Below are 288,358 nucleotides of genomic sequence, written 5' to 3'. Positions count from 1 at the left end.
ATTCAAAGCACAGTCTGCAGACAACTTTCTGCCTGTGAACTGCTTGTTACTGGTGTGTGATGTACTAAAGAGCTTATGCCAGTCTGCAAACCAATTAAACCACTAAATACACTGTTTAGTTCAGCTGACATTTTTTCTGCAACAAGATTTTCTTGATGAAGGATGCAGTGAATTAGATTCTGATTCTCCTGAAAGCTTTTTAATTCACCATTTCTGTCCCACATTTACCCTTATGCCCTTTAACTGTGTAAGCACTATACTTTGCACCTGTCCAATTTAAACATACCTCAAGTGAGATTATATCAGGTATATGTAGGCCTGCCCCTGGATTTAATTTCTCTCTTTTTGTTCATAAGTGTATTCCCAAACCCAATCAGGTTTTTCAAGTAAGCCAGGAGCTTTCAAGTTGTTGTTATGCAATACAGCTTTATATATGAGCAACTGGAAAATGGCTGACTGGGGGCACAGGAATATTTTGACATACACATTTAAAGTGGTAAAAAACCTAACAGGGAAATAAAGGTGATCTTATCCTTGTCTTCCTTATTCACTGGGAAAGGTCAACCCTGATATTCAAAAATTATCCAGCAGGTTATCAAGTATTATCTTGAACTCACAGAATGATGGAGTAATTATCTTTAACTGATCAATCCAGGATACAGTTATTTGAATACACTCTATTTCTTGTCTGGCTTTGTACCAATCATTTTCTGAGTTATACAACAGAGCAACAGTGTTCAATGAAAATTCCATTAATTAGGAATTATTTCAAGTACTTATTCCTGTTCTCTAACTCAGAAGGAACAATTCCCATATTTATACCAGTAAAAGGTGGAGAATCATGAAGATGAACAGTGTGTTTAGCTCTTTGCTTGTCCTCTACGCACCCATGTAACCAAAACTTTCCAGACCTGGTGCTGGACTTCTTCCACAAGAACTACTTCCATCCTTTAGGCCCTGTGAGACAGGTTCACACTAAAGCCTGCCATCTTGTGGACTAGAAGGATGGGGGGTGAGAAGTCTCTTGGATGCTTTTGGCCTCCTCTTATTTCGCCATTTGCGCTTTATCGCAGGTGGCCTGGTGGTGAGCATATGCAGACACTAGGATTTTGCTCATTGCCTCCATCATCCAGCAAGCCCTCTGAAGAAAGTAAGCTCCACAAAGGCAAGGCTTTCTGTCTGTTTCGTCCACTTTTGTATTCATAGTTCCAAGAATGGTGCCTGTCAGACCTTGTGCTCAATGAATATTGTGAAATTAATGGATAAATGCATAATGTGACAGGTTAGATTCTACAGATTCTGAGATGGAGATTGCTGTGCAAGAAGTTTTTTGTCAGATGCACTTGGGATAAGCATCTGTAGGGGGGTGAAGAGGTAGAGTTGGACAGAGAGAAAAGTTGAACTGCCATGCAGTATTACAACAAAAGCTTCAGTCAACTCTGCAGCTGATAAAGCCCTTCAGACTTGTCCCAAACTAAGGTGATAAGGCTGGTGGTTATAGCTCTTTATCTATTAGTCAGTCATTAGACATGAGTAGCTCCTATGAGCTAAAGGCAATTCCCAGAGAGGAATCAGCTAAGAGCTGTTAATCATCAATGCTCCAAGCAACCAGGGAAAGAATGTTTCGCCCTACTGAAGGATCGGAATCTGGTCAGTGCACCACAGCTTCCACTACAGCTAATTTTAACATTTGGCCAAAATTAAAGGGAAGTCATAATTAACCAGCATATCTGTACAACTTTTTCAGCAGAATTTACAATCTGTCTTGGAAAGTTTGTTCCTGTCAGGCCCTCTAAGGTTGTAAATGTGAAAGCATCATATTATGATCATAAAATGTTTTAGATATAATGACTACATGTCACAACCTCCTTCACAGCAAGCTGCACCATCCCTTCCATCTCTAGTCAGTTCAGCCCTGGGCAACACCAGGACTGATTTTTGTCATTATAAAAGCTCAAAAACTACCTTGTGAATTCAGAAGCTCTTGTCTGGTTGTATCTAGAGTGGGTTTGGGATCAATTTAGCAGACGGTTTGGCTAGATTGTTGTTTTTTTTCACTTTATTGATTCTCTGTGCTGCCAACAACTCTGATTGATCACCACCACCCCCCAACCCCATCATTTTGTGAATTGCAGTTTTATCATTCATTCACCTATTTCAAAGGAGGAAAAGCATTTCTTTTTTCAGTTGACTGCAGGATTCTTCCCAGGAAACGGTCTGAATTTAGGAAAACACTTAATGGTTATGACTGGTTTTGAAGAGGTGAAACTCTGGGAAAAGCTTGGATGGTGACTGCAAGGCAAATAGAAAGATAAGCTGCTTTGGTAAGAAGTGACAGGAGTGTTGGTGGGTGTGGGAGACTGAGGTGAAAGTAAGGCAAAGAGAAAGGGTCTCAGAAACATAGTAGAGAATTTGAAGCCTGATCTGTACCAAGCAATGAAACCTTTCTCATGGTAGATATGGTAGAGAAAATTTATTTGAAGAACTTTTAAGGAGATGGACTTCACATATTTTTTTAGATTTTTGCAACTCTGCACTGTGATGAAGGTTTGTGTTGCCCCAAACTTTCAGCCAAGTCTGATTCACACACAGCTTTGAGGCTGTGTTAGCTCATGGAATGAAGGGGCATGAATGGTTCAAGCTGGATCAACCAGCATTAGGGCCCACTCAGGACCTGCAGCAGAGCCTGGAGGTCATGAATTGAATGGGAACATGACGTCAGAGCAGAAGGGACAGGGAGAAAAGTAAGTCTTGTCAATCATTGCTAGAGATATTGGTAATGTTATAGTCAATGTTAAGTGGAGATTTGAGCCAATCTTTACTTACTTTGCAATTTTTACTTTTATCTTAAATGACAGTAAAGCAAAAGGGCCACCCATACCCAAGTGATTGCCATCTGGAATTCACAGATATTTGAACTTTTCACAATAATAGTTGAATCTCTTGAGCAAGATCATTGTATTTCAGCATTCAACAGTCAATTGGGTATACTTTTATTTTTTTAACCAAAGGCTCTTTTGAGGTAAAAATTTTCCAAAAATCCCTGTGTATAAAACATATAAATGTAGAGCTCTCCTAATTGGAGTGAAATCAGTGAGACTATAACCCTGTCTACCCCAACCCATCACTCCAAGGAAGCACCCAATGTACCTTCTCAAAACCGTAGTATTCCTCGGAATGTATTTGAGAATCATTGTTACCGTAATCAATTTATGGAGTGTCACCTACAGACTATAGTTATTTAGAGGCATTTTCTTCTTCATTTTGAATTGTACTTAGGAATGCGATACAGAATTGCTCAGCTTTCTCCATACTTCCAACATTAGGTTCCAATAACCTGAAACTATTGTGTATGGTGGGTGATAAGAGGTTTATCAGTGCTTAAAACATGATACTCCACCAGGTGTATGCCACAAGGCTTCCCAGAAAGCATTTCCACTTCTCAGTTCTGTAATATGCTCCAGTGGGAGTTGAAGTGATTTTTCTCTTAGCAAGGTTAACAAACGGCCCCTGAAAATAAAATTTAGCTTGCAGTAATACATCAGGTCAAGCCACTTACTCATCTTAGAAAGACCCAAAAATATGTACAAAGCTTATAGCCTATGCATCCTAGCAATTTCACCATAGATTTCTCTTATTTCTATAGAAAGAAGTAATGTTTCCTAAAGGTTATAAGCCTGAGTGCTTTCTATGCACTCCCCCTACGATATCTGTCTCTCCCTGGGTCTCAAAAGGCATGGAAAAAACACAGGCCAGCATTTGCACTATTCTTCCTCCTAAACATCTTACTCACATAACAACTTCTGTATCAGTCTGCAGAAAGCTTTGAGATTTGTCAGCCATCCACACAATTTTTTAATAGCCTTGAGATTACAAAGTTTTTCCTCTCAAAGCACACAAAATTTACATTTAGTTTTTAGTTTTTTTGCTACTCATACCACTTACTCTCTCAAATTAAATTGCTGTACTAGTATTTGATGTTTGCTTCCATTTTATTTTCTGCAGAAAGCATTAGGGGATTGTGTGTGTATGCGTGCAGGCACACACATACACACACTTTGTGGTAGGCATGAGGAGAATAGACTTTATTTTGTTTTTAATTAAATTCAGTGTTATCAAGATATATTCACATACCATACAATCATCCATGGTGTACAATCAACTGTTCACAGTGCCATCATATAGTTATGCATTCATCACCCCAATCTATTTTTGAACATTTTCCTTACACCAGAAAGAATCAGAATATGAATAAAAAATAAAAGTAAAAAAGAACACCCAAATCATCCCCCTCATCCCACCCTATTTTTCATGTAATTTTTGGCCCCATCTTTCTACTCATCCATCCATACACTGGATAAAAGGAGTGCGATCCACGAGGTTTTCACAAACACACTGTCACCCCTTGTAAACTACATTGTTATACAATCGTCTTCAAGGGTCAAGGCTACTGGGTTGGAGTTTGATACTTTCAGGTATTTACTTCTAACTAATCCAATACATTAAAACCTAAAAGTGTTATCTATATAGTGCATAAGAATGTCTACCAGAGTGACCTCTTGACTCCGTTTGAAATCTATCAGCCGCTGAAACTTTATTTCATTTTATTTCGCATCCCCCTTTTAGTCAAGAAGATGTTCTCAATCCCACAACGCCAGGTCCAGATTCATCCCTGGGAGTCATATCCTGTGTTGCCAGGGAGATTTACACCCCTGGGAGTCAGATCCCATGTAGCAGGGAGAGCAGTGAGATCACCTGCCGAGTTGGCTTAGCTAGAGAGAGAGGGCCACATCTGAGCAACAAAGAGGCACTCAGGGGGAAACTCATAGGCACAATTATAAGGAAGTTTAGCCTCTCCTTTTCAGTAATGAGTTTCAAAAGGGTAAGCTCCAAGATAGAGGGCTGGGCATACCAAGCCCTCAGGCCTCAGTGTTTGTGAGAACATCCACAACAATCCAGGTGAGGAAGTCCAACACTTCAGCGTTTTCCCCCAGCTCCTCAGGGAGGCCCTGCATATATATTTTTATACTCTGCCCAAATTACTTTGGGAAGTCAGACTTTATTTTATTTGGCACTTTTTCTACAAGTTTTACAGTCTGGATCAATATGTTGTACAGAACTCTGACTTTTCAAAACTGTGGTAAGCTAGATGTCTTACATCTTCAAATTGACTGTAAACTCCTTGAGGACAGAAATCATGGCATTGCATTTGTTTGGAATTGCTGACATTGCCTACTTATAGTACTTTTGTAACTGAAACAAAACAAGTTAGAAGGTAAAGTTAAGCCATAGAGAAGTTCCTTCTTTGGTCTTATCTCCTAGGAGTCCTTCCATAATTCATTACCTCTAGTTTGATGTGTGACTTACTACGTGGTCTTAAAATTGAATGGCAAAAATAACACAGAAAGCCACTGCTGCCTACATACTTTTCTGCTTCTTTCATGGATACACTCCTGTCCCTGCTATAAGAACTAAAAAGAAAACCTGGCAGGAGAGTGAGATGGCCTTTAGGGATTAGGTTTAGAAAAAAACAAGAAAAGAAGCAGTGAAAATCCAAAGGTCTTACGTAAGCTTATGACAGATAAGAATGGCCTATCTTCCAGTGGTCTCCTTGTCCCCAAACAACTTCTCATCTTTTACAGGATTTAAAATTTTAACCAAATTTCATTGTGCTGTATATAACTCTGTCAAAGATTAAAACTTACTTCCTTTTTTTAAAAAGTGCAAATACCAGTTGGAGGATGCCAACAGCTAAAATCAAGTTTACTAATTAGAAATTGTAAAAAGAAGTAATGTTTCCTAAAAGTTATAAGCCTGAGTGCTTTCTATGCACTCCCCCTAAGATAACTGTCTCTATGGATTGTAGACATTCTTATGCACTATATAGATAACACTTTTAGGTTTTAATGTATTATAAATTTAATCTATGGTGAAATTGCTAGGATCGGTTTGTTTAATGAATTTCAAAAAGTTTACTAAGTGATAAAATAACAAAAGAAAATTTTCATTTATGCCAGACTTCATTCATTCATTCTTCTATTTAATAAATCCACCAGCATTTATTAAGATTCTTCTCTGTTCCAGACACACTACAAGGCATCCACCATCATTGCCACCATATTCTCTTCTTCAGCCTCCTTCTATTTTCTTCTTCTTTGATGCATAAAATATTTACTGCCTTGTGGAGCCCTGTGCCCTGGACCCAGAACTCAGGGTGGTAATATTTCAAGTTAATGGTGGATATATTTTTAATTAATTGGGAAACCTAACTTCATGATTTGCTACTTGATGAAGTAGCAAATCTTAAAACATTCTGAAGTAAACACAATTTAGAACTTGGAAACATGAGATTTTCTTTAAAATGTACAAAATACTAAGTTTTCTTAAAATGTATCTGCCATCACATGCCCTCTGATCTATAGTTGTATCCTGTGACTTTCCAGTTACAACTGAGGTATACAGTCATGATACCCTTCACACTTCCCTGTAATTTCTCATGTTCAAAGCATTTATTCTCGGTGTCTCACTATCTTTATTAGTAGTCTGAGTGTGATTTGGCCATTGCTAAATCCAATGTGTAGTAACAATGTTTTCTTATGCATTACTGATTTATGAACAAACAAAGTGATGAATGCTGAAACTGAATGAAGGAAATGTCAAGAAAAAGTGAGTAGATTAACATATTAACTGTGAAATATACGATTTCATCTTAAACCCCTGTTTGAAGGCTGGGTTCAAGTACATGATTTCATAATATTTTCATAATCCTGCACTCCTTGAACCAAAAAAATAGTGACTCATCTATAAGTAGATGGCAACTTTAACAGTTGGATCACAAGTTTTTTTCTGACGTTTCTTCCATTTAAATCAGGATTCCACCACTTGCTTATTGGAAGAAGGTAAGCAATTACTTAACGCTCCTGAACATCAATTTCCTCATCTGAAAAATGCAAACAATATTATCTGCCCACCCTAGCTCACAGTATTATTTGAAATAATGTATGCAATAGCTTTCTGTAAATTATTTCCTATAAATTTGTTATTAAAATGTAAAGCAAATTAGAAAAAGCATTTAAGGAAAATATGACTAAAATCTGAAAATACCCAAACATCTGAGGGGTTTAGACTAGAGTTAACACTGTTTATAAGAGCAAGAATTACAGAAAATAATTATGAAATTTTATACTACACCACTCGAATTGAGATGACTGGATGATATCTGTGGTATTAAATAAAGGCAGAATGTCATTTCTAAGCAATGCTTTTTACAGAAAGACTAATTTATAAAAAAAAAAAAGGTAAGATTCAATTTCTTTATTCATTTATAATGAGTTTAGCCTTACAGCATTCCATGGACAGACAATATGTATGTTTTACAAATCACATCACTTAGTTCCATAATGAATGAAAGTTCTCCAAATATTCATCTTAAAATTCAATCAAGGACTGTCTCTTTTCACAAAAGGGCTTATGATATGCTTATCAGTGACCTATAAAGATCATCTAAATATTGGTTTTGTATTTTGAATGCTAAACGTGGCTGCTTTAAATATGATTACTGAAATAATTTGCTCTGCATTTCTCCTTGACTTACTCATATTGTTGTTAGGAGCTGATATTTTAAGGAAAAGAAACTTTATCTTGCTTTCAAAAGCAAAAACACAGGCAAAATTAATGCCCACTAGGATTTTATGTATCTATTGCTACGTGGTCATTATTGTTTAACAATACAGGACACTTCCTATAGAAAGGTCACAAAATTTATATGTGTATATATATTCTAGTTTGCTAATGCTGCTGTAATGCAAAACAGCAGAAATGGACTGACTTTTACAAAGAGGGTCTACTTGGCCACAAAGTTACAGTCTTAAGGCCATAAAGTGTCCAAGGTAAGGCATCAACAGTTGGGTACCTTCCCTGGAGGGTGGCCAATGGCATCTGGAAAACCTCTGTTAACTGGGAAGGCACGTGGCTGGCGTCTGTTCCAGAGTTCTGGTTTCAAAATGGTTTTCTCCCAGGATGTCCCTCTCTCAGCTCCTGTGCATTCTTCAAAGTGTCCCTCTTGGCTGTAGCAAGCTCATTCCTTCTGTCTGAACTTAATATAGTGCTCTAGTAAACTAATCAAGGCCCAAGTTGAATGGGCAGGGCCATAGCTCCATGGAAATTATCCAATCAGCGTTATCACCTACAGTTGGGTGCATTGCATCTCCATGGAAACACTCAATCAAAGAATTACAATCTAATCAACACTAATACATCTGCCCCCACAAGATAGCATCAAAGATAATGGCATTTGGGGGGACACAATACATTCAAACTGGCACTATATATATATATATATATATATGTATTTGTAAAACCTTTTTAAAATGAACACATTTAGAGGAATACTGGGGAAGATGGTGAGGTAGGGAGCTCCAGGACTCAGTCTTTCCACCAAAATGTCTATTAAACAGGCAGGAACTGTCTGAAACAACTATTTTGAAACTACAGAGGCCAGAAGAACACTGCATAGCATCCAGAGAAGAGCAGGAGGAGGAGGCTGATAAATTATTGTAAAGAACTGCAAAATTGCTCCATGTGTGGCAGCTACTGATGTCCCTCTCCAACTCATGTGGCAGGCCAAGTGGGTCCAGTCCCTGGCTAGCTGCTGCTGACAGCAAGGGATATAAAAATCCTCTTCCCCAAGAACAGAGGTATTCATGACCAATCACTCATCATGACTTTTGATTAGTGTGTTCAGCTTCCTGGGTCCTGACTAGGGGGCAGCCACTATTTCAACTCCACCCCAGATGGGGGCAATGGTGATGGAGATTTAAAGATGCAGGACTTCCTTGGAGCTGTGTAGGACAGTGAGCTGAAGAAAAGCATTTGCTGGGCAGGGCAAGAAATCTCAGCTTTAGGGAGGCATTGGAGAAATTTTGGGCACCCTTCCTGACCCCTCCACATGGCACTTTGGGGCCCTTTATGTGTCTCTAGCCCTGTTTTGGCTGGGAAAGGCAGACTTAGGAAAGTCCTCACAAGGATGACCCTCCTCCCAGAATTTACACTCCAGGCAAAAGCAGCATGAGACAATGAAAGGAGTGTAAGTAACTACAGAGGCGGACAGTCCGGGACAAAGGCCTGCTGGTGTCAAATACCCGGGAGAGGAAGGTTTGTCCCCTGGGAAACAGAGGTGACAACCAAATTCCTGTAAACAAGGGAATTTCAAAAAACTAACAAGCAAAATTCAGGGAAAGACAGAGGCCCAGTAAGATAAGGAAAACCATGCATAGGACATTCACCTTGGGTGAAACTTTCTCATAGGAGGGCCGAATCTCAAGGAAATCACTGTCTTATCACCAGCTGGTTACAAAAGTAGGAAACAGACACCTCAGGAGGTAAATCCCAGAGGTAACATTTTAAAATGTTAAAATATACAGTGTGCAACAAAAGAATACACTAGAAAAGAAGAAAGACTTCAAATCAGAGACCTAACCTTAAAACTAGAGAACTAGAAAAAGAAGAGCAAAACTAAACCCAAAGTGACTGAAGGAAGGAAACAATGATTAGAGGGGAGATAAATGAAATAGAAAACAAACAAACAAAAAACAATAGAGGCAATCAACAAAACCAAGAGATGATTCTTTGAAAAGATCAACAAATCTTTAGCTAGACTGACAAAGAAAAAAAGAGAGAGGATACAAATAAATAAAATCAGATATGAAAAGGGGGACATTACTACTGACCCCACTGAAATAAAAGGGACTATAAGTGGATACTATGAACAACTGTGTGCCAATCAATTAATTAGTTAATCTAGAGGAAATGGACAAATTCTTAGAAACACACAAACTCCTTACAATGATTCAAGAAGAAACAGAAGATCTCAACAAACAGTAACAAGTAAAGAGACTGAATCAGTAATCAAAAACCTCCCAACAAAGAAAAGCCCAGGACTAGTTGGTTTCACAGAGGAGTTCTACCAAACATTCCAAGAAGACTTAACTCAAATTCTGCCCAAACTCTTCGAAAAAACTGAAGATGATGAAACACTCCCTAACTAATTCTGTGAGGCCAACATCACCATCATATAAAAGTTGGATAAAGATACCATAAGAAAAGGAAACTACAGACCAATATCTCTTATGAATATAGATGCAAAAATCCTCAACAAAATACTAACAAACTGAGCCCAACAGCATATCAAAAGAATTATATGCCATGATTAAGTGGGATATGTCCCTGTTATGCAAGGTTGGTTCAATGTAAGAAAATCAATTTAATGTAATACACCACATTAACACCATGAAGGAAAACAAAACACTTGATCATCTCAGTCAACACAGAAAATGCATTTGACAAAGTACAGCACTGTTTCTTGATAAAAACACAACGAACACTAGGAATAGAAGGAAACTTCCTAAACATAATAAAGGTAATATAGGAAAAGCCCACAACTAACATCTTACTTAATGGTGAAAGACTGAAAGCTTTCCCTCTAAAATCAGAAAGAAGACAAGAATACCCAGTGCCACCATGGTTATTCAACATTGTCCTGGAAGTTCTAGCCAGAGAAATTAGGCAAGAAAAAGAAATAAAAATATCCAAATTGGAGAGGAAGAAGTAAACTTTCCCTATTAGCAGATGTTATGATCCTAAATACAGAGAATCCTGAAAAATACACAAGAAAACTCCTAGAGCTCAGATACGAATTCAGCAGAGTGGTTGCATACAAGATCAACACCCCAAAATCAGTAGTGTTTCTATAAACAAGCAATGAACAATTGGAACAAGAAATCAAGAAAAACATTCCATTAATACCAGCAACTAAAAGGATCAAATATTCAGGAATAAATGTAACCAAGGATATAAAGAACATGTATTCAGAAAACTATAAAATATTGCTAAAAAAAATTAAAGAGACTTAAATAAATGAAAGAATATTCCGTGATCATGGATCAGAAGACTAAAAATCATTAAGATGTCAATCCTACCAAAATAAATTTATAGGTTCAATGCAATCCTAATCAAAATGCCAACAAACTTCTTTGCAGAAATGGAAAAGGCAATCATCAAATTTATAAAGAATGGTAAGGGCTCCCAAATAGCTAAAGTCATCTTGATAAAGAAGAATGAAGTTGTAAGACTCACACTTCCCAATCTTAGAATGTTTTACAAAGCCACAGTAATCAAAACAGCATGCTACTGGCACAAGGACAGATATATAGACCAATGGATTAGAATTAAAAGCTCAGAAATCAACACTCACGTTTATGGTCAACTGATTTTTGACCAGCAGGCAAAGACCACTCAATTGCAAAAGAAGATTCTTTTCAATAAATGGTACTGGGAAAACTGGATCTCAATTTATTAAAAAAAAAAAAAAAAAAAAAAAGAGGACTCCTACATCACACCTTATACAAAAATCAATGCAAAATGGATCAAAGACCTAAATATAAGAGCTAAAACTGTCAAACTCCTAAAAGAAAATGTAGCGAAGCATCTTCAGGACCTTGTGTTAGGCAATGTTTTCTTAGACTTTATACCCAAAGCACAAACAACAAAAGAAAAAATACATAAATGGGACCTCATCAGAATAAAACACTTTTATTTCTCAAAGGACTTTATCATGAAAGCAGAAAGACAACCTACACAATGGGAGAAAATATTTGGAACCACATATCTGAAAAAGGATTAATGTTCAGTATGTATTTAAACAAACCTTCAACTTAACAACAAAAAGACAGACAACCCAATTAAAAAATGGTCAAAAGACTTGAACATATCTCAAAGAAGATATACTGATGGCCAGAAAGCACATGAAAAGATGATCAACATCCTTCGCCATCAGGGAAATACAGATCAAAACCAAAATGAGAAAACTTTTCACATCCATTAGAGTGTCTGCTATTAACAAAATGGAAACTAACAGGTGCTGGAGAGGATGCAGAAAAATAGGAACACACATTAATTGCTGGTGGCAATTTAAAATGGTAAAGCTGCTGTGGAAGACAGTTTGGCGGTTTCTCAGAAAGCTAAATATAGAACTACCATATAATCTGACAATCCCACTACTAGGCTTATACCCATGTGCCAGTTTGAATGTATTATGTCCCCCAGAAAAAGCCATATTCTTTGATGCAGTCTTGTGGGGGCAGATGTATTAGTGTTGATTAGATTGGAATCCTTTGAGTGTTTCCATGGAGATGTGACCCACCCAACTGTAGGTGATAACTCTGAATAGATAATTTCCATGGAGGTGTGGTCCCACCCATTCATCCTGGGCCCTGATTAGTTTACTAGAGTACTATATAAGCTCAGACAGGAGCAAGCTTGCTACAGCCAAGAGGGAAACTTTGAAGAACACACAGGAGCTGAGAGAGGGACATCCTGGGAGAACGCCATTTTGAAACTAGAACTCTGGAACAGACACCAGCCACGTGTCTTCCCAGTTAACAGAGGTTTTCCAGACCCCAATGGCCATCCTTCAGTGAAGGTACCTGATTGTTGATGGAGACTTTATGGCCTTGAGACTGTAACTTTGTAATCAAATAAACCCCCTTTATAAAAGCCATTCCATTTCTGGTATTATGCATTCTAGCAGCATTAACAAACCGGAACAGCCCACAAGAAATGAAAGCAGGGGCTCTAACAGATATTTGCACACCAATGTTCATAGCAGCGTTGTTCACAACTGTCAAAAGATGGAAGCAACCCAAGGGTCCATCAACAAATGAATGGATAAATAAATGTGGCATATATATACAATGGTATATTTTTCAGCTGTAAAAAGGAATGAAGTCCTGATACATGACGACATGGATGAATCTGGAAGACATCATGTTGAGTGAAATAAGTCAGATCCAAAAGGGCAAATATTGTATGATCTCACTGATTTGAAACACTTAAAATAAGCAAACTCATAGAGTCAGCATCTAGAATATAGGTCACCAGGGGATGGGCTGGGGAGGGGGAATGGGAAATTAAGGCTTAAAATGTACATGGTTCCTGTATGGAATGATGGAAATGTTTTAGTAATGGATGGTGGTGATGGTACCACAACTCTGTGAACTCAATTAAGAGCACTGAAGTACATTTCTGAATGTTATTAAAAGGAGAAGTGCTGTCCTGTATCTATGGTAATGGCATGAAATTTTTAAAAACAATCCATGGAACTGCACTGCACAGATGGTGAACCTTAGGTTAAACCATGTACTTAAATTAATAGTACAATTATAAAAATGTTCTGTCATTAATTGTCGCAGATGTTCCACACCAACGCAAGATTTTGATGGTGGGGTAGTATATTGAGTCCTGTATTTTATGCACAATTGTTCTGTAAACCTACAACTTCTCTAATAAAGGAAAAAAAATGAACAATTTTTGATAAACAACATATGTCTACGCATACTGACATTAGCATTTATCCAGATGATTAATTAATATTTTATAAAAATTTAAAAGGAAATAGAATATTTAAAATAAATTATATCAAAAATATTTTTAAGAAAGAGATAGGGCAAGAAACTGAAAATCTGCTAAAAATCAATACTGTAATCTTTGCTTTAACTATCAATGCTAATAAAAACCACTCAGGAGAAACAGAGACTTGAGAGAAAATAACCTGTTAAAAAAGAGTGTAAAATGACTAAGACCTTTAGGACAGTAGGTCTGGCCTTTATCCTAAATAGCAGGGAAATGATGCAGGTGTTCTAGTCAAGAGAGAGCTACCATATGTATAATACAAGAGTTATATATTTGGATGCAATATAGTTTGGAACACTAAACTCTACCAAAAATAATCTAACATTTTTTAATATCTCAGAAAATGTATCAGCTTATTTTAAATATCTAAAGTTCTCATTATGACCAATGATTCTTATTGTGCCAAAAGTGAAAAATATCTTTTTCTATGTTCTCTTGTTTTTTAAAATATGAATGAAAGAGTTTATCATACAGCCATTATCTGACTTACAAACAGGTGGCATTTCAAAATTTTGTTTCATTGTCAATTGGTTGATAGTAGAAATATATTTTCCCTTTACAAAAAGTTATTTCTGCTTCTACCCCCAAGATGGAGTAACAGAGACAAGTATCCTTCCACCTAAAACAATCCAAACACCAACAAAATATAGGAAACAAATGGTTTGAAACACACTACATCAGGCAACAAAGGACAGTGATCCCTGACCGATGAGAAGCAGATGGGGTGAGCCCTATGACTACCTCGAGAGAGTTTCCAGACTAAGCGTGCAGGGAGTGGGAACCCAGGTAGATAAATACTGGTGGACTTCCTGAGCTGAGGAGATGGAGCTGAGATTCTGGGGAGATCAAAGCAACTAGAGCTCTCAGGACAGGGTAGCATAGAGGAGACAGTACAGACAAAGAGAATATCCCAACATCCAGAAATCTATAGGGCCTTTCCCTTGAGTATTTACCTTTGTACTGATCATTGTATGCATGTGATGAACCTATCTGAAGCCTGGGAAAGAACCAGCTAAGTGATTAAAGGTAACAGTGCCCAATGATCACACACAGCTGAGAATAGTACCTTTTCCCACCAACCAAACTGAAAAATCTTAAAAAATGAGAGACACTAGGTAGAGTACACATAAGTGTTTTGCCTCTGTAACGGAGAGTAATTAGCCCAAGGAGAACTGCTCTGGTCCCTAAACAAATCTTAAAAGCAACACTGTTTTAGTTTTCTATGCTGCCAAAAGCAGATATCATTAAATTGGTTGGCTTTTAACAATGGGAATTTATTGGCTTTCAAGCTCACAGTTTTGAGGCCACGAAAATGTCCAAATCAAGGCATCATAAAAATGATGCTTTCTTCCTGAAGACTGGCTGCCAGCGATCCTGCATTCCTCGGTCACTTGGCGAGGCACACGATGCTGGTCTCTCCTTTCTCTTTCCAGTTACATTGCTTTCTGCTTCTTGCTTCTGTGACTTTCTCTCTATCTCTGTATTCATCCTGTTTATAAAGGACTCCAGTAGAGGATTAAGATCCAAACTAAATGAGGTGGGTCACACCCTAACTGAAGTAACCTCATCGAAAGTCCCTATTTACAATGGGTCCACACCCACAGGAATGGATTAACCTAAAGAACATACTTTTCTGGGTACATACAGCTTCAGACCACCTCAAAACCCACACAGATCAAACAATTTCCCAAGAAACGAAACTGTATCCCAGCACAAATCTCAAGAACATTTATGGAAACAAACATCTAACACCCAATAAGGTAAAATTCACAATGTCTGGCATCCAATAAAAAGTTTCCAGGCATGCAAAGAAGCAGGAAAATATGAATCATAAAAGGGAAATAAATCAATATTGAAAAACCAACATTGTACTAACATGTTAATTATCAGACAGGTATACTAAAATCATTATCAGAACTTCATTCCCTGTGTTCAAAAAGTTAAATCGAGAAATAGAACCTATAAAAAAGATCCAAATCAAATTCTAGAGATGAGAAATAAAATTTGTGAGATAAAAAAATACACTGGATGGAATTAATGGCAGAAGAAAAAATTAGTATACTTGAAGACCTAGCAACAGAAACTATCCAAAATGAAATAAACAGAGAAAAGAAAATCAAACAAAAAGAAAACAAGGCATCAGTGAGCTGTGGGACAATTTTAAGTGACCTAATATGCAATTGAAGTCACTGAAGTAAGAGAGAGAGAGGGCAGGACAAAAATTTTGTAATAAATGATGCCAAAATTATTCCAAATTTAATGAAAATTATAAACTTACAGACTGAAAAAGCTCAATGATCCATCCCCCAGCCCAAGCACAATATGTGTAAAGAAAACTACACCAAGGCAAATTGAAATTAAATATCTGAAAATCAATGAGAGACAGAAAAACTTAAAAGCAGCCAGAGGGAAAAAGACACATTAAGGCAGATTTCTCATCCAAAATAATGCAAATGAGAAGATAGTAGAGTAACACCTTTATTGTTTTGAAAGAAAAAAAAAATCTCAACTTAGAAAATATCTTTCATAAACAAAGGAAAAATAAAGACTTCTCAGATATACAAAGAATGAAAGAATTTATCACAAACATACCTGCAATACAGGAAATGTTGAAGAAAGAACTTCAGACAGAAGGGAAATGATACCAGAGGGAAATTTGGATATACAAAAAGGAATGAAGAGCACAGCAATTGTAATTACATGGATAAATAAATAAGACTTCTTCTTATTACTTAAATCTCTTTAAAATATAAGTGAATGTTTAAATAAAAGTAAAAACAATGTATTATGAGGTTTGTAACATATGTAAAATTAAAGTATATAATAATATTATCTCAAAGCCCAGGGCAAAAGAAATGAAAGTATATTATTCTAGGGTTCTTATATTATGCATGAAAAGGTGTATCACTTGAAGGTAGACTGTGATAAGCTAAAAATCTACTCTATTAACCCAAAGCAACCACTAAAATAACAAAGCAAAGATTTATAACTAATAAGCCACAGATTTAAAAAATGGAACCATGCAAAGGGATCAATTAACCCCAAAGAAGGCAGAAAAAATGGGAAAAGAGAAGAAAGAACTATGGGTAAATAGAAAACAAGTAGCAAGAGGATAGGTTTAAACCTAACCATGTTAATAATCAAAAACATAAATCGTCTACATACCCCAATTAATAGGCAGAGGTTTTCACATTGGATTAAAAAGCATATCAACTATATGCTGCCTGTAACAAATGCACTTCAAATATAAAGACACACAAACAGGTTACAAGTATAATGATGGTAAAATATATACCATGCTAACACTAATCAAAAGGAAGCTGGAACACCTATATCAATATCAGACAAAGTAGATTTCAGAACAAAGAATACTACCAGGTACAAAGAAGTTCATTTCATAATGAGAAAGGGGTCAATTCATCAAGAGGACATAACAATCTCAAACATTTATACACACAATAAGAGAGCTTCCAACTACATGAAACAAAAACTGATAAAACTACTGGGAGAAATTGACAAAGCCACACTAGTGCTCAGAGATTTCAATAGCTTTCTTTCAATAATTGATAGTGCAAGTAAAGAGAAAGTCAGTAAGGATACAGAAGATTTGGGAAACACTGTCAAGCAAGTTGGCATAATTGACATTTATAGGACATTCCACACAATAGCAGCAGAATACATATTATTAACACATGCACATAGTACATGTATCAAGATAGACCATATTCTAGGCCATAAAACAGGTCTCAATAAATTTAAAAGATTTCAAGTCCTTCAAATATGTTTTCTGACCACAATGACAATTAAATTAGAAATCAGTAACAAAAAGATCTCTAAAACTTCCCCAAATATTTGGAAACTAAATGATCCATGGGAGTCAAAAAAGAAAGTAAAAGAGAAATTTTAAATTTTGAATTGAATTAAAATGAAAAGATACATCAAAATGTGTGTATTGTCTCTAAAGCAGTACTTAGGAGAAAATGTATAGTACTAAATGCCTATATTAGAAAAGAAGAAAGTTCTGAAACTGATGACCTCAGCTTCCACTTCAAAAAAACTAGAAAAAGAAGAGTAAGTTGAAACTAGAGAAAGCAGAAGGGAAGGAAATAACAAAGACCAGTGAGGAAATCAATAAAATTGAGAACAGGAAAAACAATAGAGAAAATCAATGAAATCAAAAGCAGGTTCTTTCAGTAGATGAATAAAACTGGCAAACCTCTAGCCAATGTGATGAGGAGAAAGAGATAGTACAAATTACTATCATTAGTAATGAAAGAGCTGATAACACAACAGATTCTACATATATTAAAAGAATAATAAGAGACTATTAGGGAAGAGTTTATGCCAATAAATTCAACAACTTAGAAGAAATTAACAAATAATTTGAAACATAAATCATGCTCACTCAAGAAGTGAACTTAAATATCCTGAATAGCACTTTGTCTATTAAAGAAATTCAAATTGAACTTGAAGTTTAAAACCATCCCCCCAGGAAAGCTCTAGGCCCAGATAGTTTCACTGGTGATTTTTACCAAACATTGAACAAAGAAATATCACCATAGTACAGAAACTCTTCTGGTAAACTGAAAAGTAGTGAATATTTCCCAAATCATCTATGGTGCCAGGATTGTCATGATATCAAAACTAGATAAAAACATTACAAGAAAAGAAAATTACAAATGAGTATCTCCCATGAACATAGATGCAAAAATCCTCAGCAAAATTCTAGAAAATCAAATATAACAATTTATAAGAAGGATAACACATCATGACTCCATGGGATTTATCCCAGGAATGGTTAAATTATACTTTTAAAGATATTTTTTTGGTATATATATGTTATATTTCACAATAAGGAAATAACTGAAATTTTGGAACTCTAATCCATAATATTCTTTGAAATTTGCTCTCTAACTACTTGTTAAAGAGAATTTGGAGAGTTATCGCTTCTATGTATATATGCTATATGCTGCAATAAAAGATATGACAGTGTTATTCCTCATATCAACAACTAAAATGTAAAAAAATGGTCATTTCAATAGACTCAGAAAAAGTAGTTGAAAAAGTCTAATGCCCATTCCTCATTAAAAAAAAAAAAAAAAAAAAAAAAAAAAAAAAAAACCTCTTAGCAAAGTAGAAATAGAAGGGAACTCCTACAAGTTATACATGGTGGTTAAGTTGCCAGGATAATTCACAAGTCTATTGAATCCTTGTATAAATTATTAATTCCATGTAATTTTAAGGAATTAGAGGCAGCACTTTTGAAAATCGATAGCCTGACATTTCAGCTATGCATATTCCTTCAACACCAGAGTCCCTTGGGAGTAAGCTGGCAGCTGTCCCAGCCAGCCTGGGCTTTTCTATGAAACTCAGTCAGTCACACCAAAGTGTAAATAATTAGTACCAGCTCAGGGTTGACTCTGATAAACAAGAGACCATGGAACATCTTTAGTGGAAATGGGAGAGGCAATTTGACTTTGTTACCTCTTTAAATCCTGTTAAGAGTTCTTTGTCCCCTGTCCAAGAATAAAACCAAACTTACAGTGTGTTAAAACCCATGGGAGAAGAGAACATAGAGGAAGGGGACTTTTCCAGGCTACACCAAACTTGAATGTGCAAGGATTTATAGAAATCATAATTCTGAAGGTGGGAAAAGGAGTTCCACTGCCTGACTTTCATTCCATTACCCAAATCATTGCTTTGCACTCATTGTCTCCTGAATCCAAAGCTGATTTCTCCTCAAGGCCTGTGCTGTCCTGCAGAATCTACCCAGCTGTCTTGCAGTTTGGAAACCTAACTGGAGGGAGACACAGTATTTAACTCTGAATAAGGGTCCCCACAGTCCTTCATACTCCACACTCAACCCAGAGTGAAAGAGAGAGGAAATAGGACCATACATTTCCTGTTTGCTTCTCTTGGTTAAGTGCTTAAATGTGAGTGTATGATCCATACTGTTATGCCAACCTGCTTGCACAAATACAAGACTCTTTCTGCTTCAGGTCTAGAACTCAGCACTACTCAACCTCATTACTCCTCCCCAGGCTTTCTCTCTCCTCTCTCCTCTGCTGACATGGGCAGTGAGAAATCAGTGATGTGTGTATCATTTATATACTGTATCATACAGGGATAGATTACTGGATCCTACAGACAGAGGGGATGAGAAAAGAGGAGAATGAAGAACAATAGATGCCATGTAAAGGAGTAACAAATTTATCTGCTTCATTTTCTAACAGGGGTCCGTTGTATTCACAGCCCTTAAATATGAACAGACAAGTAAACACTGTGCACAGAAGGCAATTAAGGTGTTTCATTGCCAAAGAAGCAAATGGCTCTCAGAGGCTGAGTTTTCTTGCTATCCCACATCTCCATCTTGTCCTTTCTTGCACACATACTGATTGAGCACCTGCCGTATGACAGCAGTCTGGTAGGTTCTGGGGATACAATGACAAGTGTAGCATCCTCAAGGACCTTGAAGTTTAAAAGAAGCAAAAACATTATGACATGTGCAAGAAACAAAGATGCAAGCAACAAAGATGTGCAAGCAACTAATGCAATAATTGAAAATATTATAGGGAATCATTTTGCTGAGGAAAAGAAACCAAACAAAAGAGGACATATTGTATGATTCTATTGATATACATACATACACATAATATTTTTTCCTAGAAATGCACATTAGTCTACAATGATCAAAAGTAGACCAGTGATTGCTGCTCAGGGATGGGGTGGTGAGGACTAAGGAGGGCAGGAGGGAAAACTTACAAAGGGGCACAAGGAAACTTTTAAGGGTGATGAATGTGTTCATTATTCTGATTGCGGTAATGGCTTTGTGGGTATGTACATATGTAAAACTTACTAAAACATACACTTTAAGTATGTGCAATTTATTTTATGTCAATTACATCTCAATAAAGCTGTTAAAATTTATTATAGGTGCAATGTGGATAAAGGAAGGGAATGGTTATTTTTTTCCTGCAGAGGATGAGATGCTCTGGAAAGGGCTCTATTTCAGTCTCCTAGGCTGCTCAAGCAAATACCATGAAATGAGTCAGGTTAGACAATGGGAATTTGTTTGCTCATAGTTTTGATGCTAAAAGAAAATCCAAATCAAGTTGTCATCAAGGTGATGCTTTCTCCCTGAGGACGGGTGTTCTGGGGCTGGCTGCTGCAATCCTTGGTTCTTCAGTTTATAACATGACAAGGGACATGGCAGCATCTTTAGTCTCTCCCTTCTTTTCTGGGTTCCCTTGATTTTAGCTTCTGGCTGCTTCCTCTGTAGCTTTCTCTCTGTGTGTCTGAATTTCTTTCCTTTCACAAAGTACTCAAGTAATAGGATTAAGACACATCCTGATTGAGGTGGGCCACACATTAAATGAAGTAACCTCATCAAAAGGTCCTACTTACAATGAGTTCACACCCACAGGAATGGCTTAAATTTAAGAACACATTTTTCTGGGGTACATACACTTCAAACCACCACAACCTCCTAAACAGATATTGCTACCACAATCCCAATCATGGCAGGGTCCTCACAGGACATAGAGGGCATATTCAAATTGTATAATTTGAGAAGCTATTAGTAAAAGAATAATTTACAAAAGTGTGAGAAAAATGTGGAAAAACATGAGGGATAGTGCAGTACCCACTTATTACCACTAGACCGTAAGTGGAGAGGAGAAGTGGTCCATGGAACCTGGGGAGAAAAGTGCCCTGCAAAGAGGGATACCTGAAAAGTAGCTGAGACCTTAGAGTGAACATCCAACCCATAAGACCTTGCAAGGAGGAAGCAGAGAGAAAAAAAAGACAACTATCTGTGCTTTCCTCCCTGTCCACAACCCCCTTTTGTTTCTCCTCATTGGCCAAGCCCAACCAGAGAATAAAAAGACATTCATTCAGATAAGCCTTCTTGATCTCAGAGCAGAGATTAAGAAGTTGGACTTCCTTCCCTGCCTGAGTTCTGAACAAATTAAGAGCTAGAGAACTCAAAGAGAAAGAAAGCAAAATATTACCGATAAGTTTGAGTGTGGAGAATGTGGCTTATGTTTGCAAGCCAAGTAGGCCCTGTAATACAGTTATCCTACATTGTGACTTTCCCTGTCATGGTTTCATTACATCATGGGTCAGCATAAGAACATAAATGTAAATTTGGGGGGAGTTTTGAGGAAGCAACAAAACAGCTGCTGCAGTAGACCACCATTATGGCATTAATGACTCAACCATAAAGCATATCAAGAAGAAAAGGGAAGGAGGAGAGGCATGGTGAGTGGCGGCATAGGAAGGTGTGGAATTTAATTAGTCCTCTGGAACAACTAGTGTATAGCCAGGAACAACTAGTAAATAGTCTAGAACAACTGTTGGGAGACATCTGTGACCAGACAAACATTGTACACCAGTCTGGGATGGGTGGAATGGCTGAGATGTGGAGCTGGCACTCCACCCTCACTGGCAAGGCAGGCTGAGTTGGAAGACTCTCCTGTGGGAAAAAGAAGCAGTCTACTAGGAGGAAGGGAAGGTAGCTCAACCAAGCTCCAATTGCAGTTTTAATTAACAAATTTGGACTGCTGAATACAAGCTACAAACAAAGATAAGCCCACAGCAAACAGGAAAGGAAGCTGGCGGAAAGGAGGTGGGGCTGATGGGAAAAAAAAGTACATAAATAAATAAAAACAGAGGCTTTTGGAATTGGCTGAGTTCAAAATACTGGAAAACAGCTGTGTCCCAAGAAAGGGGGCACATAGAACTGGGCACCAACTCTGGTTCTTAACTGGTAACTGGTAGGGCTAGGGACTGGCTCTGAAAAGAGGACTGCTTTCTTTATTCCTTTTTTTTCTCTCAGTCTAAGTAGCTCATTAGAGAAAACCTTGGGCATTTTCAATTGTCAGTGCTGCAGTTAAGATAGAGAGTCAAATGAAGAAGTCAAGTGTAGGAGATAAACTCCTAAAGGGCATATCTTCCCTAAGATAAAGGGGAGGCAGGGCCCAGCACAAGGTGCTGCTCTCCATCAGAGAACTCAGTCTGGGGGGAGGGGGACTGAAGCTGGGCTTCTGATACTCTCAGCCCCTGGCAGGGACAAGGTCTACTGAGAATTAAAGGCAATGCACCTCTTTACACTGGTGAGGAGCCACAGGCTGAGAAGTTCCACATTCTGGGCAGGATAGGCAAAGCACAGAGTCTAGAGGCCTCACAGAAAAGTCTGGCAATCTTCTAGGACTCATCCCCAGGGAAACCTGATACTGAATACAGTCTCCTGGGCTCATCTGGTCTGGGAAAATCTGATTGGGGTAGTGAAGGAAACCAGAAGCCTAGACAACAAAAAAATTACAAATCACACTAGAAAAAACAAAGATATGGGCCTGTCAAAGGAACAAACACTTCAAATGATATACAGGAGTTGAAACAACTAATTAAAGATCCTCAAACAAATAAATCAATTCAAAAATCAAATCAATGAGTCGAGGGAAGATATGGCAAAAGAGATGAAGGATATAAAGAATATATTGGACAAACATAAGGAAGAACTTGAAAGTCTGAAAATAATTGGGAGAACTTATGGGGATGAAAGACTCAATACAAGAAATGAAAAACACAATGGAGATACACAACAGCAGATTTGAAAAGGCAAAAGAAAGGATTCAGGACTTAGAGGACAGAACATCTGAAATCCTACATGAAAAAGAATAGATAGGCAAAAAAAGGGAAAAATATGAGCAGCGTCTCAGGGAATTGAATGACAACATGAAGCACATGAATATATGTGTCATGGGTGTCCCAGAAGGGAAAAGGGGCAGAAAGAATAATGGAGGAAATAATCACCAAAAATTTCCCATCTCTTATGAAACACATAAAATTGCAGATCCAAGAATCACAGCATACCCCAAGCAGGAGGGAATCAAATAGACCTACCCTAAGACACATAATAATCAGATTATCAAATGTCAAAGACAAAAGAGAATTCTCAAAGCAGAAAGAGAAAAGCGATCCATCACATACAAGGGAAGCTTGATAAGACTATGTGTGGATGACTCAGTAGAAACCATAGAAGAGAGAAGCCAGTGGCATGACATAGTTCAGAAATTGAAAGAGAAAAACTGCCAACCAAGAATTCTATATCTGGCAAAACTGTTCTTCAAAAATGAGGGAGAGTTTAACATATTTTCAGACAAACACTCAGGGAAAGAATTTGTGAACAAGAGATCTGCTCTATAAGAAATACTAAAGGAAGCACTACAGACAGATAAGAAAAGACAGGAGAGAGAGGTTTGGAGAAGAGAGTAGAAATGAAGACTATCAGTAAGGGTAAAAAGAGAGAAAGAGAAAAAAAATAAAAATAAGATACAACCTATAAAATCCAAAAAACAAAATGGTAGACAGTAGACATTACATTGAGTGAAATTAACCACAAATAAAAGGATGGTTACCCTATGGACTCAATAATATGAACCAACATTGATGAGTGAAATTTGAGAATTAAAGTTGGAACACAGGTTGTCAGGAGATGGAACGAAGTTAGAAAATGGGCAGTTGATGCTGAAGGAGTGCATAAGGTTCAACAGGATTGATTGTATAGATCCAGAAATGGATAGCATAATACTGTGTGATGGTGTTCTAGTTTGCTAATGCTGCAGAATGCAAAAACACCAGAGATGGATTGGCTTTTATAAAAAGGGGCTTTATTTGGCTACACAGTTAGAATCTTAAGGCCATAAAGTGTCCAAGGTAACACATCAGCAATCGGGTACCTTCACTGGAGGATGGCCAATGGCGTCCAGAAAACCTCTGTTAGCTGGGAAGGCACGTGGCTGGCATCTGCTCCAAAGTTCTGGTTTCAAAATGGCTTTCTCCCAGGACGTTCCTCTCTAGCAAGCTTGCTCCTCTTCAAAACGTCACTCACAGCTGCACTGAGTTCCTTCTCTTTGAGTCAGCTCGTTTATATGGGTCCACTGATCAAGGCCCACCCTCAATGGGTGGATCCATGCCTCCATGGGAATATCTCATCAGTCATCACCCACAGCTGGGTGGGGCAATTCCAAGCAAATCTAATCAGCACCAAAACATCTGCCCCACAAGACTACATCAAAGATAATGGCATTTGGGGGACACAATACATTCAAACTGGCACAGATGGTAACACAATATTGTAAGTACTCTAATGAGTGTGAGTATAGTTGAAAGTGGAAGGCTAGGGGCATGCATGACACCAGAAGGAAAGATAGAAGATAAAGACTGGGATTGTATAACAGAGAAACCTAGAGTGGTCAATGATGGTGATTAAATGTACAAATAAAAGAATGTTTTTAAAAGGGGGACAACAAATGAATGTCAACATTGCAAGGTGTTGAAAATTGGATGACATGGGGAAAAATGCAATCAATGCCAACTATCATCTATAGTTAACAGTAGCATTGTAAGATGCTTCCATTCATTGTAACAAAGGCAATATACCAAGGCTAAATTTCTATAAGAGGGGATATAAGGGAGTGATACAGGATTCTTGGTGGTATTGTTGTTGTCTGACCTTTAAATTGTATTTTACTTTATTTTTATTTTTCTTCTTTTATATTTTTATTCATTTTTTCTCCTTTTCTTCTTTCTTTGCATTAGAAATGGAAATGTTTTCATATGGATTGCTGTGATGAATGCATAATTTTGTGATTATACCAGGAATCATTGATTGTTTACTTAGAATGGGTTGTATGGTATGTGAATAAAATTGCTTAAAAAATAAACAGAGGGATACAAGTGCTGGAGAAAATGTGGAGAGAGGGATGTACCTATTCACTGTTGGTAGGGAAGTAAAATGGGGCAGCCCACCTGGAGAACAGCGTGGTGGTTCCACGGGAAGCTAACTATGGGGTTGCCATATGGTCCTGCAACCCTATTATTGGGTATATACTTGGAAGAACTGAGAGCAGGGACATGAATGGACATTTGACCCTGGTGTTTATGTAGCAGTATTCATGATTTGCAATGGATGGAGGTGACCTAAGGGTATATTAACCAAGAAACAGAATAGTGAACTGTGGTGTATACATACAGTGGAATATTAAGTAGCAGCAAGAAGAAATGAAATTGTGAGGTTATGGAACTAGGTGCATGGAACTTGAGGACAGTATATTGAGTGAAATAAGCCAGAATTGAAAACACTAATATGGACTAACTATAATGTGCAAACTCTGAGAATTGAATCTGAGAGCATGGATTATCAGGGGAAGGCTTGTGGTAAAGGTTCCTAGACTGTAAGCTCTTACAGCAAACATCTATTCACGAGTTGTAACAGTTATTTCTAAATTGTGAAATGATGAGCTGTTTGTGTATAATCTGGTTGGTCCCTGGAACTTTGGGTATCTGTGTGACACCTGAGACTCAGAGCCAGAGTTCAACAGCTATGAGTATCAGCATTACCCATACAGCAAATGTTAAAGAAGCTGAAAAAGAGATCAGACTTCAATTAGAGATATGAACAAAATGGACTTGGTTAGGACTAAGGTAAAACAGACTAAAGGGAAAGGGATGGTATTGACTGTGTTTTAAAACTTCGACTTCTGTGTGAGACCAAAGAAAGAGGTGTTTGGTGGAAAATCTATGTTTTCTGTAGCATGCTACATAATGTAACTTGTATAGTGAGTTTATTCAAACACCATAATTACATGGAACTTTGAATAGGGAGTGACATCAGGTTGGTCTGTACAGGTTGGTATGAAGCCCTCATACATCCCAGAGTAATTTGGGCAGAGAATAAAAATAATTTGCAAAATCCCCTTGAGGAACTGGGGAAAAATATGGAAACATTAAACTTCCCTACCAGGGGAGTTACTGATATTCCACAAGCATTGGGGACTACCAATTTAGAAAGCTAATCCCTCAATCTTGGGGCTTGCCCTTATGAAACTCATTACTGCAAAGGAGAGACTAAGCCTACTTATAATTTTGCCTAAGAGTCAACCCCAGAGAATCTCTTTTGTTGCTCAAATGTGGCCTCTCTCTCTAAGCCAAAACTGCAGGTAAACTCAATGTCCTCCCCGCTATGTGGGACATGACTGCTTAGGGTGAGCCTGGTCTGGCATCGTTGGATTGAGATAGCCTTCTTGTACCAAAAGGGAGAAGAGAAATGAAACAAAATTAAGCTTCAGTGGTTGGGGGATTTCAAATGTAGTTGAGAGGTCACTCTGGAGGGCATTCTTATGCACTATGTAGATATCCCTTTTTGGTTTTAGTGTATTGGATAGCTAGAAGGAAATATCTGAAACCGTCTAGCTGCAACCCAGTAGCCTTGATTCCTAAAGACAACTGTATAGCTATATAGCTTATACGGAATGATTGTGATTGTGAAAATCTTGTGCCCACACTCCCTTTATCCAATGTATAGACAGATGAGTAGAAAAAAGGGGAACAAAAAGTAAATGAATAATAGGGGGAACAGAGGGGTATGAGGTGTTTTGGGTGTTCTTTTTTCCTTTTATTTTTATTTTTACTTATTTATTTATTTATTTGTTTGTTTGTTTGTTTGTTTATTTAGTGTAATGAAAATGTTCAAGAATTGATTGTGGTGATGAATACACAACCATATGATGACACTGTGAACAATTGCTTGTACACTTTGGGGAATTGTATGGTATGTAAATATATCACAATAAAATTGCATTTAAAAATAAGTAACTGGAGAGGCAGCATCTACCAATCAACAGGCAGCTGGGGAAACTCATTGAAGACTTCTCTGTTATGAAGGGAGGGCCAAAAAATTTTACATGGATTTTCCAGATTGCGGGGTTGCCACGCCTCTAACTCCCTCGATGTGGAATGAATAACTGAACCAAATCCGTGAGTTAGACAGATTCACACTGCCAGTTACAGGCATTGCTGGAACACATCAGAAATTGGGGGAAAAGAATTCCTCCTGACAACTAAGAGTCCGCTCAAGAAGAAAGGACAGTATACCTAATTTTTACTCATCACAGGAAAATAAATTGACAATGTGGAAGTGCAACAACACCGGGAAAAGGCTGTCGTGTTATACTGGACTTGTTATCAGTGAAGCATGGAAATGGAAACATCTGCCTGAGGAAAAAATACTTTTATAAAGAGACTTGCCATGTGATATTTGGGATAATATGGAGTAAGTAGGGGAAGGAATCTTAAATAAGTAATCATGAAAAATGCTGTAAAATTTTAAGGAAGGAGGCGGCTAAATAAACCTTCTAAAGCACTAGGAAAAATGATGAAAGTGGGGCACACTTCCCAGGCTTAACGAAAAAATTAGTGTGGAACTGAATAAATAGTGTTAGGAAGACTAAAAGTCCTCACTGAGCAAGATGAGGCTTAAAGTGCCAAAGAGAACAAAAAGAACTTTAAAGATGTGTTCAAAATAAAAAATATAGAAGTAATAGTCCTGGGGAAGATGATGTAATGTTCACAGATTACAAGAAAAGGCATATGACTTAACATTATCCTTAGGAAAGTTATTTCACTTTCCAGTACAACAGTTTTCTGCCTCCTCAATAAATTAAAAGTGTTAGACATCAGGTCCCATCCAACTTATCTTTATTTCTGATAAAGAAATAAAGAAGAATGAACTTCACGCTAGGAAGGAGAATGTATATACCAACTTTCAGTGTTATATACCCAAGCTTTCAATAACATTGCACAGTGAGAAAAAGTAGGCTGAATTTAAAAATTTAACAGCTACTCTAACTACACTAAAAATAAATCATGTCACACTAACTGCATTTCTGCTCAGGTATTGATAGGGAAATGTTGATATAAAATTTCTGATTTCAAAAAATATGTGATAACTCCTCCAATGATTGATTTTGGGTAAAACAACAGTGGAGAATGGGGAAAAAATTAGAGTGGAAACTAAAACTGAACAATAATATCAATATCCAGCTTTATTATTCTAGCTGTGTGATCTTATTAACATTTCTAAATCTCTCTGGGTCTGTTTCCTCATTGGTTAAAAAAAAAACACAACTAGCTATTGGGCTATATAGTTCTGAGCTGATTTTCTACTTTAAAATTCAAAGGTTCTAAGGTTCTAGTAATTTTGTGTCAATATTTAAGGAGACTTCATTAGACTTCAACAGGAATTCCAGGTTTTTTTCTATGGGATATATTTCCAGGTATAGACTGACCATAACCCCCTCATTTTTGTCTTTACCAGTACCCCATGGAACAATGGTGGTTTGTGGTTGTAGTAGATATTTGTTGGTTTTGAGCAATCTAGCATCCATTTCCCATTCTTTTGATAACAGTGATCAAATTCATTCTGGGATGCACACACTCTCACTTCCAACACCTGTGTTTTAGGTGAGGCCAGTTCTATCCATCCCCAGCTTTTCCTGTTGTCATGCAATCCCAGCCTAAGCCAGTCGCATCTTTCATTCACCTAGCCCTATTGCTTGGTTCAGGAGTTTTCACAAGACTCATTTTATTCTCTTAAACTCCTGAGTGGGGCTGAGAGAGGGACCCACTTTTTTTACTGAATTTGAAACTGGGAGGATGCTGTTTAGACTTATGGCAGTTGTCCTTCTACCTGTGCTGGTTGGAATCTATTATGTCCCCCACAATAAACCATGTTCTTTGATGCATCTTGTGGAGCAGACTTATTAGTTTTTTGATTAGGGTGGAACTTTTTGATTAGGTTGTTTCCATGGAGATGTGACCCACCCAACTGTAGGTGAGACTTTTTATTAGATCATTTCCATGGAGATGCAACCCCACCCATTCTGGGTGGGTCTTAATTAGAACAGTGGAGTCCTTTAAGAGAAGCTGAGAGAGACATTTTGAAAGAAGCCTAAGATTTGTAATCCAGAGTTTGCCCCAGGAGAGGCCAGAAGCTGGACACAGACCCAAGCTTGGGAGACACTGGAAAATGCAGACAGAAGGACATCTGGAGATGCTAAGCCTAAGAGATGAAGCCCAGAGGTTTGCCCCAGAGGAGCTAAGAGAGGATTCTCAGATGCTTGGGGAGAAATGCCCCAGGAGAACTAAACAGAGAGCTGAGAGAAGCTAAGAGAAACAGAAGCCCAGAGACATTTTGGAGAAAGCCATTTTGAAATGCAACCTGGGAGCAAAGGACCAGCAGATGCCAGCCACTTGCCTTTCCAGCTGACAGAGGTGTTCCAGACGCCATTGGCCTTTCTTCAGTGAAGGTATCCTCTTGTTGATGTCTTAGTTTGGACACCTTTATGGCCCTAGAACTGTAAATTTGTAAACTAATAAATCCCCTTTATAAAAGCCAATCCATTTCTGAGTATTAGCAAACCGGCGACACTACCCCTACAAAAGAGTCTGTCCAAAAGTGAAACAAACAGAAAATAAATAGAACTCAGATACGGAGAGAGAGAATCCAGATCCTGAAGCTGTCATTTGAGCCTCTGTAAACCTGGAATCAGTTTATTTCACACCCTGGAATTGTCAGCTTTTTAAATTCCACTTTGACTTTACCCATTTGAATGGGACTTCCAGGTTTCCTATAAACCCTAAATGTTCTAACAACACAGTGGGATGAACTTACAATAAATCTCAAGTTCACTATACATCTGAGTTCACCATCAAAGATGCCAATGTCCCTTCTGACCCAGGTCCACCCACTATATTATTTCTCCCAAGGAGGAAGTCCGGTCATCTGAGAATCCAAAGTAAGGCAGATCTTCTTCTTTAGGGGGTGAGGCAAAAATATGAAGGTGACCTCTAGAGCTATCCTGGAAGCGGAGACCTGGAGGAAGTGCAATGGGTAGTCCTGAGGCAATAAAATAAAGACCATCCTTGGTCTGATAACTAACACTGAAATATCGAATATCATCACTCTCCCAAATCCAAATACCCAGTTGCCAAGAGTCTCACTTTTCCCAAATGCATCATCCTTCCTATTTGAACTGTCCTCTCCCTTCACACCTCCACCATACTTCATAATCTTACCTTCTTTGGGGCTATAGCAATTGCATATAAATTGGACTCTACTTCCCTCTTCACATTCCAACAAATCTTTCACATTCTTCCAGATTAGTCTTCTCAGTGCATCACTCTGAATGTGGTACTTACTGGCTGAAAAGCCTTACTGGCTCCCTTTTCTACAGAATAAGATCTAAATCCTCCAGTTTGTTACACAAAGCCTTTAACAAGTTAATTCTGATCTGTTTTTTCCACAATGATTACCACAATTTCCACAAATCATCCCTCTGCTTCAAACATCTTGTTCCACCCAAAAGTTTTCTATGTTTTTCAGTACCTCAACTATTTCATTGCCCTTTTATCTTTAAGGCCCTACTTCAAAACCCCACCTCTGTCTTGTAGCTTGTTCTGATCACCATACCCCTCATTCAAAGAGTAAATATCTTCCTCCTCCAATTTCCTATATCACATTCTCTCCTGTTACATTAAAATTCCTTCACATTTTTTATAGGAATGTATGGATTTGCTGAGTTTTCCTAAAAAACTATACATAATGTAATGAGACCTTACAAAATACTGAAAATACTTATTGAGCACCTAAGAAGTGTTAGGTGATGGGGATCGCACAGATGAACTTGCACCTGTGCTCACAGGGCTCAATTTAGCATGGAAGACTGACAAACAAATGGCTGACAAGTATTTGATCAAAGAAAGTTATGATAAGTGCTAAAAAGAAAAAAGTATACAGTGCCTGTACAAATATACAGAAAGAGGACATAAAAGATAATATTGTTTCATTATCCAAAACACTTTTCCAAAATGGAGCTGTATTCAGTCCGGCTTAAAAGTGTCTGCTTATTTAGCAGGATCTGTTTTCCTTAATTTATAGCATGCTCCAGATATTGTGAGTAGAGACAATGATCTCTAAGATACAAAATAGGAAATTAAATTTTCACTCCTAAGCAAGCCTAATTGACTAGTTTAGCCACAAACCTAGGGCAGAAGTGTATATTGTCTTTTTTCTTCCCTGTTGTTTTACTCTAGAGCAGCTATTTTTTGCTTTCATCAGTTGCATGGAGTCATCGCTCATGGCCAATAATCTACAACAAAATAGAGCAAAACGCATAAAGAGGAAAGTGATTCTCACTAAGCCTGATGCCAGCTGTAAGGGAAAAAAGCCCTTTCTGACTTGGAGCTAGCAGGCATAATAGCACATTATTCTAAAAGGGGCTGTGACTTGAAATTTCTGAATGGGCTTACCAACAGTCTCAGCTGGCAGCCTACTATGCATGCACAGGCATGTAAACTCTTCAAATATACTGTTTTTCAGAATTGAGACTGTTGTTGATCTTTCCTCATTCATCAAAAACAAGCTTTGATTGTCACTTCTGTTTTCTCCCACTGAATTAATAATAGGCACTTCCAGATTATAAACTCTGTTCTACTCTTAAATCAAGGACTTTCATTCTCAATCACAAGGTACCATATATATTTTGGCACCTTTGATTGTCAGTACATGAGTACTGAGAATGACAAATTACAGGCAGTTTATGGCCATATGAATGGAAGCAAGAAGGCCACTGTCACAGCCACTTTCAGAACGTGGCATATGTGTGAAGACAGGCCACTAGAACACAAGGCATCAGTATAGGTAGGGACTGTCCCATTGAAATGAGGCCTCCTGACAGAATTAGCAGGACAAAAGGTTACTAAGGAGAACCAGTTATTCCATGGCCCTGGTTGAAAAGGAAAATTCAGTGAACTAATAAAAGCTATTGTTGTTTATTAAATGGTGCTTACATGTCCTCAAGGACTATGAAGAGCACATTGAGCATGCAGGAAATGTTCCACCATGAGCCATGAAAGGAGGGAAAGGAAAAAATAAAATATGCTCCTCATGTATTTTTCCCCCCTTTTCACTGGAAAACAAGAGAAATTTTTGTGGCAAGCATATTGGTACATTGTTGAAGAACTGTTCCTCTTCACATAAAGGTTAACCTCTGTAAAGCTGCAAGGTCAGTGCCCTGTTGTGTTATCTGCCAAGTAAGTGCCAGTCGTGGAATCTATACTGGGGCAGGCAGGGAAGCAGGCTTTCCTCTCCCACCCTCCTTATGAATCACTATTCTTTGCTCCTTTGTACCAGACTTGCCGCTCTTTTCCACTCGGTGCCCTCCCTTCTCATCAGTGGGATCTCTTTCCCCACATGTGGAGCTGAATGTTGCGCTGTTTCGCTGGGAAGCCTGGCCTGCTGAATGCAGATTTCATGGAAGTCACAACAAGAAAGGCAAACAGCAATTTTTTTCCAAATAATCCACATAAAAATTGACCTTACAAGGCAATAAAATGCTCAACTTGGTCCATGATACATTGTGCATTTTTTTAAAGGGAAGGGGGGGAAGGAATAGATAACAAATAGACTAAGAGAAAAATATAATTATTTTGTTTCCATTTGCAGCTGGATGCTGTAACAAGCTCAGGACTTTTTTTATCCCCACATTTAATTTTTCTCTTTTCTTCAAGAAGCACCAAGAAAAGTACAACTACAAACTAGCAGTTCCATTTCTTTAATCTCTTCTTTAATCTATTCTGATCTTTAACATCCAATCTCTAGGCATGATTATTGTTAGAAAGATATATTTCATTTCTTTTGTTTTGATAGATAAAATGAAAGGGGCTATTCAATAAAAGCACATAAGTGTCTATGGAAAATATTCTCCTAGGATATGAGGTATCCCCATGGTCATTGGATATTGTATATTTTCTTGCTGCAGTCTTCAAGGTGATAATTTTAGTATATGTCCTCCTTAATTATGACCCCTTTGGCATTATTCAAGTGATTTTATGTTGAGATTTCACAGGAATTAAAGGGAGATTACGGTAATACCTTGTCATAAGCTGATATTTTTTTTACTTTAAACAGGTTCATAGGGAGAATTGTCCTCTCTTTAGGGCATCTCTCTCATTAAAGTATATGATGTGGCTTCATAACCACTACAGGGCAAGGACCACCTTGATGGTAATAATTTGCTTTTTTGAAGGGAAAGAGGCGAGGATTTCAGTGTTATTTATTGAATACACAATGCTCATACATACAATTCTTTCAAAACCCTGAGAAACACAGACACTATCATAATGAAAACCTTCCCATTTAGATCTTAAAATCAATTATGCTAGCATAGAAACTGTCAATTTTTCCCTCCCTGATGCATCTCTTCTCCTTAAAGATGAAGAAATAAAACAAAACTACCAAAAATATTCTACAAACTATCATCGCCTTATTACTTCTGAAAGTTACAAAAAAAATAATCACAGAACTGGATAACTTCATGAGAGAGAAAATCTATTTGTCACAAATTTTTCAGTACCCAGCTTACAAGATGCTTCAAATTGTGACCAAGGACAGCTACTGGAAAATGAAATATTCATATAAGTAAATATGTTTATCACTATAGACATTGTTGATATGGAATCACTCATTTTTTCCACATTGTCTACATTGATGAAACCAGTAGAAGTCATCAAAATTGAATCAGATAGGAAATCAGATAATTCAGAAAAGCTGTCAAGGGAAATAAAGACCCTGTGTTAAGTCCTTCAGTTCAGCAGAAGCCCAGATATACAAACAACCAAGAACTGTTTCGCACTCTATTAACAATCTTGGCAGAGATACGAAAGATTGAATGGAGATGAATTCTTAATGACTTCCTAACATTTGAGAGGGGAGCTCTTTCCAGAAGAAGATGGAGACACAAAGATTTACAATTACAGTAGAAGGGAATTGGGCTCTTTGCAGCTTCTCCACTGTCTGCATGGGATATATAGGAAGTCAGTTTCTCAGCAGACATGAGATTCAGTGACTAGACTTAACTGGAAACAAAGACCTGCCAAAGGAATTCTACATATAAATTTTAAAATATTATTAGTTTTCTTGTTTAACAAAGAGCATTCACGTAGAGTCGTCTTCTGAGATGCCTTCAAATATCTGAAGATAGTGAGCCTACTTTCCTGAGTCTTCTCATACCTGGGATGTGAATTTTCCTTTCTGATCAATTTCAACTAGAAATTACATTGACATTTGATAGCATTTAGTCCCTGAGTGGTCACATTTTGATTTTAAAAAGATTTAATATAATATGCTAGATTAAGCACCCCTGTGTGCAGTATATGTTTCAGAAAGTTGTTTTATAATGAGTCATCACCAATCATGAATTCTAGAATGGAAATTACTTTCTGTGTATAACCACACATTTATCTTAATCACATTAATCATAGGTTCTCCAAGTCTCTAATCCATATATATTCTCTGGTTGGCTCCTTCTAGAGTCAACAGCAGCTAACAGTCTGTTCTGGTTTGCTAAAGCTGTCTTTAAGCAAATACCAGAAATGGATTGGCTTTTATAAAGGGGATTTATTAGGGTTACAAAATTTATAGTTCTAAGGCCAAAAGTGTCCAAACTAAGGCATCAACAAGAGGATACCTTCAGTGAAGGAAGGCCAATGACGTCCAGCTGGGAAGGCATGTGGCTGGCGTCTGCTGGTCCTTTGCTCCTGGGTTCTGCTTTCAAAATGGCTGTCTCCAAAATGTCTCTGGCTTCTGTTCTCTCTTAGCTTCTCTCTCTCAGCATCTGTGCATTCTTGCTTGTTCTCCCAGGGCATTTCTCTCTAAATGTCTGGGGGTCTTCTCTTAGCTTCTCTGAGGCAAACTCGGGGCGTCTCCTCTCAGCTTAGCATCTCCAAATGTCTTCTGTCTTTATCTCCACGGGTCTGGTGTCTGTGTTGGCCTTTGAGCTCTCTTAAGGACTCCAGTAAACTAATTAAGACCCATCTTGAATGGGTGGGGTCACACCTCCATGGAAATAATCTAATCAAAACAATCACCCACAGTTGGGTGGGTCATATCTCCATGGAAAAACAACCTAATCAAAGACCCCACCCATAATAAATCTGCCCCCACAAGATTGCCTTAAAGAACACAGTCTTTCCTGGGGTACATAACAGTTTCAAACTGGCACACAGTATATATCTGCACTCTGCAGTATGGAAACTACCAGCCACAAGAGGCTATTGAGCACATGAAATATGGCTAATCTGAGCAAAGATGCAGTGTAAATATAAATGCATGCCAGATTTTGAAGATGTAAGATAAAAAAGAATGAAAATATCTCATTTCTTAATATTGACTATATGTTGACATGATAACATTTTAGATGTATTGTGTTAAATAAAATACAGTATGGAAATTAATTTTACCTGTTTACTTTCACTTTTAAAAAATTATAGCTGCAAGAATATTAGAAATTACATATGCTCCCATTATGTATTTCTTAGACAGCACTGGTCATATATTTACCCATTATGTATTTCTTAGCACTGGTTATATACTTACAGTCTAAATAGCTGCAATTCCCAAGCCAATCACTGTAACTTATTTTGCCCAGCCTAGTTTTATGTATGTTTTGTGCAGCCCACAGAGGGTGTTTCACCTAGCAGAATATATGAAGATCGGGTTGGGCAGAGTTGCTTGACATTCAAAAGATGTCCCTCAGCATCTAAAACTGCTGTTACTGCCAGGGAAGAAGCTTTTTTAATGTCAGAAGTTATTGACTTTACTCAGAACCTCAAATGGGAGTGGGGCAGGGGGACCACAGGCACACCACAATACGGGAGCAGACGTCATTATATGGGGACATTCCCTTTAAAATAAAATATACAAACATCACTAAATGATCTGTGCATTTAACCCCAAATGTTTTACTCTCACTAGAGAGCTCTGACTGTTTCTGGCTACCATATTAACATGGAGGAATACAAGTCCTTTCTACTGGTTTGGCACCTACACCACAAATATTTGGTAAGTAAAGTAAAATTTCCAAATGATTTTTTTTTCCTTTTAGTTCATAGGCCACTATCGTTCCTCATCTCCAAAATCAAATCAGCGTTTCTTTTCTCTGTGTCCCACAGTACTTGCTTTCTCTAATAGTCATGATACGATGCTAGCACCAATTTATAACAGACACAAGACTAGGAAAAATTTTCTTCTATTTTAATTATGACATTTTGATTAATGATTACAATTTATATGTAAGCCTTGGCCAAATACTAGTTTATGTTCAATTCTAAAATATGTATGTGGCGTTTAAGTTAACAGTTTTCTATACTTACATATTTTGATTCATATCACAACTCTGTGGATAAGTATTATCCTCATTTTATAGATGGGAAAACTGAAGTCCAGAGATGGAAAATAATTTTCCACATCTTGTGACAAAGGAAGGCCAATCTGACTCCGAAGTGGCTTCTTTTAATTACATAACTACACTGTCTTTCAGTTCATGAATTAAGTACACCAAAGCAAGATGGTACATATGTCTTAAATTTGCAAAACATTTCATCTGCCTAGTAAAAAGTGAGCAAGGGAAGGACATGATTAGTCATCTTTAATATAAAAGTGCTGGATTGCACTAGGGGTTGTCTTTTCCCCAAACATAGAATAAGAACCTTGATGAAAACACATAGTTCAAATAAACTTGGGTTTTTAACAGAATAAACAAATCTGTGACTCAAAAAACTACTAATAATTTGCAGTTAAAAAGCATGGAATCACTGATGTATTAATCATTTAAAATTTTCCTTTTTCTACTATTATCAAGCTTTTTAGAAAGTATTTTTTTCTGGTCTATGTACTTCTAAAATACTTGTGCCTGACCTATGAAGAGTAATGAATAAATTTCATATAACTGTTAACACGATTTTGTCATAAAATTCTCCTTTTGTGCCCACTATTTTCTTTGATAATTGCTACTAAAATTAATTTCAGAATGTATGAATTTTTCCTCTTAGCCATGAAGTGCATGTGTTGTCACATACTAAAGCCAGGGGTTTAGATATATAATGTATTTTCATTGGAATAAGTGGGAAATATTCATGAACATTCTTTGGATAATATGCTCTTTTGAACAAATATGCCTGGCTTAATATAAATTAACAGGTGGTCAATGTATGACACAATTGAAAAATCAACAAGTTCCACCCACAAACTAATAGATTGCATTTTAGATACTGGAAAAAAGGCAGTCAGCCTTACTAATTAATTTCTTGATGTCAGAAGAAATATTAGCATCTTTTGGAATGATTGTATTAAATGTGCTTTTAAAGAAATAAAATTAAATTAATTTATTTGGGTGTATAAACATTATTTTGAATTGAAGAGTAAGTTCTTCTGTTTTCTAAATGGTCATCAGTGGTTTCCTGATGTTGAGTCTATTCTCTATCTAGCCCACCCTCTGCCATTAGATTATATATGTTCTTTAAAATAAAAGTAAATGCTTTCTTTATTTTTTGTTCACTCTCCTTTTTCTATAGGAATTAATACAGGAGTAATCATAAAATGTAGTCCATACAAATGTTTGAATAAATGTTGTGTATGACTAAATGACCGAAACAAATGATATAAACAATAAGGAGGCATCATTAACATGTAAACCCAACATATGGAAGAAAAATTTTAAATTATATTAAACATTTTTGGACTATAGAAGATCAGTTCAAAGAAAACAATATATTAAATTAAACATTATAATCATGCTCTTTTTTCCTCCAGTCCTCTGACAGAGTACTCTGTTGGTCCTCAGGTCCTCACACAAATATAATTCTTACAGTCTAGCGCATAAAATGATGGTGTTAAACTGTGAAAGTATTAAAATATTTATGACTTTTAATATTCTGAATTATTTTAGTATTTTTACTTGTTTTAGAATAACCTCTCCAGAAACCCAGCCCAACTCAGTAAAAGAGTGGAATAAAATGCCCTAGCCCTTGAAAAATTTTTCCCCTAGGAAAATAAGGAAAGAAGCAAACTTGTTCAATATTTCTCATTATTTAGTCTTTTATGCTTTATTCTTTTGCAGATGATAGTGGCTTTATTAAATACATTTTTAAATACTGGATCTTCTTTGGCTACTGTTTATGCTTGTGGTTTGGGGACTGGGAGTAACAAAGTGTTTGTCTAACCAGTGGCTATGATGGGCAAATGGCGGCTCCTTTCACCGTAAGTGAGTACAAAAAAGGGCAGAAATAGAATGGGAAGGGTCTTCACCAGGGAGACACAAGCTTTTAATTACTCTCATTCCCAAGGATAATTTTTAAAGCTCAAAACAAGCTAGGAGCCCTAGTAACTTCCCTCATGAGCAAATTAGAAACCTGAGAGCACTCTGGATAAACTCAGTTTTCCAGCCTCCTTTAGGCCACAGAACAGAGAAAAGCTTTCTTCCCTTTGTGAATTGCCTCTTGATAACTTTTGCCCATTTCTTTTAGAATTTATTATTTTCATTATGGTAAAATTTATATACAGCAAAATTCAGCCATTTTAACGTACAGTTCTGTGTTTTAACAAGTGATTACAGTCTTGTGACAATAATCACAACCAAGATATAGAACAGTTCCATCACCCCTAAAAAATTCCCTCATGCCAATTTGTAGTCATTCCCTTCTTGTATTCTAGCTCCCCACAACCTCTGATCCATTGCCTCTCCTGTTTTGCCTTTATATATAAATGGAATCATACAGCATGTAGCCATTTGAATCTGGCTTCTTTCACTTTAGCACAATGCATTTGAGATTCATCCATGTTCTTGTGTTGTTCCTTTTATTATTAATTCATATTTCAAAGTATGAATCTACTACAGTTTATCAATTCCCTACTTGAAAAAAGACAGCTTTGATTACTTCCATATTTTGGTGCTTACAAATAACGTCAGTATAAACACTTGCATACAGTTTTCCTGTGTGAATGTAGGTTTTAATTTCACTTGGATAAATACTTATAAGTGGGATGGTTGAGTCATATAGTAAGTGTATATTTAACTTTATAAGGAAATGCCAACCATTTTTCAAAGTAGCTGTACCATTTTGGATTCTTATAAGCAATGTATAACAATCCCAGTTGCTCTGCATTCTTGTCAGCATTTGAAGTTGTCAGGATTTTGTTGCTGTTATTGTTGTTGTCATTTTTTTGCAATTCAAAGAGCTGTGGAGTAGTATAACACTGTGGTTTAAATTTGCTTTTCCCTAATGACTAATGATGTAAAACATTTTGTGTGTGTGTGTTTACTTGCCATCTATATATTTTTTTAGCAAAGCAACTGTTCAACTTTTTTTTTAATTGAGTTATTTATTTTCTTATTATTGAGTTTGGAAATTTTATATATTGTTCATGCAACAGCTTTTAAAGATATATGACTTGTAAATTTTTCCCAGTTATTGGTTTGTCTTTTCCTTCTCTCAACTACAAGTCAATAACATATCTGGAAAATCCACAAATATTTGGAAATTAAACAATGTACTTCTAAATAACCCAGGAGACAAAGAAGAACTTACAATGGAAATTCAGAAATATTTTTAACTGAATGAAAATGAAAATATAACATCCCAAAATTTTTAGGATGCACCTAACAAAGTGTTTAGAGGAAAAATTATAGTATTAAATTCATACATTAGAAAGAAGAAAGATCTCTAATCATTGAACCAAGATTCCACTCTAAGAATCTAGGAAAAAAAAGAGCAAATTAACCCAGAAGAGGAGGACTCAATGAAATTGACAACAGGAAAGCAATAGAGAACATCAATGAACACAAAATCTGTTTTTCTTGAGTTCATCAATAAAATTGATAAATCTTTAGTGAGAATGATAAGGAAAAATAAAGAGAAGTCACATATTACTGATGATAGAGGTGCTACGGATTCTACAGATATTAAAATAATAATGAGATTATTGAGAACAACTTTATGACAATAAAATTCAGCAACTTACATGAAATGGGAAAATTCCTTGAAAGACACAAACCAACAAAAGCTCACTCAAGAAGAAATAGATAATTTGAGTAGCCTTGTACCTTTTAAATAAATTAAATTTGTAGTTATAACCTTCTCACAAACAAAACTCCAAATCCATGTGGCTTCAGTGATGAATTTTACCAAACACTTAAGGAAGAAAAAAAATATTAATTCTACACAAAGTCTTCCAGGAAATTGATGAAGAGGTAATATTTCCCAACTCATTCTGTGGCACCAGCATTACCCTCCTACCAAAACAAGACAAAGATATTGCAAGAAATGAAAACTGCATACCAATATCCATCATAATCATAGATGCAAAAACCCTCAACAAAGTTTTAGCAAATCAAATTCAACAATATCTAACAAGGGTAATACATCATGACCAAGAGGTGTTTATTCCAGGAATGCAAATTGATTTAACATTTGAAAATTTAATGATTTAAGTCACCATATTAATAAACTAAAAAGAAAAACCATATGACAATCTGAATAGATGGAGAAGGAACATTTGACAAAGTCCAATCCTGGTTTTAAAAAACTGTCAGCAAAGTAAGAATAGAAGGGAACTTACTGATTCTGAAAAAGGACATCTGGAAAGCTAACATCATACTTAATGGTAAAACTAACATCATACTTAATGGTAAAAGACTACCTTCATACTTAATGGTAAAAAACTGGTAAAGACTGAAGATTTTCCCTAAAGATAAGGAACAAGAGAAGGATGTCCATTCTCACTACCTCTATCCCTCACTGTACTAGTGGTTCTAGCCAGTGCAGTAGGCAAGATTAGGAATCAACATTGGAAATAAGAATAAAACTGTCATTATTTACAGACAACATGATCACTTAAGTGAAAAATCCAATGTATTCTACAAAAAAAATCTATTACAACTCATAAGCGAGTTTAGAAAGGTTGCAAGATACGTGATCAATATGTAAAAATCAATTGTGTGTCTATATATTAGCAACGAACAATCAGAAATTGAAATTAAAACAATAGCACTCACCATAACACCCCAAAATATGAAATACTTAGGGATAAATTTGGCAAAGTTGGGCAAGATCTGTAAACTGAAAACTATAAAACATTGCTAGGAGATACTAAGGCATAAAGAAATGAAGAATGTTATGGTATTCATGGCTTAGAAGGCTTAGTATTGTTATGAAATCAATTATCCCAAAATTGATCTATAGACTCAATACAAACTCATTCCAAATCTTTTTATAGAAGTTCACAAGCTGATTCTAAAGTGTATGGAAATGAGAAAAAGTGAAAAAGAATTCAATTGGAGAACTAACACTTTTATTTCAAGACTTATAAAGCTACAATAAGGAGATAACAAGATAAAGGAATACAGTTATAAAGATAGATAAATTGATCAATGGAATTGAATAGAAGACCCAGAAATAGACCCACAACTGCTCTGATTTTCAGTGTGTAAACAACTGATTTTCAACAGCAGTGCAAAGAAATTCATTGGAGAAAGAATAGTTTTTTCAACAAACGGTGCTGGAAATATTGGATATCCATATGCAAAAAAAATGCAAATTTTTTTTCCATGCCTCATGCCTCATTTACAATAATCAACTCAAAATAGATCATAGATCTAAATATAAAACCCAAGTCTGTAAAACTTCTAGAGAAAAACGAAGAAGAAAATCTGCTAAAACCTAGGTTAAGCAAAATTTTCTTAGATACAATACCAAAGAACAATCCATAAAAGAAAAAAATTGACCAATTGAACTATTGTACATCAAAATTAGTAACTTCTTTACTGTTTACGCTTGCTTCTCGTCTTGTTGGGGGCTTCAGGGTCGCCGGTTAAAAAGATGCTTCCTGGCTGGAGGGAGGGCTCAGGCAGAAGTCTGGGTGCTAGGAGAATGCACAGGGGTCCCCCCAAAGACCTCTGGGCTCCAGAGGCTCCGAGTCGTGCTTGAGGGCTAGCCTTTCCAGGAGACACTCACCCACCCCGGCCTGCCTATGGAGGTTGGTCGGGTGGTCGCCCATCTTTCTTGATGTGTTTCCCTCCTCCTTGAGGAAATGGCTCTCCACGAAGTCACAGACACCAGGGTCTGTGTTGGGAGAACCGAGGGCACACAGACCAAAAAGGGCCTGGCTCAAGCTCTTCTCTAGGACTAAAACGGTTTCCATGGTATCCAGGGTTTTACCCCACTCAACTTGAGACGGCTTCTGCTCGTCCTGGATGAGGTCTCAGCATTTTTGCATCTTCAAGACACACTCGGCCCCTTTACACCTCAGGGCTACATTGTCCCAGTAAAAACGGAAGCCCAGAGAGAGGTAGGTGTGGGAGGCTTACAGATGCAGTTTGATCAGGTGATTACAGAAGCCTCTGCCTTGTAGAAATAATTCTGATGGATCTGGGAATTCACAGTTGGTTGACAATGAAGAGCTAATCACATGCACAAAAAATGGTGTTAGCTGGTCCCAGAAGCAGGCTATGGCGGACAAGAGAGTCCCACTGGTTGCAACTGGAGGGGTAGTTGGGAGGTGGCCCAAATCTTAAGATAAGATTCAATGTTTCCTTTGAGACTTAGAATATTGTTTCAGGGAAGATGAAGTTATATTGAACAAATGAACTGTGTCACATGCTAATAAATAGGAGTTACTGTTATTTGTGCTTAACTAGAATGTTTGCACAAATATGTGCCTGAAAGCCAGGCTTTCTAGGAGGGCAATTAAATATTTATTTTAATGTTATGTAAAACAACAGACAACTACTGTTTCTGTTCTAATCAACTGTAGTAATACCATTTTTCCCTACCTTACCATAAATACTTTGTATTAAAAAAGGAACACTTCGAATTTCAGTGCCTGCACCTTGAAAAACTTCCTCTTATCTTTGCAAATGTAAGAGTAAATTGCAAGGATCAAGTGACAAATATTGACAGTGACAGATATGTTTATCTTGATTTTTGTTATGGTTTCACCATGTAAACATATGTTCAAAGATAAAATTGTACACTTCAATATGCATAATTTATTGAGTGTCAATTATACATCAATAAATATCTTTTTAATGTCAGTCTTTTTTCTTTTCAGTCCTTATAATTTTCACTTTTCCTGTCTACTTGCAATGAAAAGTCCATTTGGGATAAAAACCATTCTTTTTTTGTTTCTGATTTTTTTTTTTTGATGCTTCTAGTATATTCCATTTAGCTATGATATTTTCTGTAGAGATTTGGTGCACATTCTCTATCAAGGTAATAAAATTCCTCCAGCCCCAATTTGCTAAGAGCATTTTTAAAATTGTGAATATTGAGCATTACAAAATTATTAAAAGCTTTTTCTGGATTTAATGTAATTATCATACAGTTTTTTTCATTTTCTCTATTAATGAAGTGAATGGATTTAGGAGGTTTTCTACAGCTAAATTTTTATTGAATTGTAAATCCTCCCTAATATATACATATACTTTTTTCTGGGTTCAGTTTGCTAATATTTTGTTTAAGTTTGTTGACTCTGTTTAAATGTGAGACTTCCTTGACTTTTCTTCCTCATATTCTCTTGTTTGATTTTAGTTTCAGAGTTACACAAGACTCATAAAATAAAATCCCTCTGAAATAATGTGTAAATTGGAATAAACTTCTCATAAGTATTAGACAGAAATCATAGAAATCATCTGTAAAATTGTGTTTGCTTTGTGAGGTTTTTGCAGGCAGATTTTAACTACCAATTCAATTTCTTTCATAAGAACAGGTGTTTTTTGTTTGTTTGTTTGTTTTTAAAGATTTGCCACTTCTTTTTGAGTTGGTTTTGGTAAGTTATACTTTTTAGAAATAAAGCTTTTCCTTTAAGTTTTCAAAAATTGTTAGCAAAAAATTGCTCTGTTTAATCTTAAAATCCTAAGATCATTTGTTTGTGTCTTTTCTGTATTTTCTTTAATATCAGTCTTGCCAAAATTTTATTAGTTGGTTCAGTTGAGCTATTTTATCTTTGTTTTTTATTTCTATATACTTAAAAAATTTTAATATTATACTTTAGTTTATATTGATGTGCTATTTCTAATCTCTTAATTTATGTTTTTAACTCACCAATTTTAGCTTTCTGCTTTTTAAATAAATGTATTAAATCCTGTAATTCAAGAGCCACTTGAATTGCATCACGGAAAGTTCGATATTTAGCATTTTCATTTTGATTTCATTATATTTTATAATTTTCCTCATGATTTCTTTTTTGATCCTTGTCTCTTTGTAATAGTGTGTTTTTAAATTTTCAAAATACCTGTGATTTTTTAGTTGTCATTTTGTTATTGGTTTCTAATTTTAATTTTATTTATTCATGGTTTGAAGAGATCATACATTCACTGGGTTCAGAATTCAAAATATACAATATAATACACAATAAAAATCTTTCACCCCTGTCTCTATCCAGTCAATTCCCTTCCCAACAGGCTACAAAGTTAAAAGTTTCTATATATCCTTCCAGAGATATTTTAGGCATGTAAACAACTATGTATATTTATTCTCTCCTTTCTTTACAAAATGGTAGTTTACTGTGCACCCTATTTTGCACCTTCCTTGGAGATTTTTCTGTGTTAGTTCACAAAAATCAGTGCAATACTCCATTATATGAATCCAAACACAATTCATGTAATCAATCCTTTATTGATGGACATTTGGGTTGTTTTTAAACTTGGGCATTACAAACCATTCTGCAATGTATAATTTGTGCATATAACTTCTCAAGTATGGCAAGTATATACATAAAGTTAATAATAGAAGTGAAATTGCTTGACTAACAAGTAGATGTATTTATAAGTTTGCTAGCTATCAATTTTTTCTCCTATCAGCAAAGTATGAGAGGGGCTGTCTTTTCCATCTCCTTTTAACAGGATGCACTATCAAACTCCCTGATCTGTCAATTATTAGGTATACAACGATGTCTCTCTTCTTATGAGTAAAGCTGATCAGCTTTTTGCATTTAAAAGCCATTTGTATTTCCTGTTTTGTAATATAATGTTAATTATCCCATCAAGATTTTCATTTTATTGCTTAGGGGAGCTCTGTATATGAAGGGATGTGGAAAAGCCTTTTTTCTGTGAAGTAAATTGTAAATACTGTTTTCTAGTTTGTCATTGTCCCTTCAATTAGCAAATAGTCTTTTTCTTATATGCAAAAATACTGTTATGTTTTTCTTTTATAGCTTTTTTGTTTTATATTGTATTTAGAAAGACCATCCTCAGTTTGAGATGTTTGAAAAATTCTCCCATGGCTTTTAGGTACTCAAATGGTTTTATTTTTTATATATTTAATCCATTTGGAATTTATTCTGGTGTTTAATCGTTTGGAATTTATTCTGGATTCAGCTTCTTTCTCTCTCTTTCTCTCTCTCTTTCTCTCTCTCTCTCTCTCTCTCTCTCTCTCTCTCTCTCTCTCTCGAGCTTTATGCAGGTATCACAACAGCATTTATGCAATAATGCATTTTTTTTATCCACTATTTGGGACACTACAATTATCATATATTAAGTTCCTATCTGAAATTGTTATTTTTCCTATGCTTTTCTATTTTGTTCTCTTGATCTGTATGTCAGTTCTTGCAGTAGTACCAAGGGTTTTTAATTATTGTAACTTCTCAATGTTTTAATAGCTAATAGTGTTAGTCTGCCCTCATTGATTGTTTTTTAATATTTCCTAGCTATTCTTTCTTACTTTTGTTTCTATATAAAATTTAGGATCAGCTTGTCTCGTTTCTGAAAATATCCTGTTGGCATTTTTAATTTTCATTTTATTTTTTAAGTTACTGATTAACCCAGGGAGAATTGACATCTTTATGCATTGACTCCTTGTAATCTAGAACATAGTAGGGCCTTTCCATTTGTTCAAATGCTCTAGTCTGTCTTGGTATGTGTGTCTCTGAAAAGTGTTTTCTAATTCTTTTCATATAAATTATGCATATTTAATGCTAAATAAATTCCTACTTTCATTATTTTTTTAGTTGTCATTGAAAATCTCTATTTTTATTTTGTTTATTAGTTGTTTGGATTTTCCTTACCCATCTGTTTATTTTTAATGTTAAAATCACTCTGTTTTAGGTTTGTCTTTTTTATATAACATAGTGATGGAGCTTGAACTATGAACCAAACTTAAATTATCTTCTTTTAATAGATGAGTTGAAACAATTCACACTTATTGATATGCCAAATATGAATGATCTTGGTTCCGTTATGTTAATTGATTCATTTTCTGATTGTATAGCTTAAAAAATCATTCACTCACTTGTCTGTTTTCTCAGTTTCATGTGAGTGTGTGTCTCCTGAAAATTGAGAAGTGTTATACTACAGATTACCTTTACAATTATAGCTTTGTATATTAAACTCATCTTTTTCTTTGGGGGCAACATATTTCTAAATTTCCTTCTGAAAAAGATTATGCTTCATCTCCCCCTATCTCTTTCTCCACCTGATTTTAATGATTTCTAATATCTTCCTATCTTTCTTCATCTGTACTGAGAATAATGGTTATACCTGCATTACTCAATTTTGCAGGCTTACAGATTTTTATTTATCTTCAGCAAATACAAATAATAAAATGATGCATTTACAGCACCTCCCACTTAGTTTCTCTTTTTCCTTCTAGGTTTTTTATTATGTTATTTCCTTCCCTGCCTTCTAGTTTCTCCTTTGATTATGTCTTGGTTACTTGTGGCTAAAGAGCCAGTATGCTTCCTAAAATTGGCTTCTTCCTTGTCTGGTTCCTTGTTTAGCATTGCTCCCTCTAATTCTTAGAAGAAAATCCATAAGGTTTTAAAAGCAGTTTGTGCAGGACATTTCCAATTGCTGCAGACAAGGGACTGAGGACAGGGTATGCCCCTCCACCTTCTGAGACCTGCTTCTCACCCCTGCTCTGGCTGTACTGCTTTCTCAGCCCTCTCAACGCTTTTGGGGTTTAGAGGTTTTGTTGCTGCTTAGTTTTTAAAAATCTTGTATTTGTAGTTTTAGATTTTATTTTCCTTGTTGCTTTGGATGATTTATAAGAAAAGAAAAAGTAATACCTGAATTTACATAGTCACCTTTAAACCATATTCAGCTTTCTGTGTCTTCTATATGTATCTTCTGTGGGCAAAGTATAACCCAACAATCTCTATCTTTCACTGTGTGTTGGGGGAGAGGAGATGGTAAACCTATGTACATTTATTGTTAATACTGATATGTTTAACCTAAATTTCTTTCCTGTCTTTTGCCTTATAGTGGAGTTTTCTTGCATTTTTTCCTCCTCTATTTGCTTGGATGTTATGCACTCTTTTTATTACTTAATGGGCATTCTAAAACAATAACATGTATATTTAATTTAACAAGGTAAAGTTGATCATTATCTCTCCCCTCTCCTTGGCATATGCTAGCATAACTCGTATCGCACAATTCCTGTCTAACACATCACTTTGTGCTGTAATAAGTTTTACCTAGTTGTTTACCAGCCCCACAAATTAGACATTATTATGTTTGATAATTTAATCCTAATCCATAGTTTTCAATTTCTTAGTTCTTTATTCCTGTTGGCATCTCAGACTTTCTGGTTTTTCCCCTTCTTTCTGTAATATTTCCTGTTAAGAATAAGCACTTGTAATAAACTCTCTGTTTTCGTTTGCTTGACAATGTCTTTCTTTCTTAATCTTGCAAGAGTTTGCTGAGTATAGAGTTCTAGGTTGATAGTTATTTTCTATAAGCTCTATTATCATCAACTGGCTTTTATTGTTATTTTTGAGAGACCTGCAGTGAAGCTAACTGACATTGCTTTATAATTAATCTGTCTTTTCCTTTCTGGTTGCTTATAAGAGCTTCTCTTTATCTCTGGTATTTTGCACTTACCCTAAATATGTCTAGGATTGAATTTATTTTTATTTATCCTCTTGAGATTTGAGATGCTTTCTGAATCTGAGGATTCATGTTTCTCATCAATTCTTGGAAATTCTCATCCACTATCTTTTCAAATATTACCTCTTTCCACCCTTACATTTCTATTCTTCTGGAACTCTGATTAGATTATGCTACTGTTTCTCATTCCAGCTTCCATGTACTCTAGCTTGTCTTTTCTATTTCCCTTCTCTTTGTGTCTCTTTGCTGCATTCTAAGTAATTGTTCTGCATTTATCTTACTTCTTCAGTGATTATACTTTTTATTTCTGAATGTTCTGGTTTGTTCATCAGATTTGCTTAGTTATTTTAAATCCTCATTAAAATTTCATTATCTTTGTGGTTTCATATTTTTTATTTTTTTAAACAATACTTCCATAATTTATTTTATAATCCATCCATGATCAGTCCAATATCTAGGTCCTTGAGGGTCTAATTTTGCTATATGTTTTCTCTGCTAATTTATTCATAGTAGCTTGTTGAAGTGTTAGGTCATTTTTTCTTCTGGGCTGTATCTAAGAAAATCATGTTAGACTTTGGAGAAGAATTCATCATTTCGAGGAAAATTTGTTGTTTACCTATCTTTCTCTTACACTATCTTTCTTATTTTCCATCGCTTTTTGCCTATTTGCTATGCCTTCAGTAATTTCCTTAGATCTATCTTCTAATTTACTAACTCTTTCCAGGTGTTAAAACTGCTCTTTAAACCATCCACTTAGTTTCTTTAAAATTAAATGACTTTTTTTCATTTATAGAAATTCATTTGTTATTTTTCAAAAACTCCTATTCTATTTTCACACTATCCAGCTCCTTCATTTTGTTTCTATTCTTTTTGTAATCCCCATACTTCATTTTAATAAAAATATTAGTATATATTTGCCTTATATATAAATCTAACCATAGAAGTTACTCCTGAGATGTTGTTGTCTTTGTCACTGTGATGAATTCCACATTGTGGTTCTTTAAAAATTTATGGGGAAGAAGAATTAAACAATAATTGAGGAATAGTTCTTCTAATACTATATTGCTTTTATAATTTAGAGTTTTGATAAGTTATAGTTGAAAATGAGTTGCTTTATAGTGATGCCTCATTCGTTCAACAGCTAGATACCCCCCAAAATCTTTCACTTTGATTTGTTGGCCAACTTTTATTCATAGGGCAGTGACCAAGCTGGGTGTGGTGAAGTAGTACCGTAAGCATATTTGCATACAGCTTAGCCATTGTTTCAGTGTCTCTGATATCAGTTATTGTGTCAGATCTGTATAAACTGCTTCAGATCTAATTGCAGCCTCTAACATCTTTGTAAATATTAGGGATGAAGTCTCTTGCTTCCTGCATGGCACTATGTGTTGATGCAAATATAGACAATGTTTCCAACTAACTCATGGTTACTCCCATTTCTACCTGAGTTTTTTAAAAATTACATCCACCTGGTCCAAGAACCTTGGCACATTTTTGATAATGGAACCCAAACTTTCTCTAAGAGGTCTCTTTTATTACCTCTTTTATTACCTCTTTTATTACCTCAATGTTTGATGCTTTTGAATTGTTTGCTCAATAAGCCACTGAGGCTTATTGAGTAGCCTCCATTGAATTTTTATTGTTATTTCTGGTATTTTAAATTGGGCTATATTGCAGTTATTCATTTCTTGAGAATATCAGCTATTTTAAAAATTCATGACACCCTAATATTTTTTAATTACCTTGATTTCTCTCAATGAATTATAATCTCCTATTTTATCCTCAGAACTGTTTTTGGTAATCAATCATGTTGTCACATCTACAAGAGCAGATGAAGTTGAAACCTCTGCATCCATTAATTCTAAACTTCCACCATAGGTCAATGCTGCAGCCCTGTACTGTCCAATATTGTAATCATGAGCCCACTTAATACGGCTATTTAAATTCAAATTTAAACATAAATAAATTAAATGAAAAATTCAGTCTTCAGATATACTAGCCATATTTCAAGGGCTCAAAAGCTGCATATGTCTGGTGGCTACTCTATTGAACAGTGCAGATACAGAGCATTTATCATCATCATGGAAAGTTCTATAGTACAGCACTATGGAAGAAGATGCCCCATCTGATGCAAGGACCTCAGATGAGACTAGCACTTTGAAAGCAAATCTTTGTGTATAACATATATAAAGCTTTATCTGCCAGAGTACCATGCCCAAGTTCTCTTCAGCTTAGAAGAATAACTTTGTCAATTTCATTAGACAAACCCCCTAAAGAGACCTAACCTCCAAGGTAACCAGGTGTGGCATAACCACAACCACGAGAGAGGAGACACTTACTGAGAAAAGTGCTTGGTAACAAGTGCATAAATATCTCTTCTCTCATGGTCATGGTGAGAGGGGACTCATTGTGCAACATGAAATTTTTGTCTTTTATCCCGTTTATAGCTATTGTAATACAATTAGACTTTACACTGAATTCCAATAAATCAAATGTGACTATGCAAATGCCAATGATTGCCCTCTTTAAGACATTGTTGATCCACGAAGAGTTTCCAACATATCTACCTTACAATTTATATTCCTAAGTGAAGTAAATTCATACATAACACCTTTTATAGTCATTCAAAATAATACTTCTAAAAACTCCTTTGAAATGACATTGAAGCATTCTATTATTTTGCATAAAATGACCTCTGGAAATTTCTCCTTTAGCTGCTCCTTAGTATCTAATCTTTCGAATAGCTTCATTTTTGGAAATTTTAATATGTTCAAATGTTTAAAATGTTCAAAATTAAGACTACATAACCTTCCAAGGCAAATATATGGCTGCATTTCACAGTCTTGGTTGAAACAGTAAATTTTATCTTAGTTATCTGTTTGGTAACACAATTTTTTTTTACTAATTACTGTATAGCCTGGACTATTTGTGAGTTAGACTTAATTCCTTTGATGTTGTGGCAGGAATCCTGCTGTAACACATTTTCTGCACACTTCCAACAGGACAGTATGACTTTTAGGTGCTCCAGCATCCACCAAGTTTAAAGTACAAGAAGACATTTGTTGCATGAATATTGTGTTAAAAACATATTCTCCATCAATCATTCCTAATTGTACTGCGTCAACAAAGCCCATTCCAAGAAGTCTCTCATAACGAGAGCTACAGAAGCTCAGTTATTTGCTAGTACATTGATTTCATTAAACCATCCTCTGCCAAAAAAAAAAAAAATTATGAAAGAATTGTGTATCATAAAAACAGTCAGCTGGAAAGAGAGGTTTAATCAAACCATCTATTATTCACCTGTAAACATTTATCTGAGAAGCTAATCTCATTTTAAGATAGTATGTGGCAGTTTTCCTTCTGTTGTCAACTGTGAGAGCATGAACAGAGTGTGAAGATTGTTTCACTGTAACTATCACTGCAATGCTATCTGAAAACAATAGAGCCATTGGCACATCTGGCCAGTTTTTCAGAGACTATTCCTGGTTTTCTGTGATTAAGTTTATGGCCATTTCTGTGGACCTTGCTGATCTATTTTCTGTCTCTTGATTTGCCTATTTTCTGGATATTCCATATAAATGAAGTCATATATTTCATGGCCTTGTATGTCTGGCTTCTTTCACCTAGCATGGTGTTTTCAAGGTTCACCCATGTTGTAGTATGTATCAGAAGTTTATTTCTTTTTATTGCTATATAATATTCCTTATATGAATATGTCACATTTTCTTTATCCATTTATCAGTTGTTGAATACTCATGTACAAGTTTTTATGTGTACATATATTTTTAACTCAACTTTAATTCACTTTTAAGAGAACCTAACAGAGTCAGTGTTGTGCCTTTAATAATTCTGTATTTTAACATTGACACATATCAGAAATGCAGAAAGGGGGATATAGTGGAAGAATGTGGTAGGAAGAGGCAATCAAACACCACACGATTGTTTCGATCTGCACCCTCAATATACACATGCCCATATGCACACACATCTGCACCCATTTACAAAAGGCAGAACATAAAGAAATGAATTCTTTCCCAGCTCAACTCTGGGTATCTTACGGATCTTCTCTCTTGCAGTTAATAAGAGAGTTTTCCATTAGCTGGAAGATAGAAAAAGACACAATGGGGAAGATGCACAGTTTTTTAAGTAATTCAGCCCAGAAATCATAAATACTGGTCAAACTGTAATCTTTAATATAAAAGGAAAATTTTTGAAGAAAGAAAACTTGTAAGCTCTTTTTCAGTTCTCAGCTGATGATGACACTACAAACATGCCATTTCAACTTAATGACTCTATTGTCTTTTTCTTAAGTTTGTAGTTCATGTAGACAATTTAACAAGAGATCTTTCTTTTGTGAAAATGTATTACCCTTCATTTATTTGATGTCTTGGCCATAATGAATTTTTTCTAAATAACTGTTATTATTTGAAAAGTATGGCACAAAGTGAGAACTTCTTTTCCTTATAACTCCTGACATGTCTAAGCAGTTCCAGTAGCCTTTGTGCTTTCTTCCCTCTTTCTGCCATATCCTTTTTGTCCTGTCATTCTCTTTCCCTTTGTCTCATTCATAAGCCCTGGGAGAAGTTGTCTGGAGTCACTAGTACCCAAAAGATGAAGAGAAATATCCAGATATTATGTGAAATAATCCCTACTCCATAATTGTTTGAGAACTTAAATTCTATGGCTATTACCAGCCTCTCTAGTGTCATCATATAACCCCTTCCCTTCATATCCCATGCTCTAGGAACACGGTTCTTTTCATTCTTAAATTGGTCAGAGTTTTCTCTGCCTCAGAGCCTTTGCACATGCTGGAATACCCAATTCTACTCCCTACTCTTGCTCAGCATTTAGGTTTCAGCTTAAATCATGTTCCCAGGGAAAACTTTCTAGACCCCTCAGATGAGATTAGGTAGCTCTTTTATATACTCAATTGTATATTGTACTTTTCAATCATGAGACTTGTGTTTATGATTTGCTAGGGTGGGTCCAGAGTAGCCTTTATTCTAGGGATAGGCTAGTCTTGTTACTAGAGAGTGATCCTTTTGGGGTTTCTCAGAATACACTGAGTGTTCAGCAAGCTATCTCAGTTCATGCTCATTGAAACTTGAATGTCTCTCAGTCTTGGGACTTTTTCAGTTTATAGCACCCTGGCACTTCATTGCCTGGGTCATTAACTTTTGCCAACAGATTCAAACAAATTTTCCTGCAGATTTCTGAAGTTCTTTCTCTGCAGAACTCCTGTCTCTCCTATACTTTGCCCCCCAAATTCTGGCCACCTCACCCTCCCAAAATTTTGATCTTTATTTTTTCAACTCAGGGAGACCACCATGCACTACTTGGGTACTCCTCCCCTATACTGTGGTCCAGAAAACACCTCCAGACAGAAAGCCCAGTGATTGTAGTGCTTGCTTTGTTTGTTGCCTTTATCTCCAGGTCAGTCTTGTGCTCTTGTTGTTTAATATCTTAAAATGCTTGTTTCATATGTTTTAACCAATATTTATGGCTTCTGGGCTGAAATAATTAAGAAACTGTGTCTTCCCCTTGGTCTCTTTTTCCATTTGCCAACTGAATGGAAAAATCTCTTCTTATCTGTAGGAGAGAAGATCCATAAGAGAGAAGCCTAGATCACATACTGAAAATGTAGAATGCCTCCTGGCTAGGAATGCCCAAACTGGACTGTAATTGGAGGGGTCAACTTTTATTGAATTAAGCCATTGAAAGTAGAATTTTATGTACTATAGTAACTATCAGTACCTACATGCTTCTGGAGGAAATGAGATCACCCAGAGTTAGAGAGAGAGACGAGAATTAAACTCCAATATACTATAGTCAGGTAGTGAGGAGGAAAAGCCTCAAAATATATGGACTAATAGCTGCCAAATAGATATTAGTAAAACCAGGAAAATGTGATATTACTGAATTCAAGGGAAAACAGCATTTCAAAAAAGAGAGAATGGTCAATGTGTGAAAAGCCAGTAGAGGTCCAAAAAGACTAAAATGGTATCCATTGGGGTTAGCAACATGGAAGTCACTGTTAATTTTAGTAAGAGCCATTAATGGGGAAAATGGGATGAGGTGTGAATGGGTGAGAAAATATAGTGGAGGAAAAATAGGAGAAAAGATATGTGTTCAAGAAGGGTGTGCTTAATTTATTTTAAACTTGGGAAGAATATTGTTCCAGATGAAAAAAAATAATAATAATAATGCCAAGACACGATTTGGTAATGAGGAAGAAGTTGATGAAACAGCAGAGCAGATGATAATTGATGATGAAAGGTTCTAAAGAGAGGGAAGAGGTACAGGGTGTATTTGTGAGTGTTAGCCCTTTGAAAGTTATCTGCTAAGAGTAAAAGATGTGAGGGTGGAGGCTGAGTCAGATATTTAAGGATAGTGGAGAAGGAATGGAATCATTGTTGTATGTAGTGGAAGAACAAGCTGACTTGAAAAATGAGATAAGGTTTCTGGCAGCATTGGGATACAGTTGGGTTTGATGATCATAAATTCATAGTGAAGCCAATTTACCTTGTTTTGAATTTCTTCCACAGTGCTCTAACTGTCACCTAAAGGCATAAAGAGATAATTGGGTTTGTCCCGGTTTGGAGTTTTGCCAAAGAAGAGGAAGTGAATTTCAGTTTTTGGCAAGGGGAAAATTAAAATGATGGATTATAGAGACTTCGAGGCTTAGGAGGGAACCAAAGACAGGAAAGGTATGATTGATGGGAAGAAAGTGTAAGGATAAGTGGGCAAGAAATCATTGAATTGAAGCACAATTCTAATACAATTAATTAAATATGGAAGCTGGAAATACCAGTTGTGATTAGACAGGGTGTTTAAATTAGTGCCTGTGGAGGTGAATGGGTTTTGGATAGTGATAAGTTCCATGGTCTTCATGGAGTGTATAGTAAGGTGGAGTGGAAGTGAAGTGAAAGTGTATTAGTCAACATGGAAATAGTCCCTACAAACACGTACCAGGGTTATATTGAAAGAATATTATGGGAGCCCACGAGGTGGTATGTGGGCTTCCTCAAGATTGCTTTAGTCACAGTAAATGTCTGGTACTTTTTTTTCTCCATGCCTGTATGGTTCTGTCTCTAGCATCTAGCATAGTTCCTAGCACTAAGAAAGGGTTTAATGAATATTTACAAATGAATGAATGAGTAAATAAATGAAGGATGGTGTGGTAGCTATCTCAAGATGACTCCCAATACCCCTCAGCTCCTGGTACTCACACTCATGCACAGTCACCAGGGTTTGTCTCTGTAACCAATAGAATATGGTAGTAGTGGTGGTATGCCACTATTGAGATTAGTTTATAAAAGACTTGGGCTTCTATCTTGGATCATTTGCACTGGAGGAAGCTATGTCACAAGAAGCACATGGTGAGGAACTGAAGCTTCCTGCCGACAGACATGTGAATGAACTCAGAAGTGGTCCTCCAGCCCCCTTCAAGTCTGCAGAGACTACAGCCCTGGCCAAAAGCTTACCTGCAGTCTCCGAGAGACCCTGAGACAGAACCATCCAACAAAAGTGCTCCTGGATTCCTAATCCTCAGACTCTATATGCTAATAGTTTGTGACTGTAAGCTGCTAAATTTTGGGGTAATTTGTTATGCAGCAATAGATAACTAATAGGATGGTAAGCTATTTTTAATGAACGTTTTGTAACTTTTTCCTATGTGCTCTCTACCCCCATTTGTGCATCAAATCATAAACATCTCCTCTCTTTACTCCATTTAGTGATTATTTTAGTGATATTTCTTCTTAATAATAAAAGCATCATATGAGAACAAATTTTGCATCTGACTTTCTTATTTTGTGCAGTATTGTGTAGGCTGATACAGAAGATGTAAAGACTTTTAAAATTGCAATGATTTCTCAGTCCACACTGAATTTTTGTCACATTTAACATGTTTTTCAGTTTTTCTCATAAGTAAAGCAAATCAGTGTAAGTCATAATTGACAAAAGCCACAAAATGCACTTTCAGCATAGTTTGACTCCACTAAAGCTTAGCTTTGTTAATTACATTTCTAATTATAAGTAATTAAGCCCTCAATAATAACAAATATAAAACTAAATTGGGAGCTTAACTTTAGGGATAATTAATATTGGGTGCAAAAAAAGTTCTGCTCAAGTATTGCATTTAATTTATCTTTCTTAAAAAACAGAGCATTACATGATAAAACCTATTATACTAAAAGATACCTTAAAAGTTCATTATATTTTTCTGAAAAAGCAGGTTAATTAAATTGAAAGGAATACCGGCTGTTATTTTGCAGATGGGCATGTTCATTTTCAATTAATATTTTAGACAAGAATTTTAGAACAAAACTTTTAAATGAATATCAAATTAATACACAGTTAATTGCATTGGGAATTTCCCAATCAAATTTTGTTTAACAAGATACTGGCTATTTTATAAAAATAAAATCCTACCTTGTGGGCTTCCTCACCATTATTTGTATAAAATACAATGGATTTGAGTCTATACTGGGACTGACAAAACTTGGGGGCTTAGGAAAGTCTGTGTACAGGGATTTCTTTTTTCTTTTTTAAACTATTCTAAGTAGCTCATTACAGAAAGCCTTGGATATTTGCAATTGGCAGCTAGACACAGGCAAGAGAAGAGCTAAGATAGGTCTGAGAGACAAAGCAGTGAGTCAGTCTAGTGGGGGAGATAACTCCCTAAAGAGCATAACTTCCCCAAGACAAGGGAGGACAGGGCCCAGCTCAAGTGATGGCCTTATTCAGAGAACTCAGACCCCAGGGGTTAGATAACAGAAACAGCTTGAGTCAGCCATGTCCCTGGCAGGGACAGGGGCTGTTGAGAATTAAAGGCACCACAACTCTTTACACTGGTGGGGAGCTGTGGGCTGACAAGCATCACCTGCTGGACAGGTTAGGAAAAAGAAAAGCACAGAGTATAGAGACTTCGCAGGAAGGTCTGGCAACCTTCAAGGTCTCATTTCAGGGAAACTTCATACAGATTACACTCTCCTCCTGAGAACTGGGTCTGTCTGGACTGGGAAAATCTGGGGCTGATCTTATCTGGGGAGATCCTCTCACATAAAGGTTACATAGAGGCAGGGCAATAGCCAGAAAAACAAGAGCTGAAAAATTCTGATCACTAAACAGAGCTGTATTAGAGGTCTAGAATGAGTTGAATTGAATGCCAAAGAAGTGATAGAGAACAAAGCCAACCAACAAGAAAACCTTAGGTAAAAGAGTGAAAACAAGCTCCAGAATAAACTAATCAAGAAAATCAGATGCCTAGACAGCTAAAAATAATGAGTTGTACTAGGAAACATGAAAATATGGACAGCCAAAGAAACAAACTAACACTTCAACTGACATACAGGAATTGAAACAACTAATTAAAGATGTTCAAACATGTCTTCTAAATCAAATCAATGAGCTGAAAGAAAATATGGCAAAAGAGATGAAGGATATAAAGAAGACAATGGGTGACCATAAAGAAGAATTCATAAGCTTGAGAAAACACAAAGCAGAAGTTATGGAAATGAAAGGCACAATAGAAGAGAAGAAAACATAATGGACACAAACAACAGTATATTTGAAGAGGCAAAAGAAAGGATCAGTGAACTAGAGACAGGACATCTGAAATCCTACACACAAAAGAACAGATAGGGTAAAGAATGGAAAAATACAAGCAGGGCCTTAGGGAACTAAATGCCAAAATGAAGTGCACAAATACACATGTTATGGGTACCCCAGAAGGAGAAAAGAAGGGAAAAGGGACAGAAAGAATAATAGAAGAAATAATCACTGAAAATTTTCCATCTTTTATGAAAGACATAAAATTACAGATTCAAGAAGTGCAGCATACCCAAACAGAATAGATCCCAAAAGACCTACTCCAAGACACTTACTGATCAGATTGTCCACTATCAAAGACAAAGAGAGAATTCTGAAAGCAGCAAGAGAAAAGCAATCCATTACATACAAGGGAAGCTCAATAAGACTATGTATGGATTTCTCCACAGAAACCATGGAGGCAAGAAGGCAGTGGTATGATATATTTAAGATACTGAAAGAGAAAAACAGCCAACCAAGAATTCTATATCTGGCAAAGATGTTATTTAAAAATGAGGGAGGGATTAAAATATTCTCAGAAAACAGATACTAAGAGAATTTGTGAATAAGAGACCTGTGCTACAAGAAATACTAAAGGGAGTGTTACAGGCTAATAAGAAAAGACAGGAGAGAGAGTTTGGAGAAGAGTGTAGGAAAAAAGACTATCAGGAAGGGTAAAAGAAAAGAGAGAACAAAACAAGATATGACATATAAAATCCAAAAGACAAAATGGTAGAAGGACTCCCCTTGTAGTAATAACACTTAATGGATTAAACTCCCCAATAAAAGGACAGATTGTCAGAATGGATTAAAAAACAGGACCCATATCTATGCTATCTACAAGAAACTCACTTTAGACACAAAGACAAAAGGTTGAAAGTGAAAGCTTGGAAAAAGATATTTCATGTAAACAACAACCAGAAAAGAGCAAGGGTAGCTATATTAATATCAGATAAATTATACTTCAAATGTAAAATAATTTAAAAACACAAAGAAAGACACTATATATTAGTAAAAGGGACAATTAATCAAGAAGATACAGCAATCATAAATATTTATGCACTGAGCCAGAGTGCTCCAAAATACATGAGGCAAACACTGACAACATTGAAGGGAGAAATAGAACTCTACAATAATAGTTGGAGACTTCAATACACCTTTCTCATCAATGGATAGAACATCTAGACAGAGGGTCAATAAGGAAACAGAGATGTTAAATTGTACAATAAATGAACTAGACTTGAAAAATATTTATAGAACACTACACCCCACAACAGCAGGATACACATTTTTCTCAAGTGCTCATGGATCATTTTCAAGGATAGACTACATGTTGGGTCACAAAGCAAGTCTCAACAAATTTAAAAATATTGATATTATTCAATTTGATATTATATATTTCTTGGATCAAAATGTAATGAAGTTGGAAATCAGTAACAGGCAGAAGGTCAGAAAATTCACAAATATATGGGAGGCTAAACAACACAGTCTTAAGCAACCAGTGGGTAAAGGAAGAAATTACAAGAGAAATTAGTAAGTATCTTGAGGCAAATGAAAAGGAAAAAAAAAAAATACAATGAATTTAACAATCAAATTTGTGGATAATAACACTGTTTCCTCTACATATATAAATAGAGGCCATAATGTTTTCCATGTATCTTACTTAAGGCTAACATATATTAAAAATATGAACCGATCTTCCATTATGGGTCTGAGTGAATACTGCAGGAGCTATTTCATATTTTTGCCAAATTTCTTATACTTATGAAAGATATATCTGATAAAGATAATCATATACATTACCTCATAGTCAAACTTATATATCAAATTATCAAAAATGTACTTTTATGTAGTATTATCCCATATTATGGTAACATAATTTGATCTAGTTTACATTTATTTTATATAATAACTGGATGACATTCAATTTTTTGGCTAGATTTGACTCATAAGAAGGATTATTTCGAAGCACAATTAGCATAATGAAATTTGCTCTAAAATCATTTCAACACACATTTAAACTTGTTCTTTTTCTCCCACAATGCAGGCCTGCCTCATTGCACTTTGTAAGTCACCTATCCTGAATGACAGCTTAAAAAATCAACACATCAGAAAAGATAATAGAGGTCCAATTCCTAATCAAAAATCCATTTCCATAATAAGATAGCACGATCTTTAGTATCTCCAACAACCACTTCTGAAAAAAGTTAAACAAAAGCATATAAACATTACAGCTGAAGAATGATCTCAGTTGCTTATATGTGAGCATGTTTGTAACAAAGACTCCAACACCCCCACACCACATAAATAGCAAACAAAAGTGAAAACAATGCATGCATAGACAATATATGTTACAGTTAATGGCTAACTAAATTAAGCAATATTCAATTAAAGCTTGATAGTTCCTTGAGGCTAAGGACAGATATTTCAAATACTTCTTGTTAATACATTTTTCCCCCACCCACATGGTGATTAATAAATATTTTGATTTGAGTTGACAATGCCTACGCAAGTGTTCCTTTTCTTAATCTGATAGCTATTTATCCCAGGCTAGACCTTCTTTTGTGTTATCTGGGTTGGTGATATACTGAATTTGTATTTATTTTATGCTCCCAATTCTAAATATTACTTTACATATTTCTATTCAGCCAAGAAATCTCATGAAGACAGACATAAAAGAAGTAATCCGAGGAGGCGGGGCAAGATGGCAGACTGGTGAGCTGTATGTTTTAGTTACTCCTCCAGGAAAGTAGGTAGAAAGCCAGGAATTGCGTGGACCGGACAACACAGAGCAATCTGACTTCGGGCATACTTCATACAATACTCATGAAAACGTGGAACTGCTGAGATCAGCAAAATCTGTAAGTTTTTGTGGCCAGGGGACCCACACCCCTCCCTGCCAGGCTCAGTCCCGTGGGAGGAGGGGCTGTCAGCTCCAGGAAGGAGAAAGGAGAATTGTAGTGGCAGCCCTTATCAGAAACTCATTCTACTGATCCAAACTCCAACCATAGATAGACTGAGACCAGACACCAGAGAATCTGAGAGCAGCCAGCCCAGCAGAGAGGAGACAGGCATAGAAAAAAAAAACACGAAAAACTCCAAAATAAAAGCGGAGGGTTTTTGGAGTTCTGGTGAACATAGAAAGGGGAAGGGCACAGCTCAGGCCCTGAGGCTCATATGCAAATCCCGAAGAAAAGCTGATCTCTCTGCCCTGTGGACCTTTCCTTAATGGCCCTAATTGCTTTGTCTCTTAGCATTTCAATACCCCATTAGATCTCTGAGGAAGGCCCTTTGTTTTTTCTTTTTTTAATCCTTTTTTCTTTTTCTAAAACAATTACTCTAAGAAGCCCAATACAGAAAGGTTCAAAGACTTGCAATTTGGGCAGGTCAAGACAAGAGCAGAACTAAGAGAGCTCTGAGACAAAAGGCAATAATCCAGTGGCTGAGAAAATTCACTAAACATCACAACTTCCCAAGAAAAGGGGGGTGTCCGCTCACAGCCATCATCCTGGTGGACAGGAAACACTCCTGCCCATCGCCAGCCCCATAGCCCAGAGCTGCCCCAGACAACCAAGTGTGAGGGAAGTGCTTCAAATAACAGGCACACACCACAAAACTCAGCGTGGACATTAGCCTTCCCTGCAACCTGAGCTGATTGTCCCAGAGTTGGGAAGGTGGAGCAGTGTGAATTAACAAAGCCCTATTCAGTCATCATTTCAGCAGACTGAGAGGCTCCCTACACAGCCCAGCAGCCCAGAACTGCCCTGGCGGGACGGCACTCACTGTGACATAGCACAGTCATCCCTCAACAGAGGACCCGGGGTGCACAGCCGGGAAGAGGGGCCCACTTACAAGTCTCAGGAACCATATGCCAATACCAAGGACTTGTGGGTCAGTGGCAGAGACAAACTGTGGCAGGACTGAACTGAAGGATTAGACTATTGCAGCAGCTTTAAAACTCTACGATCACCAGGGAGATTTGATCGTTAGAGCCACCCCCCCTCCCTGACTGCCCAGAAACACGCCCCATATACAGGGCGGGCAACACCAACTACACATGCAAGCTTGGTACACCAATTGAACCCCACAAGACTCACTCCCCACTCACCAAAAAGGCTAAGCAGGGAGAACTGGCTTGTGGAGAACAGGTGGCTCGTGGACGCCACCTGCTGGTTAGTTAGAGAAAGTGTACTCCACGAAGCTGTAGATCTGATAAATTAGAGATAAGGACTTCAATTGGTCTACAAATCCTAAAAGAACCCTATCAAGTTCAACAAAAGCCAAGAGGCCAAAAACAACAGAAAATTATAAAGCATATGAAAAAAACAGATGATATGGATAACCCAAGCCCAAACACCCAAATCAAAAGATCAGAACACACACAGCACCTAGAGCAGCTACTCAAAGAACTAAAGATGAACAATGAGACCATAGTACGGGATACAAAGGATATCAAGAAGACCCTAGAGAGCATAAACAAGACATTGCAAGACTAAATAAAAAAATGGATGATCTTATGGAAATTAAAGAAACTGTTGACCAAATTAAAAAGATTCTGGACACTCATAGTACAAGACTAGAGGAAGTTGAACAACGAATCAGTGACCTGGAAGATGACAGAATGGAAAATGAAAGCATAAAAGAAAGAATGGGAAAAAAATTGAAAAAATCGAAATGGACCTCAGGGATATGATAGATAATATGAAACGTCCGAATATAAGACTCATTGGTGTTCCAGAAGGGGAAGAAAAGGGTAAAGGTCTAGGAAGAGTATTCAAAGAAATTGTTGGGGAAAACATCCCAAATCTTCTAAACAACATAAATACACAAATCATAAATGCTCAGCAAACTCCAAATAGAATAAATCCAAATAAACCCACTCCGAGACATATTCGGATCAGAATGTCAAACACAGAAGAGAAGGAGCAAGTTCTGAAAGCAGCAAGAGAAAAGCAATTCATCACATACAAAGGAAACAGCATAAGACTAAGTAGTGACTACTCAGCAGCCACCATGGAGGCGAGAAGGCAGTGGCATGATATATTTAGAATTCTGAGTGAGAAAAATTTCCAGCCAAGAATACTTTATCCAGCAAAGCTCTCCTTCAAATTTCAGGGAGAGCTTAAATTTTTCACAGACAAACAAATGCTGAGAGAGCTTGCTAACAAGAGACCTGCCCTACTGGAGATACTCAAGGGAGCCCTACAGACAGAGAAACAAAGAAAGGACAGAGAGACTTGGAGAAAGGTTCAGTACTAAAGAGATTCGGTATGGGTACATTAAAGGATATTAATGGAGAGAGGGGAAAATATGACAAACATAAACCAAAGGATAAGATGGCTGATTCAAGAAATGCCTTCACGGTTATAATGTTGAATGTAAATGTATTAAACTCCCCAATTAAAAGATATAGATTCGCAGAATGGATAAAAAAAAATGAACGATCAATATGTTGCATACAAGAGACTCATCTTAGACACAGGGACACAAAGAAACTGAAAGTGAAAGGGTGGAAAAAAATATTTCATGCAAGCTACAGCCAAAAGAAAGCAGGTGTAGCAATATGAATCTCAGATAAAATAGACTTTAAATGCAGGGATGTTTTGAGAGACAAAGAAGGCCACTACATACTAATAAAAGGGGCAATTCAACAAGAAGAAATAACAATCATAAATGTCTATGCAGCCAATCAAGGTGCCACAAAATACATGAGAGAAACACTGGCACAACTAAAGGAAGTAATTGATGTTTCCACAATAATTGTGGGAGACTTCAACACATCACTCTCTCCTATAGATAGATCAACCAGACAGAAGACCAATAAGGAAATTGAAAACCTAAACAATTTGATAAATGAATTAGATTTAACAGACATATACAGGACATTACATCCCAAATCACCAGGATACACATACTTTTCTAGTGCTCACGGAACTTTCTCCAGAATACATCATATGCTGGGACATAAAACAAGCCTTAATAAATTTAAAAAGATTGAAATTATTCAAAGCACATTCTCTTACCACAATGGAATACAATTAGTAGTCAATAACCATCAGAGATTTAGAAAATTCACAAATACCTGGAGGTTAAACAACACACTCCTAAACAATCAGTGGGTTAACGAAGAAATAGCAAGAGAAATTGCTAAATATATAGAGACGAATGAAAATGAGAACACAACATACCAAAACCTATGGGATGCAGCAAAAGCAGTGCTAAGGGGGAAATTTATAGCACTAAACGCATATATTAAAAAGGAAGAAAGAGCCAAAATCAAAGAACTAATGGATCAACTGAAGAAGCTAGAAAATGAACAGCAAACCAATCCTAAACCAAGTAGAAGAAAAGAAATAACAAGGATTAAAGCCGAAATAAATGACATAGAGAACAAAAAAAACAATAGAGAGGATAAATATCACCAAAAGTTGGTTCTTTGAGAAGATCAACAAGATTGACAAGCCCCTAGCTAGAATGACAAAATCAAAAAGAGAGAAGACCCATATAAACAAAATAATGAATGAAAAAGGTGACATAACTGCAGATCCTGAAGGAATTAAAAAAATTATAAGAGGATATTATGAACAACTGTATGGCAACAAACTGGATAATGTAGAAGAACTGGACAATTTCCTGGAAACATATGAACAACCTAGACTGACCAGAGAAGAAATAGAAGACCTCAACCAACCCATCACAAGCAAAGAGATCCAATCAGTCATCAAAAATCTTCCCACAAATACATGTCCAGGGCCAGATGGCTTCACGGGGGAATTCTACCAAACTTTCCAGAAACAACTGACACCAATCTTACTCAAACTCTTTCAAAACATTGAAGAAAATGGAACACTACCTAACTCATTTTATGAAGCTAACATCAATCTAATACCAAAACCAGGCAAAGATGTTACAAAAAAGGAAAACTACCGGCCAATCTCCCTAATGAATATAGATGCAAAAATCCTCAACAAAATACTTGCAAATCGAATCCAAAGACACATTAAAAAAATCATACACCATGACCAAGTGGGGTTCATTCCAGGCATGCAAGGATGGTTCAACATAAGAAAATCAATCAATGTATTACAACACATTAACAAGTCAAAAGGGAAAATCAATTGATCATCTCAATAGATGCTGAAAAAGCATTTGACAAAATCCAACATCTGTTTTTGATAAAAACACTTCAGAAGGTAGGAATTGAAGGAAACTTCCTCAATATGATAAAGAGCATATATGAAAAACCCACAGCCAGCATAGTACTCAATGGTGAGAGACTGAAAGCCTTCCCTCTAAGATCAGGAACAAGACAAGGATGCCCGCTATCACCGCTGTTATTCAACATTGTGCTGGAAGTGCTAGCCAGGGCAATCCGGCAAGACAAAGAAATAAAAGGCATCCAAATTGGAAAAGAAGAAGTAAAACTGTCATTGTTTGCAGATGATATGATCTTGTATCTAGAAAACCCTGAGAAATCGATGACACAGCTACTAGAGCTAATAAACAAATTTAGCAAAGTAGCGGGATACAAGATTAATGCACATAAGTCAGTAATGTTTCTATATGCTAGAAATGAACAAACTGAAGGGACACTCAAGAAAAAGATACCATTTTCAATAGCAACTAAAAAAATCAAGTACCTAGGAATCAACTTAACCAAAGATGTAAAAGACCTATACAAAGAAAACTACATAACTCTACTAAAAGAAATAGAAGGGGACCTTAAAAGATGGAAAAATATTCCATGTTCATGGATAGGAAGGCTAAATGTCATTAAGATGTCAATTCTACCCAAACTCATCTACAGATTCAATGCAATCCCAATCAAAATTCCAACAACCTACTTTGCAGACTTGGAAAAGCTAGTTATCAAATTTATTTGGAAAGGGAAGATGCCTTGAATTGCTAAAGACACTCTGAAAAAGAAAAACGAAGTGGGAGGACTTATACTCCCTGACTTTGAAGCTTATTATAAAGCCACAGTTGCCAAAACAGCATGGTACTGGCACAAAGATAGACATATAGATCAATGGAATCGAACTGAGAATTCAGAGATAGACCCTCAGATCTTTGGCCGACTGATCTTTGATAAGGCCCCCAAAGTCACTGAACTGAGTCATAATGGTCTTTTCAACAAATGGGGCTGGGAGAGTTGGATATCCATATCCAAAAGAATGAAAGAGGACCCTTACCTCACCCCCACAAAAATTAACTCAAAATGGACGAAAGATCTCAATATAAAAGAAAGTACCATAAAACTCCTAGAAGATAATGTAGGAAAACATCTTCAAGACCTTGTATTAGGTGGCCACTTCCTAGACTTTATACCCAAAGCACAAGCAACAAAAGAAAAAATAGATAAATGGGAACTCCTCAAGCTTAGAAGTTTCTGAACCTCAAAGGAATTTCTCAAAAAGGTAAAGAGACAGCCAACTCAATGGGAAAAAATTTTTGGAAACCATGTATCTGACAAAAGACTAATATCTTGCATATATAATGAAATCCTACAACTCAATGACAATAGTACAGACAGCCCAATTATAAAATGGGCAAAAGATATGAAAAGACAGTTCTCTGAAGAAGAAATACAAATGGCCAAGAAACACATGAAAAAATGTTCAGCTTCACTAGCTATTAGAGAGATGCAAATTAAGACCACAATGAGATACCATCTAACACCGATTAGAATGGCTGCCATTAAACAAACAGGGAACTACAAATGCTGGAGGGGATGTGGAGAAATTGGAACTCTTATTCATTGTTGGTGGGACTGTGTAATGGTTCAGCCACTCTGGAAGTCAGTCTGGCAGTTCCTTAGAAAACTAGATACAGAGTTACCATTCGATCCAGCGATTGCACTTCTCGGTATATACCCGGAAGATCGGAAAGCAGTGACACGAACAGATATCTGCATGCCAATGTTCATAGCAGCATTATTCACAATTGCCAAGAGATGGAAACAACCCAAATGTCCTTCAACAGATGAGTGGATAAATAAAATGTGGTATATACACACGATGGAATACTACGCGGCAGTAAGAAGGAACGATCTGGTGAAACATATGACAACATGGATGAACCTTAAAGACATAATGCTGAGCGAAATAAGCCAGGCACAAAAAGAGAAATATTATATGTTACCACTAATGTGAACTTTGAAAAATGTAAAACGAATGGTTTATAATGTAGAATGTAGGGGAACTAGCAATAGAGAGCAATTAAGGAAGGGGGAACAATAATCCAAGAAGAACAGATAAGCTATTTAATGTTCTGGGGATGCCCAGGAATGACTATGGTCTGTTAATTTCTGATGGGTATAGTAGGAACAAGTTCACAGAAATGTTGCTATATTAGGTAACTTTCTTGGGGTAAAGTAGGAACATGTTGGAAGTTAAGCAGTTATCTTAGGTTAGTTGTCTTTTTCTTACTCCCTTGTTATGGTCTCTTTGAAATGTTCTTTTATTGTATGTTTGTTTTCTTTTTAACTTTTTTTTCATACAGTTGATTTAAAAAAGAAGGGAAAGTTAAAAAAAAAAAAAAAAAGATAAACAAGGAAAAAAAATGTAGTGTCCCCTTGAGGAGCCTGTGGAGAATGCAGGGGTATTCGCCTACCCCACCTCGATGGTTTCTAACATGACCACAGACATAGGGGACTGGTGGTTTGATGGGTTGAGCCCTCTACCATAGGTTTTACCCTTGGGAAGACGGTTGCTGTAAAGGAGAGGCTAGGCCTCCCTATATTTGTGCCTAAGAGCCTCCTCCCGAATGCCTCTTTGTTGCTCAGATGTGGCCCTCTCTCTCTGGCTAAGCCAACTTGGAAGGTGAAATCACTGCCCTCCCCCCTACGTGGGATCAGACACCCAGGGGAGTGAATCTCCCTGGCAACGTGGAATATGACTCCCGGGGAGGAATGTAGACCTGGCATCGTGGGACGGAGAACATCTTCTTGACCAAAAGGGGGATGTGAAAGGAAATGAAATAAGCTTCAGTAGGAGAGAGATTCCAAAAGGAGCCGAGAGGTCACTCTGGTGGGCACTCTTATGCACACTTTAGACAACCCTTTTTAGGTTCTAAAGAATTGGGGTAGCTGTTGGTGGATGCCTGAAACTATCAAACTACAACCCAGAACCCATGAATCTCGAAGACAGTTGTATAAAAATGTAGCTTATGAGGGGTGACGATGGGATTGGGAAAACCATAAGGACCACACTCCACTTTGTCTAATTTATGGATGGATGAGTAGAAAAATAGGGGAAGGAAACAAACAGACAAAGGTACCCAGTGTTCTTTTTTACTTCAATTGCTCTTTTTCACTCTAATTATTATTCTTGTTATTTTTGTGTGTGTGCTAATGAAGGTGTCAGGGATTGATTTAGGTGATGAATGTACAACTATGTAATGGTACTGTGAACAATCGAAAGTACGATTTGTTTTGTATGACTGCGTGGTATTCGAATATATCTCAATAAAATGAAGATAAAAAAAAAAGAACAAAAAAAAAAGAAGTAATCCATTAAACTATGAACACTACTATGAACACACACAAAAAATAGTTATTGGATTTTAGCCCCATGGCATATAAAAATACCATTTAGATAGATTGTGCTATTTGGTTCTTAACAAGAGAGAGTTTTCAATCTCCAAACACACCTGACTGAGGCACTAGATCCCAGGGTCATTTCACCAAGAAGCTAGCTTTTGAGCTGTGCTCCACCAATGGTGCTATGAAGAGGATGACTATCCCTTGGTTCCTTCCTTTCTTTGTGCTCCTGTGCTGGTTTGGCTATATTATGTTCCTCCAAGACATGTTTTGATCCCATCTTGTGGGATATTTAGATTAGGCTGTTTCCATGGAGATGTGACTCACCCAATTGTAGGCGATAATTTTGATTAGATTATTTCCAAGGAGGTGTGGCCCCACCCATTCAGGGTGGGTTTTGTTTAGTTTACTGGAGTTCTTTAAAAAGAGCTACACAGAACCAGATACTCACTGATGCTTTCAAGATGCTAGCCCAGAATTTGCTGCAGAGAAGCTAAGAGAGACAAGCCTTGGGACATTTTGGAGAAAGCCATTTTGAAACTAGAACCCCAGGGAAGACACCAGCCGTGTGCCTTCCTAGCTAACAGAAGTTATCCAGACGCCAATGGCCTTTCTTCAGTGAAGGTACCCTATTGTTGATACCTTAGTTTGGGCACTTTTATGATCTTAGGGCTGTAACTTTGTAACCAAAAAACCCCCTTTATAAAAGCCAATCCATTTCTGGTATTTTGCATAATGGCAGCATTAGCAAGCTGGAACAGCTCCCAAAGATGAACATATTCCTATTAATTTTAAGTATTTTGATGAATATTGCTATCAAAAATTGATAAAGTTTAATGATTTAAAGCAAAGGGGAAATTTTAAATTTTTCATAACTCTAGAAAGGTTATATATATTTTAGTAATCATGTCTGTAGATCCTGCTTCCCTTCTCAGGGGCTACATAGAAGCCAGGTTTCCACTTTTACTCCATCCAGTGGGGAGGATTCTGCAAACCTCCATCTTTCCCACCTCTACTTTGGATTGGTATCATTCATTGAAGAGCAGTCTCCTTAGCTTGTGGGCATATGGAGGAAATCAGGACAAAAAGAATCACTCCCTAATCTCAGAGGATAATTTGCATTTCTCTCAGCTTCGGACACAGAACCTATTTCTCTGTGCCCCACACAAAAAAAAGGCCATTTATAGGCATCTTTTCATAGAAGAATCTAAAAAAAGAGCATGTCCTTCAGTTCATAATCCTGTTTCTATGAATTCATCCTCAGGAAAAAAAAATACTTTTAAGGAAATAACTATGCACACAGACTTCCACTGAAACATTGTGATAGTAAAATTTGGAAACAATGAAAAGTCTTCCATTAGGGGAATGTTTAATAAAACTATGACTTAGTTACTCAGTGGAATATCATGCAAGCATTACATTATAGTGCTGAATACTGGATTGTAAAGTGTAATGATATAATACAAGGTAAATTTAAGAAGAAAAGAACACAGAATTCAAAATTGTACTTACATCATTATGGCAACTCTATAAAAACATGTATATACTTGAGAATGGATAGCAAGGGGGTAAAAGCAAAATAATAACACTAGGGTGAATTTTTTGTTTGTTGGTATTTTGTTTATTGCTGTTGTTATGTTGATCTTCATGAAAGGGTAGCAGTATAAAGAATTTTCTCTTTTATAAAATACTGTTTTTATAATGAAACAGAGGGGAAGAGGGAAAAGCATGTACCTTTCTTGGTTCCCTATTGGGTAAAATGGAAATTGACCTTAACTGGTTGCAGTGAGGATTAAAGCAGATCATGCACTAAATCAGGACAATTAAGCCATACTGAGAAGTGGAAGTAGGCTGGCCTGTCAACTTCCTGACTTTCAGTGTGATCTCCTGTGCTGAATTGGATCTGCTATGTACCCCATAAAAGGCCATGTTCTTGTAATCCATTCTTGTGAGTGCAGCCTATTGTGGATGGGACATTTTGATTAGATTGCTTCCATGGATATGTGACCCCACCCATTCAAGGTGGTCTTAATCACCTTTACTGGCATTCTCTATGAGAAGATAAAAGGTAGAGACATTTTGAAGTGAGCTCAGAGACACTTAGACAACCCCAGGAGAAACAAGCAGAGAAGCTAAGAGGGACATTTTGGAGAGAAGCTAAGATATGTAATCCAGAATTTGCCCCTGGGAGAAGCTAAGAGAGAAGCTAGGAAAGACACATCCCTGGAGAGGCAAGAAAGACTCACAGGAGAAGCTAAGACAGGATCCTAGAGACATTTTAGAGAAAGCCACAGAAACCAGAAGTTGGGGTCAGCAGAGAAGTATCGGCAGAGCCAGCTATGTACCATCCCAAGTGACAGAGGAACCCCGGATGCCATTGGAGGGAAAGTATCTACCTCTTGATGCCTTAATTGGGGCATTTTTATGGCCTTAGAACTGCAAATTTGTGAACCAATAAACCTCCATTGTAAAAGTCAGTCCATTTCTGGTATATTGCATTCAGGCAGCTTTAGAAAACTGAACACTTCCTTTACACATCAAATTTATATTAAAACTAGAAACTACCAAATATGACTATCCATGTACCATAAACTTCAAGGGACTTCTGACTCAAGGAAGACACCAAAAGTTTTCTAGTAAATTCCAGTTCTGGCAAGAAGTAAGTGAAAGAACTTCTGGAAGCCCCAGGAGGGAGATCAGACATAACCCTAATCATATCTTGAATGAACAAAGCTGGGACCAAAGCAAAACTCATGACATCCAGAGAAGAGAATGCCAAGAAGACCAACACAGAGTTAGAACTCTCCTCACTAAGGATGAATGACAAGAAATAAACCAGTATTATGCATACTAAAAATTCATTTAACATGAAAGAAGGAAGAGATAATGAAGAAAAGCAACCTTCAAGAGATTTATTTTATGAAAAGAATAAATTGCTTTAACTTTCTCAGCTTCTAGAATGTATTATGTTCCCTCCAACCTTGAAGTCTTTTCAGATACTGTGCTCTTTGCTAGGAACAGTGACTACGTGCTCTTTCAGTCCCATGTCCTCCCATTTTGCCCAGTTAATAAGAACTACTCATTTTTCAGATCTCAATTCAGAGCTCACTTCCTCAGAGAACATTTCCATGACCCCAGCCAGAAAAACTACACTAGCTCTTCCTGGTACTTTCCTTCTCACCATTTACTGCATTTTGTGTGATATAATTATGTATGAGATTAATGTCTTTGGAATTTCACTAATACATATTTCTTTTCCTAAACTCTAAATTCCAAGAAAGCAGGGTTCATATTACTTTTCTTCATCACTGAGTTGTCTCAGCACCTAGTAGTATCTCCACCATGTGGAAGGAGTTCAGTAAAGGTAACCCTCGCCAGCTCTCAAGAGGTATTAAACTTTACCATTGTTATGATGATCACATGAACTATTGACTTCTACAAATTTTAGCTTGTTAATTCTTACTTTAGGAAAGGGAGAAACCATGTGTGGCATGTGTCTCCCTTGAGCATGGTTGCTACTCTTTTTACAACAATGATAATCCTCAGCAGATTAGATTATAGGGACTTTAGAATAGTCCATATATTTATCTTTTTCCCAAAAAGTATTTATGTTACTGGAATCTATAAGGTGTCTTATAATTGATTATTACTGATGAAAATTTGTTTCCTTTGATAAGGAAAGGAGCTACCATTTATTGAGCATATATCATGCCAGGTACTATGCTAGATAATTCCGCAATGCCACCTAATATATTCTTCAGCTGCAGAGAGCACTAAACCACTTAAATTTCCATGGCGTTTTAAAATTTATAAATGATATTCCCAAACGTTATCTCATTTAATCCCCATAAGAATCCTGTAAATAAATAATGTCATCCTCATTTTACCAGTGAAGCCCAAACTTTAAAAGAAAATAAAAAGACACAGCCAACATCAAAATGGGTATCTTTGCTTCAAAGCCCACATAGTGCTTTAAGTATAACACCAACAATTGCAGCTGAAAACGGCCTCCATTTATTGGCACCACTCTGCTACAATTCATCCTTACCTTTTTCTCTGAGAAAAATGGCTTAATGCCAAGTCATGCCAGACCTTGCTCTCCTTATGTTGCTTTCCTGATTTGCCACCTACCAAATGTAGTGATCCTTATCCCAAATGAATAAAGTCTGAAGCTTTGCCTTGCTACAAAAGCACCTGAATAAAATGATCAATTTATGGCAGTACAGCACAATATTACTTTATTTTCTTTTACTGTGATTTAATTAGTTACCAGAAATTACAGCTCTAACCTGTTTAAATATCTTTAGAAAATAATATTGTCACATATTGATGACAGGTATGTGAAAGACATATAAGATGAGGAAAACTCTCTCTCTCTCTCCCCTTCTTTCTCTCTCTCTCTTTTTTTTTTTTTTTTACCAAACCTGAGGACTGTTTTTGTCAAGGTTATATGTGTAGTAGCACTTCCCTACTAAAACCTCTAAACAAGTTCTCAAGAAGCCCAATGACCCAACAGGATAAACTCATAGAAAACCATGCCCAGGCACATAGTGTTCTGGTTTGAATATATTAAGTCCCCCAAGAAAAAGCCATGTTCTTTAATGCAATCTTGTGGGGGCAGACATATTAGTGTTGATTAGGTTGGAACATTTTGAGTAGATTATTTCCATGGAGGTGTGGCCCTACCCATTCTGCTTGGGTCTTGATTAGTTTACTGGAGCCCTATAAGAGCTCAGACAGAAGGAGCCCAGTGCTGCAGCTGAGAGAGACATTTTGGAGACAGCCATTGAAAGCAGACTTTTGCTGATGCTTTGGAGATGCTAGCCCAGAGTTTGCTCTGGAGAAGCTAAGAGAGGACAAAATGCCCCAGGAGCAACATTTTAGAGAACACCATTTTGAAATACAATCTGGAAGCAAAGGAAGAAGATACCAGCCACATGCCTTCCCAGCTGATAGAGGTGTTCCAGACACCATTGGCCATTCTTCAGTGAAGGTACCCTATTGTTGATGCCTTAGTTTGGACACTTTTATGGCCTTAGGACTGTAACTTTGTAACCAAATAAAATTCCCTTTATAAAAGCCAATCCATTTCTGGTATTTTGCATAATGGTAGCATTAGCAAACCAGAACACATAGTAATCAAACTGCCCAATGCTAAGGACAAGGAGAGACTTCAGAAAGCTGCAAGAGGAAAGCAATGAGTTATGTACAAGGAAATCTCAATAAAGTTAAGTGCCAATTTCTCATCAGAAACCATGGAGGCAAGAAGGCAGTGGGACAAAATATTTAAAGTGGTGAAAGAAAACAATTGCCAACCAAAGATTTTATATCCAGCAAGACTACTTTCAGAAATAAAGGGAGATTAAAACACCCCCTGATAAACAAAAACAGAGGGAGCTCATCAGCAGTGGAACTGCCTTATAAGCAACATTAAATGGAGTTCTTCATACTGAAAGGAAAGGACACTAGACAGTGGATCAAGGGGCATAAAGAAATAAAGACCTCCAGTAAAGGTAACCATATGGGTAATTTTAAATGCCAGTACTACTTGTAGTTTTTGATATGTATCTCTACTTCTTACTTGTAGTTTTTGGTATGTATCTCTATTTCTTGTAGTTTTGGTATATATCCCTACTTTTCACTTCTTATAGGTTTTAAAATGCAAATTCATAAAAAGTAATGTCAAATCTATGGTTTTGGATATACGATGTATAAAGAGTTAATTTGTAAGAAGTACAACAAAAGGGGAAGGGACAGAGGGATATAGTAACAGTGTATGGGTAGGCTATTGAAGTTAAGTTTGTATCCAATTAAATATGATTGCTATAGGTTTAGGATGTTAAATTTTAACCCCTTGCCAACCACAAACAAAATAAATGAAAAATACACTCAGAAAGAAATGAGAAGGGACTCAAAATGGTACAAAACAAAAATCAAATAAATCTGGAAGTAGGCATTAGCAGAAGAATTGAGGGTAAAAAAGATACAATACTTAAAAAGACAAAGTAGCAAAATGGCAGAAAAAAGTCTTGTAGTATAGGTAGTTGCTGATAAAAAAAATAAAAGTATAGATTGGCAGAATGGATAAAAAAACATGACCCAGCTATATGCTGTTTAAAAGAGAATCACTTAAATTCAAAGACACAAGTAGGTTGAAAGTGAAAGGACAGAAAAAAATATATCCTCTGTGAATAGTAGCCAATAGAGAGCTGGGGTAGCCACATTAACAACAGAAAAAATAGATTTTAGGTAAAAAACTGTTACAAGGGACAAAGAAGGTCATTATATACTGATAAAGGGGTCAATACAGGAAAAAGACACAGTGATTATAAATATATGTATGCACTTAATGGCAGAGGTCCAAAATATATGAGGCAAATAATGACAGATTCAAAGGAGAAATAGATGGTTCTACATTAATAATGAGAGATTGTAACACAACTTTCAATAATGGCTAGAACATCTAGGCAGAAGGTCTATCAAGGAAATAGATGACTTGAATGATACTGTGAAGCAACTAGATCTAACAGACATATATATATAACACTTCACCCAACAGCAGCAGAATATAAAGTCTTCTCTTGTGCAAATGGATTATTCTCCAGGATAGACCAAGCTTAGGTCACAAAATAAATATGAATAAATTAAAAAATATTGAAGTGTCTTCTCTGACCACAATGGAAGGAAGCTAGAAATAAATAACAGAGGGAAGAGTGGAAAAATCATAAATATGTGGAAATTAAATAATGTACTCTTAAGCAAACAATGGGTCAAAGAAGAAATCACAAGGGAAATTAGGAAATATCTTCAGGCAAATGAAAATGAAACACAATACAGCAAAACTTATGGGATGCAGCAACAGCAGTGCTGAGAGGAAAATTCATAGTCTAAATGCCAACATTATAAATGAGGAAAGGTCTCAAATAGAAGACTTAACCTCAAAACTGGAGGATCTAGAAAAACAAGAGCAAACTAAACCCAAAGAGTGAGAAGAAAAAGAACAGCAAAGATTAGAGTGGGGGTCAATAAAATAGAGAATTAAAAACAATAGAGCCTGATTACCAGAGTCTCAAGGAATGTGGAAGGAATGCTGCTTTTCTGGATTCAGATACCCCTCAGTTGGGGGAAGAGTATAGCAATTCTCTGAAGAATTCTCCAGTATTTGGAATGAAGAAAAGATTGCATTGGAGATCTTTGATGGTGTTCCACTTTCTGTTGTAAATATAAAAGATACACTACATGAAGACTTGGCTCCATTCCAAGGATTCAGAAACTTCAGATACGAAATATTCCACCTCACTTACAGTGGGAGTGAATACTGACTCAGAAACTGCTGTTGTAAATGTAACCTATTCCAGTAAGGACCAAGCTAGACAAGCTTTAGAAAAACTGAATGGATTCCAGTTAGAGAACTTCCCGTTGAAAGTGGCCTACATCCCTGATGAGATGGCTGCCCAGCAGAACCCCTCGCAGCAACCCCGAGGTCGCCGAGGGTTTGGGCAGAGGGTTTCATCGAGGCAGGGGTCCCCCGGATCAGCGTCCAAGCAGAAACCGTGTGACTTGCCTCTGCGTCTGCTGTTTCCCACCCAGTACGTTGGAGCCATTATAGGAAAAGAAGGTGCCACCATTCGGAATATCACCAAACAGACCCACTCTAAGATCAATGTTCATCGTAAAGAGAATGCAGGTGCTGCTGAGAAGTCAATTACTATCCTCTCTACTCCTGAAGGCACCTCTGCAGCTTATAAATCTGTTCTAGAGATTATGCATAAGGAAGCTCAAGATATAAAATTCACAGAAGAGATTCCCTTGAAGATTTTAGCCCATAAAAACCTTGTAGGCCGACTTATTGGTAAGGAAGGAAGAAACCTGAAAAAGATTGAGCAAGATACAGACACTAAAATCACGATATCGCCATTGCAGGAATTGACGCTCTATAATCCGGAACGCACTATTACAGTTAAAGGCAATGTTGAAGCATGTGCCAAAGCCGAGGAGGAGATAATGAAGAAAATCAGGGAGTCTTATGAAAATGATATTGCTTCTATGAACCTTCAAGCACATTTAATTCCTGGATTAAATCTGAATGCCTTGGGACTGTTTCCACCCACTTCAGGATACCACATCCCACCTCAGGCCCCCCTTCAGCTATGACTCCTCCCTACCCACAGTTTGAGCAATCGGAAACAGAGACTGTTCATCTGTTTATCCCAGCCCTGTAAGTCGGCGCCATTATCGGCAAGCAGGGGCAGCACATCAAACAGCTTTCTCGCTTTGCAGGAGCTTCTATTAAGATCGCTCCGGCTGAAGCACCAGATGCTAAAGTGAGGATGGTGATTATCACTGGACCTCCAGAGGCTCAGTTCAAGGCTCGGGGAAGAATTTATGGAAAAATTAAAGAAAACTTTGTTAGTCCTAAAGAAGAGGTGAAACTTGAAGCGCATATCAGAGTGCCATCCTTTGCTGCCGGCAGAGTTATTGGAAAAGGAGGCAAAACGGTGAATGAGCTCCAGAATTTGTCAAGTGCAGAAGTTGTTGTCCCTCGTGACCAGACGCCTGATGAGAATGACCAAGTGGTTGTCAAAATAACTGGTCACTTTTATGCTTGCCAGGTTGCCCAGAGAAAAATTCAGGAAATTCTGACTCAGGTAAAGCAGCATCAATAGCAGAAGGCTCTGCAAAGTGGACCACCTCAGTCAAGACAGAAATAAGGCTCAGGAAACAGCCCACCACAGAGGCAGATGCCAAACCAAAGACAGAATGCTTAACCAACAGACGGGTGCTGAACCCCTATATCCAGAAACACATGCACAAGTTTTTACCTAGCCAGTTGTTTCTTTGAGGACCAGGCAACTTTTGAACTCCTGCCTCTGTGAGAATGTATACTTTACGCTCTCTGAAATGTGTGACACCCAGCTTTAAAAAAATAATAATAATAAGGCAGGAGGGAGAGAGAACAGCTCTGCACTTCTCTTTTGTATTCTCGTGGTGTAACAAATAGTCTAATTTTTTCATAATATTCTGCCAATAATGCCAGAGATTGGTTTAACAATGCTTTCACTAAGTTCATCAGATAAGTAAATTAAAATGCATTGCTCCTAAGTCCAATTGTGAAAATTGGATCAGAATAGAATTATCACAGGAACTTAAATGTCAAGCCACTAGCATAGAAAAATTATTCTTGGTTTTATTTTTATCTAACACTAAAATGAATAACCTAAGGAAAGTGCTGAATAGTGTTGGCAGGGGTATTAAATGTGCATTTTTATTCAACTACCTCGGGTATTCAGTAATGCAATGAAAAACAATTTTCTTTTTGAAAATTTTATATACTTTATAAAGAAAAAGTCCAACCTTTGTTTAAATAAAAATTAAAATTTAATCAGCTACCAGCTAATAGGCAAATAACCAAGGAAAGAATTTTATTCTGGCTGGTGACAATAAACTTAGAAAAATAATTTCAGGCTTCTTGAGGCTTCTGACACAGTTATTAGTTGGAAAATCCAATAAATGTTCAAAGATATGGAGCAGTGCCTATATTTGGAGAGCAGCAATACCATTCATTTTTCGTTTATGGTAGGGAAAGTTTTTGATGGTACTAACAGAGCAAAGTCACGCAGAAGGTTTTAGAATGGCTAGTTCAAATGGCTTCAGAAGACTTGAGTATTTTTGTTTGGCTATGTGACTGAGTGCATAAATGCTTTGTGCTTTTTGACTATAGTGCATCAATGAAGAGATGAAGCCCCTGTGAATTTTAAAACTGGCAAAAAGTAAGCTTCAGCTGGTCTTATGGGATGCTTAGCTTACCAATACATGTCTACACTTCATGAGTAAGCCCCCAAATAAATGCTTTATGAAGCCCACACAGGGACAGTCAAGGAGGGTGTGACTGTTTTCAGAGGCAACTACAGGTTATATCTATGTTTGACAGGCACTGTCATGGGCCTCACTAAGCTATTTTGAATATTTTTAAATGATGATAAAAAATCAAGAAAAATGAAAGGCCACCTAAGATATTTTATATTCAATGAAGCAACATTTCTGTATACTCTGCACCCAGTTGTTTGAAATAAGTCAAAAGGTTCACAATACAGAAAAACAAATAAACAAACAAAAACTTTTGGAATATTTGAAAGAAAGCATGTGATAAAACATTTGACCTCTGATACTGAACCTTGTTTGTCCAGGCCCTCATTGATGGCAAAGCCTGGTATGGACATTTGTGTGGGTGGTTTCTGTGGCCGTGTGCTCTCCAAATTGTTTCTGTGTCACTTTGGTTCATAAGATGATCACAGTCATGTTACACTGACCTGAAGGGCAGTTGTAATAACCGTTTTATAAAACTAATTTTGCTTCATTTGTATTTCAAGGTAAATTTCTACAGACTAGGTAAGTTTTTCTGAAGATCAGGGTACCAATTAGATATTTTGAAAATGGTTTGAAATGTTTTCCTACGTATTTTCAGAAAACCAGTTTATTTTATAGTTTTAGCCAAAAAGTACCCTTTTTTGTCACTGAATTCATCTGTCATTCGTAATTTGTTTTCATACAATTAATTAAAATTGCTAAAAATCCAAAAAAAAAAAAACAATAGAGAATCAACAAAACCAAAAGTTGGTTCTATGAAAAGATCAGTAGAATCAACAAATCTTTAGCTAGACTGACAAAGAAAAAAAGAGAGAAGACACAAATAACTAAAATCAGAAATGAAACAGGGAGCATTACAACCAATTCCTCAAAAATAAAAGGGATTTTAAGAGGATACTTTGAACAACTGTATGTCAACTCATTAGGCAACCAAATGAAAAGGACAAACTCCTTGAAACACATAAACTATGACTCAAGAAGTAATAGAAGAACTCAATAGGCCATTAACTAGTAAAAAGATTGAATCAGTAATCAAAAACCTCCCATCAAAGAAAAGCCCAGGACCAGATGGCTTTACGGGTGAATTTTACTAAACATTCCAAGAATTAACACCAATCCTGCTCAAACTCTTCCAAAAAACTGAAGAGGGAGCACTCCCTAATTCATTCCATGAGGTCAACATCACCCTCATACCAAAGTCAGACAGAGGTACTACAAGAAAAGAAACTTACAAACTAAGATATTCCTTATGTATACGAATGAAAAAATCCTCATCAAAATACTAGCTAACCAAATTGGCAATAGTGCATTAAAAGATTTACACATCATGGTCAAGTGGGATTTATCCCATGTATGTGAGGGTGGTTCAACATAAAAAAAAAATCAATTAGCATAATATTAACATAATATACCATATTAACAGAGGGAAAGGAATAAAACACATAATCATCTCAATCGATACTGAAAGGCACTTGACAAAATCCAGTGCCACTTCTTGATAAAAATACTTAGAAAACTAGGAATAGAAGGAAACTTCCTCAACATGATTAAGGGTATACACCAAAAACACACTGCTAACATCATACTCAATGGCAAAATACTGGAAGCTTTCCTTCTAAGATCAGGAACAAGACAAGGATGCCCACTATCACCACTGCTATTCAACATTGTACTCAAAGTTCTAGCCAGGCAATCAAGGTAAAAGAGAGAGAGGGAGGAAGGGGGGAGGGAGGGGGAGGGTGGGAGGGAGGGGGAGAGAGAGGGAGGGAGGGAGAGAGAGAGGGAGAGAGAGAGAAAGAGAGAAGAAAGAAAGGGCATTGTTTTGGTTTGCTAAAGCTGATGGAATGCAATATATCACAAATGGGTTGGCTTTTACAATGGGAATTTATTAACTTACAATTTACGATTCTTAGGCTATGAAAATGTCCCAATTAAGGCATCATCAGGATGATACCTGGACTCTGAAGACAGGCTGCTGGCATCTAGGACAACTCTGTCACATGGAAAGGTACATGGCGATGTCTGCTGGTCCTTCTCTCCTGGCTTTTGTTGCTTCAGCTTCTGGCTTCACTGTCTGTGGATTTTTCTTTAAACTTCTCTGGGGTGTTTTATATATTTCATCTTTTACTTTTATAAAGGACTCCAATAAGGGGAATATGACCCACCTTGAATGAGGTGGTGGGTCATGTATCAATTGAAATAACCTAATCAAAAGTCCTGCCTACAATAGATCTACACACCCACAAGAATGGATTAAAAGAGCATGGACTTTTCTGGGGTACATAACAGCTTCAAACTGCCACAGGCACCCACACTGGAAAGAAAGAAGTGAAATTTTCCCTATTTGCAAATGTGATCTTATATGTGAAAAATCCTGAAATATCCATAGCAAAGCTACTTGAGCTAAAAAACAGTTCAGCAAAGTGGTGGGATATAAGAGCAACATGCAAAAATCAGCAGCGTTTCTGTACACTAGTAGTGAACAATCTGAATATAAATTCAAGAACAAAATTCCACTTATAATAGCAACACAAAGAATCAAATATCTAGGAATAAATCTAACCAAGGATATAAAGGCTTTGTACATAGAAAAACTACAAGATATTGCTGAAGGAAATCAAGGAAGACCTAAATAAATGGATGAGTATTCTGTGTTCATGAATTTGAAGACTAAATATTTTTAAGATGTCAATTCTACCCAAAGTGATTTACAGATAAAACAAAATCCCAATCAAAATTCCAACATCTTTCTTTGCAGAAAGAGCAATCATCAAATTTGCATGGCAGGGTAACAGGCCTCAAATAGACAAAAACATCTTGAAAAGGAAGAACAAAATTGGAGGACGCACACTTCCCCATTTTAGAACTTATTTCAGAGCCACGGTATGAAAACAAAACAGCATGCTACTGGGAAAAGGCCAGATATATAAACCAAAGTAATCAAGCTGAGAATTCAGAAGTAAACCTTCACATCTATGGCCAACTTATTTTTGACAAGGGTGCCAAGTGCACTCAATTGGGAAAGAATTGTCTCTTCAACAAATGGTGCTGGGAAAACTGGATGTCCTTATGCAAAAGAATGAAGATTTACACCTACCTCACACCACATATAAAAATCACCTCAAAATGGAGGAAAGATTTAAATGTAAGAACCCAAAATATAAAACTCCTAAAGAAAACATAGGGCATAATTTTGGACTTTATTTTAGGCAATAAGTTGTTAGACTTTACACCAAAAACATGAGCAACAAAAGAAAAAAATAGATAAATGGGACTTTATAAAAATTTAAAACTACTGTGAGTCAAAGGATTTTATCATGAAAGTAAAAAACCAACTTACAGAATGGGAGAAAATATTTAGAAACCACATCTCCAATAAGTGGTTAATATCCAGAATATAAAAAGAAACCTGCAACTCAACAACAAAAGGACAAACTCAATTTTAAACAAAAATAGGCAAAAACTTGAATAAATATTTCTCCAAAGAAGATACACAAATAGCCAAAAAGCACATGAAAAGATGCTCAACATCATGAGCCATTAGGGAAATGCAAATCATAACCCCAATGAGATACCATTTCATATGTACTACAATGGCTGCTATTTAAAAAACTGGAAATTTTTAAGTGTTGGAGAGGATTTGGACAAATAGGAACACTCATGCATTGTTAGTGAGAATGTAAATGGTGTAGCTGCTGAAGAAGACAGTTTGGCAGTTCCTCAGGAAGCTAAGTATAGAATTACCACATCACCTGGCAATCCCACTTCTATGTATATTCCCAAAAGAATTGAAAGTGGGCCTCAAACAGATATATGCACACTGATGTCCATAGCAGCATTATTCACAATTGCCAAAAAGTGGATAGGTTTGCAGTGAACTAAAAGCAAACAGTCCAGATGGAAGCAGATCAGAAGTTATGGGGAATTTTTCCCCCAAATACTGAACATAGAACACCTGTTATGTTTGGAAGCTCATGGCCCCCTTCCTACATCTTCAACCCAGCAATGGGTAATTGAGTCCTTCTTGCATCATAACACATCACTCTCACCTACCCTTCTGTCTCCCTCTTCCAGTATATTCTACCTATTTTTAAAGTCAGCTGATTAACAACTGTAATCCCCCTTGCCATCTAACAATTTATTCATAGGTTCTGGGGATTAGGATGTGGCCTTCTTTGTGGAGTAATTATTCTACATTCTCAAAGGATGGAATGGATGCCTCAGAAGGTAACTGGGCTTCAGCCATCTTGCTAATATATTGCCTGCGAGGGATGCCCACTGCTAAACTATAGGATAAATGGCCACAATATTATATGGGCTGGAACAATGGTTATAGGATAAAGGAGGTGGGAGAGTGGTGGAGACAACTTGAGATCAGGCATATCAGAAAATTTGCAGAGGAGAAGCTCCAAAGAATCCATTTATTTGCCCAATGATCAAGAATTACACTTTGAATATCCACCCAAAGGTACTGCCATTCATCACTGTTAGCCAGAGAAGTGTCAAGAACCAATGAGGATAGGATTGTGTATTACATAGATAAGTAAGGAGATATTTTCCACTTCTCTCTGACCTCTCTATCCCCAATCCCAGCATCAGAGCTCTTAGAAAATTAAGAAGTGGAATTTAAGAAGAGTAAGAAGAATACTCCACCATGAAATTTCTTGAGTCCATTCTCTGGGGGAGTAGAGGGAATTTTGAATTAATATGATGTTGAAGTTATAGACTTGATTGGGTAAGTTTTTATAAATGAAAGTGCCTGGAAAATTTACAAGCTCTAACCAAGCTGCAATCAAGGGATGGGAAAAGGAATTTCCAACATAGTAAATTAAAAAGTTAGTGAAAAAAAAAATTGAACTGTCATGTTTATATCTCTCTGAGTCAAGATTCCTCAATAACCTATTAGAAGTATATGAAAATCTGGAAAGCCAATTAAATTTATAATGCAACCTAGATAGCATTGGCTCCAGAATACAACAGAGAGGGACAAGATATCCCTCAGCTGAGCTGAAGGAAATTGTTCTTTCCTGGGCTCTTTACCTGTTTCCAACAATGCTTTTTGAAACTATATTTACTGTAGAATAAAGGTAATGTAGTTCAAATTAAAAATGATAAATCATTTTTTCATTTCTAATTAATGATAGAATGGCTGGTGTTATTATACATATACAAGCAGACAGATTCCCTACCTTCATGATCTTAAGTCATAAACTTAATCAACATTTTTCTTTTTAAAGATGAAAAAGTAGGAGTCAGAGAAATGATTTGCTCTTGTAATACAAACTATTTACTTTGCTTTCATATTCAGTTCCTTCACCCTTATTTACCCACCCTCTTCAACCTCCTACAGAAGCTTTCAAGGATGAAGCAATATCTCAGAGATTGATAGAGGATGTGGGTTAACATTTTGTGATCTGTTTCAACTCTGACAAAGGAGTTTTTACATATTTTTCTCTGAAAGACTTTAGAACAATTTTTAACATTCAGGGCCTAAGAAAAGATAGCAAAAATTATCAAGCCATTATGTAATCATAAAACAGTACCCTCTATTGCCTTTTGGTTTCTTTGCATCTCTTTATTTTGTACTCTTCTAGAATAAAAAAAATTGAGGAAAACCCTTGGAAAAAATATCAGAAAAAAAGTCATGCGACAGATTTTCATTTGAGGAGCCTTTGGTTGACAATAAGCAATAGAGCAAGCAGTGCTGGGTACAGAGAGAAGCAGAAACATTTGGAAGAAATGAACAAGTTTCCGTGGGTGAAATAAAAACTGTGTAGTACAGAAATGCTAGAAATTTGAATGAGATGTGTGTATAGATAATAGTATTATATCAATGTTAAGGCCCTGAATTTGATAATTAAATGTGGCCATACAAGAAAAAGTCCTTGCTTTAGAAAGTATACACTGAAGTATTTAGGGATAAAGGAGCATCATACATGTAACTTATTCACAAACATTTCCAAAGGCATGTGTATATGTATATGTATATGTATATGTATATGTATATGTATATGATATATATAGAAAGAGAGGGAGGGAGACAGAGAAGAGAATGATAATGGTAAAGTGTTAATATTTGGATAATGTAAATGAACAGTATACAGGAATTCTTATCCTATTTAGCTTTTCATTATATCTCACATTTCAAAATGAAGAGTTAAAAACTAAAAATGGATTTAAAATAGGTTAATTAATCAAATAAAAGTTTAACTTGGGATAAAGAGGGGCTAAAGAAGATCCTTGATACCTTTAATTTATATATATACTAGGGAAGTCAGAGGAACACTTAGAGGACATCTCCCAGCCAGCCCTCACCTACCCTACGTGCATTTTCTATTGTGTGCAGATGTTTCAGCACATTTCCATTCTGCAGTCCTGGGGGAGATGTTAGGTCTAATGAAAACGCCTGACCATATTTTAAAACAGAAACCAGGGGTTCTGCTTATGAGGTTGGGAAGTCTCAGTGGCAGGGCCCCCTCCCCCTGGGATTGTATAAATACCCCACCCTTGGGCAGCACTGATTTGTCTCTCCTTTCTGGGAAGTGGGGCCTGTGGAGCTGCCATCCACCAACCTGGCCTGGGCAGTTGGCCTCCCCGGGAGACCTTCCTCAGTGGAATCCCTTATCCTGCTCTTTTGGACCCTTGTGCTGTGTAAGTAATAAAGTAGTCGTTTGCTGACAGTTTCTGTTGTGCCTCAGCTTGTGTTCCCGCAATGGACCACATAGCAACTTGCTATGTATTTATTAAACATAAATGGACTTATTCACAGGATAAATGAAAACTTACAAACAAAGAATAGAGTATCACAAAGACCTAAGGTCTTTGATAGGATGACATAGTGTTTAAGAGAAAAAACAGAAATTTAAGCTCTATTTATCCAAGAATATTTTTTAAAGTTTATAGTTATATTTTTCTAACCATTGTTTTAAATTGAAAACACACAAAACATGAGACATTACTAATACACAGAGGAAAAATTATCCTGAATCTCATACAATATTACTCGTGACATGGAAAAAGCGATTCTTAACTTTTGGTGTTCTTTAATACAGTTTTCTCACTGAATTATATACTTTGATGATATTAACTTTAAATTATTCTACAGTCAATCATGATAAGATACTAAAAGGCTAAATATGGAACATGATGTGATTTTCTTCTTGAAAAATGATGCCTCCTCCAGTTGGACTCAGGGTGCCACACCACTCTTAGCTGCAGACCTATCACTGAGGAGTCTCTCATCTGTTTTCCACCTGACATTGGGAAAAGGCAGTATCAGGCCATATAAGCTAAATTCCAAAGGCTTATTGGGAACAAAGATGCATAGCTCATGCAGTTATAAAGGAATTATTTTTTAGATGGAAAGTAAGTGGGGCAAATCTAAATAAAAGGTTTGACTATGCTGCAGAAAATAAAATTACTCTTCAGCCTTTTCAAAGATTTCACTACATTACAAGAATATTGAGTAGATACCATGGTGTTAATCAGATGAGCACAAAATTTGTAATGTGCAAAACGCAAGAAAATCTATTCTCATAATCTAAAAGACATAGTTTCAAGTAAAAATGAGATCGCTTCTGACAAATAAATGCAAAAACTGTACTTTGCTTGTAAAGAGGTAACTTATTTTCTCAGACTATAAATGTTTAATTGATTCATCCCAGTGACATCTGCTCAAATATATTGTTCAATGACAACTGATAAAAGTGAGCAGTAATCTATGTGAATCAAAGAGGAACAGCTCATTATTGTCATGGTATAAGAGATATAGAGATTTTTCTTCCCCTTTAATTCTGTACTTTATTTGGCAACCATACAATATTCTGTAATCTCATAGCACTTGCATTGAATTTAAGGGCCAAACAGAATCTGCAGAGAAAATGCATCCTCGCCCCCATGGCCCCATACCCCCATCTACCTCTAACTGAATTCACGTTAGGGATGCTTTGGAAATAACCAGTGGAGTAAAAAGACTTAAGGGAAACCATGGGCATTTCACAACCACAAATGACTAGCCCTGATAGCAGACACACCACATTCCCAGACAGACCAAAGTAGGATTGCCATATTTAGCAAATAGAAGTACAGGGTACCCAGTGAAATTTTAATTTCAGATAAACAATGAGAGTTTTTTAAGTAGAAATAGTTCCCAAATATTGCATGGGACATACTTATACTAAAAATTATTCATTGTTTATCTGAAATTCAAATTCACTGGGTGTCCTGTATTTTATCTGGCATACTGTATCTCATATTTATACAAAATATTCTCCTATTTACCCAAAAACATTTTATAATAAAATGTCTTTCTCTCTTATTAGACCGTGAGCCCCATTTTGGCAGGGACAGTGTAATTCATATTTGAATTGTCAGCCCTTAAAGCAGTTTATGATGCACATTGGATACACAATAGAAATGTGTTGAATGAATGTAAAGGATGGATTTTAAAGAATCCCAAATTTGTTTTCTTTATGAAAACTCCGTTTTGAAATTTTTGTCAAATCCTCAATCAAATAACCATTATCTACCTCCCTAAATATTCCTTACCCTTGTAGGTTCACCCCTGATATAATCAATTTCTCAATCATTCTTTAAACTTTTCATATTAAATGGTACATTATATTTATAGAGAGTGATAATACTCCTATATCTTTGGTTTATACATCAGTTTGAATTTGCAAAATGTCCCAGGATGGTAGATGAGAAACAAATGGATCTAGTTCACAAAGCTAAGGCTAATGCTTTAGATAGATTTTCTTTCTGTCTACTCTTGATGAATAGTTGATACAGATAGATAGATGGATGGATGGATAGGTAGGAAGATAAGTAGGTAGAGAGGATAGATAGATAGATAGATAGATAGATAGATAGATAGATGATAGAAGAGATATATTCATCCTCTGAATGAAGGCATGTGACTTTTTTTTTCAAAGAATGTTAGGGGTTACAGTTCCACAGATTCAGTTATTTCCTTATTGTGAAATATTTATACAAAATGGTGATAACTTTCAAATTACAGTTTAACAAGTAGCTATAGAACAAGTAGCTATGTGATTTTGCAAGTTTATAACTTTAACTTACAATAGTTGATACACATTGAACAGGTAAAACCTCTCAGAAATGACCCAAATAAAACTGTTAAATACGAGATACAATAGGTTTTTGGTGCTCCTGCTCTTCTGATGCCTTCAGATTTTCAGGGCCTGACTCTCCTGAGCCTCCCATTCCATCACTGTTCTTAAGAGTATAAGAACAGTGAGATTTGTATAAACATAACCAAGTCAGTTTTCCATTGCTATCACTCAGTCACATAGAATTGTTGCCATCCTGCTCCCTGCAAAACCTCAAAAGAAACAACTGCTCGCTCACGGTGGCTCCTATGGCTTCCCAGGTGAATGACATAATCGTAACTGCAAGAATTGAATGCTCAGAGAACCCGGATTCATCTGCCCTTTTTACTAGGGTAACTTTGATTTCAACAGTGCCTTTGTTTTATGGTCTAATTCAAAAGTAACTAGTGACATGACTTTCTGCCCAAGTAGGAGGAGTTGGGTGATTGTTTTTGATATTGTAGGATTATTCTGGCAGCTAGTGGGGTAGCATTGATAATTGGGACATCATGGACCACTATTCATTCTCCTGAACAAATCTGACTTCTTTTAAATAAAGTTCTTTGACATTCCTTTTATGGTTCCATATTGCTTAGTATTACAGGTGCAAACTCCTCTGCTAGGAATTCACTGTTCCCCATAATCTGACCTCACTCAATCTACTCAACTTTAATTCACACTGTTTTATAATATATAACATCTGCCTTTTCATTCTTTTCCCCATCGCCCTTGACATCAATTTTATCCTGCTAGTACATCTCTCTCAACTATACATCTCTGGGAAACCATTTCTGCCTGCTCCAGTCCATATTAAATAAATGCTTTCTCCGAACTCCCAGTGCATTTCTACTTTATATGCACACCTCTTGCTATGCTAGCAGAAATGATTCAAAATGTTTTCTTTTTATGTGGAAACTCATATCAACCATCAATCCGCATTGTAATTCTTGTAAAAGTTGCCACATTTCTGTTTCTGTTCATTGGAAGAATAAGTCAAGGGTCAAGTTCTTAAAATTTATATGTGTTCCTGAATAAACCCTCTAGATAGATCCAAAATAAATTACATGGCTATTAATTCCTGAAGCAATATCGAAGTGCATTATTAGCTCTGCACATTTACCCGAGTGTTTAGAGGCTGGGAAAAGTAGTGAGAACCGGTAGTAACACTTGAAACACTTGAAATGCACTCAGAACCCAATTTTGTCTTCAATAAGTTTTCTTTATAGCTTTTTCAAGCTAAAATACTATTTTTGAGGGAAGAACAGGACATAGGAGGACCCACCATACAGATATCTACATTAAATTGTTGCTAAGAATGCAAGGGATAATTCAAGAGCTTGACTTTGTGTGCCTTACTGCAGACACATAAAAGGTTCCAAATTGGCTCTCATATAAAGAGAAAAATGTACTAACAGCAATAGGATACCATGTAAGTGAAAATCCTTGAAAAGAGCACAATTGTCAGGTGTGTGGAGTCAGGCTCACTGAGTATACCACCAGTTACTTTGCCATCATTTCAGTTAGGTTTCAAATTAATTCAGTAAACACTTAGGGAACATCTGATTTTTTTGCCACTGTGCTAGGAGCTATGGTTATAATAATAAATAAGGCAAACTCACTGCCTTCAAAGAACTCACAGACTGGTTACAGAGACCACCATAAAAACAAGCACATACAGCATGACATTTCCAGTTCTGAGGCAGGAGAAGGCGTATATTTATTTTTGTATACTTTTTAATCAAACAATTAAAAAGTCTTCCCATTCAGAACCCTTGTGAAGCACTTGGCAGTTCCTTAGGGAGGACCTTTGCAGTTTAGAAAGTTGTCTAAGCAGCTGTGCACAGTAGGATGGTTTGATTGGGGTCTTGGGGACGGGCAGGGGAGACCGGTCACAATCGCCGCCGGAGATTATTTGGAGTCAACTAGAGGTGATAGGGTTTGGAAACACTGTGATGATCTGAGGAATGGAAAAAAAGAGGGGAGGGACACCTAGTTTATGCTGGCGCCCCCACCACTTTCTTATTGGACCCACTTAGCACCTGCAGGGAAGATAACAATACACTGAAAAAACATTTCCAAGGGTGAACCGCAAAGGTCAACCTCTGGCTGAGCGGGACAATGAGGGTCTGGTCCCCTCTTCGCTTCCAAAGAAAATGTCTACGCGTTTTCTGCGCGAAGATTCTAAACCTCAGCGAGTTCCCCTAACTCCAGGGCAGTAAAGCTACTGGCCGGGGAAGCGGGAGCGCTGTCGGCAAGTGAATTGCTAACTGGGACTCGCACTCTCGGCTCCCTGCGCGCTAACCCGGGTCCGCGACACGCCCCCAGCGGCGCGGTCCTGCGCCCCCGCCCCCGCCGTGCGCCGCGGCGCGCACAGCCCGGCCCGAGCGCGCACCCCAGCACTCTGGCGCCGCTGCGCTCCGAGCGCTCACACCGCGGCCGCCTTAGCGGCGTAGCAGATAAATCCCCCGAACCGCTGGCGACTTACGCCTCTGCTAGCGGCTCCCAATCTCCCCGACCGTCAAGCATCTCTCTTTCGATTACTCATCTGCTTCTCTTTCTCTCTCTCACACACACACATACACATCATACCAATTCATACACTGGAGGATAAAAAAAGAACATTTCCTTCGCGCCCCCTCCCTCCCAATCCTGAGAAGCAGAGGAGCCGCGCGGTGAAGGGGCCCGGACCGCCTGGAAATGCTAATCCTAAAGCGCTTCCTCGCTTGCATTCAGCTGCTCTGTGTGTGCCGCCTGGGTGAGTGAGAAGACCTCAGCGGGGTTTCCTCTCCGCGGTCGGTGGGACCGGGGTGGGGAGATTTCAGTGTAATAGCTACTTGCTGCTGCCGCCATTTAGCAAGGAAGAAGGTACCGCCGACTTGGGTCCCATGGTGTTGGTGGCCTTAGGATGGATGCCAGCGTCGTGGGAGATTTGTACCCCTCCCCACCTCGCGGGGATAAGTGCTCCGGTCACCAGAAAAAGAGAGGCCAGGTTATAATGGTCCCTTCCCCCGCCGCTCTTCTCTTTCGCAAAGTGTTGGAAGAGCCTTTTAGATACACATAAGATAAAGACATAACCATAAATACAATCGTGATGCGGAGGTAAATGGCATACAGCATTTTTGCTGTCAGTTTTCATGCCACGGGCAGTGTGGGCTTAAATGTAAAATATAGGTCTGATGTGAATTAATCTCTCTCTCGCTATCTCTGTCTCTCTTTCTCTGTCTCCCCTTCCCTCTCTGTCTCTCTTTTCCTGTCTCTCTCACACACATACACACACGCACGCACCTGAAAGATAGTAACAGGAACAAGCACCAACCTGAATTTTCAGTTTTTCTGGACTTTTAATTTAGTCACATTCAAGTTCGGGCAGCTACTTAAAAAAAAAAAAAGTTTCAATCAAAATCTCTATCAACATTTTGCTACTGCTGCCATAGTCAGCAAGCTGCAGGTTGATATATTTATTCATGGATTCATTTTTCATTCACCTCCCTAGTTACACGTTTAATAACTGAAATTGCATTCTGAAATAGCCAGTTAGAATATTTATTTACCTGGGATGCAGATTCCAGTTTTCCAGTCATTTCCCAGGAGAATTGTGAGGTTGGATTTTTGCCTTGAATTAAAGAAATGTCTTTTTTCCTTCATGATGATTTTTAATCATGATGGAATGTAATAGGTTTGGAGGCATTAGCTTTTGCTTCTCTGAAAGTTAGAAACTGTTGTACCTCAGTTTGCGAGTACACATATTAAACTCTTCAGTCAGAGGATCTCAATTTTTTATTCTGGTTTGTTCTTAATAAAATAGATAGTAACCTACATTTCATCTAATAGATGGTGCTCTTATTGGCACAGTAACCTTTACAAACAGAAATCATTTTCATATTCTTACAGAGGATTGCACTGAGTAGAAGGTAATAATTTCCTATAGCCTGCCAGATATCTGGACATAATTTAAATTCCAAGAATTTTATAAAAATGCTTAGGGATGATGTGATACACGCACTTGACATTTAGAACTTATGGACCTGGTTGACTCTAAAACTGGACAGTTGATATCCAAGTGGGGGAGACATTTTTAAAAAGTGCTGTGGTGATCAAATACACACCTGTTGAATTTACATTTTTATCATGTATCTATTTTAACAACAAAGCCAGGTCCCTTGCTACTTAAACTGTTATTTAAAGTAAATTCCACTGTAGTAGGGAAATAAACCTGAGAGTAGAGCATCGTATGCCATCAAAATCACATGCCCTAAGTATATTACCAAGTGATTTAAGAAAAAAAATTAAGTTATAAATTGCATACTATGCAATTTATTCATTTAATATGTACAATTCAGCAGTTTTTAGTATAGTCACAAAGTTGTGCAACCTTAACCACTATCTAATTCGGGGACATTTTAATCACCCCACCAAAAAAACTTCGTGCTTGTTAGCAGTCATTTACCATTACCCCTGACCTTAGTACCTGGCAATCAGTAATATACATTTTGTTTAAATAGGTTTGCCTTTTCTGACCATTTCATATAAATGAAATCATACAATATGTGGCCTTTTGTGTCTGGCTTTGTTCCTTTAGCATAATGTTTTCAAGTTTCATCCATGTTGTGGCATGTGTCAGTATTTCATTCCGTTGTATGGATATACCACCTTTTCAAAAGCTTTTCTGAGTGAAGCATTATTTGTAGCCTGTTGGTTTTGGTTGTGTGGATTTCAGTGGACTCTTTGATGATGTAAACTCTTTGATGATGTAAAATTTAAGTGCAAAGAATTGAATTAGCTATTTAAGAATATCAAAAGCTTCTTTGAGGACCTTGAATGTAGCCTGTATTAGAACTCAAAAGGTGACCATTTTTGTGTCCTTCCATCATTCTAACAAAGTTGGCTTTTTACATTGCCCACCAGCTGACCAATGGTACCAGTATCCTCAGATGAAATGAATGTCTTAATCTTGTGGGAGCACATTTTGAAAAACAGGGGCATGTCATCTATGAATCAGAAATTCAGCCTGTACTTCAATTATTTTTCTCTCAACACCAACCATAGTATATGTGGTTGCAGTTTATCGTCAATCTTTGGAGTCAGCACAGAGGCCTGGCACATATATTAGATGCTCAATAAAGGTCAGTCGACTGAGTGAGACTTCCTATGCAAGATGACAGCTCCCAAGCAACTTGAATGTTAGACTGCCATTCTTACCATTATCCAGGAACAAGTTGCAGAGTTCATTTTTGACAATTAAGAATGTCTTGGTGATCAGGACTTTATCATTTTCTGTGCCCAAACATGTCCTGTGATTTGAATTGGGTATACAGATCAATTATTTCTCTCTGAAATAACTCTTCAAATAGAAGAATTATCCTTAGAGTATGTGGACTGAAAAACAAATTCTTTGTTTCCAAATTACTGCAGTGATCACTTGGGACTAAAGAGAGAAATTATGTTGGGGCAGGTATGGGAGAACTGGTAAATACATCTGTGAGTTCATCTGTTTCAATAATTCTGTTAAGACTGGGCTGCATCCTCAACTCTTTTTTTGCCAGAATTAGCTAGATCAGGATTCGCAAACTAATTTGTATCAAAATCACCTGGTGGACTTGTTAAACTGCAGATTTCTGGGACCCACCTCCAGAGTTTCTGTTTCAATGAGTCTGGGTTGGGGCCCGAGAATCTGCATGTCTTACAGATTCCCAGGAGATGGCAATGCTGCTGGTCCAGTCTGTACTTTGACAACCACTGAGTTAATTTGACATTTAAATTTAAGCAAAGTTTCTGCATTATTAAACAAAGTTTTAATAGGGACTTGATTTCTGTTGCTGAAATCATATGATTTTTAAAAATTGCACGAGTAACTCAAAATTCAATGTTATTCAACTGAAGGAGATTTTGCAGGGATGCAGATATTAAAGATGACCACAAGGTAACTAAAGTAAATATGGACCTTCTAAAATAATTGAGATGTTTTCTACTAGGTGGAGAACTTTACTAATGTAATGACCTGCACAACTCTAGTTATTGTTTAATCTTGACCCACTGAACTGGTATATCTTATGGGATAAATTTCTGTGGCTTTCCTTTAAGGCGGCTTAACTATGAGTCATTGAGGGAGAGGCAGATGTTTTAAGAGCTTTTTAAGGGATAGTTTCTTTCATGTAATGTGAATTCAGAATCTTTGAATTAAGTAAGTTACAGGGCAACAAAGCACATTAACTTCAAATATTTAAATATTATTATTAAATATGCAGTGAATCAGATTCTGAAGTTTTTAGTTATGTTTACTGCTTTAAGAGCCACATTATCTACAAATTATGCTCAACTCTTCTGCAAATTAATTTCTTAATTTATCCTGTGTAGAGAGTCAATGAAATCCAATATATTGTGACTCTCAGCTTGGTCTGTTTACCTCAGAAAACAAATCATAACCGTGAATATAAAATATTCATGCTTTTTTCCCAAAACACTAAATAATTAGTCTCCATTTAGAAAATTAATTACTTTTGATTTGCAGAGTAGAAGATTTTTTATTCCTTTTCTCTCTCCTTTTTATGCAGACTATGGCTGCTTCCGCTCAGGGAAATTTGCCAGAATAAACACTTCATTGATGAATTCATTTCTGCTCTCATGTCTGGACTAGATACTTGGAACTTTGCTTAAAATTTTATGTTGTGGGAATTTTGCTTCTGGCAAAAATTCAAGTTTTTCTGGAAGTATGAGCTGCATGTGTTTCCCCATTCCCCTTACTCCAGAAAGACTTGAGTTATCTGGTAGCTTTGCTTGACTACCCGTTTGCCATTCTCTCTAAACCATAGCATAGAAATGGAGCCCTCACCCCCATCCCCAGTCAGGGACAGAGGACCTCAGAGGAGAGACTTGATTAAGAAGACGTGCTTGTGTTTTGTTTTCAATTATCATCTATTCAGTGTTTACCAGATGCAGCATTTTATGTACGTTTTTTTTTATTTCTTCCTTGCCCAAAATCTTTGAGGTAGCTATTTCCATTTTACACATTATACAGATAAGGAAACTCAGGCACAAAGACATTAAATGACTTAACTGACATCACACAGCTGTTAGGCTATATGTTCCTTCTGATTCTAGAGCCTGAGCCTTTTTCCCCTTTCCTAGGAAATTGGTTTGCCATTTGGAATTTAGTAACTTGCTTCACATGTAATGTGATGCTTCATTTCAGTCTCATTTGCTTTCTTGCAGATCCCTTTTATGACTTTTCCCATGTGCTCCCATACTGCTTTTTTTGGTCCTTTTTTTAAGTTAAAGCATAATTTACCCTTTTCAGTGTACTGTCTTGGAAATTTTAATAAAGGCTATGGTCATGTAACAACTGCTGTGATCCAGATATAGAATAGGTCCATCCATACCACATTTAACTTCTTATGTATTACTTGTTTACTGAATGCCCGGTGTCTGCCAGGCACTGTACTGGGCACTAGTAAGTCCACAGTGCATAGACGTATAGAGCTCTAGTACTTGTGATGTCTGCAATCCAGTTGATCTGAACACCAACTATGTGTGAAGGATAAAGCCCCCATGATTGATCCTGCATGTGTAGGGGCAGGAACAGTTATGAGTGAGCATTTAATTCTAGATGAGATGGCAGTACTGAGGCTTTGATGTGTCCCAGGAGGGCCAGGGAATCAATTCAGTGAATGTGTGTGGGGTGGCGAGGAGAAGAGAGCAGAGTGGGGAGGGCCAGTAAAGAGAAATGTATCTTGAGCCCATGAGAAATGAAGTACAGTATCTTGAGCCCATGAAGACTGTATTTTAGCCAGTCAAAGCCATTGTGTTGGATTAGGTCCTGTCTAGTCAAGCTGGAAATGATCTTATGACCCAAGGCACTTCTTTCTGGAAACCAGGCACATGACAGGTAGTGCAGTTGCATCATGTGAATGTGGGTGCTTTATAGTTTGTCTGCAGTCTTTTCATTAATCCCATAAATGATGTACTGCACCTAACTTACTCCTGCACATAGCAGATGCTCAACAAATAATTGAATTAAATTCAAATGGAATAGGGCATGGCATGTGTTAGAAATCCTCACAGGAGTTGAAAGCAGAAAAAGAAGACTTGCTCTTCTTTTAGGATCTTTGCTTTATTTTCTTCTCTCTTCTCTCCTGCCCTTCCTTCCTTCCTTCGTTCCTTCTTTCCTTCCTTCATTGCTGTTTCCTCTTCAAATTCACTTCCTGTAAGTATGAATTTAAAATAATCAAATAAACTCAAGTTTGCTCAACATCCTGATGAACACTGGAAGGAGGGGCTTGATGCTATTTGATATCAATAGTTATTTTTACTGTGTTAATTTAATATAATCTTGAGGGCTTTGTAGTTAGCATAATTTTAAAAGTATGGGTTGACGGACTTTCTTTCTAAAAATTCCAGCATATTAAAATGGGAAGCTTGTCTTTTATTTTTTACTTCTGCTATTTGCACCAAGATATTAAAGTAAATTCTACTATTCAGGGTACTTGTTAATATGAATTTTGTGGCCTTATTCATAAGCACAAATCAATTAATGTAATATATTAACAAGATAAATTGATTTTACAAGTTTCCTTGGAAATAGATGCCTTATATATTTGGAAATAATAATTTATTAATTAGTAGGAAAGAAGGATGTCTATTAAAATATTCATAGCAGATACTACAGATATGTTTCCACTCTTTGAATATCATTCTTTCCTTTTTTCCCTCTAACTTCTACTTTAGCACTTACTACCTTTTTTTTATTTTCTACTCCTTCACTGTCACTGACTGAACTGCTTGTTTCTTGCATAGTAAAGCTCCAATATATTTACCTAAAGATATGGGTCTTAGTACTAGACATTTCTCTGAACTAATTAACTTAGTACCTTGGGTAGCAATAAAGGAAATGTTGCTGTTTAAAATGACTGTACTTTTAGTAGAGATCATGGTCAAAACCAGAGTCTTAATTATTTGCTTAGAATAACAAAATGCTGACCAGATATAGAACTTTCTAGATCTTCTTGTGGCTTTCCATCACATTGCCATCATATTAAAAATTGTTCTATAATAACATTTCACCCACTTGCATGTTTTCTTCAATGGGAAAAATAAGGGTGGTACCTCACTGGTACAAGGGGAATTGAGCAGAATCTTGGTCTGCCCGCAGGAATAACTGTGATGTTGGACAGAGAGAGGAAGTGGGAGTGCTGTGTAGTGATGAAAAAGTCTCGAATAGTAGGTAGAACTTCCAGTGGGTTTGGAGTCTGAAATTTATCCTGTATACATTTTGGGATCTAGTGAACAATTTTAAGCAATGGAATGACTTAGGTAGCTGTCCTTATTTTAGGAAGGTAACTCAGGTATCATATTATATGGTACATAGAACAGGGTGAGACTGGGAATTAGGACCTCAGTTAAAGGCTGATACACTGTTGAAATCAACGTGGAAATTTGATAATTTTCAGGTATAATACACTTTTTGTACATGTGTTGTACATGTATTGTGCATGTGATAATGTTGTCATGTTCGTTTCAGTGCAAAAAAGGTGGATAACCATTGATTTAGGTCAGTGGTTCCCAAACCTGCCTGCACTTTAGAATTACTTGGGGAAATTTTAAAACATACTGATGATTTTAAAACGTATTGTCCTACCCAAGATGAAGTAGATCATAATGTGTGGGTGTGAGGCCTAGACATGAATCGTTTTCTGAAACTCCCCAGGTGATCCCAGGGTGCATCCAGGGTTTAAAACCACAGATCTAGGCCAGCCTCGTGATTCTAGAAATCTTAGTTGATTTTTCTTAAGGTAGGGATATTGGCAAGTTTCATGCTATTCTAAACAAAGCCAGTGCCACAGGACAAAGGTTCTGGAAACCTTCCCATCCCTCTCTCCTCTTCTCAGGGCAGTTCCAGTTTCAGAGTAATGCTAGAAGGATGAATATGGACTAGAGTGATTGACCTCATATGGTCTTTGCAAGCCAGAGGAACTTCAGGAGGTCAGAAAGTCTTGGAGTTGGTCCAAAAGTACAAATCCATCAGCAGGTGGGAGAATAACTGAGCCAGCCTTCAAAACGGACTTTTACTAGGACTCAGGCACATAATACATAATAGTTTTCCTTGTGTCAACTGCTACATGTTCTTGCTGGACCCGTTTCTTGTTCATTTTCTTTCTCCATGTATATTTTGTTAGAATCAGACTTTTGTTTTCTGTTATGTAAGATTTAGATATATTTTATCATTTCAGTGATTTATTTATGTGTGATTTCAGAAAAAAAAAGCTTTCATTATTTGTCAGATCTAGGCTATTTTTAAAATTTTATTTGAAGAGCACTAATTGCTCCATTTAAAAGTTAACCATGAACTTTTCTAGATAGACCATTTTAATATTCTTAGTGGTCAATAGTGAGGACACAGACAGAAATCAATTCTTTATTGAGTGTCTTCCAATGCTAAATATTCCCCTAGGGAGACTATTCATTTAGTGGTCTGCTGAACCTTTATCAAAGAGAAAGATACATATAAAAGTACCTCTCGAGCCTGTGGAGAATGCAGGGGTATTCGCCTACCCCACCTCCATGGTTGCTAACATGACCACAGACATAGGGGACTGGTGGTGGTTTGATGGGTTGGGCCCTCTACCACAGGTTTTACCCTTGGGAAGACGGTTGCTGCAAAGGAGAGGCTAGGCCTCCCTATGGTTGTGCCTAAGAGCCTCCTCCCGAATGCCTCTTTGTTGCTCAGATGTGGCCCTGTCTCTCTAGCTAAGCCAACTTGAAAGGTGAAATCACTGCCCTCCCCCCTACGTGGGATCAGACACCCAGGGGAGTGAATCTCCCTGGCAACGTGGAATATGACTCCCAGGGAGGAATGTAGACCTGGCATCGTGGGACGGAGAACATCTTCTTGACCAAAAGGGGGATGTGAAAGGAAATGAAATAAGCTTCAGTGGCAGAGAGAATCCAAAAGGAGCCGAGAGGTCACTCTGGTGGGCACTCTTACGCACACTTTAGACAACCCTTTTTAGGTTCTAAAGAATTGGGGTAGCTGGTGGTGGATACCTGAAACTATCAAACTACAACCCAGAACCCATGAATCTCGAAGACAGTTGTATAAAAATGTAGCTTATGAGGGGTGACAAGGGGATTGGGAAAGCCATAAGGACCACACTCCACTTCGTCTAGTTTATGGATGGATGAGTAGAAAAATAGGGGAAGGAAACAAACAGACAAAGGTACCCAGTGTTCTTTTTTACTTCAATTGCTCTTTTTCTCTCTAATTATTATTCTTGTTATTCTTGTGTGTGTGCTAATGAAGGTGTCAGGGATTGATTTGGGTGATGAATGTACAACTATGTAATGGTACTGTGAACAATCAAAAGTACGATTTGTTTTGTATGACTGCGTGGTATATGAATATATCTCAATAAAATGAAGATAAAAAAAAAAAAAAAAAAAGTACCTCTCATACATGACAGAGTTTGCAGAGTATGAGTGTGTGAGTTGTGAATTGTGTGGGGGTGTAGACTAAAGTCATCTCTGGGAAGTTTTCTAGGAGGAGATGGGGTTGGATGTCTACCTGCAGGGTGGGTGGCTAGGGCTCCAGGGGTCACCGTGGGGACAAAGTGTATTAGTGGCAAAAAAGATGGCATAATACACATGCATGAAATGGAAATGAGACTGTGATGTCAGAGGGAGAGAGGAAGTGGGAGTGCTGTATAGTGATGAAAAGGTCTTGAATGGTAGGTAGAACTTCCAGTGGGTTTGGAGTTTGAAATTTATCCTGTATGCATTTTGGGATCTGTTGAACAATTTTGAGCAATGGAATGACTTAGGTAGCTGTCCTTACTTTAGGAAGATAACTCGGGTATCATATTTTAGGGTAGATAGAACAGAGTGAGACTGGGAATCAGGAACCTCAGTTAAAGGCTGTGGAAATCAAAGTGGAAATTTGATAGATAATTTTCAAGTATAATACCTTTTTTGTTATCTACTATATGTCTCTTATGATACCTTATACATTAAGGATACATGAAGTGGTAAATTAATGATTCATTAAATTTGGGAAAGGGAGAAAGTGGTAGCTATCAGGGACTGAAATATAAGTATATTTTTCCTTGTATAATTAAAAATATAGATATCTTGTACTATTTAGGAGTCAGATACAAGACTTACCTATTTAAAAAGTAGGGCCAAATGGATTGTTAATGAAAAATGTTTGGTTATAGTAAAGTTTCCTTTAATGACTTTCAGAGTGGGTGAAGTGTACTGTGTATACACACACACAATATATATGTACATATATATATATTACACACATACACACATCTAAATACAAATATACATTTTGGGGTACTTGAAACTAGATATTGCTTTATTTTGAACGTGTAAAGATTATACCCTTTTGGAAAATTATTAGGTTTAATGATAAGAAATATCATGGATATTTTGAACCTGACTTTTGCCTGCCTCTAACATTAAAAAAAAGTAGATGGGAAGAATGTCTTCTTCTGCCTTTGATGTGAACACACTGCTGTCCATCTCCAAAGGGATTGGGTTCAGTTTAGATGAATGGAACTCATTTCAGCCGAGGTTCATTGAGCACTTACTGTATACCCAATGTGGTACTTGAAATTTTAGTAAATGGTTTTTGCTTCTGAGTAGTAAATCTCTTTACGAATTTAATACTGCTGGAAGTGTACCTGAATATAGAATAAGAAAATTAAATGTTAAATTGTATGGCTTAGATTGTAAGTCTGTGGAAGTCAGAAAAGGGAGAGAGAAAGGCATGAATTCATGAAAAATGTTTCTGTGAGCATATGAGGAGCAGTTCTTCCTCTTGAATATGGAACATTTGCTGTTCATTCGATAATTTAAGCCTCTCTTGCCCCTGCCCCCTTTTATTGCTATAATCAGAAACAAAAGACAAACCTTTATTGCTTGTTTCATATTATTTACTTAAAGGAGAAGCTTGGATACAGAAATTGGTTGAGTTTTGCATCTTTACTCTGAAATGTATTTAGCTCTCCTCAGTATTCCACCCTGCCAAATTCCAAATAATGGTGTAAATAGGAAAATACATAAGCAAAATTTACACATTAAAACACTCTTCTTGTGTGTTCTGTTCAACACCTACTGCTATGGAAATGTCACACAATTTCCGCAGTTAAGTCTGTCCCAATTTGAGGCTTAATTTTTGGAAGTGGCAGCTGCTCTTTTGTGATAAGCTCTTGTTACTGAAATTTCAAAACTTGGATTGGTATATGTAAGATACTTGGCTACCCTGAAGAATTTTGAACATAGATAGCAGTGCTGTCTGTGAAATGGATTCCTGTGAAGAAAGTGTAATGAGTGGAGTCAATTTTAATTAGCCAAGTGTGGCTAGTGCAAGCTGCCCTTAAATCCTTTAAGATACAGCACAACCTGGCCACCATCCACCCCACAAGAGAGTGTCCAGTAATGCTTCTATATTGCCTGTGATTCCAACTAATTTGCTTCCTAACATTTTTATTACTTTTTAACTATTTAGTATAATCTTCTTGGCAGAAGAAGTCAAGCAAATGCAAGATACTTCTGCTTTCCTCAATAAATTATTCAAAAGTTATACCAACTCCTCTACCCCCTAAAAAAAAAAAGATTAAAAAAAAAAAAACTCATAAGAAAGTTTTCCTTTCCCTATTCCAAGGGAAATTTTCATCCTCTTCTTTAAGTTTTTAAAAATGAGAATCCTACAGAATCTGTCAGTTTGGAAAAAAAATACAGCAACTTAGTTTTAGGATATGTTAGAGTTGATAACATTCAGACAAGGAAGATAAGAAAATATTAATTAACCAAATAGTCTTTTTACCAATGATAACATGTAAAGATAACATGTAAACCTTTTACTGTGTAACAGGTTGGGATTTCTCTGAACACTGGCGGAGAAAGTATACTGGGGACTGCTTGCTTTTTAAAATGTGGAGCTTTGAAACTGGCACACAGTCTGCTAGAGGTATATATACATAATTGCACTATTGGAGAACACTCACTGAAAATAAGTCATGAAGAAAAGATTGATACAGACATTTTTTTGAGTGTAGAATTGTGCTTGTTTATTGCATTCTCTTACAACCCAATGTGCTAGACTACGCAGTTCCAGTGAGAAAATTTCAATATGTTCACATACCATCCCACTTAAGATTTGTAGACTGGAGTTTAAGTTTCCACTGATTAACCCTTTCAGAATGTTTATATGGTAGCCAATAATAAAGAATGAAAAGTTATTTGCTTATTATATATAATCCTCATTCATTCACCTAAAAATCCCAGACATACATATTAGTTGATCAAAACACAGCTGGAAAGTTCCACAACATTAAATATAATATTCACATATACACACAGCCATGAAAATAGCAACAACCCATCCATGTTAACCTTGGAAATCTTCACCAACCTGCTCTCTTGTCAAAATGTATATAGTTCAAAAACATGCTATAGGTATTATTCACTTGACATAAATTATTATTTGTCTAAGGTCAATGTAAAAGGGTTTTTTGCAAGTTTGTAGCAATACATTAGAATGTTTTAAGGATCATGCATCTTAGGAGAAGTACTTACTCTTTTATATAGGATATTTCTATAATTCTCAGAAAGAAATTCTTGCAGTTGGCTTCAGTAATGAAACATAGTAGAGGTGTATGAGTCTCTCCATGGAAATCTTTGAGAAAATAATAGATGGAATTCTGTGTTGTTCCTACTCACTATTGAGAAGCACCAATGGGTTCATGCGACTCTTGATGTCATATTATGTTCTTTCCAGGGTGTACAAGGTGCTTCAACCCTGACTGCAGTTTACCCTCTAGCTTTACCTGGACGTCCACATGTGTGCTCCTTCACTTTGACTCAAACTTTTCTTTTTTCCATAGTACCTTTTGGCCCTATGAATGCCTGGTCTTCTTTCATCTCTTCTGTGACACCCTTCCTAATGAATCACTGTTCCTTCCAAAATAAGTGCCCTCTCACCTGTGATGGCACAACACTCTCTTCATGAGTCATTACAGCATTTCTATCTTGTATTTTGGTTGTCAGTTTCCATAGCTCTCTCTCGAAGGACTCCGGTTTCAAGTGGTAGAGCCACTGGGCTCTAAAGATCTCCTGCCAGTATAGTAGGTGCTCAGAATGAAATTCCCTACAAAGCACTTTAAGAACAGAACATGCAATAGCATCTATCCAGTCAAATGTTAACTACTCAACTCATTCAGCTGTATAAAAAAAACACTTGGGATCCCATTTCCAACATTTGGAATTAGAATTCAGTTCACCCTCAAATTCACTCAATCCTTCTTATTTTAAAAAAGTAAACTAAAAGTAGGTCAATCAAATCACATTCTCATCTTGAGAGGTCCAAGAATCTATATAGATTTTGAATTGAATTGGCACACAATCATGGACAACTTCCTAAGGGCTTTTACTCTTGGCATTCAGACTTTAAAGAAAAGAAAATTAAGTGATTGGAATAGAGTACAATAGTTAATGCAAAAGAAGGGAAGAAAGATGACTGTGGCCAGAAACATGAGAGAAAGAGAACTATAAGTTTCTTTATTCTAAGAAGCGGTGGGAGAATCTACTTTTTGGCCTGCGTGGCGGATGTACCATTTCTATGGGCAAGTTTTCCCGTCAAGCCAGGGTTTTAATGAAACACAAAGATACCGGATCCCTCTCGCTAACATCTCCTCATCCCTCCAACACCCCAGCCACTGCCAACTGAGAGAATTTCTTTCAGTCCCTTTTATCCTTTTTGACCAAGAACAAGATCTGAGATATGTGCGATCCTGTTTGATTCAAGAGTGGAGAAAGCACTGTATATTTTAAAGCAACTGGTTACCTGTGGTCAGAAGCTGTATTGTCAGTATTTTATCATGGATCTAATGCTTTAACACTTTTGAGCAGCGTAAGTTTAGATTTGTAGAATAACAGGAATTTTCTTTAGAAAATTGAGGCAATATTCTTGATACTTTAAATGTCTTTTAAAAATGTGAGAATGACAGAGTTTAGCTATAATCTAGCCATCAGTATTTGTCCCCTGTCCTGCTTGTAGCGGCTGTGTGGAATGTTCTAAAACCATGTGGTTTTGTGACAAGAACCAGGGTTTCTTCTCTTTGGGCCCCTGGCCTTAGTTACAGTGTAGCTGGAGAGTCAGCACTAATACGTGTGTTTTACAAAAAAAAAAAAAAAAAGAAGAGAGAGAGAGATTTTTTTTTTAATTTATTTTAAAAAATTGCTAAAGATTATTTTTAAAAAATTGCTGAAAATGAAAGCCCATCAAGATGGAGCGAAGGTTTGATGAAACACTGTAGAAGACAGTGTTCTGTTCAATAAAAATAGTTTAGATCATTATGAGACTAGAAGAAAAAGAGGTTATTTTACAGACTTCTAGTAACTGCCTAATCCTATAAACAATAATAAGGAAATCCAATTCAGAAAACTTAACCTAATTAGAATAGGATAAAGGATCCACTAAAATGCATAATCATTTAGACTGAAAAAAATAGTCATTATTTTTCACTTAGTGTGAATTGCGCTAATATTGAGTAGTAGGTGACAAATTATTTTGAAATGTTTGTTTTAATATGTACAGGACAAAATCTAGTCATTAAAATTTAAGAATTATATAATTATAAAGAGAAAACACCTCCAAGAAAAATGATTGTAATGTTCAGATGTTTAATAAAAAGACACTGAAAGACAGTACTTGTTGAAATAAAGAGTGATGCTTGGATTGAATATTATCTAGGTTAATAAAAGTTTAAAGTCTATTATTTTCATGATAGTAACAGTTAGAAGCAGCAGGATTTCATCTAATGAAGTTTGGCAACCTGTGAGCAATGATTAAGGTTCCAGTGGGACTTTGGGAAAATCAGGTTTTAGAATGCAATTATATAGGGAATGTGCTAAATTATTGAAGTTTTATAATTTTGAGCACTGAGAGGAACTGAGTAGACTTAACATTAACTTTTAAGTGATGCACTCTTTTCATTCTGCTGTTTAAAAGGCTTTAATTGTTTAAAATGAGGCCTGGGTTCAACATTCAGTGTGAGAAGCCTTGCACAGAATTTAGCCATTGTAGTTATGACCCTTTGGAGACAATAAAAATAATGTGGAGGCTTTGTTTTTGAAAAGCTTTCTATGACATCAGAATTTGTTGATAAGAAATTATCTTCTTTGTAAAAGCTGAAGGAAAAAATGTTAGGAAATGTAGGCTTCCTCCTGCCCTGAAGCAAGGCTCCATGTGAATGCTTATTGTCTTTAGTTGCAGAACTCATTTTTTTTTTTTTGCATTATGTCCATTTCATAATTAAAACATTGATGTTTTATTTCAAGTTATTAGATTAACATATGAATATATAAATTAACCAATAATTCAGTTAAAATATTGGGTGTTCCTTTACATTTTACCATGCTGTTGTTCCCCATTAAAAAAAAAAATTCCTTTTTTGACTTCTGTTCCATTTCTGTCCTTCCATTTAGACCTCAATTTTTACAAAGAGTTTTTTTATGCTCACTGTCTTTATTTTCTCTCCTCCCATTCGCTCTTGAACCTACCCTAGAGAGGCTTCTGCTCCCACCTCTCTCAAAAACTGCCCTTCCTAGTCTCTGCAGTTGCCTTGACATTGCCAGTATTCTTGGTTCTCATTTTATTACCTCCAAGCAACTTTTGACAGTTACCTTTTTCTTATTATGGAGACACTTTGTTCTCTTGGCTTCCAAAATATCACACTTGCCTGGTTTTCCTGGCCATCTCACTGGCTGCTACCTCATCTCTTTTTCTGATTCCTTCTCATTCCCCCAGGTCAAAACACTGAAGTCCCTAAGACTCATTTCTTGGATTGCTTCTCTTTTCTGTCTCCACTACTTGGCATAGTTACCTCATCCCTATATTCTCTACAGTTTTGACTCCCAAGTTTATTTTTAGACCTGAACTCTTACCTGAACTCCAGAGTCATATATCCCAATGCCCTCCTAGATATTTAATACACTTCTCAAACTTGCCGTGTCCAGAATCAATCACCTAATCTTCCATCCACCCCAAGCCTTAACTTCCACTGTTTTCTTTATCTCAGTAAATGCCTACTTCACATTTTCAGTTGCTCAGGCCCACAACCTAAAAGTCATCTTTGATTATTCCCTCTCTCTCACAACCTGGATTCAATCTGGAGTAAATTGTGTTATTTCTAACCTCATTATATCTCCTGGATCATCTTTTCTCATGATCTCCATCCACTGATACAAATCTATCCAGTCTTCCAACATCTCTTACTTGGATTGTTGCAGTAGCTTCTCAGCTGATCTCCTTGTGTTTCCCTACAAAGTAGACAGAATGATTTTGTTTAAATATAAGCCAGATTATGTCACTCCCGTACTCAGAGACCAATTTCCTATCTCACTCAGGTTGCACTGTGGAAGCCAGCATCCCTCTTTCTGTGCCTTCTCTAGGTTCTCTTCTTGCCAAGGGTACCAGTCTCCAGAGGTCTTCTGATCTCTTCTCCCAATCAAATCTCCATTTCTTTTTCTTGACTACTCAATTGCAGCTTTCTTCACTGATTATCAGATCAGCGTAATTCACACTGGACTGTGGATAACTGAAAATAAGAACACATTTACATTTTAAAAGGGGAGCACATTAACATCAATGATTCTGTAACTGATATAAGTGCAGAGTAGCTAGTTTTGAGCACTTGGGGCAGCAGGCTTTCTGGGGTTGTATGTTTTCTATTGCTCATACCTAAGACTCAAATCTGTTTGTCCCTCCTCGGGCAATGTGCATTATTCTCTAGGTTGGCAGTGGCTTTATTAAATAAACAACATTGGCTATGTGAAGAGAGAGACCAGCTTGTTATTACTGTCATTATTGATAATAACCATTTGTTGACATGTTTATGGTACCAGATGCTTTGTATTTTTGTTCTTATATAATCCTATTATCCTATGATAGATATTGTTGTTATTCTATTCATTTTTATATTTCCTTAGAGTCACACAACTGCAAGGAGGCAGAGCTAGGCTTGAACCCAGATCTGCTGATTCCAAAGCCTCTCCTCTTAATGAGTATGCAGTTCAAAAATAGGCTTTACCCATAATAGTGGTTGGAGTTAAGATTTGACATACGGAAGTTTGTCTTAACATGCAGGTTTCTAACAACTAGTCTCTATGGAAAAGTATGTAACATGATTACTTTAAAAACCACAACCTCGAGTTTTTAAAAATTGATGCCCTTGTTCTCAAATATACTTCAGTCATGACACTTTTTTTAAAGCAGTTTTATTGAGATATATTCACATACCATACAATCCATCCAAAGTGTACAATCAGTGGCCTTTAATATAATCACAGAGTTGTGCATTCATCATCACAATCAATTTTAGAACATTTTCATCATTACTCCAAAAAGAAAAATCCATACCCCTTAGCAGTCACCTCTAATTCCTCTACCCCTCCCCAGCCCTACATAACCAGCAATCTAATTCTGGCTCTATAAATTTATTTATATTTGCATTTTGTATAAATGGAATCATACAATATGTAGTATTTTGAGTCTTGTTTCTTTCACTTAGCATAATATTTTTTTTTAATTATTGTAATTTTTTTAATTAGGGAAATTGTAGGTTTACAGAAAAGTCATGCAAAACAATAGAGTGTTCTCATATACCCCTTATTGTTGACACTTTGCATTAGTGTGTTACCTTTTTACAGTTGATGAAAGAATATTAAAATATTACTGCTAACTATAGTCCATAGTTTACATTTGTTGTATTTAGTTATGGCACTTTTAGCAGTAGGGGCATTTGTCTTTGATACTCTTCTTCCTCCCTCTTGGCATTCCTCTCTCTGCACTAGCTGACACACAATACTGTCTGGTTGCTTAGTCTGCCCTCTGTCGCTGCCTGTTTCTCTCCCATATTTCACCAAGTTCCCTCCCTCTGGCTAATTAGAAAGTCATCTTCACTTTCCCCACTAAGAGGGAAACCTGAGCCACAGTCTTCCTGCCGGTCTCATAGAATTTCTCTACCCAGAGCTGTGCACAGCAGCTTTCTCTTCCTCCTTCCCAAAGCAACACTCAGTGACTACCCTTACTGCTCCATGGGCAAAAAGGGTCACTGGTCAAGAAACTCTAAGTAGAGGTGGTATCCAGAAATGTGGAGGAGCATGATGGTATAGAAAGGAACTGGTGGTACTTTATGTGTGAACCTGCATAACGCCCATGTTTATGCATTTCACGGCAAAGTTATCCATTCGTGCAGTCCTAATCCATTCATCCATTCAACTAGAGTTTTTAAACACCCATCATTTTTCCTAAAACCTTATAATGGCATAATGGACCCATTGGTTGACCCAGTTTAAAAACAAAAACAGAAACAAAAACTAACCAACCTCAGTAAAGTAGGAAAATAACATCCATTTGTGTGATATTTAAATACTACGGTAGTGGAAAGTGATACCTGAAAATGTGGGGGGAGTGAGTTATAAATTGCTCCCCTGAGTCTTGTGCAGAAGTAAAACAATAAATCATGCCAGGAGTCAAGAGACATCCAAGAATATGTGCAACTTTCATAGATTTCACCCTTCTCACTGAACTCCTGTAAGAGAAGAGAAGATCTCTCTTTTTTTTTTTTTTTGACAGTTTTAAATTTTAATAGATATTACCAAATAGCCCTCCATAGAACTTGTACCAATTTACACTGTCCCTAGAAATCTGGGAGATAATTTGTTTTCTCATACTTACAGCTGTGCAGATTTTTTTTTCTTTTTTCTTTTTTCTTTTTTTTTATTAAATTCAGTTTTATTGAAATACATTCACACACCATACAATCATCCGTGATATACAATCCACTGTCCACAGTATGATAACATAGTTATGCGTTCATCACCACAATCTATCTCTGAACATTTTCCTTACATCAGAAAGAACCAGAACAAGAATAAAAAATAAAAATGAAAAAAGAACACCCAAATCATCCCCCCATCCCACCCCATTTGTCCTTTAGTTTTTATCCCCATTCCTCCACTCATCCATACACTAGATAAAGGGGGTGTGATCCACAAGGGAGAAGATCTCTTTTTAAGCATTGAAATATTTGATAGTTTTTCTCATGTTCTATGCATGGTGGTAAGTATGAATGATTTCAAGAGGGAATATGTCTCCCTGATCCAAAAACAGTGTTGTTGCTTACATTTCAGAAGGTCTCTCTGCTGTTAGAAGAATTACTTGGAAGTCTTTTTTATCTGCTGTTTTGGGTAGCTAGAACATAAATTTCATAGGAATTGTCTCTTTGTTATATTCAAATTTCATTTTCTAAAGCCTGGGAAGCTGAATTTTGCTATCAACCTGTACTTTTTTTTTTTTTTAATAATATTTTTCCTTGCCAGAATAGTGTTACATTCATTTAAATCACTACACTTCCTTCAGGTAGATGGAGGAATAATATTGAATGTGTTTATTTTTAGTAAACTAAGAAGTCTGCCCAAGAGATGGTGCTGAGTACATTGTTTGCTAATTTATACATTAGAGCAAGTTGGGTGCTACCTTAAGAATGAGTATGTCTTCCTAGAAAAAAGAAATATTTTATATATTTATAATCTACAAGAGAGTGCAGGGGACCTCTTAATAAGTAATTGTTGCTTAAATTCAGGAGAAAAATTACTGTAGAATGTGTATGTGAGAAGTAAAAAAGAACATGGACTAGAATAATTAGTGATGGGAAGGCATCAGCTAACATTACAGAAAGACTTCAGCAAATCCAGTCAAATATTTCTATGTATTCATTATCATAAATGCTCATATTTTTACTATATTTTAAATATTTTTTGATAAAAATTTGCCATCACTGCTTTCCTCTCTCTCTCTCTCCCAACTTGTCTACTGAAGTCTTAGGAGAGTAAAAATTTTTTGGCTTCAAAGCCCCTTCAGTGCTAATGGCTTTCATTGGAATGAAATAATAGTGATGGGAACATAATCTCTATTTTCTCTCTCTTCTTTGAAAATCCTATGAGGCTTTGAAGTTCATGTCCCAATTCAAAATGATTACATTTAATTTTGGTTATGATTCAAAATATCTAATTTCTAATAATTTATATGTACTCATAGATGATTTCCAGGTCTCTCAAATACGTTTTATGCATCTTTCTTACTTCATAATGTTCTTAATACTTTACACTCTGAATACATGAAAGATAAATTCCACTATCTGTTCAAATTCATATTAACTTGTTTTTTGAAGTTATCAGAAGTTTATCTTTAAGGTTACTGGCTCAGCTTTCATTTGGAAAAAATGATAATTTAGGGATAATCTAGTTTCTTCCAGACTGCCTTTCCCTCCTGAGAAAGCTTGGATCCTGGAGCTTCTGGGAGTTATTGCTGAATACAGGAGAGGGTGGACAGCTGTGGACTTGAGACAGAGAGAGACTCATGCCCCAGGGCCAGGCCAGGACCAGATCTGATGGGAAGGCTCTGGGGCTTTGGGTGGGCCAGGCTGGGATCAGCCTTCAACTGGAGCTTGATAGATGCCTTGAGGCAGCATTGCATGGGACACTGGAGTGAAGGATCTTTTCACAGACTATTGGTGAATAAAACAGGCCTGTGATGACACAGAGCTCTTAAATTCTAGGCAAACTCTGTAAATATAATTTGTGACTGAGGACCCAGTTACCTAATTGCAGTGATTACTGTGTTCTTCTCAGTGGTTAGAACTTTTGGTACCTGCATTGCCTTTGGAACAGACTCAGATCCATTTTCTGAAGAAAATTGCAGCCCAGGCAATAGATACGATGGCCCAAGTCTGAGCAGAGGTGAGATGGCCATTCATTCAGGAAGAACAGGAAACAATGCCAGGGATTGAAACCTGAGAGACAGGTGTCAAGAGCCCGTATTTGGTTTTCAGAACAGAGAGGTTAAATTCAGGTGCTGGAAAATAAGTGAGAAACATGACCAGAGCTAGGGTAAACAGAAAAGGATGAACTGAAACTTGATGCCAAAGACATGGTCGTAATTCTGAACAATGGTTAAAGTAGGAAATATCAGCCCTGTTAATGCAGAAACCAGTAAAGCCCAGGAGAGACCTCATGCCCTTCAGGACAGAATACTAACATCATCTTACTTGGGAGGCCTTTCTCACCGTCCTAAGAGCATCACTCTTCTGTGAAATCAACTGTCTGATAGTATACATCTGCTTTTGCTTGGATCCCATTGTATGGTAATTGTTCATACATTTCCCTTCCCTCAGACCCAGACACTAGCACACTATCTGACATGTGAATCTTGAATTGGCAAAGACGTCTTCAAGATCTCTAGAACCAATTATAGGGAGAACTGACAAAGAGCCTTGATCTGTTGGTTCATTCTGTGACAAGGTAAGGGTACCTCAGGTTGCCACAATCCATTCAGATTCCTCTCCCTACTTGGATCTAAATCTTTGCATTGGTAGGAGAGGGGCACAGATGGACAAAACCTGGAGCCAGAGTTGTATTTATGTATTTGTTGATAGGCATTGTGATCAGTGTTTGGAATACAAAATGAAGAAGATGAAATCCCCAGCTTCAAAGAATTCATGGACTAATAATACATATGACAACTACTGTTTCTTACATGACCCGTGTGCCAGGCACTAAGTGTTTTCCATTTGTCATGTAATTTAACCATAATAACCCTATAAGGTTTTTTATATCAACATTGCAAATGAACATGAGGCATAGAGAAGTTAAAAAACTTGCTCAACATCATGTAGGTAATAAATAGGAGAGCTAAGATTAAAATATCTGAGTCCAAAGAAAAGAGAAGATCTTAGCAGTGTTTATCCCTATGCTTGTACCCTCTTCTCCATTTCTGATATTTACCACCATTAATACCCTTAGATCCTGAGTAACAGCATCTCTTTCTTGAGAGTGAATGTAGTAACAGAGCAGTGTTCTAAGAATTCCCTTCAGTAATTCAGGCAAAAACATTGTGTGCCATTAATCTCATCTTCATATTCACAACCTACTCAAAGTGAGAAAACAAAACTAAAAATAGGGATTAAGTAATGCAATGTAAAGTTCAGGAGCAATGTAATAAAAGCTAAATTTAGATAAATATTATTGAAGAAAATATGTACCTTACTGAAAATGTTAGTAGCTGTGGAAACAGAACAGTGAGACCTTGATATCTTTTGTGTATGTTTGTTTCAGGACGTAAAATACAGATAGATCACTTTTTTAAAGATTCAATGAATTATACCTTATCAAAAGAATGTTTATACTGGTTAATATATTCTAAAATTTGATGAAGGAAATATTTCACAAGTCAATTCAGAACTTATTTATTGTTAATCTTTTGCTATTTTATTGCAGGAGAGTGTTTTTAGAAAATATAAATTACTTTGCCTTTGATGCTATTTATTGGAACAGTTTTTCTAGGAATTATTCCATCAATGCATATCATAATGTGAAAGTTTTTTTTTTTTCTAGTAATTTTTTTATCCTGAATTTTCTCTCACTTGTTAAATCCAGTGGCATGAAAATCATTCAGAAAGGTCTGAGATTACTGCAAGAAGTGTAAATTGATATCCTTAGGAATATTTGAAACCAAGCTTTGGCTAAAAGTTCATCTGAACTACATATGATGCATGTAGTGATTTCTGTGTTCTAGTCTTTGCACACACATACAAATTGTTTGGCATCTGGGCTGTAAATATGAAGAAAAAAAGGATCTGTAATACAAATTCAAATTTAAGACCTGCTTTGAAAATATATTACCTTTTCTACATGGTTCTGCCACAAGTAAATCTAAAGCATTATTCTGGTAGATCTCTCAGTCATCTTACCACTCCCTCTCCCCTTTACTCTTTTGCTTCATCTACCTGTTTTACCCCTTTCCTAGATTTTTTGGCATGATTTTCAAGAAGTTCTGATCATACTCAGTTCCAGTGTTTTCCTTTCTATTTCAGTCACCTCAACTAGGCAAAAGACAAATGTTTTGACTACATGAGACCTTGCTTCTCAAAAGTTGTGGTTCTCTCTATATATGGTAAAACTCTTATCCTCACCATGTTTCAGTGATACATTTTTCTAGGAAACCTAAGAACTTAATTCTGTTCATGAATCTCTGGTCTTAGCACTTAGCCTACGATAACAGTTTTAAAATGGCTTTGCGTCCATTTAAAGGAAGCAGTTATTCCAAAAGTATAGGGTCTGTGATTGACTAAACATTTCAGGGCTGAAAGGTTATGTCTGAAATGTTTCCTGCTCGTGGCTCTTTTGATTCAAAACAAATTTCAGATTTAAAGAAGCTTGTGGATTAGGTTTAATCTTTCTCTGGTATGCAACATAGATATTTTATTTTTATATATGACAATAGTTTATGTATAAAATTATACTGATTGTCTTCTTACTAATGCACTGGAGGTTAAATGAAAGGAAACTTCTATTAAGATATTGCTCATTTTGCTCAACCTGTAGCAGACTGATATAGTTCAGTATTTTAGATCCAGTGTCTTAAGGCAGGCTTCCAGAGTTCAAATTAAGCTTCATGGTTCTTAAAGAATTATAATTAAGTTGAAGATTGTTATTGTTTGTTGGGTACTTGACTTGCCATTGACTTTTCAAAGAATGAAGTTGGTTTGAAAGTGTTTGGGGTGATTGTCTTCTTTCTTTCTATTTCAGGGAATGGTCCTTGATGGGGAGTGGGAAATGGCAGTAGGTTCTGACTATACATGTCAAAGATACTCACTGGCTTGACATCATGTGAACAGTAGCTTGCTTGTTTTTTGTTTTTAGATAACAATGAAAATAGTAAATTTGCAGGTTTTACTCACTGTATTATAAAATGAAGTTTATGATCCATACTATTAGAAGTTAAACTTGGGTTGTATTTGGTATGCATATGGGGTGTAATAAGTTACTGCATTTTTAAGATGATAATTTGATGTGATGGCATATTTCTAAATTATGTTTGCAGAGAGATTTGTCCTCCCAAAAAAGGTGACCACTTTTTATTCTATAATGTCGATGTTGGAATTTAAAAAATTAAGATTGCTGGAAGCCCACTTTCATTTGGACAAAATGATAATTTCATTTTTTTCAGACTGTCATTCCCTTCTGACAAAGCTTGGATCCTGGAGCTTCTGGGCATTATTGCTGAACATGTCTTTTTGTATGAATGTGTTATCTAAGTATAAACAAAATTTCACAGTGGCTCAATCTTATCAATTAATATATGACTATTCAATACATGTTGAGATAAAGAATAAAATGATTTGTATAATAAAAGAAATATGGTTTTAGCTACAACTATTACATTAATAAAAGCAACTGTAATAGTGTCATTTTGATGTTATTAAATGCATAGATGGCAAGTCTAAAAAACCATTTTTAAACAAATTGACATGTTTCTTAAAAACCTTGCTAGTTTACTTAAGAAATGTGCACCATTAACAACTTACATATGTTCAAAATGTTCCAAGATATTTCTCTTATTTTATCTGAGTGAATAACTAGGAAAAATATTGGATAAATAAGAACCTTAAGCCTCACATTATTTAATTTTTCAGACATCAGGAGGTATGTATGTGCTAAATGCTTTTTATGATTTATTTGGTGATGTTCCACAATTGTTCTTTTCTTAGAGAGTGACCTCTGTATCTTTCGAACTTCTCACATGGTTTAATTTACTCATAAGCTCAGGAGAATATTTCAAATGATTGAAAACATAACCTCAATTCTCTTATGACTTAGAGTTTTGGTTCATTAAAATCTGTGGAAAGACATGAAGTCAAGGTATTTTTGAATATGTAAATTAACATATTTTAGCAATCTAATTTATCTCATATATAGTAACTTTTCAACTTACAATCCCCATGAAATGAAAGAGAATTAAATATCACACACTTTTCTACTTGAAGTGCCAAACTTAGTGAGATTCTGAATTTTTCAGATCGTGTTTATAATGTACTGTCTTTCATATGTAAATAAGATAAAACTGGGTCACCATTTGAAGACTGTATGCTCTTGTTTTGAAATGCTCATAAGTCTTCCCTATCACAAAATGATAATCAAATGTAGATATTTATTCTTTGTTTTCAGGACAGTAAAAAGCTAATGGCTGATGCAAGAATTGGATCAATGACTTTGGTCTCGGTCATGTCAAGTGCCAACGGTTGATTGTGCCAACTGTTGTCAAATAAGTGTAGAGGATGAGGAGCCTCAAGCTTTAAATTAAGCATGGTTAATCATTTGCCTGTAAAACACTTGTGAGTAATTTCCTTTCAGGGTTTTTGGTGAAATGAATTTTTGATGGTTAGTTGGCAATGATCTGACCATGTAGTCACAACCTTATCTGTTTAGCCCCCTGAACTGCATATAAAGTTTACTCGTGTAGCAGCTGCATTTGTGCATCAGAAATAGCATATCTTACCAAATGTATGTTTCAGTGGAATTGAAAAAGAATGCCAACTATCCAACATTGTATTTCTTAGTTTTTATTCTATTTCCTCTCTGCCTTTTCCAATTATGATGTGTCCAACATTTGTCTTCCTTTCTCTTTGTGATATATTTTAGTCTCTGCATCAGACTTATTTTTCACCGAGCCCTTTTAGTTAAGCTTCAGATGTTTCACGACTCCTGTCTTCTACAATGGCATTTTATACTTCTTTAATGATTTTTTCCTTATTTCCATTACCCTTTAATTACAAGTAAATACACTTTAGGTAAACTCTTCTTAAAAATTATAAACTTAAATAGACTGAGTTTTAAAAATATATCAGACTTCCCTGGGAGGATGGCAGAATAGGAAGCTCCAGGACTCAGTCCTTCCACCAAAACAACTACTGAACAGGCTGGAAATGTCTGAAACTATTTTGAAACTCCAGAGGGCAGAAGAACACTGTACAGCAGCCAGGGAAGAGCTGAAGAGGCTGACAAATTATGTTGCAGCATGCAGCCAGGGGTTCCTGTCCCTGGCTAGCTGCTGCTGACATAAAGTAAAATAAAAATCCACTTCCCCAAGAACAGGAGTGTGCCTGGCTGATCACTTACCACAGCTTTTGAATAGCAAATTTGGATGGCTGGGTCCAGCTCTGAGGGCAGCTATTGTTTCAGCCTGCCCCTGCCAAAGGTGGCTGCAGCCATTGTTTCAGCCCTTCCCAGACAGAGACGGAGGCAGTGGAGATTTAAAGACATAGCCCTCAGGGCTGTGGGGGACAGTTAGCTGAAAGGTTGTATTTGCTTGGCAGGCAAGGAAAACTCAGTTTTGTGGAAGAGTTGGAGAAGCTTTTGGCACCCTTACTGACCCCCTCCACAGGGGACTTTGGAACTGGTCTATACCCCCTTTGTAGGTCTCTGGCCGTGTTTTGGCTGGGAAAGACTGAACTGGGAAAGTCCTCCTTGGGGTGACCTTCCTCTCAGAATTTGCCCTACAGTCAAAAGCATAGCAAAGCAACAAAAGAAGTAGAAAAACTGTAGAGGCAGACAATCTGGGACAGAGGGCTGCTGGCTTTAGATACCCTAGGCTTTTTTTCTCCTAGGAAACAGAGGGGACAACCAAACTCCTGTAAACAGTGGAACTACAAAACAACTTGCAAGCAAAAGCCCATGACAAGACAGAGGCCCAGAAAAACAGGGAAAACACTACACAGTACATTTGCCTTGGGCGGACCTCCCTGATAAGAGGGCTGAAGCTCAAGAAAATCTCTGTCTTATCACCAGTTACAGAACCAGTAAATATATCCCAGGGAGTAAACTCCAGAGTCAATATTTTAAAATATTAAAATGTACAGTATGAAATAAAAGTATACAAGAAAACACAGAACCGGGTAATGATGGCCCATCTAAAGGAAGAGGATAAAAATACAGAAAACACCAATGAAGAAGATGAGAATGTGGGCATACCAAATAAAGCCTAAGATCTCAAAAATGCTCAAAGAGATGAAGGAAAGTACAAAAAGACAATATGTCAGGAAAACAATGAATGAACAATATGAGAGTCTAAGTAAAGAGAGAAATTTTAAATAGGAACCAAATAGAACTACTGGAGTTAAACACCACAATATCTGAAATAAAAAATGCCCAGGAGGGTTTAAAGAGCAGAATGGAGTTGGCAGAAGAATCAGTAACAATGAAGACAAGACACTTGAAATGAGTCAGGCTGAGGCACAGAAAGAAAAAAGAAATATTAAAAGTGAAAATAGCCTAAGACAGTTATGGGACTCCTCAAACACACCAATATACACATTATGGAAGTTCCATAAAGAGAAGAGAGAAATGGGCAGATGTTATGGTCAGATAAATAATAACAGAGAACTTCCCAAACTTAGCAAAAGACATGAAGATGCACATCCAAGAAACTCAGAGAACACTGAACAGGATAAACATGAAGAAAAATATACCACATCATGTACTGATAGCACTATAAAATGCAAAGGACAAGGAGAGAGTTCTGAAAGCTGGAAGAGAAAAGCAATTGGAAACATAAAAGGGCATCCCAATAAGATTGAGTGCCGATTTCTCATCAGAAACCATGGACGTAAGAAGGCAGTGGGTTGAATATTTAAAATGCTGAACAAAAACAACTGTCAGCCAGGAATTTATATCCAGCAAGACTCTCTTCGAAAAATGAGGGAGAGATTAAGACATTTTTAGATAAACAAAAGCTGAGGGAGTACATCACCACTAGACCCTTCCTGCAAGCAATGCTAAAGGGATTTCTTCAGACTGAAACTAAAGGCCACTAGACAGTAGTTTAAAGCAGCATAAAAAAATAAAGAACTGTGGTAAAGGTAAACATTTGGGTAATGATAAATGCCAGTATTGAATTGATTATATAGTACGTAACTCCACTTTTTACTTCCTACGGGTGTTAAAATACAAATGCCTAAAATGTAAGGATAAATCCAGGATTATGGATATACAATGTACAAAGATATAAGTGGTAAAAAGTTCAAAAAAATGGAGGGGGTACAGAGGGTTATAGGAGAAGTATATGTGCATGCTATTAAAGTTAAGTTGGCATCAACCACTATAATTGTTATGTATTTGGGAGGTTAAATTTTAATTCTTTGGTAACTACCAGAAAAACAGATGAAAAATATGTCCAGATAGGAATGAGAAAGCACTCAGTATGGTACAACACAAGAAAGCAAATAAATATAAAAGTAGGCTTTAATAGAAGTGAGGGACAAAAAAAGTATAAGATTAACAAAGGCTATATAGCAAAATGGCTGAAGGAAGTCCCATATTAGTAGTGACTTTAAATGTAAATGGATTAAATTCTCCAGTCAAATGATAGAGATTGGCAGAATGGATAAAATACATGACCCAACTGAAGGCTCTCTGAAAGAGACTCAGCATAAAGTCAAAGATACAAGTAGGTTGACAGTGAAATGATGGAAAAAATATGCCATGCAAGTAGTAACTAAAAGAAAGCTGAGATAGGTACACTAATATCAGATAAAACAGACATTAAGTTAAAAACAGTTACAAGGAACAAAATGGTTATTACATACCCTGAAGTGGAAAATTCAGCAGGAAAATATAACAATTATAAATATATACCTAACAGCAGAGCCCCAAAATATGTGTAGCAAATACTGATGGATTTGAAGGGAGAAATTGACAATTCTACATTAATGGTAGAAGTCTTTAATGCACCACTCTCAATAATGGATAGAACATCTAGTGAGATGATCAGTAAGGAAGTACAGGACTTCAGTGATACACTAGACCAACTAGACCTAACAGACATATATAGAACATTTCATCCAATGGAAACACAGTACATATTCTTCTCAAGTGCAGGTGGCTCATTCTCCAGGATAGACCAAGTTTAGGTTACAAAACAAATCTCGATAAGTATTGAAATCATATAGTGTATCTTCTCTGACCATAGTGAAATGAAGCTAGAGGTCAGTAACAGGAAGAAAGGGCAAATTCACAAGTATGTGAAAACTAAACAACATACTATTAAACAACCAATGGGTTAAAGAGGAAATCAGGAATGAAATTAGGAAATATCTAGAGGTCAATGAAAAGGAAAATACAACATACCAAAACTTAAGGGATGCAGTGAAGGCAGTGCTGAGAGGGAAATTTATAGCTCTAAATGCTTACACTTAAAAGGAAGAAAGACTTCAAATCAGAGCCCTACCTCAAAACTGCAAGAACTAGAAAAGGAGAGCAAGTTAAACCCAAATTGAGCAGAAGGAAGGAGATAACAAAGATTAGAGCTGAGATAAATGAAAGAGAAAACAAACAAACAAACAAAAAAAAAAAAAAAACAAAGAAAGAAACAACAAACCAAAAGGTAGTTCTATGAAAATGTCAACATAATTGACAAACCTTTAGTTAGACTGATAAGTAATAAAGAGAGAGGATGCAAATAAAATCAGATATGAAAAGGGGGACATTACTACTGAGCCCACTGAAATTGAAATAAAAAGACTATAATATGAACAACTGTATGCCAATAAATTATGTAACCTAGATGAAATAGACAAAGTCTTAGAAACACACAAACTACCTACATTGATTCAAGAAGAAGTAGATCTCAACAAGCCAATTACAAGCAAAGAGACTGAATCATCAGTCAAAAACTTCCCAACCGAGAAAAGCCCAGGACCAGATGGTTTCACAGGGGAATTCTACTAAACATTCCAGGAGACTTAACTCCAGTTCTGTTCAAACTCTTCCCAAAATTGAAGAGAAGGGAACACTTCCTAATGTATTCTCTGAGTCAAACATCACCCTCATACCAATAAGCCAGATAAAGACACCATAAGAAAACTATAGACCTATATCTCTTATGAATATAGATGAAAAAATCCTCAACAAAATACTAGCAAACTGAATCCAACAGCATATTAAAAGAATTATAGGCCAAGATCAATTGGGGTTTATCCCAGGTATGCAAGGTTGGTTCAACATGAGAAAATCAATTAAGGTAATGCACCACATTGATAGAATGAAGGGGAAGAAACACATGATCATCTCAATCAATGCAGGCAGGAAAGGCATTTGACAAAATGCAGCATCCTCTCTTGCTAAAAGCACATAGAAAGGGATAGAAGGAAACTACCGACATGATAAAGAGCATATATGGAAAACCTACAGTTAACATCCCGCTTCATGGTGAAAGATTGAGTGCTCTCCCTCTAAGATTGGAAGAAGACATGGATGTTCACTGTCACCACTGTTATTCAGCGTTTTTCTGGAAGTTCTATTCAGAGCAATTAGGCAAGAAAAAGAAATAAAAGACACCCAAATTGGAAAGGAAGAACTAAAACTCACTGTTTGCAGGTGATATGATCCTGTATACTGAAAATCCTGAAAATCTACAGCAAACCTCCTAGAGCTAATAAATGAATTGAGCAAAGTGGCGGGGTGCAAGATCAACACCCCCAAATCAGTAGTGTTTCTGTACACACACAGTGATCAGAACAAGAAATCATTTTAAACATTCCATTAACAATAGCAAATGAGAGAATCAAATATAAGCATAAATGTAACCAAGGATGTACACAGAGAACTACAAAACATTGCCAAAAAAATAAAAGAAGACCAAAATAAAGGAAGGGTATTCCATGTTCATAGATTGGAAGAGTAAATATTAAGATGTGAATACTACCCAAAGAAATTTATACATTTGGTGCAATCCCAGTCAAAATTCCAACCAACTTCTTTGCAGAAATGGAAAAGCCAATCATCAAATTTATATGGAAGGGTAAGGGGCCCTGAATAGCTAAAGCCATCTTGAAAAAGAATGAAGTTGTAGGACTCACACTTCCTGATCTTGAAACATATTACAAAGCTACAGTAATGAGATATGAGAGGGCTCAAAATGTAGCCTTATTATTATTATTACATATAATAGAAATTTATTATTTTTGTTATATAGGTATAGAAATAGATCAACTACTATGTGATCGGAATTAAATTCAGCACTATAGAATCCATTGTTTCTTATAATATATATATTCTATAAATTATACACACATATGCAAGTCCTGAAGTGGATTTATAGACAGAGTTGTATTAGAGGGTTAGTAAAGGGACTGTGAGGCCAGGACCACAGTATCAGTGAGGATATTGAGTTGCCAGATGATTATAGAAATCAAGGTGGGAAGAAAAAAATAAACATAAGATGCCAGAGCCTAGAAGGAATGTTGTAAAGTTCTGTCATTTGGAAAACCCTGTACATATTTTCAGGGTATTTGGGCAATTGCCTAATAGTCATAGGGCCACCATGTTTGGGTGGTTCAGGAGTAGATGAGATATCTGGATGTTTAGCTGATTTGGAACTTCTGTGTTTACAGTCACTGAATTAATTCATTCATTTAGCAAATATGTATTTGATGAATTGATGCTACTAATTTTATAAACATTATAAATTGATACACGGAGTAAAAGGAGAAAGTTTATCTTGGGATTGTTTACAAAGAGGTTAGGACAATTCCCTTACCTTAGACAGCAGTTGTTGAAGGAAAGCTTTCTCCCATTTCACGCTCTTTTATTTTTTACTAGAGACATTGTGGATTTACAGAAAAATCTTGAATAAAATATATGGTTCCCGTATACCAGCCTATTATTAACACCTTGCATTGGTGTGGTGCATTTGTTAAAACTGGTGAAAGCACATTTTTATAGTTACACTATTAGCCATAGTTCATGGTTTAACTTAGGGTTTACTGTTTGTATTGTACAGTAAACAGTTCTATGGATAATTTTAAAAATCTTTATTCTAGTAACATATACACAACCTAAAGTTTCCTTCTTTAACCATATCCAAATATATAATTGTCATTAATTACATTCACAATGTTGTGCTACCATCACCATCCATTACCAAAACTTTTCTATCATCCCAAATAGGAACTCTACATTTTAAGCATTAACTCCCTATTCTATACACCCATCCAATACCCTGGTAACCTATATTCTAGATTCTATTAGTTCCCTGATTCTAATTATTTCATATCAGTAGATCATACAATATTTGTCCTTTTGTGTCTGGCTAATTTCACTCAACATGATGTCTTCACAGTTCATCTGTATCATCTCATGAATCAGAACTTCATTCCTTTTTATGGTTGAATTATATTCCATTGTGTCTATATACCACATTTTGTTTATCCATTCATCAGCTGATGGACATTTTGGGTTTCTTCCATCTTTTGGCAATAGTGAATAATGCCACTAAGAACATTGATGTGCAAATAGCTGTTCAAGTCCCTGCTTTCAATTCTTTTAGGTGTGTGTATACCTAGAAGTGATATTACTGGATCATATGATAATATTATACTTAACTTTCTGAGGAATTGTCAAATTGTCGTCTATAGTGGCTGCACCGTTTTACATTCCCAGCAACAGTGAATGGGTTTCTTATTTCTCCACATCTTCTCAGACACTTGTAGTTTTCCTTTTTTATATATAGTAGCCATTCTAGTGGGCATGAGAGGATGTCTCACTGTGATTTTCATTTGCATTTCCTTAGTGGTTTATGATGTACAGTATCTTTCATGTGTTTTATGACCATTTTTATATCTTCTTTGGAGAAATGTCTATTCAAGTCTCTTGCCCATTTTTAAATTGAGTGGTTTGTCTTTATGTTGTTGAGTTGTAGGATTTCTTTATATATTCAGGATATTATTGTATATGTGGCTTCCAAATATTTTCTTACAATCTGTAGGTTGTCATTTTATTTTCATGTAAATCTTTTGCTGCACAAAAGTTTTTGATTTTGATTAGGTCCTGTTTATCTTATTTTTTCTTTTGTTGCTCATGCTTTGGGTGTAAAGGCTAAAAATCTGTTGCCTAACACAAGGTCCTGAGACGCTTCATACTTTGTTTTCATCTAGGAGTTACTTTTCATTTTTCTAACGTTTTCATCTAGGAGTTTTATACTTCTGGTTCCAAAATTGAGGTCTGTGATCCATTTTGTGTTGATTTTTATATGTGGGGAAAGGTAAGGGGGTTTACCTTCATTATTTTGTATATGGACATCCTGTTTTCCAGCACCAATTGTTGAAGAGACTATTTTTACCAATTGAGTGGTCTTTGCCCACTTTCAAAAATCAATTGGCCATAAATGTGAGGGTTGATTTCTGAGCTCTCAATTCTGTTCCATTGATCTGTAGGTCTGTCCTTGCACCAGTATCATGCCATTTTGATTATTGTGACTTTGTGATAAGTTTTAAGATCAGAAAGTCTTTGGCTATTTGGGGCATCTTATCCTACCAGGTAAATTTCAGGCTGTTTGTTACCTTGAATCTGTAAATTGCATTGGGTAGAATTGACATCTTAGAAATATTTAATCTTCCAATCCATGAACCCATTTATTTGTCTTCTTTAATTTCTTTTAGCTATGTTCTGTAGTTTTTTTTTTTTTAGTTCAAAGGCTTTACATCCTTGGTTAGATTTATTCCAAGATATTTGTTTACCTTTGAGTGGCTATTGTAAATGGAAGTTTCTTCTTGAATTTTTCTACAGATTGTTGATTATTAGTGTATATAAATACTACAGATTTTTGCATGTTGCTCTTGTATCCTGCAACATTGGTGAATCCGTTTATTAGCCCTAGTAACTTTGTTGTGTATTTTTTAGGATTTCTGATATCTTGTCATCTGGAAATAGGGAAAGTTTCATTTCTTTCTTTCCAATTTGGATGCCTTTAATTTGTTTTTCTTGCCTAATTGCTCTGGAAAGAACTTCCCAAACAATGCTGAGTAACAGTGGTGACAGTGGGCATCCTTGTCTTGTTCCTGATCTTAGAGGGAAAGCTCCCCATCTCTCACCGTTAAGTGAGATGTTAGCTGTGAGTTTTTCATATATGCCCTTTATTATGTTGAAGAAGTTTCCTTCTACTCCTAGTTTTCCAAGTGTTTTTACAAAGAAAGGCCACTGCATTTTGTCAAATGTCTTTTCTGTGTCAATTAACATGACCATGTGTTTTTTTTCTTTCCTTCTGTTATACAGTGTGTTACATTAATTTCCTATGTTGAACCACCCTTGCATCAGTGGGATAAATCTCACTTGATTGTGGTGTATAATTCTTTTAATGTGCTCCGGATTTGGCTAGCTAGTACTTTGTTGAGGATTTTGCATTCATATATGTAAGGGATATTGATCTGTAGTTTTCTTATTGTATTTTTATCTTGCCTTGGTATGAGGGTGATGTTGGCCTCATAGAATGAATTAGGGAGTGTTTTGGTTTGCTAAAACTGATGAAATGTAACATACCAGAAATGGGCTGGCTTTTAAAAATGGGATTTATTAACTTACAGACTTACAGTTCAGAAGCCATGACAATGTCCAAATCAAGGCATCAACAGGCAATGCTTTCTTCCTGAAGACTGGCTACCAGTGATCCTCAGCTCCTCTGTCACATGGCGAAGCACATGGAAACATCTGCTGATCTTGCCTTTCTCTCCCGGGTTCATTGCTTCCAGCTTCTGGCTTCAGTGGCTTCCTCTCTGTTTCTGTGAGTTCTCTCTATTTCCTGGAGAGAACTCAGCTTCTCTGAGCTTCTCTGGCTTTTCTCAACTTCTCTGGCTTTTCTCGCCCAGCTTTTCTTTTATCCTCTTATAAGGGACTCCAATAAGAGGATTAAGACCAACCCTGAATGAGGTGGGTCACATCTCAACCCTCCTCACAGTGAGTCAACACCCACGGGAATGTTTTAGCTTTAAGAACATGATCTTTTCTGGGGTACACACAGCTTCAAACCATTACATAGAGTATTTTCTCCTCTTCAATTTTTTGGAAGAGTTGTAGCAATATTGGTGATAATTCTTGAAAAGTTTGGTAAAATTCACCTGTGAAGCCATCTTGTCCTGGGCTTTTCGTTTTTGAGAGGTTTTTGATTACTGATTCAGTCTCTTTGCTAGTTATTGGCTCTTGGAGATCTATTTCTTCTTGAGTCAGTGTAGGTGGTTTGTGTGTTTCTAGGATATTGTCCATTTTACTTAGTTTTCTAATTTTTTTGCATACAGTTGTTTATGGTATTCTCCATAGTCCTTTTATTTCAGTGGGGTTAGTAGTAATATCCCCCTTTACATTTCTGATTTTAGTTATTTGTGTTCCCTCTCTTTTTTTCTTTGTTAGGCTAGCTTAGCTAAAGGTTTTTCAATTTTATTGATCTTTTCAAAGTGCCAGCTTTTGGTTATGTTGTTCCTCTATTGTTTTGTTTTTTTATTCTCCATTTTATTTATCTCTGCTTTAATCTTTGCTATTTCCTTTCTTCTACTCACTTTGGATTTAGTTTTCTCTTCTTTTTCTATTTCTTCCAGTTTTGAAGTTAGATCTTGACATGAAATCTTATTTCTTTTTTAATGTAAGCATTTGGGCTATAATTTCCCTCTCAACACTGCCTTTGCTGCATCCCATACATTTTGGTGTACTTTCATTTTAAATCACCTCAAAACACTTTCTAATTTCCCTTGTGATTTTCCTCTTTAATCCACTGGTTGTTTAAGAGTACCTTGTTTAATGTCCACATATTTGTGAATTTTCCATTTCTTCCTCTGTTATCCCATTGTGGTCAAAGAAGAAACATTGCATGATTTCAATATTTTTTAATTTTTTTGTGACCTAAGCTTGGTCTATCCTAGAGAATGATCCATGTGCACTTGAGGAGAATGTTTATTTGGTTGCTGTTGGATGAAGTGTTCTATATATATTCTGTTAGGTCTAGTTGGTTTAGAGTATATACAAGTCTTTTATATCTTTATTGATCTTCTGTTCTATCCATTATTGAAAGTGTTATATTAAAGTGTCCTGATATTAATGTGGAACTGTGTATTTCTCTCTTCAAATTTGTCAATATTTGCTTCATGTATTTTGGGGCTCTATTGTTAGTTACAAATAAGTTTATAATTGTTACACCTTAGTGTTGACTTGGCATTTTTATCAGTATATAACGTCTTCCTTTGTCCCTTCTTACAGTTTTTTACTTAAAGCCTATTTTACCTAATATTAGAATAGCTCCCAGCTCTTCTTTGGTTACTACTTTCAGAGTGTGTGTATATATATATATTCCCCTCTATCTTTTCACTTTCAACCTACTTGTTTCTTTAAATTTAAGGATGAGTCTCTTATAAACAGCATATAATTGGGTCTTATTTTTTTAATCCATTCTGCCAATCTCTGCCTTTTGAATTCAATACATTTACTTTTAAAGTAACTACTGATAATGCAGGACTTTCTTCTTCTGTTTGCTATTTAGCCTTTGTAAATCTTTTACCTTTTTTCAACTCTCGATTCTTCTGATAATGTTTACTTTCATATTTATTTGATTTTTCCTATTGCCATTTTGAGTACCTTCTTTTCTCTTTTCTGGATATATTTTTCATATATTTTCCTTGGGGTTACCGTGGGGTTAAAATTTTACATTCTAAACCTATAATACTCGTATTTGATTTGATTCCACCTTGACTTCGATGTTATACACATGCACTATGCCTGTATTCCTCCAGTTTCCCACCTTTTTTGAGCTTGTTACAAATTACATCTATGTACATTGTATTCCAAAACCATATATTATTCCTTTTTATGCGTTTGGATTTGAGCACTTATAGGAAGTAAGAAGTGGAGTTACATACCAAAAAATTCAGTACAATAGTTGTGGCATCTATAATTACCCATATGGTTACTTTTACTGGAGGCCTTTGAACCACTGTGTTCTAGTTTGCTAATGCTGCCCGAATGCAAAACACCAACAATGGATTGGCTTTTATAAAGTGGGTTTATTTGGTTACACAGTTACAGTCTTAAGGCCATAAAGTGTCCAAGGTAACGTATCAACAGCCGGGTACCTTCACTGGAGGATGGCCAATGGTGTCTGGAAAACCTCTGTTAGCTGGGAAGGCACGTGGCTGGTGTCTTGTCCAAGTTCTGGTTTCAGAATGGCTTTCTCCCAGGACATTCTTTTCTAGGCACATCTCCTCTTCAAAATGTCACTCTCAGTTGCTCTTGGTGTGTTTGTCTTCTCTTAGCTTCTCCAGAGCAAGAGTCTACTTTCAACAGCCATCTTCAAACAGTCTCTCATCTGCAGCTACTCTCTCAGCTTTCTGTGCATTCTTCAAAGTGTCCCTCTTAGCTGTAGCAAGCTTGCTCCTTCTGTCTGAGTTTATATAGTGCTCTAGTACACTAATCAAGGCCCACGCTGAATAGGCGGGGCCACACCTTCACGGAAACTATCCAATCAGAGTCATGACCCACGGTTGGGTGGGGCACATCTCCATGGAAACACTCAAAGAATTACAATCTAATCAACACTGATACATCTGCCCACACAAGATTACGTCAAAGATAATGGCATTTTGGGGGACATAATACTTTCAAACTGGCACACACTGACTACTGTTCTTTCATTTCGTTGTGAAGAACTCACTTCAGCATTACTTGTAGGGCAGGTCTAGTGGTAATGAACTCCCTCAGCTTTTGTTTATCTGGGAATGTCTTAATCTCTCCCTCATTTTTTAGAACTTGTCACTGAATATAAAATTCTTTGTTGGCAGTTGTTTTCTCTCAACATGTTAAGTATTTCAGACCCCCACTTTCTTGGCTGTATGGTTTCTGATGAGAAATCAGCATTTAATCTAATGGGACTCCCTTGTACATAACACATTGCTTTTCTCTTTCAGCTTTCAGAACTTTCTCCTTTCCTTTGTATTTGTGAGTTTTATCAGTATGTGATGGGCATATTTCTCTTGTAGTTAAGTGTTCTCTGAGCCTCATGGATGTGCATATTCACGTCTTTTACTAAGTTTGAGAAGTTTTCTGTATTTCTATCTTTGAATATTCCTTCCTCCCTTTCTCTCTTTCTTATGGAACTCCCATAATGTGTATATTGGTATGCTTGATTGTGTCCCACCGGTCTTTTAGGCTATTTTTTTCTTTTTATAATTCTTTTTTTCCTGATCCTCAACCTGACAATTCAAATTTTTGTCTTTGAGTTCACTGAGTCTTTCTTCTGTCAGCTACAATCTGCTTGAAACCCTCCTGGGGATTTTTCATTTCAGTTATTGTGGTCTTCCTTTTTTAAAGTTCTGTCGCTTTATTGTAATTCTCTTATTGTCCATTCATTGTTTACTTGATATCTTCCATTTATTTTCTGTATTTTCCTTCATTTCCTTGACCTTATTGAAGATCATTTTTGTAAATTCCTTGTCTAGTATGTTCACAGTCTGGTGTTCTTTGTTGATTATTTTCTGGGTTTTTATCTTCTTCCTTAGTTGTGCCATCATTTCCTGTTTCTTTGTTTGTCTTGTAGTCTTTTGTTGCACACTGCACATTTTAATATTTTAAAATGTTAACTCTCAGATTTATTCCCTGTACCATCTGTTTCTTTAGTTTGTATCCAGCTAGTAATTTGACAGAGATTTTCCTGAGTGTCAGCAGCTAGCAAAACCAAGGAAACCTAAGCAAAAAACATCTTTCGCCATCTTTGCACATTGGCTTTGCATTGACTGGTGCTCTCCTTCAGAGCTTAGACCTCCTATTAGAAAGGTCACCCTAAGGGGAATGCAAAGTACAGGGTCCTCCCTGTCTTTTCTGGGCCTGTCTTCTCCAGGGCTTCTGTTTGCTAGTGGCCTTAGGAGTTCCCCTATTTATAAGAGTTTGAATACCCCCTCTACTTACTAGCAAATATACCTTCTCTTTCTTCTGGGTCTTGCGCTGTTGGACTTAAAGCAGGTAAGCCTTTGCCCCAGGCCACCTACCTCAGTTGTTTCTTACATTGATTTCCTTGTCTCAAGCTGAGGAACTAGGTTTTATGCCATTCTTTGGCATCAGCAAGCTATGTCATGGGCTAGACCCCTTGCTGCCTGCCACAATACATAAGGTTGAGTGAAATTTCCCATTAGTTAATATTCAACCAAAAGAATTCTCAAATGATTTATACAGACAGATTAAATAAGTAATTCAGGAAATTACTCATAAAGTTCAGGCAAATATAACCCAACTTACTTCTTGGGGAAAACTGAAACTGTTGTTTGAAATTATCCAGCTATACAGTCTGTATTTATTTTTTTAATTGCATATTTTTCCTCCTTACTTCTATATAAAGTGCCCATTTAAGAGAAACAACTTGGTATTGCTTTCCTTAGTTGTGGGTTGTTACACCTCTGTGAAATCACATGTGTTTACCAGTGTAATAAATCGTTGGTTTATGTTTGCTTAATATTATTTGAATTTTCAAAGCATTGCTGTTTTATTTGTGTAGAAATAAGTTTTTAGCACATTACAAATTTCTGGTAGTAATTTGTATTTTCATTTATAAAGGTACGTATTGTTTAAGGCCTCAAGTAAGCTTCACACATAGAAAATATTCCACTGCTTTTTCTTCTTGTACCCAAATGTAAACTCCCAGAGGCCTAGAAAGAGAAAAAGGCATTAGAGTGTGTGTCCATGGCAATCTGCTGGCTGTGTGGAGGAAGTTACAATGGCATTAAGCCATGAAAGGGATAATTGTTTTTGTGAAAAATCCTGAAGACATGCCTTGCATTCAAAGAATCAAGTTCATTAAAACCATAAATAATCTATTAATTGTTTTTACTGAAATGCTCTTGATGGTAAGTGGATATTCTATAGATCAAAATAGAAGTATGGTTAAAATAAGAACATGATAGGATTGTTGAAGACTATGGAAAATAATTCTCTATACCTTTTATTCTTGGAGAGTTTTTACTGGAAACTTGCAGTGCCACTCCTAACTATAGAATTGAACATGGTCTGAGGTTGGTAACTTTCCTTCATTTATTCACTCATGTGCCAGGCACCATACTGGTGTTAAAGATGAAAACATTGTGGGACTTTCTTATTAAATCTAAAAGCACTGCTAGGTTTCCCATAAATAATTTGGTGTACGGAGCATTAGCAGCAACATTAGATGAGGGCCAATAAATTATATTAATTCTTGTTAGATGTGCAAGGCAGATGGTTAAGCAAGGCCTGCTTGAACTCACAATACACTGCACACAAGTTCTTGTTGAATGATGGAAGCTCTGCAGGAGAGGGGAAACCCATACCAGGCCGATGGCATTGCCGTTGGTTCCCCCGGCGTGGATCACCATCCCCAAATCATCAAGCACCCCCTAATCAGGAGGGAACTGTGTATTCTCCAGCCACTGTATTACCTGTGGGGATTCAGGTGTGAAAGTGAACACAGCCTCAAAGGCTCTGGCAGTTGTCTCTTTGGGAAATTGTCAAACGTTTTGCTTACTAATGCCCTTTGTTGTGAGACCAGAGAAGCTTCTGGGAATTCCAAAGCCTAAGAAGTAACATTCTGTTCATTTAAATAAATGAAGCAAAACACTGCAGTTAGTTGGAGGCACATGGATACCTAGGTTGTCATCAGACACTTAAAATTTAACGAATTGACAGTTTCTATAAGCTATTTTCTCTGGAATTAAAAAAAAAAAAGGTAGCTTAAAATAATTTATATTTCAGTAGTCACTATTTTCTTAGTTTGCCAATGGACATCAACGGTGTTTTAAAGATTTTTAAGCATTATGCTATAGTTTGTCACCTTCTTGAAGAAGCTCCCTTTTATTTAAGCTTTGCATCCCTAGTGCATGGAGTATGATATGAGCCCACTAACTATTTGCTGTGTGAATTCTAAGTAAGCATTCCATTTGGCAGCATTGTGATGGAACAGGACACTCCACAGAACTGAATTAAAGCACAAGGATATTTATTTGTAAATATCCTCAGTGTTTGATAAAAATCTTCAAAAAATATAAAAAGGTTTTCCCACTTTATTAAAAAGATCTTTAATGTAACTTCACTTTTTAACTGATTGCTCATGTCAGTATTCTCATTGCTGAAGAAGCTGTTGACGAATGAGTGCTATTTTTCAAGTCACTAAATAGTCCATTGCTATTTTGAGACTGTCTTTCTGACTTTGAATGGTTGTTTGGTCAACTTCCTCCACTATCTGCTGTCACTTTTTGATGCTGTTTGAATTTCTTGCATCACATTTTCTCCTTTGCCTTGGCCAGAGTTGCCTATGTTAGGTCTGCTACTCTGGGGTAGTTTATCGGACTCTTTCCTTTGAATTCATCACAGTTGTATGCATGTTGAGGATGTCAAAACCTGAATTCTGGATATTGCTAATGTGATATAAGAATTCCGTGTACTCATTTGCTTTGAAACCATGTCTTTAACTATTCAGCTTTTGAAATAAACCATTTTCAGTTAAATTAAATTAAAATTTTATGTGACTAATTGCTTGAGTCTCCACTGGTCTTTTCAATTAGAGGAAATACATTATTGAGTAAAACTGACCATAAGAATACGTGTAGAATAATGTGTACTTCTTGTATTGGAATTCAGTAAACATTATTTCTGAAAGTCTCTTTTTTAAGAGGATTTGCCACTCCATATTTGTTTAATTTTTTTCCAAATTAAATGTTGTTTTACAAAGAAGAACCAGTGAAGAAATTGCCAAAGTTGGTAAAAAAGCAATACCAATTGCAATTAGGATGAACTCTAATGTGAACTAAAAATAATATATATATATATTTATATATGTAGTTCAATATCTATATCCAAGTATACTGTGTGTCAGACCCTGGACTAAGAGCTTTACCTGCTTTACCCAATTGAACTTAATAGCATCAGTCATTATAATCCTTATGCCCATTTGGTAGATAAGGGAATTGAGGTTTAGAGAAAAAATCGACTTGCCCACAGAACTATAAAGCAATACAAGAGCCATTTTAAACAATGTAATTGGGTAATATCTCATGTGGAACATAAAAGAAATGATAGAAAAAGTGCCTCAGTAATACATTAAGTAACCTTTGCCCATTTTATAAAGTAATGTATAAATGGGATTCAGTTTAGTTCTCAAATGAAAGCATTATTCCTTATGTTAATATATTGTCTTATCCTTATAAACACATACACATAAATTAACTCAGTTGGTCCCAAACCACCTCATCAGAATAGTGGGGCCTTATTTTTCTGATAGAGAAACCTGAAGCTCTTAGAGGGCAAATGTTCACAGGTGGGTAGTTTAAAAGCCAGGACTTATCTCCATTCTTCTGGCCTAATCTCTTGTTCTGGTCTGTTTCCATTATGACACACAACCTTTCAAAGAATCACAAATGGAAAATAGCTTTTTTAAAAATGAATAATTTCCTTGATGGAGTAAAATGCACTTTTTTCTTTTTTAATGCAATTTTATTGAGATATATTCACACACCATACAGTCCACCCAAAGTATACAGTATCGTCACAGTTGTGCTTTCATCCCCACAATAAATTTTAGAACATTTTCATTACTCAAAAAAAAAAAGCCCAAAACATCCCATATCCCTTTTCCCCCCATTATTGATCACAAGCAGTAATGTTGTACATCTGTTTCTGTAAAAATATTACTGTTAAATATAGTCCATAGTTTGCAGTGGTTCCCATATACTGCTCCATTACTAACTCCTTGTAATAGTGGCATACATTTGTTCTAGTTCAGGAAATAACTTTTTAATATTTGTACTGTTAATCACAGTCATTGCCCACCACAAGATTCACTCTCTTATACAGTCCCATGTTTTAACCTCTGTCTTTCCTTCTAGTGACATACATGGCTCTCAACTTCCCCTGTCAACCACAATCACAAACATAATTCAGTGCTGTTAATTACACTCACTGTAATGTGCTACTGTCACCTCTATCCATTTCCAGATATTTAAATTCAACCTAGTTAAAAATTCTACACAAATTAAGCATCTGTTCCCCATTCTCTAGCTTCATTCTATGTCCTGGTAACCTATATTTGAAATTTTATCTCTGTGAGTTTACATATTATAACTAGTTCGTATGAGTGAGATCATACAATATTTGTCTTTTGTGTCTGACTTAATATGCTCAACATAATATGCTCAACTTAATATGAAGTTTCATCCATATTGTTGCATGCTTCAGTACTTCATTCCTTCTTACTGCTGAATAATATTCCATCATATGTATATACCATATTTGGTTTATCCATTCATCAGTTTATGGACACTTGGGTTGTTTCCATGTTTTGGCAAATTGGGAATAATGCCACTATTGTGCAGTTGTGTGTTCATGTCCCCCGCTTTCAGTTCTTCTGTGTATATACTGAGTAGCAGATTTCCAGATCATATGCAGCTCTATATTTAGCTTTTTGAGGAGCTGCCACACTGTCTTCCACAGTGGCTGTACCATTTTACATTCCTACCAATAGTGAATAAGTGTTCCTATTTCTCCAAATCCTTGTAGTTTCCTGTTGTTTAATAGTGGCCATTCTAGTAGGTGTGTAGTGATATCTCATTGTGGTTTTGAATTGCATTTCCCTAATAGCTAGTGAAGCTGAACACCTTGTCATTTGTGTTTTAGCCATTTGTATTTCCTCTTTGGAAAAATGTCTATTCATGTTTTGCCCATTTTTAAAATTGGGTTGTTTGTCTTTTTATTGTTGAGTTGTAGGGTTTCTTTATATATTTTGAATATCATATCCTTATCAGATACGTGGTTTCCAAATATTTTCTCCCATTGAGTTGGTGCTGTTTCACCCTTTTAACAAAGTCCTTTGAAGCACGGAAGTATTCTGTTTTGGGGAGTTCCCATTTATCTATTTTTTTTCTTTCATTGCTTGTGCTTTGGGTGTAAGGTCTAAGAAACTACTGCCTATCACTAGATCTTGAAGATGCTTCCATACATTTCCTTCTAGGAGTAGAAATAGCTTTTTAATTTTGTGAGAGGGACCACTGCCTGAAGAAGTTGAGACATTATAAGAGAGTAGAAGCTGTAAACCAGGTAACATAAATATAAAATATTTAATGAGGTGTAAGTACTGAACATAAAGACACAAGATCACAAATTTAGCCCTTGCCTTTTCTTCCTATAATCTGTTGTCAGCCAGGGTAACCATTTAAAGAATAAAATATGGGAAAAGAAAATACTATTTTGTAATCAAAAGATTACCATTTTTATAATTAAGAGTAAATTTAGAATGGTGAATGTCGTATTTCTTCTTAATCATGGATTTGATCAATAACGCCATCACTTTTTATTGCAAAACTCAAGACATCAATAAAAATCACATTCACATGAACACAGTATGGGTGTTACAAGGTTTTTTTTCCAAAGTTAAATCAATGTGTCTTTGGGTAAACATATGATAAATAAGATGTCACACGTTTTCCTCTCAAAATTATTTGCCATTAATGAAATTAGTGGCAAAAGTAGAAATATCAAAAAGGTGTGAAGTCATTTAAATGCCAATAAATGTATTAAAGAAAGCATAAACTCTATTTCATATCTTAAATGTTCTATCATATATAAACTTCAAGTCCTAAGTCTCTTTATAAAAACACTTTTTTATCCCCTTGAGATGCAAAGATGGTCTATTGTAAGATGCTCTTTTTAATTTAACTATCACCATTATCACATTAGACACCACAGGAGTATGTTAATTATCTTGAGGTGTCCCAGTGGCCTAGTAACTCCAGGGCAGAATGCCAGCAGTCCTGGTTGCAATCCAGGCTGAAAACACTGTATTAACTTGTTCCGTCTCTTGACATCTTCACAAGTGGTAAACCTGGACAGAAAACATGCTTGTTCCAATTGAGTTAACTATTCCAAAATAAATAGTATCCAACCCCTGGCCAACTGTCTGTAATTGTGTGTAAAAAGTAACTAATGAGATGTACTCTCCAGGGCTATTAATTATGTACTGAACAGGAATGCTTTTTAGATATTGTTCCTCTGAGTGCAATAAACGGGTTATCTAGGCAACCTAATGAACATCTTGGAGCAGCTGCCACTGCAGAGAGCACTGGAATTTCAGGCAGAAGTTGGGAAGAGCTGTTGCAGCAGTGGACCAGTAAGATCGTAAGATTGGTCAGGATAGGTCACCAATCCAAAACCTGAAGATAGATGTGTTTTGATTGGTGGCTGAACTGACACCCCTCTTTTTAAGGCAGACTTTGATGGTTTGCAGAATGAGCATCCACAGAGGCATGGAGTTCCTTGGAGAGTGCACACATCTAAAGATAAGAGTACAGATGAGATGGTTGGCAAAGGATAGATGAATGGGAGAAAGTAAAAGTATCACGCAGAGGAAAGTGAAGCAGATGATTCTGTCAGTCACCTCCAAGATCTCTACGCTGTGCCAATCAATTGAGCTAATATTATTTGAACAGTTTCCACTCCAATAAAAATTTAGAACAGAGGGAAATGAGATGATGAATACTAATTGTCACTTGACAGTCAATTGGCGATAGGACATGTACACCAATAAAGCAGTAGATATAACCTTTTTTTTAGTTATGAGCAAACTCAGGGTCAGAGTGGTAAGAGTGTGTTAACAGTTGGAAGTCAACTAATTATGAATGTCATTAGTGTTTTAATTTCTTAAAGTTACTAGTGGAGAAAGTGGTTCTAAAATGAAGGACTTATTTAAAATATAAACAATGTGAACTTTATTATTTATAAATAATGGTCTTAAACTGACAAGTCTTTTCTGAAACAAAGTATAAATGTTCTGAAAATCTTGCTTTTTAATTTTGGAAGGTAGCTAGGCAATTAGATGACAGTCCCTCTAAGTTTAATTAAAATTATGTATCATGTTTTTCAGTGTTCAGAGTATTTTGGGGGGACTCAGATCAACATTTGAAGATAAGGATTTGTATTTGCCTTTTGCATTGAGTGTCCAGGCTTTAAGAGTAAAAAGTACTACAGGCTAAGAAACAGATAGTAATAGTAAACCAATGAATGAATGAATAATTTTGTGACTGAAAGCACATGCTATGCACATTATATAAATGTCACATTGTTCTTTTGGAACTTGCTTCACTATTGAAAGGAAAAAGCTAAATACACTGAAAAATAAAACTCAGTAAATGTAAAGATGATGTAATCATCTGTCTTACAAAGATCTCAAAGTGGCTTTACATATACTTTATCTCTTGTTATAGTGTCCTCGTAAGTAAACAGGGACAATATAGCCCCATTTTACAGTTTTGGAAGTATAAATAAAGAGATGTGACTTGTCCAGGGTCACTAGGCAAAGGCAGGGTCTAGACTGTTGACCTTAAGAATTGTGTGAAAGAGGCACAAAATATTTCTATGTGTTTACAGTTTAAACCAAGCAGATCTATCATGTTCATATTAATTTCTTCTTGAAATGCTGCCCAAGCTTAAGTAGATTTAATGAGCAATAGAAAGTGGTTTATTAAATTTATAAAAGATATTGGCAAATTAAAAATATAAGTCATTAAAAATCCATTGGAAAAAATAGTAGTTTACCATAATAAATATCTTTCTTATGAATAAAAGTTTTCTTTTATCTAAACAAGTAAAAAAAATCTATTGAAATTTGTGAATAAAATGAATTTTCAGCCACTACCCTGGAAAGAAGTCAAGGATATCTTTCTGCCTTGCCAAGACATAACCTACATAATGAATCAGTCAACACACCGGCAACAATTTTATCATATGATCCACACCCATTTCAGAATAGGTTGCTAGCACACAAAGCTGCCAGATTTTCCTGCTTGATGGATGGAAGCTTATGTTTCGGCTTAATTTTATCTAAGCAAGAAGTATTGTTTTAGATGAAGGCACAAATTAAAATAAGACTGTTTTAAGGTTTAGCCACAAAAAGAAGACACAGCCAAAGTGACTATTGTGACCGAAGGGGGTGATCTGTAAATTTGCTGCATTGCATATTTTGCTGTAGTTGTTGTTGTTAATTATCTTGGTAGCTGAAGAGCTCAGATTGCCTAACACCTGGAGACTTGGCTGTGATTTTCTACACTTAACTTAAACAATGCTGCTAATGCCCTACCTTAGCTACTGCATGCAGCCCTTGTGAATAAGAGGAAGCTTTTATTGTAAAATCCAAACTAAGGACTGAAAAATAGATTTCAAATTTTTCTTTACTCAGTCTTCAAAGCACATTTAAATGTTTATCTATTACCTGTTTGTAGAATCAGAGACATTCTTTCAGAGGTGCATATAATATTTTAAATTAAATTTTTTAAATATTTAACTAGTAGAAACTCATAAAATATATGGAAAGCATCAGAACACATTAAAAAAGGAAAAATCACAACACAGAGAAGTTACATCTCTGAATATATGTAATATTTATAAAATTGTGTCATAACTGTCGAGTAGAACTTAAATCATGTGCACTTCTCCATGTCTGTAGTTTTGAGAACATAATTTCAATGGCTTGACATTGTTTCATAGGTTACATTGTTTAAAATGTTACATAATTTATTTAAACTTTCCCTACTTTTTGCACATTAAAATCTTTTCCAGTGGTTCACTGTTGCTTTCAGTGCTGTACACATCTTGGTATGGGATCCTTTGTTTCATCTCTGCTAATTTTAAAATACATATTCCTCATAACATTCTTTGAAATTTGGTCTGTAATTACTTGATAAGTTGCACATGGAAAGTTATCACTTCCATATATATATGTTATATTCCACAATAAAAAATGTGATTAAATGAAAAAATATATATATTTCTTGGAATAAAATTACTATAGCAAAGAATATGAAGCACTTTAAGGATCTTGCCATCTTACTTTCTAAAAAATTTATACTAGTTCATACTTCCACCTGTGTATAATTGAACATTTCAAGATTCTTTGGGTGTCATTGAATATTAAAACTAAAAAGGAAAAAACAACTGATAATTTGATAGCTTGAAAATGGTATCTCAGTGTTATTTTAATTTGTTTCTGTGATTTTCAATAAAATCTCACACTTCTTTATATATTGATTAATTTGCATTTCTGAATCTTGTTTGCTCATATTTTTGCCCTTTTGTTATATTCTTCATATGTTTTTAATAGTTATCAGTAATTCAACATTTGTAATTTATATTTTATTACTCATTTTTGCATAAGTTTGAGTTATGTAATCAAAGCTATGAATATTTCTTTATCATTTATTTTTTTCGTGCACAGAAAGGCCCTCCCCATCCTATGAAAAATTAAATATTCACCTACATTTTTTCTTATAGTATTTGTGCATCCTTTTTTTTGAAAAAAACATTCTTTAATCCACATGGAATTTGTTTTCATGTATGTGTGAAGTTTGATTGAACGTCTTTTTCCAAATAATGAATATCCAATATCTTTCTGACTATTCAGACATTACTTCTCTGATTGTGATGTTCCCCTTATCCTATGTTAAACTTGTATATTTACTGGGGCCTATTTTAGTGTTGTATGCTTTGTTTCATTGATCTTCCTGTCAATTTATCTTTTAATACCTGGGTAGTGAAACCCCCATTATTTTTCTAAACTTTCTTCTTAATTATTCTTTTCCATTTATCCTTCTTTGTGAACTTTAGAATAATATTGCTAATTTAAAACATCCCACTGAGATGTGACCTATTCATTAAAAAACTGATATGTTCCAAAAATTCCATGTTCCCATTTAAGGATGGGGTAGGTCTCTCCGTTTATTCACATTTTCTTTTATATTAATAATTGTTCATGTATTTCTTCATTTATTCACTTTCTTGGTGTTTTGTGCTTTTCATGGTTGGTGTGAATGGAATCCCATTGTATCCCCTAGCTGGTTATTTTAGTATGCCAGTTGTCCAGAACTTCCCAAGCAATCCTAATCATAGAGCAGTATGACAGACATTCTTGTTCTATGCCTGATTGCATTGAAAGTGCATGGACATAAGACTTGACAATAGCTTTCTTACATGGGTGCTAAATGATAGCATATTATTGTACAGATTAAATAATATAATAGTATGTAATAGTTTAATAATGAATAATATATAACACAAATGTAATAGTGCATTATTTTTGTATTTTGATGAATTCCATGTTTTCAACCCACTTTCATATACTTTTTCTTATACAAATTTTGTTCTCACTTGTAATATTATTTTTAGCTCCTTCTTCCAATAGTTATTTTTACATAAGTAACAACAAAACAAATTTCTTTCTCTGCTTTCTTTATCACTATTTCATAGACAATTGGGTTTTTCTTCTTATGGTGGAGCAAATTCACCTTTTGTTATAAACTAAGTCGCTATAATTATTATTGCACTGTACGATAACAATGAGTTTATGCCACCTTAGTATTTTAATGTTGTGGAAGAAACTTGACAGGGGAAAAAAGTGGTACTTTATCTCCCACAGATTTTATTTTACACATAAAGCTCAAGCAAGGCTAGTTAATGGAAAACATTATCATTCATATCATCTAAGACTAAGAAATAATACATTTTCTAAAATCAAATCAACTTTCTATTTTAATGTACAAAATGTGGAGAATGCTTTAAGTAAACAGCTATGATATTGTAAAACTGTTTGTATTAACTTGAGAAGACGTCATTGATTTATTATTTTGTAGAAAATTCAGGTTACCAAATAACCTATATAGTGTATTTCAATCTATGTAAAATATAGATTTATTATACATGCATAGTTTAACATCTGGAAACATATATATATGTGCAAAATTATAAACAGTGTTTACATGTTGGAGATGTGAGTACAGGTGATTTTTAAATTATTTTTGCTTATCCGAACTTTTATAATGTATCTGAAACAGACATGTATTACTGGTGTAATAAAGAACAAAATTATTAGCATATTTTAACAGAAAATAATTCCGCTTTAGAAATATAGATGATCATATAAGGTTAAACACATATCTACATATAGGAAAAATCACTAGCTACTTTCTAGCATGAACCTATGAATATTATGAACTTCCTTGAGAAGTTTTGAGTAGGTTTCGTAGACTTATTGCCAGGTTTTGTAGACTTATTGCCAGCATACAAATTCTCTTTGGAAAGACATGCATAATCCTCTGTGTCGAAGAAACAATAAAAACTAATTGCCTACCTCTGAACTCTTCGTTAGTCCTATAAGAACATCTGTATTTAATTGGATGTCTCATTACCAAAACAAGCATAGGGAAGAAATGGTTCCCATTGTTCTTTTACATGCTCCATTATGTTCATCCTTTCCATCTCCTTTGATAATTCACCTTTTGATTTATTTTTTATTATTGTGCCTCAAGTGTCTACTTTTTCATTTCTTTAACCTTATCCTTAAATAAGGAGGTCGCCTGGACTCTTAATAATTTATTTCTTTCCAGATTTTCCTGTCTTTAACAATTTGAATTAATGTGCCCTTCTTTATGGTACCAAGTTGTGATTTAAGTTTTGAGACTGTGGAAAGTACTTTATTTTTCAACTGTTGTAGAGTTGGGAGAAAACCAATGGAACTCTTCTTTCTAACACTTTAGAAAGCATCTGAAATTGGGGAACAAATGGTTTGGGGGAAAACAATATATATTTAAAAGCAATATGTTTTTAGGGAGTTTGGTGTCAATAAATGTAATGTTTGAACTATTACTGTAACCTAGACAAGCCATGTTATCTGAATTTCCATAGTTAGCTAAAATATGTTTCATGAATGTATCTACAAATATAATGGATACAAATACATTCCACATGGATAAAGGCAGGCTATGTGTTAACGCAATTTGACAGCAAGCTAATCCTTTACGTTGAATGATGAATCCCACAGAGAAAACTTGCTGTGTTGGAAAGTATAGACTCTATACCAAACTCAAAGCCCAATTTAATTTACTCAGAAAGTTTGCCTGAGTTAGCTAGCCAACATTTTGGCTTAGATCACTTGAATCATAAACTTGGCTTTCTTTCCAAACTGAAAAAATATTTACTACAGAACATCTGAAGAAATAAAGGACTTTTATATCTAGGTGATTTGTTCACAGGTGTTCTTTAATCAAAAACCAATTCCTTTCTTAAAGGAACTCATATTTCTGATTTTTTTTTTTCTTCTCAGAGAGGGGAGTCTATTAGTTTCCAGTGATAGATGGTTATTACTGCTGTCATTTACAATGTCTTCTTTTCACTGCCTCTTTAGTCTTATGCATATCTGGCTGTCAAATTATCTATTAGCTGATTATTGTTGTGATGAATCCAAATTGTCTCTAGGGTTTCTAGGTCTTTTCTCCAAGCTTTCACAAGCCACTTATTTTCCTCCCACCCCCTTCATTTCCGTTAGAAATATTTGATTATTCCATATTCTTTTTTTATGTTTCCCTTCAAAATATACTCAAATAAATGAAATCTACTCAACGCCTTTCAGTCAACTCAGCAGACTACCTCCTTCCCATTTTTAATAGAAATCTAGGTATGAGGAAAAGGCAGAATGAGAATAAAATGTGTGAAGATTGTTGTGACCCTTGTGTCACAGTGCACCAGTCTCACAAAGAAGCCCCTAGTGACCTGCGCGGACCGTACATGAGAGACCAACCTTTGATTGCATAATTTGCTACCTCTTGTTAACCTTGCCCTTTCCTCTACCTGGAACATTTCACTTCCTCACCTCAAGTCTCTCCTTGTCAAAATCAAAAAACAAGGGCTTTAAAGAACCATATCTTAATTCTATCCCTTCTTCTCAGCCTTTCCAGATTTCTATCACCAACTGATCTCCTTCCCCCATGCCAAGATTCCTTAGAGATTTAATTAAAGGGTGTAAAATATTCAAGAAGTTACATCTTTGAGGACCACTTTGAGCAATCTAGTTTTAGAATCCTAGACTTCAAGCTTATCTCTGTGGTTATGATCTACTGCTGGTGGTTATTTAGTAGGATAAAAGTGATGATCTGTCAACCAACGCAAAGCAGAGACTATCTTTAATGTAAGGGCACAACCAGAGGCATTTTTATAATTCAAAATATTTATAATTATATTTTATAGGAAATGAGCACTCAGGCTTTTTTCTTTATGTTAGAAAACTTGAGCAAAAAAAATGCTAAGTTTGGCATGTGTCTGTGTCTTCCATATAGTGGCTATGTAGGAAGACAAATTTTGATTTCCATTATTTGAGTTTGAAGAAAAATAAAGGATTATATATACACATAGGTATACATATATATATATATATATATGTATGTATATGCATGCATGCTTTTATGTAGGTGCTCAAGGTAATTACAAGATGGAATATGTTGAAATAGAAACATTTAAAGTTACCTAAAAGAATATAAACCAAATTTTTCTAGTTTTTTTTTGCAAGTAAAAAGCCACCTCAAGAACAATAGTTTTACGACAAATTTTAGAGTGGCCTGTAAAAAAAGATTAATTAACATATATTTTATTGTTGTATATCGTGTACAATCCCTTCCTGAAATGTCTTAGTTTTTGTCACTACAGAATACTTACAGTGAAATGGATCTGGCAGATGCGTTTAAATGGAATAGAAACTAGGTAGAAAAACTAAAGAAACTAAATCAAATGCATAGAAACAGAAAAAAAGTCATTTCATCACTTTAATAGATTTAAAAATGTGTAAGCACTTTGATAGATTCTATTTTATGTAGGATTTACTGGTTTTCAAAGTATATAATGCAACAAAACTGTGAACCTAACTTCTTTTTTTCTTGTTCATTGGAGCTATCACATCTCATCTATCAGGTCTCTAAGTAGAATTATAAAAGTGGGGTACTCTCTCACGGCCAGAGACTATGTAATTAGCATATGAATGTGTAACGGATTGTTTGAAGTAACATTAAGAGGACAATACATGGAGGAACTGAAGAGAACTCCAACACCTGGGAATCTTATATTGAAAAAGCTTTCTTAATGTAAGTAATTAAAAACCAAGGACAAATGCTCATTGTGTAGTGATAAAACCCTACTAGGAAAGCTAAAAACCACTGATATTTTGCTGTCATCCTTTAGACTGAATCATTAAAACAAGAGCTTACAGTTTTATTCATTTCAGGGGAATACTTGTTAAATGTAGGATTTGTTTGGTATCCAGTCTTCTGAAATCATTAAAACACATTTATATGACAAATATATTCCATTTTTTGACTATTTATATTTAAAATATATTAAATGTGACAATAGATCTGTTCTCAGTAGTGCAGAGTTTCAGAGGAAAATTCCTATTGAAAACTAGTTAACTCTCTTTAATTTATTTAAAGCACTATCCCACTATATTGTTTTGTTTTATTATGTTTCTTTTGAAGGGCATACATGCTGTGGGAGTTGCTGCTCAGTAACCTTAAGAGAGACGCAGTCATCTCAGAAATGTTAGGAATCCTTGATGTCCTGGAAGGAGTAATGGACTAGAAGGCGGAAGCCATGCATTATTATTTCCATTTTTGGCACTTCCTACCTATAAAAACCATTTACATTTCTTTAGCATAAATTGCCTTATCTCTAAAATAAGAATTTTTTTTCTAGGCTGTTCAAGTCTAGAGTTCTTCAAGCCCTCTTTAACATTGTGTTTGTATATTCTTGGATCATGAAGAAACACATGTCCCCAGAATTTAATCTTAAATGACTACCATCTTACATGACAACTTAGTGAATGTAGTATTTCACTTTTTAAGTGGAAAAACAAATGTATGCACAAATATTCATAGCAGTATTATTCATAATAGCCCAAGTGTGTAAATAAACACCCCAAATATCCGTTGACTGATGAATGAATAAGAAAAATGTGGTATAGCCATACAACAGAATATTATTTGGCAATAAAAAATAATATAGTACTGATAAATGTTACAACATGGGTGAACCTTGAGAACATTATTCTTAGTGAAAGGAGCCCATCACAAAAGACCACATATAGTGTGATTCCATTTATATGAAATGTCCAGATTAGACACATCTGTAGAGACAGAAAATAAATCAGTGATTGCCTAGGGCTGGGCAGGATTGGGGAATGGGAAAGTAGCAGGTAAAAGGGAATGAGTTTTCTCTTTGGGGTGATGAAATATTCTAGAGTTGATTGTGGTGATGGTTGCACAACTCTGTATAAATATTAAAAACCATTGAGTTGTACACTTTAATGGGTGAATTTTATGCTCTGTGAATTATGTCTCAATAACACTGTTATTGAAAGAAAAAATACAAATATATGTCAAAATGTGCTATGTGGTCCATGGAATATTTACCTGTATTTATGGCTAATTAAAAGTGCAAACCTATTACTTCTCCAAATTATGTATTGGCTTTGAATAACCTATGGGTTCTGAATGTGGATTTCCTATAGTTAGTCTGACTTTTAGTTAGTTTAACTGTGATTTAATATCATGTTATTAAATATGACTAATCAGAGATTCGTAAATATACTAATCAGATAGTGTAAAACATGGAAGAGAGGAAAATAATTTCTGAAATGTCCTTTAGATATTTGTATCCCTGAAATTAAGAACTGTCAATAAAGAGAAAACACATATGTAGAAAGAATAAGAAGAAATGGTTTCACTTCCCATTTGATAAGAAAAGTCAATGTATATATTTTAAATAAATCCTTGCATTCAAATGAAAGCTATATTGCCAGAACTCCAGTTTAAGAACAGCTAATGTTCCAAAAGTTCATTCATAAGCTAGCTATTTGCAGCCTTTTCCATAGAGACTGTTTTCTCAATGCTGGTCAGATTTCAAATCTAGACTACAGAGGTTTATGGAACCCACAATGTAGCTGAACTGGATTACTAATCTTAGTACAGTCTGGGATTAAAGAACAGTGGCATAGGAAGGAGGAGGATGAATCATAATATCTCCATTTCTTGGGTGCAGGTATGGCCCCAGGATAAAATTTGAATTTTGCAGAATGAGATTTTGGCCTCCATCCATCTTCCTTTCTATTACCCTTACCCCATGGTCTAGATCTAGAGCCTTTCTCTCTCTGTGAGGAGGCATCCACTACTTTTATAATGCCCTAGGCCTCCCACTGAGGCAGCTGTGTTCCTCCAAGGGCTACAGGGTACAAATTCACGTACACTTTCCAACATATTCTCTCTCCCAGCCAACTCAAGGCAGATAATAGTGTTTTGAATTCAAAAGGAAGCAAAATTTGAAAGGATGATAACCTCATGGAGGCATTTACTGATAAAACTTGACCTGCAAAAGTAAGAGTATCTCAAATCAGTAGGATTTTCATGTTTTAGTGTTGGGAAATGGTAAGAAAAATTGGGAAGTAGAACAAGTTGACCTTTTTGTCTCCAATCTCTCTTTGGGACGAACCTCTGTAGGTCACCCCTGCTTTACACAGAGTATTTGCTTTGTCCCTGACTGAGCTTCCAAGTTCTTTAAATGTGCCATCTGTGATTTGCAGTAACTACCAGAGTAGGGGCATTGGAGTCTCTAATGGTGGTGGCTGGGATTGAAGGGAGATGCTGGGAAGGTGATGTGGAAAGGAGTAATCAAAGACCATTCAGGTTGTTCAACTAGGATGAACTAAAATGTTTGGAAGTGACCAGAGGTGTTGGTAGCAAAATGTGAGAATAACTAACAGTGCTGAACGGTGCGTGAATGAGGTGGAAAGGGGAAGCTCAGAGTCATATATGTCACCATAAGGAAAGTTGAAGGTCAAAAGATGAGAATGTAGAAAACTGAATCCTATGGTGGGCAATGTCCGTGTTTAACTGTACAAATATTAGAAATCTCTTCCATGAGCCAGAACAAATGTATGACAATACAACTAGAAGTTAATAATAGAGAGGCATATAGGGAAAAAATATATACCTATTGCAAACTGTATACCACAGTTACTAGTATTTCAACATTCTTTCATAAACAATAACAAACATACTATACCAGTAACTATGAGTCAACAAGGGAGGAGGGTAGTTAGGGATATGGGAGGATTCGAGTTTACTTTTCTTTTTCTTCTTTTTTTTTTTTTTCTTTTCTTCTTTCATTCTATCTCTTGTCTGGAGTAATGAAAATGTTCTAAAAATTGAACAAAAATTAAGTGTGGTGATGAATGCACAGCTGTATGAAGGTACCAGGGGCAATTGATTGTGCACTTTGGATCTTTGGATAATTGTATGGTATGTGAACAATCTCAATAAAAATTAAAAACTAAAAAAAAAAAAAAAAGACTATTCAGGTATGAATGATTTGGGGGACCTTATAATTTTTTATATTTGGACACATATTTTTCTATACATTAATCAATTGGTTTTTCTTGGTTATAGATTTGGCTTATGGATATTATAGACAACAGAGAAAACTTGTTGAAGAGATTGGCTGGTCCTATACAGGTAAGCATATTATATACAATGAGCAGAAAATATTGATTCTCTTCGTATTCATTTTATGTACATAAAATGAAATTATATAGCTCAACACATTAACATCACTATGGTCAACTAGATTAATTAATGAAAATATAGCAAATGAAAAATGATTTCTCATGGACCCTCCATAAGAAAATTTGGTAGTGTAGGCCATATTGGTATTAGTCAGAGCTGGATTAAAATCCAAGGTCCACACTGACTGTATCTACTTGGGAAATATGCATAAGCTACTTGAGGCTCAGTTTTCTCATCTGTGAAAAAGAGGGCTGTTCTGAGCAGTAAATGAATAAACAAAGTATAAACACTTGATGCAGGGCCTTATATATTGAAAACTCTCAATATATGTTAGCTGCTATTGTTATGATCACAATAATGATTGTTTTTATTTATGTAACAAATATTAATGGGCTTTCTTGCTCTCAGAAGGAGCTTCCTTCTGAATTACTATGGCTGAGTTAATTGGAGTCAGACTGAAAAAGATATTGTCAGATTACTAGACTTTTTTCTTAGAACGTCATGAATATCTGTAGTTGGGCTTGAAATAGTTCCAACCAGAAATCACCATCAGAAACCCTAGAGGAGAGGAGAGGCCCTAGGCCTGATCAGAAGAGCATGGATTGGAGTCTGGATGATCATCTGTGATAGAGTTGAGAGTTGGGTATTCATTAAAAATAAGGTTGGGTTAATGAGAAGGAATCAGATTTGAAGGACTTTTACATGGGCCTTGTCAATTTGGACTTTTTTTGTAGAAGGCGGCCAGCAACATGATAAATTTTGCACAAGGCATGCATGCCTTTTCTCTCTCTCTGTCTTTTTTTAACAATTTGTATTATTCTTAATTCCAAAGTAAATTTATTGTAGAAATTTAGAAAGTACGTACAAGCACAAAGAAGAATATAAAAATCATTCTTACTCCCTCCGGGGATATCCACTAAAGAGGTAGCCTGTATTTATTCTCTTATATTTGTGTATTTTATACATAGAGTTATGCATCTAATTTTTCTCTGGAAAAAAAATTTTGAGCATATCCTCATTTCAATGATTCCTCATGAACGTGATACTTAATGGCTGCCTAAAATGCCACCACCTAACTGCTTCATTATTTAACCTTTCCCTTATTGTTGGGTTTTTAAACAGCTATAAACAATGCCATTTAGATAGATGGATAGATATGAATCTTTATTTGTATTTTTATTGTTTCCTTTCTAGAGAATCTTTGATATGCAATTATTGAGTAGAAGGAAATAAATGTTTTTGAGGTTCTTGATGCATACTGCCTAATTGCTTTCAGAGAAGATACAATGAAAAACCATATATGGAAGGCACTAGCCAGGATTGATTATCATTTGGAAAGTCTTCTAATCTCATAAGTTAAAAAAAAAGACATTTTGTTGTTTTAGTATGCCTTTGTTTTCCACCAAAGTCAGTATTTTCATTTTTATTAGCCATTTGAATGCCTCTTCCCTGAAATAAGTTAAATTAAAACATGGAAAAACAATCAAAATATCCATCAGAGCAAGGGGTGAACAAATTAAGATATTTTCATTTTTATTAGGCTTTTGAATACCTCTTTTGTGAAAGAAGTTAAATTAAAGCATGGAAAGCAATCAAAATATCCAACAGAGCTCAAGGGGTGAACAAATTAAGGCATATCTATATATTGTGGATTACTCTGCAGATAGATATCAGGTAGATCTGTATAATATTATGTAGAAACACTTGCCCTTAATTTATTCATGTATAATTATGACTCATAGATCTATGGAATACTGTTTTTAATGTTTTTTAATACTGAGAAATACATAAAAGCAAAAATTATACATAATTCTACAGCATTTTTAACTATTTAAAATGTGATTTTTTTTTTTTGTCTGAATTTTTAGTTTTGTTGTTTTTGCTATGACAACTCACAGTGTAATGGATAGCTTCATATAACTCTATATACTTGAGCAATTTTTTTTCCAGAAAACTGGACTTTACTAAAAAGGGTTGTTGAGTCAAAGGGCCTGAACATTTATAATATTGATAGATCTGCTTAAATTAATTTCAGAAAGTTTTATTCATTTATACATTTTCCCATATTTTCACTAAGGCTAATTTTTAAAATTTTGTCATTTTGATTGATGAGAAACAGACTCTCATTTAATTTGAATTTTCCTAATTATTAGTGAAGTTGAGTATGTTTCCATATGCTTTTGACCATCTCTATCTCTTCTGTGAATTTTTGTGAATTATCCTAGGGGCAGTTACTTATATATTGAAGAAATATGGGAGGGATAAATTATTTTTAATTTGCTGTTTTCTGTTTTTCTCAAGCATAGTTTCTGTTTTTGTTTGATTGTTAATTTTAGAGTTGGTATTATTTTAATAAAGTCAGAATATTTTCAGTGGGCCTCATTTTTCATCCTGTGTTTAAATACCTTACTTAAAACTCTTTCTTTAAATGCCTTTTAAAGGTACTTAAAAGATACCTTTACCTTTTTCTTGAAGTACCTTACTTTAAAATCTTTATTTTGTGGAAGCTATGCATATAATAGGGAAAAGTTGGTCCAGAGTCTAGACTCAAATCCAGAGAAACTAAGACCCAAATTTATTCAAATAGAATAAAATAATTAGACATTTAATCAAAACATAAGTAAAATTGTTTAGGATAAACAAATGGATTGTTCATTTTTATACTATTAATATTTTCATACTAGCCCTTCATATCCATCATTCCTATTTAATTAACCATTACTTCAGGTAGTATCTACCATATGTCCCCCAAAATCCCTAACCCAGACTCCGTTGTTTGGGGTAACTTTACTGCTAAATGAGTCTTCTTGAAAAATTTGTCTTTTAGATCAGTACATATATATTACTTTGTCTAAAATCAATTTTCTCTCTGTAGAAATAAATGACAGCATTTATGTATAAAGCACCTAACATGATATCACACAATTTTTAGGTGAAACATTTTGGTTTATATTTATTATAAGAAAAATAATTTTAGGGGAATTTTCTGGGTGAATCATTTATTATTCAAGGCCTCCAAGGGTTTCAGAAGCAGGCAAGTGTGTTAGAAATTATTTTCTACAAGACATGTATCTTTTCCTTTGGATTTGTCTTTGCATTTCTATTTTTATTTATTGTATGTTTTCAGCTGTGTGTTTTAAAACTCATTTGCATTTTTTTCTGTGTAAAATCTAGCAGACCTATTTCAGTTTCACATTTGATAAGTTTCTGTTTACCTTCATCCAGCAATTCACTGCAGTAAGGCAGGGGTATACATTTCAAATTACCTTGCCAATATGAAAGCTCAAACTTGCTCTGTGGCTACACTTTGATAAGAAAGATTTGTCTACTTAACAATCGAATGTCCTTTTAAATAATATTTATTCTTTTACTCTCCATCATTAATCAATGAGGTTTAGTTCTCAGGTGATAATTTCTTAAAAGGCCATTATCACATATCCTGAGCCTTAAATCTTAATCCCAGTTGGCTGATTTTGCCCAGCCAGATATTTATACTGAGAAACTTTTAACAAAGTAATACTTGATCATCTCAATCCGCTGTCATTTGCAGTGTTGTTGTCCCTCTGAGGGAGCACCAGTGCATGTCTCCTGTAATTCAAACTAGTCTTTGCAATTCTGAATACTCAGACACTATACAGATGCATATGCCAGAGGAAAAGAAAGGTATGAAAAAAAGAGATAGAGGGGAAAAAATAAAGTTTACAATCTGTCTCATTCCAAAGGGGAAGTTTCAAAAGGTTGCTACTCACTTTCTATCTTTTGTCTTGAGATCTATTTAATTTCCTCAATTACATGTATATTTTTACATGTAGCAGCAATTGGAGTAACCATTTCCATTAGTTTATTAACTAAGTAATAAATTCCTTTTTGTCTTTTCAAACACTATCTCTTTTAAGATTTTGTAACTGGCAACCATCGACCATTTTGTCTTTCTTTTCATCCAAAATAGAAACCCTACTGTTTTGTAAAAATTAGTAGCTAATTTTTGCTACTGCCACACCTGATAATTATGAGAAACAAGTTAGAAGAGATTATGAATTCCTGGAGTGTATCCCTAACCATGGAAGATGGCACCCTGAGGGACAGCTCCCTTGTTTTCCTGGAAAATATCTGCTGATAGCATTATCTGGATGTTAATATAGGACATTTTTTAAAAAGATACATTGGGAGGCGGGGCAAGATGGCGGACTGGTGAGCTGTATGTTTTAGCTACTCCTCCAGGAAAGTAGGTAGAAAGCCAGGAACTGCGTGGACTGGACATCACAGAGCAATCTGTCTTTGGGCATACTTCATACAACACTCATGAAAACGTGGAACTGCTGAGATCAGCGAAATCTGTAAGTTTTTGCGGCCAGGGGACCCGCGCCCCTCCCTGCCAGGCTCAGTCCCGGGGGAGGAGGGGCTGTCAGCTCCGGGAAGGAGAAGGGAGAACTGCAGTGGCAGCCCTTATAGGAAACTCATTCTACTGATTCAAACTCCAACCATAGATAGACTGAGACCAGACACCAGAGACTCTGAGAGCAGCCAGCCCAGCAGAGAGGAGACAGGCATAGAAAAAAAACAACACGAAAAACTCCAAAATAAAAGCAGAGGATTTTTGGAGTTCTGGTGAACACAGAAAGGGGAAGGGCGGAGCTCAGGCTTTGAGGCGCATATGCAAATCCCGAAGAAAAGCTGATCTCTCTGCCCTGTGGACCTTTCCTTAATGGCCCTGGTTTCTTTGTCTATTAGCATTTCAATAACCCATTAGATCTCTGAGGAGGGCCGTTTTTTTTTGTTTTTTGTTTTTGTTTGTTTGTTTTTTAAATCCTTTTTTCTTTTTCTAAAACAATTACTCTAAGAAGCCCAATACAGAAAGCTTCAAAGAATTGCAATTTGGGCAGGTCAAGACAAGAGCAGAACTAAGAGAGCTCTGAGACAAAAGGCAATAACCCGGTGGCTGAGAAAATTCACTAAACACCACAACTTCCCAAGAAAAGGGGAGTGTCCGCTCACAGCCATCATCCTGATGGACAGGAAACACTCCTGCCCATCGCCAGCCCCATAGCCCAGAGCTGCCCCAGACAACCCAGTGTGACTGAAGTGCTTCAGATAACAGGCACACACCACAAAACTGGGCGTGGACATTAGCCTTCCCTGCAACCTCAGCTGGTTGTCCCAGAGTTGGGAAGGTGGAGCACTGTGAATTAACAAAGCCCCATTCAGCCATCATTTCAGCAGACTGGGAGCCTCCCTACACAGCCCAGCAGCCCAGAACCGCCCTGGGGGGACGGCACTCACCTGTGACATAGCACAGTCATCCCTCAAAAGAGGACCAGTGGGTGCACGGTCTGGAAGAGGGACCCACTTGCAAGTCTCAGGAGCCATACTCCAATACCAAGGACTTGTGGGTCAGTGGCAGAGACAAACTGTGGCAGGACTGAACTGAAGGATTAGACTATTGCAGCAGCTTTAAAACTCCAGGATCACCAGGAAGATTTGATTGTTAGAGCCACCCCCCTCCCTGACTACCCAGAAACACGCCCCATATACAGGGCAGGCAACACCAACTACACACGCAAGCTTGGTACACCAATTGGACCCCACAAGACTCCCTCCCACATTCACCACAAAGGTAAAGCAGGGGAGAAGTGGCTTGTGGAGAACAGGTGGCTCGTGGACGCCACCTGCTGGTTGGTTAGAGAAAGTGTACTCCAGGAAGCTGTAGATCTGATAAATTAGAGATAAGGACTTCAGTTGGTCTACAAATCCTAAAAGAACCCTATCAAGTTCAGCAAATGCCAACAGGCCAAAAACAACAGAAAATTATAAAGCATATGAAAAAACCAGACGATATGGATAACCCAAGCCCAAACACCCAAATCAAAATATCGGAAGAGACACAGCACCTAGAGCAGCTACTCAAAGAACTACAGATGAACAATGAGACCATAGTACGGGATACAAAGGATATCAAGAAGACCCTAGAAGAGCATAAAGAAGACATTGCAAGACTAAATAAAAAAATGGATGATCTTATGGAAATTAAAGAAACTGTTGACCAAATTAAAAAGATTCTGGACACTCATAGTACAAGACTAGAGGAAGTTGAACAATGAATCAGTGACCTGGAAGATGACAGAATGGAAAATGAAAGCATAAAAGAAAGAATGGGTAAAAAAATTGAAAAAATCGAAACGGACCTCAGGGATATGATAGATAATATAAAACATCCGAACATAAGACTCATTGGTGTTCCAGAAGGGGAAGAAAAGGGTAAAGGTCTAGGAAGAGTATTCAAAGAAATTGTTGGGGAAAACTTCCCAAATCTTCTAAACAACATAAATACACAAATCATAAATGCTCAGCGAACTCCAAATAGAATAAATCCAAATAAACCCACTCTGAGACATATTCTGATCACACTGTCAAACACGGAAGAGAAGGAGCAAGTTCTGAAAGCAGCAAGAGAAAAGCAATTCACCACATACAAAGGAAACAGCATAAGACTAAGTAGTGACTACTCAGCAGCCACCATGGAGGCGAGAAGGCAGTGGCATGACATATTTAAAATTCTGAGTGAGAAAAATTTCCAACCAAGAATACTTTATCTAGCAAAGCTCTCCTTCAAATTTGAGGGAGAGCTTAAATTTTTCACAGACAAACAAATGCTGAGAGAATTTGCTAACAAGAGACCTGCCCTACTGGAGATACTAAAGGGAGCCCTACTGACAGAGAAACAAAGAAAGGAGAGAGAGACTTGAAGAAAGGTTCAGTACTAAAGAGATTCGGTATGGGTACAATAAAGGATATTAATAGAGAGAGGGGAAAAATATATATGACAAACATAAACCAAAGGATTAGATGGCTGATTCAAGAAATGTCTTCATGGTTATAACGTTGAATGTAAATGGATTAAACTCCCCAATTAAAAGATATAGATTCGCAGAATGGATCAAAAAAAATGAACCATCAATATGTTGCATACAAGAGACTCATCTTAGACACAGGGACACAAAGAAATTGAAAGTGAAAGGATGGAAAAAAATATTTCATGCAAGCTACAGCCAAAAGAAAGCAGGTGTAGCAATATTAATCTCAGATAAAATAGACTTTCAATGCAGGGATGTTTTGAGAGACAAAGAAGGCCACTACATACTAATAAAAGGGACAATTCAACAAGAAGAAATAACAATCGTAAATGTCTATGCAGCCAATCAAGGTGCCACAAAATACATGAGAGAAACACTGGCAAAACTAAAGGAAGCAATTGATATTTCCACAATAATTGTGGGAGACTTCAACACATCACTCTCTCCTATAGATAGATCAACCAAACAGAAGACCAATAAGGAAATTGAAAACCTAAACAATCTGATAAATGAATTAGATTTAACAGACATATACAGAACATTACATCCCAAATCACCAGGATACACATACTTTTCTAGTGCTCACGGAACTTTCTCCAGAATAGATCATATGCTGGGACATAAAACAAGCCTCAATAAATTTAAAAAGATTGACGTTATTCAAAGCACATTCTCTGACCACAATGGAAGACAATTAGAAGTCAATAACTATCAGAGACTTAGAAAATTCACAAATACCTGGAGGTTAAGCAACACACTCCTAAACAATCAGTGGGTTAACGAAGAAATAGCAAGAGAAATTGCTAAATATATAGAGACGAATGAAAATGAGAACACAACATACCAAAACCTATGGGATGCAGCAAAAGCAGTACTGAGGGGGAAATTTATAGCACTAAACGCATATATTAAAAAGGAAGAAAGAGCCAAAATCAAAGAACTAATGGATCAACTGAAGAAGCTAGAAAACGAACAACAAACCAATCCTAAACTAAGTAGAAGAAAAGAAATAACAAGGATTAAAGCAGAAATAAATGACATAGAGAACAAAAAAACAATAGAGAGGATAAATATCACCAAAAGTTAGTTCTTTGAGAAGATCAACAAGATTGACAAGCCCCTAGCTAGACTGACAAAATCAAAAAGAGAGAAGACCCATATAAACAAAATAATGAATGAAAAAGGTGACATAACTGCAGATCCTGAAGAAATTAAAAAAAATTATAAGAGGATACTATGAACAACTGTATGGCAACAAACTGGATAATGTCGAGGAAATGGACAAGTTCCTGGAAACATATGAACAACCTAGACTGACCAGAGAAGAAATAGAAGACCTCAATCAACCCATCACAAGCAAAGAGATCCAATCAGTCATCAAAAATCTTCCCACAAATAAATGCCCAGGGCCAGATGGCTTCACAGGGGAATTCTATGAAACTTTCCAGAAAGAACTGACACCAATCTTACTCAAACTCTTTCAAAACATTGAAGAAAATGGAACACTGCCTAACTCATTTTATGAAGCTAACATCAATCTAATACCAAAACCAGGCTACAAAAAAGGAAAACTACCGGCCAATCTCCCTAATGAATATAGATGCAAAAATCCTCAACAAAATACTTGCAAATCGAATCCAAAGACACATTAAAAAAATCATACACCATGACCAAGTGGGGTTCATTCCAGGCATGCAAGGATGGTTCAACGTAAGAAAATCAATCAATGTATTACAACACATTAACAATTCGAAAGGGAAAAATCAAATGATCATCTCAATAGATGCTGAAAAAGCATTTGACAAAATCCAACATCCGTTTTTGATAAAAACACTTCAAAAGGTAAGAATTGAAGGAAACTTCCTCAATATGATAAAGAGCATATATGAAAAACCCACAGCCAGCATAGTACTCAATGGTGAGAGACTGAAAGCCTTCCCTCTAAGATCAGGAACAAGACAAGGATGCCCGCTGTCACCACTGTTATTCAACATTGTGCTGGAAGTGCTAGCCAGGGCAATCCAGCAAGACAAAGAAATAAAAGGCATCCAAATTGGAAAAGAAGAAGTAAAACTGTCATTGTTTGCAGATGATATGATCTTATATCTGGAAAACCCTGAGAAATCGAAGACACAGCTACTAGAGCTAATAAACAAATTTAGCAAAGTAGCGGGATACAAGATTAATGCACATAAGTCAGTAATGTTTCTATATGCTAGAAATGAACAAACTGAAGAGACACTCAAGAAAACGATACCATTTTCAATAGCAACTAAAAGAATCAAGTACCTAGGAATAAACTTAACCAAAGATGTAAAAGACCTATACAAAGAAAACTACATAACTCTACTAAAAGAAATAGAAGGGGACCTTAAAAGATGGAAAAATATTCCATGTTCATGGATAGGAAGGCTAAATGTCATTAAGATGTCAATTCTACCCAAACTCATCTACAGATTCAATGCAATCCCAATCAAAATTCCAACAACCTACTTTGCAGACTTGGAAAAGCTAGTTATCAAATTTATTTGGAAAGGGAAGATGCCTCGAATTGCTAAAGACACTCTAAAAAAGAAAAACGAAGTGGGAGGACTTACACTCCCTGACTTTGAAGCTTATTATAAAGCCACAGTTGTCAAAACAGCATGGTACTGGCACAAAGATAGACATATAGATCAATGGAATTGAATTGAGAATTCAGAGATAGACCCTCAGATCTATGGCCGACTGATCTTTGATAAGGCCCCCAAAGTCACTGAACTGAGTCATAATGGTCTTTTCAACAAATGGGGCTGGGCGAGTTGGATATCTATATCCAAAAGAATGAAAGAGGACCCCTACCTCCCCCCCTACACAAAAATTAACTCAAAATGGATGAAAGATCTCAATATAAAAGAAAGTACCATAAAACTCCTAGAAGATAATGTAGGAAAACATCTTCAAGACCTTGTATTAGGCGGCCACTTCCTAGACTTTACACCCAAAGCACAAGCAACAAAAGAAAAAATAGATAAATGGGAACTCCTCAAGCTTAGAAGTTTCTGCACCTCAAAGGAATTTCTCAAAAAGGTAAAGAGGCAGCCAACTCAATGGGAAAAAATTTTTGGAAACCATGTATCTGACAAAAGACTGATATCTTGCATATATAAAGAAATCCTACAACTCAATGACAATAGTACAGACAGCCCAATTATAAAATGGGCAAAAGATATGAAAAGACAGTTCTCTGAAGAGGAAATACAAATGGCCAAGAAACACATGAAAAAATGTTCAGCTTCACTAGCTATTAGAGAGATGCAAATTAAGACCACAATGAGATACCATCTAACACCGATTAGAGTGGCTGCCATTAAACAAACAGGAAACTACAAATGCTGGAGGGGATGTGGAGAAATTGGAACTCTTATTCATTGTTGGTGGGTCTGTAGAATCGTTCAGCCACTCTGGAAGTCAGTCTGGCAGTTCCTTAGAAAACTAGATACAGAGTTACCATTTGATCCAGCGATTGCACTTCTCGGTATATACCCAGAAGATCGGAAAGCAGTGACACGAACAGATATCTGCACGCCAATGTTCATAGCAGCATTATTCACAATTGCCAAGAGATGGAAACAACCCAAATGTCCTTCAACAGATGAGTGGATAAAGAAAATGTGGTATATACACACGATGGAATACTACATGGCAGTAAGAAGGAACGATCTCGTGAAACATATGACAACATGGATGAACCTTGAAGACATAATGCTGAGCGAAATAAGCCAGGCACAAAAAGAGAAATATTATATGCTACCACTAATGTGAACTTTGAAAAATGTAAAACAAATGGTTTATAATGTAGAATGTAGGGGAACTAGCAGTAGAAAGCAATTAAGGAAGGGGGAACAATAATCCAAGAAGAACAGATAAGCTATTTAACGTTCTGGGGATGCCCAGAAATGACTGTGGTCTGTTAATTTCTGATGGATATAGTAGGAACAAGTTCACAGAAATGTCGTTATATTAGGTAACTTTCTTGGGGTAAAGTAGGAACAGGTTGGAAGTAAAGCAGTTATCTTAGGTTAGTTGCCTTTTTCTTACTCCCTTGTTATGGTCTCTTTGAAATGTTCTTTTATTGTATTTTTTTTTTTTTCATACAGTTGATTTAAAAAAGAAAAAAAAAGTTAAAAAAAAAAAAAAGGGAAAAAAATATGTAGAGCCCCCTTGAGGAGCCTGTGGAGAATGCAGGGGTATTGGCCTACCCCACCTCGATGGTTGCTAACATGACCACAGACATAGGGGACTGGTGGTTTTATGGGTTGAGCCCCCTACCATAGGTTTTACCCTTGGGAAGACGGTTGCTGTAAAGGAGGGGCTAGGCCTCCCTATATTTGTGCCTAAGAGCCTCCTCCCGAATGCCTCTTTGTTGCTCGGATGTGGCCTTCTCTCTCTAGCTAAGCCAACTTGAAAGGTGAAATCACTGCCCTCCCCCCTACGTGGGATCAGACACCCAGGGGAGTGAATCTCCCTGGCAACGTGGAATATGACTCCCAGGGAGGAATGTAGACCTGGCATCGTGGGATGGAGAACATCTTCTTGACCAAAAGGGGGATGTGAAAGGAAATGAAATAAGCTTCAGTGGCAGAGAGATTCCAAAAGGAGCCGAGAGGTCACTCTGGTGGGCACTCTTATGCACAATTTAAACAACCCTTTTTAGGTTCTAAAGAATTGGGGTAGCTGGTGGTGGATACCTGAAACTATCAAACTACAACCCAGAACCCATGAATCTCGAAGACAGTTGTATAAAAATGTAGCTTATGAGGGGTGACAGTGGGATTGGGAAAGCCATAAGGACCACACTCTCCTTTGTCTAGTTTATGGATGGATGAGTAGAAAAATAGGGGAAGGAAACAAACAAACAGACAAAGGTGCCCAGTGTTCTTTTTTACTTTAATTGCTCTTTTTCACTTTAATTATTATTCTTGTTATTTTTGTGTGTGTGCTAATGAAGGTGTCAGGGATTGATTTCGGTGATGAATGTACAACTATGTAATGGTAGTGTGAACAATCGAATGTACGATTTGTTTTGTATGACTGTGTGGTATGTGAATATATCTCAATAAAATGAAGATTTAATTAAAAAAAGATACATTTAGATATTGTTAGTAGTGGTTTGGGAATCATTAAAATGTATACATTAGTAAGGATCATTTCTGTATTTATACACAATTGCTACTTCCAAGATAAATATTTTCCAATGACTTTTTTAATATGAATTAAAGTTTACATGTGTTAGCCTTTTACATTTATATTTTTATTTTTAATTACTAACAATATCATATCCCATCTTTTTAAAAATTCACCACCCTATTCTTGTTTAGATAAAAAAACAAAGTAATATAACCACAATGTGATACCACTTTATCCCCATTAGGATGGCTATTATTAAAAAATAATAATAGCACATGTTGGCAAGAATATTGGAGAAATTGGAAAACTAATATATTGTTGGTGTGATTGTAAAATAGTACAGCCACTTTAGAAATCAGTTTTACATTTGCTTTGAAAGTTGAACATAGAATTGCTATATAACCCAGCAATCCCACTTCTTGGTATATACCCAAAAGAATTGAAAGCAGGAACTTGAACAGCTATTTGCACACCAAGGTTCATAGCATTATTCACAAGACTGAAAAGGTGGAAGCAACCTGTGTCTATCAGCAGATGAATGGATAAACAAGATGTAGTATATACACACAATGGACTATTATTCAACCATTAAAAGGAATGAAGTTCTCATATATGCTACAAGTTGGGTGAATTTTGAAGACATCATGTTGAGTGAAATAAACCAGACAGAAAAGACAGATATTGTGTGATCTCACATATCAAATATCTAGAATAAGCAAATTCATAGAGACAAATAGCAGATAACAGATTATTCTTGGGGGTGAGGAGCAGAGGAAATTATTGATTAATGGGTGCAGCATTTCTTTTTGAGGTGATCAATACTTTAGGTAACAGGTGTTGGTGATGGTAGCACAATATTGTGAATGTAATTAATACCATCAAATTGTACATTCCAAACTGGCTAAAATGGGAAATTTTGAGTTGTATGTATATATATGTTATTATAATAAATAGCTTAAAAAAGAGATGGATGGATAGATTGGTGATAGATATAAAAAGATTAGGTAGGTAGGTAGATAGACAGACAGACAGATAGAGATAGATAGTGGCAATATGTTAAAAGTTGATGGATCTGGGTATCTGGATGGAGGTGTGTTAGAGTTTTTCTATGAATTTTATATTATTATGCAACTGTTAGGTATGTTTGAAATTATTTCAAAATAAAATATTTTTAAAAATAAAAAATAATATTAAACTGGTGTAGGAAATGTAATACATAAACATATATATTCAGATAATTAATTAGCTGGGTTTGGTTTTGTTAATTACTAACTTCCTGGTTTCAGGGTGGAACTAAAACAGGTTATTTTCCTCTAAGCAATGAACCTTTAAACACAGATCTCAGATGTTTACCAGGTTTGAGTAAAATAAAAAATAATTTTTAATGCATTCTCTCTATAACCAGAGTCAGAAAACGGAGGACCTTATAGCCTAGGGAGAAAGAAAGTTATAGTTGCCACCACTCCAAGCAAGGGAGAATATATATTGAATGATGGGGGTAGGGATTAGAGTGGGGTGGCAAGTGTTTCCCTGCAGATTCTGGTCCCTGAGCAGCTGGAAGTGTCTCACCAGGTCAGGAGAGGATAACCGTTTACCGGCGGGTTTTGGCAGATATGATAGCAACGGCAAGTACCTGTCTGCATCTTAGGACAAAGCCGCAGAGCTCCTTCTTTTATATGGCTGAGTATAAACCTGGTGCCTACAGAGTGTCCATGCTTTCCCAGTTGGTTCTGTGCCTAAACAATGCTGTTCTTTGCTTTAAAATCAAGTTGCATCATCCTGCTCATAACTTAAGGCCTAATGACTTTAGCTTCTTAAGGGGAAAATCTGGTGATCAAAGAATTAGACTCATTATAAAAAGGCATTTGCTGTGGGAGAAATGGTGACAGGTCTCAAAAGGGAATGTTCCAGGGTCAGGGTGAGGCGTGGAAGCTTACCAAAGTTTTAAAGAATGGGTTAACTCTACTGACATAGATGCTTCTCATTGGTTTGGAAAATTATCTCTTTCTAGAATATTTGCTTATCTTAGGAAGAGACTAAAAAAAGTCTCAGGTGAGGAACATTTTAAAACTGCTTAGATCAAAGTGATTGTGGCCTCATTGTTTTATTTGAATTACTAGAGTATCAAACAAAAACAAAAAATAAAACAAACAAAAAAACAAATGAAAGCCTTTATCCAAATGACTGTATCTCTCTCAAATAAATTTAAATTACACCGAAGCCAAACATTAGAAATATGGACTATTCACTGTAAAGTTCATTATCTCTTGTTATTTTTAATATTAATAAAGTTTGTATTATTTTCAACTTCTATGTATATTATCCCACCTGGAAAGTGAAAAACTCTACTAACTGTATAAAACTGCAAGATAAATTAGTTTTAAGATTCTTAAATATAACTATTTCAGGAATGGCTCAAGCAAATGACTCTTATCCACAGTTAGTACTAGTTTTGTATATAACAGCTTATGTTGTGGAGCTATACATTCAGGTACCTTGTGATGTTGTGTTATTTAAATTCATCAAATTAGCTGCAATTTCTGAAGGAAGGACTTGCCCTTGAGTGTTTGTATGTATAGAATCATATTAATAAAATATTTGTTACTAATATATCATAACTCCTGTCTATAAAATAGCTCACCACTCTACCATAAGCCATTTAAAATATTATATGCTAAACATTATTTAGATGGAATCACTTAAGCCAAGTTTAAGTAACCTTTTGTAAAAGGTTACAGAATTGTTATATGTGAAGTAACAATACAAATCTCTGTTGGTTACTAGGTAGGTGGAGAAATAGAGGGTGGAAGAGGAGGAGAGGATTAGTCTTTTAATTGTGCTTTGTACTTAGGTTAAAAGCAACTTTTCTATACAGGATATATGCTATAATTATGCTGAGAAATGACTGGGTTGGGAAATACATTCAACAGTCCCATTTTTTAAGTTATTATAAGAAGATGAACAGGTTTGTCAGTCTGTGATGAAAAAGTGAATGCACATCAGAGAATGTCAGTACTAAGAATCCAGTTCTCTTCATAAATTCATTTACTTTAAAGATGTTAGAAAATGAATTTCATTCTTCCTTTTAACCTTAAATTTTCTGTAACGGTGTCAAAATAAAGACAATTCAGGAACAAAAATCTAAGCCATTTTGGCCTTTTAAAAAAAGGTAATATGAAGACATAACCCACGATTATCATACGAGGTGCTAAAATCTTCCATCCATGTGAGTTGTTGCATCTTTGATTATAACCACAGCAATAATAAGATCATCAGAAACAGATGGACTTTGCTCATACAAAGTATGAATCACTATTGAAATATAATCTTTATTTCTTGAACTTTAAAAAATATTATATTGTTTTTCTCATCACACTTTAAAACAACTTGAAATTGAAATTTTTATATTCATATATTCTCAAGTGTTTTTAAAACGTTTTAGTTAAAGACTTGCAATGGATACAAGTAAAAGATGTGTCTGCCCTGGCCCCATGTATCAGTATTACACTTTTGGCTGAAAACCCGGGAATGGGGGGGGCTTTAGATACAGAGTTGATTCTGTTTTTGCAAATAGAATATTCTAAATACACTTTGCATTCCAATAAATATATAGAGTAGACAAAACTACTTATGGGGAAAAAAAAAAACATAATATAAGGTTGTGTAATGGTGTGGTTGGATGTTTGGCTTTTATTTATTGATACAGTCAGGTTTAGTGTTTAACTTCTCTCACTCTAGGAGAAAGTAAGCCAAACAACTTAGTATGGACATCTGAATCTATGTGGAAAAAACTGGCTGGTTTCTGGCTCATTCAGGCCTTTCTTTTCTTCTAGAATCTGATATATCCTTTTTTTAAAAATATCTTTTTAATGAGGTATATTTTCTTCTTTGATGCATCACTCCTTATATTAAACAGACTGTTCATTTCACATTTCAACATATGACTGAAAAAGCAAGTTTCAGAACTCTGTGTATAGAATTATCTCATTAATGTTCATAAATTGACTGGGAAAAATACCCACCAACCTGTTGGTAGTGGTTACTCCAGGGGGTGGGACTTTGGAAGGGGATGAGACTGTAGCGCTTCTTACTGTACACTGTTTCTATTATGGGAAAATAAAATGAACATATGATGAAACAAATTGTTTTCTACTTATTTGGATTTGTTTATATAAGAAGGGAAGAGGAGTCGGGTAAGAACCACAGCATTGTGCTCCCCCCTTTCAGAATATAGAGCTTTGCTTGGCTGACTTGGTGAGAGGGTATCACCAGCATCCAGCCATATCCCAAAGAGCACTTAGTGCCTGGCTTTCTGGTCAACTAACATGCAAACTGACCAGGCTGTTTACTGCTCTGCATTTCAGTTTTCTTATCTGTAAAAAGTTTTTAATAATGCCCTACTTGTGTATGGACCAAATAAATGCTTCATATTGTTGTAAGAAAGCTCTTTGATCAAGTACAATACAAATCCAAGTGATTCTTATTTGGTGGTGTCATAACTTCAGCTCCAAAAGATTGAGCAAGCCTGGGTGTGTCTGAAAACTCTTAGAAGAGGATTTAGAGAGAAGTTGATTTGCCTGAATGCATATTATGGGCAGGACTTTCCCATCATCTATATTTTTAAAATTTCAGCTAAGATTTATATTCTGAGCAAACTTTTCCTCTGCTAAATGTGATGAGTAGAGTCTGTCTCATTATTGAAAGTAGAATAGGGTATAGTTAATTGATCTAAAACTGAGAATTCATTTGTCTTCAACTATCACTTAGTATAGAATTGAAAAAAAAATGTGGCTGAATAATAGCATCACAGTTACAAAATATTTGCTAATTTCATCAAATAAAAAAACCAAGTACTGAAGAGTTTTCCCAATTTAATAAAGTTAAAATGATGGTAGGTCTTTTCCATCATTGGGAAAAATTGCATATATACTGTATTCCAGCCTCACAACTACTCCTACTCTAACATCTAGTAGATTCTTGAATAGATCAGGTATGTCTTCTGGCAGCTCAGGATGAGAAAACCTAGCTTTTCTCCTTCTCTCTGTGCTCAACCTTTCTGGCTTTATATCTAGGTATATTGTTCTCCTTCCTCTTCCAGGAGCTCCTTTCTCTCCCTGTATGTCCTTTGGTCTGGAATGGTTCTTGTTCATGAAATATATGTTTCAGTAAAAGACAAAGAGGATAATATTACATAGTTAATAATATTAAGGACATTACATAGTTAAGATTAGGCTGAAGTTTGTGTTAACTATCACCCAAGACTCATTTAAATGTTTTTATCAATTAGGCAAAATGCCATTACAGTTATTTTAATTTGACCTGTGTCACTCTCCTATATTATGCCTCAGTAAAGATGTAGTAAATCTCTTTAAACCAAGGATTTTCCATGAGGAAAAAAGATGAAAAACAAGAAATGATTTATTTCTTATATTCAGAAAGATTTTTCATTAAGTGAAGTATGTTTTAATGACTGAAACACAAAACCGCAAAACTGATTTTGAAATAAAATTGATATATTTAGGACTGACTGTATTTTCTTTATCCGTTGAATGCATCTGTGTTTCAGTATGGATCTCGGTTTATCCTGCTAGCTGCAAATACCAAGTTTCTGCTTAAACTTGTACATTTTGTTGAGGCAAGAGGCCCCAGTCCTTCCGAAACCTGTAGGGGAGAATCCGTCCTTGCTTCTTTTTAGCTTCAGGAGGTTGGCTGCCAATCCTTGGCATTCCTTGGCTTGCAGCTGCAGCACTTCAATCTCTTTCTCCATCATCACATACTTAATTATGCCTCGCATAACTAATTTCATCTGTAACAACCCTATTGTAAGGTCGCATTCCAACGTACTGGGTGTTAGGACTTCAACATATCTTTGGGAGAGGGAGGGACATGTTCTAACCCATAACAAAAGGTTGTCTTCCCCACTGTATCACTGGGTACATAGTAGATGTCCAGTAAATATTTAGTAGTTCTTACCCTACATTCTCTAGTCTCATTGGGGCTCAGAATTAATTTCACCTTGGAGGAATCGTGACTAACAGTTACATTATTACAGGGAGCCATTGCAAATCCTTCTTGCAACACATAGGGATATATAAAAATTAAATATTGTGGGGTGATTTCAGAGCAAGTTTTAGTAGATGATAAGTAACCATAAATCTTAATGAAATGGAAAACAGGAAAAGCTGTAGTTTCTACCCTTTTGCCACACAAAATCCGTGCCAAAGCAAATAAAAACTTGGCATATGCCCGCTAGATTATCTCTTAATGAATGTCTAATCTTGTCTTTCTATGTATGGCTCCTGTCAGTTCATATTTCATGAACATCTCTAGGAAATAAGATATACTTGCAGCACTTTCCTCATAAATAACATAAAGATTTCTTTTCCATAATGCCAAAATTTTGTTCTTGAAGCTCAGTTGCATTTATACATGTAGTGCTTTAGAAATCTTTGAGAACATTTTCATGCAGTTTTATTGAGATATATTTACATATCATAAAATCATTCAAAGTATACAGTTGTTCACAGTATCGTCATATAGTTCTGCATTCATCACCACAATCAATATTTTGAACATTTTCATTACTTCAAGAAATAGAAATAAAAATAAAAGTAAAAAAAGAACACGCAAAGCATCTCATACCCCTTCTCCCTCTCCCTCATTATTCATTTACACTTTGTTGCCCATTTTTCTACTCTGTCCATACACCAGATAAAGGGAGTGTGAGCAACATGGTTTTCACAATCACATGGTCACACTGTATGTTATATACTTACACAGTAGTTTCAAGAATCAAGGTTACTAGATTGCCCTTCAACGGTTTCAGGTATTTCCTTCTAGCTATTCTAGTACACTAAAAAGTAAAAAGGGATATCGATTTGATGCATAAGTATAACCTCCAGAGGGACCTCTCAACTCCGTTTGAAATCTCTAAGCCACTGAAACTTAATTTTGTTTCATTTCTCTTCCCCTTTTTGGTCAAGAAGGCTTTCTGAATCCCATGATGCCATGTCCAAGGTCATCCCCGGTAATCATGGCCCATGTTGCCAGGGAAATTTACACCCCTGGGAGTCATGTCCCACCTAAGGGGAGAGGGCAGTGAGTTTACCTTCAGTATTGGCTTAGAGAGAGAGGCCACATCTGAGCAACAAAAGAGGTTCTCTGGGGGTGACCCTGAGGCACAAATATAAGTAGGTTTAGCCTCTCCTTTGCAGTAACAAGATTCACATGGGCAAGCCCCAAGATCAAGGGATTGGCCTACTACAATGGTAGTCCCCAGTGCTTGTGAGAATATCAGGAATTCCTCAGCTGGGGAAGTTTAATATTTCCAGTTTTTCCCCAGTCCCTCAAGGGGGCTTTGCAAGTACTTTTTTTCTCTGCCCAGATTACTCTGGAATGTATCGGGTTTCACGCTAACTTGTACAAACCAACCAGATCTCACCCCCTATTCAAGGTTCCATGAAATGACAGTGTTTGAGTAAACTGATACATTTTATACCATGCTACAGAAAACATAGATTTTTCACCAAATAAACATCTCTTCCTTTGGTCTCACACAGAAGTGAAAGTTTTAAAACACAGTGAATATCATCCTTTTCCCTTTAGTCTGACTTACCTTAATCCTAACCAAGTCCATTTTCATATCTCTAATTGAAATCTGATGCCTTTTTCAGCTTCTTTAACATTTGCTGTATGGGGTAATGCTGACATTTATAGCTGCCAGACTCTGGCTCTGAGTTCAGGTATCATACAGATACCCAAAGTTCCAGGGACTGACCAGGTTATACACAAACAGCTCATCATCTCAGAATTTAGAAATAACCATTACAACACATGAATAGATGTGACTGCTGTAAGAGCTTGCAGTCTAGGAATCTTTATCATAAGCCTTCCCCTGATAATGTATGCTCTCAGATTCAGTTCTCAGGTGTGCATATTATAGTTAGTCCATACTAGTGAGGCATTATAATGTTTGTCTTTTCAATTCTGGCTCATATCTCAACGTACTGTCTTCAAGGTCCATTCACCTAGTTGCATACCTCACAACTTCATTTCTTCTTGCTGCCACTCAATATTCCATTGTATGTATACACCCACAGTTCACCATTCTGTTTATTATTTGGTGTGCCCTTAGGTTACCTCTATCCATTGTGAATGATGAATAGTGCCACCATAGACACCAGTGTGCAATGTCCATTCATGTCCCTGCTCTCAGTTCTTCCAAGTATATACCCAATAATGGGGTTGCAGGACCATATGGCAACCCCATAGTTCTAGCTTCCTGTGGAAGCACCACACTCCCCTCCAGATGGACTGCCCCATTCTACTTCCCTACCAACAATGAATAGGTACATCTCTCCCTCCACATTTTCTCCAGCACTTGTATCCCTCTGTTTATTTTTTTAAACAGTTTTATCACACACCATACAATCCATTCTAAGGAAACAATCAGTGATTCTTGGTATAGTGACATCATTATGCATTCACCACAATGATCTATATGAGGACATTTCCATTTCTTCTGCAAAGAAAGAGGAAAAGAAGAAAAACAATGAAGAATAAAAATATAAAAGATCAAGGAAAAATTAAAATGAAATATAATGAAAGGGTCAGACAACAACTGAATCCCATATCACTCCCTTATATCCTCCTCTTATAAACATTTAGCTTTGGTATATTGCTTTTCTGATAATTAATGGAAGCATCTTACAATGTTGCTGTTAACTATAGACTCTAGTTTTCATTGATTATATTTTTCCCATATACTATCCAATTTTCAACACCTTGCAATGTTTATATTCATTTGTTCTCCCTCTTTTAAAAACATTCTTATAACTTTACATTAATCACCATCATTGACCACTGTAGGTTTTTCGAAGTTATACAATCCCAGTCTCTATCTTCTTTCTTTCCTTCTGGTGTCATACATGCTCCTAGCCTTCCATTTTCAACCATATTCACACTAATCTTTGTTCAGAGTACTTACAGTATTGTGCTACCATCATACAGTATTATGCTATCCATTTCTGAATCTATACAATCAATCCTATTGACCCTTATGTACTCCTACAGTATCAAATGCCCATTTTCTAACTTCTCTCTGTTTCCTGACAACCTGTGTTCCAACTTTAACTTTCAAGTTTCACTCATCAATGTTAGTTCATATTAACAAGTCCATCGAGTATCCATAGTTTTGTTTCTGGCTAATTTCACTCAAAATAATGTCTACTGTCTGCCATTTTGTCTTCTGAATTTTATGTCATATCTTATTTTTATTTTTTTCACTCTCTGTCTTTTTACCCCATTGATAGTCTTCATTTCGACTGCCTTCTCCAAACCTCTCTCTCCTGTCTTTTCCTATCTGCCTGTAGTGCTCCCTTTAGTATTTCTTATAGAGCAGGTCTCTTGTTCACAAACTCAGTATCTGTTTATCATTTTTGAAGAACAGTTATGCCAGATATGGGATTCTTGGTTAGCAGTTTTTCTCTTTCATTATCTTAGCTTTGTCATGCCACTGCCTTCTTGCCTCCATGGTTTCCACTGAGAAATATGCACATAGTCTTATTGAGCTTCCTTTGTATGTGGTGGATCACTTTTCTCTTCCTGCTTTCAAAATTCTCTCTTTGTCTTTGATATTGTGTGTCTTGGAGTAGGTCTATTTGTATCTGTTCTCTTGGGGTATGCTGCATTTCTTGCATCTGCAATTGTATGTCTTTCATAAGAGATGGGAAATTTTCAGTGATTGTTGCCTCCATTCTTTCTTTTTCTTTTTCCTTCTCTTCTCCTTATGGGACATCCATGACATGTATATATGTGTGCTTCATGTTGTCATTCAATTCCCTGAGACCCTGCTCATATTTTTCCATTCTTTTCCCTATGTGTCCTTTTTTGTATAGGATTTCAGATGTTCTGACCTCTAGTTCCTGAATCCTTTTTTCTGCCTCTTCAAATCTGTTGTATGTCTCCATTGTTTTTCATCTCTTCTGTTGTGCCTTTCATTCCCATGAGTTCTGCCAATTGTTTTTCAAGCTTTCAAGTTCTTCCTCATGTTCACCAATACCTTCTTTATATCTGTCATCTTTTTTGTCATATCTTCTCTCAACTCATTGATTTGATTTTTGAATTGATGTAGCAAATTTGTTTGAAGATCTTTAATTGGATGTTTCAACTCCTGTATCTCATTTGATGTATAAGTTTGTTCCTTTGAAAACAAACTGAGCCATATTTTGTTTTTTCTAGTCTGATTCATAATTTTTTGTTGTCTAGGCCTCTGATTTCCTTGATTACCCCAATCAGATTTTCCCAGACCATTTGGGCCCAGGTGTCAGGAAGAGTGTGTAATCGGTATCAGGTTTCCCTGATGATGAGACCCAGAAAGTTGTCAGACTTTACTGTGAGGCCTGTAGAGTCTGTGCTTTGCCTGTCCTGCCCATCAGATGGTGCTGGTCAGCCTGCAGCTCCCACCGATATAGAGAGGTGTGTTGCCTTTAATTCTCAGTGGACTGTGTCCTTGCCAGGGGCTGAGAGTGTCAGAAACCAAGCATAAATTGTTTCTGTTGTCCCCCCTTCCCCCCCAGGTCCTAGGGTCTGAGTTCTCTGCGAGAGGGCAGCCACTTGAACTGGGCCCCACCTCCCACTTTTCTTAGGGAAGATAAGCCCTTTAGGGATATCTCCTAGATTTGACTTCTTCCTTTGACTCTATCTTAACTCCACCCTTGCCTGGGTCAGTACTGACAATTGAAAATGCCTCAGGCTTTCCCTAATGAGCTACTTAGAATGAGAGAAAAAAAAAAGGAAAAAAAAGAAAGAAATTCCCTTTTCAGAGCCAGTCCCCAGCTCCCCAGTTACCAGTCAAGAAGCAGAGTTGGTGCCTAGTTCTTTGTGCCTGTTTTCTTGGGACACATCCATTTTCCAGGATTCCAAGCTCAGCTGATTCCAAAAGCCCCTGTTTTTATTTATTTCTGTATTTTTTCCTGTCAGCCCCACCTCCTCTCTGTGGAGAGAAACCGCCGAATTCCTTTCCTGCTTATTCCGTGTTGTCTGTGTTCATAGCTTGTATTCAGTAGTCCATATTCATTAATTAACACCACAGTTGGAGCTTGGTTGAGCTACCTTCCCTTCCTCCTAGTAGACTGCTTCTTTTTTCCACAGGAAAGTGTTCCAACTCAGCCTGCCATGCCAGTGGGGGAAGGGCTCCATCACCGCAGTTTGGGAAGCTTTACTTACAGTTCTTATGCTGCAATCTCAGCGGTTCCATCTATTCCAGATTGATGTATGATGATTGTCCAGTCACAGATGTCCCCCAGCATCTGCTTCTCACTCTCCTTAACTGTATTGCCCAACAGTTGTTCCAGACTATTTACTAGTTGTTCCTGGCTATATGCTAGTTGTTCCAGAGGACTAGCTAAATTCCACACCTCCTATGCCACCATCTTGCCCTGCCTCCCTCCTTGAGAACATCTTTAGGTTCTATTAATCTCTGCTAGAATGTGAAGGGGTTGACTTCTTATTACTTCCTTGTGTTGCCTTCTACCAGACTGTTATCATGTACTCTTCCACAAAGGAAAATGTAAAGCTTTAAGATAATTAATTTAATGAACTAATATTTACTAGATGTCTAAGATGAGCGAGACGCTGTGCTAGGCTCTTAGAATGCTGTGATGAGTGGAAGCAATAGCAAGTATACAAACAAAAATAGCAAAGTGTGATAAATATAAAAACATAAATTATGGTAGCATGGTAGCTGAGGGACTAAATAGCTTAAAAGTTCATGGAAGGCTTCAGAGAAATGGATTTTAAGTTGAGATGAAGCTTATGTAGGAAGTAAACCACTGTGGATTAAAGATTGTTCCAGGCAAAGGGAGCAGCCGTATAAGACCTGTAGGTGGGGGAGAACTCAGTATGTTCCAACCTCCATAATATTCTTTCTTCCTTTGGAGAGAAAACTAGGAACATAATGAAGCAAGCTCCTTGGGACCCTGTGAGTTAATTGTGATTGAACTGGTATCCTTATCCTATCCAAACTTCTGGATAACAAGATTTATACCATATTTGATTAGCAATGATTTACCTTTTTAGTTATTGACTTCTTTGTATTTAAGGGATGATTTGATGTCAGCATTTTAGTTAGTGAACTAAAGGAGGAGGACAAGAAGGGAGGGGCATGAGGAGAGGGAGGTATTACTGATTCCACGCAGGGGAGGGTTTCAAGGAGACAGGACTAAAAAGCATTGTCACATGCCATTGCAGGGAGGTTATGTGAGATAAATATTAAGCTTTTCACCATATTCTAAAGAAGTAGGTTATAGTGGATGGCTCTTTTGCTTGTTTGATAAGAATGGAAGTCACACTGCCTGACTGCTTGCCTTCAAACGTGGGCTCCTCCTTAGGCTTCACCTCTCAGTTTCCTCATCAATGTACAGAGATAATAATAGTACCGAATTCAAAGGATAGGTGCCTGGTACTTGTAAAGCTGTTTAAAGTCAAATGAGTCTTTCATAATATTCAGAACTTGCTTTGGACCAGGTTTGTATCCATCACATTGTCAACTTTCTCAAGTATAGACATGGTTATATTATTCTCTTGTTTAAAATCCTTCAGTTGCTCCCCATCAGCCACAGCATGAAAACTAGACTCCTTAGTGTGGCATCTACTACTTTCATGACTGATTTTTGCTCCTTTCTCCCATTTCTTCCTCCATAATTATGTTTCTCTCTGCCTGCATGACTGGCCTTCTGAAAAACTGATCCTTCTGCTTCTCACTCTCCTTAACCTTGTTGCCTGAACATGAAACTTCTGTACCTCCTTCAGTTGGTGCCTCCCTGATTCCTGCTGTCCTGAGGCCAAAGCCAGTCCTTCCCTTTCACATACCAGCCCTCTGCCCTCCTCCTGGTTACACATAGCACATGAGCGTGTTGCACATTGCACTGGGACTATATGCCAAGCAAGTACCTATTGCATGAATGAACAAAACTGAGACACAGAGAGTGTTACCATTTTACAAGAGGAAAAACAGAGAGATGAAGCTGTCTGCCCAGAGGCACAAACTGAGCAGAAGATTGGAAACTTGATCCTGGGTCTTGACTCCAAATGCAGGTTTCTTTCCTCAGGATTCTTATGACCACATCTGACACTTTTGTTTCAATGATGTGGGAAACAATGTAAGACTTAGGACTATTAGATTTTGAATTCTTATATGGATATAAAACATGTTGTTTCCAAAGCCATTGTATATAGGATGATTGTTTTATGCATTGTGTATAGTATGTTTCATTTTTTGCATGTGGCTTTTTAAGAAATGTGTTGAGTAGGTATTCCTGGAAAGTGGAATTGTGGGTACCTTTTAGTTTCATCTTTTTGCTTGTCTGTGTCTTCTAGTTTTTATACACTGATCATGTATGTGCTTTATAACTGAGTTAGGGAAAAGGGAGCTTAAATGTCTATTTAATATAATAGAAATTTATTTAAATTAATTTTTCTTTTAGGGGTGATGAAAAAAATTGTTTTGCACCACAGAAATTCTTCTGCCCCTTCAAATTTCCTCTTTCTGTAATGGTTTAATTGTTTATGTATCTGAAGATCTATATTTGGGCCTGTTTCTATTTATGTATACCAGGTGAGCTTTTTACTGATCAGTATAACTGGAAATGTTATATTAATCATCTGTATCCTTACAGAGTAGGTAATAAGTTATAATCAGTGTGGAAATAGGTACTATTTTAGAAAAATGGTCCATTCATTATGTATTTGCATTTCACCCAGGTTTGGTCTAGCCTGTATGCCATTGAGGGTACTTAAAGTACCACACAACTTGATTTTCTTCTCTGTTACAAAGCAGTATACTCACTTTGCATTCATTTTGCAATCTGGGATCATTATCCCAGCTTGGGGAGAATCAATTTCTCATAGTTGATTGTCTGAATCACTGCTGGCTCAGTCACATTTTCTACATCATTTACCAGAAAGTATAGTTTTTAAAAAGTCAGAACAATTATTCAGGTAGCCTATAGCCTGGAGATGTCCCCAAAATGTGCTCCAGAGCTGTCACCCAAAGGGCACTCAAATTCTTCTGCAAATTGATTGATAATGTTACTAACCAGTAGATCAAAGGATTCCCAATTCCATTTCACCATTTTCTGAGTGCTCATTGATGTGAAAGAATTCATTATCATTTGAAAGGAAAGCAGTTCATCTTTAGTTTCTATTGTTTCCATTTTAGAATAATTACATCTTTAGTTTCTGTGGAGATAATGAAGTTAATTTGGGATATGTTATGTGGTTTCAGAGTAGATTTGGGGAGAGAATTCTATGACTTTTAATTATGATCCTTTACCTCCAAAATGTATATGTTTAGGTAAATTATAACAACTCTTCCACTCCTTTCATTTATGGGGATCACTTGCTCATGCTTAAGCACAAGAGAGAAAGCTTGATTTAAAATCCAAGTTCTATTGATGTGTTTTCATGCCACCAACATTTTTTAAAGTAAATTGAGTAGAAAATTAAGTTCTGGCATATGATGCAAATTCCTCTAATGTATCTGGCCTTTGTTTAATCATTTATGAGTTATCTCTGCAAGATATTTATATAGATTAGAAACCACAGAGATCTAAGGAACTGTATTTATTTGATCCTAATTAATATTTGGTCTTAAATAGATAATCACACCACTTTCCAATTTCCAAATGTTAAGCAATTAAACAACAAGCAGCTGTTGGCCAGATAGATATTAAATCTTGCCAAGTAGACATATGCAAGTTTTTCACCATACTTGGATTATATTAGATTACAAAATATTCTGAATGTCATTTCTGAAGGAAGATTGTATGTTATAGGAAAAAACTGAAAAAATATATTTATCATCTATTTAATAGGTTAAAATTCATGCTAACTTGAAACAGTTGTATAGTGCTCGTAAACTCACAGTATGTGAAGACGTATCAAGTGAAACATTTTTTTGACTGTGTTAAACTGCTTTGTATTTAAGGAACATTTTAAATTTAAAAAAAATACTGAATCTGGAAGGAATTACATTTCTTAATTAGAATATTACTAAACTTTTACATTTTGCTCCTTTTTTGAAAATGAGTTGCTCTAGAAGCAATTACAATGATAAATAAAAAAGGGAAAACTAAATAATTTACAATCTAGAGGAGTGTTCCTAAACTTCAGTATGCTTCAGAATTACCTGGAGGGCTTACTTAAAATATTACTGGGCCTGACTTCCAGAGTTTCTGATAACTCTGAGGTGGAGCCCACACATTTGCATATCTAACTATTTCTCAGGGATCCTGATGGTTTTAAGAACCGTATTTCAGTATCCAGAATCCACATCATGCTGCCTTCATTCGTGGGATGTCTAAATGAATGATAGAGTTTTTAAATGCATCAGTACATTTACAAATACATGCTTTAGCTCTTTAGATGAGATGTATAGGTTCGGAAGAGTATTAGTATTGCTTCTATATAATATATATTTTAAATGTTATTTTCAAACCCTGCTATCTGCACCAGTAAAAAGATAAGGTAGGTTTTTGAACAATTGTTAATACCTGTTGGATTAATTTTCCCATCTGGACAGGGACTTCTTCACCTATATTGGGAGGTTCCTTGCATTGTTGGGTCCAGACACATCAGTGGGTCTGGTTGCAAGCTATTTTTACGTTAAACTACTCTAGATGCATTTATCCCCAGCAATTCCCAGGGAAAGTTCTTTTTCATATCCTTTATTAAAATCATTTTTTTGATTGACCTGGCTCCAAGGAGAGCCTGGGTCCTCATGATTTTAAGATTGTATTTTCAGTTCCTGGAACCTTTTTTGTTTGTCTGTTTTCAAATTCTAGTTCTAACAACACAGACCTCCTAAACTGTGATGTTAATGAAATTCTAAAGTACCTTTAAAACTTTTAAAAATAGGATAGAAATATTTCTGGATTTTGTTTAGTGAAGGTTATTATTCATCCATCTCTTCAGTAGCTCATATAATTGTCACTTTTCAAGTCACTGATGTCAATTCCACAAGAGGTAGTGTTTTAACTGCTACACATATGAATTACATTTTTCGTCATCAGGGCAACATTTTCTTGGAAGTTAGTCCCTACCCTGAAGGATATGTTCGAAAATTTAATAGTTTTACATAGAATTTGAGGAAAAAAAAAAAACAACTAATTATCTGCCAGTTCCCATTATTTTAGCAGAGGTCTTGTTTGGAAATCTTGCAATGAAAGGAAGAGCTTGAACTTGTTAGCTAATAAATTCATTCATTCATTCAACAAATTTTGATTGTGCATGTCCTGCACAAGGAGAAAACAAAAAGACTAAGTGCCTACCCTCAAGAAGATTGCATTCTAAAATGACACAGAAAAAACATCTACAGGTAAAGGGAACCACTTGTGATGACTTGTTGAACTATATTGCACAAGGATGCCATCCCATTCATGAGTGTTGAGTACAGGGATTTTAGTCTATTACGCTCTTAAGGTATTACAAAAGTGATAGAGATTATAACCATTACTACAAGTAAAATATAAAACTACAAAACTTCTAAGACCAAGCCATGCATCCTATTTCAAGTAAATAATATTTATTGATACATTCTCAAAGTTGGAGTTTTCCCAGTTATTCCTGTATGTAGTGATAGCCCCAGACATAGTAATTCTAATTGTGACTTCTTCTGGACCCTAAGGTGTATACCCCAAAGGACATGAGGAGGGAGAATATATACCTGAGAGGGAAATTCATAATCTCCCTCATGAGAGCCTGGAGAACTGTTTATCTCCTACATTAATTCTAAAATCAGTTGCCATGGCTCTTAATCCGTTTCTTGAAAAAGGGTCTGCAGATATCAGGGTAGAGAAAACGCTCCATAGAGCCCCCTTTAGAAATGGTGCTTTCCCCAAAATTTAAGGGTATCTCCTTTGTAGAGTAGGAGTATTGGTAGTAGCTACACTCGGTGTAAGACCACCTAGGCTTGCAAGAACTCACACCAGCAGAAAATCATGGGGACTAACCCTGAGTAGGGGTCTCTAGGAGTCAAGTTCCTTAAAACAAACAATTCCCAAAATCTAACAGATAACCTGGAGTTTCCTATATAGAATCCCCGAGAAATGGAAGAACATGGGTTACCCCTAAGCCTGGGAGATACGGGATCATGGAAAAGCCAAGGGATGGGTATGGGGTGGAGTGGGAGAGATATTCAGGTGAATGATATACGACCCTGTTCACATAACCTCACTTACCACTTACCAGCTCTCTGATACATCCTGGCTTTTCTCTTCTTGAAAGAGAGGGCCTGAACAAGGCTTATGAGTTCTGCTCCCTTAAGAGTCCCAACCAGCCTGCTGGGAACAAATTGTTCTCCCACTTTGACTGTGAGGAACCCAGTCTAACCTACATAAGCCTCGTTCAGTTCTTTAGACGTCCATCACTGCTGACCCTATTCAATCTCCTTGTGTGTCTGCCCCAGTCACTACAATCTGAGGCTCAGGTCATGGTCCTCCTAGCATCTCACACCTGCCTGTGTCGTGATAACTTTGTTACTGATTTACCCACCCCAACCCCTTTTTATCTGCATAAAAGTATCCTTTTGTTTTTGTACCACAAATGTGGTAGTCTTATTGCTTTGTCTAGCTTATTCTTAAAGGGAGTTGGATTTTACAAGATAATAAATTAAAGATTGGTTGTTTTCCATGCAATTTTCTTTGTAAAAACGAAGAGAATAAGATTTAAGTAAAACTATTTTAAACAATGGAGATGTCTATATTTTAAAGCATATCTGTATGTACTTAGCAAAATTGCCTTGTCAAGTGTATAATTTCATTAATTAAAAAACCCTTTAATGCCTTCAAATCTCAACAGGATTAGATCACAACACTCATAAAATATAACCCAACACATATTTTTATATTATATTAATGTTGGCACAACCCTGTATTTCTAAAAAACAATTATGACTACATTAACAAAATTTATAGTGTAAAGTTTCCATTCAAATAACATTGTTAAAGAACACTGGCTTGTAATTATATTTTATTGGTAAATAGTCAATCAAATTTGTTTTCTTTGATTTCATTACTTATTTTTATAGGACAAGATTGTTAGAAGAAAGCTCACTTTAAAAAAACTAATGCTAGTTAACAAAAGAAAGCAAAGTACAGGTTTTGATGGCATATAGTTTTTCATTTCCCAAGAAAAACTGTGAAGCAAGTGCCCTTTACCTTACAATGTGTCCCTGAAACTGCTCCTTGTGTACCGTTCTTCCTTACAACCTCCCCTGTTTTAGTTTCCTGGCTGCTGAAACAAATACTGTACAGGAATTTATTGGCTCACATTTCTGAGACTAGGAGAAGTCCAGAATCAAGGCGTTATCAAGGCAGTGCTTTCTCCCAGCAGACTGTGGCGTTCTGGGGCTGGCTGCCAGTGATCCTTGGTCCTTGGCTTTTCTGTCACCCGGCGATGCACACGGTGGCCTCTCAAGGCTTTTCTTATGGGTTCTAATGACTTCTGGCTTCTGGCTGCTCCCTGTGGCTTTCTCTCTCTCTCTGGGTCTGAATTTCATTGTCTCATAAAGAACTCCAGTAGTAGGATTAGGACCTATCCTGATTGAGTTGGGTCACACCTTAACTGAAGTAACCTCATCAAAGGTCCTGCTTATAATGGGTTCACACACACAGGAATGAAATAAGATTAAGGACATATTTCTGTTTTTCTGGGATACATAGCTACAAGACACCATATCCCCTAATCTTCCCACACACAATCCCAACCCTGAGTACCATTCTTTTTGTCTCAATCAGGTGACACTTGATTCTCAGGAATTTCTCAGATGTCTGCTCTTCCATTTATCGAACTTTGATCCAAAGGCTAATGTGTACCTAACTCAGTCATTGACAGCTTCGTCAGTTACTTGTTTTCAAACATTGCTTCCCTAATTTGATAAATTCTACTCTGATACAGTAATAGGTACTAATGAGGTAATGGGTGGTGTTCTAGTTTGCTAATGCTGCCGGAATGCAAAACACCAGAGATGGATTGGCTTTTATAAAGGGGGTTTATTTGGTTACACAGTTGAAGTCTTAAGGCCATAAAGTGTCCAAGGTAACACATCAGCAATCGGGTACCTTCACTGGATGATGGCCAATGGTGTCCGGAAAACCTCTGTGAGCTGGGAAGGCATGTGGCTGGTGTCTGCTCCAGAGTTCTGGTTTCAAAATGGCTTCCTCCCAGGACATTCCTCTCTAGGCTGCAGTTCCTCAAAAATGTCACTCTTAGTTGCTCTTGGGGTGTTTGTTCTCTCTTAGCTTCTCCAGAGCAAGAGTCTGTTTTCAACGGCCATCTTCAGACTGTCTCTCATCTGCAGCTCCTCTCTCAGCTTCTGTGCATTCTTCAAAGTGTCCCTTTTGGCTGTAGCAGCAGTAAGCTCGCTCCTTCTGTCTGAGCTTATATAGTGCTCCAGTAAACTAATCAAGGCCCATGCTGAATGGGCGGGGCCACAGCTCCATGAGAATTATCCAGTGAAATGTCTCACTCACAGTTGAGTGATCACATCTCCACAGAAACATCCAATCAAAAGTCTCCAACCTAATCAACACCAATACATTTCCTGCCCACACAAGAGTGCATCAAAGATAATGGCGTTTGGAGGACATAATACATCCAGACCAGCACAGGTGGTCATCTCAAAGATATTTACCCTTCCAGAGTGCCTTTAAAGGTATAATCCTGAAAAGGATAAGCTTACCAGAATTTCAGGCACAGTGTCAACTTGAAAGAGACATGATTTTGGTCAGCAAGCCTTTATATTCCCCTTAAATTATACCAATTTTTTTTTTTGTAAGTTTCATTTTCATCAGACAAGAGATTGGATATTTTCCTTGTTATTTCATGCTTTAGCAGCTTTCAAGAGCTCATATATCAAAGAATTTATTACTGTATTATCTAAAATTTGTCAGTCTCTTTTAATATTACGAGTTTTCTAAAGTGAGATTATGATAGGTGCACAAAGATACTAACTGAAGCTTTTGTTGTAAAAATGAAAATTGGAAGCAACCTTGATGATTAAGAATTGGAGACTGGATAACTATAATGTGTGTGTGTGTGTGTATGTGTATGGGTTTGTGAGCTAGTTATAGAGTATCCATGCTGTGGAACGTCATGCAGCCATTAAAAAGAATGAGGCAGATTATATTTGCTGACATGAAATGATCTCCAATACATATTGTTTAGAGACAACAAGCAAGTCACATCAACATATGTAATATGGTCCTGTTTATGTAGAAAAGTAAGAAAAAAGGAAGATTATGGGTATGTGCACATAATTTACAGATGTAAATAGACAAAAAGATTGGAGCTCTTCCTTTCTTATTTTTCTTCCTTTCTGTCAAAGATAAACTGAGACATTTTTAAAAATGTTAAAGTTTATTTGGGCAACAAATGATTTGTGTATCAGGCAGGGCCAATCCAAAAATGCTAAGGAACTCTGCTGAGGGAGTGGAAAGGGGGAGCTTATCTAGGGCAAACTAGGAAACAAGCAAGGAAATGTTCTAATTCGCTCTCATTGAGTTTCCATTTTACATGGCGGGTGTGGAGGGAGGTCTTTAAAAGTGGGGAGCAGTATGATTAGTATGGTGTCCTTTCTGATAAGCTATCTCTACTGGACCAAAACTGGTTTATTACCAGGCGTTACTTATCAGCAGTTCTGTAGGATGCATTCCATTGTTCTATTTTCTCAGAAAGCCCCTGCAGGTCAATTGTTTTTATCTTCGGGAAAATCCTTTCTTGGAAAGGGGTCCCTCCCAGCAATGCCCAGTGCCTGTGGCCATTTTGTTTTACTTAACACTTCCTTTCCCTTCCATCTCCTTTATTCCTGAACATTTCCTTTCCTGAAGCCGTCAGGTGAGGCTAAGCAAAACAGATGTCTGTTCCAGTGTCCCAGGGTTGGTTGCCAGCCTCCAAGCATAGTGAGGAGGGCATTCACAAATGAGGACTGGCCAGGGCAGAGTGTCAGATATGCAATGGAGTGAGGAAGACATCCATATGGGTCCATGGCCCAGTACAAGAAATCAGAGCCCAAATAAGATGAGGAGGGCATTCACATAGTAGTAATGCCAGGTGGGGTTTTGAAGTCAACATAGGGTGAGAACAGTGCCATTGTGGAGTGAGGGCTTCCTAGTATGAAGTGTCAGCCCACATGAGGTGAAGAGGGTGTCCCCACAGAGGGCAGCTTGGCATGGAATGTCAGAGCATGGGTGTGGTGAGAAGGGCATCTAGGTAGGTTGGCTACCCTGCATGGGATGTGAAAACCCAAGAATGGAGATGAGGGCATCCCTATGAGGGGGCATTTTGGTGTGGGGTATCAGAGCCAATAAGGGTGAAGGGGGTGTGTGTCTAGATGGGTTCCTGGTGTGAGCCCCTGCAGAGGGGTGCCCCGGTGTGGGGTGTTGTAACCCAAGAGGAACGAGAAGGGTATATGAATAGGTGGACTTCTGGCATGAGGTGTCAGGCCCCAAGTGAAGTAAGGAGGGCATCCATGTGAAGGGCAGCCTGTGTGGGGTACCAGAACCCAAGCAGGGTGAGGAAGATGTCTCTGCAGAAGGCCTGCCTGATGTGGGCTGTCAGGACCTAAGCAGGGTATGTAAGGTATTCATATGAAGAGAGCAACCTGGGTTGTCAGAGTCTGAGCAGAGTGAGGAGGGCATCCTTGTAGAGAAATAGCCCAGCTCCTAGCAGGTGAGGAGAGTATCTGTAAGGAGAAGGGAATGGTGATGAGAGATTAGTTACATTCAGGGAGATTGACTAAACAAGTAAATATGTTAAGATTAATAGGAGCTGGGTCTCTTGTGTTGGGAAAGTGAGTTACAAATATTGAAAGAGAAAAAATTCTTATGAACCCTTGAATGTTGGATTGCAAATAGAGGTATCAGTGTGAACGGATAGTTTTATATGTGTATATGTGTGTGTGTGTGTGTATACACACAGTGTACACATGCATATTTATATATTCCCTAAATCCATCTGCTGAAAGAGCCTGAGTGTGCAGCAACACCCCAATGGTAATGATAACACCCAGTGACCAGATACTGGATTCTATGTCTCATTTCCCACTAAAAGGGAACCAGGACTTCTTAGAGAAAAGGCTGATCCTATGATTGAGGCAGGGAAAATACCAAATGAACCAGGAACATCTTGTGACAGAAATGAAGGAAGTGCTCAAAGAATGACTGTGGGCATGTTACAAGGACACGGAACCCAGTTCAAACAGCTTCCACTAGCCAAAGTAGGAACAATTTGACCATCAGAATAAATAATTATAGTAATGTACTGTATCTCATTGAATAAAATAGGAAACCCTGAGTTCATACAAATTTAAATTAATTAATAAGTAAAATAATTTAAACTTGATAAGGAACGAGATACTGACATAATCTCACAGTACAACCCTTACAAAATACTTCTTTTAATTATAAAAGAATAAAAGTATTTTGGGAAAAAGAGCAATGTTACTATGGAAAAGCTTGACAGACACTTTAATCAGGTGGTCAAGTAAACATCAATAATAATGGTTCACATAGAAGTCTTCCATCATCCAGCAGGACCCAGTGAGAAGGAAAAAAAGCATCGTTTGTGACATTCCTAGCAAAAATGCATAGTTGAAACTAATTAAGGGGAAACATCAGACAAACCCAAACTGAGAGACAGTCTATAAAATAAATGAAGTCTTCAAATGTATCAAGATCATGAAAGTCAATGAAAAATGGAGGAACAATTTTAGGTTCAAAGAGAATAAAGAGACATGACAACTAAAGATTACAGCTTTTATTAAACAGCCTTATTACCATAAAGGACATTATTGTAACAGTTATTGAGGTTTCTTGGTGAATTCTGAATGAGGTCTAAGGATTAGATGGTACTCATTAATATCCTTATTTTGAGGATTTTATTGTGGCTTTATAGTAGAATGTCCTTGCATTTAAGAAGCACATGCTGAAATATTCAGCATCAGTAGGTACCATGTTGGCATCAGCCTCTCAAATAGCTCAAGAAAACAATGTATTTGTTCTGTACTTGAAATTTTCTCTAAGTTTGAGATTGTTTCAAAAAGAGAAAGGTGTGTGTATGTAGGTATATGAGACTGGAGAGAGAATCTTAAAGATACACAACAACCAGTTAATAAAACCTGCCTTTTAAAAGCAAAAAAAAGTGTAGAAGGGTAAGATGGAGACCTCAGTATTTTACTCTATGGTCTTATATGTTTGTCTTCTACACTGAGAATGCTGCATTAGTTTCCTGACTGCTAAAACAAATACCATACATGGGTTGGATTCACAACAGGAATTTATTGGCTCACGGTTTCAGGAGCAGAAAGTTGCTTCCTCCCAGGATCTGTATCTTCTGGCTGGCCGGCAATCATTGGGGTTCCTTGGCTTATCCATAGCATGGCAGTGCACATGGCGGCATCTTTGCCTTCCTCTTGTGGGTTCCATTGACTTCCAGCTTCTGGCTGCTCCCTGTGGCTTCTCTTAGTGTCCAGTTTCCTTTGCTTATAAGGACTTCAGTCATATTGGATTAAGGCCTGCCCTCATTCAGTGTTGGAACACCTTAACTAATAACATCTTCAGAGGTCTATTTACAAATAGATTCACACCCACAGGACCAGGGGTTGAAATCTGAACATGCCTTTGTGAGGGACATGATTCAACCCCAACAAATGCATACAAATTTTAGTGATTTAATATTAAAAAAAAGGGAAAGATAATATCACGGTGCTCACAAATATGTACATATCAAAGCAGAAACTGGATTATCCTAGTTTCAAATATTCTGTTACCCTCTAGTTTCAATTGAAAAACAAAAATAATTTGACTGATAATTCTATATCTGGTTCAATGATTTTTTTCCATAGCAATAATTTGGACTATGAAAGTAATGTGAAGGTCTCAGAAATACATCACTTTATGTGAGCATTTCCTTCATATCTGCCAGTGGTTCTAACTGAAATAAATGGAAGCAGGCTGTTGGAAGCAGTGAAAATTCATTTTGCAACTCTTTAAGATTTTGTTACTTTGCGCCTATTAGAATTTTGTTTGTGAGGCCTAATCCAGGCTAAATTAAATAGATCTGTCATGGTGACATTCACATTCTGGGTTCTAAGTAAGTGTTTCCTTTTATTATGCTTCCTGAAATTTCCTGTGACAGACTGAAGCATATGAAGCAGAGTTTCATTCTCCGTTAAACAGAATTCTCCATGACTGCTGAGAAATGTTTGGAGAGTTTTAGTGTATTTGTCCGTTTTAGTGCCCACATGTCATCTTACATTTTTGAAATGCATTTTGGTGTGCATTTTAGTTATTTTGTAAATAAAATTCAATTATCTGCCTGCTTCAGAGAGCACTTGTGAGACCCAAGAGTTATTAGATGCTAGTAAAAGCAATAATAATAATAATTATAGGTGACACTCATCAATTAATTTATTCAGTACTAGTCTCTGAAGATACAACAGTTGACAAAACAGTTAAGGTGCCTGACTTTACTAAGTTTGCACTCTATTAAGGCGAGAAAGACAATAGACAAATAACCAAGATAATATCAGACAGCGATAAATATTGTGAAAAGAATAAATAAGGTGATGTGATAGACAATAACTCGGAGAAGTTAGGTAAGGCCTTTCCAAGAGGAAGCTGGACTTTTCGGCTGAGATAAGGAGGAGAAGGAGCCAGCTAGTGAGAAGGGAGGGAATGTCTCAGGCAAGGGGATGGTGAGTGCAAAAGCCCTGCTCTAGAAAAGAGAGGTGTGCTTGAGGAAGACAGAGGGTGGAGTATCGTAAAAATGGAGGGAGTACATGGGCCATTATCTTGTGCCAGATACCATACTGATTGCTTTACATGTACTAGCTCATTTAAGCCTCACAATAATCCTGTGAGGTTCATCCTAATATGATCCATATTTTATAGGCAGGAACACAGAAACAAAGATGTTAAAAGACTTACCAAGGTTATAAAACTCATAAGTGGTAGGGACAGTGTTTTCACCTGGGCAGTCTGATTTCAGAACTCATGCTTTCAATATTATATGATGCTTCTTCCCAGAGAAAAGACCATACAAATGTAAATTACTGTTGCTATTATTATGATAAAGTCCCAGGCATCTTCTAGGGCCTAGAAAACTAGTGTGTATTTCCATTTCATTACACAAAGAATATTGTGTTTGGCTCTAGATACCAAGTTTTACAAAGAATATAGACAAATTGAAAAGTATTTAGAGGAAGTTCCGTGGTTGACAAAGAGTCTTGACATATGAGGAGCACTTGAAGTGATTCAGGACTATATCATAAAAAAGATAAGGCTCAAGAGACTACAGTGTCAGTATTCATATATTTAGAGGGCCATCATGTTGGAAAATAAATAAACAAGGGGATACAATTTGGAGAAAAATATTAAATCTACAGGGAACTTGCTTTGATGTAGTGAATGACTTTCTAACAGTGAAAAATCCAAATATGGAATAAGCAACACTGGGTGAGTAAGAGACCTCAGTATCAGAGACATTTAAGCCTATGCAGAAAATCCCATTATTAGGAGTGTTCTAGAGGATTCAAGCAATGATTGGGTAACTGAACTAGGGTGGTTCTTCCCAGTCCTGAGATTCTTTATATGAACAAGCTGTAATCAGAAGCCAGGAGAGTCAGAATTTAACATCCTTAATTTGGTAGAGCAGGGCATGGAACCCTGATGCCAGGAATAGATGAAGAATCAAAGTAGAATCCCGGACGGGAAGGTTGTAATTAAATATCAAAACTCCATTGTTTTTTTTTAGTTGTCAAAGAGTGTCTTAGTTTTCCATACAATGGCTTAAACAATGGAATTTACTGACTGACAGTTTTGAGTCTAGGAGAAGTCCAAAATCAACCTATCAGCAAGGCCATGGTTTCTCCCCAAAGACTGTGGTGTTCTGCTTCTGGCCTGCCTGCCATCCTTCAGTCCTTGTCTTTTCTGTACATGGCTTTGCACATGGCGACATCCTCTCTTTTCTTTTATGGGTTCCGTTGACTTTCAGCTTCTACTCCTCCCTAGTGGCTTTCTCCCTGTGGCCTTCTCTAAAAGGCCTCCAGTAAAAGGATTAAGACCCATTCTGATTCAGTTTGGCCACTCCTTAATTTAAAAATAAGATACTCAAAAGATCCTATTTACAAGGGGTTCACATCCCCAGGGATAGATTAATAGCATGTTTTTTTTCTGAGGTACATAATTCAACCCACCACAAGGAGACAGGTGATCTGGCCCAAGCTAGAAAGCAGGAGCAGGCTACTTGCCTGGAATGCCCTTTCCTGCCTTAGAGAACATATACTCAACTTTCCACATTCATCTCCTTCAAAACCAATCCCTGACACCCTAGAGAACTGATCATATACATTTATCTTTATTAGATTACCTGTAATTCTCTGCATTGATTTATTGTCTACATATCTCCTCCTTCTAGACCCTAGACTCACAGAAGGCAAATTTATATTTGTATTTTCGGACCTGGAAGTGTTATTAAAAATAGTATCTAACAAGTAGGAGATCCCTTCTGGTTCATGGAATAGAATCAGAAGGTCAAAACAAACTTGGATTTAGAAATGTAACATATTTGTGGCCAGCATTAATTTTCCAATTACCTATCAAAGTCCTAAGCATGTGCTCCTTGAACATGGTATTAGAAGGCTAATTAATGAAATGTATTTCCTCTTTAGAAGTTTATAAGATCCAAGTGATTCAGTTCAAGGCATAATGAATTATGATTGAATTTAGATGTCAAATCTGGCAGAGTTCCTCTATTTGTCATTCTTGAGTTCTACCAAATGAAATTACAATGAATTAATTGGGGAAAAAAATGTTTTGTCTTTTGCTAGTTTGTTAATTTTTATAGAGAGAAGGTCAAATATCAACTTCTTTAAACTCTCAGAATTTTAGCTAAATTTCCTAAAGAACAGTAGTGTCTTTTTGTAGTGAGGTAGTTATTACCTCAGTGTTACTTAGCATCACATCTACCACTGAAGATAAAAGGTCTGAAATACTTGTAAAACTTATTTTTGAGCACTTTAGAGGAGTGATTTGAAGAATTTTCTTAATTTAATACTTTGTCTTAGAAGTGTGAAGTTTCATTATTTGGTAGTAGCATGTGGGAAGACATAGGTATTGCATTAACTAAGCCAAAACAAAATAGAGGAATGTATTCTGAAAGTTCACTGTTGACTTTTACCTTGTCCTTAATTTTGCCTGTTTCTCAGAATTACTTTGTTAAAATCTAAAACATATCTCAGCTGGGACCTCCCAGCCTTTCAAAGACATAGGTTATGTTGGCTCAAAAGCCAGCCTGCCTCTCACTCTTCCCAAATTCTGTTGCCTGTGGAAGGTCTAAACCCTCCTGAGCATTCCTAGGTCTTTCTCAAGAGGTTTCCGTTCTTGGTGACGGCCTCATTTCCTTAGCCCTGGCTTTCTGACCCACCGTCTCTGTATACACCGTGGCAGTGATGCCAGGAAGGGAACCTGCTCATCTAAAAAAAGAATCTGTTTAAATCTGTTAAGACTAGACTGTTAAACTGTATCTTTCACAAGGTTGATTAAGGTAGACACAAGTTAAGATACCTTGGAATCCATGCATCTTTTTCACGCAATAGATGAAGCTTTAGAATTTAATAAGAATCAGATGTACTTGGCATACATAACCCTTTTAATATTTTATCTTTATGCAGAATTGATATTCCCTTGGCAGTAATTCCTAACAATTTAGTTCAAAGCTTCTCTCTCCTTTAGCCTTTATATATTTATACTTAAAGAGTAGAGATGCTTGCTACTTTTTATGGACTGCTGAAATAAATCTGTTTGCAATGTCAACTGATTATCATCTTGTTCTATCTGATTTACAAATCATCATGTATTATATTAAAAACACTTGTATTTTAAAGTCGTCACTAAAAAAATAAGTTAGAAACAAAGCGAGACAGCCAGTGCTCAGGCCTCTGCTCTGTTTACAGGAATTTCCTGACCGAGACTAATTAAAAAGTAAAAAAAACTTCAGAAAACAGAAAGGCTCCATCCCCCAAAATAGACTATCTGGTTCTCACAGCTGTTTAATGCCACATTAAAAATATTTTAACTACAATTCTTAACTCTACTTTTTCATCTCCAGGTCACTCCTTTACCTGCCACATTCTGAACTCCAGGTCCTTCATTTCACTAAAACTGCTCAATTGTAGGATATGAAATCGTGGAATTAGGAAATAACCAAATCCAAGAGTCACTCTTCAGTCATCACCCTATGGTCTACATATGACATTCATTTTATGATAATTCCTCATTGTTGAAACCATCCTTCTCTGTTATCATTTTCTCCTAAATCTGTAATTCCCTTTCAAGCCACTCATTCCTAATTTCTTTTGGTTCCACCTGATCCTCTTTATGCTCCCTAAATGTTAGTGCTGCTCAGTGTCTTATCACTGACTCTGCTGGCTCTGCCAACTTCCAATAAAATATTTCATCCACACCTGTGGTTTTAAGCTACCTCCTAGATGCTCGTGTTCCCCAGTGTCTATCTCTAACCCAGACCTCTCAATGAGTTCTCAAACCCATAATGTTGATTGCCTAATGAGCTTCCATAGGAATTTCAAGGTCTACAGGTCTGAAACCAGATTTAAAGTCTGTTTTTTCTTCCATACTTCCTACCAATGTGTGACTGTACCATCACACACCATGTATACCCCAGTCAGGATCTTAGCAGTCAGCCTTTGCCCTCCTGCCTTCCTCACTTCCAAATAAAAAATCCTTTCAAATGTTCCTAAATCTTTCAAATCTACATCCTACTTTTATTCCTCAATTATGTTGCTTTCGTTTGTACCCCCCGTAAATCTTGTCCTAACGAAAATTTTGTTTTGCTATAGATTCTGTTTCATTTTCTAATTAAATCAGTGAGTTAATCATGATCCATTATGAGTATCATCATATTCTGTTTATTGATTTCATCTATACCCACTGCAGATTACCAGGCCTTGATTACTTAATCTTCAAAGAAATAGTATTTTAATATGTTAATGTCCTTTGATATTATTTCATCTTGTGTTTTTATTCCTTTTTCTGTGGTCTGCAAAAATCTTAGGTTTATTTGCCTTTTAGGGCAGTAGTTTTCATTGTTTTTGTTTTGTGTGGAGTTTTTCTCGCCTGCATTTGTCCTTCTAATGTGAAAAATCCCCATAATTTTAGCAAGGAACTTTGTGAAAGGTTTCTGGTCTACCTCTCTCCCTATTTATGCTAAACTTCAGTTAATAATTTTCTTAAATTTTATAATGAATAAGTAAAAAATGAGCTAGGACTTTCCTAAATAAATTAATAGCTAAGTTCCCTAACATTATTGGTCCCTTAGCAATTGGATATATCAACCAGGCCTGCAAAGATTTTCTCCTGTCCTGATGTGAGTGTTCCAACAGGACAGATAATGAAAGAAAGGCAGACTTGACTAAACAGCTTCTAATTCTTAAATTGTTTGCTCTGATCTCTTTCGGGTTAGCTTTAATAAGAGCTACTGTCAACATTCACCAACTGCATCACTCTTTGGCCAAAACATAAACATGCACACTGATTTGTGCATGTAAAGACATCCTCATTCCTGTTTTTGACATGGGAAGTTACTGCAGCTATCCTCCTTCTCTTATTTTCCATCATTTTATGTAACATTTACTGGTGTGACATTATTGCTGATTATTACTCAGTAATTTAAGGTTTTGGTGTCTTATGTTTTGAGGAAGCCCCCTTTCTTAAGCAGCTAACTGCCACATCCAAAAAAAAAGTCTTCTTACATATATCATCTTTCTATTTTGCTAGAGTTCAAAATTCTATGCCACATTTTCATTGAAAACAACACTGATTTATCTGTTTTGATATCTGAGAGAACTGAAATTTGAATCAAGTCATTCATTGCTGATAACTTTATATCATTTAAATGACTTTAATTTTGACTTTTTGGTATATTTGTTAACACATAAAATGCAAGCCCACAGTTATTTTTCATGCTGTGGTTTATAGGGTATGGAATCTTGAATGGAATTTATTCAAGGCAATTAGTAATAGATGCCACAATCCTGACTTTAGTTTTCCCCTTCAATATAACTCTATTTGCCTTGTCATAATATGTTATATGTAAATATGTAGCAACACAAACACTTTTTACCTCAAAACATGGACTAAACAAGAAATTCATGAACCTTAAAGGCAGTATATGTTTTTGTTATTAATGTCTTGGTCAATAAAGAATCAATTCTAAATATACCATTCCAAATATACCATTATTAGAATCTACTTATATAATAGCAATTTATGGTACCCTTAAAAAATCAATATTGGGATTTTTATCATAGGTCTGTGAATTTTCAGAGAATCTTTGCTGATTACCTCACACATTATTATAATTATTTTGCCCATTTATCTGATATTTGAAGTAGATACAACAAGAATAATGCAAGAAAGAGGAAGAAGAAGAAAAGGGCAGAATGATTTTAATTTTCTCTGACTTTCTTTTCCTTTCCATCATTTCATTATTTTTTCCTCCAAATTTTCAAAGAAATGTACTGGGTTTCTTAAGGGTTTTATTTTTTAAACTCATTCCCTCTTTATCTTACACTTTTAGTTTTCATCAGATGGCTATTTTTAGATTAGTGACTGGTGGAGGAATATTTCCCTATCCAGAATGTATTTGTCAATGAGTTCCTTTCTACAGTCCTTACTGGTGAGATGTGTAGTACCTGGACATCAAAGGGCAGATAACTATAGATATCTTATTCATTCAGCAAATGTTTATTTACTCCCTAGGTAGTAGACTGTAACAAAGGGTGTTTGAAATTACAAGAACAATAAGAGACAGACTTATATTTTAGTTCAAATAAGTAGATGGAGGACATAAAAATCAAATGAAGACAAATGGAAGATATCTATGAAAATAGTCATTAATTGCAGCCTCTACCTTCCATCCTATCCTGAATATTTCTGCCAGATTAACTTTCATGATAAGGCAACTGTCATCTAATTACTCTTCCAAAGCGTCTGTGCCTCCCTGGTACCATTGATCACAGTCTTCCTTTCCATCTCTAACCGTAGAATTCCCCTTCATCCATTCTTTGCTCATGGGACCAGTCTGGACTGCTCACTGTTCTGTCTTTGCTTACACTTTCCTGCCACCATGAGTTTGCTCAGGTATGTCACACAACTGGACACTGTGAGTTCCTTCTCTGCCTGTCAAAATTCTACCCATCTCAGGTCTGAATTAATGTTCTTTTGATAGCTATGCCCATCTTCTTTCATCCTGCACAAATAAACTAAAACTATGCCTCCTCCATATCTGCTGAAAGATAGAGGCTAGAATTGCTTTCCCCTCTGCTTGGAAGAGAATACATACAATAGAAGGGGCACAGAATGTAAATATTCAATACATTTATTCATTTGGAGCACAAAGGCTATTCTACAAGCATTTAATTTGTTCCTACCATGTGCCAGACTCTGAGTTTGGAAGTAGAATACAGATGGAATAGACAATTAACAAACAATTTAAAAAGTCTGTTAAGTGCTCCCGTTGGTAAGCACAAGAAATTTATGGTTGTGGTACCAATTCTGGTGAATCAATGAATAAATGAAAGAATGAATGAACGTATAAATGAATACTTTATCTTAATTGTCTAGAGTCCTGTTTAACACTCTACAGTCCTCCCTCTGAGTAAATCACCACAATAGTCTTCTGCTACAACTACAGTGTTTTAATTTCGTCCCTAATAACTCTCAGGTAGATACCACTTGGTTCTAATGATTCTGTACATTAGCTTTCTCAGATTCATCATCCTGAATTCTTGCCACTAAGTGGACTGAGGTCTCCAGTTGCTACATTAAAAATATTAATTTGGGAATTTAAAAAGAAATGTTTTAGAATAAGATTAGCCCAATGTTTCATTGTTGAAGACAGGTAAAATGCTTCTGCTACCTATGTTTTGTTCCTTTAAGCAATTTTAACACTTTATTAGCTTATTTCCCTTGGTGTTCTACTAGTGATGATTTGAAATGACCTCCTTTGTACAATCCTCTGCAAAAAGATCAAGTTCTTATTTTTTCTGGAATTTTCCTTCTGTTTTTCTGGGTGCTCATCAAAAAAAATTCTTTTCCCTATTTTGGTTCTTTTATTTTGTCTTTTAATCATAAAAAATTAGAGCGGTATCTTGAACCTGCATTGTATTAAGCACCCTGATCTAGGAAGCATTTTAAACTGGGTCCTTCCTCAGTGTAATCATTTTATGCACTTCAAACATAATCCAGTTACTCTCTATCCCTCTGCTGTAAAATGGCAGGCAACACACAGTTTGGACTTCAGTCATTCTTTTTATCCTTCAGCAGAAGTTTAGTAGGGATTACTCAGCAAAATTGTCTTATAACAAACAGTCAAATGTGACCTGCAGCTAAATTCAGAAATGTTACTTTAATTCATCAGGTTTTATTTTTCCTTTTGCCATCTCGTGTCAGATCCCAGTGAGCTTAAACTCATAAAGAAGAAATCATTTCTTGTTTGTCTGGTTCACTCATTCAACAGATGTTTGTTGAACATCTGTGCACCAGGTTTTTTTTCTAGGTTCTGGCATTTAGTCGTGAACAAAGCTCCTTCTCTCACAGAGCTCAGTTTCTTTAGTGTGTAGAGGCAATAAATAAACATAATCACTATGTCAGGTAGTGATACATCAAAGAAGAAAAATGAAGTTGGGAAAATGAATAGAGAGTTACAGAGGGAGTAAGTGTATTTTATACAAAGCATTCAGGGGCTAAACTGAGAAAGCAAGCCTTACACGCATCTGGGGACCAGCATTCCAGAAAGAGATGGAAGCAAGTACCATGCCCTGAGGCTTGACTTGCTCCAGAAACAGAAAGGGAAGCCAGTATGGCTAGAGCAGAGTGATACAAGGTAGAGTGGTGGGAAACGAGATCATAGAGGATGTGAGCAGTGACATTATATAGAATCTGTAGGCCATGATAAGGAATTTATATTTTGTTCTGAGCAAGATTAAAGACATTGGAGGTATTTGAGCTGAGTGACACATGTTCTGACATATATTTTAATAGATTACTTTAGCTATTGGTTTTCTTTTTCTACAAATTCCTACAAATATAGCAGCTTAAAACAATGCACATTTATATCTTACAGTTTCCTTGGGTCAGGAGTCAAGGAGGATGGGTGGGATCTCTGCTCAGCATCTCACAAGACTGAAATCAAGGTGTCATCTGGGCTGCATTTAAATTTAAAGCTCAGAGTCCTCTTTCCTAGTTCATTCAAGTTGTTGGCAGATTCACTTTCTTGAGGTTATTGGACTGAGGTTCCTGTTTTCTTCTTGCTGTCTGGCTGCCTGGAGTGTTCTGAGTTCCTAAAGGCTGCTATGGGTTCTTAGCCACATGACCCTCTACCACCTGGCAGCTGGCAGCTTATTTCTTCAAAGCCAGCAGGAGAATCTCTCACACTTTTAAGGTCTAGGACAGAGACTTTTATAATGTGACATAATCACAGGAGTCATTACCCCATCATTGTTGCCATATAACATAAACTAATAAAGGGAGTGACTATCCCATAATAGTCACAGGTCCAGCCTACACCCAAGGAAAGGGGATTAGATAGGGGGTATGCCTGAGGGGATAGAATTGGGGAGCCACTTCAGATTCTGCCTACCACGAAAAGGGAAAATAAAATCATAGAAAGGACAAGAGAGGAAGCTGGAGATCAGAGAGAAGGCACTGGAGGTTTCTGGGCCAGTACTTCCCACAGTTTCATGTGCATATGAATCTCATGGGGATCATGTTAAAATGCAGATTCTAACTTAGGCTATGAGGTAGTCATGACCTTCTTAACAGTCTCCTGAGTGATGGCGGTGCTGCTTGTGGAAGGCTGTAGGCAAGCGATGATGGTGACATGGGCTGGAGTGGTAATGGGGAGATGAGAAGTGGTCTGATCAGGAATATATTTTTAAGGTTTACTCAAAAGAGTTAAAGGGTTTGCTGAAGGAGGAACAGAGGCATCAGGATGATTTCGAAGTACAGGAGATGGTAAAGACTGCATGAGGAGCTTGTCTCAGGGCAGAAATCAAGAGTTCAGTTTTGGATATGCCAAGTTTGAGATGCCTAGTAGACACCCAAGTGAGAAGATCACTAAATGCTATGGAAAATAACAGGTTTATAAATCATATGAAGGGTTACTAGAGACATAAAATTTTGTGTTTCTATACACCACACGGTGTGATTCTTCCTAAGTGTGCTTGGAATTTATTGCACTGTATTAAAGCATTTAAGTAATAAAAAAGACCTTATCAATTCATGCTGCAGTTTCTTTCCCTGCTTCTCTTCAACTGACATTAAAAATAAGCCATGTTTTCTTGTCCCCATGCCAATGTTCTTGATGGTGAAATCAACATAACATTAATCAAAACATTAAATTTGTGTGCTAGAAGCCAAAACATGCATCACTGTGCCTATTTAAAGCATATTGTATTCAAATACTCTCTAGGAATAGATTAGATTTTAAAATAAAATACATTTTCAGCACCTCTTGATTCTGGTGGATGCCCTCTGTGAGGTGAATTGCCTAATTTTCCCTGGCTACATAGGCAGTTTTGTGGTATGACTACTTGTAATTTCTTTCTTGGGGTAAACTTTGTGACATTATGAGAGGTGGCCATTAGAGTGAGCCTGCAAAAAGAAGACGGCATAGACTAGGGTTGTGATGAGGCTATGTTTACTTGTAATTTCCCTAAATATCATCCTGTAAAATGTTGGCCTTGCCCATGCCCATTTTTTGGTAAGAAAAGCATTCAAATGGATATAAGCTGAAAACTGCTGCCACGCTGCTCCTTCACGTAACGGATGCAGAAAAGCTATCCATTGATTAGAAAAGTCTTAAGCTTTGGATTTGCAGCATTTCACGGACTCTAGCAGAACTTTAACGAGATTGTGCCTCTCAAACAGTGAATGCTAAGTAAATGTCTAGGGAAATAAAAATAAGATAGACATCTCATGGTTTCAGGTAGGGATGAAATAAAAACAAGTGTAGAGCAGTTTTGGTTTAGAGGACTGTTCATTCTGTGGAACAGGTAAAAATTCACTTCACTAGAAGAAAAATCTTTTATAGAAAACCCTATTTTGTTTTTCTTATTTTCAAACAAATCAAACCTTTTAGGTTTTAACACCAGAAAAAAAAAATGGGGGAGGGGGAGCACGTTATTTCAAGGATAGTCTGGTGATAGTGTTTTTATAAATAAGACCTGAGCAGTTGGAAATTAATCCAAATCATTTGATGGTAGAGAGCAAAAGAAGGTCTGAAGATGGCTACTCCTGTAATTTGGAACCCTGGACTTATCACATAATTAATTAGACCTTCTGCTGATTTGGAAGCCAGTGATGGCCAAACCAAACACTTGAACTCTGTACTTTGTGTGGTTGTTAGATAGGCCTCTTTTATAGTGGATCATATTAAAACCCTGAATCCAAATCTAAGTGTAATTATTTTATGAATTAGTTTGAGGATGTCTCTATTTTTCCTTTATTGTATCTATTTTTATTTAAAATATTAATTTAATATATTAATATAAAATTTAGCTTTTACATGGTAATTTAAAAAGCTGACTTCTTACCCTTTCTTTTCCTAGGACCACTGAATCAAAAAAATTGGGGAAAGAAATATCCAGCATGTAATAGCCTCAAACAATCACCCATCAATATTGATGAAGATCTTACACAAGTAAATGTGAATCTTAAGAAACTTAAATTTCAGGGTTGGGATAAAACATCTTTGGAAAACACATTCATTCATAACACTGGGAAAACAGGTAAAATGTTTGCATTCTGTTTGTGGCTTTAACATGTTTTATGGAACTAGTATATGTTTACGTTAGTTTCCTCTCATTTTCCTTTGAGTAGTGTGATATGAACTGGAAAGAAGCAATAGGTAAAAGAAACTAAATGAGCAGAGAAAACTGGAAATATAGACAATATTTTGAAAATTTGTACAGAAAAATAAAATGACCAGTCACCACATCATTCCTATTTTCCAGTGATTTAAGATGTATATATAATAATGATGATGCCTCAATAAGAAGATGTGTAAAAATAGCATCATATAACTCAGGTGATTTAATAACTCCATCACTGGGCAATCACTTGGTCAATCAGGATTTCCTTTTCTTGGCATCATAGTTTGATCTTGCCTGCTCAGCCTTATGCTGTGTTCACTATTTGAAAATGAGAAATGTGATAGACTATAATTTATTTTTAAGAAAAGAAATAAGTGATTCTATATAGAAAGCTTTAAAAATACCATATTTAGGAAGCATTCTTTAAGTGCTTTTGTGAGACTGCTTTTTAAAACATGCATAGTATAACACCACAAAACAATAAAAACCTGGATTTCCAGTAAGCCATTGATGGATAAAATAATTTTCAACAAGTGAATACCTATCTTTTTAAATATTTTCTATCAAATGAAATTGTATGTATGTCACGAAGTAATATAAAAACAAATACGCACATAGGAAAAAGATGAGAAAAAGATTCAAAATTATAATAATAGTTATATTGAGGTGGCTTTATCATTGTTGAATTATTCTCTATTTTCCAAATATCTGGAATATAGTTATTTGAATGTAATAATTTAATTTTGAATCCCAAGGTGGAAGGAATTTTTCTACATCAGTGCCTGACACATAAGCACTCAATAAGTATTTGTTGAATAAGTGAAGAAAATTATTACATGTTGCAATATATTATTAATTAAATACCGAAAAATGTATTGTCCCAAATCTTGACATTTTTTTTTACCAGTCTTAAAGGGTGTGACTGTTGAACAAGGCAGTGAGGCATGTAATCTCTATTTTATTTTTCTTAGTAGAATGTGATTAAGCCCTTGAGCATTAGAGGCACACTGCTTGTGTTCACTCCTGGATCTTTAAATTACAGATGTGGGAAAGTTACTTAACCTCTTTGTTACTCAATTTCCTTATCTGTAAAATAGAGATTATAGTGGTATCTACCTCCTCAGGTAATGTGCAGATCAAATGGTTAATGCATGTAAAGTACTTGGTTTGGTGCACTGGACACTGTAAATGATAAATGTTGACTGTCATTGGTACCATTATTATTATTTGAACACTGTAAATGATAAATAAATGTTGACTGCATTGGTACCATTATTGTTATTATTATTGTCATTATTATTATAATTAATGGAAAGTTATATCCTTGGCTGGCTGGCCAATATTTTGGATTCCTGATGCCTACAGCCATTTCAGCCTACGGGAGCAAAGACTATTTAAATCTATCAAGAGACATCAAAATCTTGCATTCAGCCCTCACCAGAATCATTAATTCCCAGAAGCCTTATAAAATGCAGTCAATAAAATCTGCTGTGGGACTCAAATTGAGGAGTTTAAGATTTTGATGATTACACCTCCAAAGTTCAAACATGAAATGACTGAAACCCCTTCAGTAAGAATACATTATCCACCTTCCTTTGGCACAGACTGGGACAGAGGTTCATGATGTTAGAGCTTCATGAAGCCTGGGATAAGGCTTTGAAGAATAAGTAAAAGGGAAGAAAGCAGAAGCCTGACAAGGAGCAGAAACAGGCTGATGGGAGAAGGTGATGAGCATTGCCAGAAGAAGACTTGTCTTCTTTCTGCTCGTCTATTCATTCACCCTTCATTCATTCCCTTCTCTACCATCAGATACTTGAGGGAAGCTGACCTTTGGAGGACTGGCAATCTCAGGACACCAAACAAAGTAGGGAAGGTGGATGGGCTATCTTCTGCTATTAGGGTCATACACTAGTTATGGTCTTTGGTTTAGTTTACATTTGTGGAGATAAGATACATTAGGTATATTGTAAAGAACTACAAAATCCAGCTTGTTAAATGACAGCATAATTTTTTTTATTTTTTCAAAATAAATCATTTTCTTAATGTAACTAAAATAGATTAATTCTGATTTTCAGAAATGTAGATGCAATTTTATTGTTGGGTTTTTGGTTTGTTTTTTTTTAAGTTGAAATTAATCTCACTAACGACTACCGTCTCAGTGGAGGAGTTTCAGAAATAGTATTCAAAGCAAGCAAGATAACTTTTCACTGGGGAAAATGCAATATGTCATCTGATGGATCAGAACATAGTTTAGAAGGACAAAAATTTCCACTTGAGGTAAGTCAGTAGTTCCACTGGTTGCAATTTCATTTTCTAAATCATTGTGTCTTATTTAGCATATTCCTTGATTAATGCATAATACAAATTTTATGATTTATGCTGTTATAGTTTTGATCACTTGATTAATATCTGCTTTCCTCACTAGCTAAGAGCCATCTTTGATTTTCCACCCCCTGGAAACCCAGAGGGCCACTTAATAGGTGGTCAGTAAATGCTGATAAGGGAATGAATGAAATTCTTTCCATTGCCCAGTCTATAGGGAAAAAAAGAAGAAATTTCATCAACATACTGAAAGATCAAAGAAATGAAAATTAAAATGAGAAAAGTTTCAGCTTTAAAATTGAGAAAATAGATATAACTTTAATGAATAATTAATGTGCATTGAAATAAACACTTTCATGTATATCTGAGAGAATAAATTGGTATGCTTTTGGGGAAGCAGTTTTCTTGTGTTTATCAAGAGTCTTATATGTTTATATGCACAATACTCACCATTTCAATTTGTAGCAATTTAATCTAAAAAATAATTATAAATATATATTCACAACAGTAAAAATGGAAACAAAATGCAGCAATTAAATACATTATGATGGGATATTATAGATCTTGTAAAAATCATGTTTTCAAATGATGTATTACATGACAAAGATTCATCATAAAATATTAATGTTTTTAAAAAGTGAACACAAGGTAGCATATGCAATATTATTATTCCAATTTTGTAAAACACCAAAACTAATTGAATAGTGAATGACAATACAGAGTCTGAGTCAAATGGATTAGGTTTGAATCTTGGGTCCACCTTTGGGTTATTAGTTTTATGACATGACATTACACAAATTACTTAACTTATTTAAGTTTCTGTTTTCTCTTCTGTGAAATGAGCATAATAGTAGTATTACCCACCTTATAAAGTTATTTTGAGGATCAAATGAGAGAATGAATTATTACCACTATAAAAATAATTGAAGATGTTAATAGTGATTATCTCTGCATTGCAGGTGACTTATTTTTTCCTTTAAATAGAATTTCTTATATTTTCTAAATTATTTATAATGAAACTGCATTGCTTTTATAATCCAAAATAGTTATTGATAACACAAATAAGGCTAGGGTTAATTATCTTTTAAGGATTTCTTTTTAGAATGTACATATCCACTTTCAGATTTGTGCCTTATAACTTTTTGGGATATTATATTGTTTATATATTATATATCATTCAAGAAAATCATATTTTTTCAAGTTTGATTTATCAAAGAAACAAAAGTCAACTCATTAAAACAAATAACATTTACTTTTGGAGAGTTCAGCAGTCTAACGGTATTTCCTATTTAAACAAAGATGAAAAATCAACTTAAAACAAAAAACGCTAACAAAAAAAAAAAAAAAAGCCGTGAGCAACCAAAAAGTGGTACAGAATCTGTTCATTAAACCTCATGACCTCATGTATTTTTCTTTTTCAAAACTTCTTAAGTCCTCTCACAGAGGTAATTTTTGTTTGTTGCTTGTTTTTTAAAATACCCTTTATGTAATTGAGCAAGCAGGGAACCTGAGGGTCATCTGTGACTTGCTCATTTTTCTGGTCTCCCACATCCTAAAACCAAATCTTCTAAATTCTGCTCCTAAATAATGTGGGAGATCAGAAGTTCAAACCACCATTGTCTCTTACTTAGATTATTAAATATCCTTCTAACTGGTCTCCCTCTCTCCAGTCTTGACCTCCTCCAATCTATCCCCACCCTCACCCCAGCCAACCCCCAACCAGCTCCCAGACCCAAAACCATTAGCTTAAATGCATCAGTGGCTCCTCGTTGCCCTTAAAGCCAAACTGCCAAGACACCTCACAGCCTTTCCTGCCCTGCCGTGGCCCCGGCCTACTGCTTCAGCCCCATCTCTCTCCTCTTCCCTCACACAGGCTCAGCTGAAACCACAACAAACTGCTTTCTGTTTCCCACACTTGTCATGCTTTCTTGCCAGTAGGCTTTTCCCAAGCTGTTTCTTCTGCTTATGTGATAAGCACATATCCGTCTCTGCTGTCTTTTTACCTGGCTAAAATTTGCTCGTCCTTCAGGGGTCAGCTTAGAAATTCTCTCTCTGAAAGGGTTTTGGTCACCCATCCAAGCCAGTGGCCACTGCCTCCCTCCGCATCTATACCCTCCATTTCCACTAGCATAATACTCACCACACTACCACACTTTAACTTTCTGACAGGCTTTCTAGTCTTACCTTAATTTTGCTTCAACTGGTTGATTTGCCTGATTTACAAGCCCACAACGTGAGAAGCACCAAATTGTACATGAGGATAGAGGCTAGTATAGACAAGTAGGTGGAGTGGAGCAGAAATTAACAAGAGACAGCCTCACTGCAGAAGAGGAGATTAAAATATGGAACTTAAAACTCTTTTGGCATTTTTAAGTAGGAGAAAAGAGTTCTTGAGAGCTCCTCTATTAATATTGCACAGTATAATAATATCCAGAAATGGCAAGTCAGAATCATCAAGAAAAGCTGTAAATTCAAGAAAGAATGAAACCCGTATTTGAAAGAATTGTAGCAAAATATTGAAATAACATTTGAGAGTCAAGAATTACTCTAATAAATTATTACTTCAGTGTCCCCTGGTAATCTTAAAATGGTATTTGGGTTCTAGGTGGTATTTGAGTTCTAACTTAAAGGTAAAGAAAGATTTATGTGTTAGGATTAAACTTTAGTATTGACAATATGTATATCTCTCCTCACTGAAGGATAATAAATGAATAGCAAATATAGTTGTATATACATGTAATTGATAAAATATTTTTAATCTACTCAGAATATAGGTATACCATTTAGACTTTTTCAAATAGAATTTATTGATTTGGTAAATTATTTTAAGTCTGCTGACTTGTAAAGACTTTGTATATAATAAAGCTATCATTGTTATAGATGCAAATCTACTGCTTTGATGCGGACCGATTTTCAAGTTTTGAGGAAGTCGTTAAAGGAAAAGGGAAGTTAAGAGCTTTATCCATTTTATTTGAGGTAATAATATATATGTAGATTTAATACTAACTTAAATCTTTTTTTATTCACATGAAATATTGATATGAAATATCAAGGCACACTTTCTAATTAATAGAAGAGTTCACAATTGCAATGATCACTGGTGGCTATTTTCAAAGAGAACTACCCCTTGACTGGGGGGTTTAAAAGCAGACTCTTGTGCTCATTAATTGGATTCTTTGAGTCCACAGACTTATTTGTACATGCAAAACATCATAATTACATAGCATAACTCTAAGTCATTGCATTTTAAAATTTAGTTTTTGTAGCAGAAAGTTTGAAAACTATCTGGTTTTTGTTATGTGTTGTTTCTACCTTGCTGAGAAAAAAAATGTGCATTTGGAGCACATTACTTTCAAATACTTAAAGTGGAATTCATCAGTCTTTTCATTTTTATTGAACAGTCAATAAAATATTTTATCCTGTTTTTATTTTATCCTGTTTTAACAGGTTGGAACAGAAGAAAATTTGGATTACAAAGCGATTATTGATGGGGTCGAGAGTGTTAGTCGTTTTGGTAAGTTACTCAGAGAAATATCCTTCTTTAAGATTCTACTTTGGATGCATATGAGTTTTTACAATATTACAAATGTTCCAAGAGGAGGAAGTGAAAACATTTTTAAAGAGGAACAATCTCTCACTTCTCAGGCTTAACGGACTTTTACATTTCTCATTAAATAGAGAACAATTTATCAGACAATTTTGTGGCATAAAATCATAAAATATTAATGTAGTAGGAAATGGAAGTTTTCTAATTTTATTCTTGAAAATAGTCTAATTATGTTATGCATTTAAAATGTATTTATCTATTCTGTCTCTGCATTGTGTATCCCTTAAAGACTCATTTCTAATCTGAAACCAGATAATTTTACAAAAACCATATTTTAAAGTGAAGAAGGAATTGCAGCTCAAGTTATAATTTATTTCCTGGTAGTTTCCTTGCCAATCCTTTACCAGTGTGAGGAGATAAGATTTTTGGAAGACTGTGAATGCATACATGGTAATAAGATGCAATGTGCTTTGATCTTGTTCTCCCCAGTATCTCCTGGATCTTTGTAATTTGTCACAGCAAATGTTTTTGACAACATTGTCAATAGACTGCAAACCTCCCATTATTGTTGTTTTATTTTTATTAAGCACCCATACATAGGGTATCCAAGCCACCCTTGAGTTAACAATAAAATGAGAATTATTCCTCTCCTGTTAGCTGCAAAATTTGGAATCAGAAACAAGACTTATACATATTCTTTTCTTGAAAGCAGAAGTCTGGCCTAGTGTTGACTCCATTGACTCATCTTTGTCAGTTATATGAGAGGATCTGAATTGGCCAAACTTTTCAGAAGTCAGGAAGATGTGAACCCCTGCAGGGGGCTAATTTCTTTAATTATTTTTTATTTTTTGAAAAGTCCAGTCAATTGCAAGGTAAAACTGTTATCTCTCTCCATCTACCTAAATTGCAAAATTCAACACTGAATGCTACAAACCACACTTAATGTTCCCCTCATTTAGCCAGACTGAAAGAAGGCAGCTAATTTGAATTCCTAAGCATAACATATATATGTTATATATATATATATATATATAATATGACTTTTGGATGTCCCCAGTCTTCTATGAACCTGTAGGAACAGTGAAAGTGGTGTGAACACTAGATTGTTCATCCTGACTTGTGCAACTCTGAGACTTCAGCCACTTTCTCTCAAGGCTTCTCCAGTTTTTTCTGGGGTTCTCTAGAGGAGGTCACTTGTATGAGCTTAAGAACAAATTTGCTCATGTTCTTTAATTAAAGTTATTTTTTCAATATCTTTGTCTGCAAGCCATTGAGGGAGGTGCTTCATTAGAGCCACAGCTGCCACAAAATATACTCCCTGAGAACATAGATTCCCTAATAATATTATCTGCCTATATTCTGGCTCTTAATTTGGAAGCAGAACTACTAGTCTCTTGGACTGGCTGGGGACAGATACTATTCTGCCCTCCATTATCCCATCTACTTTCTGTCTCTTTACCTAGTTACCTGTGTACCAACTTCCTCCCACTTCTTTTACCAAGAAACAAAATCCTCCATGCCTATCAACTCACCCAACTATGTACTTAGTCTTTCAGTATACTCAGCAAGGGCACTTAAGGCTATGCAGTTTATAGGTGTTGAAGCCAGGATTTGAATCCTTATCTGTCCATAGAATTTCTCCTTCAATACCATGGAAATTTATTAGTTATGTATTTCAGAACACATATGAAATATTTGTCAGCTTGATTTGAATGGTTGTTAGCTAAGATCTGTGCCAGTTTGACATATTATGTCTGCCCAAAAAGCCATATTCTTTAATACAGTCTTGTGGGGGCAGATTTATTAATCTTTCTGATTAGGGGTGTGACGTCTTGATTGAATGTTTCCATGGAAATTTGACCCCACCCATTCAGGGTAGGTCTTGATTAGTTTACTGGAGTCCTTTAAAAGGAGCAGACCCAGATGCTTGCTGATGCTGACGCTTTGAGATGCTAGCCCAGAGTTTTCTCCAGAGAAGCTAAGAGAGGATAAAATGCCCCAAGAGCAGCTGAGAGAGACTTTTGGAGAGACCAACTTGCTTGCTGATGCTTACAGTTACGCAGACAGAAGGACAATTGGAGATGCTAAGCTAAGGGAAACCCAAAGACATTTTGGAGAACACCATTTTTGAAATGCAACCCAGGAGCAAAGGGAGAACAAATGCCAGCCACTTGCCTTCCCAGCTGACAGAGGTGTTCTGCATGCCTTTGGCTGTTCTTCAGTGAAGGTATCCTCTTGTTGATGCCTTAGTTTGGAAACTTTTATGGCTTTAGAACTGTAAATTTTAACCTAATAAATCCCCCTTATAAAAGCCAATCCAGAGGAGGCGGGGCAAGATGGCAGACTGGTGAGCTGTATGTTTTAGTTACTCCTCCAGGAAAGTAGGTAAAAAACCAGGAACTGCGTGGACTGGACACCACAGAGCAATCTGTCTTTGGGCATACTTCATACAACACTCATGAAAACGTGGAACTGCTGAGATCAGCGAAATCTGTAAGTTTTTGCAGCCAGGGGACCCGCGCCCCTCCCTGCCAGGCTCAGTCCCGGGGGAGGAGGGGCTGTCAGCTCCGGGAAGGAGAAGGGAGAATTGCAGTGGCTGCTCTTATCGGAAACTCATTCTACTGATTCAAACTCCAACCATAGATAGACTGAGACCAGACACCAGAGACTCTGAGAGCAGCCAGCCCAGCAGAGTGGAGACAGACATAGAAAAAAAACAACACGAAAAACTCCAAAATAAAAGCAGAGGATTTTTCGAGTTCTGGTGAACACAGAAAGGGGAAGGGCGGAGATCAGGCCTTGAGGCGCATATGCAAATCCCGAAGCAAAGCTGATCTCTCTGCCCTGTGCACCTTTCCTTAATGGCCCTGGTTGCTTTGTCTATTAGCATTTCAATAACCCATTAGATCTCTGAGGAGGGCCGTTTTTTTTTTTTTTTTTTTTAAATCCTTTTTGCTTTTTCTAAAACAATTACTCTAAGAAGCTCAATACAGAAAGCTTCACAGAATTGAAATTTGGGCACGTCAAGTCAAGAGCAGAACTAAGAGAGCTCTGAGACAAAAGGCAATATTCCAGTGGCTGAGAAAATTCACTAAACAACACAACTTCCCAAGAAAAGGGGGGTGTCCGCTCACAGCCACCATCCTGGTGGACAGGAAACACTCCTGCCCATCGCCAGCCCCATAGCCCAGAGCTGCCCCAGACAACCCAGTGTGACGGAAGTGCTTCAAATAACAGGCACACACCACAAAACTGGGCGTGGACATTAGCCTTCCCTGCAACCTCAGCTGAATGTCCCAGAGCTGGGAAGGGGGAGCAGTGTGAATTAACAGAGCCCCATTCAGCCATCATTTGAGCAGACTGGGAGCCTCCCAACACAGCCCAGCAGCCCAGAACTGCCCTGGGGGGACGGCACTCACCTGTGACATAGCACAGTCATCCCTCAACAGAGGACCCGGGGTGCACAGCCTGGAAGAGGGGCCCACTTGCAAGTCTCAGGAGCCATACGCCAATACCAAAGACTTGTGGGTCAGTGGCAGAGACAAACTGTGGCAGGACTGAACTGAAGGATTAGACTATTGCAGCAGCTTTAAAACTCTAGGATCATCAGGGAGATTTGATTGTTAGGGCCACCCCCCCTCCCCGACTGCCCAGAAACACGCCCCACATACAGGGCAGGCAACACCAACTACACACGCAAGCTTGGTACACCAATTGGGCCCCACAAGACTCACTCCCCCACTCACCAAAAAGGCTAAGCAGGGGAGATCTGGCTTGTGGAGAACAGGTGGCTCGTGGACGCCACCTGCTGGTTAGTTAGAGAAAGTGTACTCCACGAAGCTGTAGATCTGATAAATTAGAGATAAGGACTTCAACTGGTCTACAAACCCTAAAAGAACCCTATCAAGTTCAGCAAATGCCACGAGGCCAAAAACAACAGAAAATTATAAAGCATATGAAAAAACCAGACGATATGGATAACCCAAGCCCAAGCACCCAAATCAAAAGACCAGAAGAGACACACCACCTAGAGCAGCTACTCAAAGAACTAAAGATGAACAATGAGACCATAGTATGGGATATGAAGGAAATCAAGAAGACCCTAGAAGAGCATAAAGAAGACATTGCAAGACTAAATAAAAAAATGGATGATCTTATGGAAATTAAAGAAACTGTTGACCAAATTAAAAAGATTCTGGACACTCATAGTACAAGACTAGAGGAAGTTGAACAACGAATCAGTGACCTGGAAAATGACAGAATGGAAAATGAAAGCATAAAAGAAAGAATGGGGAAAAAATTGAAAAACTCGAAATGGACCTCAGGGATATGATAGATAATATGAAACGTCCGAATATAAGACTCATTGGTGTCCCAGAAGGGGAAGAAAAGGGTAAAGGTCTAGGAAGAGTATTCAAAGAAATTGTTGGGGAAAACTTCCCAAATCTTCTAAACAACATAAATACACAAATCATAAATGCTCAGCGAACTCCAAATAGAATAAATCCAAAAAAAACCCACTCCGAGACATATACTGATCACACTGTCAAACATAGAAGAGAAGGAGCAAGTTCTGAAAGCAGCAAGAGAAAAGCAATTCACCACATACAAAGGAAACAGCATAAGACTAAGTAGTGACTACTCAGCAGCCACCATGGAGGCAAGAAGGCAGTGGCACGATATATTTAAAATTCTGAGTGAGAGGAATTTCCAGCCAAGAATACTTTATCCAGCAAAGCTCTCCTTCAAATTTGAGGGAGAGCTTAAATTTTTCACAGACAAAGAAATGCTGAGAGAATTTGCTAACAAGAGACCTGCCCTACTGGAGATACTAAAGGGAGCCCTACAGACAGAGAAACAAAGACAGGACAGAGAGACCTGGAGAAAGGTTCAGTACTAAAGAGATTCGGTATGGGTACAATAAAGGATATTAATAGAGAGAGGGAAAAATATGGCAAACATAATCCAAAGGATAAGATGGCCGATTCAAGAAATGCCTTCACGGTTTTAAACGTTGAATGTAAATGGATTAAACTCCCCAATTAAAAGATATAGATTCGCAGAATGGATCAAAAAAAATGAACCATCAATATGTTGCATACAAGAGACTCATCTTAGACACAGGGACACAAAGAAACTGAAAGTGAAAGGATGGAAAAAAATATTTCATGCAAGCTACAGCCAAAAGAAAGGAGGTGTAGCAATATTAATCTCAGATAAAATAGACTTCAAATGCAGGGATGTTTTGAGAGACAAAGAAGGCCACTACATACTAATAAAAGGGGCAATTCAGCAAGAAGAAATAACAATCGTAAATGTCTATGCACCCAATCAAGGTGCCACAAAATACATGAGAGAAACATTGGCAAAACTAAAGGAAGCAATTGATGTTTCCACAATAATTGTGGGAGACTTCAACACATCACTCTCTCCTATAGATAGATCAACCAGACAGAAGACCAATAAGGAAATTGAAAACCTAAACAATCTGATAAATGAATTAGATTTAACAGACATCTACAGGACATTACATCCCAAATCACCAGGATACACATACTTTTCTAGTGCTCACGGAACTTTCTCCAGAATAGATCATATGCTGGGACATAAAACAAGGCTCAATAAATTTAAAAAGATTGAAATTATTCAAAGCACATTCTCTGACCACAATGGAATACAATTAGAAGTCAATAACCATCAGAGACTTAGAAAATTCACAAATACCTGGAGGTTAAACAACACACTCCTAAACAATCAGTGGGTTAAAGAAGAAATAGCAAGAGAAATTGCTAAATATATAGAGACGAATGAAAATGAGAACACAACATACCAAAACCTATGGGATGCAGCAAAAGCAGTGCTAAGGGGGAAATTTATAGCACTAAACGCATATATTAAAAAGGAAGAAAGAGCCAAAATCAAAGAACTAATGGATCAACTGAAGAAGCTAGAAAATGAACAGCAAACCAATCCTAAACCAAGTACAAGAAAAGAAATAACAAGGATTAAAGCAGAAATAAATGACATAGAGAACAAAAAGACAATAGAAAGGATAAATATCACCAAAAGTTGGTTCTTTGAGAAGATCAACAAGATTGACAAGCCCCTAGCTAGACTGACAAAATCAAAAAGAGAGAAGACCCATATAAACAAAATAATGAATGAAAAAGGTAACATAACTGCAGATCCTGAAGAAATTAAAAAAATTATAAGAGGATATTATGAACAACTGTATGGCAACAAACTGGATAATGTAGAAGGAAATGGACAATTTCTTGGAAACATATGAACAACCTAGACTGACCAGAGAAGAAATAGAAGACCTCAACCAACCCATCACAAGCAAAGAGATCCAATCAGTCATCAAAAATATTCCCACAAAATAAATGTCCAGGGCCAGATGGCTTCACAGGGGAATTCTACCAAACTTTCCAGAAAGAACTGACACCAATCTTACTCAAACTCTTTCAAAACATTGAAAAAAATGGAACACTACCTAACTCATTTTATGAAGCTAACATCAATCTAATACCAAAACCAGGCAAAGATGCTACAAAAAAGGAAAACTACCGGCCAATCTCCCTAATGAATATAGATGCAAAAATCCTCAACAAAATACTTGCAAATCGAATCCAAAGACACATTAAAAAAATCATACACCATGACCAAGTGGGGTTCATTCCAGGCATGCAAGGATGGTTCAACATAAGAAAAATCAATCAATGTATTACAACACATTAACAACTCGAAAGGGAAAAATCAATTGATCATCTCAATAGATGCTGAAAAAGCATTTGACAAAATCCAACATCCCTTTTTGGATAAAAACACTTCAAAAGGTAGGAATTGAAGGAAACTTCCTCAACATGATAAAGAGCATATATGAAAAACCCACAGCCAGCATAGTACTCAATGGTGAGAGACTGAAAGCCTTCCCTCTAAGATCAGGAACAAGACAAGGATGCCCGCTGTCACCACTGTTATTCAACATTGTGCTGGAAGTGCTAGCCAGGGCAATCCGGCAAGACAAAGAAATAAAAGGCATCCAAATTGGAAAAGAAGAAGTAAAACTGTCATTGTTTGCAGATGATATGATCTTATATCTAGAAAACCCTGAGAAATCGACGATACTACCTACTAGAGCTAATAAACAAATTTAGCAAAGTAGCGGGATACAAGATTAATGCACATAAGTCAGTAATGTTTCTATATGCTAGAAATGAACAAACTGAAGAGACACTCAAGAAAAGATACCATTTTCAATAGCAACTAAAAAGAATCAAGTACCTAGGAATAAACTTAACCAAAGATGTAAAAGACCTATACAAAGAAAACTACATAACTCTACTAAAGAAATAGAAGGGGACCTTAAAAGATGGAAAAATATTCCATGTTCATGGATAGGAAGGCTAAATGTCATTAAGATGTCAATTCTACCCAAACTCATCTACAGATTCAATGCAATCCCAATCAAAATTCCAACAACCTACTTTGCAGACTTGGAAAAGCTAGTTATCAAATTTATTTGGAAAGGGAAGATGCCTCGAATTGCTAAAGACACTCTAAAAAAGAAAAACGAAGTGGGAGGACTTACACTCCCTGACTTTGAAGCTTATTATGAAGCCACAGTTGCCAAAACAGCATGGTACTGGCACAAAGATAGACATATAGATCAATGGAATCGAATTGAGAATTCAGAGATAGACCCTCAGATCTATGGCCGACTGATCTTTGATAAGGCCCCCAAAGTCACCGAACTGAGCCATAATGGTCTTTTCAACAAATGGGGCTGGGAGAGTTGGATATCCATATCCAAAAGAATGAAAGAGGACCCCTACCTCACCCCCTACACAAAAATTAACTCAAAATGGACCAAAGATCTCAATATAAAAGAAAGTACCATAAAACTCCTAGAAGATAATGTAGGAAAACATCTTCAAGACCTTGTATTAGGAGGCCACTTCCTAGACTTTACACCCAAAGCACAAGCAACAAAAGAGAAAATAGATAAATGGGAACTCCTCAAGCTTAGAAGTTTCTGCACCTCAAAGGAATTTCTCAAAAAGGTAAAGAGGCAGCCAACTCAATGGGAAAAAATTTTTGGAAACCATGTATCTGACAAAAGACTGATATCTTGCATATACAAAGAAATCCTACAACTCAATGACAGTAGTACAGACAGCCCAATTATAAAATGGGCAAAAGATATGAAAAGACAGTTCTCTGAAGAGGAAATACAAATGGCCAAGAAACACATGAAAAAATGTTCAGCTTCACTAGCTATTAGAGAGATGCAAATTAAGACCACAATGAGATATACCATCTAACACCGGTTAGAATGGCTGCCATTAAACAAACAGGAAACTACAAATGCTGGAGGGGATGTGGAGAAATTGGAACTCTTATTCATTTTTGGTGGGACTGTATAATGGTTCAGCCACTCTGGAAGTCAGTCTGGCAGCTCCTTAGAAAACTAGATATAGAGCTACCATTCGATCCAGCGATTGCACTTCTCGGTATATACCCGGAAGATCGGAAAGCAGTGACACGAACAGATATCTGCACGCCAATGTTCATAGCAGCATTATTCACAATTGCCAAGAGATGGAAACAACCCAAATGTCCTTCAACAGATGAGTGGATAAATAAAATGTGGTATATACACACGATGGAAACTACGCGGCAGTAAGAAGGAACAATCTGGTGAAACATATGACAACATGGATGAACCTTGAAGACATAATGCTGAGCGAAATAAGCCAGGCACAAAAAGAGAAATATTATATGCTACCACTAATGTGAACTTTGAAAAATGTAAAACAAATGGTTTATAATGTAGAATGTAGGGGAACTAGCAGTAGTGAGCAATTAAGGAAGGGGGAACAATAATCCAAGAACAGATAAGCTATTTAACGTTCTGGGGATGCCCAGAAATGACTATGGTCTGTTAATTTCTGATGGATATAGTAGGAACAAGTTCACTGAAATGTTGCTATATTATGTAACTTTCTTGGGGTAAAGTAGGAACATGTTGGAAGTTAAGCAGTTATCTTAGGTTAGTTGTCTTTTTCTTACTCCCTTGTTATGGTCTCTTTGAAATGTTCTTTTATTGTATGTTTGTTTTCTTTTTAACTTTTTTTTTCATACAGTTGTTTTAAAAAAGAAGGGAAAGTTAAAAAAAAAAAAAAGAAAAAGGAAAAAGACAAACAAGGAAAAAAAAAAAAAAAGATGTAGTGCCCCCTTGAGGAGCCTGTGGAGAATGCAGGGGTATTCACCTACCCCACCTCCATGGTTGCTAACATGACCACAGACATAGGGGACTGGTGGTTTGATGGGTTGAGCCCTCTACCATAAGTTTTACCCTTGGGAAGACGGTTGCTGCAAAGGAGAGGCTAGGCCTCCCTGTATTTGTGCCTAAGAGTCTCCTCCTGAATTCCTCTTTGTTGCTCAGATGTGGCCCTCTCTCTCTGGCTAAGCCAACTTGAAAGATGAAATCACTGCCCTCCCCCCTACGTGGGATCAGACACCCAGGGAAGTGAATCTCCCTGGCAACGTGGAATATGACTCCCGGGGAGGAATGTAGACCCGGCATCGTGGGATGGAGAACATCTTCTTGACCAAAAGGGGGATGTGAAAGGAAATGAAATAAGCTTCAGTGGCAGAGAGATTCCAAAACGAGCCGAGAGATCACTGTGGTGGGCACTCTTACGCACACTTTAGACAACCTTTTTTAGGTTCTAAAGAATTGGGGTAGCTGGTGGTGGATACCTGAAACTATTAAACTACAACCCAGAACCCATGAATCTCGAAGACAGTTGTATAAAAATGTAGCTTATGAGGGGTGACAATGGGATTGGGAATGCCATAAGGACCAAACTCCACTTTGTCTAGTTTATGGATGGATGTGTAGAAAAGTAGGGGAAGGAAACAAACAGACAAAGGTACCCAGTGTTCTTTTTTACTTCAATTGCTCTTTTTCACTCTAATTATTATTCTTGTTATTTTTGTGTGTGTGCTAATGAAGGTGTCAGGGATTGAATTAGGTGATGAATGTACAACTATGTAATGGTACTGTAAACAATCGAAAGTACAATTTGTTTTGTATGACTGCGTGGTATGTCAATATATCTCAATAAAATGATGATTAAAAAAATAAATAAATAAAATTAAAGAAAGCAATTTTCTTGAGCAGAGTATGTAGGAATCAATCTTGTTCCCTTGAACCACATGTGTATATTATTACAGAATTTCACATCCCTGCTACAACATTGTTATTGGCTATAAAAATAATAATAATTTATCACCTATCTGTGGTTTGGTTCCAAATTAATTAAAATTGCAGAGCTAACTAGAATAAACAACTCAAAATAGATGTACTCATTTAAATCAAATGGACTTACAAATGCAAAATTTAAGGGAAAAAAACACAAATAAGTTTTACAATAAAAATACCCATTCAAGGCTGTTTTGATCATGTATTTATTCTGATGCAAGCCCTTTCCCCAGCTTCCTCAAGAAAGTCCAGTCACACCCACAATTTTGTGATGTTTGTATTTTGACTAAAGAGTTGTGGGGTGATGGGAAGGGGCTACAAAACACAGCATCTCAACAAAAACACTTGCCATAAAAGTTTAGAAAATATTCCTTCAAAAGTGCTGTTTCTTTATTTGCCTTAAGGATAAACCAAAATACCCAAAGCCAATACTAATTTTTATTAAAGTTTCATGTCTTTAAATTCATCAGTTTTTATTCTTAAACTATGCAAAAAGAAACACATCTCTTGTGCACTGTCCCCTGTGGGCCCCAGAGTCCTGGCTCTCAGATCTTTTTGACCCTTTTCTGTGGTCATTCTACCTCACAGAGTCCCCACTCCAACCCATATTCCCTCCTAGTTTTCACATCTTTCTGAAGGCAGAAGAATTTAGCTTGGTCCCCGATCCTCCATACTTGCCTACCCACACCCATCCCCGATGAGTTCAACAAACAAAGCGCCCTCCATTTACGAGGACTTACACCCCCCTAAGGAAGTGGGAGGCTATGAAAAATAAGTTTTGCTTTGTTTTTTTCTGTTACATAGACTTGTATGCTTGTCTATGATTTTGAACCTTCAATCTTTGTCAAAAATATATGACTTAAGGTTGCAATAAAATCTGCCCTATTAGAAAACACAGGTTATTATTAATTGGATGGATCTCATTCATGTAGTTAAATATTAATTCAGCTCTTATTGTCATTTGATGTGATGTTCTGACAAAGATCAATTCATATGCCACCACACTCTATGATGACATCCCCATTCCCCATAATTGGAAGTAATCCTTCTTTCTTCTGAACCATCGCAGTGGCTTACCTGCAGTTAAGACACTTTCTCCTTCCTGCCTTACTTCAGAGATGTTTGTGTATATACCTTAGCTCCTTGGTAGATGTGTGTATGATTGATCTCAGTATTTTCTGTAGCACCTGATAAAGTACCTGGCAGGTACTAAGAGCCTTCTGACTCCTTGATGAATAAATGATGAACAAATGAATGAATTAATGAAGGGGTCAAGGCTTATTTAATACTTAGCCTTTGAGGTTAAGTAGAGCATATGCATTATTGGAAATGAGCACAGAAGGAATGAATGGCTTTAGATTTCAAGACTGGTTGGAGCCAAGTTCTTTGCTGAGCTTCCTTTAAATAATTAAAAATATGCAAAGCCTTCAGGAGAATATACTATATTAGCTTCAGCTGCAATTCATATTCAGAATGACAGCTGATTCCAGGGAAAGAAAGTTTCAAATTTTGAGAGTATCAATGTCATAATACATTGTTAAGAAATAGGTTCCTAAATGGAAAAAATAAATAGTTGAACAATTCATTTTCTTCATCTTAACTCAGCTAATCCTTTGTTAAAATTATTGTTGTGCTTAACAATAATGAACAGTGTTTAGAGATTATTAGATGAATAATTTTTACAGATTCCCATTGTATAACATTAAGCATTTAGTGAAATCATAATGAAATAGTGAGTTACTTGTGCTCTCTCTTTTTTTTTTTTTAAACAATTAAAAAAGGAGGCTGTGAATCTGTTTAGAATTTTAGAGTTCTTTTTCACAAACTGGAACAATTGAATTCTTGTTTATTCCATCATGAGTATTTACATTCAACAGGCATTTCTTGATCATTTGCCTTGAGCATATTTCTGTGATAGTTTGTTTTTTTATTTCCTTTATGGAAACACTGTCTCCTTTCTGCTTTTTGGAACTGAACTTGAGAATAACAATTAAGAATTGCATTTATATACAAAATTGATCTTTATTAAATTTGATCTGCAAACAACTTTTGATTACATGAACATCATTTTAAAAAGTAAGAATCATAGATAAGCATGCAGAAGAAAATAAAAATCCCCTGTAATGTCACCATGCAGAAATAACCACTATGAGGATTTTGGTGAATATCTTTCCAGAATTTTCTCTTAAAAATATGTTTTTATGTCTCACAAATATTAGACTATACTACATATGCCTGTTTATCAATTTTTTCACTTAGTGACATGTCTTTGATACAGCGTTCTTAATTTTTACATGGTATTCCATCATATATTCATAATTTATTAAACTAATTCCTCAGTTTTGTACATTCAGGTTACACTCATTATTTTTGTTCTCATAAATATCTAATATAACTATTTTGACCAAGAGAGTTTTAAGAGATGGCATGAAAATTGTCATAATTCTCCTCTTAATAAATGTATTGTAGGGAAATATATTATGTAAAATAATTTGCAAATAATTGAAAAAAACATCTGAAATGTGTATATCTATGTAAATTTCTTGAAAGTAGGCACCAAGCCTTCTTCCATATGTAGCAGGCACTCAATAAATAATTATGAATGAATACATGTTTTATCAGAACTTCAATCCTCTATTTTCCCATTTTTATATACAGCTGCCATTTATTAGAAAGGACAATTTAAAAGAACAATCTGATGAAAGATTTAGTAAAAGCCAGCCTTTATTTAATGAGTAATATGTGTGAATAACAACACAAACCTAGCAAAAGTATAAAGTAGGGCAGGTTCACCTATGTCCCATCCTCTTCCCTTCCAGGCACCAGATGCTTTCATGCTGCCTTCTTATCTCACTCACAAGGCTCTCCCACTAAGATGTAGGGTCCTGCTGAAGCCCAGCAGATAAGATCTTGGGCTTTAAAGCCCAGTAGAGTTTTGGTTTTAAGCCCCAGTAACAATAATTATTAGTTGGATAAAACCTTTCAAGTCACTTAGCTTCTCCAAGCCTTAGTTTCTTTACGTATAGAAAGGAAAAGTTAAAAATGGTTGTTGTGAGGTTTCAGTGAACTAAAGTTTGCAAAGCAGTACAGTCTGTTGAATGAATTATGCTCCAGACTCAGCTCTGTTATTGCCATCTTTATGTATGTATAAAGAGACAAGATATTACAACAAGTAGAAGGTGCTACTAAAGTTTTTCATGTTCAATGCTTTGGGAAATGACTTTTTAAAATAGTTTGTTGAATATAATTAGAAATGCACTTCCTCAAATCTCATGTGCTATGTAATGCAGACTTTCAAAAAACACAATAAAATATAAAATGTTTTTCAATGCAGAGTATGCATGAACAGAGTATCTTGATAGCATAATGTTGCATTCGAGCCATAAATTTTTTGGTAATTTCCTGTAAAATGATGAATTATACATTAGCAGACACACCTTCTTGAAGGTCAGTAGTTGTAAATAGCATTCATTAACGTTGCATATACATAAACACTGTGCTCTAACTATATGCAGAAACATGAAATGAAGATTATTTCCTTCTTAGAAGAGTCTTTATTACAAATTTAATTGTCGACAAAGTTACTGTCTGTCCCTAGAAGAGACTGACTGATGTAGGTAGAATTTGAAAGATTTCTTTTGGCTGTTATCAAAAGTGAATGATGTAATCATTTAGAAGTATTGAACAGTGATAGATGTTTTCCAGTTATTTGTATTTTAACATTTGCAGCAATGTTTACAATAGTTTTATTAGGATCTGCTACTCCCTGAGTGGAAATCATAATCTCAGTATTAGTTGTGTTCTGGATCTGTAAATCTTCCAGTTTCTCTCATCAAGTTCCAGGCTCATATATATTTTTTGATGTGGGGCTCATGAACCTCAAACAAGGATGTGGTGGATTTATCCGCCTACATTCATTCATGAAATACTTTTGTCGTGAACTGTGTTAAACTGTACTGAACTTCAAGTTAGTAGGAAATAACCGGGTAGAATTAATAGCATCTCAGGTAATTGTGACCTTTTCTCTGCCACTCCCCATTAATCACCTCTTGATCTTTCCCTCATGGATTTTTACTCATAAACCATGGAGCTCAGACTGGACCTTCTCCCTCAGATCAGACTGTCCTTCTTCAAGGCAGGCAGATAGAACAGTGAAGACAGCGGGAGACTCATCCTCCCTCCTGCCATCTGCACCAACTTTCATGATTAGTAGAAAGTTGTGTCACAGCCAAAGAATTGTCATGTTCTCCTCATTCATATTTCTCCTTCTCCATTTCTTTTTCCTTTGCTTTTCTTTCTCCACTGTTTTTCTTTTTTCTTGTGACACACAGGAGCTTTTCTTAATATTTTGGTACTTGTTCCATGATTCTTGTGCTTTCCTATGTAACAGGTATTCACTCTTTGTGTGACTGATGAAATGATAAATGATAAACTTTGTGTCAGCTGAAAGTCTGTCGAGCTTTTACAGATTTTAGTGGGAAATGCATGTGATTTGGAAGAACACAACCTAATTTGGTCTAAATGGTGTATTTTTTAAAAAAGTTTATTGTGCATTCCTCTGTTGACGGAGTCCAGGACTTAGAAACAAAGTTCTCATTACGTCTTCCAGTTTGCTGAATTTAAGGGTTAGAGGCAGTGAGCCTCCTAAAGGCAGGGACAGCATCTTCTTAACCTGCATGTGCAGAGCGCCTGGACCCAAGTAGGTAGTCAGTAGATGTAACTTGATTGTTAAAAATATGCTTTTAAGCAAGAACTTGTATAGTTCCCTGAATAAAGAGAATGCGTCCTCATTCTTGATAAGTGATGCTCCTTTGCATTTGTATGGTACTGAAACACTTATTTGTACTCCATGTGATTTGTCATGGGCCCCAGATTTATCATAGCCTAGCTCATAAAGCAGGGCCTGCAGCAACCAGTCTCCTTCTTGACTAGTGTTCCCCAATGATTCAGTAACAAGGATCCAGAGCACATGTAGCTAACAGAATTCAGACGAGCGATGAAGCCCTGAAGAAGGAAGTGGGGCCACAACCTAGTTCTGAATTCCCATAATCAAGGAAATTATATTTTTGTTATTGTTTTATTCTGTCAGTTGGTAGCTTGTATTTGGTTTCTAAGTATATATTGATCTGGAAAACTGTTCTTGATTTTCAATCCAAATAATGTGCTTTATAGAGTATGTGGCTATCTAATAAGATAATTAGACTGAATTCAGTAGGAAATGTAAGGAAACCCTGGAAAATTCAGGGCAAATTAATCGCTTCTAGCATGGTCATTACCCAGCTTTTTTTGTTTGTTTGTTTGAACACCAAGTAAGGTATATGGAACGGACTACATTGTTATTTAGAAGACTCAGTCCTACCTACAGAAGGACAACCCTTTGGATCACATCCCAAAGTATAGGCTTTTTTTTCTATTGAAGGCGTTCTATAGTACACATCTTTTCCCTTAAAATACTGCATTTCAACATCCAAAAAGTAAGATTCAGCTGAAGCTTTATAACCTATTATTAAACTGTTGATTATCAGTAAATGTGTTTTAAAAATAAATATCTAATTAAAATATGTTTAAACTATTAAATAAATGACTAATAAACTCTTAAAGATTTATAGGGAAGAAAACAAGAGAATTAATACCTAATGAAAAGGAAACAAATTTTTTTGGACTCTGTATTAATACTAATTCTTAACATTTGAATCATCTACTGATTTCTACTATTAAGGAGAGATGAATGTAACATAGACAATCAAAGAATTTTGTGTCATTTAAACAATAACTCTTTCTGTATTTTGCAGCTAAAAATTTTAATTTTTTCACAAGAAATTTCTGTATTTTATATGTATGCATCAAACTAATACATTTTAAGATAATCATCTTTGGGGAAGAAAATAGTTCATATTAAGTCATTTCCACTCTCTACAAACTGGGATAAAATTTACAAAGGATATCGTCCAGAACCACTTTCCACCTTCTAAAAAAAATGGACTTGGGATTCATTAGAAGCAAGAATAAGGCAAACATGTTTCTCCCATGGTCTAGTTTACATGAGTGACTCAATTATGAGATATTTTGTTTGTTTTCTGCCATCTGGTGGACGTTAGTAGAAGGTCACTAGATGAGTAATATGTAGTCTGGACCTAAGTTAAAATACATTTTCTCATTGTGAACTTATGTTTTTATGAGAATGAAAGAATTGTTCTCTTGTTTCCAAAGAAACACCCCTACTACAATCTAACCCTCCCTAAATAAAAATTAGCATCACAGATTTTTTTTCAGTGAAAAATCCAAAGTTTCTAACTCAAATATGTATACATGTGTTTATTATATATGTATATATATTTATATTTTTCTGAACCATTCATGTATGACATATATGGTATGATGTACATATGCTAAAATCGCTAATACTAAATACTGTATATATGTAAAATTTGTTTCAATTTTGGGGCAAATTGTTAGTTTTGGGTGCCCTCTTGTGTTCATAAAATGAACTACAGACTAGTGAAGGCAGTTTCTGGTCACATTCTGATCCTGTTGTTGACATGTTTTCATTGAGTCCTTGATGTAGTTTTTGTAGTAGCGATGATTGGTTGACCTGAGGCAACTTCACACTGTCGTTTAGTGGCTTCGTAACTTCAGGTATGTCCCAAAAGCAGAATCTGGATTCTGAGAGGCAGCATATTAATTAATTTTTGGCCTTGGAGAGATGAACTCTATTTGACCTGTGAAGAGATTATATCTATCACTTTGCTTCATTAATACTATATCCTAAAATTTTACAATTCTCCCCCCCCCCCAAATTAGTCCAAACTATAACATTTTGAATGTATTTTGGAAAAATATCAGGGTACTCTTTCTTACAGTACTTAATTTTTGGCACACTTCCCAGCATGGGCTTGACTTCATTTTAAGAAGTCCCTCAACAATTTTTCAAAATGTTGTGCTTTCATGTGAGACAAACAAACTTTCTAATTCCCTTAAATTATTTTGCTTAATCTATTTATGATGCCAAAATAGGGTTTTTGTTAGTGGATCTGAAAAAGTACTGACATGACAGTTTTAATTGTTCTTCTGTGGTTTTCCCTGGTTTGGAATTTTTAATTATTTGAAGTCTTCTTTAATAACAAAATGTCCAATAATAGAACATCTTTTATAATTGAAATTCTCTTTGTCCTGAGTTAAATGTATCTGCCATATCCCAAACAGGAATAAACACCATGAACTTGGAGTTATCCTTTGTTCATTTATTTTAAGAAATAAATATGCCAAATATATTCAAGACATGTTCTAAGCAGTATAGAAATTAAAAGTATGGTTCTTATCTTTTTAATCTAGTAGAGGAGTTAATACCCATTTGGAAGAAATCATAAAGCATGCAATTAATGCAATAACAGTGGTAAAACAAAACAGACGAAAAAAATGCAAATCATTTAAGTAGAAATCAGAGAGGGTGTAATAGACAAGGTAGCACTTGATCAAAACATGAATGGAGAAGTAGGACTTAAACAGAGAAAGGAGGGAAGGCAGGAGTATTTCAGATTCAGGAAATGGCATACATCAAAGCCCCAAAATAGGAAAGTGTAACTTTGTGTCTTATGTTGAAATAAAATACAACAAAAATTTCCATAGATAGATTTTACTTGTTAGAGTCAGAAAGGTGACAGTTGTATCAAAAATATACTTCTTTTGGCTCTAGTTTGTAGTTCAGAACCAGAAAATGTTCAGGCTGACCCAGAGAATTATACCAGCCTTCTTGTTACATGGGAGAGACCTCGAGTGGTTTATGATACCATGATTGAGAAGTTTGCTGTCCTTTACCAGCAGTTGGAGGGAGAAGACCAAACTAAGCATGAATTCCTGACAGATGGCTATCAGGACTTGGTAAGTATAAGAGCAACTGTTTCACGCAGTGGTTACGTTATAGTTTAATTTTCAAAGTAAGTACTCACAAGCTGTGTACTGTTACCCTCAGTTGATTTAAACTTTGTATGAAGCTCTCCAGTGAAAAACAAAGGCAACGGCAGTACGCAATTATGCCAAATATGACATTCGATTAACTAGGTTTTTTTTTAGTATTATATTTTGAATTACACAGAGACCACAACTTTGCCAATAAAGACATTATAGAGTAAATACATACAGACATGAACATATGAGTTATGAACTGAAGATCTTCTAGTGTAGGCCCTCTTTGCAAGTAAAGGGGCTTAGAGAACAATTAAATGCCTTGACTAAGATCTCCCAGTTGTAGAAAGGGTCAGGTCTGGACTCTCAGCACCCTGATACTTTGTGTGTTGTTTCCCCATCCCACTACACTAGCACAGGAAAAACAGAGTAGGGGACTCTCAAGTCCTTTTCCTTGAATCAAATTTCCAGGTAACATGCAGAGTCATGACTGGGTCAGGATTTGGGGGGTGGGATACAGTTAATCCTTAGGAACAGATTGCTCCACCCACACCCCCTGCTCTCTTCCCCCAACACACATGCACACAAATTAAGAAAATAAAATATGAATTCCTTCCGAGGCCTGAGCATCTCAATATGGAACTTAGCCTTGGCAGGAAGAGTTGCAATAGACTAGAGTGTGGTTGAGAAAACTTTATCTGGGTAAGGCTCCTGGGAAGTTGCAGAGCTTTCCCCTTTGCAGGTGAAATGACACTAGTCTGACTCTGCAGTCAGGCAGCCACAGTACCACAAACTTGCATTTAAATAAAAACTGTAATTGTTATTGTGGTGTTTAATACCATATGAACAAAAGAGATTAAGTGTTTAACAACATTTTTATTCAATTGTTTTCATAAAATATTTTTTACTCTAGGCACTGGGAAATTATGGAACTTATTAGTAAATATTTTTCACTTCATACTTACGTGAAGAAAATATAATTCTATTGCTGTCTTACTTGTAAATTGCCAGAATAAAAAAATATAAATTTATTTTTCAGCATGTTTATTACCTTGTGCTCCTTCTTTGCAAATGCCTCTCCACATTTATTTTGTCTAAAATGTTAACTTACCATTTTTGGTACTCATTTACGAAATTGATTAATTCTAGTTACTAATGAAAATTTTTTTAATCAAGTCTGATGAAAAAGCCCTCAGAATGCCTACTTTCCCAGTATCTTTTTTATTCATAAATATCAGGAGTTCAACTTAATATTGCATAGGCTTTTTCTTCAGTACTAAAATATATTCTCCACTGACAAATGAGAAAACATTTTCTAAGACTAGATGTCTAGTATTTTAATAACCCTAAGAGAATAACACATTTGTATAATTATTGACATCTTTCTTTTAGGGTGCTATACTCAATAATCTACTACCCAATATGAGTTATGTTCTTCAAATAGTAGCCATATGCACTAATGGCTTATATGGAAAATACAGTGACCAGCTGATTGTTGATATGCCTTCTGACAACACTGGTAAGTGCGCCTCTGATGAGCTTCATATAATCTGAACAAATGAGGCTAGTTTAATTCCTGAATGCATTGGTGCTTTCTCTCTGACTTTCTATTCTTTGGGCAAGGAGGCACAGTGATTTTCTTTCAAGTCTGGATTCCCAGGTAACATTGTGAAACATGGAGCCCATTCTCATTCAACAGATCTGGTGCAAGACAATAAGTAAATTTTGTTCTTAATACTGAAGTTTTCTATTTGTAAAATAAGGACAGCAAAACATATGTATAATGTTTGTAATGGTCACCGGATGAAAAATGTTGTGAAATATTGAAACATTTTGAAAAATTAAGAATTGGATTCATTTGTGTTTATTTCCTTTTCAGCCCCCAAAGCATTTTGTAGTAAGTATATACATGATCTTAAGATCATGTGAGGTATGTTGAAATATCAATACAAAGCATCTATCTTAAATATCCTTAGCTGCTTTTTATAATTTCCTATACTTGATTTGCCAGTTTTATTCTATGCACCAAAAAAAAAAAAAAAAAAAAAACTTTCTAATTGTGTTTTATTTGCATGCATCTGTCTTCTCTAATTTGTATGGGGAAATCTTTTAATCTCACAGCATATGCCATAATTGAATTTCCTTGTGGTTTGCTGATAAAATCAAGTACTGACCATCATAATTCAACAATGTACATAGTTGAATTAAAGTTTTCCTTTTGTTGGTATAAGCTGCTTTCAAGTAACAAAATGGAAGTGCGTGTATACATACATGATTATATATTCATATATATATGCATATTTATTATAGATATCCCTACCATGAGACTAGTTATTGAAATTTTTGCAGATTTTTAATGTAAATGAAGAGTTACAAGTTGTATTAGTTATAGCCTATTTCATTTTTATGTATGGAAGGAAAATAGATGTGTGCAGGTCAGCTTTTGTGGTCAAAATGCATATAGCAGAGACTTTAACACATTATGAGCTAAAATAAAGTGTATGTTCATTGATCATCTCTCCAAAATTGTTCTAACTAATTGAATCTTTAAGTTCGAGGATGATGTAAACTGTCAGAGCATTAGATGTTAGGATATGTATCTTTCCAAATCACAGCATATAAAACTTGCCGTAATGTCTCCCAAATTAAAAGTTGACAGCTATTGATTATTACCACTATCATGAAGGCAATATAATTATTAAATACTATTGATGACCTGCCTTCTGGTGTGTGTATAACCATCTTTCCTATTGCCTTTACTTAGCATTATTTTCCAAAATCATGTTATTTTTTAAATGGAATGTGAGCTTTTAAGTCTTATCAAAAAAGTGATTATCAAATTGACTGATCATGGCTGTTAGTACACCATATTATGCTTCTCAACTGACACTCAACCTTCACCAAAATTCTCCATATTGACCCAACCATAAAATGACATTTGTTGCAGTGCAGCATTGACCTTGTTGGCCAATATCATATGCAAATTGATTGAAATATGGCATATAAAAAGATCTCCTCTACCCTTATTTGTATATTTAAAGATATGAATTATATTGAACATGTTCACTTAATATTACTATCTTGGGTTTAAACATACCACTCTAATTTCTGTATGTCAATTTCTAAGGAGTTTACAAAAATTAATGACTGTTAACTATTTATTTTATTCCCCTGATTACCTTGCCAGAATTTTAGACTTTCTGAATATTGTTTTGCATTTTTCTATTTTTAAGAAGCTTATTGCATATGGGAAAACAGATCAAATGTTTATTTTCTATAGAAGTGATTTCTGAATGATCTTTTGCACTGAGTCTATATTGGCACAAAGTACAAGATTCTTGTGTCATTTGTAGTACCCGCACATTTGTTCAAAATAATAAATATTATAACTTAATTTTTATTATTTATTCAAAGGATTGGGACACTATTGAATTTTGTAATAATGAGATACTAGTTTGGACACACTATTTAACCTCCATGGATGTCTGAGTGCCTAAAAGCATTTTGTACAGCAAAGATTTTTAGTAAAAGATGATATTTGATTTGACTATATGCCTCTTAAAAGCCAAGGGTTAAAAAGTTAGGTAGAGTATTCCTTAACTCTATCAAAAATCCTTCATCAAAAGCCAGTTTAAGCAAAGTTTGGGGTCTTCCTAGTCTTTATAAGGCAAATATTATTTCTCATGGAACTTAAACTTTCTGATTTTAAAGGTTGGAGTAGCGTTTCAATCCATATATTGCAATTCAGTATTGAAATTACATTATCTTAAATACTGTTTCTATAGTAAACATATCACAGTAAAAGTCTTGACAGTTGTACTATCTTGTGGTTTGGTGTGATCATACCTGTAATTTTTTATTTGTGTGGTTAATACTTTTTCTTTTTTTTTTTTTTTAGTTTTGTTGCTTAATTCATGGTTTTTATTAGTACCATTTCATCCTCTTAGCCATGGTGGTCCATTTTCTTAGTAACCTTGTAATATACCCTATTGAATTTTTCTGTATTGTTTAGGATAGGTTGTTTCCTAAATACTGTATTTTTCATCAATTTTGGTTTTAAAATGGAGGTAATTTATCATTGTCCTCATTCTTTCTCTCATATATTTCAAATATTCTAATCAAGATCTGTGAAGGAAAATACAATCTTCCAAATTGTGTATTAACATTGGCTAAGTTATTTATTGCCTGTGCATTTTAATTGCATGCTGTTGTAATGGACAGCAGCATCCCCATAAACTGGTATCCATTAAGTATTATTTTAAATTGTCATTTTACAATAACAGCATAGATTCATATTCAGAAATACATAATTTAAATTTGTCAAGGAAAACTTTTTGATTTTATGAAGAAGTATATATTCTTTTAAAGACTTTGTAGAAAATTATATTTACGAATGATGAATTTATATACAATGATATATTTATTTCATTGTAACTAAGACAATTGTGTTCATTTCTCTTATGTAATGTAGATATAGTTGTCATACAGTTACTGAGGCCATTATTTAAATAAATGTTTTAGGGTCTTAATTATATGTGTTAAATGCAGGGTGAATTAGATCAGCACATTTTTCTGTTGCTGTGTCCTTTTCAGTTGCATGCCAGTTGTCTTTGTTAAATCACAAAACATCTGTCCTTATTCTGTCTGTACCATCCTATGCTGCTGATGTAATAATATAATAATATTGTAAATCACAGTTTGAAGTGATTGCAGTCTTCATTGCTTTAACCTTTTGCATTGTGAAACTCAGCTTACCTTCAAACAATTAAATAAGCCTTGCCTGCCAACCTCCATCGGTGTTGCTTTTTTGTGTTGGAATATTAATGTGTTACTAACATGTTATTTTAGAAAACCTAGCATTACACATGCCAAAAAACAAGACAAGAAAGAACCAATAGCTTTTTTTCAGCTGTCATCCAAATATGAAATTTGTGTTCATGCAAAATAAGATAATAGCAATCTTCAATATCAGATTTTGTGTAGCCTTCATGGAGTCTGCTGTGATGAAATGAAAAGATTCTTTAAACCAGTATAATTTTTGAACTATTTAAAATGCCAGTAGTGCCTGAATCAGACCAGTGGTTGCTTAAATACCAGTTATTTGCGAGGATCCAGCAGGCCAAGGGTTAACGAATATGAGTGACACCTTGTCCCATCATCAGGGTAAACCCTGGGTGCCTGCTCTGGAACCCCCAGACCCAGAAGTTTGAATTCAGAATCTCTAGAAAAGTAGAAACAATCTTCCAAAATTATTTTATTTCAAAATTCTTGTAGAGAGGCTCAGCAAAAGACTTCTGTATTATCTGGGGGGAGGAAGCATTGAAGTATTCCTGGGCAACCCCAGAATTACAGTCAATGCCAAGTGAGTGGAGTCCAGGAGGCCACGAGAATAAAGATCCTTTAAAGTGGGGTCATATTTACCGGTAAGAAGATGCCAGCACATGGGATAAACACCCATGAGGGTGCCTGAAACAAAGAGGATCTCAAAGAGCTACTTGGGCACGCACTGCCCCTGTGGCCTAAAAAAATCCAAAGAAAAACTTACATATTGCACAGAACAGCAAAGCCACTTATAGAACACAGTGATACTCTTTAGGAGATAGGATTGGGCAAGGTCGTTTATTTTAACTCTTTAGGGATCCCTATCCCTATAGTTAATTTACATTTGGGTGAATGGGTGAAAATGAATCAGCTATGCACTGAGAACACACTGAGAATACTGAAAGTAAAAGAAATTAGTATTCAAAGTGATAATCCTGTATACCTCACCCCATCCCTAACAGTTAAATTTAAAAAGTACCTTTGCCCCTTAAAAATATGGTGCAGTTAGGCCATGTTTTCATTTTAAAATGCCTCCTTAAGCATGTTGAAGGGAATGGACTGTTGTTAAAAGTTTTTCTTTGGCCTCTTTAACAGAGAAAAAAACTTTACAGTATGAAAATATATATCACTAACAAGAATTTGACTATGATTTATTCTTAGTAAGTGTTCTGGTATTAGCATTAAAGTATTTTAACAGTGCATAAAAAGAAGTGACTCCGTGTAAAAGCTGTCACAGTAAAACTAGATATTGTCTCACATGCTGAATTTGAAGAATTTTAGATGCATGAACTTCCCTAATTGTAGCTTTTAGGAAATCATATTCAAGGTTCTTATATGTGTGTTTATTCAGTTGTATCATTTTAAAATTCACATATATTGGTTTCCTTGGAGGTTATGGAGACACAAGTGTTTGAGAAAATTGAAATTAATGGAGAGTGCTAAAGGTTTTCTTAAGGACAAAAGTTAAAAAAAAAAGGAGAACACAAATGACCCAAATAAAAAATTCCAGACCCCTTCATGGTCACTTTTAACAAGAAAAATTTAATTGAGAGCTAAAATTTAAGTGATTATTTCTATGAGGATTTTAGCTTTTATAGCAGTGAAAATTGTTTGTAGTAAGTAGTGTTGAAACAGCTTGGTCAAGAGTATTAACTTTAAATCACTCTGGGGGACAGAACACACATAAATTTTATTTGAATTCTCTTCTAAATTGAAGTCATGCTTATGACTAACATTTTATGGTTCTACATTTCAGTTTTCTGATAAAATAAACTCAAGAAAGTCTGTCTGTCTTTTAAGACAGGCCTGGGTTTGAGAAACATTTAATGTTAATTCAGTTATGCCTTTGAGATTTCCACAGAGCATGCATTTCCTGTGGGGCTATGTAAAGACATAAAACGTAGAAAACAAGCAGCACTGGACGGTGAAGTGCATGAACGGCGGAGATGAAGTAAGAGTCTATAAAAGCCTAGAAATGAGAGGTGTGTTGTTATAATAACACCTGAGCCCTCACAGTTAGCCACCTACCATCTTCCCAAGGACCTCAGCAGCTCAAGTGAAGATGAAGAGAAAATTCTTTTCTCTCCCCTCCTGTGGCACTTTGGCTAGATCTCTTGTTGGAGTGACAGAACCAACTTCTAGACTCTCCTAACATTTCCTAACAGGTCCTGTTTTAGAGTGAGATATCCATATACTAGAAATACATGGTCATTCAAGACAACAGACTTGTGTGATCCTAATCATCCCATTCTTTGCATAGACAGCATTAGCTGAGTTTCCTGTGGGGAAGGCCCAGGAACCACTCAGCTGTGCCTTTCCCACTGCCACCCGGGCTGGGACCTGCTAGCAGGGATCAAAACAGTGAGTTTTACCTAGTGCAGTTCCTTGTGTACAAATAGGCATGGGCCCAAATTCAAAGAGTAAAAAGAATTATTTTTTCCCTTTCAAAAGAGATTCTTCATTTTCAAAACTAATAGTTTTTTTTTTTTTTTCTTTTTCCTCTTTTCATCCAAAGGTAAATCCACAAAACTGGATTTTAATAAAAATTTTAATAATTTTGTTTTTAATTTTATAGACCTTGACCTCTTTCCTGAATTAATTGGAACTGAAGAAATAATCAAGGTATCATAGCCATTTTTATATTCAAATTTTTTCAAAATAATGTTCTGAATTATCTGTTAGGATTCAGTGATTGCTGCATAGATAGAAATGTGTTGCATTATTTAATGTGGAGTTAGTTGCTGAGTTGTGTGGATAATGATGTAATTCATGTATATGAGTCCTTTATGAAGAGTTTGGAAGACACTTTGTTTAGTATAATACAAAACAACAACAACAACAAACTAACAGAGAGATAGAAATCAAACTAACAGAGAAACAGAAAAGGTTTAATGATAATGAAAAGACAACTTTAAAAATAATCATACTCATGAGCTATAGCTGTAATTTGGAGCTTTTCAGTGTTCAAATTTTTCTAAAAGACCAAAGTATTCAGCCGATTCTTAATATTGCTATGGTTTATTTATAAAAAGCTTAATCAGTGATTCATAGATTGATAATAACTATGAGCCAAAATATAAATTGCATATATTCTTTTACCCATTTAATTTGACTATTTGTATTTGGACTATTCATATCAAAAGTGTCTGTACCTAGAATAAAGCCCTCAAAATAAATGAGTATCTAGGGAATACATATTAATTTTGACATTCATTATTACTGAGATTATATATTCAATCCAGGTGCTGATATTGATGAAAGTATGAATATGTGTGAATGTGCATATGTATATATGAGCTGATAAGGTGTAGCTACTGATATTTTCTAGCAATAAATAGCAATTAGATTCTGTTTTTACATCTATAATTGCCTCAGTAATTTATATATCGTATGGCTTTTCTATCTTATGAGGGATTATTTTACCTAAGTGACCACTTGACCTTAGGACAAGAGTCCACAGAATTCACCTAAGGATACATCTTTGTTTGTGGATGTTTGTCTGTGCACACATGCATTTTGTTATGTATATATCTAGAAATGATCACCAGAATTAAGTCAAAGGCAGGAAAAAGAAATTATTTACTCTGCATTGTTAATTCATGTCACTGGTTTGGTATACTAGAGCATGCCCTTGTTCCAATAATTTAGTGAATGATAATCTGTTTGATTTCCATCTTGTATGAAACATATTAAACATCACACACTTTTTAGAAAAGACCCAGTCATGATCAGTTATTTTTCATAATTGGCATTATCATGATTCCATGTTTCTTTTTTATTTTTTCCTGAACCGCCATTAACTCTAGGGCAGCCTTTAGCATAAGCCCTCAAAAAGTATTTAAAATTTTCCAACATTAGTTGCTAGTGAATTTCTACATACAAAACACTGATATTGTATTTAGCATAATATTTAGTTAGCTATGTGAATAAGCTATAAATGTAACTGTGTATACCTTTATTTTTGTCTTGGCACCCTAGAATGTAGATACAAAGATCATGTGTGTCTCCTTGCCTCAGTTCTCACCAGTTACATATGTGGCAGACACAAGGAACTCTTCCTGTTAGATAAGTTAGTGGGAAAGTTTGAGAATTTTCCCTCTACAGCCTGGCTTATAGTCAAGGAAAGATTCCTGAGCCCTGAGCAAGGAGAAAAATAATGATGGTAAAAAATGTATCAATCTAGGTCCCAACAAAAAACGTGCCACACTCAAATGGGAAGAGTTAAGGAAATCCAATAAAGGGTGATGTTGTACCCCTGGGGCTAACAATATCTGGGACTTGTTACTACATCTAGGCCTGAAAGGCTAAGAGAGGTTTTAGAGTCGCCCAGCAGGTGCTGTGGCCTCCATCATGGCACACAGCCATACGTTAGTGACCGGTTTCAGAAGGAGCGTCCTGGGGAATAAATGCCCTAGCTTACATTTCTCCTGTCCTCCTCCTGCATGGAGAGTGGATCTGGAGAGCCAAAGAGAGATTATATAGCACAGTGAGGAAGGAAACACCTAAGGAAGCAGGAGAAGAAGTCTAATGGGGACTCAGCTTTTGTGATGTGTACCCATTGTGGAAGTACCCAGAGAAGCAGCAGTTCACATTCTGCGAAGCAACCCAGGAGAATACATGGGCACTGCTGAGGGAGAGAAAGCCAGCTGCCACCACGTATTTGGGGACTTAAAAGTGAAGGTTACAAGAGCAGAGGTTTGTAAACATGACTTAGCAAATAGATAGTAATTTATACTACTGAAATTAACTACTTGTAATAAAGCATCAGATAGGAATGGATCTATATGCTTAACGAGTCTTCCTGGAGCACGATTCTCCAGTGGGATGAAAGCACTGCCTGACCCATCCACTGTTCAATTCCATTGATTCATGAAGGAATGAATGACAGAAATTGGTAAATACTGGAATGTGTCTATAATTATATTTAAGGTTTGGATGATGATCTGTTGAATCTTTTTCAAATAAAAATGTATGACTTTGAAAGAGAAAGGATTGCTAGCTTTATCAAGGCTCTACACTGAATTTTTTTAATGAAAGTTATGAAGGATAACAGGTGTGACAGATCAGAACCGTAGTAGAAGAGATACAATCACCTTGTAAGAAATTATAGGAAATAGCATGCTATAATATTTGTAGTTTCAAATATGTAAGTAATCAGAGTATAGTGGTGCATTATTCTTGAAACTTTTTTTAAAATTTTTATTGTGGTAACATACGTACAACAAAAAAATTCCCATTTCAACCAGTTTTCATGTGTACAATTCATTGATATTAATTACGTTCACAAATTGTGCTACCATCACCACCATCCATTCTCCTTGAAATTTTCACACAAAGCAATGTGATCTCATAGAGCTCAGCAAAACTTGGTGGGGTAGGAGTAATGAAGGGAACATTTATCAACATTGGGTCCATGAACTGCTTGAGGTTATATGTTGAATCTTTGCATGTATGAATGAGCATTTTTCTTAGGAGCTGGTCCATCACCTTCACTGGATTCTGAAAGGTATTGAGACTACATAAAGTTATAAATCTACTAGATTAGAAAGCAATAGAAGGATGTGTATGTGTGTATAATTTTTCCCCTCCAAAAGATCAGAAGAGGTGAGTAGCATTATGTTTTAAGAAAAGTTTTATAGAAATCTATGTATCTTATGGTAAGAGTGTGGTAAAGTGTGTTTGTGTGGGAATTAAAAAAAAAAAAAGCAAAGAGGAAGAGAAGTTATATTATGGTGGGCATAGATAGCTATTGTACCATAACGTAGAGAAAACAGATGACACGTCTCTTGGGAACTTTAGCCGGGAAGGGGGAGAGAAAGGTAGAAAGGTATTAGAAGGTAAACTAGAGGTTTTCCTTTATATTCCTTGTAGGTAGAAGAGACCTGAGTTCATTTAAGCTGTTGGGAATGATCCATTTGAGAAAACAAAATTGAAAACACAAAACCCAGATGTAGGAATTCATCTTGGAAGGGAGGGGCAACAACAACCCCTCAGTTACAACAGGACAGGAGGAGCAGGGGTGAATTTGACTGGTTCATAAGCTTCTCTTTTCTCTGTGAACAAACAGAAAGGTCATCTCCAGATAGTGAGGTGAGAGAAGGAGAGATGGAGGTTTAAAGAAAGGTATTAGGACCACATAAAGTTTGAAATCTTTGAAAGATTTTTAAAAGTATGGAAGAGTCTTGGTAGAGAGTAAGAGTGTGGATCAGTGTTGGAAAACTAGGCAAACATCCAGATTTTCAAAAATGAGGAGGAGTCCAGCAACTCCATACGGCTAAGCGTAACATCGATCCTCAGCAAAACTCTGGATTGTGTTAGGAAAACAAATGTTTGTGAAAACTTCTTAAAAAAAAAAGATATCTGGGCACCAAGAATTTTCACCAAGAACAAGCCAAGGCAAATTATTATTTCCTTTAACATGAGTTTTTTAGGCTTGTAGATATAGAAATATATTTTATTCAGTTAATTATTTGGCAGCTCTCTGGTTGCCCTTGTAAACAAGGTATTAAACGGAATGCAAAATTGCATGAAGAACCCATTAGTGAAGAAATCTGTCTAGGGAAGAAAGTGGTCATTTTTAGCATATGATACAATCCAAAGGTAATAAAATCTGACTCACTTCTCAGAGTTGTCCATTATGCCTCAGAATGGTACAACCAACCAAATTATTAGGCTCTAAGTAATGATTCAGTGGTTAAGCTCATAAACTTGTGTTTCATACAGTGCAATTTCCCATGGGTATGAGACACATCCCCATGAGCCCACATGGTTTGAGAGTCACATTCTTTCTACTGATATTGGCCAAGTTCTCATTTACTAATTTGTACCTGGTCACTTTTTCTTCTTTTAAGGGACATGGTCTGCAGAACTGGATCTAATAAATGGCAATGCCATTTCATTTTACAGAAGCTAATTGTTATTTAGCATGTTGCCAGACGAAATGAACAAAGAAACATAAAAACAAGAAAATAAATAGCATGTTATGTAACAATAAATAAATACAACTATTAGGTCTTCCTTTTAAAGCTATGGTATCTATTAACTGAATTACTCCCGTAACATTAAAATAAAGGCAGCCATAAAAAAAATGTTTTAATTAAATTTAATTACTCTCCCTAGATGGTAAAGATTATAGGACAAAGGCATGGCTTCTATGGGATGATGGTATATGAGCAGGAAAAAGTTCCCAAAATCTTACAAGTAATGATTAACAGTATAATGCGGTATAAGATACTGCTAAGATTTAGTTTTTCTCATGTCCCATTAAATTTTATTTGCTTTTCAAAGGAGGAAGAAGATGGAAAAGAGATTGAAGATGACACTATTGTGAATCCTGGTAGAGACAGTGCCACAAACCAAATAAGGAAAAAGGAACCACAGATTCCTACCACGACAAACTACCATCACATAGAGACTAAATACAATGAGGCCAAGACTAACCGATCCCCAGCAAGAGGAGGTGGATTCTCTGGAAAGAGTGATGTTCCCAAAGTGTTTTTAAATTATACTTCTGAACCAATAACTGAATTAACCTCCGAAGAGGATGTTTCCTTGACTTCACAAACTGTGACTGAACTGCCCCTTCATACTGGAGAAGCTACTTCAGCCTCTTTAGATGAAGGCTATAAAATCATTCTTACGTTTCCACAGATGAACTTGTCTGGGACTGTGGAATCTTTAAATGCAGTTTCTGTAATGGAATCCCAAGAGGTATCTACTGATATCAGTGAGGATGAGAGTTTACTGACCAATTTCAAGCTCAATACAGGAACTGATGATTCTTCAGGTTCCAGTCCTGCAACCTCCGCCATGTCATTCATCTCTGAGAACATATCCCAAGGGTATATATTTTCTTCAGAAAACCCAGAGGTGATCACATATGATGTCCTTTTACCAGAATCTACAAGAAATTCTTCTGAAGAGTCAACCTCATCTGGTTCAGAAGAATCTTTAAAGGATCCTTCCATCGATGGAGATGCGTGGTTTCCTAGCACTACAGATGTGACAACACAACCCGATGTTGGATCAGGCAGAGAGAGGTTTCTCCAGACTAATTACACTCAGATAAATATTAATGAATCTGAGAAGACAACTGAGTCCTCTGCCCCGGGTCCACTGATGTCACAGGCTCCCTCAGTCACAGATATAGAAATGCCACATTATTCTACCTTTGCCTACTTCCCAACTGAGGTGACACCCCATGCTTTTACTCCATCCTCTGGACAACACGATTCATTCCCCACTGTCAAGGTGGTGCTTTTGCAGACAACTCAACCAATGTACAATGGTGAGACACTTCTTCAACCTTCCTCCAGTAGTGAAGTCTTTCCTATAGTCACCCCTTTGTTGCTTGACAATCAGACCCTCAACACTGTCCCTGCTGCTTCAAGTAGTGATTCGGCCTTGCATGCTACGCCTGTATTTCCCAGTGTTGATGTGTCATTTGAATCCATCCTGTCTTCCTATGATGGTGCACCTTTGCTTCCATTTTCCTCTGCTTCCTTCAGTAGTGAATTGTTTCATCATCTGTATACAGTTTCTCAAATCCTTCCACAAGTTACTTCAGCTATTGAAAGTGATAATGTGTCCCTGCATGCTTCTCTACCAGTGGCTGGGGGTGATTTTTTATTAGAGCCCAGCCTTGCTCAATATTCTGATGTGGTGTCACATCAGACCACCACTCATGCTGCTTCAGAGACATTGGAATCTGGTAGTGAATCTGGTGCCCTTTATCAAACACTTATGTTTTCTCAAGTTGAACCATCCAGCAGTGATGCCATGATGCATGCACATTCTTCAGGGCCTGAACTTTTTTATGCCTTATCTAATAATGAGGGCTCCCAACAAAGCTTCACTGTTTCTTACAGCTCTGCAATACCTGTGCATGATTCTGTTAATGTAGCACATCAGGGTTCCTTATTTAGCAGCCCTAGCCATGTACTGATGCCTAAACCTTCATTAATAACCCCAACTGCATCACTGCTACAGCCTACTCATGCCCTCTCTGGTGATGTGGAGTGGTCTGGAGCTGCCTCTGGTAGTGAATTCCTTTTATCTGACACAGATGGTCTGACAGCCCTTAACATTTCTTCATCAGTTTCTGTAGGTGAATTTACATACACAACAGCTCTGTTAGGTGATGATAATAAGCCGCTTCTTGAGAGTGATATAACATATGGAAATGAGACTGAACTACAAATTTCCTCTTCCAGTAAAATCATTTACCACTCTGAAAGCACAGTCATGCCTGACCTGTATGATAATGCAAATAAGCTGAATGCATCTTTACAAGAAACCCCAGTTTCCATTTCTAGCACAAAGGGCATGTTTCCAGGGAGTCTTGCTTTTATCACCACTAAGGTTTTTGATCTTGAGATTAGTCAAGTTCCAGAAAATAACTTTTCAGTTCAACCTACACTTGCTGTATCTCAAGCCTTTGGTGATGCTTCGCTTAAACCTGTGCTTACTGCAACCTCAGAGCCAACACCCTCTGACCCTGCTTCTAGTGACATATTGTCTCCTTCAACTCAGCTATTATTTTATGAGACCTCAGCTCCTTTTATTACTGAAGCATTGCTGCAAGCTTCCTTTCAGGCTTCTGATGTTGACACCTTGCTTAAAACTGCTCTTCCAGCTTTGCCTAGTGATCCAATACTGATTGAAGCCCCCAAAGTTGACAAAAATAGTTCTACAATATTACATCTCATGGCATCATATTCTGCTTCAAGTAAAACCCTGCTGCACTCTACATCTGTGCCCATTTTTGAGGTATCACCTACTTCTCATGTGCAGTCTGCTTCACTTCAAGGTTTAACCATTTCTTATTCAAGTGAAAAATATTTTGAACCAGTTTTGCTTAAAAGTGAGAGTTCCCAACAAGCAGTACCTTCATTGTACGGTAATGATGACTTGTTCCATACTGCTCATTTGGAGATTAACCATGCCTTTCCCCAAAAAGTAAGGCATGCATTTGCTACTCCTGTCTTATCGATTGATATGCTTCCAAATACACTTACAAATAAGATTGAATATTCTGATGAAGTTTTCACCTCCACAAAAAGTTCTGTTGCTGCTGTTGCTGATGAGGTATTTGTCGTTTCAGATACACTTGTATCTGCTGAGCATTCCGCTCCTTTAGGAAATGCCTATGTTTCCATTACAGCCATTTCTCCCAACAGGGATGGTTCTTTGACCACAACCCTGTTGCCGTTTCCCTCTAAAACAACTTCTGAGCTGACTCACAGTGCCAGTTCTGATGCTGATTTAGTAGGAGGTGGTGATGATGGTGATATTGATGATTATGATGATGATGATGATGACAGAGATAGCGATGATTTATCCATAAATAAGTGTATGTCCTGCTCATCCTATAGCAAATCTCAGGAGAAGGCAAAGAATGAATCAGACACTCAGGATAACAGTCTTATGGATCAGGAAAACCCCATCTCACATTCACTATCTGAGAATTCTGAAGAAGAAAATAAAGTCATAGGTGTAACCTCAGACAGTCAGACTGATTTGGACAGAAGTCCTGTTAAAACGCCACCGACAAATGTGCTACTTCAGAGGCACGGTGATGGGAAGGAGGAAAATGACATTCAGCCTGGTAGTGCCTTGCTTCCTTTCATCCCAGAATCTAAATCATGGGCAGTTCTTACAAGTGATGAAGAGAGTGGATCAGGGCAAGGCACCTCAGATAGCCTTAATGATAATGAGACGTCCACAGATTTCGGTTTTCCAGATGTTATTGAAAGAGATGCTGATGGGGTCCTGGAAGCAGGTGACTCAGAAATAACTCCTGGATCCCCACGGTCCTCAACACCATCTATCACTAGTGGGCGCTCACAAGTATTCAACGTTTCAGAGGCAGGTTAGTTATGGATCAAAGGAATAGATCAAGGTGTAGCGGCTTTCTTCCTCTAAAAGTAAAATAGAAAAATCATGGAAAGATAGAAATTTGGTAAACAGCACATCATCTTTTATTTTTTTTAATTGAAACATCCAGCAAATCATTTCACAGTTTTAAAGTATGAATAGGTCAGATAATGTTCAACATGTTTTGGTCCTTAATTTCTCTACAAAATAGATGAAGTGATTTTTATTTATTGTCAATAGTTCATATTCTACATGATGCCTATTATATGCGAGAACAATTAAGTGTGCATAATGCGTTTTTATTCTGCTTTTTAAAAAAGATTCGAATGTACTATTTTTAGATGATTTTAATTTTCATACTTGTGCTCTAAATAACTTGTAAACTAATTCTGTCGAATTATAAAATGAATTTTAAACTCTGATGGTAATATGACATAAGCACCACACTCTCACCCTGTGAAAAGTAATTAGATAATTTGCACATCCACATCAGCTTGGGGAGCTTTTAAAAAAGCGTGCAATCACCAAGTTTTGAGAACTGATAGTATGGTTTAAAAACAAAAAGGTTTTAATTTTTAAAATTGTCTTTGTTTGATTACCTTAGTATTGCCTAAAGAGGGCAGTATAAACCAGTAAAATGCATTCTACTTTGTACTTGCTGTTATACACCTTTCTAAAAAGTTAATGTACATCAATATGCACAGTATGCACAGGCATTCCATGACAAGATGTAAAAATACTAGAACATTGTATGCAAAAACATATTTCATTTGTTAATATATTTTATGTAAATTAGCTTTTTGGCCAGATGTTTCTTAAAGCAGTTTGCTAGAAGCATATATAATACTTACATTTGCTTCAAAAGCCAATGGGAAGAAAAGAGAAATCCAGTGCCATTAAACACAGGAAATACTAGATGATTTCATTGAATTGGTCATAATAATTTTATCTTCTATTAAATATTAATGTATTTTTAAAATTAACAATGAAGATATTTAAATCGTGACAGTAATTCAAAAGATAGGCTAATATAACATCTTGTATTCTTATTGCATAAAGATTTTCTGTATTCTGACTATACCTATTTAACATTGCATCTCGGTGTAAACACTTAAACTCTGATATGTGAAAATGTGTAATGAGCCCATAGTTCACTATATTCATTAGTGTTGACATCTATATGAATTTCTATCTGGTTTCAATTATAGTACTTTTAAAAAATTTATTAGAATTGTTTTAAAGGAAAATATCAGGAATCCATCCATTTTCCTATCTTATTAGGTAGTGAAATCATCAATATATTCTTTCTAGATTATGCTATTATAGAAAAAAACTAATATATTACAAAATGCTAAACCTAAAATTATTGACTCAATCTTAGCAAGTTTCTCTTCAATACACAAACTGGATTTATTTAATTATTAAGAGTGTGTTCTTCCACCGATGAGCAGAAAACAATATGAATATAATATCCAACATTATCAAGTAACATAGTTAATGAAATAAATAGGTCTAACAAGATTAGGGGAAAAAATCATGCCTGTTTTTAGAACTATCACTGTAAAAATTCATATGTTGTCTGTCTTGTCTAGTACTTGAATATGCCCCTTATTAAATGCATACAAGACCCAATTCTAAAGCTTACAATTTATGACATATTTCTAGAATGCAGAACAGTTTACAAGATGTGTTCCCAAAATAACATAGATAAGGCAAATATTAGTATCTGCAATTTATAAATGAGGAAACTGAAACCCAAAAATACTAAATTACTGGACAGGTCACACAAGGAGTAAACACAAAACTGAGACTAGAAATGTGGTGACAGTGACTGCCTCTTAGAGATTCTGCTTTCATGATTGAGGATAATAAAATATATAAAATGCTTAAATTGTAATGCCAGAGTTCATGTTTTCAATAATAGCCTTAGTCCTTTATTTCTAATTGTTTGTTAATAGAATCTTATCATTAGGTGGCCCATACACACAACTGTGCCAGGTCAAAACAGATATTTTAGTCTCAATTACACAAAAATAAAAATCTGTACAGCTAGTTCCTCATTACAGTGCACAAAGCAACCAGTTGATGATCTGTATTTTGATGTGTATCCCATCTATCCCATCTTGTGTGTTTGTGTGTGTGTATACAAGAATTGTAAGCTCTTAACTTTCATAATATGTAATTGCCATTGAATTATCATTCTTTCTCCTCAATTAGAGGATTTTTTTAAAAACCAGGCCTCCCAGAGAACTTAAGAGAAAAAAAGTCCATTTACAAGACAATATGTATGTGGGGCTGTAATGTGTGTATGTATATATGTGATATGTATGTAATATATATCTTGTTATGTATCTTACATATATATCACGTATGATTACATATATCTCATTTGCTCATACATACATAAATGAGATATGTATCTCTATATATACATACATACATATTGCTGTGAATATTTATGACCTTTGAAGACCTGTGTACTCATATAAGCTCACTTTGTACATACATTAATGGAGATCATTGCTTCTCAAATCTGAACATCAAAATCACCTGGAGGACTTGTTAGAGCACCCATTGCTGGGCTCCACCCACAGTTTCTCATTCAGTAGATTAGGGGTGGGGCTCAAGAATTTGCATTTCTAACAAGTTCCAAGTGTTATTGATGACACTATTTTGAGGACCAAAGTGAAAGTGGATTATTTCATTTATTACTCACAAACTTTCCATTTAGGTAACAATAGTTAGCATTTAGTCACAGTGAGAAAAATTAGATGCTTTCCTAAATTTCATAAAGAAAAATCAGTTCATGTATTTGACTATGTATAGTCAAATTATTTAGATCTCCAGATGAATTCCACCACTATATGTAATGACCAGAGCATATGATTGACATAATAAAAAGTGAAGGTTGGGCTTTTCTCACAAGATTATTACCTATAGCTCAGGGATCAGCTGAATTACAATATTATCACATTTTATGTGGTTTCTGTGATTTTATAGTCACATCTTTGGATTCCACTTTTTTGCCAGCCAGTGCCTCCATAGCGATAAAAGCAAACATCTTAGAAAATTTGGGTGTCACTTATGTTCCTTTAGTGCATTTTCTTTGTGAGTCAGTTAAATTCTTGGCCCTTTCTGCCATCATTCCTGGTTACAAAAGGAAATGATCATTTTAAATCTTAAGTCCTCTGTAGTTAGATATATTATAATGCTATATTCATGCATTTATGTTACCCTCAAATTTCTTCTTAAATATTTAAAATTAAGTTGATTCCCTCTCTCTCCTATCAACTAATAGTAAGATATATGATATAAAAGTACCACATGTGCCAAGTGTAGGAAATAATGCAGACTCTAAGGGGGAACTTAGGTTTTGTTCTTTCAGACTTCTATAGGATAAGGGTTCTTACTTTGTAGCAGTGTCAGTATATTCTCATGTTAGAAACAGTTCTAATAAAACTGTTGTAATATTCAATCATCTTGGTTTCCCACTGAACATACCTCAAAGAAGAGGGAAAGGATTATTACTGGCCCACCAATATCCTGCAGTTCTGAAATTCTTCGAACAACGTGAAAGGAAGAATATCTCCAGTGAACAGTGATTTTGAAAGTACTAATGCAATAATGTACCTGACTGGTGACAAAAATAATCATTTGTCATCTTTTAAAATTAACCCAAGAATGAATTTGGACTTTTTCATTATTTACATTTGTATATTAGAAAAGAGTTTCTTTGATCTGTGTATTTCTTCAACTCATCTGCAATAGCATTTCGATTTTTGACAGAAAAAACAATTGCTAAGAAGGGCATTCAGAAACATTTAAAACCAACTTAAATTTAAATTTAGTTTGTCCAATTGAAGGTTCATTCTAATGTAAAATAGGTTAACCTAAGATTCTGTCTTCATGAAATTAACTGCTCCTAATTATTTACTTAATTACAGAGTTAAAAATAATTCCATTAAAATTAATTTTAGACAATCAAGATTATATCTAGCAATTCAGTAAACAGCCTTGCTTTTCCTGATCGTTTTGTTTGAAAACTGGGTAGTTTGCTTATTTTACTACTTCCCTTTTAGCAAGCTTTTAGAGAGACACTGCTGTGCTGTCTAGTTGCCACGGCACCTCTTCCTTCTCCGTTGGGTTTTGTAGTTCTTCAAAGCTCTGATTGTCTGTTTTACTTTTAAATTTTTGTTTTATTAAAATTGACTTATAAATGTAGACATTTTTTGCATCAAAGAGTCAAAATTTTGTAAGGTAAGTAACAACGTTGGAGGTTGCGATTAATCAGTTGAAAAATGTTGTGATTGTTTTTAAGCTCAAATATCAACACTCTCAATTTTCTCTGACTGCAGAGGCCAGTAATAGTAGCCATGAGTCTCGTATTGGTCTAGCTGAGGGTTTGGAATCCGAGAAGAAGACAGTTATACCCCTTGTGATCGTGTCAGCCCTGACTTTTATCTGTCTAGTGGTTCTTGTGGGTATTCTCATCTACTGGAGGTAAGTTGAGTGTTTACTTCTGAAAGTTTCATAAAGTTCAGATTTTGCCCATGTTTGATTGGTATTGTGTCTTCAAAGGCTATTCGAAATTCCTTCTTGAGAGCTGTCATTAATTTATTCAAGTAGCTATGAGCCAGGTGAATATGTGAGTTCAAAGGTACAATAAAAGATTTGATTGTTCGCCATACTTAAACTGAACAATTAAAGATAAAATGGAGGAACTTTGACTTCAGTTAATATTTAATATAGTATTTTGACAATTGAAATTTCATATTAATCTAACATTCAAACCTTATCATAGCATTTAACATAAATCTACGCATTTTACCAGCTGTTATAACTCCAAAATTATTTGTGAAAACAGAATTTTTAATGTGGTAAAAAATAATGAGTTTCTTTTTTTTGGTAACGGTGTACAAAATGCACATGAACTTGAAAAGTGATTAAAAATGGTAAGTTGTGCACAGAAATAAAAATCAAGCAATTACAATATAAATAAAATTCAAAAACAAAGTTAATGTCCATATTTAGATACACAGGATTTTAAAATTCTTTTTATTTTGTCATGAGGATGAAATATGGCTTCACTCTTATCGATAATCTGTTAAAACCTTTAAAGAACAAGAATAATTGTACCCATCATAAGTTTCCCATGCTGTAGCAAGCTGAACATACAGCAAATTGGCAAATTTACAAGGGCACAGTGTGTGTGTCTGACAGAAAACAAGGACTTTTTATGATGATACAAGGAATCATATCTCCAAACTAAGAAATAACATAACTCAGTACTTTCTACTTTTGTTTTAAAAGAGAATTTTATTGTATAATTAATTCCTTTTTGTTTAGCAGCATGTCTCTGTAAATGCATATTACCACTCTTGATATGTTTTTCCAAAATATAGTCTCTTGGTTTACTCAAAAATATTTACTGTGTTTATTGACTATTTCCCATGTACCTAACGTCAGAACTGAGTGAATGAATGAGACTGCCTTCAAGGATTTTATGCTTATTGAGGAGAAAGAATTTCCTATGAAAAATTTATAAAGTATTACACAAAAGTGTGTATAGCAGCTGAAATCTTTAAAATTAAGAATGTTCAGACAATGAGGGATTTTGATAAGCCAGAATGGGCAGGGTAAATGTAAATAAAATATAGCGCTTGAGTTGTATAGGATTCAGAATGTAAAGATAAAAGAGTAAGGCATTCCAGCATTTGGGAAGGACTAGAGGCAGAATGAGCTGGATATCTCAGAGACAGTGAGGCCTGAAGCATGTAGTTGCATGTAGTTGGACATTGGTTGGCTGACATAGAATGTTTTTATGGCCAACTATATTTTGTATGGGACTTTCTTTACAGAACAGATTAGATTGCAGACTATAGAGAACAGATCATGTTTTTGTTATCCTGCATGGGTTAGGAGTCAACTTTGTCTATAACATGATGCAAACAAAGGTGTTTTCTTCACGTGTGCCCCAGTCATTCCTATCATTGTCACTGGCTCTTTAACAGAAGACTCTATGCCCTAGACATAGAGTCTACAAGCCATATCAGATTCATCTCTGTTCTCCTTCTTCCTTGCAGAGTGCCTTGTACATAGTGCATTTCAATGGAATTGGACTTATTAGCCAAACTTCTCACTAACATGGATATCCTGTTTGTTCAGATGAGTGGTTTCTGTCTATTCTGGTTTTCCCCACCCCACCCATTTTTTTTTAATTAACAAGAATCTAGATTAAGCAAATTTAAAATCAGATACACAATGGGACCAAATTCTACTTCAAGTAAATAGGGTTAGAAGATAGTTCCAATAAGTTTATCAAACAGTTTATAGTTTAAAATAATAAGAATGAATTTCTTAATTTTTATTAATATTTCGAGTTTATTTTCTGCAACTTTGAAAGTCAGTGTCTTATTTAATGTCATTTGATAGTTCATGGAGAGTTAAAATCATGAGTGATTTTATCTTTCATAACGGTCATCCCTTTTGTATAATGTGAAAATTAAAAAAAAATTACCAGTTGAAAAAATATTAACTTGTCTTTTACCAGTAAGATGCTTCTCTTTTCCACACCATGCTTTATGTATTTTCAATATAAAATGCATTATTAGTTTAAAATATGGGCACTTTGATGGCTTTACATGTGTATTTTATATTTAACTATAAATTGTGCCAATAAAATCTATTACTCTTACACGTACCCATTCCCAAATTTAACATATATATTCTACTCATTTCCATTTGAAGTTAATTCACTTCAAGATGCAACTTTGTAGATCAGCAATACACTAACAATTAGGAGGATTATTTGCTGAAACACAGAGGATGTCAAGGTTAATGCATTCTTCAAGGTTTGCATGAATTATTCAAATTCTAGTACAGACACATTTGTAGAAGATATGCTTTTACAAGTCCATATAGAAACATTTTAGAGTCTTGTGGAAACTACAGCCCATGGAAAGGTTTAAAAATCAATATAACCATAAGTGTCCAAATAGTATTGTGGTCCTTATGAGTTTTTACAAGCTTCTGTACTTAAACACTTTTCTAACCTGATTTTTAGAAGGAAAAAAAAACAATCTAAAAGGAGTGTAATAAATCCTCTTTTTTGTCTACTTTACCTAGCTCAAGATGGTCCCCTATGTTTTGTGTAAACCTTGGAAGATAGTGTGTTATAGTAAAAGGAGAGGACACATTAGGGTGATAAAATCTGGATGCCTTTCCCAATTCTGCCTGACATTTGCTAGAGGCCCTCCAGCATATCACTTAGCCACCTAGGAGTTAGTTTCCTCTGTTTTCCGTTTACTGGGAGTGGTCACTAGATCATCTTTAAGATTACAGTCAGGCCTGCTTCGGTGGTTCTGAGATGAATGCAGCATGCTGAATATTGCTTCATATTCATATCAGGATTCTAAGAAATGGAATAATAATTATACATTTCTAATTTTTAATTCTAAATAGTCTGATGAAAAGGTGTAAATTAAATAATCAGATTAACATTGATTGATAGGACCTATGTCTACAAGTTTAAAACAGTCATCACTTTTTCCATCATGGCTGAGTGATAATTAGCAGGAGACATAGTTATCAACACTTAGCACATAGACGTGAAGACATTCACTCCTTATACAGAACAGATGGACTATAGATATTGAATCTTGTCGTACATTAAATAATATGCCTTGAAATTATTTTCCAGATGTTTTAAGGTGTAATTTACATGAGTCAAACTGTACGCTTCTAAGATGCAAAATGCCTTCAACAAGAAAGAACATTTTCAAATGGTCTTCTTAAAGAACACAATGGCAAGTTTTTGAGAGCATTCTAAGAGGTAGAACCTAAAAATATAAACTAAGTTATATTCAACAAGATGGTGCACTCTTAAATGCAGTAGAGAAGAGAACTTTCCACAGGCACTCTTTTTTTGACTGGAGGAGAGGGGAGACAAGCAATATGATAAGGTAGCCATCAGTACAGAATGGAGCCTTCCCAATATCATGCTGCCTTTTAAAGCCATGCTATAAAATCTACATAAACAATGTGTAGATGATTTTCATCCAGAGTATATCATATATTATTTTAATCTTAAATTTTCCCATTTATAATCATTTTGATATGATTTATAATGTTCTATTGGGAAGTTAATGCCAAGTAACATAATTAGGCCAGTTATTTTTCAAAGCTATCAAAGATTTTATTACATTGCTGAAAAAGAGTACAGTTGGTATTTACTCAGCCACTGCAATGAATGATAGCAGTGTGTTATATACCAATATATTTTTAATTTACCTTTTTTCCTGTCTATGAGATGCTGCCAATTTCCCATCCTCTCAGAGTCATTGGCACATCATCTATCTATACATCTGTCCATCCATCTTTCTCTACCTGTATATTTGGCCTTTCTCTCACAAATGTGTTGAGATTTCAAGTTATCCCATTTGAGGCTCAGGGAGGCAAGAAAGTCTAGGATGCAGCTGAAAAACATATGGTTGGTGGGATTTGCTTGCTATTAGAAATCAGTCTAATCATTCAATGAACAGTGAATACATTGTGCTACTGGCACTGTATCAATACTTAGGTTACATATATCCAAAGATATGGCCCCTATCCTGAAAAAAAATTGCAAGGGAATATAAACAAAAACACATAGAAGTACCCCCAAAATTTTCCAAAAATAATTACCTTAACCATGAATTAAGAAAAATATTTAAAATGAAATAATTTAGAATAATGGGGGTCACCTTTGGATTGATTATTTTTCAAAACAGTCTTTATAGAGTTGAGTGTGAATAGAAGTTTGTAGTGGGTGCAGTAGAAACAGATGTTGGAATGCTGATATCTACTTAGGAAATGAGAAGCTGTTTCACGTAGAAGATACCCCTGAGCTGCCTGTAAGGAGGACAGTGTTTGCCTGGCACATTGGTGAGTTAGGCATTCTGGGCAGAAGGAGAACCATGTTTAAGGCAGAGAGGAGAAACAGAAGAGAACATGGTGCACTCAGGGACCTACAAGTGGTTTGAATTATTGGAGTAGAAACATCAAAGAGAAAAGGTGGTAAGGACCACAGAAAGGTCGGGTTTCAATAATGAAAAATCCTGGGTACCATAATCTATAAATATTTCAAGCACAAAAATACAGCCAATGTATAAAAATAACAGGGAGATACATTTTCCCTCGATACAAGAAAGGTGTCAATAGTGAGAGCCGTAACAGTGGAATGGACCTCCTCCTTAGGTACCATTTGAAGGCACTTAGAGGGAAATAAGTTTTGAGTTAGAATAAGAAAGAAATGGCTAGCAAGACTACACATAAGGAAGTGAGTTCCTTGTCAGTAAAGGTAATCAAACTAGACCATGTTAACTGTTGGTCAGGGAGGCTGTTGAGGGGATTCTTGCATCAGCTGGGATATTGGATGAGATTGTTTAAAGCACTTTACAACTTTAAGATTCGTTGAAAGATAAGTAAGAATTCTTTCACTGAGTTGTATACTTTCATTTTAGAGAACCCAAAGGGATTTTAATTTGGTCATCTTAAAAGCAGGTATCAAATCCAATGTGTCAGAACATGCCACATTTGTGCTGCATGTTAAGCCAGGTCATAGTTTCTGCTCCTGTCTACTTTCAATTCTGCTCATATGTGGACTTTGAATAGGTTAGTTTCTTTTGATGGGAGCTGTGGCCCTCATCCTTCCCTGTTCCTCATCACTCTGCTATACTCCTTCCACTTTCCAGAAGAGAGACCAGCTCAGGGTTCCTTTTACGCTTAATTCTACATCCATTCTTCCTCCCACATCACCACCATCTGTTCTCCCTTGAAGACATTGTTGTGTTACCTCGATTATATGTGTTTTCACAGGTTTATCAAAGGCTTATACTGTCACAACAGAGCACTAGTTTCTGCTATATACATCTTTGCCTTGAGATTTTTTTTTGCTTGTGACTTTAAGACTATGAATAAATGATATAATTTTACACCACTCAATAGCAGTTCTTTCAGTGAACAAATATCTTTGGGCACCTACAACTTGACAGGTGCTGTTCTTGAACTCAGGGCAGACACTGCAGTGATTAAGACAATGTACTTTGCCTCTGATGAGGTAAGACCAGCAATAAACATGTAAGACAAATAAACAAATATATAAATAATAGTACCTCACATAGGGCAAAGAACAAGGGATTGGTGGGATGGACTGATACTTTCAGCTACAGGGAAGGATTCTCAGGGGAAGTGGCATTTGAGCCATTAGAAAAATGATAGGAAGGAAGTGGGCTGGGAGAGGGACTGGCAAGAGCCAGGGCCAGAAGAGGGTACTGGCTTGGCATCTTCCAGGAAGAGAAGCTGGAGCTTAACGGGTTGGAGCTTATGGTTGAGGGAGATTTGCAGGAGATGAGGCTGCTGAAACGGGGGCGGGGGTGGGGGCGATGCACAGTTTACAGAGAGTCTGATGGGCTTTGCTGAAATAATTGAATATCATTCTACTGCAATAGGAAGCCATTGAAGAATTTTCTGCAGGGAACTGATTTACTGGAAAAAATAGCGTGGTTTAGGTACGTCACTGTATAAGACCAAATGTTATATTAAAGTTCATTAGGATAAGTACCTTGTAGCTTGAAGCTTTTAAATGGAAAATGAGATTGGTATTTTCACTCAACTAGATATTTCTATTTAAGCTTAACTACACATGAATAATACTTCAAATAAATTAAACAACCCACATCAAGGAGTGTCATTAGCAGTTTTAATTATCTAAAGTTTTTTTTGATTAAGGATGGTTTGCATTACTTTACAGCAGCAGCTGGTTGTTTGCTCTTCGTGATAGTTTGTAGTGTGCTCTTAAACTGAATGAAAATAGATTCTGGTGACATTGCAGGTCATAGTTGTCATCGATGCCAATTGTATTCATTCTCAGAGCTCTCATCAAGTCTAGCATCTGATGGAAAGAAAATCACCCCTGCTTTAGGTTGTATGCTCATTATTTCCTCACTTTTTTCTGTCACTCATACATTATCATACTTACAGATAAAGCTGCATTCACTTTTCATCAAAATGTTACCACTGTGAATTTTCATTTCTATGTAGTCATAGCTTGCTGCCTTTTGCTAGCAGCTGAATATGCTTAGAAGGACATGGACACTTAAATGTTGAGTGAAAAACAGCTTTGGATATTCTTTCATTTCCACCCAGTCCTGTACAAGATAGTGGAGCATTTTGGTAAAATAGCAACAGTGGAAGCGTAGCTAGGGCACTGAAGTGTCACAGCACAGCAAAGTACTATTTGGTACCAACTAGAACTTCAAATGCTGTCTCTGCCTTAGGATGTCTCACATCTGCTTGCTCTTCTGTATCTGGTATACAGGTAAAACAGATAAATTTGGGGCCCATACAATTCTTTTAACATCTTGTGTTTTTTTAAAAATAGATGTTGATTTAAATATGTTTTTTTGTTTTGGAGAATTCTATCACAATTTTCAAGCAGTTCAGAGATTGTCGTATAATCCATGGCAGCTAGTAGTAAAAAAATTGCTTTCTTTTCTTTACAGGAAATGCTTCCAGACTGCTCACTTTTATTTAGAGGACAGTACATCTCCTCGAGTCATATCCACTCCCCCAACACCTATCTTTCCAATTTCAGGTAATAGTTTAAAGTGTGGCCATAAGTAGTTGGTAGACATTGAATGAAAAGCACAATGTTGCAAATGGCCATAATATGGGTTATTAAATATTTATGTTGTCCAAAATATTTAGTATATTAGATGTCAGGCACCCAGCTGTATTTCCTGTTCTCATTAATTTTGTATGTTCTCAACCATACAGATGATATGATAAAATAATTTATAATTGTTCAGGTATAATACATTAGCATAAATACTTAAAGCCAAAATATTAAGAAAAGTATTGCTTAAGAATGATGCTGACTTTCACTGATTTCCATCACTTTAATGGAAACCTAAGCAAGAAAAAACCATGCTAAATCGATGCATTAAGTGTGAGTAGGAGAAAATAAAAATACATGCGAATTCTGGATTCTTCCTGGTAATGTGAGTTTATGTGAGTAAGGGTTTCTTAACTACATGAGGAGGAAAAAAAAATAAAATGGGGGCATGTAGTGGTGGAAGAAAAACATAAGCAGGAAGAAAGAAAAACATGAGCACAAAGAATGTATAGTTCACTGAAATACTTAAAGTCAAAATATTGACTGGGTGAATATTAGGGAAAAATATTGACATTTTTTATCAGAAATTACCTGGTAACAATATTTAAAAATTGTCCGGGGTCATTTTTATTAAGAAACCTATATGCCCTAGAGTTCACACAAGTATCACAGACGCTTATTTAATTAACGCTTTATAGCATCACAGAATGAAAAGAGGTGCCAAGAAAAGGAGTTGTCCAGAAATATGTGAACTGTAGAAGAAGTACTGGAGAAGAACAGAATGAAACAAGGACATACAGACACAAAACCAAGGAATTGAAAAGGAGAAATTCATCTATGTGGTTGTTTTACAAAAGCCTCTTTTTTAAATTGTCTGCTACCCTTGTTATTGCTAAGGGCCCAAATTCTTTATGATGTTATCTTCTAAAATCTCATGACTTAAATGACAAGGGTAAAAAAAAGAAAAGAAAAGCATTTTCTTTTTAATTTTCAACAGGCATAGGAATTTCAAGTATAATGCTCTTTTCCCTCTTTTATCAAGTTCATATCTTTAACCCTCACTATTTTGTTTGGTTTTTCTACCTTTGTATTAAAATGCTGTGCAATTATTTTAGCATGATTTCTCCTTAACATATTTAGAATTTTGAGATTCAGTTTTCAGTTTTTCTGTTGCATTTTGATTTCCTTCACTTTCAAACATAACCCTTCTACATATCTGTCAACATGGCTATGCAAATTAATTCTAATATTATCTGAAGTCCAACATATTTATTATTAGCAATAAATAGAAGATTCAAAATTGGAACTTTGTCCAGGAACCCAAAATCTGTTTTGAATGTCAAAAGAGTAGTGATCCTGCATTTCCTCATTTCACGAGCTCTCAAAGATTCACATCTGATCACCCGAATATGCACAATTTCATGTAAATTCATGAAAATGAAAAGATATATTAGTCTCACTTGTTTGCAGACCAATTAATAAAAGAAATTATCAAAAAACTTGATTATAAATAAAGAACGGTTGGTGAGCTTATGCGAGAAGGTTGGCCCTTTGGGATAACATCAGTGGGTTTGAAGTACATTAACTGGATGAACTACTGATTTTAGGTATGACAAATTATTTCTGTTTTCTTATCTAATTATAAAAGCTAACTTCTAGGCAACATCCTTATGTAGGTGTGAAGGTTGAATTATACCTTTGTCTAGTGTTTCTTAAGCTTGACTGGCTAATTCAATTTTGGTATTCAGGTCCACTCATGTAAGAGAGAGAACAGATGGATTCTAATTTTTTAAAAATCAACAAATTCTTTGTAACTGAAGCTTAAAAATACTAGATGGCCTAAATGCTGAACATCTGTTGATGTAAATAACTGTTTCTAGTTAAATGCATTTGATGTTTCCTTGTCAGAGAAGTCACTTGTGAAATTGCATACTGTGAACTAGTGATACGTTTAATCTAAGAAAGCCTTCTGAGGAGGGGGGGAAAAACACACAGAACCAGATAAAATAATTTGGCCCCTTCACAATTAATTAACAGATCAAATGACTTTGTTTACATAGCATATTTTCAAGTTAGAATTCTTGAAATCTTACAGATTAAAAGTCCCAAAGGTTTTTTGCCTATCCTTAATGAATATTATGCATATAAATGTTTTCTATTATTTATAGAGAAAAGGAAAAATGCTTTCGAATGTAAACATCTGACTATTTGCCTGAAAGGCGTTAAATTATAATTTTATAAAACTGAAGTTGCATGATATATGATATTTATTCTATGGTAAAATTGAAAATATGTTATTTCTGCATGTTTTTTTTCCCAGAATTTTACATGCAACTCCCACTGTTGCATTCCAAAAAAGGTGTAGTCCTTTCATAAGAAGTGAGGCTTTGTTGGTATTCCTAAACATTCAAAATGAATTATTTCTCTTTAGAGTATGGATAGAAAAGAGATTCTTAATCAAATCAGATTTCTTAAAATGCAGGTTATTGATAGTAAAAGAAAATTGTGAATTGTTTTCTAATGTTTCATTGAAGGCTGATTCACATCCAGGTTGGTGATTCTAATGCTCATGCCCTTCTAATATAATTGCAAGCAGCCAGGCAGTCTTCAGAATTGTGATGATAAGAATAAATGAACTTTGCAATGTTTTAGAAGAAGGCACTTTATAATGAGTTGACTTAACCAGTCTAACATGATTTTTTTTTTATTCATTTAGATGATGTTGGAGCAATTCCAGTAAAGCACTTTCCAAAGCATGTTGCAGACTTACATGCAAGTAGTGGGTTTACTGAAGAATTTGAGGTAAGATTTTAGTATTGTCTACTTTAAATAACATGAAAATAGTAAATTTAGAAGAATCAGCTATAGGTTGTTTCTTGACCTGAAGACATTGAAAGCGTTTTCACTTCTAGAGAAAGTATTAGTACATAATCACTCATGTGTTTAGGAGATGTGTCATTGTTATGATATAATTTAGAAGACTGGTTTTCCATTTTAAAAGCCAAGTCATACTAGAGGAAAAAGTTAAAAATATTGTTAATTCTGTCCTACAATATGCAGATCTCCAATATTCTTTTTTTTTCCTCTGAATTGGTAGCACTAATTTTTTTTAATTTTCTAAATTATATAAATTATACTAAAGTACTAAATTTCATGATCTTCAGCTAAAGTACATACATACTCTTAATTTTAAGAATTACACCAATGTAAATACAAAAGCATTTAGATAACCCTTTTTATTATATAAGGTAAAAATCACATCTTCTTCTCAAGAAAATACTCATTTCCAAAAAATATTTGAACTTAACACTCAGGGAAAAATTACCCCAGACATATTCTGTTAAAATACTCTTAGATGTAAAGGGCAGAGAAATTTGCTGCAAATTTATCATGGCTCAATTAATTAGTAATCAGTTAAACAGGTTTTTCAAAAGAGGGAGCCATAAGCTCAGAGTTAGTAATAGGTACATAAAAATGAAAACTACCATTAGTGAGCACCCCCAAACATACTAGGTGCTTCCACAGCCTTCGCTCAAATCTGGGGTTATGTGGTATTATTTCTCTTCATAGCACTGACAAAATCAAACTTCAGAGAAGTTCTTTAGCAACCGATAAATGTAAGGACTGGGTTTCAAACTCAGGTCTCTGATTCCAAAGTTTATGCCCTTTCCATCACACCCGCCAGCAGGTAAGCAATTGCCAGCCTCTGAAGATTGCCCTCTAGGAAGTACCACATTGCCTTCTTATGTCCACTCACTCACCCCGTGTGCTCTGTGAACCTCCCTCTTGGAAGCACTGAGCACTGACTGATGCTCATTCATGGAAGTCCCTCTCTCCCCATTGCATCCAGCAACTGCTTCCCAGGAGTCACATCAAACAGCCACTCATGATGTGGATGTGCATTTAATTTCAAGATATGTTTCGAGAATGAAAATGCCATCTATTAGAAAGCTTTAAGAAATCGAAAGCAAGAGAAAGGAAATGTGATATTTTTTCACTAAATTAATAATAATATGAGCCAATGCATTCAATCCTAAAATAAATCTAAATCACCGTTACATTGACCAAGAAAACAGTGTGAGGTAACACTGCAGTCAAATGAAATAATATGAAGAATTACATATTTAAAATATCAAAAATTTTTTCTTAACATAAGCTAGAGGCTACTGGTGGTGTATTTTAACACGTAGTATCTATCTGGCTAACGTCAGACAAAAACTTAATTGAAATAAGGAGAATATCAAGGATGGGTGTAATATTTCACAAGTCAAAAAACCTAAGTGAAAATTATAATCAGAGTTACTGACAGCATAGACGCAAAGGCAGATTCATGGTTTTCACAACTATAAAATCATTTTGAATATTACTAAGTAGTTCATAATAATTAAATTAATATAATAACCTTACATTTTTACTCAAAAAGTTTTTCATGCCTCTGTTTTTAACTCACTGTCTGATTAAAGAAAATTTTCCATTAACTTGATAATCAGCTTAATAATTAATAATCTACATTTTTTAAGTGATTCATATATTAAATTGTTTTTATGTCTAGGGTCAGAATGACTTGCTACAAAGTGGCTTAAGCTTATTTGGAGAGAGATTGGGCCATTTGCTGATGAATCAGATTCTTACTTGAGTTATTACTCTTTAAGAAATTACTTTATAAAGAGCTCATGTTATCTTAATTTAAATAATTATCATTTTACACTAATATATTTAGATATAAAATAATGAAAAGGATTTAAAAAGACAATTGGCAGAAATAATGTTTCTGTACCAACTGAAATTTAAACAAAAGGAGGTCTATTAATTAAATACATATAAAGCAATTCTATCTAAAATTTGTTTCAAAATGACATGGTCTGTATAATAAAAAATTTTTGTTACAAACATCTAACAGGAAGCTGTTTACTCTTTATTATAATTACTCAAAAAAAAAAAAGTCTCACAATTCAGTGTTTCAAATGGTGCTGTAGTAGTCAAATAAAGTTATACTTGGAAATTAGTAAACCAACTAATAAGCCAAAATTTGGCCATGGAATATGTGATTTTTCTCATCTGTGTTTTAAAATTTCATCATAGTATACCATTCTCCCCTTTTTAAACATGTTATTGTTTTTCCTTTAAATTATGTTAAGGTTCCAAATTGTTAGAAGCGTTGATTTGCATGCAACTGTTTGAAACATTCTATTTGCTGGTATTTGACAAATGTATTTATTGCATGATCATAGTTTCCATGTAAACCTAATATGAACACTTTTTTTCTCATTTGTCGTGTGCTGTGGAATTGATTTCTTTACTTTTTTGGCATTCATTCCCTCATTAGACACTGAAAGAGTTTTACCAGGTAAGGCATTATTCACTGCATTTTCTTTTAGCAAAGAAGTAGTTGTAAAATGTTTAAAAAAAAAAAAAAACACCATAGATTATTTTGTTTGTTTTGTCTTCCTCATATTTTAAAGCACTCTGTTTGAAAGACTATGTGTTAAAATGGTACACATACAATATTTTTTACAGGAAGTACAGAGCTGTACTGTTGACTTAGGTATTACAGCAGACAGCTCCAACCACCCAGACAACAAGCACAAGAACCGATACATAAATATTGTTGCCTGTAAGTATATCCTTACCTCAGCTCTGACTTTGCTATCATTGTCATTGCTGTCCCTTTTAATAGTGTCCTGATGCCTTCTGTTTCATGACATTTATATCAAGGAATAAGACACATTGGCTAATACATAGAGTTATAGCTTTCAAACTTAAAGGACATTGCACAATTAAAGACATCTCTTTCTTTTAAACAAAACAAATTCAAATTTTAATCCAGTGCTTTCCTCCAGCCTTATGAACAGTACATTTATTTTCATGGTTTCTCTCATAATTCATATTCTATGGTCCTACTTTCTCTTAGGATCTACATACTTTTGTGTGAATTTACTAACCAAATGAGATATTCTTTATGCTTTCTCTTTTTTCTTTTTCACTCTTTTCCTTCGCTCTTTTCTTCCCTTTCTTGTTATTCTTCCTGGGATTTTATAAAGGGGTTGGTTGGGTTCCTTCTTTCCCTCGTTTATTTCTTGGCTGGTCTCTCTCTTTTTCAATGAGCAGCCATCTGGTTGTTTTCTTTAATGCAAGTTTATCTATTTTCTTCCTATGCAGTTACAATTTCTACCATCTTCTCCCAGCACCATGTGTTTACTTCTAATCCCTCTTTGCCTTTCTGTGTCCCTTTATCTCTTGAAATCATCTTCATTTTCTTCCCTTTTTCCCTCTAAAACTTCTGTTCATATCCTCATATATCCACTGTGTCTCCCTAGCTCCATATAAATAAAGTATTACCTGCTTAGTTATTTAAATTCTGGCTCCATTCTAGTTTCTGGAGGCTACTGAAGCTGCACTCTTCTCCCTTTTATTATTTATCACCTCCTCTTAAATGGTTTGCATAGATGCCACCTTCCTTTCACAGGGTTTACACCCAAGTTTTCTTTTATTTGTTTTTTTTCTTAGTAAAAGGCTCTGCTATATGTTTGTCTTCCTCAACTGAAAAAACTATCCTGACTGCATATAAAAACTCAGTTGCTTCTTCAACAGAGTGACGATGCTGTTAGACTATTCTCTGTACAAGCTAAAATAGAAAACATCCACCTGGTAATTAAGAAAGGGAAGGAAATTAGCATTTATTGAACACCTACTATGTGCCTGACACCGTGACTACATTGTTTCCTTTAATCCTTGAAATTACGTGGCAAGAGGCGGGGCAAGATGGCGGATTGGTGAGCTGTATGTTTTAGTTACTCCTCCAGGAAAGTAGGTAGAAAGCCAGGAACTGCGTAGACTGGACACCGCAGAGCAATTTGACTTTAGGCATACTTCATACAACACTCATGAACACATCGAACTGCTGAGATCAGCGAAATCTGTAAGTTTTTGTAGCCAGGGGACCCGCACCCCTCCCTGCCAGCCTCAGTCCTGTGGGAGGAGGGGTCGTCAGTGCTGGGAAGGAGAAGGGAGAACTGCAGTGGCAGCTCTTATCAGAAACTCATTCTACTGATCCAAACTCCAACCATAGATAGACTGAGACCAGACACCAGAGAATCTGAGAGCAGCCAGCCGAGCAGAGAGGAGACAGGCATAGCAAAAAACAGCAAGAAAAACTCCAAAATAAAAGCAGAGGATTTTTGGAGTTCTGGTGAACATAGAAAGGGGAAGGGCAGAGCTAAGGCCCTGAGGCTCATATGCAAATCCCGAAGAAAAGCTGATCTCTTTGCCCTGTGGACCTTTCCTTAATGACCCTAATTGCTTTGTCTCTTAGCATTTCAATAACCCATTAGATCTGTGAGGAGGGCTCTTTTTTTTTTTTTTTAATCCTTTTTTCTTTTTCTAAAACAATTACTCTAAGAAGCCCAATACAGAAAGCCTCAAAGACTTGCAATTTGGGCAGCTCAAGACAAGAGCAGAACTAAGAGAGCTCTGAGACAAAAGGCAATAATCCAGTGGCTGAGAAAATTCACTAAACACCACAACTTCCCAAGAAAAGGGGGGTATCCACTCACAGCCATCATGCTGGTGGACAGGAAACACGCCTGCCCATCACCAGCCCCATAGCCCAGAGCTGCCCCAGACAGCCCAGTGTGACGGAAGTGCTTCAAATAACAGGCATACACCACAAAACTGGGCGTGGACATTAGCCTTCCCTGTACCCTCAGCTGCTTGTCCCAGAGTTGGGAAGGTGGAGCAGTGTGAATTAACAAAGCCCCATTCAGCCATCATTTCAGCAGACTAAGAGCCTCCCTACACAGCCCAGCAGCCCAGAACCGCCCTGGGGGGACGGCACTCACCTGTGACATAGCACAGTCATCCCTCAACAGAGGACCAGGGGGTGGATGGCCTGGAAGAGGGACCCACTTGCAAGTCTCAGGAGCCATATGCCAATACCAAGGACTTGTGGGTCAGTGGCAGAGACAAACTGTGGCAGGACTGAACTGAAGGATTAGACTATTGCAACAGCTTTAAAACTCCAGGAACACAAGGGAGATTTGATTTTTAGAGCCACCTCCCTTCCCTGACCACCCAGAAACATGCCCCATATACAGGGCGGGTAACACCAACTACACACGCAAGCTTGGTACACCAATTGGACCCCACGAGACTCACTCCCCCACTCACCACAAAGGCAAAGCAGGGGAGAACTGGCTTGTGGAGAACAGGTGGCTCGTGGACGCCACCTGCTGGTTAGTTAGAGAAAGTGTACTCCACGAAGCTGTAGATTTGATAAATTAGAGATAAAGACTTCAATTGGTCTACAAATCCTAAAAGAACCCTATCAAGTTCAGCAAATGCCAAGAGGCCAAAAACAACAGAAAATTATAAAGCATATGAAAAAACCAGGCGATATGGATAACCCAAGCCCAAGTACCCAAATCAAAAGATCAGAAGAGACACAGCACCTAGAGCAGCTACTCAAAGAACTAAAGATGAACAATGAGACCATAGTACGGGATACAAAGGATATCAAGAAGACCCTAGAAGAGCACAAAGAAGACATTACAAGACTAAATTAAAAAAATAGATGATCTTATGGAAATTAAAGAAACTGTTGACCAAATTAAAAAGATTCTGGATACTCATAGTACAAGACTAGAGGCAGTTGAACAACGAATCAGTGACCTGGAAGATGACAAAATGGAAAATGAAAGCACAAAAGAAAGAATGGGGAAAAAAATCAAAAAAATCGAAACGGACCTCAGGGATATGATAGATAATATAAAACGTCTGAATATAGGACTCATTGGTGTTCCAGAAGGGGAAGAAAAGAGTAAAGGTCTAGGAAGAGTATTCAAAGAAATTGTTGGGGAAAACTTCCCAAATCTTCTAAACACCATAAATATACAAATCATAAATGCACAGCGAACTCCAAATAGAATAAATACAAATAAACCCACTCTGAGACATATTCTGATCACATTGTCAAACACGGAAGAGAAGGAGCAAGTTCTGAAAGCAGCAAGAGAAAAGCAATTCACCACATACAAAGGAAACAGCATAAGACTAAGTAGTGACTACTCAGCAGCCACCATGGAGCTGAGAAGGCAGTGGCACGATATATTTAAAATTCTGAGTGAGAAAAATTTCCAACCAAGAGTACTTTATCCATGCCTCTTTGTTGCTCAGATGTGGCCCTCTCTCTCTCTCGCTAAGCCAACTTGAAAGGTGAAATAACTGCCCTCCCCCCTACGTGGGATCAGACACCCAGGGGAGTGAATCTCCCTGGCAACGTGGAATATGACTCCTGGGGAGGAATGTAGACCTGGCATCGTGGGACGGAGAACATCTACTTGACCAAAAGAGGGATGTGAAAGGAAATGAAATAAGCTTCAGTAGCAGAGAGATTCCAAAAGGAGCCGGGAGGTCACTCTGGTGGGCACTCTTATGCACACTTTAGACAACCCTTTTTAGGTTCTGGAGAATTGGGGTAGCTGGTGGTGGATGCCTGAAACTATAAAACTACAACCCAGAACCCATGAATCTGGAAGACAGTTGTATAAAAATGTAGCTTATGAGGGGTGACAATGGGATTGGGAAAGCCATAAGGACCACACTCCCCTTTGTCTAGTTTATGGATGGATGAGTAGAACAATAGGGAAAGGAAACAAACAGACAAAGGTACCCAGTGTTCTTTTTTACTTCAATTGCTCTTTTTCACTCTAATTATTATTCTTGTTATTTTTGTGTGTGTGCTAATGAAAGTGTCAGGGATTGATTTAGGTGATGAATGTACAACTATGTAATGGTACTGTGAACAATCGAAAGTACGATTTGTTTTCTATGACTGCATGGTATGTGAATATATCTCAATAAAATGAAGATTAAAAAAAAAAAAAGAAAACATTTGAGCAGCAAAAAAAAAAAAAAAAAAAAAAAAGAGTACTTTATCCAGCAAAGTTCTCCTTCAAATTTGAGGGAGAGCTTAAATTTTTCACAGACAAACAAATGCTGAGAGTATTTGCTAACAAGAGACCTGCCCTACTGGAGATATTAAAGGGAGCCCTACAAGCCCCTAGCTAGACTGACAAAATCAAAAAGAGAGAAGACCCATATAAACAAAATAATGAATGAGAAAGGTGACATAACTGCAGATCCTGAAGAAATTAAAAAAATTATAAGAGGATACTATGAACAACTGTATGGCAACAAACTGGATAATGTAGAGGAAATGGACAATTTCCTGGAAAAATGTGAACAACCTAGACTGACCAGAGGAGAAATAGAAGACCTCAGTCAACCCATCACAAGCAAAGAGATCCAATCAGTCATCAAAAATCTTCCCACAAATAAATGCCCAGGGCCAGATGGCTTCACAGGGGAATTCTACCAAACTTTCCAGAAAGAACTGACACCAATCTTACTCAAAATCTTTCAGAACATTGAAGAAAATGGAACACTACCTAACTCATTTTATGAAGCTAACATCAATCTAATATCAAAACCAGGCAAAGATGCTACAAAAAAGGAAAACTACCGGCCAATCTCCCTAATGAATATAGATGCAAAAATCCTCAACAAAATACTTGCAAATCGAATCCAAAGACACATTAAAAAAATCATACACCATGACCAAGTGGGGTTCATTCCAGGTATGCAAGGATGGTTCAACATAAGAACATCAATCAATGTATTACAACACATTAAAAATTCAAAAGGGAAAAATCAAATGATCATCTCAATAGATGCTGAAAAAGCATTTGACAAAATCCAACATCCCTTTTTGATAAAAACACTTCAAAAGGTAGGAATTGAAGGAAACTTCCTCAACATGATAAAGAGCATATATGAAAAACCCACAGCCAGCATAGTACTCAATGGTGAGAGACTGAAAGCCTTCCCTCTAAGATCAGGAACAAGACAAGGATGCCCGCTGTCACCACTGTTATTCAACATTGTGCTGGAAGTGCTAGCCAGGGCAATCCAGCAAGACAAAGAAATAAAAGGCATCCAAATTGGAAAAGAAGAAGTAAAACTGTCATTGTTTGCAGATGATATGATCTTATATCTAGAAAACCCTGAGAAATCGACGATACAGCTACTAGAGCTAATAAACAAATTTAGCAAAGTAGCGGGATACAAGATTAATGCACATAAGTCAGTAGTGTTTCTATATGCTAGAAATGAACAAACTGAAGAGACACTCAAGAAAAAGATACCATTTTCAATAGCAACTAAAAAAATCAAGTACCTAGGAATAAACTTAACCAAAGATGTAAAAGACCTATACAAAGAAAACTACATAACTCTACTAAAAGAAACAGAAGGGGACCTTAAAAGATGGAAAAATATTCCATGTTCATGGATAGGAAGGCTAGATGTCATTAAGATGTCAATTCTACCCAAACTCATCTACACATTCAATGCAATCCCAATCAAAATTCCAACAACCTACTTTGCAGACTTGGAAAAGCTAGTTATCAAATTTATTTGGAAAGGGAAGATGCCTCGAATTGCTAAAGACACTCTAAAAAAGAAAAACGAAGTGGGAGGACTTACACTCCCTGACTTTGAAACTTATTATAAAGCCACAGTGGTCAAAACAGCATGGTACTGGCACAAAGATAGACATATAGATCAATGGAATCGAATTGAGAATTCAGAGATAGACCTTCAGATCTATGGCCAACTGATCTTTGATAAGGCCCCCAAAGTCACTGAACTGAGTCATAATGGTCTTTTCAACAAATGGGGCTGGGAGAGTTGGATATCCATATCCAAAAGAATGAAAGAGGACCCCTACCTCACACCCTACACAAAAATTAACTCAAAATGGACGAAAGATCTCAATATAAAAGAAAGTACCATAAAACTCCTAGAAGATAATGTAGGAAAACATCTTCAAGACCTTGTATTAGGCGGCCACTTCCTAAACTTTACACCCAAAGCACAAGCAACAAAAGAAAAAATAGATAAATGGGAACTCCTCAAGCTTAGAAGTTTCTGCACCTCACAGGAATTTCTCAAAAAGGTAAAGAGGCAGCCAACTCAATGGGAAAAAATTTTTGGAAACCATGTATCTGACAAAAGACTGATATCTTGCATATATAAAGAAATCCTACAACTCAATGAAAATAGTACAGACAGCCCAATTATAAAATGGGCAAAAGATATGAAAAGACAGTTCTCTGAAGAGGAAATACAAATGGCCAAGAAACACATGAAAAAATGTTCAGCTTCACTAGCTATTAGAGAGATGCAAATTAAGACCACAATGAGATACCATCTCACACCTATTAGAGTGGCTGCCATTAAACAAACAGGAAGCTACAAATGCTGGAGGGAATGTGGAGAAATTGGAACTCTTATTCATTGTTGGTGGGACTGTATAATGGTTCAGCCACTCTGGAAGACAGTCTGGCAGTTCCTTAGAAAACTAGAAATAGAGTTACCATTCGATCCAGCGATTGCACTTCTCGGTATATACCCGGAAGATCGGAAAGCAGTGAAACGAACAGATATCTGCACGCTCATGTTAATAGCAGCATTATTCACAATTGCCAAGAGATGGAAACAACCCAAATGTCCTTCAACAGATGAGTGGATAAATAAAATGTGGTATATACACACGATGGAATACTACACGGCAATAAGAAGGAACGACCTCGTGAAACATATGACAACATGGATGAACCTTGAAGACATAATGCTGAGCGAAATAAGCCAGGCACAGAAAGAGAAATATTACATGCTACCACTAATGTGAACTTTGAAAAATGTAAAACGAATGGTTTATAATGTAGAATGTAGGGGAACTAGCAATAGAGAGCAATTAAGGAAGGGGGAACAGTAATCCAAGAAGAACAGATATGCTATTTAACGTTCTGGGGATGCCCAGGAATGACTATGGTCTGTTAATTTCTGATGGATATAGTAGGAGCAAGTTCACAGAAATGTTGCTATATTATGTAACTTTCTTGGGGTAAAGTAGGAACAGGTTGGAAGCAAAGCAGTTATCTTAGGTTAGTTGTCTTTTTCTTACTCCCTTGTTATGGTCTCTTTGAAATGTTCTTTTATTGTATGTTTTTCTTTTTTGTTTTTTGTTTTTTTCTTTTTTAATTTTTGTTTTTTCCATACAGTTGATTTAAAAAGGAAAAAAAGGTAAAAAAAAAAAAAAAAAAAAAAAAAAAGAAGGAAAAAAATATATAGTGCCCCCTTGAGGAGCCTGTGGAGAGTGCAGGGTTATTGGCCTACCCCACCTTGATGGTTGCTAACATGACCACAGACATAGGGGACTGGTGGTTTTATGGGTTGAGCCCTCTACCATAGGTTTTACCCTTGGGAAGACGGTTGCTATAAAGGAGAGGCTAGGCCTCCCTATAATTGTGCCTAAGAGCCTCCTCCCAAATGCCTCTTTGTTGCTCAGATGTGGCCCTCTCTCTCTAGCTAAGCCAACTCGAACGGTGAAATCACTGCCCTCCCCCCTACGTGGGATCAGACACCCAGGGGAGTGAATCTCCCTGGCAACGTGGAATATGACTCCCGGGGAGGAATGTAGACCCGGCATCGTGGGACGGAGAACATCTTCTTGACCAAAAGGGGGATGTGAAAGGAAATGAAATAAGCTTCAGTGGCAGAGAGATTCCAAAAGGAGCCGAGAGGTCACTCTGGTGGGCACTCTTACGCACAATTTAGACAACCCTTTTTAGGTTCTAAAGAATTGGGGTAGCTGGTGGTGGATACCTGAAACTATCAAACTACAACCCAGAACCCATGAATCTCGAAGACAATTGTATAAAAATGTAGCTTATGAGGGGTGACAATGGGATTGGGAAAACCATAAGGACCACACTCCCCTTTGTCTAGTTTATGGATGGATGAGTAGAAAAATAGGGGAAGGAAACAAACAAACAAACAGACAAAGGTACCCAGTGTTCTTTTTTACTTCAATTGCTCTTTTTCACTTTAATTATTATTCTTGTTATTTTTGTGTGTGTGCTAATGAAGGTGTCAGGGATTGATTTAGGTGATGAATGTACAACTATGTAATGGTACTGTGAACAATCGAATGTACGATTTGTTTTGTATGGCTGCGTGGTAAGTGAATATATCTCAATAAAATGAAGATTTAAAAAAAAAAAAAAAAAAAGACATAATGCTGAGCAAAATAAGCCAGGCACAAAAAGAGAGATATTGTATGTTACCGCTAATGTGAATTCTGTGAAAAATGTACAATGTTTTATACTGTAGAATGTAGGGGACCTAGAGATACCAATTAGTGGAGGGGGAATGATAATCTAATAAGAACAGATAAACTATGGAGGGTAATCTCAATGTTATGGGAATGCTCAGGAATGATTATGGTTTGTAAACTTTCTTGGATATAGTAAGATCATGTTGGAAGCAATAGAGTTATTTTAGGTTTTTTTCTCTTATTCCTTTGTTTTCTTAGGGGTTGTTAATTTTCTTGGGGTATGGTAGGAACATGTTGGAAGCAATGTAGTTATTTTAGATTATTTGTTTTTCTTACTCCTCTGTTTGGACATGGTTTATTAATTTTCTTGGGGTATGGTAGGAACATATTGGAAGCAAAGTAATTATTTTAGGTTATTTGTTTTCCTTAATCCATTGCTTTGTTTGAAATGTTGTGGGGTTTTTTTGGTTGTTGTTTGCCTGTTTGTTTTTAATTTTTTGATAAACAAAGTTAAAAAATTGAAAAAAAATCAGTAGAAAAATGGGAGTAAAAACTAAATGACAGATAGGGTGGGATGGGGGGGATGGTTTGGGTATTCTCTTTTCACTTTTATTTTTTATTCTTATTCTGATTCTTTCTGATGTAAGGAAAATGTTCAGAAATAGATTGTGGTGATGAACGCATAACTATATGATCATACTGTGAACAGTTGATTGTATACCATGGATGACTGTATGGTTTGTGAATATATTTCAGTAAAACTGAATTAAAAAAAAGGGAGCCCTACAGACAGAGAAACAAAAGAAAGGAGAGAGAGACTTGGAGAAAGGTTCAGTACTAAAGAGATTCGGTATGGGTACATTAAAGGATATTAATAGAGAGAGGGGAAAGATATATATGACAAACATAAACCAAAGGATAAGATGGCTGATTCAAGAAGTGCCTTCACGGTTATAACGTTGAATTTAAATGGATTAAACTCCCCAATTAAAAGATATAGATTTGCAGAATGGATTAAAAAAAATGAACCATCAATATGTTGCATACAAGAGACTCATCTTAGACACAGGGACACAAAGAAATTGAAAGTGAAAGGATGGAAAAAAATATTTCATGCAAGCTACAGCCAAAAGAAAGCAGGTGTAGCAATATTAATCTCAGATAAAGTAGACTTTCAATGCAGGGATGTTTTGAGAGACAAAGAAGGCCACTACGTACTAAGAAAAGGGGCAATTCAACAAGAAGAAATAACAATCATAAATGTCTATGCACCCAATCAAGGTGCCACAAAATACATGAGAGAAACACTGGCAAAACTAAAGGAAGCAATTGATGTTTCCACAATAATTGTGGGAGACTTCAACACATCACTCTCTCCTATAGATAGATCAACCAGACAGAAGACCAATAAAGAAATCAAAAACCTAAACAATCTGATAAATGAATTAGATTTAACAGACATATATAGAACATTACATCCCAAATCACCAGGATACACATACTTCTCTAGTGCTCACGGAACTTTCTCCAGAATAGATCATATACTGGGGCATAAAACAAGGCTCAATAAATTTAAAAAGATTGAAATTATTCAAAGCACATTCTCTGACCACAATGGAATACAATTAGAAGTCAATAACCATCAGAGACTTAGAAAATTCACAAATACCTGGAGGTTAAACAGCACACCCCTAGACAATCAGTGGGTTAATGAAATTACGTGACAAGGTGGTTAATAACAGCCCTATTTCAAGATCAAGAAAAATCACCTAGGAAATTTACCCAGTAACAGCATCTAAAAATAATAGAACCAAATACAAGCCTAGGACTGCCTGTCATCCAAACCCCTCTTTCCATTGCTATATATCTACTTCCCTGTGAAATCACCATACCAAAGTCACAGTAGTACTAATATCCCAAAACAACTCTTTAACATTGTAATGGTTTGGTCTGTATTCATAAACAGTCTGCTTGGGGAAACCACCAAGTTCCCTTATAGTAACACTTTCCTTTCTCATTATGTAGTTCCTCCAAATAAATATAGTTTCTCTGTAGAACTGAAGTTAATCCCTAACTCCTTAATTCAACATATTTGAATTACCATAAATGTGTTAGTTTTCATCCACTTTTATATAGTGCTGTTGGATCCACTTCCTCTCTGCCTAGGCAACTATTATCTTGCCTCCCTTGGCAGTAGTTCCTCCTTAAGGCTCTTTCCTTGAAAAAGCTGCCTGTTGCAACCATTCATATACTTCCTAGGAAACCTTCTGCTTCCTTCTCTGCTTCCTCTTCCTCCATCAGCTTCCTGTTTAGGGTGTATATACTGCCGTCCTCCCTGGCTTTCTGAGCCACTAATCACTCTTTTCCTTGGGCATCTCTCTATTCTTCATAGCCCCTTATTACTTTCTGTGTATATCCTATTTTCATCTTCTACATATGAAAACTTCTTGAAGGCAGAGACTTTTGTTATATTTACCTTTTGTCATCTCTGCATCCCCAAAAAGCCTGTTATAGTAAATGATATTTGCATTGATTTTAATTGTATTGGTTAAATTATTATGCAAATATAAATGACCCTTATGCTGAAAAGTAGTCCAAGCTGCAGTGAAATATTTTCTTTTTTTTTTATTACAGATGATCATAGCAGGGTTAAACTTGCACAACTTGCTGAAAAAGATGGCAAACTGACTGATTACATCAATGCCAATTATGTTGATGTAAGAATATTTTAATGGAAAATTTTATGGAAATTATAAGTCAATGGATTTATTATACCATAATGCCATACATATGCTAGTGCTTAATATGTTATTTGATAGATAATAAAAAATGCAAATCAGCAGTAAGTAATTTTTAAGAGATCCAGGGATTAAGACTTTCAGACTGAATTAAACTCAAGCAATTATGCTTGGTTTATCTAGCTCCTGAAGGAGGATATATTCTGGTTAGAAATGTATGTCAAGGTAGAATATGGATATTCAGATGGGTTTATAATTCCTGCTGACAAAGAGCAGGACCAGTACCTATTTTGAATATCTCGCAGCTCCTGGCACAGTGCTGCACAGATAGAAGACGATCAGTGCATACTGATAGATGATAAATTCACATGCTAGTGCTGGTTAAAAGACGACAGGTGATTACTAATCCAGTTATCAGCTTTTGATATTCTTGAGTACTCCTTGGGTACCAAAGCTTTGTAGAATGTATAGGAGCTTTCTAGAAACTAGACCACTCACTAACTTACTGGTTTTTAAGTTTGATCAACTGAAGTTCAACAGCACCAAGTTCTTTCCCTGACATTGACCTCTCAGTTTAGTTGCCTTCAGGTTTATGTACTGTGAAACTCTGAATTCAAAAAAGTGAGTACTGAATATGAGCGAAAAATGGGCAACCACTTCACATTTCCAGAGGATGCAGTTTCTATGCCAGAAAGAACATGGGCTTTGGAGTTGAAACTGGTTTTGATCTCAGCTCTGCCACAGGCTAGCTGTGGAACCTTGAAAAGTCACGTAACTCCTCTAAGCCCGTTTACATGAAATCAAGCGTGATGCTTCCATCCTGCATAGATTAAGGATTAGGGCTAGTATTTGTGAAACAACTTGGTCAACAGTTGGTGCTCAGAGACAGGTAACTGTTAATGATTAACACTGCTCAGTACCACCAAGAGTGCAAAGAGGTCACACCACAAGAGATTGCCCAACTGTTGTAGACAACTTAACCCCCATGCCTCAAACACATTTCAAAGCATTAAGGACCAAATACAAAGCGTAGTAAGTAGACTTAGATTAAATGTACTTGGATTAAAGATGCAGAGAATTGTGGTTGTGTCAAAGCAAAAAGAGCTCTTTTTTTTTTTTTACAAAAATTACAGTTAAAGATGAATTGGACATTTGTCTATCAAGTTTTTCTAGCTTTGCAAGTTTATTTTTTATGATTTTATTTTGTAGAAAAGTTTACTGACCTTAAAAAATATAGGTATTGTACAGTTAAAAATAGCACTGTGAATCTTTTTATGCACATTTGTCATCATTTTTCAGGGCTACAACAGACCGAAAGCTTACATTGCAGCCCAAGGCCCTCTGAAATCCACAGCCGAAGATTTCTGGAGAATGATATGGGAGCATAATGTGGAAGTCATTGTCATGATAACAAACCTTGTGGAAAAAGGAAGGGTATGTAGATAATCTGTAATGTCAACCCCCAAATAGCAATCAAAGGTGCTATAAATTGCTGTTTATACAGTCAGCATTAGGAAACAGCAAAAGTTGTGAAAGCTAATCAGTATTATTTTCTTCTAAGCATGACATCCAAAGGGGAACTATTAACATCGTGGGTCAGAAAGTTCACTATAAATCAAGCTGTTTTTTAAATGCATTCTTCATTCATGCTGTGAGAAAAAGTAAATGAGACTCATTGAAAAACAGACTAGAGTGAAATAGATTTTAATTCACAGGACCTAAATTCTAATCCTGGATCTGTAGTGGCTTATTTATGTCTGGCCTCACTTTCTTCATCTGAAAGGGGAAGTTGGGATTAGATCATCTCAAGTGTCTTTCAGTTTGTGGTTCTATCCCTGGTCTCCTCTACAACTAATTTGCAATTGCTTTGTGAAAAAAGAAAATATTTAGAGAAGTGAGGAAGTCCATTCCTGTCACCATCTCAGACCTTTACTGACATCAAGGATGACTTTTACGTTGAGCATTTGGAAAATAAAAATAGCTTCTTTGCTATTTTAATTTCTTATGTCAAAGCAAATACTATGCAGTGGGTTAGCTTGAACAATGGGAATTTATTGGCTCAACTTTTTGAGGCTAGTAGAAGTCCAAAATCAAGACATCATCAAGGTGATGCTTTCTTCCAAAAGACTGGCATTCTGGGGGTGGCTGATGATGATCGTTGGTCCTTGGCTTTTCTGTCACATAGCAATGTACATGGCTTCCTCTCCTGGCTTTTCCTTTCTCTCCCAGGTTCTGTTCACTTTCAGATTTCTGATTTTTCCCTCTATGGCTTTCTGTCTCTGACATTCACCGTAATGCCCTCAGTAATAGGATTAAGACCCATCCTGATTCAGTTGGGCCACACCTTAACTGAAGTAACCTCATCAAAAGGTCCTATTTACAAGAGTTCACACCCAGAAGAATAGATTAAGTGAAATAACATGTTTTTTAGGGTACCTAACTCCAAGGCACCACACTTACTTTCTCTTTTGCAGAGAAAATGTGACCAATACTGGCCTACCGACGGTAGTGAAGAGTATGGGAACTTTCTGGTCACTCAGAAGAGTGTTCAAGTGCTTGCCTATTATACTGTGAGGAACTTTACTCTAAGAAACACAAAGATTAAAAAAGTGAGTCAACAAACAATGACTATCAGCAATTGAGTGATGCATTTGATCCTTTTTTTTTTTTTTTTTTTTTTGAGTGAATGGGTGTTATAACCATGACAGGGTAAAAAAATATATATTTGTAGGTAGTAAAACTTCTTATCATAGGTATACCCCAATCCTTAAAATTTCTTCCGTGTCTCTAAAACCTAGCTTTGGAGCTAGGTTGGCCATAGTGCTGATGCTTGCAATGAACCAACAAAAATTCTTGCCCATGTGCTGAGTGATAACTGCATGGTGTCTCAGTCCTGACAATCCCAACATCTGACTGAAAAGAATGGATATTGAAATAAGGGAAGTATTCCAACCCAGCTCCTGAAGGACTTGGGTCAGCGCAGCCCCAAGATCAAAGAACACTAGGCATAGAGTCAGACATGGGTTTATTAGGACGTACAAGCCAGAGAAGATTCTTCCCAGTGGCAGCCATTCAGGAAATGGAAGCAGTGCTCTGCAAGGGTGGGGGTGCAAAGGGACAGCTCATAAGGGTTTAGGACAAAGACATTCCATAGGGTATGAGAGCAGAGTTTTAGCAGAGTCTTGTGACAAATCTGGAGATTTGTTATCAACAGTGACAAGGAGAGGGGAGTTTCAATGCTTTATGATACCATCTGTACATACTTTCTTCCCTGAGGAGGTCTGATGACCTTCAACTTCTGTCCCGGTCATACAAGCTGCTTCGTGCTGTGGGGCCTTATTCCCCATTCGAGTGGGGAAGCCCAGGCCCTGGGTTCCCACAGGAAGAAAAGAAAAAACTACAATGATGACAATGTACTTTTTCTGCCTCTTTATGGATCACCAACATCAAGCTATGAATCCTGAGTTGATGTTATTCACTCTCAGTATGTGTGTGTTTACTGTTATCGGTTGTCTAAACTCTCCCAGGGCTCCCAGAAAGGAAGACCCAGCGGACGTGTGATCACACAGTACCACTACACTCAGTGGCCTGACATGGGAGTGCCAGAGTATTCACTGCCAGTGCTGACCTTCGTGCGAAAGGCATCCCATGCAAAGCGCCACGCAGTGGGGCCCGTTGTTGTCCACTGCAGGTGAGTCTCAGAGATGCGTTTCTGAACCCATTCAATTGCTGGCACCAATGGAAAAGAAATCAGTGGAACAAAGATTGTGCCCAATTTGGAAGATTTCATGAAGTAAGGGAGATGAAATTATGTCTATTTTCATAAGTATTGATCACTGGGAAATGCCAGATTCAGAATATGATTGGTGAATATTAATATAACCTTGTATTTTTACAATGTTTATTATTCTATTTGATTGTTGTATTGGATTTCAATTTATTACCTTGTGAGGCACTTGGAGCAATGTTTTGTCATTAAATCAACATGCATTACAATATATAATGCCATGACAGAAAAATGCTTGAAACACAACTCCTGCCCCAGGAGTTAACAGTGTATTGTAGAGCTATTGTGCCAGGCTACTGTTAGAGAATTGAAGCACACAGAGTGTGAGGGATTGGCAAAATACGTATGTGTTATTTTTAAACAATTAAAGACCAATATCCCTTTCTCCTTTCTCCGAGTTTTTCTGACATATCATACTGAATGTTCAGTTCATTTTTTTGTCTCTTTTATTAGAGAAGATGTTACAGAAAAATCATAGCTAGAATACAGAGTTCCCATATACCACTCTATTACTAACATCTTGCATTAGTGTGGTATATTTGTTACAATTCATAAAAGAACATTTTCATAATTGTACTATTGACTATAGTCCCTCATTTATAATGAGATCACTGTGTTGTATAGTCCTATGTAGTTTTTTAAAAATTTTTATTCTAGTAAAATGTATATAGCCTAAAATTTCCCCTTTTAACGATATTTAAATATAAAATTCAGTGGTGTTAATTACATACACAACATTCTGTCACCACCATCACCATCCATTACCAAAACTTTTCCATCACCCTGAACAAATTCTTCACCAGTTAAACATTAACTCCCCATTCTCTACCCCAACCCTGTGCCTTAGTAACCAGTATTCTAGTTTCTGACTATGAATTTGCTTATTCTAGTTATCTCATATAAGCAAAATCATACAGTATTTGTTCTTTTGTGTCTGGCCTACTTCACTCAATATTACATCTTCAAGGTTCATCTATGTTGTCACATATATCAGCACTTCTTTCTTTTCCATGGTTGAAAGATATTCCATTGTATGTATATACTGCATTTTGTTATCCATTCATTGGTTGATGGACATGGGTCGCTGCCATCTTTTGACAATTGTAAATAATGCCGCTATGAACATCCATTTGCAAATATCTGTTCAAGTACCTGCTTTCAGTTCTTTTGGGTATATACCTAAAAGTGGAATTGCCAGTTCATATAGTGATTCTATATATAACTTTCTGAAGAAACATTAAACTGTTTTCCACAGCAGCTGTGCCATTTTACATTGCCAGCAACAATAAATGAGTATTCCTATTACTTTGCATCCTCTCCAACACTTATTTTCCATTTTTTCCATTGTAGCCGTTCTAATGGGTATGAAATCATGCCTCATTGTGGTTTTGATTTGCATTTCCCTGATGGCTAATGATGATGCTTTTTTATCCATTTTGCCAAACTCTGCCTTTTGACTGGGGAATTTAAGCCATTTACATTTAAAGTAACTACTGATAGTGCAGGGCTTTCTTTTGCCATTTTGCTGTTTTGTATTTGTAAGTTCTATGCCTTTTTTGACCCTCAATTCTTCCATTAATGCCTACTTCTATATTTATTTGGTTTTTTTTTTTTGTTGTACCGTTTTGAGGCACTTCTCATTTCTTTCTGAATATACTTTTCATGTACTTTCTTTGTGGTACCATGGGGTTTAAATTTAACATCCTAAATCTATAACAGTCACATTTGATTTGATATCAGCTTACCTTTAATAACGTACATATACTGTTCCCATGCCCCCCACCCCCACCTTCTTTTTGTACTTGTTACAAATTTTATCTTTGTACATTATATGTTCAGAACCATCAATTTATCATACTTTTTATGCATTTGCATTTTAGCATCTGTATGCAGCAAGAAGTGGATTTATAAAACAAACAATATAATATGATAGTACTGGCATTTATAATTACCCATATGGTTACCTAATAAATGATACAATATGATAATATTGACATTTATAATTACCCATATGGTTACCCTTTCCATAGGTATTTATTTCCTTATGCTGCCTTGATCCACTGTCTAGTGTCCTTTCCTTTCAGTCTGAAGAATTTCCTGTGGCATTATTTGTAGGTTAGAGGACAGATTCCCTCAGCTTTTGTTTATTTGGGAATGTTTTCATCTCTCCCTCATTTTGTTTTTAAAATCAGTTTCATTGAGATATATTCACATACTATACAGTCATCCATGGTGTACAATCAGCTGTTCACAGTACCATCATATAGTTGTGCATTCATCACCCCAATCTATTTTTGAACATTTTCCTTGTAACAGAAAGAATCAGAATAAGAATAAAAAATAAAAATAAAAAAGAACACCCAAATATCCCCCCCATCCCACCCCATTTTTTGTTTAGTTTTTGTCCCCATTTTTCTACTCATCCATCCATACACTGAATAAAGGGAGTGTGATCCAGAAGGTTTTCACAATCACACTGTCACCCCTTGTAATCTACATTGTTATATGGTTGTCTTCAAGAGTCACGGCTACTGGGTTGGAGTTTGATAGTTTCAGGTATTTACTTCTAGCTATTCCAATACAATAAAACCTAAAAAGTATTATCTGTATAGTGTGTAAGAATGTCCAGAGTGACCTCTCAACTCCATTTGAAATCTGTCAGCCACTGAAGCTTTATTTCATTTCATTTCATCTCCCTCATTTTTGAGAGAACATTTCGCTGGTATAAAATTCTTGACAGTTGTTTCCTTTCAGTACTTGAACTATTTCGTGCCGCTGCCTTCTTGCCTCCATGGTTTCTGATGAGAAATTAGCACTTATTGAGATTTCATTGTACGTAACTCATTGCTTTTCGCTTGAAGCTTTAAGATCTCTTTCCTTGTCCTTGGCATTGGACAATTTGATTACTGTGTTTCTGGGCATGGTTCTCTTTTGATTTATCCTGTTTGGGCAAATTCAATGGGCTTCTTAAATATGTATATTCATATCTTCTGTTAAATTTTGGAAGTTTTCTCCCATTATCTCTTTGAATATTCCTTCTGCCTCTTTTTTTTTTCTCCTTTAGGACTCCCATAATGCATATATAGATACACCTAATGGTGTCCCACATGTCTCTTATGCTATGTTCATTCTTTCTTATTTTTTTTATCCTTCTGATCCTCAGGCTGAATCATTTCAGTTGTTTTGTCTTTGAATTCACTGATTTTTTCTTCTGCCACCTCCAGTCTGGTGATAAAACCATCTAGGGAATTTTTCATTTCATTTACTGTGTTCTTCAACTCCAGTATTTCTCTGGAGACACTTCCATATTGTTCACTCATTGTTCTCCCCATATCTTTTATTTCTTTCTTTGTATTTTCCTTTATCTCCTTAAATATGTTGAGGACCATTATTTTGAAGTCTCTGTCCAGTATGTCCAAAATCTGGTCTTGTTCATTGATGTTTCTGGATTTTTATTGTATTCCTTTGAATTAGCCATCGTGTCCTGTTTCTTCATTTGTCTTGTAGTATTTTGTTGTATGCTGTACATTTTTACATTTTAAAGTGTTAACTTTGGGATTTAGTCCCTGGGGTGTCCCTTAAGTTTGTATCCAACTAGTGATATGACAGAAATTTACTTGAATGCCAGGAACTAATCAAAACAAACATCTAAGGCAAAAAGCCCCTTTCACTCCCTTTGCAAATTAACTCTGCTTTGGCTGGTGGTCTTCAGAATTCAGCCTGCCTATGAAGTAGATCAGCCCAAGGCAATTGGGAAGTGCAGACTTCTCTGTCTTGTGGGAGGCTACCTGGAGCCAAAGTTGGGGAGCCTGCTTCTTCCCCTGGGCCTGTGCTTGCTAGAAACCCCAGGAATTCCCTGTTTACAGGCCATAGGAATTTGAATGAATGCCCCCTCTGCTCCCTTTGGAATAAACCTCCCCCCCACTCCTGGGTATTCTTTCCTAGTGACTTGATGCAGGTAGCGCTTTGCTGCCCCAGGCCATTTCAACTTAGTTTGTTTCTCACACTGTCCCAGCTGTCTGCAAGGGGCTTCTCTGCCCCCAGTACAACTCTGGGAGAGCAAGCCTAAGACACATCCCCTGCTCAATCTCTCAAACTTCCACTGGATAGATTGGCACTGACATACATGCACCCTAGTATGCATACAGGGGCCACTCTACTTCCTCTGAAACAGGACTAGGGACCCACAACACAATTAAAGTGCAAGCTGGCTCCACCCTGTGTTGTTGGGAGTGAGGGGAAGGGAAGGGCCACTAAGGGCACAAGGAGCTTTTTCTGTGGCTTTTGAAGCTGTGGTTTCTTGACTCAGCACTTGTTCAGTTAATGGAGACCTTTAACTGTTTCCTGTAGTTTTGAGGAAGATTACTGTCTATATATGTTTCCTCTGCTGCCTTTGCCCCAGGGGTATTGGAACAATGGCCGCCCTCGGAGCCAGCCCCCAGTGACCTGAATTAGCTGATCAGTGGGAGAGATCTGGGATCAGACCACACATCCCTGGAGTTTAGCGGACTAATTCATGTCCCACCCTGGCACCAGCATGCTGAGCCAGGAGCCAGAGCCCCAGTCCCCGCTGCTGCCAGCCATGAGGCTGGGGGAAGGGAATGGTAGTCCCTGCAGGGAGGGTGAAATTCACCAGTCTTTATCACAGTGTACTAGCCTCTTCCTTGTTCTCCTCCCTGAATGCTACACAGTGTTCCTGAGACTCCAGCGTTTCATAGTGATTGATTCCAATCATTCCCACCAGTTCAATAGTTGTTTTGGTGGAGGGACTGATTCTTCCTACTCTACCGTCTTCCCACAGCTAAATGCTGCAATTCATTTTTGCCCAAATACTTTTATTTCCAAGGTTGAGTTGATGAACAGAGATAATGATATTTCAAAGGAAGAGAAAAAAATATTTTGCTTCAATTGAATATTTTTCAACTAAAATAATAGTAGCCGTTAACATTTAAAGTGTTGCCAAGCCTTATGACCACAAAAATCCAATTCATTTCTGTGTGTAGGATTTTTGTCAAAGCAGTATCTGAGTTTTTTACAGAAGCGAATATTTTCTTTTGATATACAGCTTATCTAAGACATTCTAATTACCTGTATCAGGAGTTGTCCTCAGACAAAGTTTGAGAGACCCATCTTAAGCTTTTTAGTCTGTTCGCCTGACAATAGGCTGAGGAAAATAGGAAGATGCAGGAAAAATAGCTCTGAAGGTCAGGAATTGTTTCTTACCAAATAGAGAAGGACCAGGCTATTGTGCAGAGCAGGTGCTAATTTTCCACTCTAGCACTTCCTGCTTGTCAGAGTGTATGAAAAGAATCCATCTGTAAATTCTGTCCCTCCAGTAGAGACTTTGAAGAAGTTGATAGATAATGGCCCTTTAGAAATGACTGAAGTTATGCTTTATTCCTTGTGATCTCATTGAAATGATATTTTCAGCTGAAAACCTTACAAAATTCTTTTTCCTATTAATATGGAAACCTTTACAAATGTGTCTCTCTGGCAATACAGACCCAGGGACCTTTTCTTTTCAAAGTTTAGTGAAGCTGATGCTTTCATTTTTCTCAGATTAAATGTCTATTTGCAATACTCTGATCCATAGTATTTTTCATTGTATAATATATAATGAATGGTATATATAATTATAAGAAAATGAGAAGTCTCCCACTGAAATAGGTTGTTTGGCAGTTTGACTCACAGCAAAAAAAAAAAAAAAAATTAAAAAGGAAATTCTTCATTTGTTGTTTGAAGCTATGCTATTGCCAAACCGTTTACAATGTTGGAATGCTATATTTTTCATTATGGAGTCACTACAGCCAGTAGTGACCTATCTTCAAATTTGTTTTGTACTTGACATTGAAATTTTTTTTCTTTGTACTTTCTTCAGCGCTGGAGTTGGAAGAACAGGCACATATATTGTATTAGACAGTATGTTGCAACAAATTCAGCATGAAGGAACTGTCAACATATTTGGCTTCTTAAAACACATTCGTTCACAAAGAAATTACTTGGTGCAAACTGAGGTATGCTAAAAAGGATACCTTTATTCACATAAGTGTTGGAAATATCACTAAAATGCTAACATAGGATAGACCAGAGTTTATGTTACTGGGTATGTACAAATAAGCCAGTTTTGTCACCAAATGGGAAATATCTTTAAAATTATACTGCTCACAAAAAAATAGAAAGAGTAAGTCAGTCAGTCAGCACCCATCCTTGCTAGCAAAAACCTCATGTTTTTTGTACTTATAGTCAATGATGGATTCACTTTCTTAGTTAAAATATGAATGATATTCAAATTATTTCCCTTTTTAGGCCCATAACAGTTTACACATATATGACAAAGGACAAAGTGTGCAAATTGTTATTTTATTTTCACTATTTCTAAATGAAAGTAAATTAAGAATGAAATCTATGGATGGTGGCTTAAAAGTAATCTGAAACATATGGTATGATACCTCATCAGCTTGTCTTCTACACAAGCAATTTATGTGCTTTCAGGCCCAGAATGAATCTCAAGCCTGAAGTCTTCTTTATAATATAAATGTCTCTGTGGTCCTTATCCCCCAAGTGGGACAGCAGGTAAAGCTAAACAATATTCATTCTGAATCCACAGAGTGGTTTTTAATCAGTCAAGTAATAAATCTTTATTCACTGCATACTATCTATCAAGCACATTGCTTGGTGGGCTTGCAAACAAAACACCATGCCCTCAAGGAACTGACATTCTAGTCAAATTAGACAAGGCAAGAGTCCCATGCAGGAAAAGAAGAGACCTATTAAAGACATTGTATAAAAATGAATTAAGTTATAGATGGTCTGTTAAAAGGAGAGTTGGCATTGGCAGAACTGGAAAACTCATCAGAAGTATAGAAGTCAAGAAAATCCATGTGCAGAATGTGGAACTGGGTCTGGGATTTGAAGGATGGGCAGAGAGGGCATTGCTTCGCCTCCACAATCCTTCCTACCCCCTACCAGGATAGATCAATACACATTAAATAAAAAGGGTGAGGGATGAGAAGAGGTTGTGCTGTCCCTTGACTGCCTCCTGTCCTCTGTCTTTCTGGCAGATATGGTAAGCAATTCTTTGTGTTGTATCTCCCATTTTGTTGAACTCTCATTGTCTGGTAACGGAAGGTGCTACTTTTGTACCTAGATATGTGTCGAGAAAACATGAAGTAATATTCCTTATTGTCATTGTTTTGCCAGGAACAGTATATCTTCATTCATGATGCACTGGTTGAGGCCATACTTAGTAAAGAAACTGAGGTGCCAGATGGTCATATTCACGCTTATGTTAATGCTCTCCTCATCCCTGGACCAACGGGCAAAACAAAGCTAGAGAAGCAATTCAAGGTAAATTCTTTTGGAAGCCTCTTGGATGTCCCATAGAAGCGAATGTTCCTGCATCATCTCATTTGAGTCTCCAAGGCCATGAGGATGGTTTGAGAGCTTTGTTGGCACAAGAGCTTTGTATTTGAACTACCCTTGTTCTTTACGATAGGTAACAAAGCCACACGGTAACTTTCAAGGACAACCTTAATTTTTGAGAGGAAAAGTTTTCAGAAACCCTAGACTAACTTTTATAAATGCAAACTTGGTCCAGGAAAGGAGGGCACAGAGCATAACAGAATGAACAGGCAGGACTTATAATAAAGACTATATAAGTGTTCTCTTTACTTTGAAAAAACCAGACCACTTACTGTGAGTGCTTTGGCTCAAACTGCTTGTGCTGCTCTTTGGAGAAATCTGTGTCTCTCTTGAAACCCTTGGACTGGAGCAGGCCACAGCAGAACAATAGCTTCAACCCTGGTTTCTCCCACTCACCCTGTCACAAAGCAGTAAGCTAGAGAGGAGAGCTATTTTGTTCAACATTGTGCATCCAACAAGCTAGCTCTCTGACTTTCAGAAATCAGTAAGCAAAGAATTCAGAAAGCAGGTGTTGCCATTCCTGACAGCTGGATTGGGGTAGAATTGGGGTTATGCTGTTCTGGTCCACATTATTCCTGTTCTAACCTCTTACTTCCCAGAACTCCTGGAGAAACAGGGCCAGTTTCTGAAAAAGGAATAGGTAGGAAGAATTTGGAATACCCCAGAAAACCAAGAGAGTTCGCACCGCTTAGGATTGCATTTTTTCTCTGTTTCCCTCAGCCTTCAATGCAGTGAATGTTAGCCACTCTAAAATCCCTGTAACCTTTGCCTTCACCTCAGTCATCACCTTTTGTGCTTTTGGAGAAGAAAGAGGAAGATTAGGTGGTGAATGCTGAACTTAGACAGCTCCTGTCAGGAAGACTTAAATTTTGTGTTCAACCAAGCTTATCTGAGTCATAAAGGAAAACTTTACAGAGGAAGAGAAAGACTCTGCAGTTCAAGTTTCAGAAACAGATAAAAAAGAAATGTAAAATATTAACATTGGGTTGTTGGGAGAGCTTTTCCCTAAATAAAAAGAAGAAAATGTTACCCATTTTTAACAGAATTCTCATTTAAATATGATTAACCACCTATGCAATAGTATAAAAGAATTGATAGGGCTTAAAGTAAATAGCACAGGATCAAAATTGAAATATCAATTGTAAGACAAGAATACAATTAAAAAGAGAGAGATTTGACTCTGCTTCCTGTTTACTTCATGAAAAGAGAAATACTGAAAAAAATATATATATGCATTCAATGTCCTATAAAAAAGTATTTATTCAAGTTTTTCCATAGGAAATTTTCCTTGACTTAAATTGAGTGTTTATTATCAAATACGTATCAGACACCTACCAGGTGCCAGGTTTTGTGATTGGTACTAAGGTACAAAAATGAATTTAAAAAAAAAAAGAGTACACCTGGCCCCCACTTCCCTGCTCTCATGTTATTTGCACTCTAGTGGGATGCAGAGCAAGGAAATAGATACGCAAAACAGTGTGAAAAGGGGCAGAACAGGATGCTGTGTGAGTACAGGTAAGGATGCAACTCATCAGGGAAGAATTGGACACAGAGCTTGATAATTGATTGGACACTATAGTGAGGCAAGGAAAAAGACAGCATAACTACTCGGTTTCTGTTTGCTCAATGTGCTGAACAAAAACTCTTAGCAAACTAGGAATGAAAGGAAACTTCCATAGCCTTATAGAAGGCATCTACCATAAAACCACAATAAACATCATCCATAAAAATTAAACTTGGAAATTTTCATAGTAGATTTGAGAAGGGACAAGGAATGCCAAGTATTGACACAGTTATCCAACATTGTACTGAAAATAGGATTAAACAAGAAGAAAAGAAAAGAAAATATATAAAGATAGAAAAGTATTTGCAGATGATATGCTTGTCTACAAAAAAACATCAGGAGAAACAAAGTGAAAATATTGGCTCTTATTAGAGTTTAATTTGTGTTAGGGTTCAACAAGAACCCAAATAAAAGGTCAATAGTATTGTTATTATTTAGCTATCAATGATTAGAAAATGTATTAAAACAAACAAGAACCAAGTCATCAACAATAAATAACAGCAGCAAAAATTCTATGATCTCGAAAATTAAACTTAACAAAATGTGCAAATAAATAATTAGGGAAAATTATAGAAGTGAATTGAAGAGCATAAAATTAGGCCCAAATAAATAGAGATACAATGTTCACAAATGGAAATATTGTTTAGATATTGTTTCTCTTTAAACTGGGCATAAAAATCAACAGAGTAACAGTCAAATTCCCAGCAAAATTTTTCACAGAAAATAAAGAACAGATTTTAAAATTAACATGAGAAAATAAAGAGCCAAAAACATCCAAAGTAATACTGAAAAAAAAAAAAAGGATAAGGAATAGAAATTTGTTGTACTATATTTGGAAGACTCACTATGCAGTTGTAATAACTGAAATTGAAAAAAAGATTGACCAGAGGAATCGTGCACATGTAGAAATCTGTCATGTGATAGAAACACTGAAAATCAGTGAGGAAAGACAGACTAATCAGTTCATAGCATTGGGAAAATTTCCTTGTGGAAAACAGTAAAATTATATTCCTACTACTCATCAAACACTAAAACACATTCAAGATGGATTAAATACCTAAAGGTGAAAAAAAGCTTATATGAAAATATTGGAAAATATCTTTTGATGACTTCGGGGTAGAGAAGGACTTCTTAAATAAGAACATAAACTGTGGAAATATGAAAGAAAAAAATTAATAAATTGGCTGTAAATGTCTGTGTAATTAAAGAGAACAAAGACATTTCTGATTTTTTAATGAGCTATAGATTTACATTCAAGACATCAAAAACCCCTAAAAATTAATAAACAATAATGAAGTAGAAATATGAAAAGCAGTCATCAAAGAAGAAATTTATATAATTAATGAACCATAAAATTCTCAATTACAAATAATTAAAAAAAGGCAAATCAAAACTTTTATACACCATTTTTCACCTATCAGACTGTCAAATATTAAACACTGATGACCACTAATTCCCTATAGAAGCCCTTGCATGTGGGTGCAATAAAAAACATGCAAGAGTTATTTGTTGCTGTGAACTTTGAAATTTAAAAAAAAAATTGGAAATAACCCAAACATTCACTAATTGGGGTATAGCTAGATTAAAATGTAGATTATTCATATAGTGGAATACAACATTACAGAAGAAATTAATAAAATATAACTAAAGTACATAGAGCAAGACAGAGAGAGAAATTGGCAGAGCTCACGAAAGTTAGATTGAGTGAAAAACAAGTTAAGAATGATAAATATAGTTGGACAAATTAAGAAAAAATTTACTAATATAAAATTTCTAGAATTCATAGATATGTATGTTATAAAAGCCTAAAAACTGCATTGATAAGTAACACATCAAATTTTTGACAGTGATTCCCTTGAGCAAAAATGGAACTAGAGTAGATGGTCACAGGGCTTTTCAACCTTGTCTGTAATGTGCTAGGTGTTCTCCTTAAAAAACAAACACACAAAAAACCCTGAAGCAAATATGAGAAAAGGTTACACTTGTTCATTCTGAGTGGTGGAAATTTAGGTGTTTGTTTTATCAATTCTTTGTATTTCTGTATTTTTTTTTAATTTTTTTAATCAAAGAATGGGAAAAAATACTGACTCGGGAATAGCAGTGCAGTGGATTACTAGGGAGTTAGGAGACCGTGAGTTCTTGTAGAACTTTGTATGAAGTACATTTTATAAAATAATAGACTGTAGTTCTGCATGATTTTTCCGAAAACCTACAACTTTTATAATTAAAAAAAAAAAGCTCGAGTGCCTTTTCAAAGACATTTCTTTCTAATAGAATCATGAAAAAAAACATAATTCAGGTGGTCCTAAATCTAAACTGATGATATAAATGAAGTCAACAAAGCAAATTTAATTATATTCACTAAGTTATAAATTTAATTATAAATCAATAAATAGTGATTTAAGAGCAGAGGCAGATAGGCCATATCTGAATCCTATCTCTGACACACAGGTTAGTACCTGGCCTCTTCAAGTCTCATTCTTCTTATCCCTACAATGGTGGATAACGATAGTACCTACTTCCACAGGTGTTCCAGTTTGCTAATGCTGCCGTATATGCAAAATACCAGAAATGGATTGGCTTTTATAAAGGGGGTTTATTTGGTTACAGAGTGACAGTATGAAAGTCATAAAAGTGTCCAAGCTAAGGAGTCAACAATAGAGTACCATCACAGAAGAATGGCCAATGGTGTCTGGAACACCTCTTTTGTCTGGGAAGGCATGTGGCTGGCAGTCGTCTGCCTTTGCTCCCAGGTTGTGTTTCAAAATGGCATTCTCCCAGGATGTTTCTCTCTAGGTGTCTGGGAGTGTTCTCTCAGTTTCTCCCAGGCAAACTTTGGAGTAGCAAAAGTCTACTTTCAATGGCCATCTTCAAAATGTCTCTCTTGGCTGATGCAGCAAGCTCCTGTCTGTGAACACTTTTATAGGACTTCAGTGATTCAATTAAGACCCACACTGAATGGGCGGGGCCACACCTCCATGGAAGTAATCTAATCAAAGGTATTACGCACAGTTGGGTGGGTCACATCTCCATGGAAACAACCTAATCCAAAAGTTTCCAACCTAATCAACACTAATACGTCTGCCCCCACAAGATTGCATTAAAGAACATAGCATTTTGGGGGACATAATACATCCAAGTTGGCACAACGGGGTTATGAGGTTTGAAAGAGATAGTATATTTAAAGTGAGTATCATAGGGCCTGCCACATAGTAATCTGTCATTCAATGGCAACTTTTTTTTTTTTAACTCACTTTTAATTTCCAGTCTGGGTTTTATATATGCAGAGTTAACCACTGGTTAGTCAAAGCACAAACTTAGGGTACCAGCAAAATAGGAAAAGCTATAATTTTTTTAAATGTTTGAAAAGATACTTGATATTTCAAAAAACATCAAAATTATTTTCATAATAAAAATCAGGAATTTCCTTAACTTTTACTGTAGTTATGTTCTAGAATTTGTTTATTTTGAATTGTATGTAGTTAAGGCATCTAAAAGATTTCATCTGACTCTGGTTTTATATTCCTAATATCATGCAGTGTATCTCCAGTGTGAGATGTAAGTAGAGGAAATGGTTGTGAACATCTACAGAGGGAATCATGAGGAAGATCCTCTCAACCCTGAATGTCAACTAAAGAGACTTCTCTGCTTCTTCCATTGCAATATAGAATGTAGATGTGCAGGGGAGTTCATAAAACAAGGCTTAGTTCAAGGAATTCTTGGAAAACAAGTTAGATATATTTATGGTCAGTTTCTTGGATCGTGTGTGTGTGAGTGACTATGTTTGAGTGACTTAAATGAAATAACCTGTATTTTTCCTTGACTGCCTTCTCAGCTCCTTAGTCAGTCAAATATACAGCAGAGTGACTATTCTACAGCACTAAAGCAATGCAACAGGGAAAAAAACAGAACTTCTTCCATCATCCCTGGTAGGTTATGATGAATTGTGAATAAAACTTCTTTTTTAAAAAATAAAAGCCTTGTAAGCAGTTTGGCTATATTTGTACATCTTGGAAAAAATGCAATACACTCAGCTTTTTCTAGATGTACCTCCGTATACGTAGGTAATTGTTTAAAAGAACTCATAAACCCTTGAGATCTCATCTAAAAACAGGGAGAAAATTAGCTTTAAAGAACAATGATACTCAACTTGAGAAATGCAGCTATGTTTTGCAATGGGGGGATGGGGAGTTGGGAATCAGTGCTATGAGCATGTTTTTTACAAAGAAGGTTCTATTTTCCAGTGGAAAGATCAAGAGTTGGTATTTCATTCCTGAACGGGGAAGGCACAGACTACATCAATGCCTCCTATGTCATGGTAAGAGAAGTCACTGGGACGACCTGCCAGCCAGTGTTATGAGAACCAAAACCAAAGTGGGTTTCCTGGAGCAGTGACTGTCAGCTGCAACAATACGTGGTAGAAATAAGCCCACAGCAGCAGACAGAAAGGTGGCATCTCCAGATGTTTTTGTGTGTGCTAGGACTGGCCCAAACTTAAGCAAGACGAATAAGTAGATGCAGGGACCCAAACTCACCATTCAACACAGATGAATGGGGACCCAGACTCACCATTCAAGACACACTCACCATCTAAGAGACTCCATTCTCCTCTTCGATGGGTGAGCCCCTGGGCAGGGACAAGGATGCAGCAGCTTCAGCAAAACCCAGTCTCACTGACACTGCCAGCTCCAGGTTTTGCAGCACAGCCTCACCCTGAAAACTGGGCTGATTTGGTGATATAGGTTTCTAAATAATTCATTTCACCTACCGTTTAAGTTTTCTGTGAGAGAGATGGGTGCTTTTGTAGCTGTTATGCAACCTTCATTATCATTTCAGGTCAAGCAATCACAAAGCTTAGTTTCAGGTGAAAGAGTCCTAATTCCTATGCCAAAACCACTGCTCCATTTATCTAGCAAAGAAAATATTGAGAAATATCCTTGCATGAAGAGAGAGATGAGTGGTGGTGGTACCTAAATGCATGCCACACTTCAAATGAGCTCATGGGGCATAGGAATGGCATCTACAAGTCCCCCAAGGAAAAGAGGGACCATAAAACTATGTTGTTGGTAATTAGCAACATGGAAGTCCTGATTAATCTTATGGCACCTTTCAGAGGTAGCCAGGATGTCTAGACACCAGAACCTGATGCCATTTCAGAGGTCTGAAATTTGGCACTCTGCCATTGGGACCAAGTAAACTCTCATACAGATATCCATTCTATGTGGTGTAGGTGACCCTTTCCATAAGCCGTTTTGGTAAGTCTGCCCTGAGAGATGATAACTGTATAAACTAGAAGCACAGCACTTAACTTCTTAAGCCTCCGTTTAATCATCTGTAAAATGGGGATCACAGTTCCTATCTCACAGCCTTAATGTGAGGAATGAATGACGTAGAAGAAGACACTTAGCACTGCACCTGGCATACAGGAAGTGCCCAGTAAACATAGGCTAAAATAATCACATTATTATTTATAGACACCATAAGAAACAAAAAGCACTAGTTTGATTAAAGATGAATTAAATTGTTAATGTTTTTCTGAATGTTTAGAGTTATTATGCCAGAGCCAAAAAGCTTTCTCTTCTCTTTGATTTTGTAGGGTTATTATCAAAGCAATGAATTCATCATCACCCAGCACCCCCTTCTCCATACCATCAAGGATTTCTGGAGGATGATATGGGACCATAATGCTCAGCTCGTGGTTATGCTTCCTGATGGTCAAAACATGGTAAGTCCCTCTGGTCTCTTTTAATACTCTTCTTACAGTGGATTTGTCAGGTCACAACCCAGTCTATAACCGGAAGTCCAGAATATCAACAAAGTAATTTTTTCCAACTAAGAAACTAATGTCACTGGAGATAACACTTTGTCAACTGTTGGGCTTGTTTTAATTACACAGTCTCCCAGTTCTCAAATTGCTGAATGACTTTCTTAAATCAAAGTAGATAAAAATTAACTTAGTGTAAGTATTTTATTATCCTACTTAAGAAAATAAGAATTTCAACCATGAATGAAGGCTGTTCCATATGCTTCTATTTACATTATTTAAAAAAAAAAAAAACTTAGGGATATTTGGAGAGTCCCTCCAGTTTAAGGAGATCCTTAGAAACACACACAAAGAAAGATCCATTTGGGAACAAAGTGAACTTCTGGTACGGGAAGAGCTTTTTAGTATCAAAAAATCAGTAATACTCCATTCTCCAAGAGTAAACCCAAATTAATACTTCATTTAGGGTTTGCGTATATATTTAACCTATTTATCTCATCTATAAAGTTATACTAATCATTCCACATGAGGCAGGAAATTGTTGATTTTTCTTAGAATCATTTGAATGGTCTGTACGCAGATGTCAGTTACAGAAGCAACAAGCTTACCATTACTATTGATAAACTAGGTAAACAAAAAAATGAAGCCATAGTTTGGATTCTTAAGTGTAATATTTTATTCTGTACATCACTTTAGTTTAAGACACCAGGAAGATTTTAAGAGTAAATGCTGGGATTCAAGGAAAAATTTGAGTTGAATTTTCTGTGGCAACCAATTAATTTCATTTTGCTATCTGACCTATTAACCATTTTATTAAAATCTAGAATCTTCTTCTGTTTTCAATCTTCCAGGCAGAAGACGAATTTGTTTACTGGCCGAATAAAGATGAGCCTATAAATTGTGAAAGCTTTAAGGTCACTCTTATGGCTGAAGAACACAAATGTCTCTCCAATGAGGAAAAACTTATAATTCAAGACTTTATCTTAGAAGCTACACAGGTATGGGCATAATTTACAAACGTTTCATCTTAAGCATTTGCAAAAAAAGGCTGATTTAAATATCTTTTCTAGAAATAAAAAATGAGGACTCTGATTTCTTATGAACTGAGACAGATTACTCCAATCAATTTTACCTTCCTGGTCACTTTCATTTTCAAAATCATTAAAAATAAGTCATCAGTCATCAGTCTTCACTAAATTACATTGTTACTGATTTCTACACACACAGCAAGTAAAAGATTTCTGTTTTACTCCAAAAGAGTTGATGATAGGACCTAAACTGAAAATACACATAGTAAAAATATAATTTCATTTATCCTAATAGGAATGGTTTTAGGGATGCCCTTACCTGGCATTCTTCTAAGTAAAATGGGAATAGTATTTCCTACCCAAACAAACGTACTACTCTCTACCAATTTTCAATCAGTTGATAAGTGAAGAAGTGCTTTGAAAATGTGCAGTAATGAATGAGATTGTTTTACTAATCTGCAAGTTTTCGAAATGGATATGACACAGAGTTACGGTAAAATATTAAAAGTTATTAATAATGATGACTGAAGCATGTGAGATTCAGAGTACCTCCTCAATTGGAAAAAGATTAAATCATATTTTAGATGGTTTAAATCTTTTGCTTTACTATATTGGAATTCTGAAACTGGTAAATAAAATATATGTTACATTATAAGATTCACTATTCTCCAGATTATTGAAATGACCAAAATATATGAACTTGATAATGGAAATAGATTAATAATGTAAGAAATATAGCAATAGAATAGTTTCCCACATGATTAAAATAAAACCATGAACATGTTGATTCTAGTCCCACTGAGAGCTCTTAATGTTCCATGCTAGTTTCCATCTGTGATTGTTTCCCAAGCACTTCAGAAGCACCCACTCAGACCTTCCCTCTCTCATGCCCTCTTCCCATCCCTCCCCAGTTAATGTGAAAGTTACTAGGAAAGTAATAATCATTAGAGACCCATTATCTTGTTGTATCCATTATCCTAATCACTAATCCTATCTAATATCTGGCTTGGCCTTGTGTACTCAAGTATGATTTTCCTCCAAGTATCATGCAGAAAATTATTTAGAAGTATAAGCATTCATAATTGATTTCAAATGATTGTGTCTCATCTACATAAATCAGCCACTATGGACACATTGATCTCCAAGTGATCACATAGGGATCAACACTATTTCTAAAACAATGGTCAAGCAAGAAGGAAAAATTGAAGTGAACTGTTCATTAACTTCAGACAATTATAGGCACTTTTCCCAAAAAATGTCACAGCATTTGAGTTCGGTAGATAGGTCAAAGTCTATGCTGTGGATCAGAATTCATTTCACAATGTCCAAGAAAATTTGGACATTTTCAAAAATTAGAGGCCATTCATTTATTTATTTGTTTATTTGTTATAAGGGCTATTTTTAGAATTTATTTAATATGAAATTGATTTAAAAGAATATTTATATATGTGTAAGGTATAAAAATGATACAGTAAATGTCTGTGTGTTCACCCTTGAGTTTAAGAACATGACCTTCATCTTTGAAATCCTCATTTGCCCCCCATCCTATTCTATTCTCTCCACCCTTCAGAAGTAGCCTCTTCCTGAATTAGTGTTTATCACTCTTGATTTTCGTTGGGATTTTTACCCTTTGTCTTTGTGTTCCTTAACACCATGTTGTTTTGTTTGGAATCTTTTTAACCTCATATAAATTAAATTATATTATGTATATTGTTCACAGATTTGCTACCGTCCCTCATCATTATGTTGCTGAGATTTATACATACAATTGAACATAACTCAAATTCATTTACTTCTGCTCTTTAGCAGTCCAGGTTTAAATATAAACAGTTATACATATCCATTCTACATTTGCGTTATTACTTGTTTTTTTTTCCCCCACAAATGGTGAATATTTTTAGAATCTGCAAGATTTTCTTTGGGAACATCTGGGCAGTTGCCTGCTGGGTCACTGAGTATGAGCATCTTCAACTTTACTAAGTTGATGCCAATTGTTTTCCAAGGTGGTTGCACCAATCTACCCTCCATCCAAGAGTATATAAGCAACTAGAAGCTCTATAGTTTCATCAGTGCCCATGGTGGTTTTAGTTTGCATTTTTCTTGTTGCAAGTAAAGTTGAATATCTTTATCTAAATTTATTGACCATTTGAGTTTCTTCTTTTATGAAGTAATCTGTTCATGAATTTTGCCCATTTTTCTATTAGGGTATTTATAATTTCCTTATTGATTTGTAGGCATTTTTTTTATATTCTGGATACTAATCCTTTGTCAGCTACATGTGTTAAAAATACCTTCTTCCAGTTTGTGAGTTGACTTTTTTACTTTCTGATCTTTTTAATGGCTAGAAGTTCTTAAATTTAAGCCATATGAATTTATTAATCATTCCCTTTCTGGGTTTTATAAGGAAACCACCATTTGTTGTCTTTTAAAAAAATCCCTCTTACTCTTAAGTCATAAAGATATTCCTCTACAGTGTTATCAAAATGTTCCATAGTTTCATCCAGAATTGATTTTTTGTATTATATTTTGTGAGACAGTATTTCCTTGTTTTTGTTGTGAATAACCATTGTCCCAGCATCATTTATGGGTCAGCAATGTCTGTTCAGTTATAACTCAAGTTTCCGTATCTGTATGGATTTGTTTCTGAGATCTCTATTCTGTTCCACTGGTCTCTTTGTCCATCCCTCTTCAAGCCACAGTGGCTTAATTCCTATAGCTTATAATAATGCTTGATATCTAATGAGCTAATCCCCTGTCTCTTCTTCTTCAGTGTATCTTTGCTCTTTTGGCTCTTTAAGCTTCCATATATAATTTAAGTTCTAATCATTGTTTTTAAATGTAGGAATTTGGAGTGCACTTCAGGAAACTGGGGGTCAGAGATTTAAGGGATTTAATCCAACCACACAGACTGGTTGGAAACTTCAGCAAGAACCCAGGCCTGAAACTGAACCTGGATCTCCACCTTCCCTGCCACTGTTTCCCCTACTGTGCCAGGCAATTTCACTCTTCCCTTAAATAAAACTGAACATTGCTGGTATTTGAAGAGGACTTAGCTATTTTCAAAACAAATTTTAACACTGCAAATTTCTTTTTGTAAGTTTAAATTTAGTGTCACAGGCACATCTTATGTACATAATTTCATGGTTTGCTAGCATTGGCATGATACACCCACAGAAAAGATTTCATTTTAGAATTAAAGAAGAGATTGCATTTTCTTGCCTTACTAAGTATCTTTATACATGGAAAAGGTGGCATCACAGCTAAATCTGCCTTGCATGATGGAGGACATGCTACAACTACTGCTGCTCATTCATACATACCATTTGGTTTTATTATCTTACATTAATTCCTGATTTTTCACCAATTATTCCATTCATGATAAGCTGTCACTGAATGTGACTCTTAACAGACATTGATTTTTCCTTCTTCTTATAGGATGATTATGTACTTGAAGTGAGGCATTTTCAGTGTCCCAAATGGCCAAATCCTGATAGCCCCATTAGTAAAACTTTTGAACTTATAAGCATTATCAAAGAAGAAGCTGCCAACAGGGATGGACCCAAGATTATTCATGATGAGTAAGTGCTGCACTTTAAATCATTTCACACCAGTGCAATTCTCTTGGTGTACATATATTTCTACAGTCTTCATGCTAACCTAATGCTTTTTGCCAGTTGTGGTGATTCTACCAGGGCGGATTACCTGCTTCTTATAAACAAGGTTAACAAAGAATTTGTTTCACCTCATTTGGAGCTCCTGTTGAAGGTGCAAGATGTGTGCATGATCAGAAGATTCTCTTCTTGCATTTTATGCTGAGAACACTTTCATGAGTCATTGTTTTAGCACTTGAATTTTTATAGGTGCTAACCAAAGAGACATTTCTCAGCTGTTGAATTCCTGGGACAGGAGTACAATTGATACGTTTTTTGTTTACCAGAAACAGGAATATTTGTACAATACATCTTTCCTAGATTATGTTATGAACAAATAAAATGTGTATATATTATATATACATTATATGTGAACATATTATGTGTATCATCACCTCAGATCATTTTTTTTTGCCAGGCCCTTCCATAATATAAAAATAAGAAATGCTTAAGCCAGTATTAGACTTCTATAAAGTATTCTGTTACTAATATCATGAACATTTGGCAGTATTGCAAATTAAACCATAGTTCTATGCACGATAATTTAACAAGAGATAATACAAAACAATCATTGTTTTTACTGAAAAGTTGTCAAGGTTACATGCTCTGTGAGTTCCAAATGTGAGCATTTGATTTATGTGAACAACGTGTTTGTTCCTTCCCTTTGCTACAAGGCACGGAGGAGTGACGGCAGGAACTTTCTGTGCTCTGACAACCCTTATGCACCAACTAGAAAAAGAAAGTTCCATGGATGTATATCAGGTAGCCAAGATGATCAATTTGATGAGGCCAGGTGTCTTTGCTGACATTGTAAGTAAAAAGCAGTGAACCAAACATTTTAATGTTAGTGTACTACTTACTTCTTAGAGTCTGCCAACATCTTTCTTATGCATCAAGAAAGATCACACTGGGTGATTACATCAGTGTATCGTTTTCAAGCTGAATTACAAGGAATTCCATTCACAAACCATTGAACCATAACAGCAAACATAAAATTTTAAGTATATATTTCCAGAAAATGATGGATAAAAAAAATTTCAAATCTCATATGTGCCTTTTTGCAAGACTTCTTGTATTCTGAAAATATCTTCAATAGAAGCACCAATCTATCAACAGTGAAATAAATAGCTATATCCCAGGATTTAAGTTCTGCCATGCCTCAGAGAACAGTCATAAAACAGACTTCAAAGACCTAAATGTTAAAATTGTTCTCTTTTTTCTCAAGCCATATTTGATTTCTGAGTTGAACAAACGGCTAATTCCTAGATACTTTAGAAAAGAGAGATAAGTGTAGACTCAAAGAAGGGACTAGGCATATCTGGAGAGCTAAATCCCAACTCTGAAAATAATTTGGAGGTTTTAATCATTGTAGAAACACGGACTACAAGCACAATGGGGAACTTAAATAGCACAAATTTCTCAATGGGAGAAGCTTAGATGGATGTAGAGGACTAGGCTTGCCTTCAGCACACTGGTCTGTGTATGTCTAAGGGCCTTATAAAGGTTCCTATTCCATGCTCCAGCCTGGACCAGTTGACCAGAGGCCAAAGTTACCTTTGCTTGTGTGCACTTCAGATGAGCTCCCATTAAAATTCTCATTCAGGACAGTTGACTTGTGTTAAGCTTGTCCTGTGTGGAATGTTTTCCAGAGAATGAACTTTAGCCCAGATTTCAGAATGCATTTAATGAGGCCCCTGTTCACATGTGATCCTAATGATTTTCTGGGCTGATGTTAGTCATTGGCTCAAAGTCTCTGCAGCTGCCTCCCCCAGCCCCACCTGCAGCCCTTGAGGCTTCATTGTTGTGTGCCTCCACTGCAAGACCACAGCAGGGCATTTTTTCACCTTTGCTCAGAGCAGGGCATAGGACAAGTCAGCCTGGAAGAGTGTGAAGAATACTTGGTAAATACTGGGCCTTGTGAAAGATTTGCATTCTGCATAGGTCCCTGGGCTGACAGTGCAGTCCTTTCTCAGACCACAACATAAGTGAATGGTTTTTGTAACAACTGGAGAAAGGAGAATGAGAAATGTGTTTATGAGTGAGTTACAGTTGCCTAGTGCCAAAGCTCTCCACCACACACACACACACACACACACACACACACACACACACAGATTAAATCAGTATCGGAACCCTGTGTTCGCATCACCTTCTGATCCTACAAAGTTAATGCAATATGAATGTGCTTATCTTTGGCAAATGTACATGAAGCCAAATTTTCTAGGTCAATGGATGTTGACTAATTGGAAATCTGCTTTAAGTTAATCAGAAAGAGACATTGATATAGATTGTGTACTGCTAAGAATAACAGCCCTTAACAGATGCCTTCAATGATATTCCATGAAGACTGTCAAAGTGTTACTAAAAATAATCCTTCTTTTTACAAATGGATACTTTCACTGAGCTTCCTGTTTATAACCCCTCATTCTCTGTTTTCAAGGAGCAGTATCAGTTTCTCTACAAAGTGGTCCTCAGCCTTGTGAGCACGAGGCAGGAAGAAAATCCTTCCACCTCTCTGGACAGTAACGGTGCAGCGTTGCCTGATGGAAATATAGCCGAGAGCTTAGAGTCTTTAGTTTAACACAGAATCGCTTTCTAAAATTAGATGGGAAAATTAGTCCATTTCTTCTGTTACCTGTTCACTTCCCATCACCTGACATGAGCTTTCATGACATAAGATTCTGTTCACAAATTTGCATCATTAACAGTGTGTGCCTTTTTCAGGATTTCTTGTAATTCACTTATTATGTATGAACTAAAATGATTGAATTTTACAGTATTTCTAAAAATGGAAATGTGGTATTTTTTTCTGTATTGATTTTAACAGAAAATTTCAATTTATAGATATTAGAAATTCCCAACTATAAGAATTTGTGTTTGTTTTTTAGTGTCAAGTTTTTAGCTGTATTTGTAGCAATCATCAGGTTTGCTAGATATGTAACTTTTAATATAGTCAGCTGTAAATAAAACACTGTTCTCACTATGCTATTCAACATTTTACAATTGCAGTATTCACCTAAAGTAAAAATAATCTGATACTTACTGTAAATACTGCTCTAGTGTCTCCGTGGACCAAATTTATATTTATAATTGTAGATTTTTATATTTTACTACTGAGTCAGTTTTCTAGTTCTGCGTAATTGTTTAGTTTAATGATGTAGTTCGGTATCCGGTCTTACTCTACATGCCTTCTGATGTTGTATCATGTTATCTAAATGATTAATTCTGCTTCAACATGTAATTTTAAGTTTTCTGGAAAATAGAAATATGTTTGTTTTGAAAGATGATGTTTTTATGAGAATAACACCTTACGCAACTTGTTTAAATGGTTTTTATTCAAGGCATTGCAAAAATAAATATAAATATTGCCAACAGTTTGCATTTGCTTATGCAGTGTTGTGCTGAGGCATGTGTTGCAGCAAACTATAGATGTGGGTCCCAGTGGGATGATGGAAATTGACAACAGGCCAACAGGATGGGATGGTGAATAGAGCTATGTTCCCAAACTGTTCACTGAAGTACATAGGGCATCTACAGAAATTTTTAAATTTTGAGAGACAAACACAACAACATCTGATAACCCTGCACAAACTACTATTAAATTATTTGGACCTATTTAATAAATAGAACGAACCATTAGGTATTTCTTTTGATTA

General features: G+C 36.2%; 2 protein-coding genes across 2 annotated transcripts; both read left to right on the top strand.

The window, feature by feature from the left end:
• Positions 1–75,393: 75,393 nt before the first annotated feature.
• LOC119535339 (insulin-like growth factor 2 mRNA-binding protein 3) lies at positions 75,394–76,820 on the top strand. The gene is given in 2 exon segments (XM_037837759.1): positions 75,394–76,294; positions 76,297–76,820. Coding segments are annotated over 2 exon segments (1,425 nt in total).
• A 12,712-nt stretch (positions 76,821–89,532) lies between these two features.
• Positions 89,533–288,076, top strand: PTPRZ1 (protein tyrosine phosphatase receptor type Z1). The gene is made up of 29 exons (XM_037837758.1): positions 89,533–89,886; positions 145,097–145,162; positions 192,917–193,096; positions 195,306–195,457; positions 198,383–198,478; positions 198,950–199,106; positions 215,920–215,958; positions 217,016–217,200; positions 218,617–218,743; positions 224,621–224,667; positions 229,333–232,915; positions 237,276–237,420; positions 244,461–244,552; positions 247,290–247,375; positions 249,900–249,920; positions 250,091–250,187; positions 261,384–261,466; positions 262,787–262,921; positions 263,962–264,096; positions 265,015–265,178; positions 271,153–271,288; positions 272,475–272,621; positions 278,096–278,189; positions 278,505–278,578; positions 279,857–279,985; positions 280,876–281,022; positions 284,488–284,630; positions 285,377–285,512; positions 287,143–288,076. Exons 1-29 carry the CDS (start codon positions 89,829–89,831, stop codon positions 287,281–287,283), a joined length of 6,795 nt encoding a protein of 2,264 aa, XP_037693686.1. The 5' UTR covers positions 89,533–89,828; the 3' UTR covers positions 287,284–288,076.
• Positions 288,077–288,358: the final 282 nt, after the last annotated feature.

This window comes from Choloepus didactylus, chromosome 5, assembly GCF_015220235.1.
Source record: "Choloepus didactylus isolate mChoDid1 chromosome 5, mChoDid1.pri, whole genome shotgun sequence".
Classification (NCBI taxonomy): domain Eukaryota; kingdom Metazoa; phylum Chordata; class Mammalia; order Pilosa; family Megalonychidae; genus Choloepus; species Choloepus didactylus.
The sequence above is the reverse complement of the archived record's forward strand: the minus strand, read 5'-3'. Positions and strand labels throughout refer to the sequence as shown.

Coding starts and splice junctions, on each gene's coding strand:
- PTPRZ1 (XM_037837758.1), top strand. CDS start 89,829: ATGCTAATCCTAAAGCGCTTCCTCGCTTGCATTCAGCTGCTCTGTGTG. Junction 272,622..278,095: donor AGCTAGAGAAGCAATTCAAG/GTAAATTCTTTT, acceptor CTGCCTTCTCAG/CTCCTTAGTCAGTCAAATAT. Junction 285,513..287,142: donor CAGGTGTCTTTGCTGACATT/GTAAGTAAAAAG, acceptor TCTGTTTTCAAG/GAGCAGTATCAGTTTCTCTA.